The sequence below is a fragment of the Pagrus major genome, chromosome 12 (genome assembly GCF_040436345.1).
Source record: "Pagrus major chromosome 12, Pma_NU_1.0".
Classification (NCBI taxonomy): domain Eukaryota; kingdom Metazoa; phylum Chordata; class Actinopteri; order Spariformes; family Sparidae; genus Pagrus; species Pagrus major.
In genome coordinates this window covers 13,831,415-14,119,615 of record NC_133226.1, presented here as the reverse complement: position 1 = coordinate 14,119,615, position 288,201 = coordinate 13,831,415, and the positions used below count along the sequence as shown (strand labels likewise).

The 288,201-nt window shown below is 40.2% G+C and overlaps 6 protein-coding genes across 10 annotated transcripts; 4 read left to right on the top strand and 2 right to left on the bottom strand.

The window, feature by feature from the left end:
• Positions 1 to 486: 486 nt before the first annotated feature.
• LOC141005839 (tyrosine-protein kinase JAK2-like) lies at positions 487 to 34,164 on the bottom strand. Of its 2 annotated transcripts, XM_073477882.1 has the most exons (25): positions 33,797 to 34,150; positions 32,809 to 32,907; positions 20,669 to 20,954; positions 16,759 to 16,882; positions 16,545 to 16,665; positions 15,653 to 15,798; positions 14,470 to 14,764; positions 14,170 to 14,289; positions 13,447 to 13,604; positions 13,225 to 13,336; positions 12,923 to 13,109; positions 11,040 to 11,164; positions 8,802 to 8,936; positions 8,614 to 8,701; positions 7,411 to 7,538; positions 7,153 to 7,291; positions 6,883 to 7,034; positions 6,463 to 6,613; positions 6,243 to 6,376; positions 5,187 to 5,376; positions 4,615 to 4,739; positions 3,755 to 3,927; positions 3,390 to 3,507; positions 2,984 to 3,097; positions 487 to 2,561 (listed from the first exon to the last, which is right to left on the bottom strand). In XM_073477882.1, exons 2-25 carry the CDS (start codon positions 32,821 to 32,823, stop codon positions 2,454 to 2,456), a joined length of 3,444 nt encoding a protein of 1,147 aa, XP_073333983.1. In that variant the 5' UTR covers positions 32,824 to 32,907; positions 33,797 to 34,150; the 3' UTR covers positions 487 to 2,453. The 2 variants fall into 2 exon arrangements, with proteins under 2 accessions (XP_073333983.1, XP_073333984.1); XM_073477883.1 differs by lacking the exon at positions 32,809 to 32,907 and having other exon boundaries at positions 33,797 to 34,164.
• A 3,737-nt stretch (positions 34,165 to 37,901) lies between these two features.
• Positions 37,902 to 40,925, top strand: LOC141006247 (zinc finger and BTB domain-containing protein 6-like). Its single transcript, XM_073478398.1, has 2 exons — positions 37,902 to 38,210; positions 39,849 to 40,925. Exons 1-2 carry the CDS (start codon positions 37,902 to 37,904, stop codon positions 40,923 to 40,925), a joined length of 1,386 nt encoding a protein of 461 aa, XP_073334499.1.
• A 15,656-nt stretch (positions 40,926 to 56,581) lies between these two features.
• On the top strand, positions 56,582 to 78,203 carry rc3h2 (ring finger and CCCH-type domains 2). The gene is made up of 19 exons (XM_073478654.1): positions 56,582 to 56,885; positions 56,977 to 57,094; positions 57,670 to 57,903; positions 59,154 to 59,329; positions 61,434 to 61,634; positions 61,747 to 61,879; positions 63,467 to 63,585; positions 64,738 to 64,850; positions 65,104 to 65,424; positions 65,785 to 65,987; positions 66,070 to 66,374; positions 66,452 to 66,598; positions 68,505 to 68,642; positions 70,615 to 70,779; positions 70,869 to 71,118; positions 71,926 to 72,010; positions 72,596 to 72,800; positions 72,906 to 73,069; positions 73,196 to 78,203. Exons 1-19 carry the CDS (start codon positions 56,655 to 56,657, stop codon positions 73,338 to 73,340), a joined length of 3,453 nt encoding a protein of 1,150 aa, XP_073334755.1. The 5' UTR covers positions 56,582 to 56,654; the 3' UTR covers positions 73,341 to 78,203.
• Positions 78,204 to 81,039: 2,836 nt separating this feature from the next.
• Positions 81,040 to 155,691, top strand: rabgap1 (RAB GTPase activating protein 1). Of its 3 annotated transcripts, XM_073477642.1 has the most exons (27): positions 81,040 to 81,134; positions 91,079 to 91,314; positions 93,046 to 93,075; positions 94,320 to 94,578; positions 95,019 to 95,232; positions 95,389 to 95,563; positions 101,379 to 101,539; positions 103,168 to 103,278; positions 103,923 to 103,989; positions 104,071 to 104,173; positions 104,973 to 105,142; positions 105,533 to 105,701; positions 106,966 to 107,059; positions 108,639 to 108,789; positions 129,848 to 129,961; positions 132,416 to 132,490; positions 133,086 to 133,211; positions 133,531 to 133,674; positions 134,584 to 134,625; positions 135,019 to 135,147; positions 138,965 to 139,057; positions 140,729 to 140,839; positions 141,098 to 141,202; positions 142,832 to 142,915; positions 147,572 to 147,643; positions 150,945 to 151,145; positions 152,402 to 155,691. In XM_073477642.1, the coding sequence occupies exons 2-27, from the start codon at positions 91,162 to 91,164 to the stop codon at positions 152,522 to 152,524; spliced, it is 3,276 nt and encodes a 1,091-aa protein (XP_073333743.1). In that variant the 5' UTR covers positions 81,040 to 81,134; positions 91,079 to 91,161; the 3' UTR covers positions 152,525 to 155,691. The 3 variants fall into 3 exon arrangements, with proteins under 3 accessions (XP_073333743.1, XP_073333744.1, XP_073333745.1); XM_073477643.1 differs by lacking the exon at positions 93,046 to 93,075 and having other exon boundaries at positions 81,042 to 81,134; XM_073477644.1 differs by lacking the exons at positions 91,079 to 91,314; positions 93,046 to 93,075 and having other exon boundaries at positions 81,057 to 81,134.
• Positions 118,204 to 119,436, top strand: LOC141006417 (probable G-protein coupled receptor 21). Its single transcript, XM_073478616.1, has one exon. It carries the CDS (start codon positions 118,204 to 118,206, stop codon positions 119,434 to 119,436), a length of 1,233 nt encoding a protein of 410 aa, XP_073334717.1.
• A 14,097-nt stretch (positions 155,692 to 169,788) lies between the features above and the next one.
• On the bottom strand, positions 169,789 to 250,494 carry strbp (spermatid perinuclear RNA binding protein). Of its 2 annotated transcripts, none has more exons than XM_073477381.1 (19): positions 250,289 to 250,428; positions 220,526 to 220,631; positions 202,028 to 202,207; positions 192,958 to 193,223; positions 192,003 to 192,171; positions 189,768 to 190,029; positions 186,353 to 186,477; positions 185,387 to 185,482; positions 184,660 to 184,771; positions 183,809 to 183,906; positions 181,634 to 181,739; positions 180,797 to 180,880; positions 179,959 to 180,167; positions 178,558 to 178,710; positions 177,910 to 178,044; positions 177,295 to 177,435; positions 176,681 to 176,810; positions 176,055 to 176,108; positions 169,789 to 169,969 (listed from the first exon to the last, which is right to left on the bottom strand). In XM_073477381.1, exons 3-19 carry the CDS (start codon positions 202,028 to 202,030, stop codon positions 169,875 to 169,877), a joined length of 2,238 nt encoding a protein of 745 aa, XP_073333482.1. In that variant the 5' UTR covers positions 202,031 to 202,207; positions 220,526 to 220,631; positions 250,289 to 250,428; the 3' UTR covers positions 169,789 to 169,874. The 2 variants fall into 2 exon arrangements, with proteins under 2 accessions (XP_073333482.1, XP_073333483.1); XM_073477382.1 differs by lacking the exon at positions 169,789 to 169,969 and adding an exon at positions 172,681 to 173,277 and having other exon boundaries at positions 250,289 to 250,494.
• Positions 250,495 to 288,201: the final 37,707 nt, after the last annotated feature.

The window sequence follows — 288,201 nt, the reverse complement described above, 5'->3', positions numbered from 1 at the left end:
GCACCAAACCAAAAAAATAAAATGAACAGAAAGAAAAACCACCAGTTTAATCTGGTTTAATATCCTCTTTGTTTTTTCTCAAAATCTTTGGATAAGAAGTGATACATATTTTATAAAATAATCATATTTGCTCTCTCACACAAATGCACATAAATCCCAATAATAGTTGCATGAGTAAAAACAACCCATTAGGGGGCAACATTTTCCATCATATGCACGATAGCAACTCTGAAGAAACTGACACTCTGATTCACAGCAGACTTGCCGTTAGATTACAAACAAAATGCTGAGACGGACCAGATCATCAGTATAATTACGGCCCAGGCAATAAGGCGTGGGAGCATACAAACACAGACACACTATGTTTGTAAGTAAGACAACTTTGCTCTGAGAGGACATCACTCCTTTGACATTCGACATTAAATAGTTTGATAAAAAGATGTTGTTCCACATATTTCCCTCTCTTCATGGAGAGCTTTATCTTATCAGTCTCACTTTAATCACAGACAATGACCGACTGTGCTTCCTTCACTCTGAAACATCTGGTACATAAAGTTTGAAACATTCAAATTACAACCCCCGATTCAGCCACTGATATATTTGTGGCTGACAATGCACACAATACACACATACATCTTAAAATGAAGACATTAACGAAGGTCAAATGAGTTTTAAATAAAACCAAGCGTATTTCCCTTTCTTTACTTTTCCTCCAACTTTTCACAATAGCTACAACAGGCAGATAGCTGTATAAAATAAAAAGAACTATATTTACAAAATATATATATAGTTTAGTAATTACAAAGGCAGAATCATAACTTCCAGAGCTAGTTTCCTTCCAAAACAAGAATGAGCCCATGATATGATACAAGTAGATGCCCATTAATGAGTAGTTATTGCTGTCTCTTTAATGTATTTCATTATTTTTTCCACATTCAATTAAATGATGTAAACAGATAAAAGGAGATTTGTGTTCATACTGACCCTGTATTGTGTGGAAAGACTGTGAAGTCACAGCAAACGAACACCGCTCAAAACTGGGTGCTTCCCCTGTTGCTTCGTCAAGTCGACTGTTACTGCAGATATCTGACTCAAAACCACCTGTAGAGGTTTTCAGAGTGGGTCCCTTTGTGACAGAAGCACACCTGCTGCTTTAAGTCTACAGAGTGCCCTTCATCAGTCTTAAGAGTATCAAGCAAATGAAAAAGTTCGGCCACACGTGACCGCTGCATTGAGGTTCACGTGTGCAGTCAGATGGCTAACTCTGTAAGAATCCCATGGCGTCTTTCACAGGCTGCTGCTCATTTTACAACAATAAAAAGTACAAAATCAATTGACTGAGCATTAAAGATCCCCTTCATACATGTATTAAGGCATGAAAAAAATCTCTAATGTGTGTCTGACATTTCAGCAGACAAACAACAATCTTTAAAATGGAACTTAACCCCTGAAAATTCTAAAATACTCATATTCATTTCACAAGTTTAACAGCTGGACACAAGATGTCTCATACTTCACTGTCAAGTCCATTCTCAGTGTTTGTGCACTGGAGGCTTCCAGTTTCCACATCACGCTCACATATCCTGAATATTGGACCAGGATTGACCAAACTATTTGTGTAGTCACAAATCATGCTTGTAAGCCTGCATCTTCAAAATCAGATTTTCAATGAGCACATAGAAAATTGACACTTTCAAAAATGAACGTGAAAACAGTCGTTTGGTGTCGAACAGTGAAGCTCAAACATTCAACTGTAGGCACAAGAAGAAAAACACAGTTCTGACCTTCTGGAGGACTTTAAACACCACATGCTGCATTCCAGTCAGAGTCTCATTTCCTTGTTGAAATCTTCCAGCCTCCAAGCATGATGACAAAAGTTACCAAAATACTTTGCTGACTGAAAAAAAAAGGATGTCTCTTTGGCAAGTGTGCACAGGAAAGAACCAACAGCAGTTCAGCCTCATTGCACATATAAACAAAATAGAGAATGGAAATTTGCAAGTGCAGAGTTGTCTGGAACGCAGCATGATATTGACTTCAAGGCTTAAACATTCAAAACGTTAATTAAAGTAGAGAAAATCTCATCTCTGTCGTCAAATTTCTAATAACACAACATGTCCAAATAACACAAATAATGTATCCCATTATGAAATGATCTTAAAGGCATCAGAAATAATCTTTTTTTTTTTTTGGTGTCTGAGCCACATGTAGTGTGCTAGCTGATTAGATTCTTAGACATTCTTAGACTTCCTGTGGCCATAAAAGAAGGGTCAAACCTTTCTTAATCATCCTGAGCACCAGTAGAGGAAAAAAAGAAAAACAAGCATGCTTCAGACTTGCGTCACTGCAACAAACACAGACGTCACAAAGACATTCACTGTTCTGTTCAGATCTGTGAGGGCTGACTGCCGGGAGTCAACGCCTACAAGTCAAAGGTTCAGGGATCGATGCTCTCATGTGTCCATGCTGCCACGTACAGTCTCCACACTGTGGATTAATGTCTTGAAAGTGGGGCGGAGTCGAGGTTCACTGCTCCAGCACTCTGTCATGATCCTGTGAATCTGAGGGAAGCGGAGGGGACAATTACTGCATCCTACTTAAACAACAAAGCTTTTTTTATTCATTTTTTTTTACATGAGTTCTCTATCCAATCTTATTAGATAAGCCATTCAGTGATACGACATGGTGGCCGTTGTTTGATGTTTAGGGCTAAGAATAATATTTTCTTTATTCCCAGTTTGCTCTTGATAAGTCTTTAACCTCCCTTTCCATTTAAAAACTACAATTGTCCAAATTAAAACACTTTGTTTTAATAAAAGTATATACACACAGAACAGATCACATATCAATCTTTAAATATTTACATATGTAAATATTTATCTCAAAAGTTCACATTCCTGCTACTAAAGCAGGAATGTGAACTTTTGAGATAAAACCTCGGTTTGTCTAACAATGTAGTTGCAGTTTGCGTGGAGTTACTGACCTCCTTTGGACAATTTTCAGGAGCTGGCAGCCTGTATCCCTGTTTCAGCAGGTCTATGAGATGGTAGACAATCATCTGGCCCTGCTTTTCATTTCCCATCTTGTCCATAAACACCTAGAACAGAAAATAAGAAGTTTTTGTTTGGCTCCTGAAACAGCGTGGTGAAACCTTTTAAAACAAATGAGAAGTGTTTCCTGTTTCTGAGTGCTCAATCAACTGATTTCTTTAACAAAACTACAAACTAACAACACATACACTGATCCCTAATTAGGTTAGTCAGGCAGTTGACAATTAGGAGCAATTTTAAAATTAAATTAAAGCAACTAAGGGTTGAATAGGAAAATTGTGAAGTGACAGAAAAGTCAAATTGTCAACAGTAAGTAAGAAGAAAGAAGAAGTGCGTTACCGCTGGTGGGCTGCAGTTCTTGTCGCTGTAAGTGAAGAGTTCATAGAGGACGACACCGAAACTCCAAACATCTGATGCCACAGAGAACTTGCTCTCTGTCAGCGACTCTGGAGCATACCTGAAAAATACCAAAACACATATATAAACACACACACATATATATATGTGTGTTTATATATATATATATATATATATATATATGTATATGTATATGTATGTATGTGTGTGTGTTTATATATATATATATATATATATATATATTATATATATATATACACACACACACAGAAAACATTCAACGGTCAACCTGCAAACATATGAAAATACTAAACTGCTTATAAACACATGCGGTGTGTGTTCCTCACCAAAAGATGGGGCTTTCCCCGGGCTCTCTCACAGTGTAGTACTCTTTGTCCTGCGGCAGCACCTTGGTCAGGCCGAAGTCGCCGATTTTCACCCTAGTATCGCTCTCCACCAGAATGTTTCGAGTAGCCAGGTCTCTGTGGATGTAACGCTTGATTGCAAGGTAGTCCATACCCTAAAATATGAATATAATCACATAGAGAGAGAGAGAGAGAGAGAGAGAAATTGTTTATATACAGGATATATACAATATTATATACACACTCATATACGCAAATAATTTGGAAAAATGTTAGAAGAAAACTAGAGAAAATGTTATATTAATTAATATTAATTATATATTAATTAATAGTTTAATTTGATGGGTAATTATTAACAGAGAAGAAAGAAAACTACACAAATTCATCCGTTTTCCACCACAACTGCTCCTAATCATTAACTTATTTATTCAATACACGAACATGATACCGAACATCAACAACAGCCATCTGTTTTCTCTAACACATGCTTATTTTTACCATTTTAAATATTTTTCCCATTATTTCTCTCATTTAGTGGGACATTTATCCATGTGCATCCACCCTACTAAGCTCTAACAGTCCTGAAATGATGACCCTTTGTGATTTCCGGCATCTCTCCCTCCCTATTGTACCACTAGTATGAGTCAAATCTGACCCAGCTGTCCACTCTAAAAATGATTTCAGTGGTGTTAGGGGAGAATGGGAAAGACAAAGTTCCCAGGCTGGATTTGAACCTTGAACTCCTTTTTTTTTTTTTAAAATGCTAGTTACACTCGACTGCAGCTCCAGGAAGAATTGTCAAGTCTGAATCAAAATCTGCGCCGCCTTCTGCTTTACATTACCTTACAAATCTGTGATGCATAGTGCAGCAGTTTTGTGGAATCAAAGTGGTCCTTGTGTTTGATGAGATAATCTCTCAAGCTGCCGTAGGGGAGGTACTCCATTATCAGCCGTAGGTTCCTTCGTCCTGCAGAAACAAAGAAGTTAAGTGTGATACTTAGGGGAGAAAATATGAGGAGCGGAGGCCTCTCAGAAAATCTAGATTAATTCCTTTCATGGGCATGGTCATTGACGCCCAAGGCAGCAAATGTGGGAACTGTAAAGACGTTATTATGTATAACAAAATCTGCCTGGGTGGCAACATCAAATCAGGGAACAGTTGTAGGCTGAACAAGCTCTGAAGCCCTCCTAGATCTCACTTAAGAATCGAAATTAATCAGGAAAATAATTTCCAATCTAAATTTGCAACAACGGAAACATAAAGGAAAACATCTTTTAATATCTTTTGTACTATACAGTATGTGGTCTACTGTTAGTTTGGAGCCTGAGGTGTTTCATTACTGCTTCACATATTAATAGTAAATGTCAGTAGGTCAGGTATTACACATATAGATATCTAGCTATGCGCTCCTACCTGCACTATAGCACACTCCTTTGTATTTGACGATGTTTTCATGCTGGAGGGATTTCAGGATCTCGATTTCCCGCTCAAAGTCTCTGAGGTGCTCGGCCGTGCTGTGCTGCAGTTTCTTCACAGCCACCACTTCCCCTGTGCTGTCCTGCAGCGGGTCGTACCTGCACATCTCCACGCTGCCAAAGTTTCCCTGCAGTGCGGCATCAGAGGGAGATTTGACCACAGGTTAAAACCGTTTATTTATTTATATTACTGTCACAAAATATCAGTGCGTTCCTGTTAACTAATATAGAGTCAGCTAATAGTCTAAGTACAAAGGAGAACCATTATTCATGGCAGAAAACTACTAACATCAAATACAGAGGAAAATAAGATTTCTTTAGAAACTGTCCTTCTTCATATGAAACAGTGCTTGCCAGGAAAGTATCACAATTAGGGTGAACTAAAGGGGAGTCAGAGAGAGCTTGGCTCCTCTTAATAAGACATGACTTGATACGCATTACGCATACACTAAAATTAGATAATTATTGATGCAAGGTTCATGCATGAGGATTCATCACTAATAAAGACACTGTCATACATGCAATTCTTGCCATCACCATCAAAGCGTGGAAGCGTCATATCATATCCTTTTGTCGATAAAATAAAAAAAAAATTCTGAAGAATACTCATTACAATTTCTCAGAGCGCAATGTTATGTCTTCAAACTGCGGCTTTTATCCAAAAAAAGTCCAACACTCACACTCTTAATTTACTCTTATAAATGACAAAGAAAAGCAGCAAATCCTTACATTTAAGAAGCTGGAAGCAGTAAATGTTTGACATTTTTGCATGAAAAATGACTGACAAGAATCGTCGATTACTAAAATAGTTGGTGATTAACTTTCATTTGATCAACTAATCAATTGATCACCTAATTGTTTCAGCTCTAGTGTTAAATACAGCTGAGAAGAAAGTCATTATAACATGTACACATGAAGACATTATCTAAATACTTCAAAGGAGATAAAAGAGAATTGTAAAATAATGAAAATATAGCGTGTGTGTGTGTCTCACTTTGCCCAGCTGCTTGAGAAAGATGAGGTGTCTCTCCTCAAACTGAGCGGGCTCCTGGCTCTCGGCGGCCCACGGGAAGCCGGTGCCTCTCGTCCTGTTGGGCACCATGTCGCTCTCCACCAGCAGCTCATAGTCTGCAACACGCAACAACATACAAAATCTTGATAAAACACTACATAATGAGCATGTGCACATTTTGTGTTTTCATTTTCCTAACTACCTGGTGTGAAGAGGCTGTTGAGATCTCTGATAATTGCTCTGAAGGAGGGTCGGTGTGACGGTTCGTAGTCCATACAGCTGTTGATCAGGTTGGCCAGCTCTGTCCATTTAGGAGCCGGCAGCTGGTGCCTGTCCTCGTAGAACAAGTTCTTCTGCAGAGGAAAAGAGAACAAGTCAAAAACTGCATGCTTTCAAACTCAAACTCAGGTCTGTACAGTTAATGTGAAGCTACTGCCAGGAGCTGGTTAGCTTAGCTTAGCATAATGATTGGAAACATCTTGCGAGTCTGTGAGGCCAGGCAACCAGTGGTAACTCTGTTTTTAACCTTTCATCAACATTTCCCAATATGTCAAACTATTCCTGTGATACAGATCACTCTCAGTAAGTCAATCCTCCCAATGCATCCATTTGATTTTGTGACCTTGGAGCAGTCCAGGGTGCTGAGCGGTTTGTCTCCACCACTGCAGATCTCCCAAAGAGTGGTCCCAAAGCCCCACTTGTCTGTGGCTAAACTCAGGTTTTGGGGGTTTTCAATGCACTCGGGGGGCACCCATGGGATACGATCCACCAGAACTGGTAAAGCACAGAGAGAGGGAGACAAATGAATGGACTAGACAGCAAGGAGATCACACCAAATCAAAACAATTGCATCACACAGGTGTGAGGCAAGACATGTAGCCATTTATCTCACCTTCTTTGGGCAGCACAGTGATGCTGATACCCGGGTCGCTGAGTTTGATGAAGGGCAAGCTGCCCGTCGTCCGATCCTCTTCTCTGATAAGAAGAACATTCTTGGCACAAACGTTTCCATGAATGAGGTTCTTATCCTCCTGTGTGCAGATATGACAGGTAAATAAATAACCTCTGTGTGAGCAAATCACTCAAATGTGTTCCAGGGAGAAAGTTTTATTAACTTTTTCTCCACGAGGCAGATTGCATCATGTCTTACCAGGTAGTGCATAGCCCAGGATAGCTGCTTAGCCACTTCTAGCTTCCAGGTGATGTTCACACCGCTTTTATTCTTTTTCAGGTAGATGTCAAGTGAGCCGAATTTACCGTATTCCTGCACCATCATGTCTGACAGGGAGATCAATTTATTAGTCACTACTATCTCTTTAAACAAACTTCCATTCAAGCAGTTTGTGTTTTACTGTAGCTGTATGTATGGCTGTTGTAGTAGTAGTTGTTGTTGTTGTTGTTGTTGTGCTATCGTACTAAGTAATAGTTGTATAGGCTGCAGTAGTAATGTGTTGTAAAAAGTACCCAATAGTTCAACTTGAGTATAAGTAGAAATATGTTAAAATTTTACTTTGGCAAAAGTGAAAGTCACCCATATGAATAGTACTTGGGTAGAAGTCTTAGAGTATCTGATATTAAATGTACTCAAGTATCAAAAGTACAAGTAAAAGTAAATGATACATATATTTACCCTATTTCTTTACCCTATTTACATGGGTCTTCTGTTTTCTTCTTTATGCCTTCCATGTAGTTGTTCTGAATAAGTATTGCTCTGAATGACCCTGTGTTACAATGTGCATTTCACAAAATAAAACACTTTGAGTTTGATTTCTATAAAGAATAGAACATCCTGACACGTAATGACAATACTTGCATATTTTTTCCAAGTCTTTCCTTCACTGTAATTTTGCTTTTTCTTTGCTGCTTGCCTTTCTCCTGCACTCAGAAATGTGAATTGCTAAGCTTTCCTGCTCTGAAGTGTGTGGGCAGTTTCAGGTAGAGTGAACCGTTTGTGACATGATGATCCTAAAGGACTTGTCCAGTCAGAGTGAAGGGTCAGGACACAGCACAGAGCAGGTCAGCAGGTCAGAAACCTTATTTCCTCTGTTTGATTGCCTCAGTCAACTGTTGTCAACACAACTGCAGTGCAAAAGCTCAGAACAACAGTCTCCTTGCCTTTCTTTGTATAATATGTAAAACACATTCTGTTTTTCTTTTGATATCAACAAGCCTTTCATCTATAATTTCAACCATCCTCCTTATGTGTCACAGGTGGTGAACATAACCATGATGATTCATTACTTTTTGACCATTTTTTTTACCCGTAGCATGTGTGTGTGTGTGTGTGTGTGTGTGTGTGTGTGTGTGTGTGTCTGTGCGTGTCTGTGTGCGTGTGCATGTGTTGTAGACTTACTCTCATTGCCACAAACACACACACCATAGTTTAGGAGTAGGTGCTTGTGGGAGAGCTGGCTCATCATACTGGCTGCTTCGAAGAATGACTGAGGGAGAAAACGACAGAAGAGATCCTTTTAACTAGTCTCCTGCTGACCGAAACGACAAACCAATGTGTTTTTTTCAACATTCAGTCAACAAGCTGACCTCTGAATAGTTGCGGTGAGCCTTGTCCAGGATCTTAATAACCACATCCATCTGGTGTACCTCTCCGTAGTCTCCCAGCTCTTTCCTCACACCGCAAAAGATCTTGGTGAACGTTCCTTGGCCCAGACTCTCGTTCTAAAACACGAGAGATTTATTGTAACTGTAAAAAGCCTGCTTTGTAAAGGAGTACATTCACTCCACTCCCTTGCATCAACAACAATTCCCTAAGCCTTTTCTGAAAACGTGTTATTCATTATTTAGTGCAGGCTAACATGTTTTTTGTCTAAAATAAAAGCAATGGGACAAATAAAAACCTCACATGGACACAAACAAGGGACTAACACTAGTCTTTAAAGCCCCACTCCAGTGTATTTTTAGTATTTTTATGTCCTTTCCTGACAATGTTGATGAGCCACATTGTTTGCCAAGTACTTTTGTGCTCAAAGTCACAAAATTGAAGCTGTTGCTAATATGGAATAATGACAGCAGGGGTTATAAAAGCAGCGTGGCTCCTTTAAGAAACAGGGCAGTGCGCAGTGTGTGAGTGGTCGAGAAGGAGAGATAGCAATGTTGACTGTGTTCAGAGGAGCGTGGTGTTAGCGACCAGAGCAGACGGGAAAGTTTAGCAGAGAAGTTGTCTAGTGGCAGTAAATGTACAGTACAGGTTACAGTTTGACCATGAATAAACTCTGCAGCTCCTCAAAACACAAGAAGAACTTCTGTTTGAGTGACAGCTATCACTATCCCTGCTAATATTTATGCTATTGCTAATCCATGCTTGGGATGTTGATCTTGCCAGAACAGCAGTGTGGTTGTGATGGTAATAACCACGTATGACTAGTAACCACACCCCCCATTCTCTGTTTGAGAAAGAACGTAAACCAGGAAGGAAGAAAACACTGACTGGAGGGGGGCTTTAAAAGTGGCTGCCAACCAGGCATCAGCTTCTGGTTGAAAATGTGACATAAGGGCACCCCAGTAGCTCAGCTGGTAGAGCGCGTGACCCATGTATAGAGGCTATGTCCTCACTGCAGCGGCCCAGGGTTCAAGTACAACCTGTAGCCCTTTGCTGCATGTCATCCCCCCTCTCTTTCATCCCATTTCCTGTCATCTCTCAAGCTGTCCTGTCAAAAAAGCCATGATAAGGCCAAAAAAATAAGATACATTTCAGACACAGGGGGAATACAGTGCTGCAGCACGACAATAATGTGTTTTTTGAACATTGAAGCATGTAAACCTATTCTAGTAGAAACCCAAAATAAAACTACGAACCTGAAAATGAGCGTCATATGTCTCCTTTAAGTGTTACTAACTAGCTGCTGTAACAGCAGCATTGTCCATAGAGCTATATCGATTAATCGATTATTTGTCAACTATTAAATGAAACGCCAAATATTATGATAATCCATACCGTTTGAATAATTTTCAAGAACAAGTTCCAGCTTCTTAAATGTGATATTTTCTGGTTTCTTGACTCCTCTATGACAGTTAACTTGATATCTTTGTGTTGTGGACAATACAAGGCATTTAAGGAAGTGATTGTTGAGTCTCATTCGCAGGTCGTCAAATGTTTTAGGTTGTTATTGTTGTTATTATCTTTCTTCAGAATCGTTTATCCCACCTTTAAGATCCAACAAAATACATTTAAAGTCAGGATGTCCAAAGCTCTTAAATAAGCTGAACACAAGTTAAAAACAGGAAGATTAAAAAACACTTGTTTAACCTGCTGCACGATTAGTGAGAAGACAATATTGCAATAGAGAAAACCCCCACAGCTCTCTGATTAGAGGAACGGCTTCTGTGGTTTTCCTGTGACAGACCTGCTATGCAAAACTTTTTGTGAGAACGTGGCTCAGTCACACATTGTCCCAGGCAACAACACACATGTCCACAGAGACTACTATTGACAGTCTGTGGATCAATTGAGGAAGTCATTTTGTTAGCTGTGTTGACCTCACTGAACCCCCAGGAGTCATCAGTATAGTGTTGCTTTATGGTTGTTTCACAATTACAAAGACAGTGGTCTCCCATGTAAATACAGTTCAAACCTTTCTCTTCAGGGCAAGAAATCGCATACAAGGACCTTTTTGATAATGTTGTCATTCACAAGAATCAATGCATCTAATCCTAAAGGCTAATTCAACCTACCAAGACTGAAGAAATTGCCTAGTTATGGATGTTTGTATGCCTTTTGTCAGGTGAGATGAGAAGCAGGAAGTCAAAAGAGGGTTATCTTACTATGACGAGGTCCTCTTTTCGGATCTTGTGGAAGACCATTTGGCTGATGTCGTGCTTGTGGAGAGAGGGAGACAGTGAAACTTCTGTCCCTTGATTATTTCTACACACCAGCAGGTTGGATTTATCTGAAAAAGGGGGGAAGGTGGAGAAGGATTAGGACCTATCAAACTAGAGTTTCTTTTTTTCCGATTTGTGACCCTGTTAAAAAGGCAATTGTAAAAAAATTGGTTTGCTTAATCATGAATATCAGCATGAATAAAAACCTTTGTGTTTTTTTGTCTTGCCCTTAAAGACAGGTAACTTTGCTCTGTAACAAGAGCTTTGCCAGTCTGAAACCTGTGGAATTGATTGCTGAATAATTAGTTGCCATTAGCAACTCTATCTAATCCCCACAGAGATATAATTGTCGAGTTGTGCAGTGAAAATTGTACGTTTGCCCATTTAAAGGATAATACTGAGTCCGCTACGGTACATTACACACATAGAATATAGTGAAGTGAAACACTTTTGTTAAAAATCAATACATTTCTATCAGCGACATTACTCACTACCCACTAATCCCACACATCTTTAAACGAAGTGTCTATAGGTCCTTAAAAAGCATCATAATGTTCTATTTTATAAATATTAGGCCTTAAAAGTCCGTCAATAGTCTTAAATTTGAATCTGTGAGGTCTTAATTGCCACATTTTATCTAATTTCACTAATCTTTTCATTTCTTGTTGCCAAAATGAGTCAAGATCTTTTGCCTGAATGTCACATGTCTGACATTCCTTTAAACCTACCACTGAACCATGTACTGTCTTTTTTACTTCTTACTTACAATAATCTGTTGGCAACATGTAGGCTAACCTAACTCTTTCTTATAACCATAATCCTACACAAAACCCTCTTCAAGGGACCAAATATACAAATAACATTTATACTGATCTGCAATGCTTAAATAAGAAAAAGATGATCTGTCCAAAAGTCTTAAATTTGGTTAAAAACAAATCATTTAATCGAAGTGTCTGATAACTGTAGACACCCTGTTAAAGCTGGCTTTACCTCAGCTGACATGGTGCCTCGTTGTTTATGTTTATGGGTGAACATGTGTTATGGAATGGAAAAAGCAGTTTTCCATTAGGCAATGAAAGCAAGATGCAGCTCTACAGCTGTAGTGTGTCAAAGATTAAAAGGTCCCATGTGCTGACCAATAATAACTGGATGGTCTATGCTGTGACTAAAACCAGCCTGTCAGTAAATATTCAGACGGTCAATGGCCACTTGACCCAAGGGTCTGTACTGTAGTTTTTGGCTTTAATACAACAGGAGTTTTAAAAAAATAGGCATCTGCTATAAATATTGGGGAAAGAAGATGAATTCATGAAAACAAAATAACAAGATAAGATAAGTTTCAAAGACCCTTGTGAGGGGCTCTAAACCAGGGGTAATTGGTTGCCTTGATATGGGATGTTGGGAGCATTCATTCACCTTTAAACTTTCTTATATTGCTTATTAATTGCTTTCAAAAGGCCAGCGTCATTCATATTTTGTGGTCAACAAATGATTTCTGAGCAACCAAAAAATGAATCTGCAGCTTGCATAATCTCTGCATTTTTTATAATTTGCACAGGGTATTGTTTCAAATGAACTTCAATAATCAATTCTGTTATTCTTTCATTGGTGCGTTTACAATTTGCCTATATATGCAGCCTTATGGAAAACTGCTCTATTTTTTCATTATGAAAGGAGTAACAATTAACAAAAGTTTACATCCAAAATAGGTCCAACAAGGTGAGTGCAATGTCTGCATTTTACTGTACATGTGTTATTTTACCTGTCTTAATATGCATGTGGCTGTACATATTCTTCTTGGTCCACGTTTGAATGTGATCGCTTACCTTTCAGTGTGGGTGGGCAGCACCTAGTCAGCTGGAATGTGTATCCATCAGTGCGGAGCGCCTCCTTCTGGTAGCAGTGCAGAAGTTCCCTGAGTGAGCCAAAGCTCCTCTTAGCACCACTCAGAATGTATTGTCCTGCCTCTGTCTTCACAATCTGACAGTGTTTATAGTCCACCATAGTTTCATACTGAAAACCAAAATACAAAAGATTAAAGTTAAGTTGTGCTGAATATGCTTATATTATGGTAAGACTACAAAGTAATAAAATGTGTGTGAGAGTTCTTCACATTGATGATGCTTACCCCCACAACAAAGGACATGAAGTATTTGTCGTAGTCCCTGGGGCTACAGCGCAGAATGTACAGGCCTTGGTGGTTACCATAGCGACGCAGTTTACCAATCGTAAACTCCATCCTGTGATCAAAGAGACAGAATGCATCTGTGTGTGTGTGTTTGTGAATGGTTCTGTGGTTGTGGGAGTACACATGTCACGTGTTATATCTGTGCACATGTGTGATACTCACGATACAGGGCCGTGGCAGTAGCTCTGAAGGCACTCCAGAAGTCTTGGTGGAGCCACCTCTTTACACAGGTAATGATGGGCGTCTGCAACCAGTCTGTAATAGCCATCAACTAACGAGACGAATGACAGAGCCTCTGAAAGCAAATGAAACTCCAGCTCCTTTGTGGCCAGACAGAAAGAAACAGAGTATGGAGAATTAGCAGCAAAGTAAGCAATGTATAGTATAAATAAGAGTAATATGATACCGTCAGCTACATTGTACACCAGAATATGGATAGACAGAGTATCTATTAGTCTTTGTGGGAAAATTTGTATTACAGCAGCTTAGAGCAAAAAAAGACAAAGATAAAAGAGGAGATGTAGACATTCAGAGCCTAAAATCAATTTATAAGCCATATTTAAGCCATATATTTAAGCATTGTTGATGTATCAATTGATTACACTTCAGAAAATAATAGGAAATATATAATATTGTTTATTTATTGTAACTAAGTTGATGATCAAAGCTGTCTTTCAAACACATGAAGAACAGATGTTTCCATTTTTTTAAATCCAGCTGCTGTAAAAAGCTATTTGAGCACTTACAAAAGAGATGCAGTCATTTAAGCACATTCCTGACACCAGCCAAGCTGATTAGAGCTGCAGTTGTGTATCAGCAATTTGGTGTACAGACAGTAGTGGATTAGATTAGATTAATGTAAAGTAAATAAAGTGTTTACTATACCAGGATCTGGTTGTCCTGTCTTGTGAGTGTAACTATGCGACTCTCCATAGAGCCTTCCTTATTGGCCTGTTTGATGCTGATGTCAATCACCTCTGGGAAGTCACAGTATGTCTGGAGCTCCTGGAGACAAAAAAAGAGGACAAAACAGTCTTTTACATTTGTATTAGATGAAGAAGCATGCACACACATGCATTTCTGTCGTTACTGGCAATTTTAACCAACTCCTGCAGCGCCATCTATTGGTAAACTGGTGTACAAATGCATTACCGCAGCAGCATGAACCCATCTCCCGCTCCTCACCTCCTCTGCTCCATCCTCCTCTTTCCCTTTTGACCACTGGATGCCCTTGTTGCCCATGACAACGATGGTATGCTCTCGTGCAGAGAGGTCGGTGACTTGGAAGCGCTCAGAGTAGAGGGAGGGAAGCAGCGTTTCCAGGCTCATCAGGTATTTGAGCTTGAGGTTACACACAGTGGCCTTGCACTCACTGAACTGCTGGATGAATTTCTTGAAGCGATAGCGGATCCTCTTCCGAGTCAAGACATTATATTCCTGGATGCGGCTTCGCACACACCTTGGCAGGAAGGCCTTGTAGCTGAAAGCGGGGAAAGTTTGGTTAGATTAAGATGGAGTTGACAATAACAAAAAGAAGAGGAAATGAATGATAATTAACAGGAAGGACAGAGCTGTGCATGATGTGTCCACCCCAGGAGAATCAGTCAACAATCATCACAAAATGCGATGTAAATGTAAAACAAAACCTTTCATTAACATTAACACTGTAAGTGTGGACACAGTGCATGATTATTTTAAAGATCACACAGAGATAATTAATTCAGCTGCATGAACACACATAATGAAACTATCTTGATGCTCACTGTGTCCTGAGGAGCCCGTCGCACTGCTCTGATTATTCATGAGCTGTAGTGCATGCACTGCCACACAACAACGAGCTATTTCACACTATTCAAATGAGTGTGCAGCATATGTACGAGACTAAAATCATATAGAATTTTGTTTATAAGAACATTGTTTTATGAGATACAGATGCCTTGTGGAGGCAACAAACTAAACAAAAAATTCATTGTCTGTGTCCGCAAGGTCTAATAAACTGAGAACTCTGCAAGCTTTAACATGTGTTAAGCTGATTTTGAAACATGCATTGTCTACGTCAACTTGCAGGACTCTTCACCCACATAGATAAACAAAATGGAGGCCGACTCATAAACAAGCAGAGTTTCAGTAGAGTTACTTGAGATAAAAAAAAACCTCATGGTACAGGTCTCCGGGGTGCTCTCAGCAGATCAGATTTAAAAGTAATGTGTTATTGGGTGCACCTAAATTAAGTGAGGGTGCACCAAATTGAAAAGTTAGGCGCACCAGTGCAACCACTGTAAAAAATTAGTCTGGAGTCCTGTGGTACCTTTAAATGTATTTTTTTAAAATCTTGTCTTGTCACCTTGTGTGAGCGAGTGCATTCTACCTGTTATCGTTGCAGATGCTCACAGGTGACTGACCGCTCTCTTTGGCGAGCCTCATCATGTCAAGCACCGCCATGCCCAGGCACTCCTCTTGGGCCTCGTGGTTCACTGGAATTTGAACCCAACCGTTCAGAAAGTCACTACGCCACTGAAGGAGGAGAAAAAACACAAGAAAAAAAAAGTCAAATTGAAGAGGTAGAAAGACTTAGAGAAAGGTCTGGAAGGGGGAGGAGGAGGGTAAACACATGCCAAAAGCAGAAGTAGTTTGATTCACAGGTCTGAACGTGGCTCTAAATGCACAGTATGCGAATAAATACTTGTTGTCAACCAACAGAAACAAGTCTGGATGAGTTTTTGGGATTTAGTTGCTACCGTTTTTGGCTGTCAGACTGAGGTGATCCAAGCCTTCAAATTTAGTAACACCTCTGATTTTAGATCTATCAACCAGATTTACACTAATCAGACTATTGTAGTTTATGTGTATTTAAAGCAGAAACTCGTTTTATTCAACATTACTTCAACAAACTCATCACTGGTTAAGTTGTTGGGATGAAGTCTCCACAACACAGGCATCTGTATGTAATAAACATTCTGACGATGTGATGTTGGAGATAACAACAAAGCTGAACAAAGCTGCATGTATCAGATTAACATAAACTTGTGGGAAAGCAAAGACAAAGCAGAGACTATTTACTGCACATGTACACGTGTACAGACACACACAAAGACACAGTGAAAAGAACCCAGTTCCCCTTGTTCCCCATTTTTCACACTTTTTGAAGACTCATACTACCCCACATCCTGGTTTCTCAACTTACACAAAGGGACAGCTGACAAGTCAGACAGACTGGCAGGGAGAACAAGCATATCTTCACACACCAAAAAAATACTAACCTGAAAAAACTGGTACGCCATGACACAATCATCCATCACTGGGCTTTCCATCCCCTTGGACGTACCATAGCGATGGGCATACAATGAACTGCCGCTGTTATGCCAGCCAGGAAAATAGTATCTGGACAGAAAAGGAGACCAGAGACAATCCAATAAGAGAAGGAATTCAAGCGTTTAACAACAGATTAAGGAAAAGAATATATATAATATCTACCTGATTCTGAACTGCAGGCTCTCACTGGCTGGCTGGTGCAGTTTAAAGATGTGATTAGGAGGGAACCATATCCGGTCACTTTCCCTCATCAAGCCAAACAAGCTGCAGTACACTGGAGCGATCCCTGAAGAGAAAGAAAACATGTCATCTTCACTATAGGTGGCTAAAACCAGCTGTGTGTTATGAATGAATGGAGCCAACTGGCATATTTTTGAGACAACTTATTAGAGCTTTAACAGCACACATCCTAACCCAAAAGAAAAACAACTGGACAATATTAAGACATACACAAAGTCATGCATGTACTGTATGTTTATGCACACAGAACTTATGTTGTGGCAGCATTATACACTGCAAGCTACTGTGCTGTGAAAATAACACATACTGTAGCAACCAACTAACTTCTCTCAGTAGTGTGTTTCAGTGGAGTCAGTTGTATTGGCACAATGAAAATAATGAGCAAGTCCCGGCTGCTTACAGTCGTAAGACAACATGAAAACTGAAATTCCCATTAAGGGAGAGGTTCACCCAAAAATGAAGATTCAGTCATTATCTACTCACCTCAATGCCGACAGGTGAAGTTTTGTAGTCCACAAAACATTTCTGGAGCTTCGCAGCAAAACAGAGTTGCAGAATTCTCTTAAACAACTGAAGTAGATGGGGACTTGTTTTAAAACAAACTGAAAAAATAAAATAAAATGGCTCCTTACAGCTCATCCGGTGTAACTGAAGTCTCCGGAAGCCCAAATTGATTTGAAAACTTGTTATTTAAACCCTTTTGAGGCTGAACTTTTCACTGTAGCAGCTAAGCTAAGCTAAAAGCATTAGCACATACCCCATCTGAAGTGGGTGCAGAGTTCGATCACGCATCGAGGGTGTAAATATTGTCCTTTAAAATCACTTTGGAATCTTGAGCTTCCAGAGACTTGGATTAAGCCAGATGAGATGCATGGAACTGTTTGTTTGTTGTTGTTGTTTTACATTTTAAAAACAAGTCCCCATATACTTCAATTGTTTAGGAGAATGCTGCAATGCTGTTTTGCTCTGAAGCTCCACAAATGTTTTGTGGACTACGAAAGGGTGCGTAGACATTTCCATTAATGGGTGAACCTATCCGTTAACGGCTTTTATGAGTTTGCCTGTTTGCCAGGAGTTTTGTTGAAAATGTCCAAGACAGATGATAATGAAAGAATGAGGATGCACAGAGGCTAACAATCTGTTACTACTTCTCCTGAGAAGTATATCCTACTCTGTGAACATTTAATTCAGGATTGCTTGAGGTCAGCACCAACAATAGTGAGTTGTTTTATAAACTGTGCCAAGTGGGTCACTAGCAGATAGAAATGTCACTATACAACAGGAAGCACTCACAAGCGTGAAGCAATTGTATGAGGATGCTTAAGAGGAAGTACGCTCAACCACAACAGGGGAAGTGAAGTCAGTGTACTAAGCAGGTTGATCTTTAATCATGTCCTACCTTGTATATTACTATTATTACTATATCAAATAATTCAATAAGCAATGCACTGCAGAGTAAATTAGTATACTTGTACACCTTAGCAGCTATGATCAATTGCACTACACTATTTTATTCAGGTTGGATGACAATGTCTGCCATGTGTGCTTTCTGAATAGTTGAATTTTTCCTCATTGTGCTGAAAACCTACAGTGTGAGAGCAGGAAACTAACTGCTGGAAAGGTGAACATGTTTGACTTCATCCTGGTGGCGATGTCACATCGCAACATATCCCCTTGCATGAGATATTCTCGTGTTGATGGTTCTTCTGCCCTTGCACTGCTTACTAATGCAGTATCCTAATATGAGTAAATACAGAGTAAAAATGACTATCACTAGATGGATAGAGCACATAAAAGTCCCTCACATTAATGTTTTTTACCGTAAGTACCATTAAACCATGAAAGGTAGACACGTAGTCTGAAAAAAAGACAAACAGGCGAACAAAGGAGCAAGGGGATATACAAAAAGTAGAAGATAAAAAGGAGAGAGAGAGTTTGTCTCTTATCAACCCAAGAGGGGATGGAGCAAGAGAGTGTGGTGGAGACAGATAGAGCTGACGTGGAGAGGAAAACAGCCACAACAGTCCACAACTTCCTGATTTTAGTTTGCTAGAAAGAGAAGGCAAACATTGTGCTCGTTTCCACAAAATAAACAATGGATCAGCTGCATTTGTTGAAACACCTCCAGGAAATTCTTGTAAGGAAATAAAATTAGATGAATCTTTCTCTTAGAAAAAACAATAACATGAAGAATAGAGAATCTGCACACACAACTATACAACTGTGTATGACTGCTGAAGGCACAAGCAGGATTTTTTTGTGCATGACACGTGCAAAAAAAAAACACCTGATACAGTATGATTAATTTCTTCAAACATATTTACATAATATCAGAATGGAACAGTGGCACTTCACTTCCAGTTTGTGGACTTGGAGTATATTTCAGATAATTTGGCAGCAATTGTGTTTTGCATTCATCTACTGTAGATGTGTATTTATGTTGCAAAGCAAAATACAGTTATTCGTTTTAAAGGAAAGCTAGTTTTTTTCATATTGCATTGCAATAGCCTGTTTAAAGTGATCATAAACCAAACAACTAATCAGTGCTGAAAATACTCTTTGCTAATAGATAAATGAGTGATGATAATACAGTACATGCTTTGAATTCCTTAGATATAACTATGCAGTGTTCTAAGCGGACCGGATGGCATGCAGAAGATGAAAAAAAAAAAGTTAAAAAAATGAATTCATCAACGGTGTCAATGCTCGCTGGCATACATTTTTCAAGTTTCTTCCAACATTTTTCTTCAACATTCTTCCAAAAGATATTCCCTCATTTGGTGTGGGTGAGGGATTTACATAGTCAAGCTATTCCCATGTGTGCTTTGGGATGGGAAGAGCACTTTTGGTATGTCTGTGTTTGTTTGACTGATATTTCAGCATAACAGTTGGTGACCGGCCAACTGCTGCTGCTCATCAAGTTTTTTGGCTAAAGATTCGGTCATGTTACACGTATGTCCTGGGAGTATTTGCTGTTTCCTATTGATTTCTGTTGAAGCCTGTATGAAGGACAAATTGAAGCATGCATTTCCTGTTTTGGAATCTCCATCCAGTTCTGGCAGACCTGCAGGAGTTTATGTCTTTTTTAAGCCCCTCCACCAGACAACAATGTGTTTTTCTTTTTGTTCCCACAATTAAATGATTGAGTTGCACTGTGCAGAATAATGTATGTGCAGAGTTTAAAAAAATGAAAAGCTGTTTTCATATTTATTGCTGAACATGTAATTTTTCTCTGTGGTCACTGAGAATCTGATTCTAAGAGGCAAAACTAGTTTGGAAGCCAGTCCTGGACCAGTATTCAGCATAGACAAGTGTGATGTGAAAACATGAAACTTCCAGTGCACATACACTGAGAATGGACTTAAAGTGAAGTAGGAGACATCTTGTGTCCCGCAGTTCAACTTGTGAAATTAAAAATATTTGCATTTTCATATATTTTGTAATATATAATCGACCGATGTACCTGGTTGACCAATAGAGACACTGCTACACTGTGTTTGGAAATGAGGAAGTTTTTGTTCGACCTTTTCATGCATTCTCAAACTAACAGACTACAAACTACAGTATATTACAGTCTCTGATGTGATTGCTCTGATAATGTTTACCCACATCAGAAGTGGTGCAAGTAGCAACATTTCTATTGTAAGCAGTTACATGTATAAGACTTAATGCTTTTCTGTCATTTCTTAGGCATATATTGATGTTTCAACTAGAAATTTTCGGCATTTACAGCACAAACAAAAGCAGAACTTCACAATGTTGCAGAATCAACCAGAAATGTAATGAAATGTGTGTGGGCAGACAATAGAACTGAAATCCTCCTGTGACTCACCACACGCTTTCGCTGCACTGATGCACAGTTCCTCTGCCACGTACTCCCCAGGTGGAAATGTGAGCATACTTTCTGGACCGTTGGGCCCATCCCCTCCTCCATCCTTCCCCTGGTAGTAAAGGTGGACAGTGAGGCAGGTGGCTTTTACGTCCTGCTTTGGGTCGAGTTCGGTGGGTGGGTCGGGGGCGGGTAGGAGGCCATTGTGATGGGCTGTCGGACTGGAGGTGGGTGGCTCCATGTCTGTCAGCAGAATACAGGCCATGTGCTGTTTGAAACAAACATCCACCTGTCAGGAGACAAGGAATAAGAAACTGTGTACCATTTTTTGGGCTTCAGTAGTAATCAACAGCAAATATTCAAAGCTTCGGTAGGGGGAAGAGGAGGTGCTGACTGAGCGCGTCTCGTGACGGACTTAGCCAGACATGTCTCTGTTCTCAGTTTCTTTTAATTAGTTTAATTGAAGCCATTAATCTTCAAGGATTCTGCTATCCAACAGTATTGTTGTTTCTTATGTCATTTGTTATTGAATAAAAAGACATTTTCCAAAAGGTTTGATGTGTTTTATGCATGTTTGTACTCCTGTGCGGTTTGGTAAAACAAGGTATAATAACAGTACAAGTGTGGGAATTTCTGAGATTTAAATGTGTTTACACATTAACAAGACAGTTATGTTCACACTACAAGCACTACAAATGCTAACATCAGCACGCTAAAAATGCAAAAGCTAACATGCTGATGTTGCGTACATATAATTTAATGTTCAACATCCTAGTTGATTGTGTTAGCATTCTAACATTCGCTAATTAGCACTAAATACAAAGTGCGACTGAAGATGTTGGGAATGATGGTCCAAGGGCAGCATGGAGGTGCAGTGGTTAGCACTGTCGCCTAACAGCAAAAAGGTTCTGGGTCTGAACCTGCCAGCCAGCTGCAGCCTTTCTGAGGTTAGCATGTTCTCCCTGTGTCCTTTGTGGTACCATGGCTGTAAACTCAACATTTTTTCAGAAAGGTGCTGGTAGCATCGCTGCCACTTTTTTTTCGGCAATCAATCATGTATTCGGTCGGTCAGGACTAGTCACCCGTTGCACTGGTAATCCAGAAAAATGGAGGAGAAGCTTGTTCTGGCTGTGTCGGCCTTTCCTGAATTTTATCTGAAGGAAACTCTCATAAAAGACAGAAAAGTCCATTTGTGGGAGCAGATTGTCCATTGATTGAATGTTGCTAGTGAGTGTTGACCCTATGCGTTGTAAGCTTGTTTAGTCATCCCTCTGTTACCATAGTGTTGCTATAGCAGCTACCAATCTCAGCGCACAAACACTCTAGCATGGGCCCGTATAGAGCAAAAGATTCCTCTACCCCCTTTTTAATCACACTAATCTATTTTGGCTTTTTCTCTTTTTTCTACTACTTGATCTTTTTTTCTGCAGCAACAGTCCATTTTCCAAAAAAGGAACCAAATGTCATTGATTATCCAAATAGGGTAATGCCATTATTGTTTACAATCTTGAAGATCTAATTTTGTCGTGATGCACTGCATAGTGAAGAAGTATACTGAAACAGACATTCTTCTGGTTTGTGGTACTGCACTGTTTTTGATTTTTGGTTCTCTTAAGAGGCATTACCGTGGTAAAAGCAGTAAGACATGTCACTTTCCCACCTTCAAACAAGCTCTGAGTGTAATGACTGAAATGGTTAGATACTGAAAAAGTTTTTAATTCATTATGTCTATTATTTTTTAGGTGGATATTGACTGATCCTAAATAATCAATAAAGTCCTAACTTCCTTGCATTCTTTCCTTTACATCATTGTCCTGTACAGTGGTGACAGTTCATAAAGTATATGGTAAAGCTACACCAATGACCTAAAGTATCAGGCCCAAACAGTGTAAAGCTCAAAGCATCTCACACTTGAGCTCTCTTCTGGTTAAGCACAACCAAACAAGGGTGGTATTGTCAACTGATAAGAGCCAAAAACCATATAGAGGAAGTGATACAGTGCAAAACAAACATGACGTAAACAAACTGCACAATCACTGGAAGATAAAGAACATGAAGCAAACAACAGTATACTGTACACAATACTAAACCAAATAACTAAAATCATTGCAGTACATGTTTAAGTCCTTTAGGCTTATATACATGTAGTTAAAGGGATATGCCGTGTAATGTAACCGGGGTGAAGGATCATTCCAACTGTCCCATAAGAGGCTCAGGAATAAACAGATAATCACAATAGGGAATCATATTGTAAGTGCAATTTGTTTGAGTATGTATTTCAACTACTGACCTCCAGTACATTAAGTATCCAAAGTTATTTTCTTTCCACAGTTAAAGAAGTCCAATGTTTAGAGCCAGTGTCGATTAGCATCATGTAGCGCAATAGTGTAACAAAAGCCAGGACAAACAAAACAAGCACTAGATCAACAGGGTTTCAACATTGGGCTTGTGTTAGTGTTGGTATATATCAGAGAAGATCAAAGTTGACAGTATTTATACGTTTTTCAAACAGAGGAGAGACTGCCAATTTTCATGGCTTTTTAGCAAATCGGATGATGTCATTAATTTATAGCCATTACATTGTGCAATCAGTATTCACTTCATATGAAACCTGAGGGGAAAAAACTCATCTATTCCCAGTTTCAGCTGCAGTGGGGCTGACGGACACCTGATGGTATCTTCAGCATAGTGCTGAGTTGGAAAAGAAATTTCATATCTACAGAGTAAATAGCACTGGGCCGATTATCGATCATTGAGGGATACCATTTTCCACTCCTCTCCTCCACTGGTTGGTATCTTTTTTTCAAATCATTTTTTTGGCCTTTCTATGGCTTTATTGATAGGACAGCTTCAGACATGACAGGAAACGGGATGGGGGGGTGGGGGGTGGGGGGTGGGGGTGCAAAGCGCCCCAGGCCAGACTCGAACAAAGCCTCTGTACATGGGACGCCCGCTCTACCAACTGAGCTAATGGGCACCCCAACTGGTTGGTATCTTTATCTGAAAATAAGACTGGAATACTTTGGTTACAACCCCGATTCCCAAAAGAAAGCTAAAACACAAAACAGAATGGAATGTGATCATTTGCTAATCCTTCTTAAAATATAAAGTGGGATCCAAAAGTCTGAGCCCACAATGAAAATCTTTCATATTGTCACATAAACCTGGAAAAAATCGTAAAGTTTGAGGATTCAGAAAGTAAATGAAAAAGTCAGAAGTCAAGTTGTTATTCTCGGTAAAGTGGGGCTTACTCTGTGTCAAATCATGGCTAGACTCTGAGGGGGCAGTACATGTTAAATCTAAAAAGCTTTTCAGAAACTCGATCACTTGCATGCAAAGACCTACCATCAGAAGATCAATACATCAACATTAGTTCGCTGAGAGACAGAAAAAGTACTTCATCAAGTCAGAAGAAGACTGTCTTGCATGGGTCTTAGAGAATACATTCTCAGGAGGGGAAACAAGGCCAAACACTTGAGGTGGGCTAAGGAATACCAGAATTTTACAGTGGATGACTGGAAAAAAAAGTCCTATTTATTGAAGAAAACATACGCTTAGTCAGAATTTGATGTCAGCAACACATGGGAAAGTTGTGAAATGCTCCAAAAACACCTGTTTCGAACTTTTTATAGGTAAAAAGGTTAATCGGTAAGAAGTGATAGTATCATGACTGAGTATGAAAGAAGCATCCTCGAAAGGCTCAGTTGTTCATAAGCAGGGATGGGGCAAGGTTCACCACTTTGTGAAACATGATTGTGTAAGAGACATTATTACATGTGCTTGGGAACAGTTCGTAAAACCTTTGTCGGCTAATACAGATGGTTAACAAATGACTGCACTCTGTTTTTATGTATAACTTATGTTACACAGTGTCCCAAATTTTTGTTATACATCGCCAGTTGTCGCCATGTTCTCATAGTTTGCTGCTGACAGCAGTTGTACACTGACTGACCCTGAGCAAGTCAAACAAAAGTAGAACAAGGGCTTTGCATCAAATAGGATTGTCTGTCTGTAGTCACCCACCTCCACTACATACAGTACTGCTCTAACGTTATGATGGCTAGCCAACTTAATTTTACTTGAGGATAAATATAAATTCATAAAATATTCTAGCTTGAAAAATGTGCATTTGTGTGTTGCAATGAAATGTCTGCTGCATTTCATGATGAATTACAAATATTTACTGCAATACCAACTTTGGCTTGCAAATTGTATGCAAATTTTAACTGTTGCAGCTCAGTTTGCCAGGGTGCCTTACTATATGTAGAACGCAGCACAGAAGCTGGTGCAAAGTAAAAGTAGCCTACCTGGTGCCCTCAGTTGTACAAGTTGTTAACAGAAGCACTTAGGCTTACCTCGGGCACACTTGCACCGAGCCAAGGGTGTAGTTAAAACTTAAATAGTTAGGGCATATCAGAGTAAAAATCACAAACAGGTAAACAGTGTTTTTTTTTAACAAAAGTTTCTTGTAGCTGCTTTAAAACACAAAAAAGTGTCAGTTTAAATTAATACAAATCAAAAGAAAAAAAGCAATAAAACAGATAACATCACCTGTAAGCAAATCTACCCTAAGTGGGTTTTAAGAAGTGATAAATATAGAGGTAAGAGAAAGGTGGAAGAGGAACTACAGCTTTAGGAATTCAGGAGGAGATGTGACAACCAAATATTTGTCTAACTAAAGTTCATATCCACAGTTGAATTGCAAGCTTTAAACCCGGAGGACTGGCTTCCAGTAACATTTTAGACTACTAAAAACTTTTAAGTTAAAAGTTAGAAATGCTTGTTCCTACGTTCGACATTTAAGGACTAATTGCCGATACATTACATAGTCTATGTATATTATTTATTGTGTAAGTGACTTCAGTGAGACTTGCTGAATAATTAAACTCTTTATATAGCACTTTACACACAACAGAGTTCATTTTAAGTGCTTTACAGCAGACAAAGGAAAACGAAAACAAAAGAAGAAAACAAATGCAAGAGGAGAGGAATCTGAGTTTATGGACAAATAAAGCTTAAACACGAGGATGACTCAGGCTGGTACCTGTGTGGAGCTGTGATTTGTGATTTGGGCTATAGAAATAGATCAAAAATAACTTGACTTAAAGCTCTTTCAATATTGAAGACAGGAATGTTGAAGGGAAAAGATGACTCAAGTAAGGAAGCAATGATGACTCAAACACATCCTCATTATTTATTAACAAAGTCAAACCTGTATATTGTTGTTCCCCAACATGTGTTTCCTCATCACATCATATATATATATTTTGTGGACTACAGTCTTCCCCCGACTTTCCATCTACATGGGGGTGAGTAGATAATGACTGAATTTTAACTTTTTGTTGAACTGATCCTGTAAAATCCTTGAATACATCCTGTACTGAGGTGATTATATTTCTGTTTTGACCATAAAAGGTTAAAGCTAATATTTTTATTTAATCATATCGGGTAGCTACAAAATAAGCAAATAATAATGCAAAGTAGTGTGGTTTACAAGCCCTCGGCAGGTGAGGCAGAACACAATAAATTCTACACAGTTGCAAACCTTTGATATACTGTTTTTGATTTACTGTTTAAGCACACAGGAAAACACTCCCCTCAAACTTTTTTGTAAGTGTGTTTACACACCCAAAACGTTTATCAAGTAGCAGACAGGCAAAGAGTAAGAGCAGTTCCTCGCTGTGTCTTATCTGGGCCTTGGTGCTAGTTGAGGTCAGAGCTATCAGCTAGGACACATTTTGCCCTTAATGGGTGTTCTGCTCCAATGCTGGCTCCTGACATCATCTCTTTATTCTGGCTCTTGACATTTTGCACTTAACCACCGATAATGTTAACGGCAGCCCCTAAACCGACTTAGAAAAACAGGAATCTGAAATTATTGGCTGTATTGTTGGCCTACGAAAGCAGCTTGGGACTACATTATCTTATTTAAGGATCTACCAGCTGATCGAAGCCAAGGCAACAACTTTCCCAACCAGAAATCAGAGCTCATCAACAGACTATACCTTGCAGATGGGTCTTTCATTCAACAGTGACATATTCTTCATATGCATTTTCCACAGGAGAAATTTGGGCATTTCACATTATGAGAAGAAATTAAATGAATTATGGCTTTATAGAACAGGAATTTAGGAACATACATGCTTTTTATAGTATGAGTATGAGTATAAGTACAAATATCTGCTGTGATAAAGGCCTGTCAAAACCAGAATTTTGGCAAAATAATATCATATATGAGCATTCTACTAAAAAGCTTGTAGTTCAGGCTAAATGGCTGTAACTCACAGACTCCACACTGTACTCATTGTCTACTGAGTTTTCCTGAGTACCAGCTGCTGAAAGTCTTGGGATTTATGACAACAGACAGAGCACTATCTATCACTTTTAAGATTTGGCTTTAGATTACTTGAGACGCTAAGTATCAAAATACCAATGGAGGCACTTCAAACTAGGAAAAAAAATGTTTCTTTGCCAATTTCCACTGAAACCTCAGGAAAGAACTTGAGATATTGCAGCTGCGCTCCCCTAAAAAAAACCTGAGAATCATGGACAAACTATATCCTAATTACAACAACATACCCACTAAAACTTAATCTAATACCTGAATACCTGTAGACTGAGCCTGACCAATACTGAATTTCTGGGGCCAATGCCGATACCGATATTAGGGAGTAAATATATTCTGATAAGAATATATTGGCCCATATTCTTAGTATTTAGATTAACACACGTTTTTCAATGATCCCTCAAATGTGTTCATCAAATACTTGTGACAAAGATACATACGTGATTGAAGCAGGACATTTCACGGTTAAACAATAAACATTATTGTGCACTGAAACAATAACAACAACGAAACAAGTTTGTTTGCCATGGAAAGCATCACTTTTCTATGAGGCTTCAGAAAACTAAATTTGAGAGAAGTGGATAAAGTATAATTCCCCGAAAATGCCCCTCATTTGTTTACATTTTCTTTCAACTTATCTATTATTATTAGTCATTATTTTTACTAACCCTTTCTTATATCTAAAATGTAAAAACACCCCATGTTATGTGTTTGTATTACAAACAATTACAATTACAATGTGACAAGCGGTAAAAAGGGATCCCTCTGTAGTGGTATGTACTGTATGTACGTAAAGATGGCTGTCTATGCTGTTGCTACAGAGTGCCGCAGGAAAAAGTCCTAAAACTCGGAAATCAGCTGTCATTTTTGCAATTCCAGTTCCCTCGTCTCAAAGTCAATGGGTTTTTGAATGGGGATTTGGTCTGGGGTTAACACAAGTTTAAGAAATGTTCACGTTTTGTTCTTTGACGTAAAATAACTCAGTAAATACCTGGCGTTTTAATTAAAAAGCATTTATGAGACTAGAGAGGGTGTCTGGGACATTAAACGTCATTAAACACCAGACTCATCTACTCACTAGTCCATCTTTGCAGGCGGACATTAGTTACAAACCGTTCAAAACCTTAACTTTACATCTTGTAGAATGATCAGTTTATAGTGAAGTGTGTATAGTATAGTGTTGGAAGCTTAGTGGTAGTGACAATTAAGTCATGTGACCGCGATGTAGGTCGCTAGTAGTTGTGCCAAAACTTTCTCCCCTGGAGGGCCAAAACTGGAACTTAACAGCAGGGTCCGAGCCAAACGCAAACACCTGTAGCATTTTTAACATGAAAAATGAATTAGGGCTCCTACATATTTAAAGAGCATTTGTTCTTACAAAAATAAAACAGAGTTAACAGACATTTATATCATAATTATTTTGGTCCATATGTAAGAATTTGCCACCTGTCGAATTTATAATTGGAACAAATAAGGAGCAGCATTTCACCAGATTTTGCGCTAAATGCTGCTTACAGTAGCTACCATTAGCCAGTTCACTCAGGTAGCACTGGAGTTAGTGGTCCGTACTATGAGCTTGGAGCACCAGGTAACTGTAGGTGCTTACACCACTCGTACTTCAGTAGATACCTCTTCAACATGGTACTTCACATTTGGTTGATAAAATTTCCAACGCAAATTCTTACATATTACACCTTTAAATATATACATTTTTCTCTAGAAATATCTGGTGTGCCGATTTGAACCATATGGCGGACCAACTTTGGCCCACGGTCCCACTTTGGACAAAAATATGTCATCCCTATAGCACTCCATTGAGTGATTCTAAATGAAGAAATGATTGGGTGTTTTTGTGTTGTATGTGTTTGCTAATTAAAGAACAATAAAGTACCTTGAAAATCTTTGAAAAAAAAGGTTTCATATCAGCAAAAATTGGACAATATACTGTACAAGCTCTAGTTTGCACTGTATAACACCACCAGTCATAGTCTAAAGAGGTTTTCCTGTTACTAATCTTGCTCATCTAATACTAGAAACTCAACAATAATTTCATACCTGCCATTGTATTCATATTCTGACTAGTGACCACGCCCCCAGCTATAAATGTAAACTGTACCGCCTGTTGTGAATCTCTCAGAGGGTTAGGCAGGAAAAACCCCTTTTATCTTTTGAAAACATATCTCTGCCTCTCTTAATATTATTTCTCATATGCCAAAGAAGGAAACAATGACAAAAGGCCGGAAGGCTAGAAAAGTTTGCCAAAACAGTTGGTTTAACTGTGGGATGTAATCTTTAGTCACTGAGCAAACAGTACAATAACAGAGACTTGTGTCTAAAGTTCATATTTTCCTTGGCATTACTGCTCACCCACCTCCCATACACTGACACAGCACTGAAGTTGTCTCAGTGGGTTCACACTTCCCCAAAACTGACTACAAAAAGTAGCCGGGCAGTGAAAACAACAAAATACTATCGTAATAGCACTTTTTTGGGGTGTTACTTCCTATTGCAGAAGTGTGGCCAGTAGCCACCTATTAGTTACAACTGTGTAAAAGGAATTACAGGCAGCTTTATCAACACTTAACATGTGTATCCTGATAGCCAAGCTTATATCCTGAGGGCTCACTACTGGAGGACTGAAAAAAAAAGCATTGTAGGTAGGGACCTCTGTCACTCCTCTGCCATCCCTTAACATTCAGAAAAAGAAAGTCCTTTTTCACATTATGTCATCAACAAAATGTACTGAACAGACTCATGTAATGAAAGTGAAATGGGGAACACACAGGTGTTTCCCTTCCCTGCTGCATGGGTGAATGTATTGTCTGGCTCTTTTTTGTGTTTAAAAACTATTAAAAAGACAGCGTTATGGAAAAGGTTGTTTTAAAAGGGATCCTTAACTAATATATATTGATCTCTTTGAAATTAAAATCTCTTCTTCAAGAGTGGCTTTGCAATAGGCATCATAAACATTGTCACAACACAAACATACATGCATCTGTCACTCACTACGAATGACTGAACACAAATATCCAGCTGAAGTGCAATACAAGACCAGGGGGGAAAAAACTACTTTTATGATGCATAAAAATAAAAAAATAAAAAAATGTGTCTTTCAGTGGAGATGTTAAAGTAATTATATTGACAAAGAGTACTATTTTTGTGATACCTCCAATTGGTTCAACAACCACAAATGACAGTGAAAGTAATGCAGATCATCAACAGTGTAAAAGCTTAAATTAGAGCTGCAACGATTAGTTAAATCATCAATTAGTCAATCAATTGAAAAGTTGCCAACCATTTGGCTAATTATTTCAGTCATTTTTCAAGCAGAAATGTAGAACATTTGCTGGTTTTAGCCTCTTAAATGCATCTTATGAAAGTATATAAAGAGTCTTATCGATGACGAGCATTCATCACATTTTTGACATTTTATAGACTACATGATTGATTGATAAATCATGAAAATAATAGTCTCAAGTAAGCGACTAAATGAGAATGTGTGTGAATTAAGACTTGGGTAAACACAGGGCAATTTCACATTTCTTTTTACCCTAAACCACACCACAGTGGGGGATGCAAGTCTCTCTGTGATCGATTAATCTTAATATTGTGCTGAACATTATTTTGACAAAAAAGTGACATAGAAAAACAAGTAACTGCTGCTTTGATGTTGCTGATTGTTCCATTCTGAACTAGCAAACTCTTTTTTCTCCATTACAGCTGCTGACAGTGCTGTTCTTTGCATGTGACCTGGATAAAACCTGCAGAATGTTACACATGATCCCTGATGCAAAAATAATGTACTTTCCCCATACATGTCACCGATTATGTTCTTCCAGTAAAGACCTTTAACAAAATATGCTAAATAGGCTGCAAGTGCTTTGACGAGTAGCCTAATGAATCAACACTGCCTACATACTATTAAAACTATTATGTAAAAAAAAAATCTGGGTCATATGTACTTTCTTTTTCAAACATTAAAACAACATTTACACAACTCTATACCATTTACAGCATGTCTTACCCTAAAAAGATATCATGCTAAGTATTGTCTTGTTGTGACAAAAGTTGAGTTAATACTGTATCTACTTCCTCAGTGCAGTCATCCCCTTCACAAAGTGTACACTCACTTCAAGAATCCATATTAGTATTGTTGGTTGGGGCTGACTAAAACATGGCAAACAGCCCTTCTTCCCTTCTCAAAACCAGATAACCGAGCCAACATTATGAAGCCTGAACAGAAAAATAACTTGACGGCTTTGAAGAGACTTGACTTGAGTGGCTTGTGAATAATAAGCCTGTTTATACCTGGCATTAACCTGTGACTTGGGTGATCTGAGCACAAGTGGACATCTCGAAATACCAGTGTAAACGATCACCAACACGTATTGTGATCCAGTCACAGGTCATAATGGCTGTTACAATAACAGGACGCCAACATGAGTCCGGTGCCAATTTTTTACACGTACGCAACTGACCTCCTCAGTATAATAGCCACTACCACATGCAAAGTGGATTTTACACCGTCTGGTTTACATTTGGCAATATTTTGCAAGTTATGTGTTTTGGCTTTCTTACCTGCATTGCAGCAGATGTTTGTGAACCCACGGTCTGTTTCAACTCAATGCACCATTTAACTAATAACTTCAGTATCCCCCATTTCCTTGGTAGTTGAGTGACAGGAAATTAAAAAGAAATACCAGCAAATTCTAAATCATTCAAGCCTTATTTTAAATTCAGCATTAAATGCAAAACATTAAGTGGTTTCTTTCCTTACCACGGCATCGCTGTACCAGTCTGTCTGTATTATTTGGTGCTTCCTTGTCAACATTTCAAAGCTGTTTGAACACACTGTTTCAACTGATTTCACCATTTACACTAGATTTACATAAGAAGCCAACATTTTATTATATATACAGTGAACAGTAATAGGCTACTTATTTGTCACTGGCAGAGAAAATCCCCAGACTCCCTTAAAACAGACTCTTCTCTTACTCGAAATTTTATCAACTTTGTGACACCGTCTATGACAAATTCTTTCTTTGTGTAAAAAACATTGTCAGCCAGTGATGTAGCTATGTATATATTTATATGCATAGAGCAGAGAAGTGAGATTCTAATGTAAATGTCCACTTGTGTTTGGATCACCCAAGATGCATGTTAATGCCAGGTATAAACAGGCTCAACCATACCTACACATGAAGGCTGTATAATGTTCAGTTTTTGTTTAAACTGCTTTAGAAAAATGTTGATAATGGACAAGGAAATCACCTTGTCTGCACCTTTTTAACAAGCTCTAACAACAGCAATATAATTCAACAGCACCATCCAAAATCCCCACAAAGAATCAACACATCTACAAAACTGATTTAAGACTAAATGAAGTTGATATATAGTATTGGCCACCATCGGCTTATCACAGAAATATCTGTATCACCATACATGTAACAAGAAATTGCAGTACACACATGCTATAGATATGTTTGAGGTATGTTTGAGGTAGAAACAGCGTCTCTGTGAGGTTTGTCCTGCAGAAAGACCTGTCAAATTCATCCTGCTAGTCACTTTTCTTTAATTACCAAATTCGAAACATCCTTATCAAAAATGATTGTTTAAAGTGACTACGAGGAAAGTGTTTATGAAACAGTCTTGTGATCCCCCTGATGATTATAAATAACCTGTAACAGTAAACGAGACCATCAGCGAAAAGACTGTTATATTTATATAGTTATTCTTAATGCCCGTGCTCAGATCCGATCACATATATCACATATAAAATCACATATTAATACACTACCTCATCGCGATCCATCCTGCAGTCTCTCTGTCACTCGCTTCCAAAACAACTGCACGCCCAGAAAATTCCAATATCAATATGGCTCCCCATAAAGGTGCACTGTGTAGTTTTGATCAGAAGAGAAAGATCTTCATTGACTAAAAGAAACTTAATAAACAAACTCTCTTCTTTGTTATGACTGAATAAACTGAATATACAAACTGACTGTAAAGGATGACAACATGTCATACTGCTTTACTTTGTTTATGGTGGCGGACCCTGCCACCTTTCTAGCGCCAAACAGTGTTCTGGGGACCTTATTTTCCTCTGAGAACAGCTTGTTTATTTAGTCATGGAAAAAATAAATATTTCTGAGTTGGTATTATTACCTCATTAATATTGTAAATATTGAAGTTCTGAGTTTGAATTCTGAGTTTAAGCTTGGTCACTTTTCGTTATACCAAATTCAAGGGATCCTTATCAAAAAAGGAGTGTTGAATAAATATTGGCTGACACACTGGTTTTAAACTATCAAATATAAATTTAGGTATCAGCCTCAAAGATCCAGCTCTTGTCATAACCCCTTAAACAAAAACTAATCATTACAACCCTTATTAAGGTAGGATTTACTGCATGGCTGTTTTATTACAATAACATTAGCTTCAGATAGCTGTACCTCTACTGATAATGAACTAAAAACAGAGTATAAATAAACCTGTAGTGAAACATCACACCTGTCGATGGAGCAGATGAATATTTCACATCTGTCAGGATCAATTCCAACTTATTAAATCTCTGGTTTGTGACTTTTGTTCAAAACATTTATTGAAGTGATAATCATAAAAACACAAGCTCCCTTCCTTTGACTTCTGATGCGAAATCTATCACAGATCACTTAGCAGCAGATGAATAGTTGTGCTTGCTAAGCTAACTGGAACTGGTGTTGTGAGTTAGTGTACATGAACGCGTCCACACACACTCTCACACACACGCTCTTAGTCACACTTACTGGCTGTGGCTGGTGTTTTCTGTTGCCCTCTGTCTGCTTGGCCTCTCCTGAATCAACACAGGTCTGTCTGTAGTCCACACAGTTAACTTGAACGGGCTCACGATGTTAGCTAGCTGACCTGACGGCTGGCGTTAGCTGTTAAACTAAAGTACCTCTGCGTCGTTATTTTCCCCGCCAGCTGCCATTCCGTCGTCCTCACATCATTTCCTCAACTGTTTTCATCTCTCCACTCGGTAACTCTCACCGAACTCACCATTCTTTGCCTGACATGACGCTTGTGTTTTATTAGAGAGCGCAAACTATCAGCCTGTCTCCCCCTTCTCGACTGTCTCCTCCTAAAAGCAGATGACAGTGCGCTGAGCGATGATGATGAAGGTGGTGGTGGTGGTGGTGGTGAGGGCGGAGCAGGATGCCTCCGTCTGTTTCTGACCCACTGACTCACTGACTGAGGGCTGCCTTCTTCTTCCGTGTTTCTCAAGAAACACTGCCTTTGTACTGACTCCGTTTTAGTTCCCAGGGCTAATGAAGAAAGGCAAGACCCGGAATACTGGTACTTAGTTACATTATAGTATGAGCCAGAAATGGAATGTAACTAAGTACATTTATTTACTCAAGTACTGTGCTTGAGTACAATTTTTAAGTAACTTTTTGCTACTCCTTACATGTCAAAGAGAAATACTGTACCTTTTACTTCATTACATTTAGTTGATAGTTATTGCCAGTGATGGAATGTAACTAAATACATTTACTCAAGTACTGTGCTTGAGGAATTGGTGCTACTTTATAGATCTACCCCACTCATAGGGAAATACTGTAGCCTACTGTTTACTCCACCACATTTATTTGATAATTACAGCCACTGATGGAATGTAACTAAGTACATTTACTCAAGTACTGTTCTTGACTACAATTTTAAGTTACTTTTTGTTACTTTATCATTCTATTCCACTGATAGGAAAACAGTGTACCTTTTACTCCACTACATTTAATTAATAGTTAAATCCAGTGATGGAATGTAAGTACATTTACTCAAGTACTTTACTTTAGGACTTGGTGCTACTTTATTGTACTACTCCATTCATAGGTAAATATTGTACCTTTTACTCCACTACATTTAAAAGGAATGTAACTCAGTATATTTATTCAACTACTATACTTGAGCACAATGTTAAGTTACTTGGTACTACTTTATAATTATACTCCACTCACAGGTGAATACTGTACCTTTGCCACTTTGACGCTCTACTCCACTACACATCAAAGGGAACTACTGTACCTTTTACTCCACTACCTTTAATTGATAGTCACTGATGGAATGTAACTAAGTTATTTTATTCAAGTACTGTACTTGAGTACAATTTTAAGTTACTTGGTACTAGTTCCTCTCCACTATACAGCATATCATAGGGAAATATCATACTATTTAGTCAACTACATTTAATTGATAGTTATAGCCACTGATGGAATATAACTAAGTACATTTTCAATGTACTGTACTTAAGTACATTTTTTAGGTACGTGTACTTTATTTTTTTGTGTTTTTATTTACTGCTACTAAATACTTAAACTCCACTACATTTTTTATCCAAATACTGTAGTTTTTAGTCCAGTACATGTATTTGATAACTTTAGTTACTAGTTACTTTGCAGTTTGCTCCATCAATACCAAAGTATCACATATTTAGATTAATTTATTTTATTGGAAATTGGATTTAAAAAAAACATTCCAATAATCACAAAAATGTTGAATATCAGGTCTGATTATTTCGTACGATAGTATACAGTATAAGTAAATATATGTGTAATTTACTTTTACTTGTACTTTACAGCTTTTGCTCAAGCACTACTGGTAAGGGTGACTTTCATCTTCCATAGTTATATTTGAACACAAAATCTTTACTTTTACTCAAATACTGTGGGGTACGTTTAACAACACTGGTTATAGCTACTTTCAGGGTATGTTTTTTACTTGTGCTGGAGATATACTTAAGCTGTTCTAACTTCTTTATTCTTCTTCCATCCTCCTCAAAAATGTCAGTGCAGTAAATTTCTACTGCAAAAGTAAAGCAATTTATTTTCACTAAAGTCAGAATAAATGACACATAGTTTTATGACCAAACTGTTTCTTGTAAAACCTCTTAATGTCTAAATTGTGTATGCTAACCATGAATTTGTCTAATCATCATCTGTGGACACAGGACCACTTCCAACAATACTTGGAACTATTATTCACTGTATCTATGAATCATTTCTTTCTGTGTAAGTTTGGTTGGACAAGACCTGGGGAAAAAAGGTGTGTTTGATAACAGTAAACTGTTCCTCTTGTTTCAGTTGTAAACACTTCTGCTCCAACTCATTTCATCCATTGCGTCATATTTTAAAAGTGATAAGAGATTTTGTAATCTGATGGAGAGCTCAAAACAGATTATCTTGCTCATAGGTGATAAGGCTAACAGTAATCATTTCCATTTCCAGATGGATGTCTTGCTAACATGATCCCTTTGCTCTTCACCTGTGAAAACATTCCAGATAAACAATTTCAAAATCCTGTTAATCCTGACATAATGTTATTTATTCATCTTGGAATGCAGAATTTACTGTGCATAGATATGAAGGCAGTGTAGTACATTTCACAATCTACCACAGACTGTGCATACTTTCAAGACATATAGATGTAAATTTATCACATTAGTTATCACATAAAATACGATGAGTAAGCAGTGTTGTAAAAAGTAGCCAAAAGTCATCTGAGTTCAGATCTGATGTTCAGAATTATTCTGATCATCAGAATCAGTGTTTGTTTTTTTATCCAATGGCGGATAAAATGAATACATTTCAAAAGGTGCTGCTTTGGCTCTGATGCAGCATGCAGTCTGCAAAGTAACTAGCAACTGAAGTTTTCAAATAAATGTGGGAGAGGAAAAAATGCAACATTTGAAATACTCAAGTAAAGTACAAGTTACTCAAAATTGTACTTGAGTAAATGTATCTAGTTACATATCATTGTCGTTGGTGGGGAAACCCAAAACAGGCCAACAGAGAAACAATATCCGTTTACAGGAAGTTAACTGAACAAAGCCAGATCAACAGCAGGAAGTTATTTATTTATTTATTTATTTATTTATTTATTGTTGATTTGTTTTAAAAAGAACAGAATTACAACCCGCTTTTTCTCTTGTACACCAGCAGCTTAAATATAAGTAGTATTTTTTATTTTTTTGTAAGTGAGGTTCCTCTGGTTGTCTTCATGTTCAAACTGTTCCGCTGTCAGCTCCGTGGATGTCAGTTATTTTTTGTTTTAAAATCCGTCCCGGTGTTTCCAAGCCTATAGTTTGATTGTCTCTTACACAATTAAAATGCCTCCTGTTGGTTTAGAACATGCTTATAACACTCTAATAAAGAAGGTATTGTAGATAGTCTTGCCAATATCACTTGCACATTTTGGCTTCTGAATTGCATTATATCAGTATATTGCACACTCTCTCGAAACTTGTCCATACAATATTACGCCAGGACCCCTCTGTGCCTTTGAAAAAACCAGGGTGAAATTAAGGTGCTGAAGGGGTTAATTAGTGCGTGAGCTCCTGCGCAACACAACACACACACACACACACACACACACACTGCTGTCTAAATTCAAGATCCTCAGCAGAAAAGACAGGGAGAGTCGAGATGACCGCTGCTTTACACTGTGGGAAAATACATCTCATCCTTCTACATGTGTTTTCTTTTTTCTGTCAGTAATTGTGGTTAAACTCTTAGGCATCAGACAAACAGAGACATACTGTTCTCACCAAGTTAATTGTGGTTTTCAACCAAGAGAAGCAGCTTTTTTCACCCACCGGATCCATCACCTCGGGATGAGCCTGCAGGAAAAGGTGGGGCTGGGTCATCACTTCCATGTGCACTCTCTCTGTCTCTGCTATTTAACTGATTATAGTGCTTTAGGTTTTGGTTAAATGCATGCCAAAAATACCTCATTAAAATGATGAAAGGTTGTGGGAATTGTGATTTGGCTGTGAATCAGTAGATACAGGCCACATGCATGTATCATAAGTGGCAGAAAAATTAAACCAAATATTCTGTTAAATCCACGCAGACCATCATGTCGAGCTCCTCCGACACTCTACACTTTCATTTCCCGACCCATGGTGACTCCATTCTCAGCAAAATGGATGCTCTGAGAGAGGAGCACCGCTTCTGTGATATCACACTCCTTCTTGGTGGTCCGCAAGGCGCCACCACCCAGCCTCTCCATTTCCACGGTCACAGAGTGGTGCTTGCAGCGTCCTCAGACTTCCTACGGGACCAATTCCTGCTCCACGAAGGCCTGGCTGAGTTGAATGTGGGGGTTGTTTCCAGTGTGGAGGTTGGGAAGAGACTTCTCCTGTCCTGCTACACCGGGCTCTTGGAGGTACAAAATAATCGACAGCTTCTCTGAACTTTTTTAAGTAAAACATGGCAGATTATTCAGAATGTTATCATATCCCTAAATCTATCCCAGTTCTAAACTATTTTACAGCTCCTATATTGTACTATTAAGATGAAATAATGGCAAAACAGTGTCAGAATGCCACGTTACAAGAATTCCCACATTGCAAAATTGGTTTGGCCCAGTGACAGGCCACACACCCTGCTTACTCTCGTCCTGAATACAGCAATGAGTTACAGTCCACAGATCTGTTAGCCAGAACACAGCCCTATTGTAGATAAAGCACGATAAAGTGCCCACTAGGGTGCCCTTCCAGTGGACAAAACATGATGTAGTGCCCTATAGGGTGCCCTTCCGGTGGGCAAAATGTGATATACTGCCAATAATAAAATATTTTTATCTTAACCAGGGTTTGTAACTATTTCAGTATAAATGTATCACGACTTTCAGCATGCTGGCGCCTCACCGCATATACTGTAGCTGATGCCCTTTTGAGTTTTTTCACCCCTGCCCCTCAAACATCAGAATCAGATTTATTGGCCAAGTATGTGTACACAAACAAGGAATTTGACTCCATTTAAGTTTGCTCTCAATGTACAGGGAATAGTTTTTTAAACATTAAATCTAATTTCCAATAATATGTATGTAAAAAAACAGTCTGCAAAGATGCATGGAGGTCAGGGGTTATTGCACAGTGGTTTTTCTGACACTCTGACTGTTAAGTGTTCATCAGAGTGACAGCCTGGGGGAAGAAACTGTCTCTGTGTCTGGTCAATTTGGCGTACAGTGCTCTTTAATGGCAACCAGAAGGGGAGAGGCTTAAACAGTTTGTGTCTGGGGTGTGAGGGGTCTGCAGAGATGTTGCCTGCCCGTTTCCTGACCCTGGACCAGTACAAGTCCCGTATGGAGGGCATGTCGACTTATTTTTCTTGCAGACCTGATTGTTCTTTGCAGTCCGTTCCTGTCCTGTTTGGTTGCAGATCCGAACCAGACGGCAATGGAAGTGCAGAAAAGCGACTGTATGATCCTGGTGAAGAACTGGATCAGCAGCTCCTGAGGCAAGTTGAACTGCAGGACGTACAACCTCTGCTGGGTCTTTTTCCTGGTTCTGGTTCCCAGAAACCTGAAGGTGTCCACAGTAGACACTGTGCTGTTGAGGATTGTGAGGGGTGGGGGAGTGTAGGGCAGTTTCTCCTGAAGTCCACTGTCATCTCCAGGATCTTGAGCGGGTTCAGCTCCAGATTGTTCTGACCACACCAGAAAGCCAGCTGTTCCACATACCGTCTGTATGCCGACTCAGCCCCCTTCCCGGACACCACAGTCATCGGGACTGTGGTGTCATCTGCAAAGTTCAGAAGTTTCACAGATGGGTCCCCCTTCACGCAAACATCCTGCGTCTGCCACAGGTCTGCTGTGCAGCCCTTCACTGAGCCAGACCAATTTTTATATGTGGAACAACATCAATAGTTCTGGTACCCAATTAGAAATAAGAAACAGACCTAATGTTACAACAACAAAAGAGTGTGTGTTACATGATATGAAAGGTAAAGATGCATCGTGTACTCTTGGTTGTTTTAATTTGTTATCAATGCACTTTTTTCCTTGGTTTCCATTATATAGGTCCCTCTGAGAGAGCTGGTGAACTACCTGACTGCAGCCAGTGCGCTCCAGATGAGTCACGTGGTGGAGAAGTGTGTCCAGGCTGTCTCCCAGTATCTCAGTCCCACTCTTGCTTTCTTGAAACTGGAGAGACACTCAGAGGAGAAGACAGTCCAGCAGCTATATAGCCTCAACAATCAGGAGCAAAGGGATGCAGCCCAGCCCAGTTTCAGCATCCAGGAAGCAAGTACAGAGGAAGGTGGGGCAGTTGAGATAAATTTGAGGGTCAGCCATGACAAGGTGGATAGTCATGGACTAAAGGAGGTTAGAGATGATAAGAGGGTTTTTAGAGCTAAAACAGAGCCATCTGCAGATGCAGCATGTTGTCTCAAGTCAGAGGAGGGTGAAGTTATCCCACCTGTTCACACAAACAAGCCATCAGTTAAAGATAACCGTATTAGCCCTAGCCCTCCCAAAGCTGTCCAAGATCATATGTCCTCCCCAACTAGAGGAAATTCAAGTAAAAATGAAGAATTGGTGGACATTTCCTCAAACAAAGGTGAAGAAGCATGGGAAGGTCAAAGAGAAGAGGAGGAAATGTTTTTACTGGCAGCTCAACTGCAAGACTGCCGAGAGCTGATGAACTCCCAGCTGTTTTGTCTCTCTGGAGCTCCCAAGAGTAACTGTTCCGGAGATGAGCTGACTGAAGATTCAGACGGCATAATTGTCCATAGGCCATACCTGTGCAGGAGGTGTGACAGAGTCTTCCAACACCTGGAGAGCTATCTGGGCCATCTGAAGGAGCACAGACAGTACTTGTGTTTGGTCTGTGGGAAAGGCTTTTCCCAGAGGAGTAACCTCATACACCACATACACGTCCACACTGGTGTCAAGCCTTTTCGATGCCCGCTGTGCCACAAGACATTTTCCCAGAGGGCCACGCTGCAAGACCACCTCAACTTGCACACAGGGGACAAGCCTCATAAGTGCAACTACTGTGCTGTGCACTTTGCACAGAAACCAGGTCTCAGGCGCCACCTGAAGGACATTCATGGTAAGAGCAGCCTGCAAAACGTGCTTGAGGAGGCTGTGGACTGATGATAAAGAAGCAGTTTTAGAATAATGCTGGTGGTTGCTAAACTATTTTGTGAGCATGTCAAATTAGGTGTCAGACAGCACAGTATATGAGACATATGACCCTGGCATGGAGGGTAATAAAGTTAAGGTATTAAATTAAAAAAAATATTATTTTGTGTTCGATTTCTTTTTTTAACGTTTGAGCAAAAGTCTCAAAGTACAGAAGACGACACTTTCACTGATTTACCGTCATGCATTTGCACTGTACATCTAGCTAATGAAAAGTAGTAAGGGTCCCTCTGTGCTTTCTGCAGCATTTCCTCCATCTCTGTTAGTACAATACCCTGAATTAAGAATGCAATGTACAAATTACATTATGGTATATCATCTGTCATGTATAATTGTTAATGCAATTTCATGTAGGGTTGATTTGGGCATAGCTTCCAACACCTTTGAGAGTGCTCCTGCATTTTATAGTGTTTACAGCCAACTAGATTTGTGCCCCTGTTGCCTCTCCAACCACAGTTTATTCTGCTTTATTAAGAAGATAAGCTTTATGTAACCGTGTAAACTATAGGAGACAAAATGTTGTCATGTAAGACTGACAATTTATAAAAGAGTTAATATGTGAACATTGCTGTAATTACTGCAACTAATCGTGGAGGAAAATGTGTTTAAATTATAAAATAGAGCAAGTGCATCACAGTTTTAAAAGATTACCTCTTGGCTTGGCTGAATACTGTAAGACAGACACTGTCTACATTATACTTAGTCTGGGGTTCACAGACAACCGTTGCTTCTCTATTTGACCCGACTGAATTGTGTGCAGCTCGCTGAGCATTACGTTATAAGTGAGTGGGTTCTCCCGCATGGCTGAGAGGGTTTCCATGCTCTCGCACTCCATTCTTTCCCCTCACATCTCTCCCTCTAACCCTTTTCTCCTTTCAGTCCAGAAATGTAATCATCACTCATCTCAGTGTATGGAACAGTAGCTGTTGCCCTCCTCGGGGCATTTGAGGCGCCACTGATTTGAAATCTCTGAGCCTGTGTGGAAATAATGAACGCATGATAGGGTGTGTAGAAAAGAGACACGTAAACACACACATCTTTATTCTCATCACATGTGGGGACTATACATAGACCCACATTTTTTTCCTGGAGCCTTACCCTTACTGTAACACGAACCACTACTTGCCTAACCCTTCCCCTTACCTTAACCTTCCCCTAACTTTCACCCTAAAATGTCATGATTACACTATGAGGTCCAGTATTTTGGTCCCCACAATGCTGTCGGACCCCACAATGTGAGCAGGCTACCCTAGAAATATAGAAAAACAAGGGCACACACACACACACACACATGCATACATACAGTTGATGTAGCATTTGGGGCACCTCCATTATGAATGAGAGGTAAAACATATCAGGAGGATAAAGGCAATGGGGAAGATGAAGGAGAAGTGGTAGATACAGAGATGAAAGTACGTGATATGAGTGATATGGATATGGAGAAAAAACATTTTGGGGTATTTTTATGATTAATTAAAACATTCACGAATATGCATTCATGACCATCATTGAATACCAAGTCCATTTAGTCTGATGTTGGTGGGAGAGATGTTTTTCAAACACCTATGATCCCAAGATGAGCTGCATGGAGGGAGCATGAAGATGAAAGAGCAGCACCTGCCCCGCCTTCATAACCACCGCTGAAATGCCCTTGAGCAAGCAGAGCCCTCAATCCCAAACGCCTCCAGTAGAGCTGAGGCGAGCTGCTCAGTGGCCAACAGATCAGACTGTGCTTGTACAGGTATGAATGTGTGCAACTGTGCAAGCTAATGCAACCCTGTAAAGATAACATTGCTCTCAGCAGAACTACCCTTAATAAATAAAGCTAAAAACAATACAGTACTTGTGTTTGATATTTTTCTGAAGCTATAAAGCACAAATATTCATATTTCACCAGTTATGATATACGATCTACTGCAAGAAATGTGAAAATCTTCTATTCAGCTCAAACAAAGATGCAAACAAGACTAAGAGCTAGCTACTAACTTACTTAGGCACAGGTTCATTGATCTAAATTCTAACATTAGCATGCTAACGTGCTCACAGTGACAATGTTAATCCTGATGTTCAGCTGGTTTAATGTTAACTTAATGTTGAGTTCACCATCTTTGCTCAGCTTGTTAGAATGCTCACAATTTGCAAGCCTACAAAGAACACAAAGCAAATGAGACTAATGGAATGTCATGAGTTTTAAAAGTATTTTGTCCTAAACCCAAAATTTTGACCTGATGATTTCTAACTAGTTTACAATTCATCCTCTGTGCACCTTGGATTGTAAATGTTATGGCAGTTGTCAAGACAATTCACAAAGAAACACCAATTTCAACCTGCTGGTGGCAGTAAAGCACAGGTTGGGGATTACAAAAGTTGGAGGGGGATTCATCCTTTAGAGACCATGAATATCTGTTGACTAGTTAATTGCATTATATCCAATAGCTATTAAGATAATTCAGTCGGGACCAAAGAGGTTGGCCAACTGACAGACATCCCTAGAGCCATGCTGCCAACATGTGCTGTTAGCATGGCTAAGTAGCCCACAAGCAAAGAAAATAAAAGCTCTATTTGTTGTATTTGAATGTAACATCCAAAGTAGTGTTTATATTAAACACATAAAGTGTGCAGACTGTATGCCGGATTGCAATGATTGACATCGGCATTGCAATGTTTGGTGTACTTCGCTGTACAAACTCAAATACATTGTTCACTCAAGTTATGTGGTTTAAGGATGCAATTCAGAAAACACTATTTTTCAAAGCTTCACATGAGTTTGTACACACACTTTGGAGATACAGCTTTACAGCAACATCAAGTTGCTCTGATGATTATTTCCACATCATGTTGATGCAGCATAACCTGCAGCCACAATCACACACAGAGAGGGGGGATGTATCTTACAGCAATGCATCCCTATATAGCATAATAGCCTTACTATAAGGGCCAAATTTTCTTGAGCAGTGTGGCACTATTGTACAGAGTTGGCGAGGTGTTAAACATTAATTTGCTCTTGCTGCAGGACAATAGAAGAGTGTGCTAATCTCCTGATCCCATGTTTGCAACACTGACTGGCAGCTTTATCAGGGTAATCTATTTGATAATGCAAACAGCCTCAGACAGTAAGTCACATTTAAATGAAACACCCAAGTAAAACATTCAGATAGGAAAGTTTCAATTCCTGTTTAACTTAGTTATTATCAAGACTCATTACGTAACTGAGCGTGAGTTTCGTACAAAGGCAGCACTTGTTACCACAGAGACAGGTCCCTGTGTCTAACTAAAGTAACTTTATCAAACCAAGAGCGTACTGCATGTACGGATGGCTCACTTCAACAATGATGTGCAGAGGATGTCAGATCTTGTGTGTCACTGACCAGTAAAATGATTCTATGGCCTAAGTCTCCCTTTGTTTTGCTGAATAAGTCATAATTCTGCATATAGGAAGTATATGACAGGCCTACAGCTCAAAAATGTCATTGGGCAGAGAATACAGCAAATTGGAACCACATTATGTCCTCGTAAGTGGTGAACAGCAGGTCAATGAGGAGAGAGTCTGAGTTTACTAGTGTGACGCAATTATAAACACCCGAGGTAAAGCCCACATGGATGATGCGCCTGTTAATGCCAGACTAAGTCTATTATAATGTGCAGGATGAAGCTGTCTAATAGGATTAATCTCAGTCGGTTACACTCATCAACAGCATTTTATTGATATGTTATTTTACCTTGAAATAGGGCCTGATTTCCCTCCAGATTTTCTCTAGCCATTGTCTTTTTGGGTGGCTGATTGATTGGAAAGTGGTGAAATGATAACAATGTGTCAGATTCCCTGCGCTTACACTACGTGCAACACTATCCCAGCATTCAAGCTTCCCGCCCTGCATGCATGAAGAAAGTGGCTGCCTTGTGAATATGGTCTATAACGGCCCCCCTTCGAGAGATTAGCGTAGCTGCTAAAGCATCAGTTATATCAGAAATGTCGAGCAGGCTTTTCAATGAGGCGAAAAATGTTTTCTCTCCTCTCTTGAGGAGCTTCGATATGCTAATAGTTTGATTCGATGTTAGCAGCTGTTGATCTGACTGATTGAAGTTAGCCCATGTGACAGACGGTGGTTGACTGTTTGACTGACTTTAGTTAAGCTGCTACTAAATGCTGTAAAAGACTAATAATAACTGTTATATAAAGGCGCAATATGTTGGAATAAGGGGTGGCATATCACCAGAGCAACGGCTAACTGCTGCTTGCTGTAGCTGCAGTTAGCTCAGTTAGCTTTGCAGCTAGAATGGGAACTCAGATTTCTGTGGAAGTGTTTATACCGCTAGCACAGGAGCTTTGGGGCATCCATCATGTCAAAACTGTTATTTCTTCGCATTTTGGGGATATTTCTAGTAAACATTTGGTTGTTTTTTGACTCAAATCTTACACCTTTTTACAGAGTTGTGGCCAATCAAGCAGGTGTATATGATTATGTTATGGGGAAAGTAAACACCATACATAATGGGTGAGGTAAAGTGAGTTCAGGCGTGTTTTTCTTCCGCCACTCCACTTCTCTAAACGCTGCAATAATACGAGCGGGAACTGTGCGTGTTTTGTTTGCGTGCGGACTTCCTCCTGACAGACGCACTTGTTAAAGCGCATCCTCTGCTGCTCTGCCTCTCGGTCTGTTCCTTTAAAATCAGGCAGCCCACGCCTCGAAAAGCGGCTTGTTCCGGCTTGCCCCTTTACATCTTTTTATCCTTGCTCACAACATTAAAATAGTGCCCCCCCACCCCACCGCTCCTCCGACAACCAGGCCTTTCCGTCGAACCGTCGGAGGGTGGACAGAACCACCGCGTCTCTGCCGGAGGACGCGTGATGCGGAGTGGTGCAGCAGCTCTGTGCAGCCCGGCCGTGAGTCTGAGGCGCAGTTCAGGTTCAGGCACCATCACCGGCGGAGCGATACCACCATCTCCTCCTCTCAGCTCCGGTTTGTCAAACGGAGAGTGTGTGGCTCGCCGTACCTGAGCGAACGTGTCCGTCATATGCAGTCGGAAAAGGGGGGCAGAGGATCAAAAACTGGACCAGGGGACCTGCCTGTAATGCTCTGAAATGCAGTGCCACATCGCTCTCGCATCGCGGTTGACCTCCCAGGGCTGGCTGCTGCGCATGTTTTGCAACTGATGAAGATTTTTTCCTGATTATTTTGATGTGGATGAATATGTTTATTCTGGTGCTCTGGTGTAGTGCGTGAGGTAAGTGACTTATCCAGAGGTGCGCGCTACTTTCTCCTGCTCCTCAAATGGAGATCTTGTGATATGTGTGCGAAGCCTTTGACATTTTGATCTCAGATCAGGACTGTTTTCTTCTTTTTTTTGTTCCCCTCCCGCTGGAAATGAGGGCTCGTTTAGCAGCCACAGATTTCAGAAATTCATTTTCATTAGACTTGGAACTATTCGGCTACTAGCTCATCATCAATTTCTGCAACTGGTGCTGGTGGGTTATTCTAAGAAGGGTGGTTGTATTGAAAAGATGGGCCCAAAGCTCAGAGGCAGCTACGAATGCAAACCAGGGCTTTCTAGAAAGAGTTGAGGCAGTCACTGCATGCTGTAAAGCAACATGAAACTGTAGATATGCTGCTGAACTGGTGGAGACTGGTTGATGTTACCACCCAAGCATGATGATGAAATTTGCAGTGGAACAACACTTTTGCTCTCAGAGTGACTCCACAGCAGAGCAGTTTCCAACTTAAGGTGTTGCTTATTATTAACTGTGTGAAATGCAGCACCGGCATCATAAAGTTGTTGGAGGTTACTCTATAACCTGCTGATCTGCAACCTGATATTCTGACTATATTATCCAGGCTGCATTAACCAGATGGCTCACGAAGATTGCATAACTCTGATACTGCAGACACATCTCACAGGGGCAATAAAGCAGGCTCATATACTACAGTGTATGTGCTGTATAATACAGCAGCGCGCGAGCTGTATGGTTGCCCAGCCTCCCATCTAGAAACTACCCCCACACACACTGATGACAGGCGTAATGAATAAATAATCACACAGACCCACATACCCCCACTGTACACTCAAAAACAAGTGAGCAGACATGTTGAAACAACTGTAGTAAGCCTGTGATAAATAATGGAATGGAACATCTTCAGATGGCACAGGAAAACTGGACGATCTGACTCAGTTATAGTGTAGTGTTGCCTTACAAAAACAAAATCATTAAACGAAGTGTGTGATAATGGCAGTATACTATGTGCTTTTATACGATCTTTTATTGTAGACTGACTGATAAACTTGAGTTTGTCAGCCTGTTGATTAACAAGCATTTCACACTCTCAGTGTTAAAGTTTAACTTTCTCTTCATCATTTACCTGCAGGCTGCAGTTACAAGCATTGTTTTCATTTTACAGCCAACAGGTGCTGCTTCCTAAACCAGTAAAACAGATAAAGTCTAGTGTTACTGTTCATATAAACACAATCTGATTAGTATTGTGTTCCCCTTGTATGTATTCAAAGGGGCACTATGCAGTTTTGGGAAAGAAATTCAACAACTCAGAAAGGTAATATTTACAACATTAATCTCAGGAATATTATTTCCATAACTGAATGAACAAGTTGTTCTCGGAGGACAATAAGGTCCCCAGAACACTGTTTGAGGCTAGAAAGGTGGCAGGGTCCGCCATGTATAAACAAAGTAAAACAGTATGAAATTGTGTTGTCCTTTAAAGTCAGTTTGTTTATTCAGTTTATTCAGTCATGAAATCCTAAACAATTAAACAGTAGTTTGTTTAAGCATGAAAATAAATCAATGAAAAATGTTCTTCTAAAAAACGACATAGTGCACCTTTAAGGGCAAAGACGTGTTTCACTCAAGCTTGATTTATATTCTTCTTAGCCTGCTTGACTATAAACTGATGATACAGTATCTGTTGTTTCATTTTCAGCAATATGGTGGGTGTGAAGTTTCAGTCTTGTTGTGTTATACCCACCATGTTGTTCACAGGCCCCGCAATTAAGCTTATGTTAAAACTCTGGTTGTACCTGTGGTTCATGTTGTAGAGGGTGACTCTAAGTCATACTTGAGCAGGAATATAAAAGGTCAGTAGCACAAAATTGCGAAAGTGACTCATGATAAATATTTCAAAAATACCAAAGCAGACTCATTGAAACAGCGTATGTGAACACATGTTGCACATGTTTCTCACAATGAGTAAATTGCAGAAGTGCAAACAGTAGCTGTGGCGTAATTACAGAATTAGACTACATAACTCATTTGTTGAGTTTTTGTGAATCATCTTGATTCAAAAAACACTCACATGCTTACTCTCTCTCTCTCTCTCTCTCACTCTCTCTCTCTCTCTCACACACACACAAACACACACATACTATATGGAATGTTCTGGGGTCACAGTGACAGTGAGAAGGAGCTGGGAGGCCTCATATTACTCCAGATTCCTCTGCTTCAGGTTCAACCTAGCTCCATGGAGGTGTCTGTCCATGCATCTATTCCCTGTTTATTTTTCAGTGCACATGTGTAGCATAAAGGTTTTGGGGTGATATGAACATGAGTGCTCAACCACCCTGAATTTCTTTTCTAGATTTTCTTGCCTGTATTTGATAGTTGACGGTCGAGATTGACAGGAAACATGGAGAGAGAGAGAGAGAGAGAGAGAGAGACAGACAGACAGACAGACAGAGAGACAGAGGAAACATGCAACACAGACCATCATGTCAGAGTTGTCTTGGGGTTGTTGCAGGCCTCAAACTTAAATAGAGTAATATAAAAAAAATATAAACAAATATAAACAAAGTAAAACAGTACATCACCTTCTAATGGGTCTGAGGGTCTAAGAAAGTTGGGTTTTGTGCACTATAAAACCCTCTGAAGTATTGTGATTGATGATTTCGGGCTACAGCATATAAATAAAATTGACTTTACTTGACTTCTTTATACACAGATTAATGTGGTACTGCTGTCCCTGAAGTGTCTCTCAACGACACCGAGGTACAATAGAGGTAACTGTGCCAACTCACTCCACTGGGCCTCCAGATATACTCGCCGTGGAGTTGCAAAGCGACAGTCGAATGTCAGCACAACACACAAAATCTAATGCCTGCAAGGATACACAGACAAAGCAACATACACGCATAATAAGTGTGAGAGCCACTTCCATCCATCATTACTGCATGCCAACCATAACCTAATCCAACATGGATAAGCCCTTCCATTGTCTGTCGTCTGTATTCTGCTTCCTTGTAGACTGTGTATAGTAGTCATATGAACGATACTCTACACTATTTTGAGGACGCTCTGGAGATCTTAGCAGAGGTTAAAGGTGCAATATGTAGTTTGGGGGAATACGTTTTAATCAGAAGAGAAAGATCTGCATTGACTGTTTTTTTTTTATGCCTAAACAAACTAAATAAACAAACTCTTTGTTTTCATGACTGAATAAACTGAATAAACAAACTGAGCTTAAAGGACAACTCAATTTCATACTGTTTTACTTTGTTTATATTTGGCGGACCCTGCCACCTTTCTAGCTTCAAACAGTGTTCTGGGGACCTTATTTTCCTCTGAGAACAGCTTGTTTATTCACTTATGGAAATAATAATTATTTCTGAGTTTGTATTATTATATTGTTATTATATAGTTTGAATTTGTTCTCCAAAACTACATAGTGCCCCTTTAAATCCTAAACTTGATGTGGATTTTTTTTCTACCTGACCTTTCACAGCTCAAACATGGTGAGATCTGGCAATATGAGACCATCAGCCTTTACCCTTAAGTTGACCTAACCTAAATGTACTCGTGAATGTGGTGAAAGTGAGCTTAAACCAAAGTTTAAAAAAGATCCTTGAAGAGTGAAGCCAGATATCCTCTTGTAAAATTGTTCTTACCTCAATGTTCTGAAAAACACTCTGAAAACAATCTCTTTCTCTTTCACTCTCTCTCACTCTAAGACATGCCAAAGGAAACTCCAGATGCCCTCCCCCACACCGAGGGGGGGGGGGGGGCAAGTGAGGACTCACTGTCCTGAGCCAGATGATAGCTCGCCAACTGTTGGCTGTAAAGACGCAATGTACTTCTCATCCTCCGCTCAGTAGAGTGGGTGGCTCAACAGGCCACCACAGCAAATCACTGCTTATGGGCCTACAAAGCCTTCTTTCAGCGCAATTTGAAAGATATTTTGCTCTTAAAAGTGGAAACTCAATGTGCTGCATCTTTCTTGGAGCTCGGGTGTGTTTAAAATGGCACGACCTAGGTGAATAGCAGGCACCGACGAGTCTGAAAGGAACATCGCTCATAGGTCGATTTCCTCATTTTACAATAATGAGTGAGGGAGAGGAGCCTGATGAGGAAGTTGAGGTCTCCTGTAATAATAGCACACGCCCACTTCTCCCTGTCACAAGACTACACTTATTCAAGACTGTGGGGGCATTGTGTGTGTGTGTGTGTGTGTGTGTGTGTGTGTATGCATGTGGCATGCCTCTTGAGTAAAAGTATGTAGATACAATCAGGAAAATGTACTTAAAGTATTAAAAATAAGAGCACTTGATGCAGAAAAATGCTGATTATTTTCTGCCTAAATCGATTGATTGTGGCTTGTAAAAATTATAAAAATAGTGAGAAATGTCATCACAAGTTACCACAGCCCTAAGTGATACCTTCACAATGCTGGTTTTGTCTGTTGAAGGGATAACACTTCAATATTATGAAAAATGATAAAGAGAGATAAAAGAAAAGCAGCAAATCGTCACATTTGAGCAGGGACGCGACGTGGGAAGTCAATCACAGTTGGGGGTGCTGAGGAGTCAGTCTATATACTGTAAATAATAGTACATGATGTGTGACATTCATATTTTTTGTATTAATTTGAAATGCTAAGATAACATATCTAATAGATAACAACTTGAACACCAACATAATATAGGTCAAAGCAGACATTAACTACAGTCAACAACAGCAAGGAGATGAAGAAGGTGAGAAAGTCCCCAGACTCCCTTATAAAACCGCTCAATTTTGTGACTTCTTGAGTTAGAAGAAACTTTCTAAACTTTGTGAAACACTGTCGATGACAAATTCTTAATCATTTGGGCCTTCTTTTAAATTCGGCAAATGTTATACAATAAGTTCTTTCTGTCTTCATGTTAAAAACCTTGCGTCTGTCCTAGGGATTTGCATGTTCATGTGCATATAGAGCCCCCAAGTTACATTGCGAACAATGTCAAAATATTTGCCAATTAATTTCTTTCAATCTAATCAACTAATTGATTAAGCTGTATTGATTAAGCCGTTTAAGCTGTACTTCTATAAGCATTTATATTTGTATGCACTTCATATGCTTTGCAAGCAAAAATCTTAAAGGACATGTTCAGCCAAAAATGAAAATTCAGTCATTATATACTCACCCCCAAACCGATGGAAAGTCAGGTGAAGTTACGTAGTCTATGAATCATTTCTGGAGCTTCAGAGCAAAACAGCATTGCAGCATTCTCTTAAACAACTGAAGTAGATGGAAACTTGTTTTAAAAGTCTCAAATTGATTTGAAAAGATGTTATTTACAAGCTCAGTGTGCAGTCGAGCTCCTGCACCAACGTCAGATTCTTTTAGCTGTGACAGAGACTGCATAATGGATCACGATGGGGTAGTGTATTTATACGTGAATTTATATGTGATATATGTGTGAGCAAAAGCATTAATAATAACTATGTAAAAATAGCACTCTTTCGCTGATGGTCTCGTTTGCTGTTACAGGTTATTTATAATCATCAGAGGAATCATGACTGTTTCATAAACACCTAAAAGTTCCTCATAGTCACTTTAAGTTTCAAAACAAGTCCCCATCTACTTCAGTTGTTTAGGAGAATGCTGCATCGCTGTCCAGAAATGTTCTGTGGACTACAGAACTTCACCTGACTTTCCATCAGCATGGGCATGAGTAGATAATGCCTGAATGTTATGTTATTGTTTAACTCGTCCTTTAATTTGCAATATTAGTAACTGAAGTTACTGAATGAATGTATTGAAGTAAAACAAAGCAATATTTCCTTCTTAAATGAGCGAAGTAGAAGTAGAAAGTTGCATGTAAAGATGCGAGTTAAGTACAAAAACCTCAGATTTGTACTTGCACTGCAGTACTTGAGTAAATGTACTTAGTTACATTCCATCACTGCAGGAAAGCAGTCCACTGGAAGTCAAGTGTACATCATGATATTGCCGAGGTACCCCACTTCTGTGCATATTATTAATATAACAGTGCACAGACTTGTATGCAGTGATTGTCTGCACGAATCATTTCTGCACAGAGACACATGCAGGATGGAGCAGAGCTCAGGCCAGGCTTCATGTTTTCTGCCAGGGACTGTCTGTGTAAAAACAGGATGTAGCAGTTGCTCAGAGCAGGAACAGGTGGCTGTCAACGTGACTACAGCCAGTGAATCACTGTTAACAGTTGCCCCACGAGTTTGCAGCGATCCCTAATCCGCAGATACGCAAAGAAAGAGAGTTTGATCCAGGCTCAGGCGCCAAGATACGACTCCAAACTTCCCCCTGAAGCTGCTTATCACATGAGTGCTGCCTCGCTCTTCCCCAGACGGTGCAGCAGCAGCAGCAGCCTGTGGGCTACAGCAGTCCAGTAACGGGTGTTATATTTGGGCTCCTCGCGGAAGGAAATATGACGCGCGAGGACAGTGCGGAGCTGTCCACGCGGCCGAAGAGGCACCGCGCGCTGCGGCCAGTCAGGAAGGTGCGTATTTAACTGGCATTATAACTGGCACGACGCCATTTTGTCTCAACGGCATATAAAATGCATTAAAGTTGATTTTGTGGTGATGCTCCGGGTTTATTTTGACGTTAGTGTGATGTGCAACGCGTGCGTCATGCGCACAGTTCCTCTTTCTCCTCAGTGGACTTTCTCTGCTCGCAGGCTGCAACATGTTTTCTCTGCTAGCATGGTCATTCTGTTAACAAACTTGTTTTATTCTTTCATAAAGCAGGCCTTTCAAGCTCAGAATATTCCTAGAAAAGTTGTGTTTAACTCTTTTGTACAGTAGTTGGGGCTTTTCATGTCAAGAGAGACGTTGTGGTGTCTAGACCAAATTTCATTGTACATTTTGCAGATTTTGTGCACATGCAGCCGACACATAAGCTCTCAGGGTCACAAACACTGGTTGCAGCATATTTTCAAAACCGGTATTGTCAGTTAACAGATTCTTTATCCTCTAATCTTCTTTTGTCTCTATTTTTACATACTGTCTGTGTGCGTGTGTTAATTGCTTCACTGTATCTCTAAACCCATTTGAATAGATTTTTCAGTTTCTCTGGCACCTGTTCTGTGAGGGTGGCAGCTGTTATTTTGGTGAGCAGTTTGAACAGATGCAACAGACTCGGAGAGCAACAGGTGCTGGCTGTCTCTGCATGCCGTGTCCAAAACACTTTGCATAATGGAGTCAGAAGGGGTTTTTTTTTTGAATGTTTGGATGTTTTTTTATGTAAGGTTATGCTTTTGGTTAATGGGATGATGCATCAAACAGCACACAGCAGGTCGTAGAGAGAGTGAAAAATATCCTGTTGCACTGTACTGTTATGTAAGAGGAGAAACATTTCCTGGAATGAAATGTTTGGAATTTTGAGTCAAAGTGACTTTTCAGGTTTCAGAAAGCTCACAATCAGAGTCAGGAACGAATCAACGACAACACAGATAATTATTATTATTATTTTTATCTAGGCTAAAGCTGTCGGTTAAAAAAGGGGAGTTGTTTTAGATCTGAAGTTAAACTTCTCCCACGTACCTGTCAGTCAGTGACTGGCTCCATCTTTATTGTACCCGTTTTTTAAATACTACCTCCTTTCAGTTACTCAACAGCCTCTGTCTACAGTCCGTCAATCATAAGAAATTTGCTGTAGGCGATGATAATTTGAAGTGTATAGCAGTGAATTTCTGAGGCTTTAAGACACAATACTGAAACTGAAATGTCTCCCAAAATATGCAGCATGCAGCTTATGTGCAGTGCTGTGTTTACAGGTTTTAGGGGGTACTCCTGTTTGTGAAAAAGTATTATAAAGCCTTTCGTGGCTCCAGAGGAAGCTTCATGTAATCTGATAAATTGCCTGCAGTAATGTCACTGAGTTTTAAGGTGCATTGTGGGTAATGCAGGTGCCAGGTTTTTAAAAAACATAGACCATATTCACATGATGGCCTTTTCCCTCTGGGTGGGACCACGATTGCTGGGATGTTAAGCTGCTGTGTTCCAGGTTACAAGTTGTATAAGCATAGGGCATGTGCGACTTGTTGAATGCTAACGTTAGCTATTTGATAACCCATTGCCTAACGTTAGCATTTAACCACTTCCTAGCTAACATGACTGATTGATTACATCCACTGCATTTCACTTTCACGCTTAAATAAATGTGTTCAAGATGTGTGTTGATATTTTAGAATTTATTTACACCTCTCCTAGCGTATTGTTTAAAACTCAATGTTAGCTAGGAGATGGATGAATGCTAGCTTTAGCTGTCATCTAACAGAAGCTAACAGGCTATCAACCTTCCCACCCTGAGTGTGATGTCAGAGGAAAATGGCCGCCTTGTGAATATGGTCTCTTGCATTCCTATAATGCTGTCAGACTCATTACGGACAGTTTAAAAACAAATCATGAAAATTAATACAACAGAACCAGAGATATCACCTTTTTTATTCTGAACATGCTTCTTTCTTTCAAAACCTGGCACCTACATTACCCACAATGCACTCTAACTATTGAGTGACATCACTGGAGGCAATTCATCAGATTACATGCAGCTTCCTCTGGAGCCAAAAAAGGCTTTATGCTCCTTTTTTCCCACATATGCAGTAGTACTCCCCAAGACCTGTAAACACACTTTAATATGTAAAATTAGTGGTGTTACCCTTTAAAAAAAGGACTTTAATAAGGATCTCAATATTTTGGGATTAAAACAGCCACGGTTGGGGAAGCTGGTACACCTTTACTCAGAATATAAAGTGTTTTTGAACTTTACTGTCTCATATTGTAGTTGTAAAAGATGTTTGGGAACATATGATATCAGCAAACTCTTTGGCTGACAGACGTTGTCTAGAACAGGACGCTGGTGTTATTCAGCTTTATCTGTCTCAACCCTACGGATATTGTCTGTGTTTATCAGTCGTCTGCGTACAGTTTGGTCTTTCAGTTTTATTATGATTCAGCATGAGCTCAGCCTTCATTAGTCAAGAGAGGATTTGTCTTCAAGAGCAAAGTGGAGGCCAAGATGATTCATGCGTGACTGATCTCACTCTTAAATTAATACTCAATCTTGGACCTTTATTTTTTATTTTTCTCCAAGAGGTAATTGTCTTCACCACTGTTCGTAAACAATCTTTTACCTTTTGTGCTCTTAAGCTATCAGATTTCAGCCTAACGACACTCACTTTACGAGCACGATTCCAAAGTGTATTTTATAAAACATATTTGTGATCTTTATGATGTTGAAATAATTTTCCATCCATGTTTGTAAAGAGATGAGTGAAATATGGGCCTGTATTTATTACTGCAAAAACTGTGTTCACAACAAGGTCTTTACTGGCTGCCTTTTAATGGAATATGTGTTGACGATTTGGCAACTATAGAGCGAGAGAGCACTTTAACTGCTCAAATTAGATTAAATAAATGTATGACTTTATGGCGAGAGAGAAGATAAATACTGCCTGTGTACTCAGCTAAATGCTTATTTCACTCTATAGAGCTCAAAGTAATTTTAATGCAACACCATGTGCAATAAAAAATAGGACATACTGTGTCATCGTCTGTTAACTACGACAAAGTTCTTATACTGTCTGAAAATATTGTTAAAATTATGTAGATTTTCTGATGTACTGTGGGTCACATTGTACTTATCTGTCAAACAGTCAATCAATCAGTCAAACTTTATCCATATAGCACATTTCAAACAAATCAAATACAACTCAAGGTGCTTAACAAGTGATTAAAAAACGTTAATAGAATAAAATACAATAAAATAAATAACAATGATAAACAGTAAAATGTTAAAAGAGACCTATTATGCTTTTTTCCTTTTTTACCTTCCTTCAGTGTTTTATATAGGTTCTGGTCCATGTAAAAGATCTTGACAGTTAGAAGGCAAACGTTTGCACCAGCAGAAGCTCCTCTCTCCCACAGAAGACACTGCTCCTTAAACGCCTCACCAGTAGTCCTGCCTTTAATTCAGTCACTTTGTGACATCCCACTACATCACAGGGACTCTGTGACCTTTGCATGATTTATGTGAGCGGCTAGTTTGGCACGTAAGAATTGATTTAACACAGCTGCTCTGTTGCTGGCTCAGGTGTGTGTGAGCTGACCAATCAGAGGAGACTGGGTATTCAGGAGGGGGGTCCTTAAAGAGACAGCAGCTAAAACAGAATGTTTCAGACAGAGGGGGAATATTCATCTCTTGTCCATAGTTGCAGCTCCAGTGGCAGTAAATTTGTCTACATGTGTCTTTGGCAGTATCTGTAGCCATTACCTCACGAACATAATGTTTCTATGACCTGACCTACAAAACTGCTACATAACTTTACGTTTTGTTCCTCACAGTCATTGTCGGCACTGGCGAGCAGGAGCTGTTGTCGTGCCTCATTGACATGCATTCCCCCTGAGCTCGGCGACGCCTCCCTCAGTGGTGTGGTGGCAGGATGCCGGTGCAGGCGGCCCAGTGGACGGAGTTCCTGTCCTGTCCCATCTGCTACAATGAGTTCGACAGCAGCGGCCACCAGCCCATCAGCCTGGGTTGCTCCCACACGGTGTGTAAGACCTGCCTGCACAAACTGCACCGCAAGGCCTGCCCCTTCGATCAGACGCCCATCAGCACCGATATTGACCTGCTGCCGGTCAACTGTGCCCTGCTGCAGCTGGTGGGAGCTCAGGTGAGTCAGGGGGAAAGAGGCCGTTTGTTTATGTTGCTCCTCTTTCTCCTCTTTTCTTGTTTCATGTGTGCTCATGATGAGTGTCTTTTAGGTCCCAGATGTGCAGCCAGTGAGCCTGAGCAGTGCAGCAGAGGTTGAGAACTACGAGGTCTGCAGGGTGTGTGTGGAAGAGCTGGCTCTCTACCTGAAACCTATCAGTGGAGCAAAAGGTTTGTGTGTGAGTGTGCAAATGAGTTTTAGTAAATCTAGTAAATCATAAATGGTAAAGTAAATGGTAAATCTAAGAGTTTCAGTTTCATCTGTGGACGTTTTTGAACAAAAATGAAGCTCTTCTTAGTAAATGTGCGGGGGTGGAGGTTTGTAACTTGGCATTCATCGCTTCTCACACTTCTAATGACGCCTGAAAGCTGCTGTACTTTTATGGTACTGAAGGAAATTTGAGACAGGAAATATTAATCTTCCTGAACTTGACCATTTGTTTCTGGTTGTTTGTTCAGCCAATTCTGCGTGACGATTTTGTGGTCACATTCGTCATTTTTATACAATTCACTCTGCATCATTTCTGGTTCCTTAAGAAGATTGAAGAATTACTGGGAGATTAGATCCTTAGACCTTTAAATCCACCTACATAGCTGGTTCTAACAAACATAGGCCTGCCATTTCTTAGTTTTTTTGGGTCTGGGGATGAAATTTCTTTCTTCTTTGTTTTTGTATTAAATACAGTTACATTGAGACATAATCAATGACTTATAACTAAAGTAAATGTTCTCATCACCTTCTGCAGGTGTGGCGACTCTGAGTCCAAGTGTGCTCAGTCGGCCAATGCAGAGGAAGCTAGTGACCTTGGTGAACTGCCAGCTGGTGGAGGAGGAGGGCCGCGTGCGGGCGGTGCGGGCAGGCCGGTCGCTGGGGGAAAGGACCGTAACTGAGCTCATCCTGCAGCACCAGAACCCCCAGCAGCTCTCTGCCAACCTCTGGGCAGCGGTGAGGGCACGGGGCTGCCAGTTTCTGGGACCTGGTGGGTGTGCATGCATGACACACAGCTCACACTTTTCAAACATGTAAATCTGAGGAGCAAGGCAGTACAAGTGATTTGTAAGACATCCGGATGTAACAAAGTCAGATTTTAGTCAGATTCCATGTGTCATTGTTGTCTGAATCTAAATGAGACTCGCATTAGCATTTCAAATTTCTTTCCATACCATGGCAAAAACAAAAAGTCCCAGACACACCAAACAAGATCATTTTTTCTACCAACACATTTGTAATGTCTGTGGGTTGAAAATTTGACTGAAGATCTGTTTTTATATGTATATATATATATATATATATATATATATATATATATATATACACATATATATACATATATATATATATTTATATATATATATATCTATATGTATGTATATAAATATATATATATATATAAATATAAATATAAATATATAGTTTTACTAATTGGGACTGATATTCAATTCATACTCAATGTCTCATCTGCAACACTCTGAATGGTTTAACGCCACAAGTAATAGCCCATCACCACTGAATAATCTGAATCTGCAAAGTAACTAGTAACCAAAGTTTTCAAACACATGTGGTGGAGAGAAGTATAAAGCACCAGAAAATAGAAATACTCAATTAAAGTATCTCAAATTTGTGTAAAGCATGCCATGACAGAGGTTTGAGAAAAAAAGTTTCATTCAAATATAAACAATTGAATTGACGCTAGTATTTAACATTGCATATATTGTGTTTGTTTTGCTTCATTTGGATACAGAACCAGCCTTTTCTGAGTTACTGTTCAGTCAATATACTGTACAATGCTATTGCTGTCAACCTTTTGAATTTATGCTCCTGAAATTACTTGACTGTTAGTGTAGCAGTTTGGCATGTGAATTCAAAGGAGTTGGTAGCCTTTCAGCTGACTCATTGTGTCCAGAATTTGCTTGAATCGTCTAAGTTGCCTGTTACGATTGCCTCAATAAAACTGGCTGCTGGTGCTGGTACCCGGTGTCCTGTGATGATTACTCATAGGGCAGATTCTGACTGAGAAACTGTTTCTCATCATGATCACAGAATGAGTTCATTCAAATGTCTGAGGACACCTGGTTGAAGGAACCTCTCGGTATTAGAAATAGATTTGTTTGTTATTTTGCTTTCGTTTGTTCATAATCGAAAATTTAATATGAATTATTTTTTTCTCTCCACACCTCTCGCTGTCCTTCCCTCTATCCCTGAACCCCCCCTCTAACTTTTCCTCACCAGCTATGCAAGAAGATGCCCTAAAACTGGTTTTACTTGCTCTGGAGGACGGCTCGGCCTTGTCCAGGAAGGTGCTGGTTCTGTTTGTTGTCCAAAAGCTCGAGGCTCGGTTCCCCCAGGCCTCCAAAACCAGCATAGGCCATGTGGTGCAGCTTCTCTACAGGGCCTCCTGCTTTAAGGTACGGGCAGCATGGACGATGGATACACATTAAACCCATAAATAATATTAAGTTACCAACAGCTCTCTGAATGTAGCCTACGTGACACTGAACAAAGGAACCTCAGTTTGCTGCTGTCCCAAGAACCCAAGCCATAATAAATGACCTGATTAGATGAAGGGTATTTAAATAGATCCTCATTCACCACCACATATTCCTTTACCACATAGATAGTGCTTCAAATGAATACTTTTTTATGTCATCAGTTATAGAGGTGTTTTCCAAAACTTTAATATTTTCCACTTAATAAACCCTGTCAAGTTAAGATAAACAAAAACAATGATTTTCTGAAAATTACGCAAGGGAGCTTCGGAAAACCCCTTTTCAGCTGTCAATGGTTCTCCAACTTACCATGACCCAGTCTGACATTAAAGTCTTGTCATGCTCTAAATGGGTTCCCCATACTACTAGCATCTTATATTACATATAAGTCATATACGTATTAAGGATATCAGATCCTGTGTGTGTATTTTTGTGCCTGTTATCTGATGACAGACATCGCTGGTAGGGCAGAAATGCCAGCTATCTGCTTGTGATGTAACAGCAGTCTATATTTGCCCTTGTTGCCCCCCCTTCAGGACAGAGGCAGACAGCACAGAGATGCACAGACAGATAGATGAGGGAACAGAGAGAAAACCTGACCAAGGATGGACAGCAGCAGGAGCTCGGCTAATGATGATATCTGATTCCGTTGGGTTGTAATTTTGACCGTTGAGCTTGGCAGATTTGTCAGCGATAGCTGGTGGTTTGTGTTGGTGTCTTGTGATGATTACTCATAGGGCAGATTCTGAGAAGGGGAGAATCCCCTTGTCTGATCTGAATCTGAGTTTATTAGTCTGAAGTCACCACAAACGGACAAACTGGCAGGTCGGTAAATTTTGTTGCGTTTAATCGGAAAATCGCAAGTAAGGCTCCACCAAAATACCAAAATGTGATTTTATTTTGAAGGAATAAGTTATCCCAAAAGGAATATTTAATTATCTCATCAGTTACTTATACAAACAGCATGCAAACAACAGGGCTGGACTGGGACTAAAAAATCAGCTCTGGCATTTTGGCTCTCTACAATCTGTCGAACATCACCTAAACCCTATGGTCCCCTTAAATACTGTACTAATCTCCCAAAGAGTGTTGTAAGTGCTGTGGATCCGTGGACCAGTGTACTCACTTACTCTCAATAGACTCCCTAGTGAGCTGAGGTGGCTGTGGAGCACACAATATCCATCCTCAAGTAGAGGTACACGTTATTATTAAACATTTCAATCATTTCAAATTATTTAATAAATTAAAGTATACCATCTTACATTCATTGTATGATGTTTTTTCAGTAAATGCAGAGTAGAAGTCTTACAAAAAAGGAAATAACATAAGCTCTGCTAAAAAGTACCATCTTAGATTATTTAGTAACATTTTATATTTTACATTTTTATTATTAATAATTAAAGGTGCAGTATGTAAGAATTGGCCACTTGTTGAATTTATACTCCAAACAAAAAAGGAGGCAGTATATCACCAGAGTAACTGCTAACTGCTGCTAACTGTGTTCTATACAAGCCATGCAGCTAGTCAGACTACTGGGGGAGTCTTGGTGTTTACTCTGCTAGCACAGGAGCTTTGGACCGTCTGGGGAAACAGATTTTCAATCAACAATAAACCAACAGTGAATTGCTCCTAACAAGTTATGCAGCATATTGATTTTTAAAATGATGTTATAACTAGACAATTACATTGTGTGTTCAAAATTACAGTCCTTACCCCAATAACTGTCAGACTTTGAGTAAACAAACATAGATACCTAGAGAATAATATTTCTTATTTGAACCTGCATGTTGAATGTAAAATTATCAGCTGTTTACTGCATTTTAAGTGTTATGTACGGGGAGAAGTTAAAGATTGAGTGATTATTCTTCCATTTGTTCTGTATTTTTGTTCAGATATGTCTTAGGAAAGATAACAACCACGCCCTACTCTCCTTCTCTTCCTTGTCTTTCTTCTCCCTCCCAACTCTCTATTCGCCCTCTTTCTTATTCTTTCCATCTCCGTCTGTCGCCTGTACTCCTGTCAGGTGACCAAGCGTGACGAGGACTCCTCCCTGATGCAGCTGAAGGAAGAATTCCGAACTTACGAGGCTCTGAGGAGAGAACATGACGCTCAGATCGTCCACATCGCCATGGAGGCCGGCCTGCGAATTTCACCCGAGCAGTGGTCCTCTCTGCTGTACGGAGACCTGGTCCACAAGTCACATATGCAGTCCATTATTGACAAGGTACCAGCATTATTCGTTTGCTCAGGTTGCAGCGTTCATTATTGATAAACTCACTTTTGAAATTTTTATTTTCTTTGAAAGACTCACTCTCCTCTTCTATCTTCTGCTCCAGTTACAGTCTCCGGAGTCGTTTGCAAAAAGCGTCCAGGAGCTGACAATCGTTCTGCAGAGGACAGGAGACCCTGCCAACCTTACGAGCCTTAGACCACACCTAGAGCTGCTAGCAAACATAGACCACAACCCTGGTACTTCAGCTTCTTGTTCTTTTATTCATATGAGCAACTAATAATGCGTCTGGATGATTAACTCTTAGAATAAAGGGCACTTCCAGTTCCTTAAACACTAATGAGATTGAAAATTGAAGAAAATAGACAAGCTGTGGCACCCACATACAAAAATCCAATTAACCAGAACAAAAGAGAAGATTTAAACTGCTGATTCATCTTGTGTGGGAGACATTTATTAATCAAAACACAGTGACATTCAGGGAGTTTGATGTGTTTGGCACTCAAGATATTTATCCTGTATTGTGCTTCTCTGTTAAACACAGTACACAGTTATTATATTGTCATTAAAACAGCTATTGGATGGATTACAATAAAATTGAGTCCCTTTTCATTTCAATTTTAAGTCCCCCGGTAGGCAAAAATGTGTTTTTTCATCTTGTTCCTACAGTTGAATGTTTGAGCTTCACTGTGTGGAACGGTGTATGTGCAGAGTTCGACACGAGAAGGTTGTTTTCACATTCATTACTGAAATTGTAAATATTCTCTGTGCTCATTGACAATCAGATTTTAAGAGGCGGACCTACAAGCATGATTTGTGACATCACAAATAGTTTGGAAGTCAATCCTGGTCCAGTATTCCAGAATGGACTTTACAGTGAAGTAGGAGACATCTTGTGTCCAGCAGTTAAACTTGTGAACTGAAAAATATTCACATATTCTGGACTTTTTTAGTGAGGAAGAAGGAATAGATGCCATTTTTTAAGAAATATAATGTGATAATTATACGTTTTCTGTGAATTCTTTCCATTCAGCCAATACTTACTAGAAACCTAATATTTCCTTTAATCTCAGCATGTACTTTGTGTTTAGTGCTTATTAGCAAATATTGACATGCTAATACCCTAAACTTCGTAAGATGGTGAACATTATACCTGCTAAACATCAATCAATCGATCGATCAAACTTTATTTGTATAGCACCTTTCAAACAAATCAAAATGCAATTCATGGTGCTTTACAGATGATTGAAAAAACACAGGATACTGAGAAAACAAAAATAGATTTAGAGACTAATGCACACTACTTGCAATAAAATGAGTAGTTAAAATAATGGAAGATGATGAATCAAAGATATATAAAGCAATAATACAATTTTACTCTTAGAAAATGTATCTAAATGTTGATAAATACATTTAAAAAAATGCAATAATAATAATAAACAGTAAAATATAGATAAAGCAGTCATTTTGTGGATGTTAGCATGTTGAGCATTAAGCTAAGAGCATTGCTTTGCCTAGAGCCTCTCAGAGTAGCTAGCAAGTTTTGTTATATTTATCCTTTCAGAGTCGCCACACCTGCAGAATTCAAGTTGTTCTCTTTGTATTGTTAGCGTACTATGTTATTGAGATAATGACTGAAGTGAATGTGTCCTCATCCAAAAAGACAGTGAGAGAGTTTTGCCCTGACTTAATGGCATCAGGATGTCTATCTTAAATCATCTCTGATGCACGTAAAATTCTTTCTAGACTTGCCGCTACCTGCGCATTTTTGAGATCATGCATGGTGATAAGAATCGCTACTAAATAGACTGTTGACCTGTGTACAGATGCCCCGGCGCCGTCATGGGAGGAGCTGGAAAGTGTGATGCTGGCTGTGAAGTTGGTGGTTCACGGACTGGTGGAATTCATACAGAACTTCAGCAAGAAGAGCCACGACACTCCACAGGTACACCAGTGGGATAAGGAGGAGAGTGGAACAGTTATATTGTTAAGAATAGACAACAGAATGATGCAAGAATTAGACGGGCTGCAGGAAATGAGAGAAATCATAGACATAATATTTGCCCAGTGGAAAGTGCAGAAAGGGACTGTCCTGGGGGAGCAGTTTCACTATAATTAAGGGTATTTCCACCAATTGAAATAACAGCATTAAAATAACTGTTAACAATGAGCAAATGATAATGCAGCTGTGAAAACTGTTCTCTAGCCGTGCATACAGTATGGTGGGGTGAATAGAGGCTAAAGCTGTCCTGTGTGTCAGTGTCTGCTCTTGTCGAACAATACACAGGAAGTAAAGTTGAAATGAAACACTCAAAACAAGTTCAAGTTGAGACACAGATTCAGATAGCAATCAATATCTGTCATCTTTCTTGGCAAGAAGGAAAGCCTTCAGTTCATTGAAGGATGAATACAAAACTCTTTTTTTTATGAACCACCTCTTCACCTTTTGGTTTAGACATTTTGCAGGTGAAAGGAATCTTACTTTTCTCCAAGTTAGAAAACAAGACGTAAAAGATGTCTAAGCTCTGTAAACCAGGAAATCATTTTGTGTGTTTGCTTTGGAGGCAAACAGTTTTGACATGGCAAAAAACACTTCAGTGATTTATCCATTGAAAACGTACAACAAAGTAGTTTCTTAGTTGTATGGTGTTTAACAGCTGTTCTCTGTGTTATGTCTACACCAGTTTGACATTTGTTTGACATGCACATGCTCATTCAATTTTGAGACGTTTCCATTTCAACATCTACTGAATGAGTTGTAAGAGTTTGCAAATAAAAAAATGGGATCACCGTTGATATAGTTAATTAGTCACTGTTGGGAGTGAACATTAACTGTCATCTTGGCCTGAACTTTACACTAAGCGTCACCCATGTTTAATGATAGATATCAAAACAAACACTCTCATGTTAATTTATTATAGTGCTTCAACAATAAAACAGTATTAGCAGTGTGATGAAACATCTGGTGTGCTTGATAAAGCAATAAAATGATTATGTGCTCAGGAGAAATAAATGCAGTGAAACATTTATTCTGAAAGATTTACTTCTATCACTTTAATTTTACTGTTAATGCACATTGTATCTGTGCGTTTTGCAGCCTCAAGCCAACAGCAAGTACAAGACCAGCATGTGCCGAGACCTTCGTCAGCAGGGCGGCTGTCCTCGAGGAACCAACTGTACCTTTGCACACACGCAGGATGAGCTAGAGAAGTAAGTGAGCCTGCAGACACACTTATACAGATAGAAAATAATTCTGATCATCCAAGTTTGCATTTATAATTTTGATGTTTGATGAAATGAGACAAATATCAACATTACATTAAGTGTTTGGAAGCCTCAGATGCACTTACTCCCATCTGTGTCTACACTGCCTTACCCAACTCACACTTTTTAATTAGATTTAATTTATTTAAGCATACATTTGTTTACAAGAGGATGTTGATTTTCCCCTTCCACTCTTTAGATTTAGACTGAGGAACAAAAAGAGCAGCAGCGTGGGTCGTGCATTCCCTCTAGCGCCGGGGGTTATGGGTAAAACCTTCACCATGGAGGGCAGCGTCCACACAGATGTGCCTGCAGGAGTGGGGCAGGGGCTCAAAGGCACGGGGGAGAATACAGCCACCCTGACAGAGGGAGTGCCCAGCCTGACTCACCCCCAGCTGATCTCCAGAGGGGCTGACATGATGGAGGAGATGAAGAGAGCGGTGCCAAACGGATCCAATGGGGCTAACGGGTCCAACGGGCTATCTGGCACCAACAGGAACTCGTCAGGGTCAACTGAGCAGTAAGATTATTCATCCACTTATTCACTGATGCGTGCACAGCTCCTATTTCTGTGAACAGTTAACTGAAGTACTGAAGGAATATGAAAATAAACAATATATAGATGCATGCTTGGTTTTCAAATTTTAAGGGTTTTCTTTTGAGTTAGATATAATAAAAGTTACATTTCAAGTGATTGTGTGTCAAAACATTTGGTTTTCATTCATTTACTTTTGAATTCATCTAGTCAAATCCACATTTACATGTCACCTGATGTGTGGATTGGATATTTGCGTATGACATTTATGTGCTGTTGAGAAGGTCTGACTTTAGGTATCTCAAAATCATGTGTTTATTCTTTCTCTCTCACTCTGTCCATCAGAAAGCCCATCTCTCCTCCCAGGACTCCTGTCAGCCACTCCTCAGCATCGTCTCCCTTGACAACAATCGGGCGGGGTGATGGTGGCCCTCTCATGCCCAAACATGGTCCGTTCGTGCTGCGTGCGCCACACCCTTCTCAGGCATCCGAGCTGTACTATCAGGAGCCTCACTCTGCATACGACACAGCCCATTATCAACCAAGCTGTGAGTCCATTTGTAAATAAAATCTTAAATTGAAGAAAACCTTGTCATCTTGGTAAGGTGCAAATCTTCTCTTCCTCTCTAGCAGGTTCCTACTACCCATCTTCTCTCCATCCTCCTCACAAGCCCTGCATGGCTCGTTTCCTTCGATCCTCCAACGTCCCAGAATCCTCCCTGCCACCCTCGATTGGCCCTCCGCCATCTTCCTTCCCCAGTGACCCTCAATCGCCACACCCACCTTCTTCCTCTTCGTCAGCGTACCCACCTAGAGATCGGATGGGACCTCCTGCCTTCCATCCCCACCCGGGGCAGCCTCAGTATGGGCCTCTGGCTCCCGCACATGGTGTTTATGCTCCACTCTATGACAGCAGGAGAGTCTGGAGGCCTCAGGTGAGCCTACTGTTAATTATGATGTCACCATTTTAATTTGGTCAGTCTGTAACTTATCATGATGATTGTCTTCACAGCTGTATCACAGAGAGGATGCCAGGAGTAACTCACTGCCTCCAGAGGTGCTGCATTCCTCCGTCTACCAGCCTCCACTCAGGGAGAGATTCAACTCTCTAGACAGCAACTACTGCTCTGGAGCTGAGCACCGTGCAGGGCTACACAGGGTAGGTGAAACAATGCATGTACTCGCCTCTGATTGGCTGGAGGGATTTATTTTCATACACACACGTACTGTATCTGCTCACTAGCTGTTACTTGGCTACAGCTTCTCCTGTTTGTTTGAGAGATGTTTATTCCAGCGTTGACATTAGCAGTGATAGTATCTATTTAAAAAACTGTATTTTAATAAGAGAGATAATCCACTCTGAGCCATGCAGTAATTAAAGATAATGCTCTCTGCCATCAGTTGTATTAGAATTGTTTGCCTTCTCTTTATCTCATGAAACATCTTTTGAACACACCTGTATTACTTCATGTTAGTCCGTCTAACAGTGAACAGATTTATTGCCGCATTCCTTTCAGCAACATTTCCGTTCCTTCACTTTCTCTTTTTACACCCACATATCATCTCACCTCTACCTTCCCTGCCAGCCACAGAGCTGCAGTATGTAGCTTCAGCCTCCTCTGTAGTCCTCCCACTTCTCACCCAAATATGTCTCTGCCTCCCCCACTCACTTCTCTCTTTCTCGCATCATTATATAGCATTACCGGTGTGACTACTGCAATACTACAGTGTGTTTTACCAGTAATGCTGTGTGTGGCAACTTCATCTGTGACAGAGATTTGTAAATACAAGACACAATCTGTGCATTTTTGATTTGTAATAATTATTATGTAACTCAGGGCTAACAGATAACCAAAAATAATGTATTACCTCAGTGTGCCTTTGTATGTCTTTTAAAACAGTTAAACCAGCAATGATTCAAATCTGACAAATGAGCTCAAGATATTCTTTTTTTAAGGGAATTGAAGGATGTTTAAACACAGAATAATTTTGCAGCAAGAGTTTAAACCTGTCGTGCACTACTGTGAGCCAGACCCAGTAAAATGATGTCTCAATTATACAGGAGAAAACAAACAATTTATAACAGTTACACCCATATATCACACTGTAATACAGTGACAGTGACATTATAAGGCAAGCAAATTACTACAACCTTTTGAATAAACAACTTGAGTCTACATTGGAAGCTTTACCAGTTTTCATTGGAGAGTTGTTGTATTACATTACATCATATTCAAGGCCTCTGATAGTCTTGCTCGTGCCCAGGGCAAGATGATCTCCAAAGGTCCCCTCAGCAGATTATTTTAAGGGTTGGAGGACATTTTTGGGCCCTTCCATGAGCCAGAGCCCGAGAAAACAGACCAGGTGGTCCTCCCCTATCGGAGGCCCTGATGAAATTATACAGCTATTTTTATTTCTTTCCACCCACATGTCTTCATAAAGCTCCTCTGCCTGCCCTGATGTCTACCCTGAGACCAAACATGAAATGCAATCAGAGCACCTAAACCTGGGAAATGTGGAGGAAGACTGATTTCTTATCTGATACAACTCAAAGTACTGTATTAGTCATGTATTTACATGCAGTCTGATTTGCTTCTGAATGGTACTTAATGAGTTGTCTTTTATGGCTTCACTTAGATATGTTGGCTACCTCACGGCATCTTTGCTAACCTGTTAAAGGGGCACTTTGTAGTTTTGGCGAAGAAATTCAGACTCAGAAATGTAATATTTACTATATTAATGAGGTAATGATACAATAATAATACACTGAATAAACCAGCCATTCTCAGAGGAAAATAAGGTCCATAAAACACTGTTTATATTGGGCGGACCCTGCCATCTTTGTAGCTACAGAGTAAAACAGTATGAACTTGTTGTCCTTTAAGGTCAGCATGTTTATTCAGTTTATTCAGTCATCAAAACAAAGACAGTTTATTTAGGTGTGTAAATTAATCAATGAAGATCTTTCTCTTCTGAATAAGATTTCTTCTCCAAAACTACATAGTGCACCTTCAATTAAAAATCGAAATCAGTTAATATAAGTATCCGCTCCGCTCCCTTTTCAGGATTATGGCCGTGTTCCTCTAGGCTACGAGGATCTGTTCAGGAGGAAGCAGGAACAGTGGGCTCATCATCACCACCATCACAACGCCAACAGGCCCTCCCAGTCCTCCCCCATCTTCACCATCGATTTTGGAACTGAGGTAGGAAGCGAATAAGATAAACAACATTTGCGCACACAAACACACAGAGCATCATTACGGGCGTTTAAAGGCATGGCAGTTAAAATTAAACCATCAGCATGACCCGTTTATTAATAGCGTCACTGTAGCCACCTGAAGCTCAGAGTAATAACATGGTTGTGTATTTTGCCATTTAAAAAAAAAATATGTAGGATTTAATTCCTTTCCCAAAAGCTTTGGCTGTGTCCAATGCTATTTAAGTGGGAGATAGTTGCTTAGCAACTGTGGAGGAAGATATCATAGCAATGCACTATTGTGGCGTGTGTGGGTGTGTGTGTGAGAGAGAGAGAGAGAGAGAGAGAGAAAGAGAAAGAGCGAGAGGAGAGACTTTAACAAGCAGTGACTCAGGCTTTCAGCTGAGTAAAGCTTTGTTTAACAGCATGTCAGATGTGTTTTTGCGAAGACGTCCGCTATAAAATTGAGCTCTTATTAAAGAAACCGCGAGGACTTTTCAAGTGTTTATTCACTGACCTCAATTTAGTTTCGATGCCTCTGCGTAACCAGCATGAGCAAACAATAATGATGATGATATCCAGTGCCTGCCACAGTGATGGCTGCATGTCAGCACTGGCAGCGGGAGCATAAATTCAAACTAGGTGTGTGAGCCTCCCTAAAACTTACACCTTTTGTATAACATTCATTTTACATGCGACATTGTCCAACCTTTCATGCATTTTGTACAGTGTAGGGTACACTCTAGACATAATAAAGCACATCGCCTTTTCATTGAAGCACTTTAAAGTGCAAATCTTGACGTGTTCAGTGCTCTTATTTCTATTGATTGCAACAAGTCCACTGGGGCTGATCAGTTAGATCATTAGTAGCTCCATTTTTTAATTGGACTGTGGTAACAATTTAATTTTTAATTTCCAAACCATCATGTCTGGCTAAAGTATTAGAAACTAGTAAATGATCAGGTGACAACATTTTTATCTCAACACTCCATATTGAAATTAGGTTGAAAACTAGGCCATGGTACTGTGACAGCAGCATCGAAAGTCTTGAATTGCGAGTGTATTCGATAAGAAGCAGGATTGTTGTGCCTTCTTTATTGGTTTGTCTAAGGTAGGAATGCCAAAAGTGGGGCCTGAGGGCCAAAGTTGGCTGCCATAAGGTTTGATTTGACCTGCCAGATTTTCCAGTGAAAAAAAAATTAATGAAAGGAATTATCATATGAATATGTTCAGTATATGCTGTGATATTTTTTGTGATAAAAATGCTCTTCAAATATGTAGGATCCCTAATTATTATTAGTTATTTTTCATAATCTGAAATAACACAATGTGTGACACATTGAGCAGGAAGTGAGTCAGTTAAGGGAACAAAAAATGTTAAGGAATTAAGTAAGTCGTAAACACATGAGAGAAAATAATTTAGATCAGACTTCAGACTTCAGATTTTCAGATTTTCTTTTCTTGCATCTCAAATTCTCTTGAAACGCCTGAAAAATCTTGTAAATGGTTTGTTAAACACCTGTTGTGGCTGATGGCTGTCAGTCCAGTTTTATGAGTGTAACAAAGGTGTGCCGCAGGGTTCTAGTCTAGGATCACTTTTATTCACAATTTTTTTGTCCAGGTAGTTCAAAACTTACATTTTCATGTCTTTTATTTTAACTGGTGTTACATTTCTCAGTGACGTTCCTTGTTTAAATTGAGGTAATGGTTACAGGTCTCCAGCCAGTCACAGGACTGACACATGTAAACAGACAACTGAACACTCTCACTTTCACAAGTTTGGGCAATTTAGAGTATCATTTTCAATATTGCCCTATGTATTGTGCAAACAGCTGCTTTCACAAAACACTGCTACTGTACATCCTTATTTCTGTGTCTTTAAAACAAATGCTTGGCAGATCAATCAAGGTTTAGTAACATGTATAACCTAAGGAGTGTGCCTCAACATGATTTTATAAACGTCTCTCTCTCTGCTTCAGCATGTGGAGAGCAGTGGAGGCCAGTGTGTGGGGTGCAGGTTCAGAGGCGAGGAAAGTTTAGCGCACTACTCTCCATGGTCCTGTGGCACCATCGGCCCCTGCCTCAGCCCCTTTGAGCCCGAAACGCTCACACACACCTCGGCTCACTCCTGCTCAGAGCACTCGGTGAGACTCTTCCCACACAGGGGCAGGCACTCAAACACACATCTAAATACAAAGTCAATGTCTCCTTCTAACAGCTTCCTCTCATGCAGGAGTTGGACAGTAATGGAGGTGGAGGTGGTGGTGTTAGTGGTAGTGGTGTCGGGAAGCGATGGCTACATTCGTTGGATCACTACCGGCGCTTGAAAGATGAGGACCCGATCATTCCCTTCAGTGAGGGGCCCATTATCTCCAAGTGGGGTGCCATATCCAGGGCGTCTCGCACAGGCTACCACACCACCGACCCTGTCCAAGCCACGGCCTGCCAGGGCAGCGCCAACACCACACCCATCAACTTTAAAGGTGAGGAGGAATAGAAGAGCGTTACAAGAGGTGTGGAGGAGACTAAAGGAAGTAGACATGAAGTGCATGATTGAACAAGGCTGGCACAGAGAGAAGCAGAACAGGAAGTGATGTAAAATAAGGCTTTTTTTGGTCCTTTGATAAGACTTTGGGTAACCTGTGAGAAGATCAGGTCACAAGAAAACATAGTGTAGCTTTCAGTGTTCAGTCTGTATCACATAGTCCTATATCATTCATATGTCACCATCGTTATGTTCTTAGTATTTCACTTGGATTTATTTATTTTATTTAGTCCTTTTTACTTTTAAGGGTGCAATATGTAAGAACTGACCACCTGTCGTATTCATACTCTAAACAAACAGGGGGCAGCATATCACCAGAGTAACTGCTAATGATAGCTGCTGTTAGCTAGTTAAATCAGTTAGCCATGCAGCTACTGGTCCAGACTCGGAGTTCAGAGAAGGAGTGTTGGTATTTAAACCACTAGCACAGGTGCTTTGGGACGGGGCTAGTTGGTTAGCATGCTAACTTCAGTAAATCTCTGAATATTTTCTCTAAAATGTTTACATATTGCACCTTTAAGTCTTTCAACTAAATATTATATAGCTACTTCAAAATTAATCAGAGTTATTGTGATGCAACTGTTTTACTGTTTACTGTCCATTATCTGTAATGCACCTCGTAAACTATGTGAAATATACAGATGCATACAATTTGATATAAATCTTCTTTGTATTATTATAAGGTAAAAATTGCTTTATTTTTTTTGTCTTCATTGTTTACATTTTTTTGTTTTTTCTCTCAAAGATTACAACCCCCACCTGGATCACAGCGACTACAGGTGGAGCTCCAGAGGATCAGACTCTTCCAGCCACTCCAGTTTCCTAGAGAGGTAAAGCCCATTCACACTCACTTAAGTCTTACATGCTATTGAGTGATGGGGAAAAATACACTGCACATGGAAAGATGTGAGATTTTAAGCATTTAGCCACGTGTTTCTTGCTGTTATAAAAATCTTTAAGTCCACAAACCCAGTATAAAAACAGTATAAGTTACATTTCTCTCTGCTTAAACTCCCCCAAGAGCACGTGGAAGTTAATTCCTGAGTGTTCTTAACGCGTTTGCTCTCACTCTTCCACTCTCATCCCTCGCTCCTATCTCATTGTGCTGCAGTCGTTTCCTCTCTGTGTTCAGACTAAAAATAGAGCTGCTGGCTGGTTCATAAAAACCCAGTGGGCAGTCAAGAAAAGGAGTCAGGAAAGCCCTCTGCACTAATGTCTCCAATGCACAGAACATATTCCAATATACTACCACGCAATATTATTAACCATCACCAGGCCGCTAGATCATAATGTAATGTTTGATCATGTTGTAATTAATTTTATTTTGCTTTATTTTACCTGTGTTATCATCACCAAAGATACTTAAAACAAGAAATGTAAACAGTTGTCTGTATCTGTTTTTTCCATGGTTTTAGTGAGCAGCTTTGTGCATCGGAGCTTCACCGTCGAACTTCAATAAGCAGTGGAGAGAAAATTGTGTCTGATTTGCAAGCCCATCAGACCGCCTACAGCCGGGACCGGAGCCGAACCGAGAGTGAACCGGACCCAGATCGAGACATTGAGCTTGAACTGTGCGCTCTGGACATGGAGGATTCAGACCACCAGGAGATCAAGTCTCAGGTTGGTATGATAATATCAGATATAAATCAGAGTGAAATTCTTCTTTATTACTGCAGTGTAAATGTTTATCATCTTTCTTTTTTTTTTATCATCTTCGCCTCTCAGGAGTCTTTAGACCTGGCCACCCCACAGTCTCAGGATGCCTCCCACCTCCTCCCACCTCCCTGCTCCTCTCCCCTTCTCTCTTCTCCTATGGAGGAGCACCCCCAAACAGAGGGTCCTTCGACAGAAAAGATAGATGCTCACCTGCTTAAAAAGATGGCCTTCAGGTGAATAAAATGGTAACCGGTGTTTCGCAGGATCACCCTCAATCTGAGTCATCTTCGACCTGATGAGCTGGCCGTAGTCACTCTTTCATTCCTTTCTCCCTTCCTTCCAATCTTGCTGTTTCTCAGGAAGTCTCTGTCCCCTGGAGGGTTGGTCTCAGGACTGGGCATGGGCAAGCTGGTGCTGCGGACTGGACCTCCTCGGCTGGGGGACGCCTCCAACCGGGCTGGTCCTGAAACGGCAGTGACAGAGATGCTGCTCAATGGAAGCTAAGGGGACACAAAGTCAAGACACTGAGCTGCACCAAGCTAGAGCTGAGTCGCTTGCCCACAACCAGATCCTGGTTCAAGGGAATACTATTTAATTCCAGCCTTCATATATGTCCGTCATATGCCTAAATAAAACTTGACAGATATGGGTTAATGGTCTGTGCTGTGCCACATCACAAGGGGCAAGAGAAATCACCAATGTACAGCTCCACAGAGAATTTAGTAATATAACTGTTTATGCCTAGTGAGGTTTAGGTATTTATGCTTGAACCACAATTAGGAGATAGGCCACAACTGATCTAATAGCATCTTCACCACATACTTTTACATGACACTGTACTCCTGAGGATTATACATCATCTAGTTTGTTGTCATTTAACATGGCTGACAAAGACACACTTTCCAAAAAATGAAAAAATGAAAGGTTAGGAGCGCTTCCTGGAAGAAAACTCCAAGGCACTATCTTTTAGACAAATAAAATGCCATCGTGAGGACTCCCCGATCAAGGCTTGATGCTGAAAAAGGCACATGTTAATACAAAAGAGAGTCCCTTGGAGTTTTCTTGTGATTTTAAAGACGCACTTATGTTTGACGGCCCTCTGTCAGACAACAATAGCCTATACAGTAGAAAACAACACAGTACATGATACATGATTTTTTTCAATCATGCCACTTTTTCCCTTTTTTTGTGAACGTTTTTACATTAATGTCAATCTTTTCATTTACTTATTCTTGTTTTTTTTATATGTAGCTTGGATTGACAGCTTGAACTGAGATCCCAACATTTCACATCAGATATTGTCATGACTGAGATAGTAAATATGAGTTATTTGCTACAGTAAAACATCTGCTTTTAATAATAATAAGAATCTAAATCACTGTATGTAATTGCTCTCTATTTGTGTGTTTCCTCAAAGGCAGGTGCTCGTTTAAGGCCACGTAGCTATCCAAAAGTTACATTACATTACTAAACAAAACAGTTTAGCACTTTTTGCCACCTTATGAATTTCTGACAATTATTTGTCATGTCTTGCTGTCTCCTTAAATGTTAATGCATTTGTTTCCGTAAAACATCCTTACATGGAAATACCCGCATCCGGCTTGATGCTACTGGTTTAGTTTATAGGTTTATCGTTATATTGCTCAGAATAAAAACGAACAGGCCGCTCCAACCCTCTGAGGAAATAAAACACTGCAGAAAACAGAGGTCCTCTATGCTGATACTCAAACAAGCCTCTGTCTTTTAATAGTCATATGACATTTTAAACATTGACCTCTGAAATCCCTCGACTGTCATGAGATCGCAAAAGACAGTGAGACAGTCATAATCATAAAAACTTGTAAATTATCATGGGTCACTTTAGGTCAGGAGGGATGACAACAAAATAAAGATGTGTGTACTCTTCTTTTTTTTATCCATACTGTGCTAACTTTAGCATCGTATGAAGGTGACTCATACTGCATAACTAAAGAATACAGCAATTCATTTTGAAACAGAAACTTGCAGCTGCAGATTTAGTAGATTTCTACATATGCCACATGAACACACAATCTTAAAGGTCCCATATTATGCTCATTTTCAGGTTCATCCTTTTATTTTGGGATACTACTAGATGATATTGACATGCTTTGATTTTCAAAAATGCATTGTTGTTCTTACAGTGTCCATTGATGCAGCGCCTCTATTCACCTGCTCCGTTTTAGTGCCTATCTCTTTAAGGCCCCCCACCCCAAAAAAGCAAAGTCTGCTCTGATTGGTCAGCTCCCACAGGCCTGAGCATGCACCGCCCATCATGTCTCCGCCCCAGCTCTGCTGGTGTTTTCGCAACCACAGCCATGCTGGGGGCTTGGCTGAGGGTGGTGACTGTATAGTTGTCACTTCACAGCCATACAGAAGTGTCGACGGCTCGTTTAAAGGCACAGTTTCTGAATATGTGTTGTGGAATGAGCGTTTTAATACCTTTACAGTATTTACATAGCACCCAGACCTGGGTTATAATATAAAAATACATGAAAAATCTCACTTTCTACAATATGGGACCTTTAAAAAACTATTTTTTCATCTTTGTGTGCCTGTAGTGGTTCTGGCATTTAATTCTGCTGACTAGTCTCACTGCTCTCTCTCTCTCACTCTCACACACACACACACACACACACACACACACACACACACACACACACACACACACACACACACTCACACACTCACAGTAAAAGTGTGCACAAGCTGTTATTCACACACACACACACAGTAGACACAAACATGCAATACAGTGGCCTTTCTCTCCTTGGTGTTATATAGACTTAAACATTGGGCTCTACAATGACTTATTGTCCATGCCCACTGACAGACTCCCGTTCTGTTTTCGAGGTGTGATCTCTGACATTTTTGTAAGCCCCTGGCATTTTCTGTGCTTTCCAGTCCACTCTCCTTTATGTACAATGTAATCAATATTCAGAGGTCGTGCGCAAAAGCCTACAAAAGTGAGGGACACCATTTCTTGCGTTTCTTCATGCTGTATCTTTGTTTAACTTTTTTAAAAGTTTTGTTTTGTCCTTTTGCATTCGCTAACTTCTGTGAAGTTGTTCGTCGGGGTATTTTGTATCAGGATCCTTGTTACTCTTGTTTCGTTTGCTGTATTTTACATCATAGAGACAAAACTGACAGTCGTGTCTAATGTTCCTCTGTGTTTGCTGGCCATCAGTACGCTGCTGTACGGCCAGCCTCGCCTCACTCATCTTGTAATGTGTGGCCTAGTCGTAATGACTTTAACATGACCCCATTCTAGATATACAGATTTTAAAGTCGTGAGGACTCCGAGTTTGTTTACACCCATTCTAAATCTTATGAGATTTGTGTAGAATGAGAATTCAAGTTTCCTCTTTAATTTGCTCTCAACTTTTTCAGCAGCAATGTCTTTCCTCTCAGATTAAACATTTAATCCAATTTTAGAGGATGGCAGAATGGCTGTACATGTGAGGATTCCTCATTTAGTTTCAAGTTCGAACTTTATAAAACTGAGTGAATGATGAAATCATGGACTGGTAACCCAACTTTGAGAAGCGGGTAGACAAAGTGATGAATTAGACAGTTCAGTGTGACTCGATGTGATAACACTCCTTTGAAAACTCTCCAGTGCTTTGTAGAGTTCATTACTGAGATGAAAAGGCGCAGGGATTTAGCTGCTCCAAGTCATGCAATTAGCTCAGCTGCCTACCGTCGCTCTGCATCTGTTTACAACTTCACCTTTGAAGTCATGTAAGTGCCATGTTGTGTACAGTACAGTACAGTACAATCAATCCCTGCAATTTTCCTATAGCTTTTTTTCATATTCCTCTACTGTAAACTATGTGAAGAGGGAAAAAGCTCAGTCATGTGCGAGGAGGAGTGAGATGCTTCTCTCGCAGTCCCGCTTTGCTCCATTAGAGGAGGCTAGATCCTTGTCTGTCTTGAATCGCTCAGGGAAGACTTAAGTTGCTCAGCTACTTTGGCTTTTTCTAGACTCATCACTTAAATATTCTGTGGAAGTATTTGCCTGATTTTCACTTGGCCCTGCCACCTGAAGCATATATGAGTTCAAGTGTTAGACTGATTATATTGTTTGCCAGTGTTTACTTTGCCAGTGTTTTCTTTTGCCTCTCAGTATCAATATTGGCTTTGCTATTCCTGTTTCCATGGGAAAGGGCTGGGCACTACTGTATGTAAAAACAGTATTGTGAGTATTGAACTAATGTCAAAGTGATACTCCCCTGTTTCCTTTTAAAGTGTCCATAGAGCACTTGCTGTAGTGGCCAATTGCACTGCACTAATTCCCACCCCATCACTGCCAATGGGTGCACTCTGCCCCCCGACTTCCCTCCACCCCACCACCCCCCATGCTCCCTGCATCCTGCGTCATGCATGCGATATAGTCCCTCTTGTGATGGCAGAGGAGTATTGATGATTCTGTAGTTGTGATACAACACACCCAGCGCTGTAAGAGTTCTGCACATGCCCACTGTGTGGCCACGTCAAGTGCTGAAGTTTGCTTGCAGCATTTTACTCGTTTGCTCATGAAAATTGTTTAATAGAGATTATATTATTATTATGACTGATGATTATTGTTATTACCACATTTGGTTGTTGTTGTGGTATTTTTTTCCTTCTTGGTATATTCTCAATCTGCTTCTTTGTTTTAAATTTGACAATTTGCTGAAATTTTTTATTAGACAAGAAAGTGTCTCATTATTCTATATTATCTGGGGAAAAAGCCTGTTTGTTGATTGTGAAACATATGATGAACTGATGTTTTCTGACTATTCATGTCTGTATTAGACATTTTATTTGCAAATCTATTGTTCGATTGAAATGTAAATGAACTATTAAGAGATGGTACACATCCGTCATTGTATACAGTCTGGCACCATCATTAGATGGACTTATAGTATAGACGCTCATTTATACAACCTGTGATAATCAGATATATTTAAATGTTTAAATCATTGGGGCAGTTGTGTAATGTTTCAGAATGAGGACAATAAAAAATCCTTAAGAGACAGCATATCCAAAACGTCCCCGTAATGAATAATACTGTTACGTATTCCATTTATTTCCTTGGAAATATCACATTGTGAAAGGTTTCCCTTTTACTTACTGTAAGGTGATGCAGGACTGGAGTTAAGTCTAACCTTTGATTGATGAAGCTGTTTGAGTATTGTTTGACTGACTGATTCTTCTGTGCATTTTCTGACTTGTTCATCTGTATTACACTGACTTACAGACAGCTTAGCCGAGCAGCGTTTACTGCTTCTGTGTTGCACTGAGAGATGAATTGACGAAAAGGAAGATTTCAGCACATGAAATTGCATGCTACAATAAACAAACAACAAATAATCCTTTGCGATTCTTGTCATCATTTGTGAATGCTGTTTATGGCAAGAGAAGTTGGATAACACAGCCAATTCATGGGCCTTGAGCTGAACCCCAGGGGGGGTCATATTACACAACACACCATAAAAGGGCATGCTAATCATGTAGCAACGTGGTCATGCAGCACTTAACAGGAAGAAGCTCAGCTAAAAGCACATCATAACCATTTTTACCTGAACGATATGTCATAAAAAAAGCTGAGACTCTACATGGAATGAATACCTATAGTGAAATTTAAGAAAAAATATGTTTTACGGGCTCTAACATGAGAAATCTACAATGGCACAAATGTAAATATAACTACTAAAATCTATATAACTTTGCTCTGCTACACTTTATTAGCATCAATCCTGACAGAAGGGAATGTTCAGATGTTGTGTTGTGGTTTTCTGGAGGTTTTGGGCTGCAACTACATCATTCCAAGGAGATTTTCTCTCTAAAAATGCAAAATTTGGAGACAACACCAAGCTGTTTTAGGATAAAAACGTTACATTATGTTGCTTTAAAGGTTCCCTGTGGAGTTTTTGGCCTCTAGTAGCATTATTGAGCAATGCCTCTTTTGTCTGGCCTGAGGATGTACATGCAGGTGCAAGCAGGTGACGCAATTTAGTTCCTGCCACTGTTCCACTGATCTACAGGTGGGGGTAATGCACCAAGAAACACTGCAATGTGCCAGCAACAGCGGAGAAGAAGAATCAAGCTACTGTAGTGCATATGGATGCAACCGATGCAGGATTTAAAATATTTCTTACAAATGTTGTATTATTTATATATTGTATTATAACAATCCATACAATACATCGATCTTTGAAACATAGGCTACTATAAAGATTTGACTCTTGACAGTGATTAACTACATAACTACATGTAGATGCCAACACCATCTTATTAGATATGTTCCAAACATTATTCACATTTGCTCAGAGTTCTTCTTATATTACCTTTCTCGCTGCCTCATGCTGTGGTGTGTGATTTAAATCTGAACAAGTGAGCAAGTTGGCTAACAAAACACAGGGGGGCGCTAAAAGTCTCCTACACTCACTGGAAAACCAAGAGGAAGTAAATTACAGTCAGTATTACAATAAACTGTCCTTCAGAAATCTGTCCAACAAGCTTTGTGAGTTGGTGTCTGAGGAGCCCTTTCTCCTTGGTTTCATTATGTTAAAAAGGAAAAGATTGTTTTGTGTTACCTGGTTCAACTCTGATAAAACAGGCCCTGACAGGCTGGACAGGAAGGGCCAGCATGACCGCAACACAATGAGAGCAGAACAGGGTGTGTGTTTCTCACAACTGATTGCTGTGTGTTTGGAGACAGATCCAAGCAGATTAATCAGCCTGCCGCCTTCAACGCTCCACTCAAGATCTGTTGTAAACAAGTGGTTGGCATCTTGACTTTGAACTGGTAAAGTGATGGCTTTTCTAATGTGTGATAGGTAATAATGAAAAAAGAAAATGGCAGTTGCTGTTGTTATGATGTTAGTTATTAATTCATCATCAAGAAAATGATTAGATGATGCTTTGGTGGGCCTGAGACAAAATACTGCAGCAGGTAGAACACAACCTGTTTCATCTCAGTGAGGAAAAAATAAATAAAACAGTCCGTTCCCAGTTTACAGTTTGACTTTCTGGGGTCAACCTTACCTCTGAGTTAAAATAAGGACTTGAGACCTGGAGACCTGACCTGTCACCTGACTTGACAGTTCAAAGAGATGCATGCCTAGCACAGCCACACACCTTCAAGATTAAATTATTAGGCCTAATTCTTTATTATGGCCTTGGTGAATAAAAAAAGACAATAGTGGAAACTGTACTTGAGTACAATTAAGAGGTATTTCTACTTGGGTATGTTCACTTTATGCTACTTTACTTTCTCCTTCTACTCCAATACATCTCAGAAGGAAATATTGTCCTTTTTATACAACATTTATTTGCCAACTTTACCGATTCTGATTATTAAGCTAAATTTACTCAACTTTTCAGTTATAATACATTATTGTGGATTTCCATGAAGAAATTAACTGAGCTCTGCCTGAACAGCTGCAACACTAAAGTGAACATATTAATGCATCAGTTAGTATAATTAAATGACGGATGATTCTGAAATTGGCCATTTTGCATAATGAGTACTTTATTTTGATGCTATATAACTTTGTACATTTGTTTAAATGTGCACTGTGTAGTTATGGAAAAGAAATTCCAACTCAGAAAGGTAATATTTACAATATGAATAAAGTAATAATACAAATTCAAAAATATTTACTTATATCCATAACTGAATAAAAAAAGCTGTCCTTGGAGAAGAATGAGGTCCCCACAATAATGTTTGAAGCTAGAAGGGTCATGCAAATATAAACAAAGTAAAAACACTATGAAATTGTGTTTATTCAGTTTTTTCAGTCATGAAAAACAATCAGTGACAATTTTTCTCTTCTGATTAAAATTCCTCTCCCAAAACTACATAGTGCACCTTTGAGTAAGATTTAATACTTGACATTTACTTGTAACAGAGGATTTCTAAACTGTGATATTACTACTTTTACTGCAGTAGAATATCTGAGTATTTTACATCTTCCACCTCTGGAAAAAACACTTGCAACTGACCTGCAATTTATATGATAAGAGTGATGACTTGACCTGACTTGTCTCTGACCTGGGACCTGCCTCCAAAAACCCAAACACAGCTCTGTGCGCATCATTATCGTTAGGTAATTTCCCCTCCCTCAGCACAAGCGAGACGGGCACTGACAGGCGCATGCGCGGTGCGGGTGTCAGCGGGTTGGTTGGGCTTGTGTTTACAGCTCGGCTGGATGCTGTTGGCTGCTGATGTTATTGGGAAAGTGCAATGTTGTGCCAACCTCCATTGGATTAAATACAACAGTGGGAATAAAGGTAAGCTGTTTTACACTTGCATGTGCCTTCACCCTTAAAGTTTAACGCGGCTGTCTCTTCAGTTATGAAGAAATGTAGCTACCTTTTTTTTGGTAACTGCTAGGGTAGCATGGCTAGCAGACGATAGCTAGCTAGCTGTACACAGTAATGGCCTGTATGCAAGCTCCCTCCAGCGACGGCCTGTCAGCGGGTTTATTCAGCCGATTATCGCGAATATCTTCACATAGCAGGTTGGCTTTAAAAGCTTCATGGTGACGGGATAGTTTCCCTAATTGGTCACTGTTTAGTTAAACACCCTTGTCGGTCTTTAAATCGATGAGTGCTGAATAGCTATCTTAGCTAACGTTAGGCAGGTTGGTAAGGGCTAACTGGAGCAATAAGTTAACACTGGAGCTAGCTGCTATGGACTGTTCTCGCCCAACGTTATCGAGCAAACATATTATCTATTAAAGTTATCTATTAAAGAGCTGTGGGGTTTGAAATGTATCAAGGCCCTGTGAGGCTTAACAGACTTCAATGACATGTATTAGGGTTGCTTGTGTCCAGATTAAGTGGTGCACCGGTGAGACCAGAAAGCCAATTAATGCATGCTACCAGTAGATCTGTCTGATAAGAGGCGGTTCTGGAGTACTTGTATGAACTGTGAATTGTTAAGCATCACATATTTTCTTCACATTGGTTGCCCTGGTTTGTTTGTCACTTCATATTTCAGCTCAGGGCGTAATGACAGCTGGATGTGCTTTGTTTTTTATATAGTGTGTTTATTGACTGGTAGTATGGTTTATGGTAACTGTACTGTGGTTTTTTTGTTAAGTATATATTTATTCAATGATGCTTCACACATAAATACAAGTTAATTGGGCATCTATAGATAAGACACATATACAATTAGAAATCACATCATAAGAAAACTGATACTTAATGAGTTTTTTATCATTACAACAAGACAAGATGAAAAGATTAATTGCACATATACTGCATGATTGTGAATCTTTCTTTTAAACTGTAGTTTAACAGCCCTACAGATGTTTACAGATGTTTACAGGTGAGGTGAGGTTCTCTTATTGTCACATGATAAGGGAGGCACCAGCAGGGTTTGTTGTGTAAATGTCTCTCTGTGGTGGCGTTGCATGGTGTCAAGATGCATTCAAGATTTGGCACTTGTCTGCTGTGAAGCATTGCCTGACAGAGCTTGATTTTTATCCATCAAATGAACTCCACTGAAACATTTTATCAGTCCTCTTAGTTTGGTTCAGCAGCACTCATTACAATAGAGATATAAATGCTATAATACATTTAAAAACTAGCCGTATAACTGTAAAAATATGTGAATGACTTTATGTTAATGCATTATGCTTCCAGATGACCTTTGTGACCACAATATGGTCTACCCAGTCAAAACTTTAATTATAAAACTATGTAGGTTTTAAATTACCCTCTCTGACCCTGATTTCAAATTCTCAAAATGAGTGCAATACAACATCCTCCCTAAAAAAGCCTTACATTTTCTCTGACTTTATACTGATTTTGAGACACAGTAAGTTACAGCAGCAAACGAGCTGTTGTTAGCTTATTGCCTGCAACTATTGTAATTGGCAAGATTAGGATTGTTCATACCAGGAGCTCTTTATAAGTTTAAATACTTCCCACAAGTGGGTAACAGTAAGCTTTATTTGCCAACTGTCACTGACACCTTTGTTCCTCTTCTATTTCCTGAAACTCAGGTTAGTAAGGCCTAAGGTAATACAGGTCACACATGCACAGTTGGACACATGAACACAGAAAAAAAAGCCACACAGCCCAGATTTGTTTCTATGCAAATATTTGCTTTGTTAAGCAATATCCGTATGTGTGCTAGAGGAGGGAGAAGGTTAGTGCTTAATCAGATATACTTTCTGTTATATTTTTGAAAGCCAATATGGGTATGATATATTTTCATACACATTTGTGCTGATGCCAGTAGTGTACTGATACTTACATATTTGTTTTAGAACTGCCTGTTTGTGAGCAGTTGTTGAGCACCACTATGTAATGATTCTGAGGGTCAACTAGTTATTCAGTCTGAAGAAGTATGGAAACAAGTGCATACATTTTTACTCATTTGATCCAATTTTCACACGCTGTTCTATTAATAAGTAGAAACGACCAAATAATATAGCTTCTCTGATTTGAAAAAAAAAAATCAAAAAATAGCTAAATTACATCATCTGCGTGTCAGCTTTTCCTCTCAATACAGCCGTAATGAACCACAGAACAATAAATGTAATCCCCTCCCTTAGAAGCATGGTGCACTTTCTGTTGAGATGCCACACATTTTTGTGTATCCCCTTTTATCCCTCTTATTATAGCTCTATCTCTGAGTTTGGACTGAGCCCTGAATGCTCTGAAATCCAAACAACGCCCCTCAGATGCACCTGTCATTGGGGAGCTGGTGGAGACTGAATGGCGGGGGGCTGGCAACAACTGTAGTGGATTAGTGTTTCCCTGCAGTTGCTGTGGATGAGATGAAAGGAGTATGTGGGGTTGAAAGTGCGGTAGTATATTTTTTATCGCTAAAAGAAATTTGAAGAAGTTGAACATATTTTTATTGCACTTCGAAACATCTACTGAAAGTTTTGGTGGCATTAAGTGATGTCTGCAGTCGTAGCTGTGGGAATAAAGTATCAGTGATGACAGGTTCATACTTAAAGGCCCCAGTGACTTGCCTGCCTGTTCTCTCAAGAGGTGATCTCCTTATCAGTGTGTAGTAATGTGGATTGTCTTTTAAAAACACACTGCTAATAATTCAGAACATAAAAGTCAATGTTTGCTTTAATGATGTTTAATGATGTTTAATTATTTTGTCTGAGACGCATATTATTCAGACCTTCAGTAATCAGCCGTCCTGTAATCAGTGTTATGAATCACTCACTGCTTATTAATTATTTTACCATTTGAATTTAATGATTTCTACCAAAAAGGTAGATCATCTTCGGGCTGGTTTTTAGATTGTATGATTTTTAAGGACCAGTCCTCAGTTTAGATGCTACCTGACCAGTAGTGGTGAGCAGTTTATATATATGTGTGTACGCAGACTAACTTGTAATGCCCACACATGTATTCTCAGTGTTTTCGGTTCCTTTTACAATAGCATTGCATGCATGCTACTTCTTAAATCCACATCCAGCCCCTTGAATTGTAAAAGCCTTGTAAAATGGAGTACAAACACAAATGAGTTAATGAAAATCATGAGTGAAACTAATGCATTTTTCTCTCGCTTGTATTTTGCATGATGTACATAAATCAACCATATAATAAAACTTCTCCTTCCTTTTAACCTCAAATTAACATAATATAAATGACACGTGCAGCTTTCAGTTGTATTTTCTTAAGGCCTAACACCCCTAACAACCGTGTGTTGCTGGAGCACTTATAAACTTACACACACAGGTGTCAAGTTTCCTTTTTAAGCCATAGTGCTGTTCTTTATAAACCAGCAGAGACACAACACTTCTCAGTAAATGTGTGTGAATAGCCACACATTGCGCTGCTCAGTATCTCACAGTGAAGTGGTTTGTTGAAGCAAGTGCTCCATTTCAGAAGTTAAAAGCAGGCCTGCACTGTGTGATCCAGTTGTTTTTTTTTTTTTCCTCAGTCATGTGAGATTGTTTTGTGTTGGGTGTGAGACATGCAGGTTTCACTGGTGGCCAGCCAACTGGGAGTCTGTGCCGCTTTGCTGTGGATGTGAATTGGGATGACTCTTGGATGCTCATTCAGTACAAATGAGATGCAAATTAGGGACTGTGCTCATTCAGAGCTCCTCTTCTGTTTCTTTCTGTCTCTTTCTTTTTGTACTGTACCATGTCACTCACCTTGTGGGGTTTCAGCCTTTTCTGTCATTCTGTCCCCTTTTCCTCCTTTCCATGCTATCTCTGCCTGGCTGAAATCACTGCTGTGAGGCGAGTTGAAAGGGACTGAGTTGCAAGCCTGAATGCTCTCTGGCTGTGTCTGGCTGTGTCTTCCTCTCCCTTGTGAGGTGCACGCAGGGCCCAGCTGGCAGCCCAGAACAGTCCGTTCAGCTGGAGAGTGGTAGGGAAGACAGGCATCGGTTTCCAGCGTGCGCATTTTTACACATGGATTGGCATAAGATATGCTTTTTACAGTCAGTAACTGTGGCAGACTGCAAAGAAAGGTCACTCTTGTCAGTTATTTGGTCCCAAACTTAAACTGTACTCTCCATGATCTGCTGCAGGACACACCCTGACTACATCAACCTAACTGCTGTAATCGCTTTGTGTGTCAGCTGAGTTGGTAAAACTCAGCCTTGTCACACCATAAGACTTTGCAGTCCTGAAAAATACAGTTTAGCGCCTGATTGCATCTCATCACTAAATATGTGCTTGCTTGAGCAAACTTTGGCGAATGCTGTTCATTTTAGACCTGAGGCCATCTGCAAAAATATGTGCTCAGTATCACATTGTAAAACACAACGGTCACATTGGTACAGTCACTGAACACATCTTTTGGAGAAAACAAGCTTTCGCAGATTTAATGCCATTGCATATGCATATGAACCTATGAAAAAGAGCCATAGTAGTTAGTCACTTGATCCACTATTATCAAGAATTGACAAACTTTCTCTTAGATTTGAAGATGAGGCTGTTTTTTTCAGTATCTGGCTGTTTGTCATACAAAGCAAGCAGTTAGAGTTTGTTAGCGGGAATATGGGATTAGCATTTTTCGCTTTTTTGTAGAGATTTTCTGATACAATTTTTCCACTCGCAATATCAGTTCCGATACCATGTACCAAACTGAAACCAGTGTGTTACAAATACGTTGTATCCAGCATATTAGGCAGTATTGGAGGCATTTCCATTACTGGTATTGGGATTCAGAACAAATCTATTATTTTCTGACATTTTCTACTGAAAATTATATTATACCTCTGTGATTTAGATATTTAATTTCAATATTTTAGTTTTTATTTTCATGTGCTGACTGCTGAATATAGTAACTGAAAGAATAAAAAAATAATATACAAAATGATTATGTGAAAGAAATGCACATATAGATTAATCATTAAAATAATCTTTCACTTGCAGCCATGAAATGAAAATTCAAAATTGACTGAATCCAATGTCTAATTGTCTTCTTCCGACAGTAAAATCCGCTCACTTTCAGGAAAGTGCTTATTGATTTGGAGTGTTGGTGTTTTATCGAGGAAGCAACACACTTAAAATACCTTTCAGAATGCTTTCTCAGAAGTAACAGGACATTTGAGCAGCAAAGTGTTAGCCTTGGTCCAAACTACCTTTGCCAGACCTGGTTTGGCCCATATGAAAATGCTGTATGGAGTCCCTCTTCCTTGAGTAGAGAAAAAGGGAAATGATTCAGAAGATAGTCAAAGAAAAGGTAAAAAGATGAGATTTTCAAAGCATGATTTGAAACACAAGAGGCTTGAAATCAAGACAAAGGGTGTGGCTGGAGAAAAAATTGTGAAAGGAAATGAAGAAACAGATGCTGCTTTTCTCTCTAAAACCAGCATCAAGCCTTGAAATGTCCTCCGGTTTAAGACATTTGGATAGGAAATGCTGTTGCTAATTTTGTAACAATCCGTACCATGATAGGCAGTGAATCGTGTGTCTTGTCGGAAGTGTACCAAGGCGCTGAAAAAGGTTGATAACAAACAGTGTAGCTTGGCAGAAGCAGACAGAAGGCTGTTGCTGAAGCTATAGAGGGTGACAAGGCAACCATTATGAGCCTGTTGAAGCCGCCAGCTAGTGAAAGACAGAGTGTGAGGTGTGTGTGTGTGTGTGTGTGTGTGTGTGTGTGTGTGTGTGTGTGTGTGCATGCACATGTGTGCCTGCGGCTGACTGCTTATTTGTGTTCATAATACAGCTGCTTGTGCATGAGTGTGTGTCTGTGTGTGTGTGATTCAGCATGAAACAGTACTTTCTTCTCTGCTTACGTATGCATGTGTGCGTCTAGGCTCGACTGAAAAGATTGATAGAGTTTTCAGTGTTTGCTACTTGAAACATGAATAAATCAGTGAAGCTAATTGTCATCGTTCTCAGATAGCACCCCAGGTTGTGAAGTCTCATTTACATTGCTCTCTAGGGGTTACAAAGCAGTGATCTACTCTTAAATAAGGTTTATGGTGGATAAAACAAAAGGATTGGCCACTGTCTAATGTATTTCCTCACCAGATTCAGTATTTGACTGACATTTATAAACTGTTTCTTGTAGCTCTTTGGGTTGATTAGTATGACCACTTAGTAGCATCAAATAAGACCATTCAAGCCAGTTATCTAAGCATGTTAAAAGATGCTGTCAGAAGGCTTTATTGGGCCCTATTCAGAGGCTTTAAAGACTGAAAAAGGCAGTGCATTTTTCAATTATATATGGCTGATTAATTTACTTCAATGAAAGTTCTCAGACTCTTTCATTTTTGTACATCTGTCAGGTAAAAACTGTGGTTTTGAAATCAACTACATAAGATTTTGGTAATGCATAATATCAGCAGCAGCCACTGTGGCGGAACTGTCAAACAAAAGACCAGAGCGTGTAGAAACTCAAAGTTCATCAACACAAAAATCTGAGGAACAAGAACTAGACTAATCACTCAGATTGCACATGTGCTAAAAATGGAAAGCAGCTGCCTTTGAGCCAAAAGTGGAGTAAACATCTGCAATGTCTCTCCAAGATTAAAAGCCTGAGAAGATAAGAAGGGACTGAGGAGTGATGCAGATGTCCCTCTTTGATTGGTACGGAATCAAATGCTCTTATTTTGGACTGCTAGTTTTACTATTATTTATCAGCCGTGCCCTACAATTCGTAAATGTACAAAGAATTTTTATGACAATTGTTAGAATAAACATCCAAGCAGATAATTAAAGCTTGGCCCTGTACACCCACACAGGTTTTTCCGATTCCTTTGGGTGAAGCTATGCTGGGAAGCAGGTGGTGTTACTAAACTATTTAAAGCAATCAATATGACAAAGGTGCGGTTGAAAAAAAATTAGCTTCCCATTCATTCTATGTGAATTTACTATCCAGTAATATTTTGCTAAATGACCCAACTCCTTGGCTTTGTGCAAATTTCAATCTGATTGAACTTTCGACACATTAAATCACATGATTCGCCAGTGTCCAACCATTTTTTTGATTTTGACAGCGCCACGTCAGTGTAAGTTGACCCACCCTAGCTTGCAACAGAACTATCAGTACAGTGTGGGAACTGTCAATAAAGCATGGCTGTAGTGTAGAAGCCAACACAGTCATGAAAAGAGGTCTGAGCTAGGTCTATATTAAAAGCCCAACCATGTCCTTTCAGTGATTTAATAAAATGTTCTGTTCTTCAGTATTCTGCAGTAAGACAATGCTCAAAGTTATCATAATTTAGCCTTTGCCAACAATTTGACATTGAATTAAGGCCCTTGCCAGACTCTCCACAGGGAACAGTAAACCTACTGAGCATCTTTTTTAGACAAGCGTATTTTCCTGCCAGTATGTTTGTCTTTTTTATTGTATTGTGACAGTTCTAGTTTGCTTCAAATTTGCTTGACAATCGAGTGAGTGAGCTAGCTACTTTGGCCATTTGTAAGTCAGTGTGAACATTAACGCAGCAAGAATATCTTTTCTTCTAGGTCTTGGCCAAGTGAACCAAACTTCAAGTGTGAAACTGACCTTCAAGTTAAACGACTCATAACTGGTGCAAAGAGCTGAGTTGTGAAGCATTCTCATTGTTAAAAAAAGGTTTCAAAAGTCAAAGTGTGACAATTCTAACGATCTAACTCTACTGTATGTTTCACGTGACACATCATCGTACCCTGTGAACTTGTCTCTCAGTGTCTTCAGATTTGCAATACAAGTGAAAAACAACACCCACGGCTTAAATTGGATGAATACCAGTTACTCATTTCCTGAATTTGCTGTGGAAAGACAAAGCGAACAAGCCTAAGCTGTCAGTTTATGTTACTCAGCAGCCTAATAAAAAAAATTTATATCGGCAGAAGATATTATAACACCATCTAGTCACACAGGGATAGCTACCTTTTATTGAGGTTTATTCTGGGTCAGTATAACAATGTAATCATAAGTAATGCACATGATTAACTGCTTTGACCTTTCCACTGTAGACCTCTTTTCCTATCACTTATCCATTAGTGAACCTGCTTTGAATTGGAAGGTCGAAGTGAAGTGGAAGTGAAGTGGAAGACACAGCAACTGAAACCTTTAGGAAAATGTAGGAGTGTAAGGGCAGCCCCTTTTTGAGTGCAATAACACCAGAGAAAATAGAAGATTGCAAGTGGAGAGATAAGGAGGGCATGTAGAGGAAAAAAGTGGTGAAAGACATAAAGGGAGAGGGACAGGGGAGAATGGAAGGGAGGAGTGTAGGGGGGAAACGGCCAGAAATAGCTTGTTATGGTCTCTTCTTGAACCTCTGCCAGAACCTTCTGTTGCGCCTTTCTTCCTGTGTTACACACAATGGCACCTCCCGTTTTCAGGAGTTACCTCATGCCAGCTTTACCTCTTTGTGCCTGTAAAACTAAATCTTACTTTAAACTGGAGACTACAGAATGGAAATGTTAATGTTAAAGTGATTTTTGACTTGGCCACTAGAGGTAAAAACTGAAAAATATTCTCTCAATTTTTTCTTTTTCTTGCTTTTTTTATACCTGTCTATAAACTAGGGCTGCAACTAAGGATTATTTTCATTATCAATTAATAGATTAATTATTTTCACACGTTTTTAAAATGTAAAAACAATTGTAAAAAATGCTCATCACTATTTCCCAGAGCCCAAAATAACGTCTTTAAATGGATCCTTTTGTCCAATGAACAGTACACATAGCACTGACTCTTCATTCACTATCATAAATAACAAAAAAAAGCAGTAAATCATTATATTTAAGAAGCTGGAACCAGCAAATGTTTGACCTTTAATCAATTAACTGGTTATCAAAATAGCAATTTTCTTTTGACTGACTAATCGATTAATTGACTTAAGGTTGCAGCTCTGCTCAAACCTTCACTCCTCTTTACAGCAATTTTGTCCTTGGTATTTAAAGATGGCGTCAATGTATGTATAACTAACTCTGAAGAAGAGCATTATCTGGAAAAGTCACCTGTAATGATATGATTTTTGAGAATTTGCAAACTTTTCTTGATTAGTTAGACGGTATTGTATTTGATGGCTCATTGTATCCATTTTTCTTGTGGCAAAATATGTTGCGTTGCTACAACAGCATTGATGAGTTGATGAAGGAAGGTGGCGAAGGCAGAGCGAGGGATAAGCAGATCATATGCAGTGTACCCCACAGGATCCCAGCTCAGGTTATTCGTGGTTGTTGCAGCAGGCTGGGAGAGCAGTCATGCACTGTGTAGTGCAAGCAATGCAATTAGCACATTCAGCACATATTTTTTTTTGTGTGTTAATACACTTTCTGGTGTACAGTACGTGTAATGTGTCAGTGGTGGGGGGGGACCACAATTGGATGGTTGAAGCGATCTGGCCTGTTCCTTAATTCCTCACTTTCATATGCACTTTTCTTTTTTCAAAATTGCATCACCATGGCTCTGCATTGCATCAAGATATTTTGCAAATATCTCTCCTTCACTCTGCTGAGATAGACAAAATCGCCCGAATGACCCGCAGATACTTTTTTCCTCTAATCTTTCCTGTGTCTTCTTCATTGTAGACACTTCTCCTGTCACTTTCACTTAAACTAAGTTTTTTGCTCAACCTTTCTTTTGCACTCTTCGTTTTCCTTTTTACTCTCTCTCTCCAGCTTTTGTACGGATTCCTCAGTTTTCTTCAGGTGTTTAAAAGGGTACTTTAAAATTGAACACAAAATGGTCTCAGGGTAAGGTTTCCAGTTGCCTTAAAAGATGCTTTTCATGGATTTCATCACATCATGACTGTTTTCTGCTTCTTTTCTTTATTTATTTTTTTCTTTTTCTAGGTGATTTTGCTCATCATCTCCCACCACTTCCTCCTCCCGTCTTCCATTCATGAGCAGCGTGGCTGAGTTTAACAGCGGCAGCCATGGATGACAAGGGCTCGGTGGGGAAGATTAGCGTGTCTTCGGACTCAGTGTCCACTCTCAACAGTGAGGACTTTGTCCTTGTGTCCCGGCTGGGGGACGAGACACCCTCCTCCACTAATAATGGTAGTGATGACGAAAAGACAGGACTGAAGGTAAGGATGGTTGGGTGTAGGTATGGACGCAAGTACAAGGGAGAGAAGGAAGACTTCAGAGCTGTACTGCTCAAATCAGAGTTTAGAGTATCAACCTCAAATCCTCGCCTAAGATGCTTCTTACTATGAATATCATGAGTATGCTCAATAGTGATAAAAGAAAAACTGTATAACAATTCTCACCCAAAATATTAGCAGGAGAAAAGGCCAGCAGCACTCTTTTTTTTTATTAGTTAACCTGATTTAGGGGTGTATCTCAGGACCCACAGCATGATTTACCAAACATCTAAATGTTCATTTCATTTTTACCTATTTATCCCAAGTGTAACTTGTTAAAATTGCAAGTCAGGGGTCCCAGTCCATACATATCCCATTGTTAACAGGTTATTTTCATCACTCACATGTCGAGAGCTGTTGTCCATCTTTTTAAACATGCAGTTTCACACTCTAACCAAAAGGCTAACCATTTCCTGTTTTGCTTTTTCCACATTCTCACTCTGCCTTCTTCTCATAGTTGGTTTTAGATGTATGTGTTTTTATCTGTGATTGTCCCTTTTCATTTGCTAATTAAATCCCTGTTGACGTGCTCTCATCACCAGGAATGGAGAGCACATTGTCATAGGCTTTGTTTGTAGTGAAGCACTTGTTCTTGTCTCTCAAGCCTGTTATTATTTTTTGAATTCTTCCACTTCCACAAAAGTAGTATGTTGAAGTTCAAAAACAACTTAAGAAAATACTCTTGTAGCTGAACGTGTGGGACAAGTCATCTGATATTTTACCCAGTTCTTCTTATCTGCGGTCAGAATCAGCTGCTTGTTTTAGTGTACATCATGTGCTATCGTACCACATACAGGGTGCCCTCTACCATTCAGTTCAGTGCTTCATTTAGCACTCGTTCAGCAGATATTAGTTTACAAACAGTCTGGCGATGCAGCTTTGAGTGCTTTGAACTCATTGTCAGGGAAAATAATGGTGTTTTGTGACCAGGGTGTGTCTCCACAAAGGCAAACGAAGACTTTTTGAGCTCCCAGCTACTGTCCTGTGTGTGTCCCTAATGGGCTCAGGTTACTCCTCCTCTCCTCTCCTCTCCTCTCCTCTCCTCTCCTCTCCTCTCCTCTCCTCTCCTCTCCTCTCCTCTCCTCTCCTCTCCTCTCCTCTCCTCTCCTCTCCTCTCCTCTCCTCTCCTCTCCTCTGTGTGTCTCACAGTTCACTAGTAATCATATTTCTTTTTATTGAATTCACTTAAGTAGCTGGCTCACGTGTTCATACTGTGTTCATTGGTTTATATCATCACTCTACCTGTGTCTATATGAGAAGGTCGGAATTGTTGACTCGATGTTGCAAAGCTACCAGAAGATGGCGCCAGCAGAGCATAGACGTTGCATTTTCAGTTGATGGGAAGAGATTTTTCCTGTCTTGTGCTGTGCTTTGGAGATGACAGAATACGATTTTGCATATCACATGAGCACAGAGTCTGTTAAACTGTTTGATGTAAAACAGAGTTGAGGTATGAGTTTTGTGTTGTCAGAGGGAAGGAAAGCAGTACCCCACGCACACACCCACTGTTCTCAGTACGTGGCGGTGAAATCACTCCATTCACTGACACTCGGCTCATCCAGATATCATGTATTGGTTTTTCGCCCAACACACTCTTGTGCACATTTTCCCTCCCAGTCAGCCCATCCAGTCAGAGAGGAGTCAGTGTGTCTAAACTTGTTGTTTGTTATGCAGGTGATTTCTGAGGAAGGGGTCAGCTTTAAGGTCAGTCTCTTCTCTCACTATCTTTCCTTACCTCCTCTTCTCTCTCTCTCTCTCTCTCTCTCTCTCTCTCTCTCTCTCTCTCTCTCTCTCTCTCTCTCTCTCTCCTTCTCTCTCTCTCTAGTTTCTATCTGTTTTCTCTCTTTCTGTGATGTGATTCAGTGGTGATTCTGTCTGTGATGATTATTTGTGCTCTGTGTAATTTTGCCGGGTGTTGAGTGATAGGCCCTAGCCAGCCTCTATAATGCTTAAGTTTTGATGATGGTAGTGATAGACGTTCTCACACATAGGACTGTAGCTGTACCCGACAACGGCCCAGGCTTTCAGCACCACCTGTTAATCACCCACCACAGTTGCATAGTGATGCAGATATGCCAGATGTGTGCACCTAAATATAGAATTGATAGCTGCTTTACATCCGTCTTCAAATGTTATTTCTTTTAAATATTATTTTTAGTGGCATAGATGCTGTAGTTGTACTTCGGAAACTTTCCTGCTTTAGATAATTGCTTGAGTTGAAAAGCATTGAACAGATTTCCTTTACCTCTAAGGCATAGATGTTATTTATGGTGACCTGCAACCTTAATATTGAACCATGCAGCAATCACATATACCCATGTTAAGTACAGCAGTGTCCTCTGCAGCTTAAGTCCTCTTTCCTAACATCAGGCTGCTTCCACAGCAGGCAGGGAAAATGGAGGCTTACCTCCTCCTTCTGTGGCACCTCATGGTTTGTGCAGCCTTAAGCTTGCTCTTTGATTTAGCTATTTTTAGCTCACAAAGCTAGTGTTTGCATGGCCCTTCTGATGTCTTGATACAGGTATTTCACAACACAAACTCACACACCTACTAATCACTAATATCAGATGAAATGTACTGACAGCCAACATGCAACAAGGCATCTTTCCCCTTTAAACACGCTGCAATCACTTGAAATGAATCACAAAATCACTGTTAAAGGCAGAGCCACTGCACATTTCTACAAACTGCAATGCAGGCCAAAAGATTAGCTTAAATTTGATTAAATTTGAATTACTACCATGATTTTCTTTTATAATAATATTTGTTCTTATGTTTTCTTAATTGTTTTTTTTTGATACTCAATGTGTCTTTTTGCTTCCTTTTGTCCCTGCTCCTTGATGTCTGTTGATGTGGTCTGTTTCTATGTGTGTGTGTGTGTGTGTGTGTGTGTGTGTGTTCCTGCTCCTCTGTGTGTGTGTGTGTGTGTGTGTGTGTGTGTGTATCAGATTGTGGGGAATGGAAGTGAGCAGCAGCTCCAGAGGGAGTTAGAGGATGTCCTCATGGACCCATCGGTAGCTGACACTGGGCCCGGATCAGAAGCAGCAATGGACAGTCTCAGTGGGGGCGAGCATGGCCTTCTTCCCAGCACGGCGTCACCTGTAGCGCCAGGCTCTGACCCTCTGAGCGCACCACCACCCAAGCTGGAGATGGTGCTTCCTGTTCAGACAGCTCAGGAGAGCGAGCTGAATGAGAGGTCGTACCGAGGTGAGCCATTTCTTATCCTCTTTTTTGTGTCTGTCACAATGGCTCTTATCTTCAGCTTTATGGAAGTGTTTCTAAGACATTCAGGGTAATATCACAGAGACACCCTGGTTTCTAAATCATACAGTATTCTTTTAGTCTTTCCACTTCCCTCATTGCCTGTTTTATCTTGTAGCAGAAGACTCTTGCCATTTTTCTTCTCATTTTCTTGTCTCTATGCATTTATATGTTCTCATGTACCCATATATCCTCCCTCCTACTGTCTGCTTCACTTCATTTCTCCTTTGCAGAAGGCAAGTCAGCTCATCTGTGATCAAGACAGTAATGTTGATTTGCAACTCTAAGATCGTACTGGGAGTTATAAAATAATCCTTTGCCTTTTCTTTCCATCTTTACTTCTGTTCTCCTTTCCACCCTTCATCCAATCCATTGCCACTTTGCAGCAGATGAATCATCATCGGATGGCAGTCCTGTTAGTCCCATCCCAGATGAAGACAGCGTTGTGTTCAGCCAGCTGACATATCTGGGGTGTGCCTCAGTCAACGCCCCTCGTAGTGAGGTGGAGGCTCTCCGTATGATGAGTATCCTCCGAGGGCAGTGCCAAGTCCCCCTGGATGTCACACTGTCTGTGCCAGGCGTTTCAGAAGGCACCGTTAGGTAAGAGGAACATATGGAATATTAGTTCCAGCTCTACAGTGTACTGTAACATACATATATGTGCTGACACTATTCAGACTGGACACTCGATGGTTGCATGTCATACACACATAAAATACTAAATAGCAAAAAAATGTTTTATTTCTATTCTAACAGGTTGCTGGACCCCAACACCAGTACAGAGATTGCCAACTACCCCATCTATAAGATTCTGTTCTGTGTGCGAGGCCATGATGGCACAACAGAGAGCGACTGCTTTGCCTTCACTGAGAGCCACTACAATGCTGAGATCTTCAGGATCCACGTGTTCCGCTGCCAAATCCGAGAAGCGGTGAGGATTCAACCGTTGATTGGTTGATTGTAGTTTAACGTCTCTATAACTGTGTGAGTTTATCTGAAGTTAATACTGTACGAGTCTGAGTTGGACAAATTGAGTGGATATCTTCCAAAGTTGCAGTGTTTTTTAGTACAAAATTCCCTCTTTTTGTTCACTGAAGCTCAACAGAGTAACACAGAGAGGGGATTTAGTTCAGACTGCTGAATTCATTTTAGCTTCAGACAAGCTTTTGAATACATTTTTTCAACAAAACGAGGACTGAATTTAGTCTGCCCTCACTTCCATTTAAGGAACAGTTCACCCAAAAGTGAGTCAGTCAGTCTTTATCTACTTGACCTAAGGTAGCTGGAAAATTAGGTGAAGTTTTGTATTCTAACATTTATAGAGCTTCACAGCAAAACAGCCTTGGCAACATTCTCCTAAAAAAGTAAAACGGCTCTTTACAGCTCCTCTGCTGTAATCCAAGTTACTGGAAGCCCAGAGTTCCCAAGGTGATTTAAAAAAAAGACGTTATTTACACCCTCAACATGTGGATGTGCTTATGCACCCATGCTTATAGCTTAGCAGCTGCAGTGAAGAGTTTGGCTTAAAAAAGGAAGTAAATAGCATCTTTTCAAATCAATATGGAGATCTCACAGCTTTCCACAGACTTGGATTACGCTGGACAAGCTGTATGGAGCCATTGTATTCTCTCAGTTTACTTCAGTTGTTTTGCTGTGAAGCTTCAGAATTGTTTTGTGGACTATGAAACTTCAACCAACTTTCCATTGGCTAGAGGCTGAGTGGATCATGATTGAACTTTTATTTTTGAGCTGTTCCTTTTAAAAGTTCTTCAAGAAGTATGAACAAGAGGAATGATTTGAGCAAGCACATCATGTGTCAAACAAACAACAGTAACAAGCAATGTCGCTGCTATTCACATAGTCAACCAAAGGGGGAGCAAAAGCTCCTCTTCTAAATACACTGCTCTGCATTTGACATGATGTTTCTCTTCTCACTTTTTCACACTTTTTCTGTCTCTTCCACTCACATACATATAGATGTGTAAACACTCATATTGCCAGCAGTATTCTGTTTGACCTTGTCTTAAATTTTCAATCTCCCCGTAGCCTGTCCCTCTGGGTTCAGTCTCAGTGTGGGAGCTTCCTCAGCGAAACCCCAAGGGATCATGTCATGCACCGCAGGCTGCGCTGCAATGCACATGTACACCATACACAAACGCAAAGTACACACAATCCCCTGAGCTAACTTATAGGAGAGAGGAAGTGTCATTGCTTATATACAGCAGGTTTAGCAGAAGCATAAAAGAAGAGAAAAGAGAATCCACTCATGAATCTGGGTTAAAGTGCTGCTTTAGTGTTCAGTGACCTGTTTTCTCCCTCCTGGAAGCACTCTCCTTCAATGTCACTAAGAGCCCCCAGACAGAAGCTACTTTATCAGGCCCACATCGTCCCACTATCCATTTTCCCAGACACCCACCCATAACACACATGGTCATGTTAAAACACTAATGCATATCCATGCACGCAAATCCTCTCACAGATAACCTCCAGTAGTAATAGACTTCTTTAGTGACATCTTCGTCCTCGGCTCTGTCTTCTTTCTCTACATCCTCTTCAACATTTACGATGCCTCCAGCTTTTTGTTTTGGTGTGGGGGAGCTCATTTGCACTATTAGGCTGGAGTAAGTCAGCCCATTGGTTGCCTCCTTCTTCAGAAAAAAGCTGCTCAAGTCATATGCCTCACATTAGGTTCACATCCACTGTAAACAGCTCCTAAGAACCTCTGAAACCACAGTATTAGTTGTTTTACTTTTTTATTTAGCTATTTATTTTTGGACACCTCATACCTAAAAGATGTAAATATATTTGCTAATTTTAATTTTAAAACAAAAAGCTGGTTGGCTGGTTGTCTGTCCGTCCGTCCCGTTTTCATGGAAGGGATAACTCAGGAATGCCTTTCTTGAATTTTGACAAAAATGTCCACTGAAGGAAGGATGAACTGATTTAGATTTTGGTGGTCAAACCTCAAGGTCACTGTGAACTCACAAGAAATGTTTTTGGCCATAACTCAAGAATTCATGTGATAACTGTCTAATTGGATTAAATGATAAAATAATTATATTTTATATCCAAAAGGTCAAAGTCAACTTCACTGTGACATCATGATGTCTTTTTTTTGGGTCATTATTCAATGCCTAAACTCAGGAACAGAACAGGAGATTGTCACCATGTTTTACCGTTGGTTGGATACTGAATAGGTGGCACTAATTTTGTGAGTCCGCCTTGAAACATTGGTGATTGTAGAGATCTTCTGTGCTGCTGGGTCGAAGCTGTTCGAGTTGCTTCTTTGTGCCCTATCAGCATCAGCTTTATTGGCCTGAACATATACAGGGAATTTGAGTCTGTTTTTTGTTTCTCTCAATGAACTTACACATTAATAGACATACAGCAGAACAAGACCAACAAGCTTAACAAAGTCCAGTAAAACCAATTCTGTTTGCGTATCCCTATATCACAAGTCAAACATTTGCCTCAAGGGGCTTCACAATCTGTGCAGCGAACGCAACCTGTCTCCTTGGACCCTCGACTCGAATCAGGAATAACTCCTATTAATCTGCAAAATGGAAGCAACCTCAGGCGAGGAGGGACGTCCCAGGACATGCAACAGATGTCGCATGAGATGCAAAAGACCAACATTACAGTATACAGTAACCTCCCAGACGTGTATTGGTTTTGCTGATATTGAACTCTATAAGTCCTCTGTACTCCTCTGCAAAAATAGTCTCTAACTAAAGACAACATGTTTCTTCCTAGAAAATCTACAACTGTACTAGTTTTAAATACATTTTCTCATTGCATACCCACATAAACTTCCAGATGTGTACTGAGGTAACCTTGTGGCAGACCATCACAAAACTATTTACTGTCTTATTTGCCTCAGCTGTCCCGTTTGCTTTAAGCCAGTGACCCAATTATTTAATCAAATTGTGAAGAGCATCTTAAGCGTACTTTAATCATGATCCCAAAATATGAAAATTGTGTAAGAGGAAAAACTCTCTTATTGAAGTTATCAGTGTAAGTACTTTCAGGTTTTGTAATCATGTGCTTTTTTTTTTTTTGGCAATGATGTGTAATTTCTTTTTCCAAACAGATTTGTGGATTTTGGAGTGAAGCTGTTCATACATAAAACAAACCACCTCCTTAGTGCCAGACCTCCTAGTCAGGTCCCAAGGCTACTTTCAAACAATTCCCAATTTTCTGGTGTTGATGGTGATTCAGAGCCCCACTGAGTCGCATATCCAACACCTCCCCTTGATGCCCATAAACTTGCTGCTCCCATCCAGAGATTTATATCTGGTGCTGTTTGATTCAAATCAGTAGGGCTTCAATAAATCTGTTTCACTCCAGTGATTTAGACTCTAAACAAAAATTAAATTGCATGCTTCGGGAGAAAATCACAAATTGTACACTGACAAATGGATACGGATTGTTACCCTGACTCCAGTGAAAAAAAGTAAATAAGCTCATAAAGATAATGCTGCCAAGTAAGAAAGAATAAGAATATCCTAGACAGGAAGTAAAAAACAATGTAACAGGATACTTAAGGTTCCAGATCATTAAAGGCTACAGATTTTAGATAAAGGCTTATTCCAAATCCAAAACACCTTACATAATAATAACTCATAAGACATCTGAGGGTAAAACTGTTACACTTTAATATTTCCTCTACAGAGAAAGAATAAAAATGACCAGGCCCAGACCTTTTGAACACCAGTGGTTTAGTGAAAAGGCAAAACTTAGTCCAAGAGTCCTAGTGCATTTGTGAAAAAGTAGTATGAAGCGTTGTGGCTGTAGCAATATCTGTGGTTCTGCAGTATTGATTTTGATAATTTTTTTTAAAACTATCCATAATGAGTCTAACAGTGTGATAGGAATGCAATTTTACCCACAATGCAACTTAGCTGTGTGACATCACTGGAGGCAATTTATCAGATGACATGCAGCTTCCTGTGGAGCCACAAAAGGCTTTATACTATTTTTTTCACATCTGCAGTAGTACTCATCAAGACCTGTAAACACACTTTAATGTGTAAAATTGGTGGCGTTAACGTGAAAACATTTGTGAGAAAGATAAAATAACTGTCCTTGTTTACAAAGAAAATAAATCTGTAACCTTTGTGGACTCAAGTTAAAAAAAAAAAAAGAAGCTGCATTTGAAAATCATGAAGTGTGAATGTTTTCTTTGTTGTAAGAAAAGAACCCAATCTCAGCCTAAATTACTTGTCAGAATTGTTATTTTTGTACATCTGTCCACATCCTGATAGAAGTCTTTCACACTCAAACACAGAATAAAAAGGCCATTTGACTTCCAGCATTGATAGGAACAGTACAGTGTGTTATTTGTCAAAATTTGATCAATACAGGGGGTGACCCCCATCTTCCCCACCTTTTCCATCCAGACCCCCGTTGTTTCTCAATAAATGAACCCCCTGCGATGCCCTAACATCCTTTCACTGTACCGAGAACATAACAAAGGCTTTGTGTAGGAGAGGTTAGAAGCTGCTTTATACTCGGGCGTTGAAAAAAGAAAAGAGCGCTGTAATTTATTGATAACAGCAGTTTCCCCACACCATCCCTCAGTCACCAAACCCCCAAGCTCTGCTGTTTACCAGAATTAGAGATGATCCAAAACCACTGTGCTGTGGGCCTCTAGTAGGGGGAGCACTCTGTTTATTATCACACACACATGTCTGTGTAGTAATAATACAAAAAAATACAATACTTTTTCTTGACTAAATGCAAAGCTCACAAATCTCAAGTCTTGTGAGTGGAAAAGTACATTTAGTGAACATAAATAAATCATTACCACCCGGTTTTCTACACTTGGCAGTCCTCAGCTGCCCCCTCCTTCTAAAATCTGTTCCTCTACGAGGTTGGAGATTTAGCAGGACCCTACATTCTGTGGAAGGACTGAGTTGTCTCTGTTTAATGTTATTAGGAACAATACCTCCACACTCACATTCACAGGCAAATTAGAATCAGTATGTTGATTAAAACTCCAAGTGGCTAATTGGATGGGGGCGCTGCTGTGGGTAGAGTAGTTGGTCATTAGGCAAGATTTTTAGTGTCCCATATCACAAAATGGCAATAACAGATCTGTAGAGGGTTGATTGAGTTTTTAATCAATACTAATGACTTGGTGATTACTTTGCCATGGTGCTGATATTTTTGGCTTTCAACAAATAACAGACATACAACAGAGTTTTGTGATACTATGTAAGTCTTCAGTGGATCTTTTCTGTTGGATTTCTGCTTAAATTAGCTAACTTGACCTGTCAGTATTGTTCCAAGTCAATAAATTAAGGCAACAGAGAGGAAATGACAATTGGTGCAGGATGCAGTATCTGTTTTGGTTGCCGATACTTGACATTGGACTGATCCACGCACAGATCCTGATGCCATTGCCTGACGTTTTTTGAATTATATACAAAAACATGTTATACATGTTACAATGCAATTGTAGGGCCCCTGGCAGAAATGTTATTGCATATATTAATTATTTGAGCGGAAACAGGCAACTTTTCAAATCCCCCCTCCTAGCATTTCCCTGTTGCGTTACTGTTGGTGCTGCTGTCGCAAACACAGAGTAAACAATATGGCTACCGCCTGGCTACTGACCAAGGCAAAAAACAACTGTAAGAATCCCAATTTAACTTGAATATCTGCATAACTAGCACTTCCCATCATAGTGTCTTAATTTGCCTCAATATTAAGTGTTTTTGCTTGTGTGTACCTCTCTCCTGCAGGTGAGTAGGATACTGTACAGCTTTGCCACAGCGTTTCGGCGGTCAGCGAAGAAGGCCGTTCTGTCATCCCAGCAGGCTGCTCCGCTCACCCCTGACAGTGACTTGTTTACCTTCACCGTCAGCCTGGAAATCAAGGAGGATGATGGAAAGGGTACTTTCAGGTGAGACATACAATCACTCATTATATATTTAAATGTTTAGAACCGTCGTTTATGAAGCTAACACAGTTCTGTGAATCATGAGGAATGAATGTGTAACATTTCCTGAAATTCTTTGGATACTTTATCGTTAATTGTGCCAGAGACAAATTCATTTTGTGTTCGTACATGTGAGCATACTGTTCAGTATCTTTCATTAGACCACATACTGTATTGGACACCATCTTTAACAGTCAAATCTAGCCGGTAATGTATGTCTTGAACATTGTATGACACTTGGGAAGAGGGAAGAGTGTGTCAGTCAATGAAACATGAAAATTATAAAAGTAAATGTGAAATGATAAAAATATTACTAAAGAGAAATTAAAGGAAATAAAGGAGACCACATTTGAAAAAAAGGGACTGAGGAGTCCTTCCTGTCTCACAGTAGACTCTAATTAATTGACCGCTTCTAATTAAGATCATACTCCTTTTAACATATTGATAAGAGAACGGCAAGCTCTTATGTTTGCTTCATTCAATCCATCATTCATGACCTTGTAGAATTTCCTGTATTAATGAGTCGCTTCTTTGCCTTAGATACTCATCTTATTTGGAAAAAACAGACAAACAAACAAAAAATGCCTGTGATTATTTTTAGGCAGCACATATTTCCTCCTCATTAGCTCGTAGTTGATTATTTTTAGTGTGCTGACCTCCAAGCAAACAGCTCTCTCATGCAAGCACACACAGACTGTTGTGTGTGAGAATTTTATAAGATAGGGAAAGAATGCTCTGTAGAAATAGTTTATATCTGTAAAATAAAATAAAAGTAGAAGTTGGATAATTTTTCCTTTTAATAGGGTGTAAACAAACCTGTTTATCTGCAGTCACAGGACCTAGTTACAATATAAAACCATGACTGAGTCGAAAAGTCTAGTTATTTAAGTGGCATCTGCTATATTAAGTCTCTACTCACAGAGGAAGTTTTTGTGATGACTGAATGGCAAGTTCCAAATGTTTGCAATAGATTTCAAGTTGATTAATCAATTTTTTTTGTTTTTACTCAAGAATCTCTGCACTCAAGGGTTTCCTCAGTGTTTCCTCAGGAATTTGTGTCAGCACAGTTTTGGAGAATGTTGATTACTGTTCCTGTCTCAAACGTCTGCTTTCAGAGCAGGAAAGAGAACCAGGACCAGAGAATGTTTGAAAATAGCTTTTAAGCATGCTTTTATTATGATTAATGGGTCCACTCTTTTTTTGTAAGAAAATTCCACTGTTTCGAGTTGTCCAGCAGAAGCGACTCTAGTTGCTTTAACTGTATGTTATATGTTTGTATCAAGAATAGAGATTGCAGAATTATTGTTTTACTCCCAGTCTAGACGTAATCAAACAACCTGTGTTGTCAACCTGTGGTCAAATATTACCTTAAATGTCCCTAATGCCATTGGTTTGGGTTTTTTTTCAAAGGAGACATATAATGCTTATTTTCAGGTTCAAAATGTTGTTTTGTGTTAATACTAAAATAGGTTTACACGCTTTAATGTGAAAACAACGCATCAGTTTTCTCATACTGTCCAGTGCAGCAACTCTGTATTCTGTATTCCCTGTCTGTATTAAACACTGTGTTTATTTGTTTTTCACACATTCAGTGCTGTAGCAAAAGACAAGGACAAGCAGAGCTTCAAACTGCGTGCAGGAATGGACAAGAAAATTGTCATTTATGTCCAGCAGACTTCCAACAAGGAACTGGCCATTGAGAGGTAAAATAAAACACAAAAAATGAGCATACACTCACACAGAAGTCATTTGCAACAACTAAGGCAGCACATGTTTCTCGAAGCATGATGAAAGCTAGAACTAGACATTTATATGAACGGAATCATTCAGCTAAAATTGAGTGAACATCTTTACATCCGTGTGTCGGCCCGCGTCAGGTTTTAAGTGTTCAGGCACAGTTGTAAGACGGTGATTGATGTGAGTCTGTCTCCGACACTCCTCATTTTCCATGGTTTGATAAATCTGTAGAAACGTAAACATTCCATCACCCTCTTGCAGACTTCCACTTTCACAGTGGTTTGTTATTGTTTGATGAACCCGAAGAAGGTAAGGATTAAAGTGCTGTGTTTAATATTCTCCATGTTCTGGTCTGTGTTAGAGGATCAGTCCAGGAAGCTATTTGCGGTAACATGTGATGGTTAACAACTGGTTTTACTCTATAGGGAGATTTATTGTTCCGTGTCTGGTTCCCGCTCTTGCTCTGTTCTTTTTTCCCCTCCCCCTCTTCTTTTTTCCTTTATGTAATCCTATTCATTTAACTTTTCTCTATCTTTGTGTATGCGCACTTGTCTGTATGTGCATGTTTGTTTGTTTGAATGCATCTCTTTCATGCGTGTCTCCTCTCCAGGTGTTTCGGTCTCCTGCTTAGCCCAGGGAAAAATGTGAAGAACAGCGACATGCACCTGCTGGACCTGGTAGGTGACTGTTTTTGTGTTTGTTTGTCGTTGTGTGTTTGTGTGCGGTGGCTAATTTCTTCCAACATTGTGCCCCTTCAGGAGTCAATGGGAAAGAGCTCAGACGGGAAGTCTTACATCATCACAGGAAGTTGGAACCCCAACACGCCTCAGTTTCAGGCTGTGAATGAGGAAACGCCCAAAGGTAGCAGCCAAAAATCTGTCAAAAACTCTAATAAAACAGAAGTATCTTCAACAGTTACTCTTTCCTTGGTTCATGTTTCATTTTCCACTTGGTTATTTAATCACTCATATCTTCACACCAATACTTGGCACATTTCCAGCATAAAAATAACTTTCTCCACTGGTTGCTTAAATCCATTAAATCAAGCTGTGGAGGAGCAATTTTATGGTGAAATTATAGCTAGACTGAATAAGCATGGAAAATGTGTTGTGCTGTTAAAAGTAATGTCCATACAAGGCAGAAGCTATAATATTTGAACAGACCAATATCAAGACCAATGGTCCTCACGCCCTGACTTCCTCCACATGCTGTATATACTCTGGTGTTCATATCAGTCACACGCTATATATCGTTTTAGATTTAGGATATCGTTATATTGAGATAAAGTGTCGTCTTTTCCTGGTTTTAAAGGCTGCATTACAGTAAAGTGATGTATTTTTCTGAACTTATCAGTCTGATCTACTTCTTCTAATACTAATATTTAGTAATTATATCCACATTACTGATTATTACTCATCAACAATCTTACTGTGTTAATATTTTGTGAATAATTTGAGGTATTTGGTAAAAAATATCATAATATTTGATTTTGTTGCCAAGCCCTAGCTTTTATAATGCCTTCAAGAAATATATTGTGTATCACGTTTTGGGACATATTTCCCAGCCCTAACACATGTTCACAGTTTTCGGTTAAAATCAATTTGTAATAAGGAATCACTCATCTGGGATTACTTTAAGGCTGTTGTCTTTGTTTTTCTAGATAAATTCATGTACATGACGACAGCAGTGGACCTGGTGATTACAGAGGTGGAGGAGCCAGTCCGTTTTCTGCTGGAGACGAGGGTGAGAGTGTGCTCCCCAAATGACCGGCTGTTCTGGCCCTTCAGCAAGCGAAACTACACTGAGACATTCTACCTTAAACTACGACAGGTATGTCAAGTCATGGCACAGTTTTCCACGAGTGGTTAGATCAATTGTAGTGATAGTCTCTGTGAATTACACCAGATATCAGCTGTGATGTAATACGTATTAATACACTTTCAAACTTAATTGAGCTGACTAAATGCTCAATGTGCATCATAGCATATGGCCCGAAAACGGTGGATATTAGAAATTGATTAGAAAAATTAGTATGTCCACCCTGGTATCATGTTTCCTTCACTTCCAGTCGGAGCTGTGAATATTCAACCCGGGAATGAATGCAGATTGTATCCTTTCATTATGAAGACAAAAGTGAGATGTCAATGGGTTTTTCTCCAGCGTGAAAGGGGTTAAGTAATATGTGACAAAGAAATTAAAATGTGTTTCCTGTTTCATCAGATGGAGCGTAAAGAGCGCAAGAGTCCTGCCTCGGACACACTTTATGAGGTGGTAAGTTTGGAAAGTGAGACTGAGAGAGAGAAACGGAAGACCACAGCCAGTCCCGGCATCCTGCCCACCGGGCCTGGTAGCATGGTTCCCTCACCACCCGAGGATGACGAGGAGGAAGGTGATTGGATGCTGTCGATTATCACTTAATCATATTTTATTTTATGAAAGGCACATATTAAATTCCTGATACAGCAAAGGGTATCATTTCTTTTATAGAAGCTATATGAAAATGGTCTTTAAAAACTATATAGAACCACAAAAAGTAGCCTAACTAGCATAACCATATGAAAATCATTTTAACTTTTAGAAACCGCTTGTTGGACTTGATCATGTAAAACACCTAAACAGCCTCAAAGCAGATGCACAGCTAGCAAGATAATATAAATTATAGCTCGTTTTAACTCTGGAACACTGAACCATTGTGGTGTCCTTGGTCAGGACTGACCTCATTCATAAACATACACCTCCAGAGCACAAAAAATAAAAGTATTACTGCCCAGCAGCATGAAATTAAACACAGTTAAACAGCATATAACCCAGCTGAATTATGCTGCTGACTTTCATATATTCAAAGTTGCAGCCCTAAAATTCTACCCTGTGGGGCTGTACCAGATTTAGACTTGTGGTCCACAGGAGACATCCCGTGGGAGATCAGACACTGTGTTACAGAACTGTTTGTACTTTATTCCCACAAAATACTTAGCTAGCAGTGCTGTTTGTGTGTTTTTGTATCTTAGTGTGAATGTGAGGGATAGCAATGTGAATGAAATGCAGGGCCTAGAATTGAGTTACTTTTTGTATCTGCCTGTGTGTTAATCTTTGATCCACAGGGTACAGATTGGTCTCCCTGTTTGGACTACATGTCCAATGATATCTACTCGCCTGCTGTTGTGCATATTGAGATACCACAGTACATATACAGTAGGATTCAAAACTCTGAATCTAGCCATGATTTGACACTGAGAAAGCCCCTCTTTGCTTAGAATAAGAATTTGACTTCTGATATGTTCAGATACTTTGAACGTATCATTTAAATAATTTATTTAGAGAGCTGTAGTTCAAGTTTTCAGATGCACCTCAGAATATCCAGATAAATAAACCACACAACTTACAATAAACATTTCATTAAACACCTTTAATTGAAATGTCTTGTCCTGTGAAGTAGGCACCATCTTGATAACACCAATTAGCAGAAAGTTTGTGAGTGACTTTATAAAAAAATATTTTTCTGAATGAGGAAGTATCTCAATGTGTCACATTTATGTAACAATTTTTTCTTTTACATACATGAGCTCTGATGAATTGCATATAATTTGGAGTGTTTAATGAGCTTATCAAAAAAAAAAAGGAAAAGGACACTGATGTAGATCACTCCTGTCCAGATAACGACGAGCCATTGCTCAGCGGGTCAGGTGACGTTTCCAAGGAGTGTGCAGAGAAGATCCTGGAGACCTGGGGAGACTTGTTATCCAAGTGGTAAGGCTTTGTTCCCTTGTTAACTTTGTCCTTCCACTTTATTGCTGTAGCAATGAGTGCACAGTCACAAACACACTCAAATAAATCATTTTTGTGTGTGTGTGTGTGTGTGGGGGGGGGGGGGTGTTAACGGATGTACTATAAGAGCAGCAGCATGAGTTCTTGATAAGCAGCTTATTAAGATGGCTTCCCTCTTCCATTACTGCATTTGTTTTTAATCAAAAGCTTGTGATGAACTGAATAGAAATTGCCCGGACTTTAATTAGCTGTAAGTTAAGCTCCACACACATGCAAAAACATACACACACATACACTTTGTTTGTAATGCACTCTGACGATTCCAAATTTTTTGAAGAACATAAAAAGAATGGCCAAGTAAAGTAAGGAATCATAAGACTAGCTTGTCATAATAATAATAATACTAGTCTTTGTGCGTGTGATTGATGATTTTGTGTGTGTGTCTTAACGAGAGAGTGTGTGCTTTGGCGTTGTGGGATGCAGCGCTCGGGGAGCACAGAGAGGCCAGTCACAGAAAGCCCTTTACAATCTCATGCCCCGAAGGACCAGGCCTGGCATTACTTATGTCACATGCACACACACACATGCATGGACATGCACATACACACAGTACACTTTTTGTTTCCCTGCTTAGTCTCAAAAGTAAATGCCACATATTGCATAACCTGGTACTTGGAACAAATAAACCAGCAAGCTAACAAGCTAAAAAAAAATAGAGAAGGATGAATTAAGAAAGGAGGGTGGGTGAGAGAACCATCAGGGGTTTTGTGTCAGCTCCAGTCAGGCGATAGTTGGTAGGTAGGTACTGCTGTGCCTCCGAGTTAACCTTCTCTCTCTACCTCTAATTCTCTCTCTGTCACTTACCAATGGGCAGATGAATTCATTTTACCCTGCACACGGTTTAAATTACTCTCTGAGATGGAGTGTTTCTCCCAACAGCTTTTACATTTAAATGTGAGGATGAGCAAGGAAGGAAAGCATTCAAGTTCGCTTTTGTTTATTTTTGCTGTAATATTCTATTGGCTTATTGTCTTCTATTGTCTATTGTTTTCCCATCCTGCTAAAAATAGTGCAAAACTGATTTCCAAATATCAACGGAAAAAAGTCCAGTAATAAAACTGAAAAAGAACTTCTTGGATAGATTCTGGGATTTTCTCTACAAAAATACCACATATTTTACATCCTGAATCACTAACATATGAGTCATTGATCCACTGAATCACATTTGGGAGGTACGTCTTGAACTTTAAAAAAGACTGCTGTGCATGTAAATCCTTACACTTGTGGTATTAGGTGATATAACTCCTCAGCAGTCACAATCTTGGCTGTCTGTAGAGATGATGATGGTCCTTTTTAGACGCAATATAGAGCCAGTAAAAATATTGTTTTGGGTAGATATGGTAGGCAGGTGTGCACGGAAAGACTGCAGAAGCACAACCTGTGTTATCAGTGTGCCATACTTTAAAGATTGACTGAATAAGTAACAATAAATAATGTTAAAAATAGGCTAATATGTCTTTGATAAACTGCAACGCTCGACTCCTCTCTTCTCTCCTCTCAGGCATATGAACTTATCAGTGCGTCCCAGGCAGCTGCCAGCTCTGGTGCGCAGCGGCATCCCCGAGGCTCTCCGTGGGGAGGTGTGGCAGCTCCTGGCAGGCTGTCATAACAATGACCACCAGGTAGAAGAGTACAGGACTCTTATTACGAAGGTAAGATTACACAAAAGTACTGTCTTTGTCAAGATTGTCAGGGCACACTAAATCCCCATGATCCGCTAATGTTGGTGGTGTCCTCCAACAAGGTGACTCATACAAAAGCTCCCCTTATTTTAGGATGCATCAGAAAGCAAATAAAATCACCACTGATGATTTCCAAATCTTTGTCTGCAATGGTTTTGTCCTGTCTGTTTTTATACTTGGTTGTACTTTGAACTCTTTAACCATAGCACATTTAGTTCAAACAGATATAATTTCTGTTTTGTTTATGGTTTGTTCCGGCCAAAGTGTTACTGTTATTGTTATTGTCCTTGGCAACAGTTCTTTGGAAGTACAGCTCCGAGGCTACCGATGGCCCTGTCTCATAAGTTTATCATGCGCTTCAAACTTGTGATGGTAACCACTGCTGCCTTGTTGATCATGCCAGCTGATAACTTTTTGCATTATGCTTTGTTCCTCAAGAAGAGATATGCTGTATGTTAATTGTTCTGTTAAAATGAACATCCTCTAATAACTCAGTCGTGTTTTAACCTATATTTAGTAAATAAACAAAGAAAGAAAATGTCTGTGTAACCACCTAAAACTTACGTGAGGTTAGCGATTATTTTTTAGATGCAACAGTTCACAAAAAGGACAAGTGAGGCATTAACTGAGATCAAGTTTTGTATTTTAATTGGTTTTGTGACCTTGGACCTCGGCCAGAAGTTGCCTGCATTTAGCTACTTACAATGGTTGGTCTGTGATCTGAAATGACAGTAATTAAATCATTCAATTATGATAATTTTAAAAGTCCATGGTGTAGGATTTTGTGGCATCGAGCAGTGTTGTTGCAGATTGCAAACAACTGAACACCCCTGGCCTCACCCTCATATTAAAATAGTTATGTTTTAAATATTATTAATTATTATTAATATATTATATCAAATTTCTGCCAATAGACTCCACTGAATCCTCCCAAATCCTACACACAGCACCTTTATTTTTTGACATAAGGTTTGTCATAGCCGCTTCGCCTTATCATTGCCTCCTCCTGTGTGCCTCCTTGCTGCAGACGTTCAGAGATGACAGCTCACTATTAAGTTTCACATGTAACAGAATCACAGTGTGCATGTGTAGGTCCGTCTGTGTGGCCATGTGTGTAAGCATCAGAGGTGGCTTAGCCCTGCTGTAGATGGTTAGCCCCCCTCTGTGCACTGAGAACAGTGTGTTAGTTTGTCATTTTTTTTCTCAGCCGCAGCTCTGTCCACTCCTCTTACGTAAAGGCAACATCCCCGGGCAGCAAACTGAGTCCCAGGTGGTGACAAGATGTTGGTCTTGCCCTTTCCTCCCCTCTGCTCTCCTCTCCCACTCTCGTTTTCTTCACCCTCCCTTTCTCGTTTGCTCTTTTCCTATCTCTGCCTTTGCACTTTTCCTTTATTTCGCCTTACATCCCTGGCATGTCATGATACAGGTCTTACACCAAAATATCGTAGGAACCACACTGTTATTCTGTTGAAATGAATGGTATGAATGGAATCTCAACTTTCACTCAGAGAACAATAACAGCAGATCACAATGCCACTGCATCGATAGCTTTTGGACAAAAAGTTGGATTGGAATTTATTGCAGAAGCAGTAAAGCATTCCAGGTTTCTGCGTCAGCCAAGAAACACAGAGAAAAGTGTGGAGAACACGTGCGGCTATATCTGACTCTGACAGACCATTTTACGTTTTTTATTTTGTCTCCTAAGAACAAGACTGGAGAAAGTGGCCAAGAACAGTTTAAGGAAAGAAAAACAGTAAATAGCTATTTAACACAAAGAGCTGTGCATACACCAAGTAGATTTTTTTAATTAAGCTAGTTAGACACAAAAGATCTTGTTAATGAAATGGCTCTAAAATGTTGACAAAAGTATTGAAATATATTGCGTAATGTTTTTTTTGGTATATAATATGTATTAATTATGACAGTTTTCATTCACATCAGATGTTGGCGTTGTAACTGGAACTAATTAAAGCTTATTGTCTCATTTACCAATTCTTTCTTTATCTTTTCAGCCCCTGCTTTAAAATTTTGTACATACCATACCAGATACAGCTCCTAATTAGTTTTGTGTGCTTTCTGTTTTCAGCCTGTGTGTGTTTATGTTTCTCTTTGTGCTGTATTGCACTGTATGCACATCGTGTCCTAGCTGGTGCCCTCTTCTGTACCCTAACCCTGTGAACTTGGTGTTCAATCATGTATGTGAATGCAGTGCAGTGATGGAAGTGGAAACAAGGTTTTAGGTCTGAGCCCATTCACCTTTTCTCTCCCAATGGTGCCCTAATGAATCCCCCAATACGAGGGTCCCTTCTGCCAAGTACTGGAAGTACCAGTCTAACATTGAGTGCTGACTAATTAACACTCCATCAGTAACCAAAAAATTCATCAGGCTGTTGTAGCCATGGCCCACATTTTGCATGAGCTCCATACATTGTAGTGAGTAGAAGCTAGTCATGGACAGAGTTACTAAATCTGGCAAACAAATAATCCTTTCGGCAGCGCACTGATCCAGTGCCAGCTGATTTTAATCAGGAGATTGTTACCAAAGTGGTGTGATATATTGGCAGGCAAGACAGGGACAGTAACACTGTGACCAAATCACAGCAAAACAGCCAACACTTGTTCCAGTAAAGGGTTGCTTAACCTTTTGAAAAATAGACACAGTATGTGAATATAATTTTTCTTTCAGGTTATAAGTGGTACTCTCAAAGTTAGAAATAAAATTATATTGAGATTTGGATATTTTAGTGTTTTTAAAATGGAGTTTCAAAATTTTTTTGCATCGCAGACTGTTTTTATATTGACACTGTTTTCGTTGTAGATAGTTCTGAGGTGATGAATAATAATTAATAAAAGTAAAATGTTTGTATTTGAACACCTGTGTCAATATTGAGTTTGAGAGAGTATGAGGCTTAGATAGTTGCAACAAAGAAAGGTGCACAGCCCAAGAAGATGAAGTAGACAAGTGGGCATTGATTGGATGATTGCCTTGTGTACCCATAACCAGGGTTGGTAGGGTTACTTAAAAATGTATTCTGATACAGTCACCAATTACCTGTTAAAAAATGTAGTCAGTAATGTAATCCAAGTATAACAATATGAAAGTAATGTAACATGATCACTTCTGTTACTTGTGGATTACCTCACCACCAAACATATGCAAATAAAAACTAGAGAAAAGAAATATCAATAGGATGATTTATGTTTAATTCTGTACGAATACACACTTGTGTATTTGGTTTCACTTGAGACCAGAATGATGTGTGATACGCTTAAAGTTGTCTGTCAAGCGGCTAACCAGGTTAGCACAAAGCACACAGCCATAGCAAAGAGCAGTTACTGCTGGGCTGGATAGCCTTTTTGGACTGAGGTACATTGATGACAACTTTTATGCTTGTGTTTATATGATTATGGTATTAAACAGAGTTGTTTATTTAGACTTATAAAGCTAAGAGCGCTTGTTGAACGAAGCACATTAGCCACTCACACACACCTTTCAGCTGGCCAGTGAGAGCCTCGGGGCAATAGGTGTGATCATACAGTGTGTCTTGGTTGTAAATCTTTAATATTTAGCTTGCTCTTGTCGGTTTCCACAATCTTACCAACCCCAGCTTTAACAGGCCTGGTGGTTAGCCCCACTCATGCTCAAATATGTGGTTATGCACAGCTTGGGAACATTTACTATTACCCTCAATATGCTGAGTAAATTGTTGAGAGTATTAACCATAGCATACTGGTAAACCTGTGTTAACCAGAACTAAGTGTGGTTGATGTGGGGTTGTATGATATCGTGTTAGTCCGTGACGTTCAAAGATGTTTCAGCCTACATTTACCTACATGAGGGGGACAGAAGGTTAGTGTATATGAGCATACATACACACACATGGATGTGTACCCAGAACTGCTGCGGCAGCCTCCCGTGGAGAGAAAAAACAAGCGCTCGTAACTGTCTGTCTCTGTGTGACCCACTTAATGACCTGTCTGCCTGCCTCTCTGTCTACCTGTCTGTCTTTATAATCATTTGTATTTGTGTCTGCCTGACTAACTTCTACCTCGACCTGTTTGTGCTCCTGTCACCTTGAGTGTCTTCCTGCCTTTCTCTGTCTTGCCTGCTCATTTGTGTTTTGTCACACTGTCTGCTCGCCTCTTTCTCACTCCTCTGCCGCTGTCGCGTCGGCCTAACGTTTCTGCTTCTTTCTTTTTCTGTGCAACTGTATGTCTTCCTGTCTCTCTGTCCCATAGGTCAATGTGTGCATTGCTGTTCTGACTTCTGCTGGGCAGAATTGGAATTACTTTACTTTGAAGCCAGTTTCTCTCTTAAAAATATACACAATGAATGCCAGAAGGTTCAGACAGTCATATGAAAGAATTTTTGAGTCATTTTTCCAGTTGAATGTGAACAGGCTTATTTTTTTCTGTAGAGTCTTGTGTTATCTTTCTACAGTAAAGCATTTGTGTCTGTCTGTGACTAATGTAACAACTCACCACCCTTGCCGGATAATGTACTGCTAATGTAAGCTCTAGGCTCACTGTCAAGAGATAAGATAAATTCCCTGACATAGATGATATTGTCTCAGCTATCCAGTTCTTGGATTTTTTTTATTTCTTTTCCATTCCTACCAGGCATTTGTCTGATTAATAAAAACTTCAGATAGGACATCAGCTGATGAGTTCTGTTAATGTTTTTGTTATATCACACTGCGAAAATAAGTTAATAAGCAGGCACAGTGTGACTGCTTCGTTTTATATTTATGTAAGAACAGTAGAGAATTATCAGGATTATGAGCCACCAGCTGGGTGATGATGGGTGGTGGGTATTAATAGTAATCAGATGGAGTCGGCCAGGATGGTGGTTGCAATTAGCAGTCTAATTCTTTTAATAGTCATGAGCTGAGTTTATCAACAGAATATCTGTTCTAGTTTTGGTGATGTAATAATTTGTTGTCATTTTAAGTGGAAGTAGTCAGCCCCAGAATTCCCTTCCCTGTTTTCGATGCACAGTGGCAGACACACTTTCTTTGTGACGTAATCCGTCCTTAATTTCTCTGGGGTAAACAAAAAAAATAGCACCGTGAAAGTGAGGTTTATAGGGAACCAATCTATACATGGGTGGTGTCATTTTTGTATAGCCACTACACTGTGCAATTATATTTAATACAGAATGAGTCAAAGCAAAAAAAGTTGTCTATTGCCAGTTTAAGTAAAAAAAAATAAAAAAAATATTGCTGGTGTCTTAAAGATGAAGCACCTGTGATATTAAGCATTATTTTATTCCACCCATTGGCCAATTATTTCAGTCGGAGTTCTCCTCTCCTTTCGCAATCAAAATCCCTGTTTCTGCGGGAAACACCAACCTCTGACCTAGCAACCTACGTGCTGACAATAGCAGTTACCCGAACCTGTTCACTAGCAGTAAGAATGTACCTGTCCTTGTGCAGTGATTTAGCCATTTTAATGCAGGACTTGCCTCCCCACAAGCAAATATTCCAACAAAACATGTTCCTCCCGACACTCTTTTGTAGGGACACCGTTGCTGCATCCTGGGCTTTGAGCAGTCCAGGACGATTGTCACTGGTTTAAAGAAATGTAAGCAAACCCAAGGGTTTTTTTCCTTCTAAGGCAGAATGATAGTGGCTGCAGCAAGTCTCTGGCTATGCAAGACTGATTCCACCCTAACAATAACAACATTGTTAGTAAAGAGCTATCATAATGTCAACCAGTTATTCATTAGTATGAATTTGATGTGATAATAACTATAATCATTAGCTTTACAGACAATGTTTTCAGGCATTAAGGCCCGTTGTGTTGTTTCCCGGTGAGTGTCACTTCAGAGGTTGACGGGCTGTGACAAAGCACAAGTTAAAGATCTAACCGGACTAAGTTGTGCTCAGCTTGGCAACCAGGTGACAGGACATCACGCTCTTGCTTCTCCATCTTTCTCCCAGCTCCATTTTTTTGTTGTTGTTTGCCATATCACATTTCTTTCTCTCCTCCACCTCTTCCTCCTCTCCTCTTTGATGAGCTCTGTCCCTCCTTTGAATCCCTTCCTCCTCCTTTTCTCCTATTCCTCTCCTTCTTCCAACCTCTTTCGTCGTACTGTCATCTATTTTTAGCTCCTCGTGTGGTGGGCAGAGGAGGTGCGTGAAAGCATGGGAGTGTGTCTGGATTGCGGGGGAGAAAGGTGCAGGCTGGTGTGTGTGTGTGGCTGTGTGGGTATGTTTGGGTCTCCATCACGCTACACCAAATTTCCCTGCACGAGACAAACTCTGCAGTCTTCAGAAAGTCATTAGGAAGAAGATGTAGACCATGCAGCACTAAACCTGACAGCGATTACATCCCACTGATGTTTCTAATATTAGCACAGCCTTCTGGGTAATTAAATGCAATCATCACATCATATGATCTAAAAATAACTCGGTTGGTAATTATTCTAGCACAGGCTGTTTGCAGGAGGGCTGAAGGGGGATTTGCTAGAGCTAACCTGTTAAAGAAAATGAAATAAAAAGTGTTAAACTGAGCCTTAACCAGTCCATTTAGAGTGTTGCAATAAAAAGCTGGCTGTTAATGCTTGCCCCGAGGGATTTAAAAAATGTCTGGTGAGGTCATGCTACATGGGTATAGCTGACTGTGTCAAAGCAACTCTCATGCTAAGTAGAGGCATAGCATCTGCTGATACATGCAAAATCAGGGGCAGGTGCATATCTGTTTAGGGCTTTCAGGCCAGATAGACAGAAGGACACACACATGGAATAAGTTACTGTTCAAAAGCAATCAAGCTGAAAGTTGTGAAAATGCATCTCTTTTGTACTGTGCTTACAGATAGCAGTGGTACAAACATAAGAATTATGATAAATTAATTCTCTCTCTTGGTCTTTCAGTGATTCATGCACACATAAAGTTTTAAAGTTCAGCAGAAACCAAAAAAACAACACGTTTAAATCTGAAAAGTCCCGAGAGGAAGCCCATTTGTGTAATTATACATTACATAAGTACCATTGTTATGCAAGGTTTACATTGTAAAACCGACAAGTACTGTGTTTGTGTGTGAGCATGTGTGCAGTATGCATGTTGTAAAAATAGTATTATTGTTTACGTTGTCCTGCTATAATTAGAAGACTCAGGAAAAGGTTTCTTGTAATGTTTTCGATCATGACACATCCACAAGACACAGCCTTTATCCACAAGTTAAGTAACAAATGCCTCAAGTGTCCAGTTATTTATTGAAAGAAAATAGCAGTTGGACCTTGCCATTTCCTACGGCATCTATTAAATGTATGGGCCACATGTGATTCTTCCAATGATTGTTGTGAGGTTGTGAGTTCATAAAACTTGAACTAGATTATTTCCCCTCTTCCTTTTTCTTAAAGTTCTCTGTGCTACGTTAGCTTTACAGACATTTCTAATTTCTATTAAAAAATAAATAATTTCTGAGTTAAAGTGGCCTCAGAAAATGTTACTTTGAGCATCAATACATATTTCTTTCTTATCTGAACTTGCTGAACTTCCACCGTTGAATTGCACCTTTCAAGCTCTCCTTCACTTGCACTTTGTAACCTAGAAGGCAGACCCAGTTACTAATTGTGTAATTACTTGCTGTCTCAGTGAATCAGCTGCTAATTACACACAGCTGTGAACGCAAATTAAATTATTTGCGCTTTGCTTTCATGTATTTAATTCTGTCTCTCAGTCTGGTAAGCTTTTATGTTGCTGTAGTTTGTTATTAGGAGATTGCAAGTATAAAAAATTGACTAAAAATTGATTTATCGAATCAGGTTATATTCAGTGCACAGTAGAGTACCTGCTGAAGGAATCAGCCAGTGAGAATGCAGTTAAGGCTTCCTGAAGACAAAATGTAACACGTCCAAAAAGACTGTTAATAACCTTTAACCCAGTCTATCATTATTCGGCCCTGTCTCTGTGCTTTTGATGTATAGCACCAGAACATTGAGTGCATACTGTGTGCACAGTAGTTTCAACATGCTAGGATGCACAGAGCAATAGGGGGACCCGTCGTCCTGTACTGCTCAGATTAATAATAGGAAACAATGACTGCACCCAGGCATGCAGTCATTGTTTCACTACGAACAATAACTTCCCTGCACTGTAGAATGACAACATTCAGATTCTCACAGCTTCAAGTGAGAGGTTGCAGAGATTTTAACAGTCAGAAGTCAAATCTTACAAGAGCTGGGTTAACGCTGAATGTTACTAATTTTAACAGTGTGAAACAGTATTTTTGAATCTCTGGGTGATTATGAGAAAACTGGGGAGGGGTGAGAGGGTGGGGGAAGGAGGCAGCCTCGTGCCCTTGCAGTTGATCATTGGTTGGAGCCACAGGGAAGGGGGAGGGGCCTCAGTGCCACTGTTTCTGTAGAGAGAGAGGCAGAGTGAGAGAGAGAGAGAGAGAGAGAGAGAGAGAGAGAGAGAGAGAGCAAAGAAGAATAAATGAACGTGGGGGGGGGGGGGTTCTCCCAGCATCGGTATGCCTGCCTACCTCATTTCCAGTCCAGACATCGTTGCTACTACCTCTGGGTAGAAATTACAGCTGAGGTGTGTTTTGTATGTGTGTGTGTGTGTTTTAAGTATCAGTCACCCTGCGCACTGCCTTCATCCTCTCAGCTCACGGCAGTCTGCTGTGATCTTACCGCGAAGGACCAGACAGGAGCTGAGACAAGAGCGAGCGGACTTGGAAGAGTGCTGAAGGAGAGGCAAGAACCAAGAGGCAAAAAGAAGAAGAAAGAGGAGCAGGAGGACGGAATAAAAAGGAAAAACAATAAACAAGAAATTGAAGGTCTCCTTCCCTCAATTTCTCTACGCAGCACATTACACAATAATTTGTGTAATGTAATGACTTTGGACTAGAGACAGATCAGAGAGAAAGCTTCAATCTGTGCTTTCTGCAGCTGCAGCAGATGTTGAAGACATCTCTGACTTTATAGGGAGCGGAGGCATTTCAAGCAAAGATTGGACTGGAATTCCTTTAAACAAAGTCACATTTCTTTCCATTGTTTCCTTTTTTGTGCCTTCAGCTGGGAAGTTTGCTTTACTGGAACAAAAAGAAGAAGAAAAGGAATACACACATTTCTTTCTTGCGTGTTAATCTGTTTTTACCCTGGTGGTTTTTATATCTTTCTGTAAAACCACAGCTGCCTGCACTGAGGACGAACCAGGGGGGCTTCCTCACAGTTCGCTGTCCTTTCTATCCCTCCTGTGTTTTGAAATGACAGATGGTGGCAGTCTCATCACAGAACCGCAGCATGGAGCTTTTTTGTTTGGACTGAAACCATCCAGCTACTTTCACAACCAGCCAGCTACCTGTCAAAATAGTGGGTTCTTTGGTTCATTGTACCCTTGAAGGGCCCCTCAGACACAGTCTTCCTGCCCGAGATGATGAATTCCTCTCTGGATCCACTGAACCAGAGCTCTGCTGACCTGTCAAACTTATCCGCTCCCTTCTGCCTGCTTGAGATAGGCTATTCCCAAATTTTCACCACCTGCCTCCTTGAAGTCTCTATCATACTTCTGCTCACTATTCTCATTATTTCTGGCAACCTGGTGGTAATTTTTGTGTTTCACTGTGCCCCCTTGCTTAGCCAGCACTCCACCAGTGCTTTCATCCAGACTATGGCGTATGCTGATCTGCTGGTGGGGGTCAGCTGCCTGTTCCCCTCCCTGTCCCTCCTCCATCACCTACAGGGCCTCGATCCCAAACTCACCTGCCAGGTGTTCGGGTACATGGTGTCTGTTTTGAAATCAGTTTCAATGGTGTCGTTGGCGTGTGTGAGCGTTGACCGCTACATTGCCATCACACAACCTCTGACTTATGCATCCCTGGTGACACCCTGTCGAGTGCGCTGCTGCATCGTTCTAATATGGTTGTACTCTGCTCTGATATTCTTGCCATCTTTTCTCGGGTGGGGGAAACCCGGTTACCACGGCGATGTGGTGGAGTGGTGCGCAGTCGAGTGGAGGACTCGTCCGGCTTTCACAACCTTTATTGTTGCGCTGCTATACGCCCCGGCTGCTCTCACTGTCTGTTTCACCTATGCTAACATCTTCAAGATCTGCCGGCAGCATACCCGAGAGATCAGCGAGCGCCACGCGCGTTACAGACCCCAACAGCTGCAGGGCCCGGGGTCGACTGTGGGATCTGTGGTCAAGGACAGCAGTGCAGTAGAGCAAGGGCAGTTCCCCCACTTGTCCCAACCAGAAAAATCCCAACCCCAGTATCAGCAGCCATCATCAACATACCCAGACAGGCGATACGCTATGGTACTGTTCCGCATCACAAGCGTGTTTTATATCCTCTGGTTGCCCTACATTCTCTACTTTCTGTTGGAGAGCGGTGGGATCTACCACCACCCTGCAGCCTCATTCCTAACCACATGGCTGGCCATCAGCAACAGCTTCTGTAACTGTCTCATCTATAGCCTCTCCAACTCTGCCTTCAGGAAGGGCCTCAAACGCCTCTGCTCCTTCTGTTTACAGCGCAGTGGCAGTGGCTTTGGGGTTAGGAACACCAAAAAGGCTTTCGTTGGGTCTGTTGAAAAAGGATGCGCAGGGCCGGGGTATGGATATGGTCACAGGGACATAGGAATTGGCACAACATGTCATGTGTAAGGCACACGCAGAGGAAACAGTTGTGCAAAATTGGCATTTGAACTTTTTAAAAGATGCCTGATGTGATTGCTGTAAAATGTCTCCTCCTTTTAAGCTGAAATGTTCTGGAAAGAGACAGAAGGAGGCGTTAATTTGCCACTGCTGTTTCTGTCGCATTTGGAGGTTACACAGGCGTCCTCTCTGCACACACCACAGCTGGCAAAGACAGAGAAAGGGAGTCAAGAGCAAAGCGCTGAAGGAGAAAAAGGCCTAAATAGCCCTGCGAGGTGTTTTTAAAATGGCCGAGGGAACCCAGCATACTGTTATGTGTATGGACAGGGGTTCAGGGGCCTAAAAACCTCTGGAGTGAAGTGACATTTTTGGAGGCTGAAAAACATTTTATCTATTCATGGGAAGTGAATCCTTAACTTATTTTGCCAAAATAACAAAATGTTCCAACAAACGTGTTCTGTATGTGAAATAATGTGACCTTTGTCGTCAGATTATCAGCACAGTGTGAGTTTAATGCAAAAAAGAAGAAATTAATGCAAACTGAACAACAGCTGAATGCTGAGGTGAACCATCAATACTGAGCTCTTTAAATATGTTATTACGTGCTCTTACCCCTTCAGTATTTGAATACTACAAGTGATGCAACAGTGTGTTTGTGTATTTGTTGTGTCTCTTGTTGTTGATTGCTTTAGCTTAGTCAGTCATAAAGAAATGGAAAGAACTGTTGTAGGTCTGGACCCACTACACACTGTCATCTTATAGATGTTTGCATTGACTGAACTGATTATGGTTTGTCAGCATCAAGACATCAATTCAGAAAATTTGAAAAGATTATTTATTGTTGTTGTACAAGACAAAACATAATGTCTTTAACTAGATCGTGGGTTCACACATCAAGCCTGCTGTTTGTGTATTATATAAGATGCTACCCAGCTTTGGTGTACGACTGTTAACCTGAAGAAGAGCGAAAGTAATTTTCAGTGAATTTGTCCTTCATGAGTTTTTAAAATCTTTGTCTAATTGCACCTTTTGTTGTTTTGATGATGTAACTAAAATTGTTTCATAAATGTGTCCAAGGCAAAGCGAGACCAAGAAAGGATGTATATTTACACTGATTGTTGGTACATTATTGGGCTGATTTTTATAAAAGGCTTATTTAATCTAAGGTAATAACATTAAGCATTTAGATGGCTGACCCTTGAACTGTGATCCTTTCCTCTTGTCTTTAATTGGCTGAGATGGATAGTCTAATGAGAGGTTGTAAGTGCGTGATCGAGAAAATTTCAACTTTACATATTTTTGCAAATAATTTACCTTCATTCAAACCTTGGGGTATGCTGAACTGTGACTGCATAATTAACTGCATTTGGGGACTAGTGCATGCACACACAGACACATAAACACACACCAACATAAGAGATTCACATATAAACAGAACAGACAAATAGCCCATTCACTCTGCCAGCAGGCTAACCTCTGCGTGGCACCATGGAGGGAATGACCCCTTGGATCCCATGCAGTTGCACGTGTGTGTGTGTGTGTGTGTGTGTGTGTGTGTGTGTGTGTGTGTGTGTGTCTTTTTCATCTTGTCCCCATGTGTAGTTTTGTGGCTTCTTTTCAGTCTAAACTCGATATTTAATTCAAACTAATCAAGACCATCAATAAGCCGTAAATAATCCAATTGTACATGCCTTGTCATAAACTCAATAGTTGTAAAAGATCTTTTGAACCATGAAAACTCACAGATAATCTAGCTTTATAAACTTTAATCTAATCTACCAAAGAAAGTTCAACAGATATTCTTAGATTCTATTTTTTTCTAAATATCTAATATATAAAGATTGAGTAAAATGCGAGTGGATGCGAGTCCACTGCACTGTGTTGGCTCAGTGATGCCTTATGTGCATGAATATGACTGTTTCTCAGTATATAGTGATATATTGTTGCCTTGATAAACAAATGAAAATGAACTGCTGGAGATGTATTATCCTCTTACGTTTAGGGAGGGCTCAATTCATAGACACACGACTGTTTTCAGTGGGAACGACACAGACTGGAAATTGTGTGCATGTGAAGAGATGAAAATGCACATTAGCCAGCCTCGATTTAGTACAGAATAACCTGAACCCCATTTGTTATGTAAAGTAATTAAAAAATGTGACTGTTAATTCAGTTTTCTCCTCAAAAAGTTAAAGCGATCTTTGTTCCTCTCTTCTGTAAAACTGAAAATAACCAGGAGCAAACTCATGACTCAAAACTGTATTTTATTTTTTTGCGTGTATTTCACATGTGTGTGTGTGTGTTCAAGTGTGTATGAACGTGAGTGCAGGTATGTTGGGATGCGACCATCGGCTGAATTGGACTGTTTACAGTGTTTTAGCAAGGGTGCTAACAGAGTTAACACCTATCATTGCTTTATTAGCTGCACATCACTTCCCTCGAGTATACTGTATTTTGTGAGTGTATGTGAGTATGATGTACAATGGTGGTAGATAGAGTCACATGTTGTCTTTAAATATTTTGGCTGTTATCTGTGAAACATTGCCAAATATTGTGATCTTTCCTATTTGTAACTTCATTTGTTCAGAAATGGCGTGTACAGAAATGGCGTGTACAGAAATGGTGTGTACAGAAATGGCGTATTGAATGTCTTATTGTCAAACTACAGAAATTTATTTTTGTAATATTTTCAAGTTTCTTGTCACATGTGAAGTGATAAATGATGCAGACTGCATGGTTACTTACTGAAATGATTTAAGCTGTGTCTTAATGATGATGCAGTTTGTTTTACTTGGAAGACTTACCACTAAAAAGACGTCATTCCCACAGCAGTTAATGGTACAATTATTGAGAAATTGGTAAGATGTAGGGCAAAGTTTCTTGGGAAGTTTTTATGCCAAAACATGCTCACATTGACGTTCACACACACACATTCCCCTTTTCCTGTGGGAAAACAATCGTTTCCCATGCTCTCAAGGGAACGAATGGCTGTGGCTGTGTGGACGTACACGGCCATGTTGGGTCAGATTAGAGAGAACGAGAAAGAGTATGGGCACTAGGGCTAGTTCAGGAGGCCATTTGTAGGTAAAATGCAGTCCTCTGCTGTGTAAGAGGAAATTAATTGTTGATGGGGTGCACTAATAAGCAAGTACATACTACAAAAAACATTTATCTGTAATCAGTAAAAAAGGAAACTGGATGGCCATGTGCAGATAAAGTGATTTTCAGAAAAGAAAGTGAAAATATATGCAAAATATATTTGCAGGTGCAAAAAAGGAAGATTAAAATAATTCCCATCTTCTATATTTCATCTTTACATCTTTACAAGTTATCCAGAAACATTAGAGGATGTCTGCTGCTGCTTTTTCTTCCAATTGGCATCTCATACAAACAGCTTTAAACGCATCTCCCCTTTTTTTGTCTTATGAACAGGTGGTGTCCTAATGAGTAGCTTATTAAGTTACATGTTATGTCACAGTATGTCGCTCATTGTAAATAAAACTGTAAAAATGATATCTGGATTTACAAAGGCAAAAAAATCTAATGAAATTGTGTAATTAATTGGGGCCTTTATATAAAATAATCTAGAAAAACAACTGGCACAAGTAGTTATCTTGAACACATTGTTCTCTCACTTCAGAAAACAAAAACACTTTTACAACTACTGAACACTGGTTGAATATTGTATCTGTACAAGTTAAGACTGTACAATACCTAAACAGGCAGTGCAGCCTCACTGTTAAAGTGCACTTTAACACACAAACACACACACACACATGCCCACGTAATGGTATTTTCTTATCTGTCTTTTAATCTGTACTGGATTTTCTTCTTTGTGTTTTTGTAAGGCTCTAAATAGGCCACACCAGACCTCTTCTAATGGCTGACTTATGAACCAGCTGTTCTGAGTAACAGATTATTATCACATTAAGACGAGACTGACCTGACCACTGTAACAACTTGGTCTGGAACATGGACATATGCGCACAATTGCTCACAGTAAACCATGATGCATTTTTACATGTCAGATTGAGAAAATGAAGCCCTTACTGTCTTTACCCTTACCGTTTATGACAAACCATGTCATATTTCACATGTCAGGGGTGTTGAGTTTGTGATGAGGATTTTTTTTTTATGCTGTACAGATTGCTTTTATAGATGGAGAATGTTTGGATGATGCAAATGGTCAAACATGTTTAATTTTGTTGTCTTCGTGACAAATAAGATATTTTTCATTACATGATGCTTTGTAGGTGACAAGCCTATATGGTATTGTATGATGTACATGTTGTATCTGTGCCGAGCAAATAAATGTAATGTTATCTCAGTGTATTCAAACTTCCTTGTACTAATTACTTTACAGGGACATATTTTAAGTGCGTGTGTGCACTGTATGCTGTGTTATATTTAGTGAGGCAGAAGACTTGGCTAAATACTGCTGGCTGAATGTCAAGTATTGTAGTTGATAAGTAAAGTATAATAGCTTTACCTTTACACAGCATTTTCCATAATTTGACCAAATTGCAAATGCGTCAGTGTAGATGGTTAACAGATAAAAATAATTTGTTGCCATGTTACCATGCTGTAAATCGACTGTACTACAGCAGCACCATATTTGTGCAAGCATTTGGTCTACTGAATTTGCAATGCTGCCAAAGCAGCAGTGAGAAATGTCAGTGAACTAAATTGAAGAATAATACCACAACAAAATGCAGGCCATTGTAGTTTTAGCAGTGCATGAAGTATGTGGTATTGTCATTATGATTTACATTGAGTCTTTTTGTCTATCTTCTCTGTTCTGATCAGACATGTTTTTCTTGCTCCCCTCGTCCTGAAGCTGAGTACCAGTGCACAAATGGCACAAAAAGTAGGGCATGAGACAGACGATTAAGATTTAATGATAGTTGACGCTAAGGTGAGGACTGCGGGTAGCTTGAGCATTTGCTCTCTGAAATACAGATTGTTAAGGAAAGACTGAAGGACTGAATTTAACTATTATTTACTCTCTTAAAAAAAGGAATTAAAATTACTGCTGTGTACGTCTGTTTTTGTAATGAAAGCATCTGTCAAGGCTCTACTAATTATTAACAAAGCAATAAAGTTACTGTCACATTCACGGTTTCCTCTGGTGGAATAATTAAAGTGTAGCTCAGCGGTTTGTTTAGGTTGGGGAGGTTTTGTATCAAGCTTGATAAATATCACCTCATGTTCTCTTGGCATCTCAGCAGGGTCCTTTAGGAGCAGAGAAAGAATAACAGAATGACATGTCAGCTATTGTGTTGAGTCAGAGAAAATCAGGGACATAAACAATAGCGGGCTAGCTACTCAGCCTTCCCACGGAAGCCCTACTCCGGTACTTTATTCCTAGCTTTAGACACACAAATGCTTACACGCACACACATTGTAGCTCTGCCATTTTTGGCTTACCCCCATTGAAGAGTTTTTGTTGTATGTTGGTAAGAAGAAAATGCTTTGTCCCTCGACTTCCGTTCAGCTTATAGATGTTATTTGATTTCCCCGCAGTACTACTCTGGCAGTTACTTGTCATTAGCAGTACTTTGTGTGCTTTGACACACCCATAATATTTGGTAGGGAACCTTAAACAGAAACTGATCACTCATACCATACTTGTACCAGTTACCTTATTTTTTGTTGATTGTAATTAGAACTAATGGTGGGAATCACAGAGTCACTCACAATACGATACTATTACAATACATTACTGTACATACATACAATCATTTACAATACATCACAATCCATCATTCTATGGAACATAAACAGTCTAAACAGTTCTTGAGATAAAAAGTTTAAAGGAAGGATACAACTATACCTCATTAAAATCATTTCAGCGTGCACAAACGACCCCTGCCTGACGTGAGTCCTCTGTCTATCTATCTATCTATCTATCTTACATTTCCATCGGCCTCTGTCAAGCAGCACTTTGTTCCGTCGGCCCTGAGTTTGAAAGAGACTGAAGTTAAAGATATTTAAAAAGTAACCGTGTATGTGGCTTCCATGTTGTCTGTGCCTAGTCAGCTGCGTGATCGCTACTGTGCATGTGCATCTCATCAGAGATCAGAAAGAAGCGAGATGTCTCGCTCCTCAGCAACTTCCATTATCAGCTCAGAAAAAACAATTTGTCTTATTCAGAATATTATTGATTAAGACTTAAGACAAGTTTAATGTCCTCTGGATGTAATCTGATGAGGTGTATGATCGGCTGCTTTCTACCTGTTTTTCCAGCTCGTCTGTGATGACGAACAGGACACACAATATGACACTGGCAATCTGAGTTTATTGAGAGTTAGTTTGTCAACCTGTGTATAAAAATACTTGTGTAAATGCTAATTTTGGTGTAAAGATGATATAAGTGAGCTTTAGAGGGTATTTTTGACCTTTTGGGCAGAGCAAGGCTGTTTACCCTGCTTTTAGTCTTTATGCTAAGCTAGCTCATTACTTATCATACAGACATGAGGGTAGTATTGATCTCCTCTAACTCATGGCAAGAAAGCAATTAAGAGTAATTTTCCAAAATGCCTATTTCAGTGTTAAAGTATCACTTAAAGTAATACAATAATCTAGAGATGCAGCATCATGAGCATTCATTTCCTCTTCTGTCTCTTTCTGTATGGCTTGAACCCGCTCTCACACATTTCCGTCCAACGGCACGAGACACTGGATATGTTTTCTCTCCCCTCTCACGCTAGCCTCATTCCAAACTTCACTTAAACTGAATAGACAGACAGACAGAAAGGAAGCTAATTGGCCATTATGTCAGAGGTCTTTGTACATGCTCTCAACACTTCAGATAAGTATGGCTAAGTGGTGCTTGTATAAACATGGATCCTTATCATTCACTGAGAGACTGTAGCCCAGTGTAATGGGCCCTTCACGCTGGATGCAGCAGCTCCACCCCTGCGCTCTAAAACTCATCAATACCAATGGCTTTTGCTGAGAATGAACTGATTTTTCTGCCTGTGTGGACCTTGTTAGCGTCCTTCTGGGTCAAGTTCAGTCCGGTTGAACTTAACAGGTGTGCTTTATGGTGAAACCCTTTCATGTATCTTTAAAAGGTAAGCCGGTCAGGAGGAACAGAATATTAAAGGGGCTCTGTGTGAAAATTTGAAGTAATTAACATGCATTAATCATTTCTTTGTTAGCCATATGTGAGCGACTTCCCAAACCATCTGCTGCGTCACGTTAATTAAATGTAAAAAAATAGTCAGAAAATGCAAATCTCAAATTTCCCAAGCCCAATGTGACATCTTAAACTGTATTGTTTCATCTGACCAAAAGCTCAAAAACCAATGGTACTTAGTTTACGATTTTATATGACATAGAGAAGCAGCAGATTCTCCAATTTGAGGAGTTGAACGTTTCAGCTCCAGTGAATAAGAAGTGTACCTAGTCTGTGTGAGAAGGACTCAAAGTGGACAGATTTGGGGACAGGTCCTACTCTGACCAAAATTACTTAAACAATCAACATTACTCAAACTTCCCTAAGCATCTAGACAAGTTGGCTACACACACACACACACACATACACACACACACACACACACACACACACACACACACACACACACACACACACAGTCATACAGTAACTATGTTTTACAGGGTGTGGTGGAAGTTTTGGAATGGACTAAAAAAAAGCCCTCTGCTGTGGGTCTCTGATCACCATTAGCTCACTTTGTTTTAGTATCCCTTTCTTCCTGCATTTCTTCTCATACTTGCATTATTTTTGTTTCACTCTCTTCCTCTGTGGGAGCTGGAACAGAAACCTTGGTAAAGGGAGAGGGAGGGACTTGGTGGGCACAGTAACAGAGAGACCTAGAAGGTATAATTAGCTACAAAGAGAACAAGAGAGGTTTAAAAAAGAACTGGTGATTAAAATTAAGGGATTTCTGAGGTACAGTATATGGCTTTCATTTACATCATCTGTGACCATGGGGTTGCAGGGTGTTTTTCTGGTAAGGATGTTAAGCCTCTGCAGGGAATTATTGTAAGTTTCAGTCCTGCAAAAGTGCCTTTGAGCAATGAATGCTTTCTGACATCTCAATGTGTAGTGAAAACATTTTCCTACATGGATCAATGATGCAATTTGATCATTTAACATACATTTGTTAAGGCGTTATTGTTACCTACTTCTGAATAAATGGAAACCCTTTTTGCTCTTCCTGACTCTCTCATTATCCACTGACTGTTTGAAGGCAGCATCCCAACACCAGGCTACAAGGAATGGCATAACGAATTTCTGACTACTAAATTATATGAATGCCCCCGTTTTTTGTATCACGTCACCCAACAAACAGTCCAAAACTCAGAGCCACTTCACATCCAAATACTCTATGAAGATATCTTTAAATGTGTATTTGATTTGTCATGTAATGGCCAGGGTGTCTGAGAGTCACATTATTTATTCAGAGGCTGTTTGTTCCAAATACACTGATCATTAATAATGAAATGAAGGACGATTAATCTTGGCTAGTTTACACTCTAGATTGGAGTAGCTACTGATCTGTGTGTGTTTGTGTGTGGTGCTCTGTCCTCACAGTCGAGGGATATCCCAGAGAAGTATATTGCTTGTGCAACATACATGCTTGTGCATGTACTGCATGCAGTTGGAGTTGTGGTCATGCCTCCGTACTTGTGTCAGTGTATCCTGACCTTGAACAATCTTTTCTGACCTTGTTTCTTTATTTAGACTTTGTGTCTGCCATGCTAGCAGCTTAGCACAATGGAAAGCAATGTTAGTTTTTCTGTATTATCCCATATCCAACAAATTAGCTCTGGTTCTTGGACCGGGTCTGTTCAAGAGTCTTGGAGCGTTGGTGCAATCTAGTGAACAATTGTATATTTCCATCTGTTTTTAAGGATGTGTCATCATCATTTAGTGCTAATAAGCTAACTAGACAAAACTAAAATAAAATGGCGAACATAATAGACATTATACCTGCTTAGCACCAGCATGTTAGCATTGTCATTGTGAGCATGAGGGATGCACGATTTATTGGCCTGGTAATGGGAAATTTATATTATTGGCTATTTGCTGGTAATGAAAATATAGCCAGATTACTTTCATTGACTCAACATGCCAATCGTCTGCACACTCCAATGCAGTAGGTGGGGGTATATACCATTAAAGACGGATTACGATCCACCAAAAACTGCAAAAAGAATAAAGAAAAGGGAGAAGATGGAGAAAGAGAAGTAGAACAAGTGCAGCTGTTGTGCTGATGACTTCAAACTGCTGCGCCGGGGTAGAGCCACACAGTGTTGATTTGAGAACCAAACATGCCGTGTGTGGCGATGGTTACAGTTTCAGAGGAAGACGACATGATTGCAATTTGCAATAAATGTTGCGCAAGGATTCTGAGAGAAAGGAAAACATCCTTGAATGTTATCATAACGAATCAAGCTGTGGAGTATGAATTCATCTGTCTTTGTTCACTTTATTTTAGCCTTTCTTACCCTCATGTGTGCATAAACTACAGATTATGAACTTTTTTATAAAATCCAAATATGTGAAATTATCAGTTATTGTTTTGCTATCAGAGAAGTAGGCAATTCTGCTTTCGGTAATTGGTTTTGGCTGATAAAAATCATATTATGCATCCTTATAGAAGATGTTACAGTAGCATGCCGATGTTAGCATTTAGCTTAAATCACTACTGTGTCTAAGTACAGTCTAACAAAGCTGCTAGCCTGGCTGTAGACTCTTTTTCATCTTGCCTGTGGCACCGTTAAGTGTCAGTTTTTACTGGGGAAAAAAAGTGTACACATGCACAGCAAAACAACACCCTCAAGATATTATGCTGATCGCTCTGTTCCTCTTTAGAAACACATTTTTTTTCCAGTGCATACATTTTTATTCACACCTCCACACTTCTCCTGCTCTCTGTCCTACTCATCCATCTATCCCGCTTTCCAGATAAAAAGTCCTTAGAGTTGATTTACTCTGTTACAGCTCAGATTGTTGATGGCAAAATGTGTGATGATGAAAGATAAACACCCTCTTATCAGCCTGCTGTCATAGATTACAAGTAAAGTCTCTGTGCTACATGATATATGTGGTCGGTTTTTCAATGTTATTATTTACAGATTATCAGAGTTGTGTAGTTCTTGTTAGTCGATCTATCTAAGCTTTGGCAACATAGGAATAGCTTGTCATGTAGAAAAGAACACTCTGTGCCACCAGTAACTCGTCCTGCCCCATACTGTAAATCACAGCTGTGTGTGGTGCAGATACAGACTGATAAACACTGACCACTACTGGGCCTCTGTGGAATTTGTTCCTAGTAGTTGTGTAATAAAACTTCTCGTGGATTCTTAAGTGACTCAGCCTTCCGCTCTGTGACAAACAATCATCTCTGCTTTTCACCTACCCTGAAATGTTTGTCTGTCTCATTGGCAGGAGTCCCCTCAGGACAGTGCCATCACCAGGGACATCAACAGGACATTCCCAGCTCATGACTACTTCAAAGACACTGGAGGAGATGGACAAGACTCCCTCTACAAGATCTGCAAGGTGGGACACGCACACATGCAAGAGGATGTTTGAAATACATGTTTAAAGTCAACACAGGGCATTTTAGGGCCAGTCAGAGAAAAAAAAAATCGGCTACAGAAACAAATCTGCAGTATGAATTCCCTTCTTCTGATCTCCACTGTGTTCCACATTGTCTGCATTAATAATTAATTTCAGAGGAGACACTACAGGTGAAAGCACAATCTTTTCATGCACTGGTCAGTTTTTAAATTTTGGTGTATTTTGCTTCCATCACATGTTGTCTCCCAGACTAGTTGAAAGAAAATGTCCAAAACACATTCGGGTGTTCAAATCAGCACATAGTTAGATGGCCTCATTTCCAGATTTAAACATAAAATATAAGAAAACTTGTATTTAGAGTGCGACCGATACTGGATTTTGGGGGCTGATGCCAATACTGATATTAGGGAGTAAAAAACTTCTGATATCTACATATTGGCGGATATAAACACATTTTTTGCAGTGATCCCTCAAATGTTGTTATCAAACACTTTAATAAAGATATGTAATGATGGCAGGATATTTTGCACTTTAACAATAACCCCTATTGTCTAAACAGTATCTACTAATTTTTTTTTTTTTTTTTTTTTTACCCTATTCACCTGTAGTGTTTTCTCTTACATGTAAATCACTTATCTTTATATCCATCTTTACTGAAACGTGTTACAGTGAATGATGTGCGTCATTAACATGCAGCCTTTTGAAAGGGAATTCTTGAGTGGAACTGGCATTAAATTCAAGACAATCCAACCAAATGCAACTCAAGATACATCTGTAAAATATTTGAAAAAATAGATTTTGATGGAATTTCTACAACCCAACCACCACATTTTTTTGGGGTAGATTTATTGTAAACATTGTGGCCCTGATGTACATTTATAACCTCATGATTACTGAGGATAATACTGTGATTGGAAAACTGTAATTGGAGATGTGTTCTCCTCCTTCTGTTATGCTGGTGAGACGTAAACATTTTGTCTTTTTGTTCATCGCCGGCACCATTCGAAAATAATAGAAATCTGCATGTGAAGCGAAGTCACGTTTCCCTATAATACAGTGTAATTACTGTGTAAATGACTTGCTTTACAGTAGGTCTGATGACAAAGTTTGTAGAGCAGTAGTGGGAGTTGTCAGAGCTGATCATTAATTAACAGAGCAGCCACTCTGTTTCTGGGTGGTTCGGCGAGTTCACTGCCTGTCTAGCAAAGCAACATAAGTTATTTAATCGAACACAGGCAAACACACAAACCTGGCAACTCGTCACAAAATACTTATTGATCGCGAACTGCCAGTGCTTTCTTTCTCATGAGAAAGAACACGTGCGCATACAGCTGAGACATGCACACATCTCAACCTATAGCTCCACAATCCCACATGAATAGCCTGGCTGCAGTTTGTACACACATTGTTTTTAAAAATTCCATTCATTATGTATAACTCAGGTGAGGGCATCCATCTCTTCTCAGACAAGCACCTCCTCAGGTGCGTTTGAATAATTCAGTGGGCGCTCCCTTTGCCTCTGTGTGTGGATTGATCCACACTTTGTCCGTTTGACTTGGACTCATTATTTGTGTTTGTAGCTCAGTAGGCCACATTTCCAAACTCTCTCCCTCGCTCCCTCTCCTCACATTTACTCCATTTTTCTCGATATCAACATCTCTCTCCATCCCTTCCTTCCTTTTTTCTCCGTTCTTGACTCCAGATCCTTCTCTTATCAATGTCCTTCTGGGCACTTCACAATACAAGTGTGTTTGAAATAACAGCATACAGTGCAAAAGATTCAACAACTTTATACTTCTAAAAAAGGAATAAAAATGACTAGATATTACTTTCAACAGCTCAAGTTCTCTGTAGTCAGTCTGCTGTGGGCTCAAAATCTAAATATTTATACACATTTTATTTGACCAATATGATGGTGGATAGATAATATTAGGTTTTTATTTTGTGTGTGGGTAAATTTCCAACGTCTCCGTCTTTGAATTCTCTTGAATTTAAATCTGTTTTGAGCTTCCAGTGTAGTTTAATGTATATGGACCTCTCTCACGCTATCTGTCAAATATAATTTCAGTATTCACTGACACTTGTCTGGGGCTGGTTTGCCAACACCTTAGGCAAAAAAATATTTTGGGTCTTTTTGTTCAAATTGCCCACAACTTTTATTTACGTCAGCCCCCTGTCGTTCTTCTCTTCTTCTCCTCTCTCTTCTCTTTCACGTTACATAATTTGTTTCTGTGTTGAAACTATAAATACTGTTTAATGTAGCCTCAAATATCTTGGTGTGAATCAGTTGCGGGCTTCATCTGCAAGGTGACAGCAACATCTACTATACAATAAATAATTTTATCATCATTTCTTTCCCCTCATTAATTTTTGAATTCACTGTGAAACTCATTTACTAACTGCGTGCCCGTTTGCCTTTGTCCTCTCCTTCAGGCTTACTCTGTTTACGACGAGGAGATTGGTTACTGCCAGGGACAATCCTTCTTGGCTGCTGTGCTGCTGCTGCACGTGAGTATCACATATCAGCAGGGTCCAGCAAAAAATCCTTTGCTTTTCAAACAAATTCGAGAGCCGAGAGGGGCTGTTTTGTTTTCATTTGACATTGGTATCTTTTTGACATTCTGCAATGTCGGAGGATTGGCCCGGGCTTACCTCGAATGTCATGGAGCTTTGTCTGTAGTATACCCAGTGTAGGATCTGATGTGCATGGTGCACTGTTACTGCCCTTAACAGATTGAGAAATATTTCATGATACTGACATTTTAGTTTTATAAATAATGTATGATATGTTCGTGTTCATCTGACACCCCTAGAGTAGAGTGCTTTTCAGCATCCCTGCAGTTCAGGGACATAACGACAGTGACACCTAGTGGACAAACAGTGTCATCGTCATCTTAGAAGTAGTTGGATCAGGGGAGATGTGTGCAAAAGTATAACGACATTTTAGAGACATATTTAACAAGTTCAGGTAGTTTATTAATCAACAGACATTTATATTGGAACATTGTGAAGTAAATTATTAGTTATATTAGTCTCATATGAAACCTGTATCATTAAAATATGAATTGGCACAATTGTTACACTTCTTTTTCTTTTTTGTCAGATGCCAGAGGAGCAAGCTTTCAGTGTTCTGGTCAAGATCATGTTTGATTATGGGCTCAGGGACCTTTTCAAGCAGAACTTTGAAGATCTGCACTGCAAGTTCTTCCAGCTTGAGAGACTCATGCAGGTATGTGCACTGCATTTGCAGAACTAAAGGGCTTTTTCTAAAGCTGGGGATCTCTCTGCACCTCACGATTCGATTTGATTCTGATTCAGAATGCTACGATGTGATTATAAACATTAAACACAGCGCATTCGTAATAATCCATAACTAAAATAAACAGATGAGTTTACTAGCATGTTATCCCCCTACCCGTACTTTTTTCTAAATATACACCATAGCAGTGGTCGTCTGTTGGCATACGTTTGTTGTATTTACTGACTATTAAATCTTGTTGTTCTCACTGTAAACGTTCTACCGTATTTTCCTTCCGTGTCTGGAACAGGAGTATATACCAGACCTGTATAACCACTTCCTGAATGTGGGTCTGGAGGCTCATATGTACGCTTCTCAGTGGTTCCTCACCCTCTTCACAGCCAAGTTCCCTCTTTACATGGTCTTCCATATCATCGACCTGCTGCTGTGTGAGGTTGGTAATAAAAGACACACACTGAGTGAAACATCATTTTTAAGACAGGTTTTATTTTTGTTATTTATCTACACACAGTATCTCACACTGACAAAGATATTTTTAGACATGCAAACATTGACAAGTAATTAAACACAGAAGATCTCTAAGGAACCATTTGCTTTGACACTCCAAACTGAGCTCACACATGTCCTGTTTATTTTAATAATTTACGTGATGTCTCTTGGTTGGCTGACTGATTTTTCTGACTGTGCCAAATTCAAGCCCCCCAGGAGTCTCAATAAAAATAAAGTTTGAAGTGAAAAGCATGAAGTATGAAGTACAGTATGCTTGTTGGACAATGAACATTCCTCCATGAGCTGCCTCCACTTGATGGACTCGGGGAGCAATGGGAAAAGAATTTCTTGTCTGTGATAAAAATAGTTTTTTTGGCCTGAATGTCGAGCTCTAGTGAAAACCATGTCCCGTACATCACCTGAGTAATATCATTGCTATGGTGATGCATGGCAGCATGATGCTGTAATGATGCATTACAGCTGCACGAACTGGGATACTGTTCCAAAACTTAGGAAATGATGGACAGACGCAAATACAGAGAGGAAAACATGCTTTTTATCACACTCGGCCTCAGACTATGTATTTCTGTGGAGACATTTTAAGTCTGTAGTTTTTCAACAACTCCTCCATGAAGTTTGACAAATAATCTGCAGAGAATAGTCAGAGACACTGTGGAAATTCAGGGAGAAGAAGGGGTGTTCAGTTGTTTACACTCTGCAACCTCACCGCTATCACTAAATCCTACACACTGGACCTTTAAACCCAAAGTTTATGTTCACTTCTTACAGTAACTCGGTTCCTCCATACACCGTGAATCTGAAAATGTGTCCTTTTTTCCCTTTTGTTTTTTAGGGCATCAGTGTGATCTTCAATGTAGCCTTGGCACTTTTGAAGGTAAGGTAGCCCACACAAATATGAATACACACACACACACAAATGCTCACACATGCATACACACTGACAATCATTGCTCTGAGAAGAAACAGAAGCGCACAGCAACCGCCAAAAGAAAATTGAACCATGGAAAGATTCAACACGTCTGCACATGGTGCAGACACATGCTTAGAATCACCTCCACTGTTGCTGTGCTGAAAATGGTGCACATGCTCCTTTGTTGAAGATGGACTGGGTTTCTTACTTATCACATCCAGTTTGTTTTAACAATTCAGAAAATTGTTGCAATCGGTGAGGATTATGCTTCAAAAAATTAAGTAAACATCTGCCAACCTGACTATTTTAGCTTGTGTAAATGTGGGGCGTCTGTGTTCCCATCCTTCTTTTCCCCAGACATCAAAAGACGATCTGATCCAAACAGACTTCGAGGGTGCACTCAAATTCTTCCGTGTTCCAGTTCCGAAGAGGTACCGTTCTGAGGAAAACGCAAAGAAACTGATGGAGCTGGCCTGTAGCATGAAGGTGAGTGTTGAGTGAAAAAAAGAATAGAAAAGAGTCTGTGTTCACTAGGGCTGCACAAATCATTAAAATATTAACGCAATATGGCCGAGAGCAAAATCCAAATCGCAGAAGTTGCAATTTTTTTGATTAAGGTCAAATGCGTGACAAATCAGCATTCTAATGAAGTGCTGTAGGGCTGCAGAGCCCTGGCCTACAAATCTGTTCTCCAGATGTATGAAAAAATGTTTGTTGGTACAGATCCCAACTAATGTCACATCATCATGATTAGTCCTTTTAGTGAAAATGGAAATTTTGACGCAAAAATAGTCATTTCCACTAATCGTGAAACATTTTGTCTGCTGATGAGTTAAAGTTAAAATGTAATGAATTGATTGAATGGATCAAACCTGCACTACTACTTAAACACCACTAGGGGCCACTTTTGAACCTTAAATCGAGCTCATCAGAGGCAGTGAACACACACGCCTCTCTCTCCCCTTCCATCTCTGTCTCTTTAACACACATACACACACACTTACACCTGTGTCCTGACCTGTTTTGAACAGCATGGCCTAGTTTAGTTTAGAGGGCCAGACTTTGAAGGTAACTTTGGGCAGATATATTTATTAGCACAAACTGTAAAGGTGTCAGCATGGAGGGAGATAAGAGCTTTTTGGTTCTTAGTTAGATAGGTGGGCAGCAGAGAGACACACAAAGAGCAGAGCATTGCCAGCAGAGGAAAATCTAGGCAACTGGACTGCTCATCTTTAAGGCATCAGTTCTGAATATAAATCAGGAGTTTCAAGGAGATTCAAATCCAATATAAAGGCAATTTTTTTGTGCGTTATTAAACTCAGCCAAGGAATTCTTTTTACCTGTTTGAATAAAATACCTTCATGTAGTAACTAAGGAGTATTATTGATCCACTGTTTACTGCGTTTAAGAAGTTCATCCAGCACATTATTTGGACAGAGAAAATATTTCCAAGAAGCCATTTGGCCTCAGTGTACCTGCAGCGTTGGAGCTGGAAATTAAATCTGACTCCAGGTAGGCTAATCTGAAGCTTGGATGTCTCTGTAGGAGGATTAACTGACCAGATTACTGGTGCCCTCATTGACTGATGATACTGCCCTGTGATTGGAGCATAAATCTGTCTGGGCTGCCAGGTGCTCTAACTGTATTGCACGTTTTAGCTCAGATTTGCCAGGTACAGTACCTCATAAATCTCACAGTGCTGTATCAAAGCATGATTAAACATTTTGATTACTACATTTGAATTACCTACCAGGGGAGGTATCCATGATTGATACCTTGCATTCTTGTATTGAAAAAATTGTGCTATGCAAAATATTGCTTTACTATGCTGGATCATTTCCCTCCACCCCTATTACAAAAGAAGCACAAAATGACGCAGAGCTTTATTTATTTTATTTATACAGCAGAGGTTAAGGTCAGATATCGTGGTGTTTGACCTTTTGAACTGTTCACTCAGTCCTCCCGTGCTTCATCACCTCCATGATGGAATTAGCACAAAACCTTAAAAGCAGACTCAGGATTACAGTGATCCTATCTTAAGAAGAGGGAAGGGGAAGGTTGTTCTTGGTCAGTCTACCATCTAGTAGATGGTATTCAGAGAAAAACTCATTTAACTGCTTTACTTCGTAATTGTGGTCAAAGGTCATTTTCATTTGAGAATATGTGACAAAGACTGTCAAAAATGACAGTTCGCTCGCAAAATGTATTCAGGAGACAGTCTCAGGGTCAAACCTGGGGTCATTTATTTTGTCCCGGTGTGTAGTTGTTACACCTACTTTCTCTCATCTGCCAACCTTTTGACTTCTAAAGCTAATATATGCAAATTGCCCAGGGGATTTCATTGAAAATGATGAATGCATGCAGTTCTGTTTGTTTACCTGCGTGCTTTAGTTTACATCTCTGCATACTTTCTATCTAGTACATGTGAGCATGTATGTGTAGGTATGTTTGTACAGTTACAACTTTCCTGCAGCTGCTGTTATGCTGAACTTATGTAAGACTTTCTTGTGTTTCAGACACAGAGCAGCAGCAATAGAGAAAGCTTGTAACAGATTTTGTGGTTTAAAAGAGCAGAGAATGATCAGAAAATCACCTGAGAGCAGGCGGTCTTACAACAAACCTCTTTTAACTTCTAGTGTACTACTGATGGTACTGCACAGGTAATTTGCTAATTTATAATTGATCCAGGACTTGTAAGATGAGAAATATTTCATGTAGCTGTACTTGAGAGAGCCGTGGTTGCTCTGTGTTCCTAATTGCTTTGCTAAGTAGTAGCTTCTGGAGACCCAGCTGTCGGTCGAGGTTGTGAGAAAAAGCAGGAAAGACAAAGAATGAGAAAAGGTGATCGATGAGGAGACTCCTGCTCTGAATCACCTCTTGTACTTTTTCTTTTTGTTGTCTGTCCTCCATTCACAGAGCAGAATGTGCGATCAAATACACCCATACACCCATACACACCGAGAGCATGCACACACTCACACACACACCCAGACAACATATGGGCCAAGCTGTCCCAGTTCTGCCATCATCATTAGGTGATGAGTGCTGGGAGAATTTGGATCATCTCATATACTGTCGTACAACACTAAAGCTGCGACTGCAACACCTGAAGGCATACAAGCAAAGACAACGCTGCATTGAGGCTGCAGCCATCCGCATAATGGACAAGCAAGTCTTGTACACAGTGTTGGCTCTCCTTTTTTAATGCTGAAAATCAGGCACATAGTGTTCATTGTATGGTAGCTTTCTCTTTTAAAAAGCCCAATGTAAGGCAGCAGCAGGGCAGTGAAAGGCCTGTTGATGAGATTGCCTAAATGCAGTGTGTGTGCAAACTGCAACTGTTGGCATCAATGTGACTGCAAGTGTGTGTGTGTGTGTGTGTGTGTGTGTGTGTGTGTGTTTAAATGGGGCAGTGTTTAGGGCGATCAGAGGTGTACCAACGAGCCTGAACTCTGTGTACTGACCTTCAAGAACAAGAAGATTAATAGTGTGAACTGCCAAAATTTAGACTTCAGGTTCAGACGTTAAGGTTCCTTCAGAGTGACAGAAACATGACACAACATCTACAAAAGTCTGGAACTGATTATAGAACATTATGTGCATCAGCCATTAATAGAGCTGCAACAATTAATCTATTAACTTTTAATTGATTAACAATTAAATTAATTGGCAACTATTTGATAATCGATTATTTGATTTAAGTTATTTTTTAAATTCTCTGATTCCAGCTTCTTAAATTTAAATATTTTCTGTTTTCCTTTTCTATTTTTCTTTTTTTTGCTCCAATAACTACAGAAAATTACTGACATATTAATCAACAATAAAACTAATCGTTAGTTGCACCTACCAGTAAAGTACATATCAAATTGCTGTAATCTTTGCTTTCTGTGTATTGTAGTAGTTTAACATTTTTGATTATTGCATAAATCTAAGAACTTTTTAAAAGTCAACAAACAGCGGGACAACACAAGTTGCTTTGTACTGTGTGGACAAGGATATCCTGGCAAACCAGCTTGTCAGACAGTAGCAAACCAGGCCTGTAATCTCTGCGTATGTTCCATTACATATTAACCAAGTACTGGACTGGACTAAAGAACGCCACCACTCCAGCAAAGATTATAAAACTTGTGTCCTTGTTTACAAAAGATTAGAAAGACTCTTCTCTGGCAGCCACCTTTAGCGCACGAGCCAAAGACTAATGTGCTGAATTATATTTATATCTTTCATCATGTGTATAGCCGCAATTATTCATATGTGTGTTACAGTGGAAGAGTAATAAACGTTCGTTTTTTCTGCTCAACAGATCAGCCAGAAAAAGCTGAAGAAATTTGAGAAGGAGTACCACACCATAAGGGAGCAGCAGGAGCAGCAGGAGGCCCCCATCGAGAGATATGAGGTAGACATGAGCACACAATATTCAATAACAAAAATTAAATTTTTTATTGATATTAAGTAATATTTTCTGTACTTGGTTCTTCTGACAAGAGCAGGAACCCCGGTTCTTGTCGCAGTATGACATCTTTAAAATGCTGCACTAATGAAGCATGTTGAAAGAGAGATAAAGGCGACAACTATTTGGCGTCTTTACATCTATATTTTAGTATCCCAAGTATTACATTTGATCTCATTACTCTTCAGCTGTTTGATGTAGATAATAGATCGTGTTACCGCTACATTACTTCTACATGGTGTTAAAACCGACACCAGATTCTGACAAATTTTCCACTGAAGAGAATAAATCTTCTTTTTTTTTTTTACTGTGTAGACCTTGACAGTCCTTGTTCGAGAAAGAAAAACTACATGGCAGCAAAAAAGCCATTAATTGTACACGCCATAAGTCATCTCAAGGGTAACGGGTCGGTTGGATGCAGTACAAGATCATCAATTACAGTGACTGAACTTCTGCATTGTTTGCTCTTAAAAACCGCTCCTAAAAAGCCAATACCATTTTTTATATGTCAGAAGAGGTATCTTGTGATAGTTGTATTATCATTAAAGGTGCACTATGTAGTTTTGGAGAGGAAATTCTAATCAGAAGAGGAAGATCTTCATTGATTTTCATGCCTAAACAAAAAAATAAACACACTCTATGTTTTCATGACCGAATAAACTGAATAAACAAATGGACCTTAAGGGACAACACAAGTTCATACTGTTTTACTGAGTAGCTAGAAAGGTGTCAGGGTTTGACAACTATTAACAAACTGTGTGTTGTGGACCACATTTTCCTCTGAGAATGGCTTGTTTATTCGCTTATGGAAAAAAAATATATTTCTGAGCTTGTATTAAACTACAACTTGATAAAATTGACGGCAGTTAAATGTTGTTTCAGTCAAGTTATCATAGTTTAATCGTTTTAAGATTTGAAAGCATTTGTCAGATTATCCACCATTGCAGTTCTCTATCAAGGTATTAAAATCCTTTTCAACAATTCTGCTTTTTAACATAATCCTATTTTAGAAAGCAGATTTGTTTTGATATGAAAAGCTTTAAGATTTATTTTCCCAGAGAAAGGATGAGAAGGGATATTTCAACAAAAAGCAACTACTTGGAACTGAGAATGTGTGTTAGTAAGAAAAAGTAAGAAAAAACTTCAAAACTTTTCTTAGAAGACATGCTTAAGATTCTGTATCTCTCTGTAAACATTACATTAAAGCCCCCTCAACTCTTCTGCTTATCAAGTCTGGCATAACATGACATGTATATCAGTTTTAAATACAGCTGTCTGTTGCTGTCAATGATGAACAAACAGGTTATGCCCTGTTAAACATTAAGTTCTCACCTGACTGAACTTGTACACAGTCTCCTTCTGTATATTGCTGTTTTACTTTCGAAACTACCAGCCAGGAAAAGATTCTTACACATTCACTCACAACTCTTCCTGATCAACCCCTTCTCCCTGCCCTCTTCATTTTCCTTCCTCTTTTATGTTCCCACATTTCTCTCTGCTCATATGCTCTTCTCTTTTTCTTTGTCTCTAATCTATCTCCCTATGTTTTTATTTTTTGTCTCTGCTGCTCTCTTCCTCCTTTTCTCCCTCTCTCTCTGAATCACTCCCTCTGTCCAGCGGGAGAATCGTCGTCTGCAAGAGGCTAACATGCGCTTGGAGCAGGAGAATGACGACCTGGCACATGAACTAGTCAGCAGCAAGATAGCCCTGCGCAAAGACCTCGACAACGTGAGCCAAACAGAGATTGTACTGTTTATTGTATATATGTGTGTAAAGATCTTCTGTTTTCTAAGGACACTTGCAAATGTGTTAAAGTACGTGTTATATGTGGCAACAGTTGTGCAAGAATTGAAACACCATGTGAGAGAGTGGGAATGTAAGTGTGTTTGTGCGACTTACCTTGAAAAGAGAGACGGTAGAGAGAAAACTAAGTAGGGCAAGTCTAACTTTCAATGACCTTCATATGCGTGTTTATGTGTGTGTCAGGCTGAGGAGAAGGCAGACGCCCTGAATAAAGAGCTGCTGCTGACCAAACAGAAACTGGTGGACTCCGAGGACGAGAAGAGACGACTGGAGGAAGAGTCGGCACAGGTTAGAGCCAATGAAGGGACACTTTTCAGCCTGATGTCTATAGTTAAGACATCAGTCCAGCTTTTCTTTAAATCTCTTCTGCCACACTGGGTTACAGATAGTGGAAAAAGGTCAGCACTACTGCAACACAAATCCTCAGGTGAAGGTATTATCAGAATTATTTTGAAAAGAGGCTGCTTAAATCTCCTGTGTGGGGGGTCAAGGAGGAGAGGAGCCGTCAGTATTCAATATTAATGTGACAGACTGTGACTGAGCAGTTTCTTATCGACTGAGCCAAGAGTCTGCAGGATTTTATTCAAGCCAAACAGCAGTCGATCTTACTGATAAGGTCTCTTTCTGTGGATGGTGTGTTAATTTTATCCACCTGTTGTTGTTTTTCTAAAAACAACAGGTGGAATAAACCCTGTGGACTGGCGGCATGTTGGTTTATCTTTGTTTATCGAACTGTTTTTTAAAAACAAAGCCTGTAATTTATGTTTTTCTGAGGTAGCAGTATTGGTCATACAATAACTGCACCCAGAGGTAGAGAAGCTGGATTTATACTAATATACTACTATACTAAACATTTTGTGTGTAGGATTTAGTGGCATCTAGCCACGATGCCCACTACAAAATGCAAAACATGATTATGAATATTATATTCAATTACTTCCAATAGATCCTCCGTGCCGTACCTACGCCTCAATAATGTAACGTGTCAGGGCTTCAGTTGAGACAGAGATATGAAGTCAGCAAAAAAAGAACTGTGATTGATCGCCGTGGATTGCTTGCTTTTTCATCAACAAGTTTCTGATGCTGGTGGAGATTGTTGCTAGTGGAGAGAAGTTGAAGGAAGACTGTCCATAGTCTTCCTTTTCCATAACAAACATCTAGCAAAGCCCCGGTTTTACAAAACCCTCTCTTCTCTTACCCCTCTTCTTAACATACACACAACAATTGGATGGTCATAATCTCCTATTCCTACTCCTATCCGTTATGGGATTAATTTAGACCAGTGAAGCTTAAAGCCATTTGCCTTTGGACATACAGCAAATGTCAAGCTGAAGCATTTATTTGTCTCTCTGCCCATTTTTCTGTATATTCAAACTCCTACACAACTTTATCTTTTTACCTGTCCATGCCATTGTCTCCCTTTCTGTTTGGTTAAAAAAAGCCAGTTTAATACAGTTGTCTCCATTCATGCAATACAAAAAAATATATTCCAAACATTTTCAGGGCTTCCTCCATCATCTGCGTCATTCCTATTAAGACACATACCCCCCCAGTCAGAGGACAGATGATTTGATCTTTGATGTTGATTTTCTTGAGCTCAGTGAAGAATCCTTCTGACGTGGAGGACAGACCTGCTTGTCCTCTGTTCCCATGTGTGTTCAGTGCTGTCCTCCAAATGTCTCCTGTCGTCTTGAATGTGTAGGTGTACCTGTGAGTGATTTATGTGCTTGTGTAGAGGTGGTGTGCCGGGTTGTGTGAGACTTTGCCCTGAGCTTCGAGCCTGCCAATACTTACTCTGTCTTCTTTATATGTCATGGCATTCACACGGTCTCAGGGGCCTCTGACTCTGCTTCTGTCCTTGGTCTTTGCCCTGTAACAGCTCTAACAGTATCTGTGCATGTGTGTGTATTTCCACAGCTGAAGGAGATGTGCAGACGAGAGCTTGATAAGTCTGAATCAGAGATCAAGAAGAACGGCTCCATTATTGGAGAATATAAGCAGGTATGTAATAATACCTCGTATCTAATAACATGTTGATTCCCTCCAGTTTGCTTGTGCAGCACTATTGGTTTAAATCATTTTACTGTAAGTATGCCTCTTTCCTCACAACATTTTTAGGGAAGTGAAACTGTAAACTGTGGCGGATCCACCCCAGTTTACTCAAAACTTTTTTCAACACGTTTTATTGTAGACCACACATTATCACCCCTTATACAATCTGCTTAACCTCCTCCTCCCACTGGCACGTGACTCTTTAAAATCTAAGAAAAACAGATAAAATAAAAATAAATAAAACTACATATGACAGTGACCAAGCCAGCCTCATGTCCTTTCAAAGGACATTGCACAGCCATGTAACAAGCTGTCTCTTTTAGTTTTACTTTCTGAATGTCTCAAGCTACACAGGTCTGTAATAGAGCTAAAAGGTCTGAAATATAGCAAGGAGCCAGGCCATTAAGAGCCTTAAAGGTAATAAAGGTCAATAAAATCTTTAAATCAATCTTAAAACCTACTGGGAGCCAGTGTAAGGAGACAAAAATAGGTGTTGACCAGTAGAGCAGTTCTGTACAGTTGCTGTTGTTTTCTAGCAGCAGGAACTTGAGTGGGCACTAATTGTTTCAAGATTGTTAAGAGTTTATTCTAATCTGTGGCTAAGATGTAATTTTATGAGGTGCTTTAAAATGTAAAGTACTTGAACAGAAAGCAGCTCATTGATCTGGAAGGAGCACAGAAGAAGAAGGCATCTTTAATTGGCAAAGCTGCTCTTTGGTAATTACAGATGCAAATGCACACAGAAGAAGAACAGAATAGTACTAGTAGCTTGTAATTAACGATCAGACACAAACTTTCATGTTCGGCTGTGGCCGGATACATGGTAAAAATATGAAGATTCAGTGCTGGGAAATCTATCAATATGTTATCATTGTCAGGATATAGACTATATATTATCTTATTTTGGATATCGTCATATCAAGATACGGCAAGATATGGAGTGTTATAGCTTATACATTTCATATTGCCCAGCCCTAAATTATTGACATTTTATGGGTTGCTTGAAAGGAACAACTCCATAATAATCCCCATCCAAAGCTGCCAGCAGTTGGCGATCTCTGCACAGCAGCGAGTCTTGGCCTGCAGGTTTGTTACTTCATTAGTCCGTAGTGTGATAAAGCACAAAATAAATGAAGAAGAGAACATTTTTTGACAAATCCGCAATTTTAATCTCTTGTTCTGATCCTTTCATATGTTAAGTAGGCCAAGTAGTCATTATCAGTAAACCTCTCCCTCATACTCAACTGTCTGCTCAAGACTTGTTGTGAATTTCATCAAGTTACTGTTTTTTTGTAGTTTCATTTTGTGTCCTGTTACTTCTGAGATAGTTTTGTCTGTTTTGGTTCATTTCATGCATCTCATCCTGAACTGATCCTGAGTCTTCAAGGACTTCTTCTCCAATTATCTCTCCTTATTTGGCTTGTCTTTTCAGATCTGAGCTTTGATCAAGCCATTACCGTGGCAAGAGTATCCATAAATATTTTAAAATAATATAAGAGCAATCTGTTTTTATTCACTCATCTACTTCATGAAGCAGAAACGTCTAATTTTACGAACTGTCCCTAAGCTGAACCCACAGCCTTTGATGGCTGAGTCTGTGAGCATATTTTGAGTTCCTGCCTCTCTGAATTCCTCTTACAGTGATTTTCATCCCTTCAGATCTCATCCTGTCACTTAATGCTTAAATATAAACCTACCCCAGATCAAGTACTGTTATCATCAGCACAGAGACATTATGCAACAATCCTGTCGCTCCCTGTGAGGGCAGACAGAAATAGCAGGATGACTAATTTAGAAACAGACCTTAACTTCACCTGAGTCTAAAAATATCTGCAGCAGATTAGAATTGACAGCAGATCTGAAAACAGATGACAAGAGCTGTCAAAGAGGAGAGGGGATATGATGGTGGCGCGTATGTATTGTGGGTAAAAAGCAGCCTACAGATTTCCAGCATGCAGCAGAGCTAAGTGTGAAAATGGGGCTTTGACAAAAATAGTTCTTTTTGTGACAGCAAGGAAGGGGGTGATGGATGGAGAGAGGAAGAAAATGAACACAAGTCTGTGGAGGAGAGAGGGAGGACAGCAGCATTCAATCCATTTGGGATTGACAAGTTGAGGAATGCCCCAAAATAGCCGTTGTTGTTTTCCAACCCAGATAACTCAAATTATTCTTCAAATTGCATTTTTCTATTTCAGAGGCGACAAATGCCAAATCTCTTTTTGTGGGATTAGAGCCAAAAGAGCTTTGTGTGCTAATTGCCCCTCCAGCCCATGAGGACAGAGAAGTGCCTGTTAATGGTGAAGCTAAAAGCAGCGTCGAGTGGCGTATTGTAATCCCTGTTGTAGGAGCCGAGCCAGTGGAGATGCACTCAAGGCTAGCCGTGTACTTGCCAGGTACAGCGACATGTGCCAGTGCTCGTGTCTCTGATGTCCTGTTAGCATCATATTTATTTTATTTCAAACATTTTCCCACCGGACATCAACATATTCTGAACATTTCATGATTGAGCTTCGTATCCAAATTATCTACTTCTAAGCTTTATGCAAAAAGTTCTAAGCGTGATAAAGCAATTAAAATTGCATGCGCTTGCAGTATGCTGATTATAAGCATACTGTATACATGCATTATTGACGATGAAAACAAAAATTGCCCCTTGCAGTGAAGTTACAGTGGGACAAGATGAATTATTGAATGAAAACATTTTAAATAGATAAGACTGAGATTGTTTGTGGCAAAAAATAGAATATGAAACAGTACAACAAAAAATGGGAAAGAAGGGAGCACAAAAGCGTTAAAAAACAAAAACAAGAATGAAGAACTTCTCTGTTCATCCTGAATTTAAATAAGCTAAAACAATCCTTGACAGAGCCTGAAATCCCAGCAGGTCACACCGTCCTCTTCACCATGTCCCTCTCAGTCCTTCTACTAATGATAGAAATAATAAAAATGCCTACATTCCATGTGGGCGACAGAACTGACTGAAGACAGTGTGGTCTCCACAGCTCAAGTTAAAGATGTAGATCATACCATTGAGTAGCACTACTTGGGAAAAAAGGAAGCAGGGGGAGTAAAAGAGCAAATAGGGCAGCTGCAAGATCAAGAGGGATAAGTGATCAGTAGTGATGAAGGCAAGGCAGAGAGATGGGTACAGTAATGGCAGCCGAGAGCAAATGAAGGAGAGGATGACAGGAGAAAAAGATTAAAGATATGTAGGAGGAGGAAGATGGATTTCTGCTCGGCTAAAGATACACAGATAGATGTATAGATTGATCTCTAAGAGGAGGAGGAGGAGATATACAGTATATGCCACGGGGAATCGGTGAGATATGCAGAGAGCAGATAGAGAGAGATGGATAGTCTGTCTACAGAGACGTGGTTAGGATGACTCATGTCACATCGATCTCTCTGTTCGACGGCAAGCTAGAGCACAAGTGTGTGGGAGTGTGTGTGTGTGTGTGTGTGTGTGTGTGTTTGTATGCCTCAGCTTGTTTGTAGCTGAGGGTTATATGTACAGAAGGAGGGAAAAAAAGAGATCCGGCATGCACATGCATTTTTCGTGTGTGTACATCCGGTGAGCCCTGATGGAAAAACGTGACCTTTTGACACCACTAATGGACTTACAGTAAGTAAGAGGATGTAGTCTTGGCCACAAAGACTGATAAACCAAGAGCTACGAAAAGAGCGAAACAAGGTTGTGTACAGTGGAGAGGAGAGGAGAGTTGAAAATAGAAATTATCAATACACTTTGGTATTTGTCTCTGATTGCATTGATAGGAATTTGGTTTAAATGTCTTACTTCGTAACACATTTGTGTTCACTTGTCCATTATATCTTCCTGGTTTTACTGTAACAAAGAAACACAAGAAGCTTTTGGGGTGGAAGGAAGTGAAAGGTGACTGAGTTTTTCATTCCCTAAAGCATTAAGCTGTTTATTACAGTAGTTAGGTTTTTATCCAAATGTATTGCAAATCTCTAACCGAATTTCAAGACAATCTGCAAAGGATTATTAGTAGTTGATTTATACATGATGCTAATTCTCCAGTCTGATGCAATTACTCCTTTGCAGAAGAAGAACAAGTGCAACATCATGACAGTTAATAAAAGAGTGCCAGTCAAACCTCAAACAGTAGAAAACATGATGGAAATATGGCTTTTCTGTTTGTTTGGTGTATTAACTTGATGAATGTTACAGTGACGGTGTCCTCATCACTCCACACAGATCGGATATTTTACACTTAGTCCACATGTACATGTGTATTTTTGGCCAAAGGATTTAAAAAGACAAGCGTTTTGGCACTATTTTAGAAATAATCTCATTTATTGATGTTATTTATGTGAAGTGTTATTATTATTCATATTCATGTGATACTACAAGTTCATTTACACTATCTTAAAATATATAAACAAGCTACTTCATCTGTATCATCCTGTTTTAACTAACACTGTGCAGCTTTCTAGATTAAATATCTGCACAGCGCTGTCTACTGAGTGTCCAGCTGAATGGCTCAGTAGAGAGTCAGTGGACTTGGGGTGAATTGTTCAGTCTGAAAGCACCGTAACAGAATAGCCTTTATGAACGACTGTCTCGGTCTCTGGTTCTTATAGATCTGCTCCCAGCTGAGTGAACGACTGGAGAAACAACAGACAGCCAACCGAGGAGAACTGGAGAAAATCCGGGTGAGCACGCACGCACTCACACACACACACACACACACACACACACACACACACACACACACACACACACACACACACACACACACACACACACACACACACACACACACACACACACACACACCTCTGAAAACTATCGGGTGCATTCAAACACCTTCTGTAGATTAACAGCCAGGACTATAAGTGGAGTGTCATCGCAGAGGTGTTAGAGACAAGTGTATGAATGTACCGTATTGACCCGAATATAAGACGACCCTGAATATAAGACGACCCCTCTTTTTCAAGACCAATATTTGGAAAAATACTTTTTATTTGGACAAAATTTCATTTGCATAACAAAAAAATTCATTTTTTGCCCTGTACATTTCAACATCGTTGGTGTTCATGCGGGGGGGGGGGGGGGGGGGGGGGGGGGGGAATCATAAAATCTTCTATAACTCCGCAAATAGGCAAAGCGAACGCACTTCACGGTTCTCTATGTCATAGGTTATAACAGTGCAATTAAACGAGCATAAGCCTACTGGCTTAACCTGTGCAATAAACGGCGCACATTTTCTTGACAAACAGTGTCAGAACAGTCTGCAAAATGTGAGAACAATAACATCTAAAAACACCACGAACAGTTTTTTGTTTTTTTTCATTCATTCAGCTGCATCCTCCGCATCACTGGGTTCCTCCTCCTCACTCGCACTTTCGTTGTCGCTCGCTGCCGCTGCCGCCGGCTCCTCCCACATCAAATCATATTCACACACCCTTCTGTCAACTTCTGTGAAGCGACCAGTTTGTGGACCACGATAGCTCCTTCTCTGGCTGTGAGCGTTTTTTAGCTCATCTTTCTGGGACCGCCAGCGTCGCACGTTGCACTCAGTCACATCATATTTTTTTCCTGCCCTCACGTTATTCGTTCTCTCAGCTTCATTTACAACCATAAGTTTAAAATTCGCATCATAACTTCTCCTCTGATTTTTATTCACCTGACCGACTTTGGAAGCACTTTTTTCAAGTGGATCTCTGTGTCCGGGCTGCATCTTTCTGTCATTCAGTACAGTAGCTTATGCAAATGAAGGCTAACACACCCACCATGCTTGTTTATGTTTACAGGATCACGTTAGGGTCACACTGCACTAAACGCTGACGGAGACAAAAGCGCTCATATGGCGCTACCTATTGTTTTACATGAGTTATTCCTTAGACCCCGAATATAAGACGAGGCGTAATTTTCAGGCATTTTTCAAGGGAAAAAATATCGTCTTATATTCGGATCAATACGGTATATATGTGTGTGACTGTTAATGCCCGGATGATTGTTAGGAGGCATGGTCTGTACACTGTAACAATATTAGATCGGTAAATCCAGTTCTCCAAACAGTTTTGCTCTCTCGCCCTTGTCTGAATTACGTTGCCATCTTATTGTCATGGATGGCAGTGAAATCAAAGCTTTTTGGGGAAGAATGAGGAGTACGGCCAAGGAGACAGGGCCAAGAATCTCACTTCCAGCACTTGCACACTTGGCTCGTGAACTGTTTGTTCAGACTGTAGCTGGGAGAAAGGCCATGTTGGCAGTGAGCTCCGTTAGGACTGCCCAAGGACTCACAACAGGACAGACTAAAGGTTTATTGCACCAAGTCCTGTAAAGGATGCTGCCGAGTGTGTGTGTGTGCTCTTTTTTTGTATCTTATTACTAATAACGGAGCAGCAAATGCAATACGACTGTCAGCAATCACAATTATAACTGATGAAGGAGAACAATGATGTGCAGTGAATAATATATAACTGTAAGTTACAACACTGTTAATTAGAAATGTTTAAATAATATACTGACATAGTTATTCACTGAAACTCTATTTAAAGTGACGACGGAAACAATTTCAGCTCGGGCTCACTGCCGCTTCATTATTGCTCTCAGCCACTTCTTCAGTGATGAGCCTGGAAACGTTGCATTTAATTACTATTCAGCTTTAAACCCAGTCGACAGTTTAATCCAAAGGAAATGTACTATTGTAATGAAATATTAATTTTGTGGGAATATCTTGACCAAAGCACAACACCTTGACTATGAAACTGAGGTGCTGTGGTCAACGCTGCTCGTTACCGCACAAATCTATCTACAGTGGGCGCACTGTGCCCAAACGGCACTGCCATTAAAGAAGTTTGGTAGCCATGAGGCATCTTAGGGAGAGAGTTAAGCGGGAACTATCATTTCTGTATCTGTGCTGCATTATCTTGTCCAGTATAACATCCTACTCCCTCAAAAGACACTAAAAGAGGAGCTTAAATCAATTAGCACTGAAAAACAATGAAGGAGTTAAAGTACCTGAATGTGGTTGTGGTTGTTGAGCAGCACAGTCACTATGAGCTCTGTTTGCAGTGAATTTCTGTTGCCGCTCACACAAATGCTTTGTGCCCATAATAGCTCATCACACACAAGGGCACCCAAAAAGAGCTCTTTGAATAAAGGGTTGGGTAGAGTTCAGCCCTGACTGAAGAGGGGAGGCAGAGTTGGCTTGAATGGCTGCTACACTAATGAGCTGCCATGCTTCAGTAACCACACAGAACACACTGTCTCTTCTCAAACTGTAAGAATATCTCTGCTGCAAAAAGACAGACAGGGCTCATCACAGCATGACAACGCTGTATTTACATTTGGTTAGATATTGTGTCTGCGCACCAACAGCGAAATCTTCGATCGGTCCATTTTATTTTTAGACTTTCTTTGTTAGATTGTCAAAAGGTTTTTCCACAATGACAGTAGTCTTTACAAAGGCGCCAAAACAGCATCAACCAAAGGAAATCGAGGTGTTTGCACATCTACTGTAACGCATCACAGACACATATTTTGTAGAGCAAAGTCGGAGAGGCTAAAGTCAACGTACGTGAGAGGTATAGTGATTTAGGAGCGGTCTGTTTGTGCACCTCCTCTGAATAAAACCCCAGAATCTGTGGCGCTTGTCTCGAAGTTGGAATTTGGAAAAAAATCTGGACATTCAGACGTTGTCGTGTGCTGAGGCAGCAGTTAACCTACACAGCTACTGTACACTTTTCATTAAGGAGTGGCTTTGCAAGAGACAGAGCGTGAAAGCAGTTGTCTCCCGCCAAAAACACAAATAAAGTTATTCAAGTTTGGGTTCTCAGTGACGCCTCCCAGACTCTGTACAATTCTTTCTCACTGAACTCAATATTTCCTCCTGAACAAGACTTTGTTACTCAAGCTTAAAATTAAACTACACATACAAGTGACTGGTATAAAGATATTACCTTGTTTTTCTCTCTGACATTTCCTCCTTTTTCTCTCCTTCATTAGTCCAAGGTGGAAGGCTGTGAGAAGTGCAGTAGTCTTTTCAACAAAGAGGGTCGTGTGCGGGCCGCTGTGACCTCGACTCCTGCTGGGGGCGCTGAGGAGACGGACGAGGAGAAGGAGAGTTTGAAGAACCAGCTGAGAGAGATGGAGCTGGAACTAGCCCAGACCAAACTGCAGCTGGTGGAGGCTGAGTGCAAAATCCAGGTACACTAACACACAGTTTGAACCCACACCAAACCACAAAATGGGAGAGTTTAAGAATCACATACACGATTGTGGCAGTGAGTCTGCCTCGCTTTCTTTTGCGTGCTGACACATTCAACACTATTTTGACAGCCTTGAAGAACTAACAGAGACAGATTCAGTGGGAGGATACTGCGGCCTTTATAAGGGGTCAGAAAGTCTGCGATGTGAATTGAGGCTCAATAATTTCTAGCCAGTACAGTCATTTAGGTGGGGGATGTTTTGTCTGCCTGGTTTGTTATAGACTGTTTAACTGAGGTCATATTTTTACACTCAAGATTTTATCAACCTTTGAGCACCACAAGAAAGAAGTGCCAGGACAGCAGAGGCTCCACAAATCACAGCAGAGAGTTTGCGAATAAAAAGATGTGGTTAGAGAAATTGGAAGCATTATTGGTGACATCGAATTCACTAAATGATTGATGACGTTGCTGTGATCAAAGGATCTGAAGCAGCATTAAAGTCACATATAATTACGACCCCTATTCCTAAAAACGTTCAAACGCTGTGAAAACAGCGCAAAGACAATAAACACTTGGAACAATCAACAGGTAAACAGATTAATTAGTAACAGATAATGATTGGGTATGAAACACATGGTTGTATATTGTATGAGGATATGACTATATGGACTGAGGAACACTTTGTAAACAGTTTGAGGGCAAATGATTGTATTCTGTTTGTTATTTTATGTTTTACAGTCTTTTGGAATTGGGGTTGTGAAAAAACAGCAGTCTTAAGTTTTGCAAAAATGTGAGCACAGTTACTGTTATTCAGTGTTTTCTTTTTTAATTTGAAATTATGGGTGAGATTAAGAAATAAAATTGAGTTTTGGTTTCCTAGGAAGAGGCTAAAGTATGGTGAGTTTGAAGAAAAATAGGGCCAGACCAGAAGACAGTGAACTATTTGTTTTTATCTACTATACAATTGTTCACTGACGGCGACAAGGAGCTCTGTGAAGAGTTTATTGGAATGATGTCCAAAAAAAGAGAAGGACTTCATGTGATTTATATTGTTTCTAAGAGTGGGAAGAGAATTGGGTTCAAAGCTGTTGATATAGGAAAGACAAATTGGCAAAAATAGACACTAGAAATTCTAAAAAAGTACACAGTGGACTGTACTCTTCAAAAAGAAAACCTGTTCTTTTTGTTATTTATTGTCAGACTTGTTTTGGTCTGTGTGATGGCTATAATAACAGTTCTTTCCTCTTCAATCAGGACCTGGAGCACCACCTGGGTCTGGCCCTCAACGAGGTGCAGGCCGCCAAGAAGACCTGGTTCAACCGAACGCTCAGCTCCATCAAGACCGCCACTGGGACCCAGGGGAAGGAGACCACCTAACCTGATAACCCCATCATCCAGTTTTACCCAGACCACGTGTGGCGCGCACGCTGAAACCTCTGGACGCCTAACTTTAACCCACTGGGCCATAACTTGAACACTGACCGTTCAATCCCAGGATGACCATTACTAAAGACTGTGTTTCTTGTTCCTCTTATCAAAAATGTCCTTGTGTTTCCCTCCTGATCTAATCATCACCCCCATCCGTTTCTTCCCCGCTCCGACCCAAATGACTACAGCCAACTGTGCTGATGAGAAGGGGTTGAAAAACACAAGATGAAGTACAACGGTACCACTTTCCCCAGAGAAACAATGTGCTTCCACCGGCCACAGAAAGAAAAGCGTAAAAAAGAAAAAAAGCTTCATTTATTTCTGTCTTTGTACTGCTGATATTAAAGACCCGCAGAAGGAAGGTAGGACACCTGAACTATAACTGTCCTGACGGGATAGAGAAGAAAACACTCCGTCCTTCCTTACTGTTCTGCGTGCTCCCCTCTAAACTACTGGCACAAACCAACCAGTCCCTGTAAAATGTTTGTTTTAGGTACGAGAGCTAATAGACGCCTTTTCAAAACTGAGCTTTTTCTAATTTACGTTGAACAATACCTTTCTTTTTCTATGTATGTACATGAATGTGCTTATGTAAAGAGGATGTACGTGTGTGTGAGTGTGCATGTTTTTTGTTTTGTGCCGACTGTGAGGTGTACGTGTTCATGTGTGTGTGTGAGTGACTGAAAAATGTTTTTGAATGCATAAATAATGACTGAAATAACGTTAAAATGTGTGTATAAAGAAGGAAAGACAGGAGAGAGCGTGTGGGAGTCCAAGGGAAAGAAAAAGCACTAAGGTTATGAGTGTGCATGCATGTAAGGGAAGTTTTTTCCTGTTTGTCTCGTTCCTTTAATGTTCAAATGTGTATATGAATGATGCTAAAGAAAAGTTTGCTGACAAAGCCTTGATCTGAAGGTCGATAAAGATGAAACTAGTGGATATGAATATAAAATTTACAGTCAGAACAGAAGCATTAAAAGCTGTGGTGATAACAAGCCGCAGCTGTACTTTCCTCACATCAACTTTCAGACATAAAACATGCTCGAGGTTTGTTTGGTTTGGATGTCCCTGCACAAAGAAAATTAAAAAAAGCTCCAAACCACGCAGACATCCGCATGTAATACACAGTGTCTGTATGAATGTTAGAACACTGTTTAGCCCAGGAGTGGTGCGATGCTTGTTACCAACAAAAACATCACTTAGTGGACGTCAAAATGGAAAACACGCACACAAACAGAATGTTGTAATTCCTGCTGCACCTGAACGCACCTTTAAAATCTGCCTCCATCCTCTCTGTGATCTTTGACTTTGACTGGCAGGGTCATGTTTACAGGCCGTGTTGTGTTAACTCTTCACAGTAAGTCCTTTGCCTGATGTTTTTACCACTATACACACAAACACTGAATCACAGAATCACACTGTTAATTTTATACGGAGGCGGGTACAGAACAAACACTCAGTGGCCACTTTATTAGGAACACCTGCTCGTTGAAGCATCTATGGTCTCCAAATATACAGACAAGGTCAAGAGGTTTGGTTTCTTTCTGGCTAGCAGTGCGCCATATCGTATTGTTCTCTATTTAATATGATTTAAAAATACATATCCTGTCCGTGACGCACAGCAACAACAAGCACGGCCGTAAGCTAAAGTAACATTGCCACTGGCGCCAAAGTCGAGGAGTTAGTTCCTAAAAGGGGAGCGAGTGGAAGTGGTTTGGTTACCAAAAAACAATGACGTCAAAAAGAAGGCAAGACGATAAATTTAACTTGCCTCAAGCAGTAGCCGCCGATCGAGTCAAAAAAGATGTTTAAAACCAATAAGGAAGACCACAAAGACGGATCCGTTAAGCACAGAGTAACAGTGTGTGCATACATACAACAGCAGGAAGTTGATTGATGATTGGAAAAGGCTTCATGATGCAACACATGAAAGTTACCGCTTTCACGCGCGGTCAGAACTGGCATAACAAACATGTTGAATCAAAGGTAGAATCTGGTGTTGTAATGGCGTTTTCTTAGCCACGATGTTAGAAGCATTGTTACTGTCCGGGTGCATCTCTTCATGGCCGTGTGACAAAGCACTCATCATCCAAAGATGGATCCAGTAACATGACAGAAACACGTGTTTATTCCAGCTGCCTGCACTCGGCTCAGTGGAGCGCATTTGGGATGAGATGGAACGAGATAACCACAGCACCAGCATCTCGCAGCATCCAAAAAATCTCCAGGAATTGATCGACTTTATCGAACTGGCAAGGAGCAAAATCCCTGAGAAACATTTTTACGTTCATGCTTCGAAGAATTGAATGTGTTCAGGAGGAAAAAGCAGATGTTAAATACCGGTGGCCACTGAGTGTATATACACATGCACACTGTTTTGAATGTAGGAGCAGAAAAGTCACACACATCGACTGTAACTCTGCACCTTAAGTGTGGATCAGTATCACAGGACTTCAGAGTGATGTCATCAGAGGTCAAAGCAGGGGTCAAACCAAGCGCTCTAAATAAGTCCAGAGGGGACGGAGGGGGTTAAAAAGTGCTGCCGTGTGTGTGTGTTTTCATATTTCGCTGACTAGAAAGGTCAAAATAATCAAATTTCTGTTTGTGCTTTACTAATCATATTAGACTGAAGCAAAAGTGATTTTTCTTTTGCCAGCCTAAAATGAACATTTACTGTAAATTGCATCTAACTTGAAGGTTGAATCTGATTGGCTGGAGTCCACTTGTGATGTCAGAGGAAAAGTCCAGAAGAGGTTGAAAGAAAGGTCGAAAAAGGCCATTCCTCTAAAGGCACTGGGTTGTATATAACAAACATTAAAAAATGAATATTGAGTTTTTGTTTATGATTTTCTACTCTGTAACTATAACTAATGTTGCCTACTTGTACCTACCTACCTGCTGCCGTGCTACAGTTTAATCCACAACAATGTTTTATGTTTTTAATGTTTATTTTGCTCCAAGCTTCTCAGTCAGACTGCTGTTTGGTTCATTAAATGCCAAAACGTAGCTTTATCATCCAACAAGAGAAACATTATCAACGTGTGGAAATTGTAATAGTGTAGGATGCATTGTGTATACTTCATGAATTTCAATATAAAGATATCGACACAAAAACACGTCGGCCTCGTTCTTTTTATGTGTCTTCAATAAAGGAAAAGGCTTGGTTAGTACGTTTTTGGGGAGATGAAAGCACATCACAACATTAAAGGTGTAAAAAAAAAAAAAAAAGGGGGTGCACAATCATTTTGTGCACAAAAAACTGATAAAACTAACGCACCATATTCTCACACGCCTGACTACAACAAAGCAGGACTGTTAAACCTTCAAAACTACTGGTAGTAGTGCTGTTGATGATGAAATGAACATGAAACTGAGATGAAACAGTTAAAGTATCAAGTGCACATAGTGTGCACACAGTAAGAGCGATCAACCACTGATCACAGACTAATGATGTCTGCAGCAGGTGAAACAGTCAGTTGATCAACAGAGAATTAATTAGAGACTAATTTGATAATCCTTTCCTGAGAAATTAGTTTTAAATATCGTCTAATATGAGGATTTGCTGTTCTTTTCTGTTTAATATCATCGTAAACTGAACGTTTGGGTGGTAAGTCGTTAAAGACGTCACCATGTTGAGCTGATATTGGCATTTTTCCCAGTTTGTGAACATGGCATGGAAAAGAGATGAAACTATTCACTGATTAAAATGTTTTAATTAATGATGAAAGTGATGGTAGTAGCAGCCCTACCTGTATTGTTTCCCATTTTTCCCATATGAGTCAATACTTATAGGGCTGTCCCAAATACTGTTTTTGAGGCTTTGGAGCTTCAGTGAGAATTTCCCAAGAATATTTAAAGCTTCGACGTGCACACTATACTCTCCTCAAGATTGCAGTCATTATTTACCTATATACTTTGCTTGTAAGTGTAATTACGATTCTGAAAGGCAAGGACAGGAGAGGAGACACCAGCCTCTGTCTACTCCATCCCCGCCTCCAAAGTCTCTAAAGTGAACTTGACAGGGATGTGAGGGTCGAACTCAGTCCTGTGATAGCCTCAAGTTGGCAGGTAAGCATTTGGATGGTTTTCTGCTCATTCTGTGTGCACGTATAATGTACACGTTTTTTATGTACGCCGGCTTTGACATTGCCTCTTTTTCGGTGCAGCCGGCGCAACATCTCCTTCCTCTTTCAAAAGAAAATAAAATGATTTAAGCTTCAAGCATTCGGGTCAGCCCTATATGAAAACAATACATTCCCAAAAAAATACATTTCTTTTCGTTTGACGAATGAGATTTGGCAGAATAAGCCGAAGTTACATATTACATCTTGTGTACACACGAGCAACCACAAGAACCTGAATCCAAAATGATTATGATCTTAGATAAGAATAATTTGACCGACACTCAGTGCAAGTTTTCCAAACAGCTTTAATACTCTGTGCTGTGGACATATTGCGGTTGACAGAATCTAAATATTTCATTTTAAAGTGAGCATTTATATTATCTTCTTCATTCTACTTGACAATTACGTAAACACATTTTCAATGAGGTCTCAGACTTTTGGACCCAGCTGTTTTTATTTAGTCAATTTTCTATCTGTTTTTGCTGTTACAATGTCTCCTGAATTAACATATTACGATGCCTCGTTGTCAAAAATAGGACAATTTTAACCTCAAGTAGCTGCTAGAAATCAAAACCACCATCTGAAGCACTTTGACCCTGCTTTCCCACATCAACACCTTCCCGCGATCATTTCAACAAGAATGGAAGCACTTTTGAGGCTCTTCTGCACCCATCTCAAGATGTCACCTGACACCTGAGTTATTTATTGGTGTTTTCAAAGCTAGCTTTCTATAAAAATCTATAAAGCCAAATGTGTTGTTTCCTCTCCGTTTCCTCGCTAACATTTCATATTGCAGCCGAAAAGGAGGAAGAGATAAAAGAGACCCACGCTGTTACTATAATGAGACTTCTCTAACTCACCTCTTGGGAACACTTCTCTGGACATCTGAGAGAGTTTTTGAAAATGGATATAAACCTGTTTTCTTTCTAGCTAATTACGTCTTGTTAAAACGGTCTCTATCTGTCAGCCACTTGAACGAGTCATTTCCCTCGAGCTGGATGGAAATCTCTCCGTGGCTTTCACTCACAGTGCTTTGGCTCCAGTTCTACCTCTCTTCTCCCTCCTCGGAGAACATCCGTCATAACATATGGCTGCATTGTTATCGGTGTCAGGGATGAGCTATTTTCTGCCGTGGCCTCAGCGTATGAAATGTACAGTGTGCACTGATTGTGCTGGAGGTCTCACATTTATCATCTGGAGTGTTTATAACTTAGTGCGGGCCAATAAAATTATCACCTTTAGTGATGAAGGCCGTAGAGATCTTGGCTCTGCGTCTGCAGATTGCGAAGCAGCAGGCGTGATGAGGTGGAAACCCGCTACCTGCAGCGGCTGGCGGTAACAAGCGTCAGCATTATGCAATCAGCCTGACACCTTCCCCTCCCTCCCATTTCTGTCCTACGTTACAGAGCTATAAATACTACCAGCAAGGCAGCAACAGAGTAAAACGCAAAGGTGGAATGTGGATGGGACGGGCGTCTTCGGTTGCTGCTCGGCTCAGTCGATAGTGATTTGTGGGACCGGGATGATACTCTGTGAACGTATGTGATGAGTGTTCAAGTGGCAGTGTGGAGCTATTTGGACCTCAGACACTCCCAATAACCTCCTGAACTCCCCGTCACCTGATCTCCTGACTGCACACGCACACTAAACTCAATCTAGTTTGGCCACAAGCAACTTTGACAGGTTTAACATCAGACGTGTCTTTTAAGTCTAAAAGCAATACACATGCCCTTATGTACATTGAAACAGAGATGGAGGGACAACATCTAAAGCGCTTACCTCTGACCTCTGAAGCCAAATTAAAGGGTACAACAGTCTGAGTATTGCTTTAAATAATAGACTTCTGCATTCAAATGTCTAAAAACAACCTGACCTTTGTTGTATATTTAGTTCAGTTGTGTCCCAAATGTTTTTTTTTATTTTTAACCTGCTGAGAAATCTGTATTTTAACTCAAGGTGATGTTGCCTTTCCTTTTTGTCGCCTGTCTCTAAAACTTCCAGCAGAGAGTCAGAGAGTGAGGAAGGAAGTCGGTGAATGAGCCTAAATGTAATGTGAATAAAATTTAAAACAACTCACTGTCTGTGAACGATTCTGCATGAGTCACGTAGGCTGAGTTTCATTAGCAATGCTGGCTGCTTAACAATAAAGACAACAACTCTCATGATCCCACGTTACTCATGTCTTTTGTTTTGATTTAGATTAAGGCCCTGCAGCTGAAATGACATACTGTGCTGTACAGACTGTCAGCAGATTCACATTTTACCCTGAACATGAGATAAGCCAAAATTGCTCAAGCTGTTGTTGCCGTTTTAGTGTCACAGTGTGTGGCACAAAGCAATTTAGAGACTCTTTTTTAACTTGTAAAAGAGCATGTTATCTCTTTCAACCACATCTTCAAGCTTGAAAATGTTCAAAATTGGAGATTTGAGGCTTTTCTTATGACAGGGAACGCATCAATGGTCCCATTGATGGCAACATTTATCTTTAAAAAATAATTTTTGGGGGCACTTTTGCCTTCACGGCACAGAGGCAGACAGAAAACATGACAAGAGAGGGGTATGACACACAACAAAGGTCCCTGGCTTGAATTATGTGGGTTATGTGCAGTTATGTGCGATGTGCTGCACCAATCTGGGACTATTATTCCCTATCGCTATTTTTACTTTTAATAATAGCAGGGCTACAAGTAACACTTTTCATTATTGATTACTTTCCTAATTAATCATTAATCTGTCTGTATTTTCAGATTTTTGTCTGATCAACAGCCCAAAAGCATGATTGAGTTTACTATCACAGAATCATATCTATAATTGTTCCATTATTATCCTAATTATTCACATTTAAAGAGCTGGAACCAGACACCGTTTGCCATTTATACTGTTTATACAAATATTAGTAATATAATTATTAATAACACATTTATGATTATTTTATATAAAAACTAATCAACTAACCCTTTTAGCTTTATTCAACAGGAACCATCATTATATGTCTGTGTGATCCGACTATTATGTGTAACACTGAAAACATTAAATCAAGCCAAGTTTCTACCTGCAACTCACCAAATCAATGCTAAGTGGGTGTTAATTGTGTCTTTTACTTGTTTACACTGCGGCAGTGACACTTGACACAGAAAAGGATGTACATGTTTGTTTCGTGTACATACACAGACTACAGTGTATTTCGCTTTTACATCTGCGAATGGGCAAATCTTCGGATGCTTGAAGCGGCTCTTTAAAGGTGAAATCCCGAGTACTGTATCTCGTTAGTCTCGTCAGCGTTATCTCATTTGTTCAGGGGAGGAGTGTGAACAAAGTCGAGCCGCCACCTGTTCAGAAAAGATACTCGTCTGAGTGAAAGATTTCACACCTCTCTGCCGTGTCCAATTACTCTGATATAATTTCCCTCGTAAGGGAGAATTAAGCCCGGAGGTATTCTCAGGGAGAGAAACAGATCATTTTCTTAATCCATGACATCTGATAAGGGTCTTCAACGTGCTGAGAAAAATAACAAGAACTTCCTCTATGAAGGTCTTGAGTTTTGATCACAGTTGGCAGGTAACTCCACCAACTTTTTAACATTAGATTGTCTAATAAATGTGCTTACAGTGTATATTAGAATAAGAATATTGAAAGTGGTCATAGTTAGATTAATTTGCAGATAGCAAAACTGTGAATAACCCAGAAATACCTTATAATATTTGTTGTTTTCCCCCCATTTTTTAATAATGGACCACTTATTCTAGCACTCATAATAAACTCCATATTTTCATGCACACATCAGTTCCCTGTACCAATTATTCCACCTCACTGCCTCGGTTTAATATCAGTTTACTTGCACTGAACTTAATTTAAATCAGTGCTGTTGTTCTCCATCTAACTGTTTAAGGTCACGAGCGTGTCAGAAGCAGAGTGCAAAGAAGTGTTACAGCAGTCAGAGTTTGTACTGATAAAAATCAATTACCCAGACTTCAAACAGTGCAGCTCGCCTGGAAAAGAAAATAATTAGCGTGGGTTTAAATTTGTTGTGAAGAAGATAGGGTTTTTGGCAACTATGTCAAACTGAGTGAGAGGGAGCAAAGCAAGGTCTTCTCTGACTTAAGAATAAAATCTCCCCGAAGCTGAAACTCTTGATTAATTAGAACCAAATAAATTAGTTCTTCGAGTCTGTTGAGTCTTCTTGTAAATAAACCAAAAATATATTTACACTCGGTTTATTATTTAAAATAAGATAAAATATAAAAAATCGGGGGCCCAACCATAAAAACATTTCTCTACAGCGCTACCAGTGGTAAAAAAAAAATCATCCACCATGTGTCTTTAATGAACTATTCTGCTATCAAAGCAAACTGCTATTTTCAAAATGTCTGTGGTGGAGCAGTAAGTTTAAAGGTCTTTAGTTCTGTTAATCTTGAAGTCCCACTGCAGGTTTTCCACCTTAAATGTCTCAGATCAAGCAGTTTGTAGTGTGAAATGTTATTTGAGTGAATGAAAAGGGTGGACTTCCTCTTCCGACTCCCTCTGGGGTCCCCCAGGGATCCATATTAGGTCCTCTCTTGTGTCTGTATAGAGACTTTGGCTCTCTATGACTTACATATGCCTTTACCCTGTCCTGCTGTTGATACACAAAGACATGCAGATGATGCAGTTCTGGATGAATTTAGACTTATTTTACTTTCATGAAAAAGTTTGACTATTTGGCATGGATTGGTTTTGTTTGATTCATGACAGTGTAATGGCATGTTGACTTGTTGTGGGGGTTACAGTGACAGCGTGGCAGTGAGTCAGCGTACACGATACCAGGACCCTGAGGCCCGCTAAATGAATTCAGCCATCATTCATTTTATGATTTATACCTGTGCTTCTCCTACTGTGACATGTCAAAATGTTTTCAGTGGGAAAAGGACTATTGTTCGACTCGACTCAAGATATTATAGGTATAAATGTTTTGCAGAGCTTACAACAGGTTTAAAATCTGTTCAAAGTCTTGAATGTTTTGATGGATTTGCAAATTTCTTGAGCATATTTTTCAACAGTCTGATTTTTTATTTGTTACGTTTCATTGTTTATTAATTTTATATGCACACTAAAGTCTCTAGCTCAGGTTTCTATCTGCTGTCTGTTACATGGGACTAACAGGTGCACATTAGCTAACCCTTACAGGAGGACTGTTTAGCTTACTTTTAGAGCATAAATAAAGAAATTAATAAACCATACTTACCTCGAAAAAAGCTGATTCTCACCACGACTTTTACAAGACAAAGAAGTATAAGTAAAACCTGTTTTTGAACATCAGACACTCACCTCCTCTGGGCACCTGAGAGACATGTAGCTTAGCATGCTCCTTCGGCGGTTGTAGCACACATGTTGTTAGCTTGATCCGCAGCAGCTAGCGACATCGCAGTTTCACGTCGAAAAAAGTACCAAAGTCTCGACATAAATTACCAGAATCACTTTGTGTGCATAATTCACTTCTCTGCTGCCTGTTCTCACATTTAGTTTAACTCCAAACAGTCACATTCGCTGAAATTTGTTTAAGCATCACAGCTTTTGCTCATCACTAGAGCAGTTAGCTAGCTAGCTAGCTAAGATAACCTAGCGACCTTATCTGTTTTTGCACGCGTTTCTCGGCCTATTAATAGTTACAGTGTGATAGAGATTAAGCTACTGTAGAGGTATGTGTGCTCAAACAGTAGACTTGTATTGCCACTGGTATAGTTTGTTAATAGGTCTTGTTAAATCTTCACCAGCATGTTGTTTCCTATAAACAGACACTGAGGTCCTGTGTCAGGAGGGAAGGATTAGGTCTTGTCAAATTATTCTGATTTGTGAGCAGCACATCACACCATCTGAAATACAACACTGGTCATCCTGAGGAGTTGTAAGCAGTCCAAGGTCATTAATTGTCCTACAGTGTCTGAATCTGGGCGGTGCACGCAGATGCCTCTGGTATACTGTGTCTTATTGGTTTTCCAGATTAGTGTGTACATAACTGTGAGATCAGGGAATGTGATGTGACAGCGAGAAGAAGTTTTATCATCAGACTGTGATCTGATATCCCTGCTCCTGTTAAACAGCCTCCGTTTGTTTGTCATCGTGGGCAAATTTCTAGACAGAATGAGCAACTACTACCCTCCCTGAGCTCTTCACTGGAGAAGTATTTTACTCCAGACGGTTGTTTTATTGTTCAGGATTTATCACGTTGATGCGAGTCGGCATGTAAACAGCTTTGCATTCAGATTTTTTTGACACTTCTATCTTCGTTGCCCCCATTTTTGTCACAGTTTTTTGTGAAAAATTCTAGTGTAAAAATAAGAATAAATGGATGTGTGAACAAAAAGTGAACTGTACTCCCACATTTGACACAATCCACTGATATCTGTTAAGCAGGGTTTAATTTGTCAGGATAACTGTCTGGCTGGAGAGTTTAATCCTCATCCTCTCCGTCTCATTTGCTGTCTCTCGCACAAAAGCACATATTTTTTTTTGCCAGTTGTTCTTTTTCCACACTCGCTTGCTCTGCGGGATGATTGGCAGCTGTGGCTGTGTGCTGATGATGGTGTTGACTGCCGGAGATGTCACCGGATACTCGGACTCGGCCATCAGCAGTGCTGCTCTAAATATGATTGACAGCTTGTGTTTGCTGAGCCGCCATGTGCTGAAAACTGGTCTTAGACAAACTTGCCAATTATCGGCCATAAACTTGACTGCGTGATTATAGTATGACATGATGACACCAGTGTTACTGTAGGTGCCAGAATGTGGCCTTAATGATGTGAATTAAAGGTGGAACTGCAACAACAACAATGGAAAATGGATAAATAATCACAGAAGGCGTTTGGGCATTGGATTTATCACAACTGATTTATTTGACAAGGTCTTCAAGAAGACAACGCAGTTCAAGGCTGAATTATAAAGCTGCTGAAAGTTGTACGATCGCACCAGAGGCCTCACTAGCACAAAGATATGGGCAACAATTTCACTGAAATCCCTTTAATACTGCTGAATATGACTTTTTTACTGCTTAAAGTGATACATCTCTGAAATGTGTCACTATTTTGTGCCGGGGATGGATGAGTAAGAGGCTTGGAGCAGCTCATAGATACACAAGCCTACTAAAATGTCGTACTTTTCATCATCAGTTTCCATTTTTCTCAGACACCATTAAAAAAAGAAGATACTCACATATAGAGATTCAGCACTTTCTCCAATTTATTTTCAGTTCGTCAAGCATAGATTATGTCAAAAACAGTGACAACCACAGATCATCACCGCCGTGAATGTTGCTACTTATCAAAACAATCAATACAGCGAGTTCAGATGACCCCCCCCCGTTCATCGCCATCGGCCTCCGCTCACCTGCGAGACTCGCACCCTGACACCCGTCGTTACACTTCACACAATGTCACTTTGATAATTTTCAAGGATCAAACAGAGGCTGTGGACAGATATCGCTTCATAGTTTCATAGGCAGCATCTTAAAACAGTTTCTTTTAATCCCCTTTATGTCAAAAATAAAATTAAAAAAAAATCATATTTACAGGAAAAAGTAAACACTCAGCACTCAGAAGACGCTACCTTTGTCAAAACATTGTAAAAAAAAAAAAAAAAACTGAAGGGGAAAGAAATATGAATCCTAACAGGGTGGATGCGCCCGAAGCAACGCTCACACACAAGTAGCTCAAAAGATATATAGATGTGTATATATATGTATGTATCCATATATATTCTGTATATATGCTTCTCTACAAAAAAGCAAGTTTACTCTCTCTACGAGTAAATACATTCTACTCTACAATCACTATAACAACAGTGTACATTCCCAACCAAAATGCTTTGATCATTTATCAGGAGGATATTGGACTTAAACAATCAGTGGACCGTGATCAGGGAGTATGCGACGACATGCTCAATGTGACTGCAATATTGTGTGTATGTGTGTGAAATAGCTTCCAATCCCCCTCCGGGTTTATGTGCTTGCCAGACAAACACACAAACACACACATTTTCCCCCGCGACACACATGCGCACACACCCAGAGAAGATGATCCGTTCAGCAGTTAGTCTGGTTAACTTTGCTTCGCCAGTCGAAACGCGACCCCGGATCTATTTCTGCCGCTCTGCAGACTTCACTCATGGACTCGTCTTCTCTCTCCGCACCTCTCCTCCCTCTGCTTCCCAGACAAATTTAGCACTACTCCCAGACTTAAACCCAAACTTTCAGCGCTAATGCAACAACGAGCAAGACAGTTTCCCTCCAGAGGGTGTCTAAACACGCAGGAGAGCTCTTTTTCTTTTTACCTGACATTTCATAACTGTCTAGACGGCGAATATCAGATCACACCCCGAATGCTTTCTCACTTCTGAGACTGCCGGGATGATCAGATTTTTGCTCAACAAAGGCTTCAAAGTCTTTGGTGTCTGGATAAATCCCATCTCACGGAACAAACCGGAACCCGTGTCTGAAAAGCATCTCTGCATCATTCGTTTTTTTTACTTTTTGACCTTTGACCTGGCAGGAGGATGAAGAGGTGCCTTTGGGAAACCAGGCTCAAAAAACCTGACGTTACCTGGCAACGAAAGCACCCCGAACCCTTTAACTACTGAACATATTGCAGCATCTAAAACAGACGAAGCTCCCGCTTTTGGTGCCAAAAACTTTTTTCGATGACAGCACCCCTCCCTCTTCTCCCCTGACAGCGAAGCTCGAGTCGTTCGCAGATAGCTGCTGCTCCTCCGAACAGGAAACTTAAAAGTAAAATCCGTTATGTACAGTGCTACAGACAGCCCGTTATAAAGCACCAAGATAACAGACGTGGGAGGCGGGGGGGTGTGTTTTCTCAGCTATAAATGGCTCAAATCCTAAAGTACAAACAAGGCCTATAACTCTCACTACATACAGTACAATCTTATGTGTAATATACAAACCACGGAGCAAAGGATGTCATGCTGTCTCAATGTGCTCGACTGTGAACGCTGAAATATTTACATCTTATGATTACATGTGCGCTTGTGTGTGTTTGTGATCTATTTGCATATGTGTGTGTGTCAGGTGGCCCTGAGAACGATGTGTGGGTGTATTGCTCGTGTGTGTTTTGTGCTTCTTTAGATTTACAGGTGTAGTTGCCCACTGAGAGGCAGTGTTCGGGGAGAGGTGTGTGTTTTCCCCTTGGAGACGTTTCTGGGGAACACCAGAGCAGGAAGAACATCCATCAGAAAACTCAGCGGGGCGACAAGTCCGGCACAAACAAACGTTACTCTCTAGAAAAGTCATCCGCGTGGATGTCGCCTGTCCAAGCCTTCAAACTGGGCTGCAATGAATGTGTTTCTTTAGGAAAAAACTTGTCACGGTTATGTGTTTCTATAACGGAGACATTCTTAGTGGAGTATGGCTGGTATTGTCATCTTCCTGGTCGTGTCTCCCCCTCTATTTCCACATATACTAAATAAAGCTTCTTTATATGGTGCAGCATTAGTTTAATTTTCCTCTTTGATTCTCATTCATCATCATGAAATATATACTTTTAAAGAACAAGAATATGGGATCATTTTTTCCTTTTCCTGTGATAATCCCTTTTAGACAAACAGTTTAGATAATTAGAGTATATGTTTTTCATCTAATCTTATTGATACATTTACAAATAAATGATTAAAAAGCTCTAAAATGGTATATTTTCTCAGAATTCATTGTAAACACTCACAAGAAACACACACGTGGAACCTCTGCCTACCCAGGAGACTGCACAGCTTTGGACTGCCACCCTGCCTCTGACCACCTTCATCCAGCCAACGGACCGAGAGGACGGGGCCAGCAGTCAGGGTGACTCCTCCTGCGTGTCTGTTCAGTCTGAGGGGAAATGAAAAGGTTGCTCACTGAGGTATGACTGTCTGCCTTATTAATGTGGGCCATCTGGACAGAGAGGACGGGGGCAGCGAGAGAGAGGGCAGAGGGGAAATTAGGAGAAATTCTTAGCTGATAGAGGAGGTCTGTTTCCACACAGTCAAGCTCCAAGTTATTCACCTCCCTGTGAATTCCACATGAGGATGAAAAGTCAGAGCAAAGCAAGGAAAACTTTTAGAGATGAGACGAAATCCACCACCAGAAATGGACACGTACTGTAGAGATCTATGGTTAATAAACATGGATGGATCTAGTTTCTACAGGACACATTAGCGTGTTAACGCTGCTGCATGTTGAAGTAAGATGATCCGGGCGCTAATTTGTTCTGTAAATTCCAGTCGGATATGGTTCTCATATGTAAACAAAGATTAGCAGATGAAATATGTGTAGAGTGGCATGCTTCAGGTTCTGAAAAAAACAGTAAAACCTCTAATTTATGAAGGTTTTATGACTGTTTAACACAAACGTTATAGACGTTTCCCTTGGGCAGTGTGGAGGATACCATATGGCTGGGCTGTTCAATTCAACGGGGCCAGATTTTAAAGGAGACATATTATGCTCATTTTCAGGTTCATAAATGTATCTTGGGTTACTACTTCAACAGGTTTACAGCTTTAGTGCATCAGATTTCTTAAACCGTCCAGTGCTGCAGCTCTGTATTCCCCCTCTGTCTGAGACGCAGCTCCTGTCTCTTTAAGGCCCCACCGCCCCTCCTGTGACCGCTGATTGAATAGACCCGCCATATGGGCATATAGGTGAACTATGACCAGTCGTTGAACTTTAGGAACCAACTGTTTAAACTTTACTATGAGTGTGTGTTGGCTTCACAGCATCAAGCTTCAAGCTTCAAGCTTCAAGCTTCAAGATGTAAAGCACAACTAGATTATAACCCCAAAACATCCTTCAGTTTACCTCCGATCTCACAATCGCAGCTTGGTGGCATAAATTTACTTAATCGCCACCGTCGGCTCGGTGGTGTCACAAAATCTCACTCTAATTTGACTTATTGTCTTGAAAAACGGGCTCTGGGGCCTCGGTCTGTTGTCTCTTTGTCAGACGTCGCTTTTGTCAAATCAAAGCCGGCGCAAACACACGACATCAAACTGCACGGATGAAGGCGAGCGTGAGGAGAATCAAAGCCTTTTGATGCACATTCTGTTTGATTCGGCCCCGCTGACTGACATCTGGTATCTATTAAAGGATGAAGATACAAAATAAAAAACTGATCAAGAGCTTTCGAGTGCATGTAACAGAGACAATGTGTGTGCTGTGACAGCTATCTCAGTGTGCACATTGCCGTCACGTGTGTTTGGCTCCAACAAGAGTTTAATGGAATATCTCTGCTCTCAGTCTGCTAACTACCTACAGTACCACTACACAGACAACTACTACGAAGAAATATACAAGTATTTGCAGGGTACTAATGATGACTAACAATACAAAATTCCCTCTTCTAATCTCTCCTGGGCAGTTCAACTACCTGTCCTGTGACTTCTGGCTTTAAATCGTTCAAAAAGACCCGACCACGTGTTCTCCAAACACAAAGTCAACATAAGATGTTTTGATCCCAAAAGCTAATCTGGCCTCCTGAAATGTGCGTCTCTGCTCAATTAAAAGCACATCAAGTCTTACGAAGAAGTTTTGCAGTGGCTTTGCTTGACTGACAGGTGTCTCCGTGGCTGAAGCTAAGGGTAAACCTATCCATCTTTTTCTCTCCCAACACCGACTTAGTTCATCCGCCGATACAGAATGCCGATCTGATTCCCGCGCTGTCCTTTTTCTAAATTTTAAACACGTAAACCCAGCTGTGTGGAACTCATTGTAGTCGTTTTAATGTACTGTAACGTGACGCCAGAGATTGCTGTGGTTGATAATGAGGCAATCTTCCTCAATCCACCTCAACTCCACCCATGTTTTCTCTCCTCCTCTCGCAAAGGTGGCCAATGGCACAACCCCGATCCATGCCATTGCCTGTTCCTAAAACCCTGCTGTATACACACAGTAAATGATGATGGAACATATAAATCCAATTCAAGCTCCCACTTCTGAAGACTTTTGCGGGGTCATAACTGTAATTAGTTAGCCAGTAGTTTGTGCTCCGTCTTTCCCGTTGTGTAACAAAGCCACCAGCAGCATCACGTCCATACAGCGGAGAGTCACAGCAGGAGCGTAGAGGGAGGGGAGGGTGTGTGTGAATGCGTGTTTTAGTAATGGGTGTGAAAAAAAGCTGTGCTTTTGATCCCGAAGGAGCGGGACAGAGCTGACGATTGTTCAGTGTTGATGGTGGAGGGAGGAGAGTATACACATACTACACACATACAGTACTGTATTTGTAACAACAGTATTCCCTGCCAGCAGTGAGACTATAGAAAATGTGCTTTCTGACAGGAAAAGAGTGTGATTAGGTGATGAGTGTGTTCAGTAGAGAGCACCTCTGGTCCGGGGCCACGTAAACAAACCTCGGGCAGCAGAGAGCGTGCTCAGAAAGGCTCAGAGAGACATCAAAGATAGAAGGAAAAGTTTGAAGGAAAGGAAGGAAGGAAGCATTGTTATTCTAACAGCACAGGTTAATAGGAATACCAAAGATAATATTGCATCTCCTAGAACTAGCTTCAATTGCTCAGTGTATATAAAATTGGAAGAAAGCTATACTGTGATATTACAGTTACATTTCACTTTATAATTCTAAAATAATTTATACCAACAATAGTTATATTTTATAGAATATTTACATAAATACATCATCATATAGTAATATTATTGTCAACACGTCGTTATAGAAACATACACCATACATATATGTGTATATAGTCATGTTATAGCCACATGTACGCACACATACAATGAATATACAATCAGAATGAGCTATTGCAATGCTGTGTCGGGCCAAACTCCAATCGGACATTCACATCTTCTCAAGTAAGTAAGCTTGAAGAGAGGAGTTCAGGTGTATTGCTATAAGAAAGACCAAACGTTCAGGCCATACTCGCGCAGTCGCAGCCGAACGTTTCTCGTAAAATCCGAGTATTGCTTTGTGTAAAGTTACTCTCCTCTGAAGTGATAAATCCGGGCCGAGAGAGGAGGGAACAGAGAGAGGAGCGTTGAGCCTCTTGGTCAGTAGGCGAGACGACGTCTTCCAAACCGAAATAGTTTTGGATCTGTGAGTCCGTCACCTGTGTAGAAAGGTGGCCCGCTCAGACGGACAGAAAAAAACAGGTGTCCTTATGCTTATGCAAGACAGGTAAGAGTGATGATCCAAAACAACCTGCTGCCTCTAGAAGTCAGAGAAGAGATCCTGGGGACCCAGGTGAATGATAAAAGGAGCGATGGTCCGTGGCTGGTAGAAGGGATTGTCAATGAAAAGACCACCTGCAGCGAGACGGAGAGACAAAGAGAGCAGCAGTGATTACTACAAACACAATGTGAGGCTTCAATACAGTCTTTACTTTTTTGACAACAACATGACAGAGATTTAATGCCTGTGAAGGACACAAAGGCACATCTGTAGCACAAAGAAATCCAATAATGTTTTTTTTTTTTTATGACAAGGTGACTTCAAGTCGACTTGAAGGATGTTAACATCCTCTCGAGCAGTACTTGGAAACATTCCAGTAAAAAGATTATCGCAGGGTGGCATTAACATGTACATTACATAAACTTGCCTGTGTAGGAGTGGCCAGAGGAGTGAATTAATGGAGTAACATTATGGGAAATACACTTCGTTGGTTTCTTATCAAGATGTAAATGAGAAGAATGTAGTTTTTGCCGTATTTCAGACACAAATAGACAAATACTGCAAGTTTTTTCCATCCTGGAAAGGGATCTCTTATCTGATGCTCTTCCTGATATTTCTAGCATTTTTTTTCAAGGATTGAAGGGGGTCTAAGGATTTAAGGTGTCGGGATACAAGAATAAAATACTCCTTTACTTGGGGCAGCATCTCACTCCAAACTCCAAGGGAACAATCAACCAGGGTCTTGTTCAGTGAGTGTAATATAGAGCGTGAGATCAGCAGGAGGACTGATGCGTCCTACGCTGCATTGTTGGCAGTATTACGAGCATCGTACCGGATTGTTGTGGTGAAGATGGAGCTGATCCAGAAGGCAAATATTTTGTTATACCAGTCCATCTACGTTCCAACCCACAATTTGGCTCATGAGCTGCAGCTAATGACCAAAAGAATGAGATTGCAGCTTTAGCAACAGAGAAAAAGAAGCTCAGCATCGGTGTTCTCACGAGTAAACTGAGCATATTGTGTACATGACTCTCCCTGTCGAGTAACACTTCAGGATCTCCCAGGAGAGGAGGACATTTTGGACTACCTCGTTTGGCCCCAACCCGACCCCAGGGCAGAAGATGGATGAATAAATAAAATGTGACAAGATTGTTACCAGCCTCATATCTTCAATTAAATATGAAGTTGGAACCATGAGACGGGTAGCTTAGTCGGACATAAAGACCAAAAGTAGGGGGAAACAGCCTGGCTCTGTCCAAAGGTAAGAAAATCAGCGTATCAGCAAGTCGTTGCTCTGCAAGGTGTTCCCCATGTTCCAGTCTTTATGCTAAGCTACGCTAACCGGCTGCTGTCTGTAACTTAGTGTTTAGTGTACAGACATGTGAGTGGTATCAATCTTTGCCTCTAACTCTTGGCAAGAAAGCCAAGAAGTGTATTTCCCAAAATGTTGAACCAAACCTTCAATACTTTACAGCTATTCTAGCCATGAAGATTCAGTGGGATCTGAACGAAAATCCTGATAACAAATAATAAATCAAAGATTGTTGCTGTGCAATAAATAATGAGAATGAGATCAGTTGACAGTATACACTTTCTGCAGCTCTGAACAACGAATTCAACCTTGAACAGAAGTGAAATAACAGAAAATAGACACAGAATGAAACATTTGAAAATGAATCTTCAACCATGTGAGGCTGAAGTAGAGCTTTGGTGATGTCAGACAAATATCATTTGAAAGGTTTTACAAAAACTCAATGGAGCTCAACCAACCATTGGACAAGATATTGGGTCCTCTCATGCAATGGCTGCGCCTCACAGCTGTAACCATGGAGACGTCATCGAGGGGGTTATCTCTCGCTGGTTAGATGACCAAGATGTGTTGAAGGGACCGCATAACTGGCCAGCATGTTGATGAAAACTATAGTATTTTTTTCTTTTCTATACCTTTTTATATCCAAGATCCCCTTAGTCTTTTATCTATTTATGTATTTGTACCTGTGATCCTTACAGCAAATCTTTAAATCTAGCTGGAAGGATAGTTTTGAGCCCAAGGTTTAGCGGCTCTGTTGGTGATCCTTGCTTGAAAGCCGTGCAAAGATGTGAAAAAAAACAAAAAACACAAATACAGCACATGTATGTACTAAAATAATGGAACAATAACAACATTAAACAAATTGACAGTGAGGTTTTAATTCAGTCCTTATTGTTTTGACTGCTGTGCACCACAGGATCTGTTTGCCTTTGACATGTTAACCAATGACACTAACCTCTGTCAAGGCAAGAAAATACAGGGATTTAGTTGAAGTCTATGTAGAAGCAATTTTTTTTGTCTTTTGGGCCTTTTAATGCCATTTGAATTCACCTCCAACAATGTACTGAGCTCTGGAAGTGCTGCTGCAGAGAGGCTGCACTCGGCCTGTGTTCATCTTCATATATACTTTAGGCGATACCTCTGATAGCTTTGGGAAACCTGCCAAATATTAATCCACGTCAGGTAATGAGATCGTGCAGCTGAATGCAAGATGCAGGATCTGAAAAGAGCTTTCTAAATTCATCCTTTGTCTCCTCGCCTTTCTCTCTGAATATCTATAAGCCGAGGGTCAAAAGGATGTAACGAGACGCACAGAGGTACAAGGAGAGATTGAAATTCAACCTGTGTGCATGCATGAGGGTGGAATATTAAAGGTAAATGTACGTTTAGGGCACAGTATCATATGCAGGTTGAATGCTGAATGAGCGGGCAGATCTTTCCACATGTTAAGTGACATAACTGCTATAAAAAACAAAACAAACCAAACTGGGAACTACCTCATCAGCTGATATACCAGATAAACACCAGGCAGTGTTCAGCTTTCATATGAGATAAACTTTATTCATTTTGCCAACATTATTATTTATTTATTCCTATACATCCTTCACACAGCTCACATTATTATTTTCTTTTTTTTTATACAGAGAATGTGTGTGTTGTGTGTGTCATGTTGCAAAGGCTATCGTCTTCCTACAAAGAATAAACACAATAAAAACAAAAGGCAGATATAGACTCAGAGAATGAGGTCACAATTCACAGTACAAATCCTTCAAGTTTTTGTTAATCTCTTAAGAACTTAAACCTGCAGTATTTTTTTTCATATTCATAAAAGTTTCTGAAACAGTAATAAAACAAAACAAAAAGCAAAAAAGCGCTTTAATAAATCTTCAGCTCGAGTCCTTAATCCTTTCCCCGTCACTGATATCGTAGAAAAAAACCGACTGAGTTTCCCTTCTAGAAAAAAGCGAATTGTATGGTTTGGAAAAATCATTTGGTACGTATGAAAAGGTGTTTGGTATGTATGAAAAAGCGTCTGGTATGTGTGTCTCCTGTGCTAAAAGAAGTGGTAGTGGGGGACGGGGTAGGTGGGCACTTTCATGACAGGCAACAGAAGCATTCTCTTGGGCAAACCTAGAGGGGAGACATGAGAAGAGCACAGCTCTGCATGAGTCCAGGGCAACAAAAAACCATGTTGTTCTCTGCTCACTACACTGCACACTACGCTACATCTACGACCAAACACCCCTCGCACTGCACAAACAAGGCTCCCAAAGGGGGGAGCGTAAGTGTGTGAGAACAAGCAGGAATGTGACACTCTTCATCGGTGGTTAGAGGAACCGAGAAGGAGAGAGATTCAGAGTTAAAAAGAAGAAAACAAATGATCAGAGATAATGATTCATTTCGGTTTATCATAACTCGGGTCTTACGTCTCAATCTTTCCTTATACAAACATTGTACTTGTCAAGTTTATTGCTGACATGTGGGAAAATGGTGACTTTGCTACGGCAACGACTGAAGCATGAGCTGTCAGACGATCAGACACATAGAACTCAAGCCAACACTTTAGCCAGATAATGTGCCACGTTGTCGGAGGTACGACTGATAATAATCCTACACTGCACAGGAAAGCTGTGAGCAAGCACAGCAGCACAGCTTAAAATTTAAGCATGTGCCTGAGCTTTTTCTTTCAAATGAGCTGGCTAATCTTTTGTTTTTGATGTCACCACATTAGCAGATCTCAGCAGATAACCTGAGTACAATGTTATTATTACGGATATGAACAGCAAAAAATACATATTTAGGACCCAAGTTGTAATGAACTGGAATAATCCTTTAAAAGGAGACGGTTGAGCAGGAGAAGTAGTTGTTTTTATTGTCCTGTGATGCGAAAGGAATGGGTCTCAAAGGGCTTTGTGCTCCCTGTTCTATGATATAATCTTCTGTGTTATATGATCAAATGTTGTGTTTTACAAGATGTTATAATGTTCTATAATATACAGTGCCTATAAAAAAGTATTCACCCCCTTAATTGTTTTCCCATTTTATTGCTTTTATAAATGGCATCATGATATATTGTGTTGTGTTCTTTGATACAATGTTCAATAATATATATATTATATAATGTCCTACGATAAAATGACACGTGTGCTATGATAAAAGGTTCTATGTTATCCTGATATCCTGATGTAATGTTTAGTGTTTTACAGTATGATATGCTTTATAATGTTCTGTGTCCTATGATGTTATATTCTGTTTTCCACAGAATGTTCTAGTGATCCCAGCAGCACTCTTGAAAGTGTTTGCCAACAAAGAAAGCCCAAAGCAGCGTTGACTGCCAGAGCACAGTGAAAAAGCAGGAAACAGGATGAAAGCTTTGCATCCCAAAGATAAAGGAGTCATTCCCAATGTTTTCATGTGCCTTTTTTCTCCCTTCTGATTGAAATGTAAGCCACAATGGGGTCTAAAAAAGACTTTTCTCCCCCTCATTCTGGCAATAAACGCCAGTAAAAGTGTATTTAATATTTTACAGTGTAAAAAAAGTTCTCCTTCCTGACTTGCAGCCTAGAATCTATATCTCATTGTTATTCTTCTCTTCATCTGCAGATCAACTGGACGATGAGATTTCCACCTTGACTCACCTTAACACCTGGTGTATCTAATATTCTGTAGAGATTCTAGTTTTAATTTCTAACTTTACTTTTTCAAATAACCTGATCTGAACCTGACTTCCTACCTACTTGTGGGAGGTTACAGCTTAGGGTCAGCTGACCTCACCAAGATCGCCCACCAGGATACGTGACATGTACTGATGACTAACGAGGCAGAGATGAACACTCTCTCAAATATTCTGAATGTTATGGCCACTGACAAACCTTAAAAATAACAAGTATAAAATAATAAAAAGTAAGTGAGTATTTCAGTTAGCGCCATGGTCGCAATCACATGTGAACACGTGTGGATGCCAGGGACTGAAACTAAAGACCTCAAATAAACGCAGCGTTTCCTGCTCCACCGTAACCAGAAAAACTAAGGCTCACTTCATATTCAGGGCTGTTGGGGTCTCAGGGGGGTACTGAACGTCTGCCTGGGGCCCCGGACCAGTTTCTCCTCTCACATAAGACCCATTCAAGCCCCGAGCTGTATGATGAACAGAGAGGCCTCCCAATGCTACATGCGTGCACACACTACACAAGGCTGAGTCTGTTGAGATAAATATGACTGTGTGTGACACAGGGACATATAGCTACCCATGTTTTTTAAGGTCAGGGGCTAGTATAGATTACTATAATTCCTGAGAGAGCCCAGTGAGGACAGCAGCGGTAACATGACAGGAGCAGCGCTGCAGTGGCAAAGCCTCCCTGCCACCCTGTCTTAAATAACGGAGGGTAAAGTGAGGAGCTCACACTATGAGTCCTGCTAATCTAACTAAACATATATGAAGATGAAGACAGCAGAGGCAGTGTGTGCGGGTTAATATAAATCCAGGAGAGCTTGTGTAGTTAGATAGACAGCTGTTCTAGGAATGGAAGTGCAGGTGTGTATATCATCATGATTATGAGACTGAAATCAGCTCTTTAGCGACAGAGTGGTGAGCCAACCATACAAGACGAGGGAGTGACAACAAGCAGATTAACAAACAAGTGTCGAGCGGACAATTAGCCAAAGTACAGACAGATTTGCTTGGAGCACGCCACAAAGAGGTTTAAGCTTATTTAATTATGACTGAAACTCAGTGCCAAACCCTAAAAATGGGATTAGAAAAGGATCAAGTTTTAAATAGCTTTCAGAAAACTGAAGCAAAAAGAAGTGGAGAAGAAGAGCTGGAGGTTAACAGTTATAGCATGTTCAGTTAGGGAGCAGAGAAGGTGGAGGAAGGTTATAGGCAGGGAAAAGAGAGGAGCACGTACCGTATGCAGGAGCAGCTGCTGCAGCTGGGCTGTAGCCATACGGTGTCCCGAAGCCTGTTGGGGAAGAGGTTTCAGGGTCAAAATCAATTGCAGGCTTGTTTAATTCCCGGCTGCATTTTCAACATCTTTAGTAAACTTTTTTTTTTTTAAGTGTTTTTGGCCGTGCTGCACTTTAACAGACAGCTGTGCGTTCAGGGAAAGAGATCTGAGAGGAAGCTACACTTACTTACAAGATCAACCTGAACCTGAATGCGCAAAAATAAAAGTACATTCACAAAATTTAGATTTTCTGCATGATTCTCTGTAAAGGCTGTCCATTATTGAACACTCAGACTGCCGTACATCAATGTTACTACTGTCCCCTGTACAGTTTGCTGCTTTAGGGTATTTCTGAATATTTCCAATACAGTTGCAGGGTGGAAATGGAAGCTTATTTTTGCTTTAAAGCAGAAGAAAATGTCAGCGCTATGAAGCCAGCAGTAAAATAAAATGCTAGTCCTGCAAGAAGCAACCAGATCAGATACAAAAATAAACCAAATACTGTAAAGAACACAAATTCTAAAAGACTAAATCGACCCACACCCGCCCAAATAAAATAAAAAAAAGGGGGAAAATTAAAAATTTACCTGGTGTGACGTATCCAGGTGCAGCTGCACTGACGAAGGCTCCTCTCGCGAGTGCTGCTCTTCCTCTTCCTCTGGCTACCTGAGCTGCTACTGCTGAGGCTGCTGCTGCCGCGGCCAGGGCTCCTTTAGTCTGAACACAGCACATATTACATGATTAGTGTGTCTCAAACATTCAGGATGCAGAGGTACACACAGTATTCCAGTGTCTGCATAAACATGGTGCGCATAAATGAGGCATTAAAGCACACACACAGTCCAAGACAAAACCTTAATGCATAATGATCCACATTGTTCACAAATCTGTTCGCACAGGCTCATTGACAGCATAAGTAGAAGAGGGATGATCTGACAGGTGTGACATATTGATCTGATTAGACACTTGTTAAACGCGGTGTCATTGATTACTGACGCGTGAACAAAGTGGACAAATTGCTACATGGCTATACAGAGCTGATACTGATCAGAAGAGATGCTTAAGTCTGCACTGACAGTTTGGCTGTCAAGGAAAACAGATTACTACTGTATGATGTATATGGTTTCATTATGTGTGTGTGCACGCATGCTCCCCAGACTGCACTCTGTGTCTGGTATGTGCTGTATGCGTGTCTCCGTACCTGAGGCAATATTTTCTTCTTCTTGTTTGCAGCTGCATTGGGACCAGAGAAGAGTTTTTCCAGAGCTGCCAGAGCAGCGCTGGCCTTTGCTACTTTTTTGTTGGGGCCTGCCCCACGAAACTTCTGCCCATCGACCTCCACCTGATGGGCACACACACACACACAAATACACTTATCAGTCATCAGTAACTCAGCCAGCGAGTCTGGCTGAACAGGACAGCTTGTTTAGCGATGCCCTGCTGTCAAGCAGGCCTGCTAATCAATCAGCAGAGCGATGGAGCAGCCAGGCATGTCGGAAAACAACACATCCCACAGAGAACAGGCCTGCTGCAGGAACCAGGTTGAGTGATTGACTTTACCGGTGATCAGCCAGTTTCTGTGTGTGTGTGTGTGTGTGTGTGGCTTAGTCTCTGTTTTCTATATTTTTATTTATTTTATTATAGAGATTTTTATTATATGTCACAGTTCCTCACTTTCTTACATGTATAAATGTTTTTTTGGTTGTTTTTGGCCTTTTCATGGCTTTATTGATAGGACAGCTTGAGAGATGGCAGGAAGTGGGACGCGAGAGAGGGGGGATGACTTGCAGCAAAGTGCCGCAGGTCGGACTCTCACCTCCATAACAAAGCGTTTGTCATGGCTGCCTCCACTTTCAGAGATGAGTTCGTATTTGAGGCCTCGTCTCTTTTCGTTTAGCTCCATGACGGGGTTCTTCCCACTCGCCGTCAGTATGGGACCCTGAGTTCGCACCTGGGGAGTGAAAAGATTATTAGAGTAATTTATTTGAAAACATCTTCATAGCTTTCTTTGTAAGTGCACAGTGGACAGTTTGGATACACGTTATGTCCTTAAACCACAGTAAATGCAGGCATTTTGTGTGCGATATGGCGCCACCCACAGTTTCTGCATGTAACACGGCTGTCGTAAATACAAATCCTAGGCTTGTAACAATTTGTCAGATGTAATGTAGGTGCTAACTACAAACAAAACTCATTCCTTCACAACAATGTTAAGTCTTGAAAACTTGTATCTTGAAGTAAACATGTATGTAACGCTGTGATCCTACCCTCTCACTGAAGTTACATAGTGCAGAAACAAGTGATGGGGGGCGGAGTGGCTGAGACAGAGACACCAGTTACAAGACACTGTAGCATCAACATGATTTTGAAGCTGTTATTTTAAGGTCAAAAAGTGACATAACGTTGCTTTAATAAAAGCATTTGAACTGAGTGTACGCATTTCTGTATCAGCACGTTTCCCCACCTCCAGTGTGTTGGAACTGTCCGAGGAGTGTGTTGGGTTATTGCTAGTGTGTGATGACGTCTCGCTCTTCCCCTCGCCGTCCGACTTCTCGTCTGAACTCATGGGGTCCAGGTCTGAATCGAAACCTGTTGGGTAGCCCATCGCCTGGAGAACCTAGAGAGGGAAGATGATGATACAGTTAGGAGAACACAACGCAGGAGCAGACAAACGGCAAACAAAAGACACTAAAGATAAAATGATGAGACCAAAAGTAGGGTTACACTCAAGAGCAAGTTATAATAAATCTGAAATTCTGAACTCTCCGCATGATTGTGAGTTGCAGACTACAACGAGGACAGTAGAGGATCCAGAAGTGGCCTTGTAAAATCCAGATTTGAAATGAAAAATGTTCTCAGTCAACCAGGTAACATCTTACATCATTTATTTTCTATTTATTTTCCATTTTCTTTTCAACAAGCTCACTAAATCTGATGGGATAGATTTTGCAATATGAAAACAGTTTCACACTGATACATTAATGATCCTTTGTGTGTGTTTCGAACAGACTTTATCAGCATCATCAGCCACAAAGGTAGAGATCTGCTACCCAGGGAATTATGAATAAAAAACAACCAAAAACAGCTATTGTGCCAGTCTAAATGACTATAGTTTAACAAAATATACGCCCAGAAGCAGCAATACTGCAGCCTGCTGCAAGTACTAACATGATAGAGTTGAGCCAAACTCACACAATGGTTACAATAAAACCATTAGCATACATAATGAGCCACATGAGCCTACTGTATGTCTTCGACAGGGCAGAGAGCAGCAAAGTGATTCATTCATTCATTCATAAATAATGTAGGCAGAAGAGAAAAAGAGAATGACAATTTTTTGACCCAAATGGATGATTGTGTTACATTGAGAGAAACTGAGGGGGAGAAACACAGGGCGAGAAGGGGAGATCAGAAGGTGAGTACAGGAGAGAGAGAAAGAAAGTGAGTGAGGAGGAGAATGCAAAAGGGGGAGCGAGATGGGCAGAAAGAGCCTTTTATGGGAATGGAGCGGATAGCGGATTATCCCGGCTCTGTGCTCTGGAGAGCCTCTTTGTTCACAACCACTTTGGGATTACATGGATTTGCCCACCTCCATCCCTCCTAACACACAAACACACGCACGCACACACACACACACACACACACACACACACACGCACTAATAGACAAAAACATTTTTATAGATACACACAGGTTTGGCTGCGGCTAGAGCTTCGAAAGTTCTTCAGGTAGCCAAAAAAGAAAAAAAAACATGTCTCTTCTATATAATTGTGTGTCTTTTATCATTTTGCTGTCCTGTATACATCCTAATAATGGAAACAACCTAATAAGCACACACCTGCTAAACTTCATTTTCTTTTCTTACCTTGACGGCGACGTGGAGCTTGGCGGTCTTCTTGGAGGATCCCGATGCTTCGTAAACGGTTCCGTCCAGATCCACAGACATGGTGAAGACCGGAGCGTGAACCGGGCCCGACTGGGACAGCAGGCGATACTGCAGCCCCGGCCGGATCTGGTTCAACCGCATCAGGGCATTCATTGGCTGGTTGGAGTCTATGGCTTTACTGTCTAGGACTATTGCAGAAAAATGGGGAGAGGTATGGTTAAAGTAGAAATATAGCAGATTAGGATATATTTAATAAATGTTGGTAGGGGGTGTAGCAATTATCCAGTAGGAATAGGACAGACTGGGCCATTTTGGAGAAACTGTATTTAATAAATCATGTTTTCTTAAGGTTCTCTGCTCCCTTGCTGGTTGTTTTCATGATGAATAAAGGTGCTTCTCTATTTTCTCTCTCTTTCAATCACTTTGCTCCAGTTTGCCAATATCTAAAAATGCCTCTCTGTCTCCATCAGTGGTGGTTTATCTTCTACTTGTATGAAGAAAGAGATGGGGATGGTTGGGTGGCCTACTAAAACGTGAACAATCAATACTATTGATTTGCCTCCACAGGATGGAAGAAAGATGGAAGGGAGAAAAGCAGACGGGGAAGAAAGCAAACAAAATAGAGACAAGGGAGAAGCTTGGCTGAGGCATCTCAAAGCATTGTGCAGCTTCATTTTCAGTGCTTTGGAGATGAAACTAAAAAGATATTTATTCTCATCCTTGCATTTCCTTTCTTTCTGTTTTTAAAATAGATTGGGGTGAATGAGCAGTGAATATCGTGATGCCATCGCCTTTCTTTCCTCCTTTCTTCTTGTACCTTTCCTCAGATTCCTCTTCATCTTCTTGATGAGGTCCTTGTCATCCATCGCTCCATCCTCGTACGGCCTCTTCAGACCTAATCCTGGGAAAAAGTAAGAGGGGGAGACGCAGAAAGATGAGAAGGGATGCTAATCAATCACCGACTACAAGAGATGTTTATGTGAACACGCACCAAAACCACTTGTGTGGGACAGAGAGAAAGGGGAGGCAGAGTCGCAGAAAACAAGCAATATATGAGGACAAGCATAAAGATGGATAAACTGGCAGACAAGATAAACAGGGCAGACAGGCGGAGCAGCAAACAGTCAAACAACGAGGAAGACATATAAGCTCCTTTCCTACATGCACCTTAATCTGTAAATGCTCTGGCAATTATCCATGTCAGTCATGAGGGACCGTAAAGGCTCGAGTCGGTTTTCCATGAAAGTCGCTTTGAAAATTTGCCAACTTTTTTCTCTTGTGTGAACAAAAGCAGAAACATCTCCGTATAAAGCATTCGCAAGTTAACAAGATTGAACTGAAACTGACACTGACAAAAAATTACAACATAAAAGGGAGGCAAAATATCAAAAAACATCATATCTCATCGTTTTGTGATGTTTAACAAGTCAGCAGTATTGACGGTGCTGTCAGCGCTGGTGTGTAGAAAAACCAAAGGTCACGTCATGTATGACCCTGATAACTGGAGTCAGTAACGCTGACAGACCGAAAAGACAAGCCTTCACACAGTGTGTAAAATAGATACATACAGACTGAGAGACTAAACAGACTGCCAAAGACAGAAAGACATGTGGAGGTAGACAGCGCATACAGGCAGTTAGACAGGTACACACACCTTCTTTATCAGACCAGGGGTATTTCTGTGATGGTTTATTTGAGGGAAGAGGCTCCATCTCCAACACCTTGTAGATCTGTCCGAATGCCATGAGTCTGAGAGCGTGCTGTTGAATGCAAAACACACACACACACACACACACACACAAAGGAAAAGAAAGAAGCTAAGAAGATATATTCAAACTGTACTGAGTATGAACATTAACAGAGTAGAGCTGAGACATTAAAGGCTCTTTTGCAGTTTTGTACATCCAAGTTCCCGTAATGCAACTTGATAGCATTTGTCTGAGACCTTCCCTGCCTCCTAAATACCCACTTCTCTCAAACTCAAGCAAATCCAACTGCAGCTGCGACATGAACATACATGAAGTTGATCTTCCAAATATGGTGAGTGTGGGGTTTATAGGCTGATTAGGTCACAGAAGAGGCCAAAAAACGATTTTTTTATTGTCAGAAATATTGTAGCTGGGGGTTAGAAGTTGTGGCTGTTAACAAAAGCCCTAGACATGCTGGTATCCACTGTGTAACTGCTTAACTGGGGGAAACTTATATTCACTCTGACCAGTTTATGAAATGGCCAATCACTAAAATAGCTTGCAAAATAAACATTTATGTATAAAAATATATTTAGCAGCAAACAATTCCTTCACTCGTTTGGCATAATAGCTATAATCATTTTATCAAATCATGTTGTTTTCAAAAACCATTTAATTTGTATTAATTCATCAATTATGCAGAAGATGAAGAAGAAGAGGAAGAAGAAACAGAAGAAGATAACTTTATCAATACCCTTTGAGAAATTATTTTTTTCTTCTTCTTTGATTCAACCACATTACTTGTGGTCAAAGTCAGATTGTTGTGCTTTAAACGCATTGAGTAGGTTATTTTTTATTTCTTTGTCACATAGTTGTTAAAATTGCAACCTTTGATAACATTTTGTACAGTTTGTGTAGTTTGGACTCTGTAGCTTATTTACTTCTTCAGCTGCTAAGAGATGGCCGTGGAGTATGCAAGACAGCAGTTGAAACTTTCTCTTTAAACCCCACACTCTCAGTTCGCAACACAGACTTTCTGTTCTCGAGCTCAAGCCAAGAAACTTTGAAAGTTTAAATTAAATTGTAAATGTTATCCTGAAGCATTTTATTCTCTAGCTGACTCACTTGAGTTTGAATCAATTAAAGTTATAATACAGACCAATTCAAAGAAAGCAATGCACTTTGATTAGTTAAGTGAATGCCCAACAGTTTTCTACTTATATCAAAGATAGATTTCTGCAGACATGCAGTCTCATATTCTGTTTTTACTAATGCAGCTCGTTAAGTCTGGTTGAAGAACTGAGACAGACAAGATGTTAAACTAGAATATTCAGGCTTATGTTGAGATATTCATCTTCAAAAATATTAGGTCAGACTATCTACAAACATAGAAGCGCATTGGCAACTTCTATACCTATCTATTATCTATCTATTACGCATATCCATACAAACTTGAGTTATCTTGCAACAGACAGCATCAACTTTGCACATACTACACTGACCAGTGTGTCTGTGTGTTCATTTATCACTCTTGACTTACTGTACACATGCTCAACCTACACAAACAATCAGAAAGGTAACCAGAATGGCACGCAATGGCTCTGCTAATACAAATCCATTAGGGAGGTAGAGTGTCTCAGATATTCATGAGGCTCGGCGTAGCTCATTGACAGAACAGCTCCCTCTCTCCTATCTGCTCTTGTATCTGCTCCAATACAATTATCCCCATTGACATTCCAGCCTCGTTCAGGCTGCCTTCAAAGGAAATGGACGGCAGGATTCACTAAGCCATGCGGCTCAGAGGCTGCCCTGCTCATTCGAGTGTGTGTGTGAAGAAGGACAAGGCGCACACACGCACACAAAAACTGTCCTCAGGGTGTCAGAGATGGATTTATGGCCTTCAATGGCAATAGTTTCCCACACCAATCATTAAAATTCAGCGCCATGCAGCTCCTCCTGCATGTGCACGCTCACACAAGTGTGTGTGAATGCAGATTGTGTGCCGGTTGGGGCGGTGATGGGGGCTTTCTGTCTGGTAATAGGCGTGTTGCTTACTGATCCCCACACACTGACAGCTCAGGGCGAGTACAGCTGGGTGATAACAACAGTGTCTTTAGGCTGACGTGTGTGTGTGTGTGTACCTGTGCGCTGTAGGTAATGGCCTCAGCCTGCTGGTCGGTCATGTTGGCTAGTGTGTTTGTTGGCTCTTTCTCACATGGGTCGTGTAAACCTGGACCACCTGGGGGAAGTGACAAAGGATGACACACACACACACACACACACACACACACACACACACACACACACACACACACACACACACACACACACACACACACACACACACACACACACACACACACACACACACACACACACAGTTATTGTCACTTTATGTACTGACACTGCAGCTCAGCAACATTTAATTAGGCCTCACTGTCAGAAAATAAGCGACAATGGAAATACTGACTATTAAGATGGACGACAGCAGCACTAGGAAGATTGAACTGGTCAAAGTCATTGTGAGTTCTTCAAACCAGTTAATTCATGTAAAAGCCTCAAACTCTGATTGTGTCACATTTTTCTTAAATTTCAATACTGTGGATGAGTCATACATTTTTTCCTGAAATTAAAGTTTGCTATTAATCATTCATCAGTCTGGGTTCTTAAACTATTTCACTATTCTACTTAAACTGAACTTTCACTTTTGAATAACTGAATTTTCTCCAAGGATGCACAACATTTTCTAAAGAAACCCTTTAGCTGCTCCTAATTAAGATGCTTTCGTAATAATGGCTTGCTTCAGACAGCTGTGCTGTGCTGGGTCATTGATAATGTCTCGTAGAGGAATGGCTCCAAAATGTGCCTCGCTGTATCTGCTCATCTACCAAAATTTAGCATGTTTCTTAGCTACGCTCACCAGCAACGGCAAGAATTTGAATGTTAAAATCTTCCCACTATGTTTATTTATGCATGCACCATGGCTCCGTACCTGGTAGCAGAATGCCTGAGGCCAGACACTCCATGACTCGACGCAGCGCTTCTCCAGCCCCAAGAGGTCTGTTGCAGGTGGCAATTGCCTTCTCGCAGATAAGCTCTAAGGGCTGCAAGAAGACACGCACATCACAGATATGAACACAGCCGAACATGCAATTGTATAACAGGGCTGCACGAAATGGTAAAAAAAAATCATATTGACGTTATTTTTCTAAGATACTACGATTGTGATAAGATTCATGACAAGCAAGAATTATGATTTTTGCAGCATAATTTTCATTTTTACTGAAAAGAAATATCAAACTCATGATGATGTAACACCTGTTGGGGTCTGTAACAACAAATAAACATGTTATGTTACATCTGAATAGTACTTGGCCATATTGCTATTCCGATAATATTTCAGTTAACTGTTCAGCCCTACTGTAAAGACAATATGATTAACTCCATCAACACATATGGTATAGGAGGTATGTAGGTATCATTCTCACTAAACATAATGAATGTAAAAAGTATAACAGCACAGAGACTTTATTTTATAATGTAAACCATCATAGAAATATGAATATTCCATTACAGCATGGAGATGGAGGGCATTTTGTAATAATGCACAATTGCACATAACATCATTAACATCTATACATATTCAAGGTGGTTGAACACCTTTCTTTTTATTTCTTGCATTCGCTCTCAAACACAAGTAATTACAGCCAAAGACTCACCCATCCCTTGAGAGGTTCCCAGACAGGGTGTCTATTGCACATGTCTCTAAGTATCCTGAGAACGATAACGCAGGACTTGAGCCCGTTCACTCGAGCCTGGGAGAGACAGACAGATGGATAGAATGGAGAGAAGAGGGAAAGACGGAGGGGGTTGCGAGATTAAAACAGAAAGAGGGTGGGAAGGGAACAAATTGAGCACAGGAGGAGTGATATTTGTGCAAACACATACAGATAACAGCCTGCTTTACACCACAAAGCCACATAATGAAGTGATTGTATCTGTCTTAAACTCCCCATGAGCTCCCCATTTAGTTTACTGAACATGTTTTACTAAAAATGTTGTCTGTCTTCACAAAAATAGCTACATTCTGAACTTGTACAATTTGTTTTTTTTTGTCAGTAAGGTAAGTGAGTTGGGAGATAGATGGGGAAGGGTATGGGGGGGGGAATCAAAAGGGAAGCATTGACATACTGTACAGAGCAGGCAGGTTCACATAATAGCCAAAAAGAAAAACAAGTATCAACCATTGCTTTTGTAGCCTTACGATACTTCTTATATTTATCTTTTTTCCAGTTCATATATAAGTGTGTGGAGTGCACCATCGTACAGTATCTAGCATAAAAATACACTTTCTTTTGAAAATCTGATTTGTAATATTTAGCATTTTTTGTTCATGATGTTGTAAAGCAACATCCTGCAAACTGAACTGGAGATGAGAAAGAATAAAAACATATGTTGATCAGCCGCATTGCCATGAATTATAGGATCAGTTGTAATAATTCTAACAAAAAGTCATGTCAGTAAAAATGCTAATTTGTCCGCACTTGTATCTGGTCTTGATTAGTCTAAACTGTGGGCATAATAAGCACCACAGCGTCATCTGACAGTGAGTGATTTCCCTCTGGATGAATCGTCAGGCTACAATAAGCATCGGGCAGGAAGACAGGAAGTGAGTGGGTGCCGACCTGGAACCACTTGGCGTGTCGTAGCGCTGCCAGGGCCAACAGACATCTGTGTCTATCCAGCACCTCCCCCTCCTCCTCCTCCTCCTCCTCCTCAGTCTCCACTCTGTGCGCAGCAGCACCCAACACTGCCACAAAACAATAACAACCCAATATAGAGAACGTAAAACACACACACATCATGGTCTGAGTGTGTGTGTTTGATTTTTTTTTGCGCGTGTGAATGTATGCAGTCACACGTGAAAATTTGCGTGTGAATGCAGACATTCACACACACATGCATGGATACTTTGGTACATACAAGGTGCTTTTCATGCCATAAAGTTGTTTCTCTCCTTGTAGAAACTCTCTACACGTCACAGAACTGCGATGAATGCTTGTAAAAACGTCCTCACTCTTTAAACGGTGTGTCATTTTCAACACTGTGATCAGTCTAACATGTGTTAACTGCATCACATGTTGACATCCTTATCACGTGGTAACACAGGATGAACTGTCCCTCGTATCGTTGAAAATTACACACACTATTCAGCAGTGATTTAGTAGTTCACATCCATCCAGTCACTGTTAAAAAAAACAGTGAAAGGGAGAGCAACCGGGGCGACAAGGGAAGATACAACTTTGCGGAATGGAGAGCCCCCCACAGACATACACCAAACAAATACCGAAGGAGTGTTTGATTTAATGTGTGGGCATTGTTGGGACACATTTCACTGTGCCCAGCAAGGTAAATCAATCTCTCCTTCATGTATTTGAAAAGGATTTCATTTATTTTGATCCAGTCTGCGCCAGGCAGGAGTCAAAATAGGTGTTTATTTTTCATCTGGATTACTTAAGGTGCACTTGATTGCACAGAGTTGTGGAGAAATGGTGCAGAGAAAAGCAATTCAACACCCTGTCTGGGCAAACATAGAATCAAGCGCTCCTAAAGTAGAACTGAAAAGAAAAAAAAAGAAAAAATTCTAAGATAGTTTGACCCAGTCTCAGACAAACACAACACAGGAGGGATCAAGGCAGGGTTTAGTCAGAGCATCGTGGTTGGTAAAAGAGGAGCATTCTTACGCTTTTATATGTGAGCGTTTGATTCATGCCGCCCGACACACCAGACTGGTTGAGTTACTACACTCTCACCCATTCTGCTACTTAAGAATCAGCACGAGGCCAATGATATGCAAGGCGAGCTGAATCAAACGCAGCTGTGTATGAATGAGTGCAGTTACGTGGGGTTTCCAAAGAGGGTTTATTGTGTGCGGGACCCACTGGAAGTGATATGAGACACACCTAAGAGTCCTTTGGGTGTCTATGAAACACAACTAGGTAAATATTTTCCTCATCACTCTCCCGTGAAAAGAAAAGCCTTCCCGCAAGAGGTATTTTGCTGAAATGTCAGATGTGTCTAATGTGTGGTAGCACCACGAGGAGCATCTATCTCTCATTATCCCTGAACTCATCTGGCTGTTATCCTGATGCATGCAGTGATGTGTGTTTGTGTTTCCATGTGATGTATAATGGTGTATTTCAAGGTCTGTCAGAGTGATCCCAGCTGCATGTGGGACCGCTCTGCGGCTGGTGGATCATTATAGTCTTTCTTCCTCCCACCATTCTCTCAAACGCTCCGCTGGCCTCTCCCTCACTTCGCGCTGTTCTTTTATCATTATCGCCGTCTGTGTTGTCTGATTTAAAAAATTCCCTTTGCTATACTGTCTCCTCTAATTTACTGTCACAGCACCCGTCCTCCCTTTGTTACCACACAGAGCAGCGAGCTGTATCTGAGCTTAAAGGACCATAACATGCAATATGTATGCATACATATAACTCATATTTAATAAAGTAGCCATTGAAACATTCTGCACACATGGGAATTGTAAAGCAGAAGTGGATGCATTTACACTTATTAAATGTTTGTGTCTCTCTGAGATTTTGGAGATCTAATAAATTGCTAATAAAGTCCTGACCAGGCAGGAGTAGCTATAAAGATGTATCTGCATATCTGTAAAAGACTCTCATTTCGCAGCAGTGGATATGAGCTTCTATGCCCCGCTCTAGAGCCTACAACAGCCAATGAGCTATTGTGTAGACAAGTTACCCACTCTCTCTTCTTTCTCCTCTCTCCTGAGCCACTTACACGCCTGTAGACAATGAGATTTCAAATTCTTATTGAATAGGCTGTTATTCCACCTAAGTACTTGTTTTTGAGATCACAAAATTGCATTTTTTTGCCAGCTGCGTGAATATTTCCTTAGAAAAAGTTGTGTTAGGTGTTCAATTTCAGTGAATTTGATATTAACTTTGAACTTTGACGAAGTAAGACTATATGATATGGACCCATTGTATTTTCCAGCTAATAGGGGCAGTTACAGGTCATCTGCAGGCGTATTTTTGCGTAAAAGAAAAAAAAAAATCAGGTGAGGAAAATAAATAAATGATTTATAAATAATTCAGTGTGTTCAAAGTCCTATAGATTAATGCCAGAAGCACTTACAGTAAAACAAAAAAAACAGCTTATAAACTTTTAAAAAGAGTCCAAAACCATGGTGGTACTCCAAATGTTTATAGTTTTAAATTTACTTTGGGTGAAACTGGGATAGACATTTTAGGATAATTGTACATACATTTCCAGGGATAAGAACAGGTTAATTTATCAAACATCATATATATTATTCATTGCATGATTGAAACCAAATCAGAAAATAATTTGTCTCTCACCATTAAATAGTTACATATTTTTTTCCAAAATAAGGTCCCATGGTGGTCCAGGACTTTGCGAGAGCTAGAGGAGGGGCTGACTTTGGACAACACCATAGGTATCTATTCCTGTTGATGCATGTGTTATTGTGTAACAGCATTAGACCCTGCCTTTTAATATGCAACCCTACAGACAGCCTTACATCCCTCAACCCCCACCGGCGCCTGATAAAATCTGAGCAATTAGACATCCAATGTGACAAGTATCCCTATCCGCGTTTGTGTGCATGGCTTTTCCTCCGTGTGGTCGCATGCCTGTGTGCTCTTCTTGGAAAATACTAGCGGTCTTCTCCGTCTTGCCGTGGCATGAGGCGTGATGTACGGCTAACCTTCGTGCTATCTCTCATTTCTCTCCGAGGCCTGAGTGCCTAGTTGGACGGGAGCCACAGGATGGATGGGCAGCTCCCTACAGCTCGGTTATTGATTTCGCTGGCCTGCTGGCCTTGCTCTCCCGTTCCCACCTCCCACAACCAATTATGACCAGTTTCTGCTACCCATGAAAATGGGGGGATGGGGGAGGAAGATGCTATTAGACTGAACCAGTTTAGTTCAATGACTCATTCTGTGTGTTTCAACTTATATGTGTCCTGTGCCTGTCGTGTCTTGTGTCAGCATCAGTTAATGAGTTAAAAGGGAAAAAGAGAAAAACTACAACTTATCGCTGTGTTCCTACCTTGCCCATTCTTCATCTCCTGCTCCTGCTCCTCCTCTTCCTCTTCCTCCTCTGCCTCCTCCTTCTCCTCCCTCTCCTCCTCTCCTTCCTCCCCATTCTCCAACTCCTCTTCTTCTTCCTCCTCCTCTTCATCCTCGTCTTCCCTCATGGCCGGCGAGGTGAGGGTAATCTTGAGAGTGAGTTTGGGCTCTGTTGTAGTTTGTACCAAGATGGCCACCTCGGGCAAGGAGCTTGTGACCTCATATTTCTCTTCTGTCAGCTTCTGTCATGTGTCAAACAGACATAACTGGGTGGTCAGAGGCCAAGGTCACAACACGACTCAGTACGGATGAAAAAGAAGCAAAATATATTTGCAACAACATCATCAGTTAAGACAGGAAAAACAATGTTTAAAATCATGTTGAATGCTTTTTAAGACCCTAATAAGACCTCAAGAAATGACATTTACCAACACCATAACATCCATATATTGATCACACGCATGAAAAAAAGACAAATACAAAATACAAAATAAAGAAAAGTGACTGAGAATTATGCCTCATCTCTCATTAGACAGAGATTATCTAATGACCTTAATATTCTAATACAAGTTAATTACAGTAGGCCTAATCAGCACAGATTAATTTATTTTATTTTATTTTATTATAAATAATATAAAACTGTGACATAATGTGATACAGTACATGAACAGGGTGCTGTGACATGATTGTGAAAGAAAATCATGAAACATAATGTTAGGATGTGAATTGTTTCTCAGCAGCACGTTTGTGGAATTGTCTTTCTGTATGTACACTGTGATTCTTCATTCTGGAGGAATCAATTACCGCTGAGCTCTGTGGTCAGGACTACGAGGGACTGATGATAATGAATTCATGTCAGTACACACAGCGGCAACATTACTCACTCGACACACACATTTATTTAATACACACCTACACGTACGAACAACCTACAGACACTTCAACAAATGACAATTTACCCCCACAGGCAGAAGTAGAAACAGGTACACACGGACTCATGAAAACATTTAAAGTCATGACAGACTATAAATATTGAATCAACAGAAGATGTGTACTAAAACACAACATATACAGTGTGTAACTGTTACTGTTGTACATGCTCTTGCTCTATTTTCTAGTGGACTATCTTTTTGTGTATTTACGTTGCTGGGCATTATTACATTAAATGAAGAGTAGAGCAAGGGTTGGGGTTAGGTACAATATCTGGCAGTTACAGTTAGGGTTATAAGTTTCCAGAAAATTAATGCAATGTCCTCCTAAGTGACATAAACAAGTGTGTGTTTGCGTGTGAGTTTCCAATTCTGCCTATGTGAACAGTGAGACGCAGAGGGCCTATCTACATCCCATTTGGCTCTGATGAGAAAATCAGAATATCTGGTCACTGGGCCGAGACACGAGATTACTTCCCTGCCCACACACACACGTTCCTGTCGTTCTCTCTCTCACACCACTTAACTGCTAAAGAGAACAAGCAGAGAGGAGGCACAGGGGCAGATTTATTCATTGAGTAATCTCTGCACTAGCCGGACAGGTTGGCAGGGTTTTACCATGTTTATAGTTAAAGCTAAATACTTTAAACAGATCTTTAGTGAATGCAAAAACGTACCTGACTGCTGCAATATATATCGAACAAATTATTTAAGGCTTTTACAAGGAGGGCTGAAAAGGTAGATTGTTTTCCCTAGATCAAATATTCCTCAGTTATACAAGCAAACAAGCCCAAGAGCTGAAGTCACAGCATTTTGTGTGCACTGTTCTGTTCTGTTTTGTTTCCTGTGTGTATGAACATCAGGAGCTTAATTTCTGCCACCATGACTTGTTAATGAGGAAACATGACACAGAGGTAGTGACGAGAGCATTAATCACACGTCTCATACATACTAAAACACCTCTCGACTTCTCACTTGACATTCGCATCGCTGTCTATGCCAACACTCGCGGCGCTTCTCCCTACACTTACACATCAACTTATACACACGCACGTAGCAGTGAGAGCTGGCAAATTTAGGCAGGAACACTCATAAAATGTGGAAGCTTATCCAAATAGCTTGATTTCTGACAACGGAGAGGACTGTGCAATAAAAATAGAACCTTTTGAATTGAATTTGGCAGACTATGAAGGTTTGATCTCAGTCTAGAGTGTAAATGTGTGTGTATGTGTGAGACAAAACCAAAGAAAGAGACCAAGAAGCAGTGTTATGTGTGTGTCTCTTACCTCAATCTGTGTGGGTAAATTGTGACAGACAGTGTCCAGCAGTGTCTGTGTGGGTTTGTCTCTACACATCAGCACGAGCTCCAGGTCCATGTCGCCTTTGATCAGGAGGCCTTTAGCCACCAGGCCGATCCTCATCACTCCACACAGCACGCCGCCACTGCTGGACTCTCTGTTTAAGAGGAAAAAGAAAACGTTTGGTAACGTTCACATCTTATGTGGTCTTGAACTATGAGGGGAAAACTCACTTCAATGTACAGCTGAAAAATTAAAATGGTACAACATCTCTTTTATTATTAAAAATCAATGTTTGGCTCTCAGAGACTTCTTGATGCATAGATATTGATCATTCTGTGCCCAGTCTCGTGTCTAATAAATCACTCTTGACCCAAAAGGTCCAGTTCAATTTTGTCAGTGTCATACCATTTTTTAATACGTATCAGTATTTTATGTATTCTGCATCAGATTAACAGAGTAAGTTACAAGGTGCCAGTTAGGATTGCAAAATAAGATCAGACAAGGCAATTCAAGACCTTAATGAGAAGTAGTGAACCCTTAATAAAAAGATTCATGGAGATAGCCGAGCGTGGAGACCGTGCTCTGAGATTGTCAAGTGGTTTTAAGTCAATTTCCTCTGAATCTAATTCTCTGCAAGAAAGCGAGTAAGCGTATTTCCCCAAAACGTTGATCTATTCCCAGTGGTGGAATGTAACTAAGTACATTCAGCAGAGCACTTTGCTTGAGTACAAAATTGAGATATTTGTACTTTACTTGAGTCTTTTCTTTTCATGCTACTTTCGACTTCTACTCAACTACATCTCAGAGGGAAAGATTGTACCTTTCATTCACTACATTTATCTGACAGCTTTAGTTACTCGTTACTTTGCAAATTAAGATTTCTGCACAAAAACAACAAAATCATTTGTTGCAGCTCTACAATACCTCACTCCAACCCTACCTGTAGCCGTCACTTGAATCCTCAGTTTCATCGCTGGGCTCTTCACCAGGATCGTCCTCCTCTGTGCTGTCTGCTGGTTGGCTGTCAGCGGCCTGGCTGTGGGCGTCGCTGCTGCTCTTATCCAGCCAGTCAGAGACATGTTTGAGGGCGCACTCGACGGTGGACACCAGTGTCTGAACGGCTTCCAGCTCCTGAGAGGAGGGGTAGATTGTGGAGTGTTTCGCCATGACATGGCGGTCATCGTTACTGAAGGAACGGAAGGACCTCTGGAAGAGAAAGAAGGGCAAGAAATAACCGAGTTAAAAAACACAATACAATCTTTGTGTACAGATAGGGAACAACTGGAGAGAGGTTTTCAACAACAGATTGAGCTTTAATCCATCAAATCGGTCTTTTCACACACCCAAAATAAAATAAAAATGGCACACACACACACACACGTTTGCACAAACTGGACATTTGTCTTTTTTATGGGAAAGAAACCAATTCTTAACTCAATGACAGCTCCCATTTAATGGCACCGACCCTGACACACATGCACATACAGTACATACACACACAGCGATCATCCTCGCCACCTGTCCTAATTCAATCAGATACTCCAGCCTTGGAAATTTATGTCAGCTCTTGTGTCCTTCTTACTCTCTGGGACATATGAGGAGGAAAACCATGGAAGAAGGAGATCAGACAGGAGACATCAGACAGGGGCAGCGCAGAGGAGAGTAAAGGACAGATAATAGAAGGGGCATGCTAGAGAAGCCAAGAAAGAAGAGAATAGAGGACAGCAGAGGAGGGCTACGGGAACAATACAGAACCTTTAAAAGGAGACAGGACAATAAATGGTTGTAGGAGCGGAGGCTGAACTAAAAGATAAATGGAAAAGTAGAGGGATGAAGGAGAGGAGCAGGTGTAACGGAGCCTTTTGTGATCCGTGCTCTTACATTAATACCACCCAGATGTGTCCCTGAGCTTGTGAGCACATATGAAAAGACCTTATACATTGCATGTCAGCTGTTTACATCTATTTAGGTGCCACAGCATTTCAGTGGGTGGTTGTGAAATGGAAAACATTGACGATTAGGTTTAAGTAATATAATTTAAATGTAAAACTGACACGTCGGGTAACTTACGTGGCAATGCATGGAACAGATGATGGGATAACCCTCAGCATAATGATACTAAAAGTGCATTATAATCTATTATCAAAGCAGCAACACTCATAATGTAAACACTCTGGGGCAACTGTATAATGAACAACAGACATACCCTTACAACAGCCTAATTAATATTCTATAATGCTTGTCGTAGCACATTATTTCATAATACTTCCTCAGTGTTTATCTGGCTAGCAGCAACACCACTTCTGCTGCACTTCTAATTTGAAGTCTCTTTTCTATCTGGCATTACTTTTGTGTTATAATGCAGCTTTGATGTCTTTAGTTTTCTTTTTAGCAGGCTCTAAACTGTAGTTCAGCTTTGCTTTGTCTGGCCTTTTATCTCTTTCTTCACTTTCTCACTTTGTCTCTCTCGTTCTCTTTCCACTCCAGTTTTATTTTTTTCAGAAATATAAAGATATAATATCTGTCAAAACAATAAGGTATTGTTTACAGCATCACTTGGTAGCCTGACTCTGAAGATGGGGTTCACTTTTAATCATTAGAGGTTATCACAGCCTCCTGAGCCTGAGGTTCAACACGAGGAGGCTGCTCTCAACAAGCTGCTTATCTCCAAGACCCACATTTCCCTTTATTCACTACACACAACTACTCAAAGAGAACCACACACCGGGCATGCTAACTGCCACACACACACACACACTCAGAGGAGAGATGACCTTTTCTGAGTAGTATGGATAGCGTAGCTTGGGTGCTACTCCCAACCTACTTGAAATCCAAGGACCAACAGCACATTTGCACACACACACACACACACACACACACACACACACACACACACACACACACACACACACACACACACACACACACACACACACACACACACACACACACACACACACACACACACACACACACACACACACACACACACACACAATTCATCCCATTCCTAATTGAACTGGTGACATTCTCTTTCACCAGTGAGTGAGATAAAGCCATTAACAGAATGGAGGACAAGCACTACACAATAACTGCAGCCTTGCAGCCTGTGTAGCTCACAGTGTGGCATGAACATTTGGCAGGGTTACACACTCTGTTCCCACCGGGGCTGCGATCCTGCAACACGTTGGCAAGACAGACCGGAGTGACATGGAGAGAATTTAGATACCCTGAAAAAATACGTAAGTAAGTGGTAGTAAAATATCCTATTTGATTTCTTAACATCATTATGCCTTATTTTGATCAGCATGACATTCATGGCTTTGTTTGACATTTTCAGGCAATCAATGTTTTTACTTGGACGGTTGGATAAATTAATTTTTCTAAATGAAAAATTAATAGTCAGATTAATAGGTAGTAAAAATCAGTGAAAAATCACAGCACTGTCTCATTATCGAGCTATAATTTATTTTAACTTATGTTTTAAATTTTAAATTCTGGTTTAGGCAAAAAGTACTGCATGAGAAAAGGTGATAACTGGGTGTATCGGTGTGTGTGTTCACCTACGTGCACGTCTACAAAACTGTGCGCATCTTTCTACTTGCGTGCCTTCTCAGAACAGTGTTTAACAGACCAACAGTCGCAGATTTTATGAGCCGTTGCTAATGGGAGCTTCTGCAGCTATAAACCACATTGCGATGAGTGTCTGTGTTTCTGTGTGTGTAGGCGTGTGTGTGTGTCTGGGGGTACCACTCGACCATGTGGGAGTTGTTGCCCAGCCGCTCTGATCACCGTGTAAATCAGGGCAGTTAAGGTGGACTCACTGACAGGAATCGACCTCCCAGGCCAGCGTGTGTCCAGATAATGTTGCAGACATTTAGACAAGATGATCTGATATGTGAGCTACAGTAGCCAAGACAGGAACTGATGCATTTCATGGGTTACACAAAAATCTGAGAGAGAGGGTGAGTGAAAATTTCATGGTAAGTCTAAAAACTAGATGTTCAACCCTGCTTTTGATATCGTTCTCAAGTCTGATGATAAAAAATGCTGCTTTAATGCTGCAAGTGCTCTGTGTTGGAACAGCTCATGTTGCTCCTATGACTTCTTCACAGCATGATTATACACACAATCTGTACAAAGGCCAACACTCAATCTGTTAGGGATAACTCCTTGGTTGTCCTTGAATCCACCCTAACCATCACATAACCTTGAGGTCAATTGCACAATGTGTCCTTCTGTCCAAGTGTGCTTGTGTGAGTGTGTGACTGTATCAGTGAGGGCAAAATAAATCATAAATGATGGTTAAGTCACAAAGGATCCTGATGCCTATGGCAACCCCAGTGTCACTGACACAAAATTACACTGTGTCCAATTTCAGCATATTGACCTTAAGCTGATCCTTGGCACTGAAAATGAAGTTCAGGTGTCTTGTGGGGCCAAAGTAAATGCTGTTATGTCTCCACATTGAATATGTAATGCTCAAATTAATTTTTGATATCATAGACAAAAAGCTGTAGTAAATTAAACATGGCAACAAGTCTACAACAAAGTGTGCCAGGGCGAGAACGCAAGCAGTTAAGACCATCAGATAGGTTGTAAACAAGCCAACAGCATAACATAATATCTGAACCACTTTGTTTGAGGCTAAAATGGAAAGTGATACTCAGTAATCATCACACTGCTCAGGTTCCCAAAATAAAATAACTTGGAGACTGTAATATTGTCATTAAACAATGGCCAAATGTATGAAAACAACACAACACCAGAGTTGTTACCTAAAGCCCCTTTAATGTTATAGCAGGGATGGTCCTCAAGACTCATTTTCCTGAAATTTAAATGGAAGTTTAGGCTCCTCTAAAAGACAAAAACTCTTTTAAAACTTTTCGAAAACAGCCAAAAATATGGCATAATTTAATCTTTACATTCCCTTGAAATTGTGCAGATATTATAGAGACAATTTAAACTGTTAATTATATTTGCTGATAACAAAATTGTAATTTGAATGCCTGTGAAATGTATGACTTTATGCCTTGCATTATGATCAATGCAGACTATACTACAAAACATTAACACTTTCTGAATAATGGAGTTTAAGCATACGTTTACTATTTAGCTCCAAGGAATTATTTCACCACAGCTCAGTCTTCTGTAACTTTGTGAAGAGCTAAATATAAATAATACAGATTTGAAAAAATCTTAAGAAGGAAGCAAAAATCTGTTCCCTGTGATTCTTCTTGCGCTACCAAGGAATCAGAAACACCTCATGCAAATGTGCAACCGTTAAATCCCAGCTGTCTGCAAACCACCAGCCACCACACACCATGCACTGTGTGCCTGTGTGTGCTATACCATCATATGCCTTTGTTGCATAGTGCTTTTAGACCACACACTTACCAATTACACTCCATTTCATGCTCCAGTGAGGCCAACCGGCTGGCAGGCCCATGTTACGTAACCACATTACACAGCATTTACAACTCGGTGTGTACTTGACTAATGTGCACACACACCGACACAAGAAAACCTCATACATAAAAAAAATACAACAACTGTGTTAATACACACACTAAACATGGAAATCATGAGTGACATAAGCACATAAAATCCTTACAATCAATTACACAGCGTCACACACACACATACACAGCCATTACTTCCATCACTTCCATCCATCACCCCCAGTCTGTCCTTAATGCCCTTAAGTCAAACCATTTCAGTTCAAGGTGCTGTGGTTAGACACACACACTTTCAGGAGCGGCTGCTTCACTTTAGAAGCAGAAGCAGAGCCCAATGCCTTTCCTCTCCACCGCTGCCCGTCTCCTCTTGTGTCTCTGTGGCCATCTACTATAAATTACATGAGCCACTGCCAAGAAGACTCACTGGAACAATATCAGCTGTGATTGGAGAGACACTCTATACCTGGTCTTTGTTACAGACGTTCTCCTTTTCTATTGCCCATTATTTTTAGAGCACCTTTTAGGAACATTGTTCTGTGTGTGTGGGTGCTGAGGCAGTGGGCCTGAGGAGGTGTTTGTGTGCTCTTATTTTCAATAAGTCAAGCGCCTAAAGTGCCTGCTGAGAGCACACACTACAAGGTGTTGTAAAGAGAGAATAAGGGATGAGGGAGAGAAGAGGAGAGAGTAAACAAACAAGGAGAGATCGACAGAAGGAGGTGCAGGGAGAAAAAGGCAAACTGGATTTTAATATTTTTGAGCCAGAGCAGCAGAAACAAAGGTTTGTTTGTAATAAAGCCGACAGCACAGGCCAAAACACCCTCAAAGTAAAAGGATACCAAAACCCAGAAAAACAAATCACCGCCCATAAATATCAAGCAAAACAGTTTCACAAGTGGTGTCGCACCTCTTTAGTCCGACACGAAACCGAGAGGAGAAGGAGAAAAGAAAATTCTAAAACTTCAAAAACCCGTCACAAAATAGGCTTAGAGTGATGGGACAAGCAACACACACACACACACCCGCGCACGCACACACACACACACACACACACACACACACACACACACACACACACACACACACACACACACACAAATAAAAAATAAAAAAACTCAGTGCTGTCTCTGTAACATCCAGCAGCCTCAGGGAGATTGCATTAAAAATTCATTCTGTGATTTATCTGCACTCTGTTTGGCAGGCCGGCCCACCACACTATCCTCTTTTATTGTGAGCTCTCTCTCTCTCTCCCTCTCTCTCTCTCTCTCGCTGTCTTTCAAATTACCAAATACGCGCAGGCAAACACACATACACAAAGACACACGCTCATGCAAACGATAGCAGGGTACACATACATCAAGGCAAAAAAAACATTCATGGCAGCACTGTTTAGCAGCTCAACAATAGTGCTGTGTCAGACCTCTAAATTGTCCCAATAAATGTAAGATGAAATAAGTAAAAAAATATCAGGACATGTCATCACTGTCTGCTAAGGTCTAGCGATGCACTGATTGCAATATTCTTGTTTTGTTATGATTTTTTTAAAAGTCTGACCTGCCCATTCTGATTTTCTTTCTAATTATGATAAACAACATTTTGTTACCTTTTTTAATGGAAAATTTAACTGTATTTTCATAATAAAACAATGACTATTTAATAACAAAAAAAAGCAATTTTAATGACCCTTTTACTGAAATATGCATAAGAATAAGCATTTAAGCATCGTATACTCGTATATTCTGGGCTCTTCTCGTGAAAGGTAAAAGGAAAGGGGAAGGCGTCTGTCTGACATGTGAGCCGAATAAAAAGTTTGCTGCTCTGGCTCAAACAACGGATCCTTATCCTCAAAGTAAATGATGCAAGTAAAATCCAAGTAAATGCGTAATTCATAACCTTCAGTGACAATGTTTTACTTTCTTAAATGAAAACAGGCACAAGAGATCACAACACATCCTGTCTTCACCTTGAGTAACGTCCCTGTCTCTGACTCCACTCCTGCAGTGAAACACACAGGCAGCAGAAAGGAGAGGAAACGAGTGCGCATGTTTTGTGTAAATAACATGAAACATTTAGTGCCTTTCTTTCAGTTCGGGCTGACGGTCCCATCGAGGGAGCGGGTGGCATATCAGATATATCTTATTCTGGTCCCTGGCCAGTCGATCGGTGAATTTATACTAGTCTTGCATAGCCAGACCTATCACCACAGCCATGTGTCAGCGCTGGATAAGATGGACCTGGAGAGGTCTGGCTGCACCAGTCCTCATTGGTATAGGAGGATAAAATGCTTCGGCTTGTTTGCATGTCTTTAAACCAATAACAATTGTCTTGGGCGGTGTTTAGGTCTAGTGGACAGTACCTCTGCATAATAGTGTTGGGGAAACTTGGTTTATAAGTGGGGAGGTGAGCCTGGCATGAAAATGGCTACATCCTCACAAAAGAAAAGGTAACAGCGGTTAGCTTGTTTTACGATCGCGTTGTTAGCGTTAATCTAATTGGCGTTGGAATAAGTTGCCAATTTTAGCGTGTTGGATGCTAGCTTGGAGGCTGTTGTTGTTTCACGCAGCGATAAGGATTTGTAAAAAGTACACACAGATAGCGGAAGGAAGGAGGGAATGGGCGTCCAGTGACAGGCTTTATACCAACTGTCTACATCGGGTAAGTTGGACGAAATTGCTACTAAACTCCCAGCCTGACTTGTTCCAGCAGGGCGTCACCAAACAAGCCTCCTCAAACTACACTACCCTTTGCACTAAAGAAAGAGATTTTTTGTCTGTGCCCTTTGCTCCCTTTAATGTGTCTGCATTGTTTAAAAGGTTTCTGGCCTGCCTATAAAATATTATGACCGGGCCTGCTAAAAGCAGATGAGCTGACATTATGCTGTTTCTGGGCATACCATTATGATATTGAGTATGAACATGTCAATATGATTGAAATACCAGAACACATTAAAATAAACATAAAATGATGTCATATGGAAGAGCAGGAAAATGTTCTATTAAAATCTGCTTTCCTGTTTCCACCAAAGCTTTTAAAACCGTACTGATTTTATTTTGTTTTTAAGCAATTTCGTCATGTCTTCTCCTAATTGTACGTCAAAAATGCTGTAAAAGATGGGAGCTTTTCACAGAAGTTGTTAAAACTTTCCGCTTGGCAACTTCTGCAGCGTCTCCCCCGGAAATCGAGCAGTGAACTAATGATGACACTTACAAGGAACGAGCTATAATACATGCTGGACAGCTACAAAATCATCAACCAGAAATGTGTGTGTGTGTGTGTGTAGTAGGCGCAAAAATGGGGGATTGACGAGGTAAACAAACACAGTGGGCATGTGTATTCATTAAAAGCAGAGAGCTCTAAGGAAAGTCGATAAAGAAGCTGTTTGGTGTATTGTGCGGTTTACGCGGTGGTACCCTCGCCAAGGTCACCCGCAGTATTTGCTGCATCATCATAACTCAAGACTAATCACAATCACACACATACACACACACACTAGTCTCATTACCCTTGGTTATTTATGAGCTCAACCATGTGCCCTCTTCTGCAGAGTCCAACCTCAGCACCTTCAGCACCATCTTGTTTTCTCTCAATCATTCATCTTCCTCCTCCCTGCCCCCTTCCCTATCCTCTTTCCTCCTCCTTTCTCGACTCTCTTCATTTTTGCACCCATTTTTCCTCCTTCCTCCTCTTGTGCTGCTTTTTAAATAATTCATCTTCTTCTCTGCTCCCCCCCCTCGAGGGAAAAGCTCCCACTGTCACAGGCCAAGACCATTAATCAATCCCTCGTCTCTCTCGCTCTCCACCTCTACCTCTCTCAGCTCTTAACCTCCCTCCTTTTCCCCGTTACCCCGCTCTACACTTCTCTTTTTGCTTTCCACAGGCTTTGCGCTTTTCATCCCTCGTGTTTCTGTCCATCATTTATGTTTTTTACAGTCTTATCTGCCCCCACTTGTCATTCTCTCCCTCCGCTGCTCGCTTTGATCTCTCGAGCCGCCCTCTCCTCCTCCTGAACAGCGCAGTAGTTCGTTTTTCTGCGTCTTCTTCCTCTCGTGACACACCTCTTCCACATAAACACAGGAAGGATGTATCACATTAATGCCATATATAATTACTAGTTCAAACTATAGGAATGTAAGCATATGGCAGGGATGCTTTTCACAAGAAATGAACCAAATGTACGGTGAATATTAATTAAATGACTGTTCTTTTTTCTCTCTCTTTCTCTTAATCACCACTCTCCTTCTTTTCACAACCTCCTCCGATGTCCGTCTTCTTCCTTTCTTTTCTTTATCTTCTTAACCTCCTCTGCCTCTTTCATTCTCCTGTCTTCTCCTCTTTCTCCAATGTATAGTTCCCCCCTTTCCTCTCTAAAAAACACAAAGCTACAGACTCCTGTCCACACTAGCTCTTATCGGGTATCTCTCTTTGAAACACACACTCTGTTGTCATGTCTAGAACCAGTTATCAGATTGAACTCTTACACCCTCCAGTCTGGAGAGTATAATCCTTACTCCCGCACAAACACACAGCTCCTACAAACAGAAAGTGCTGCATTACCATGCCTGCAGGAGGAGTGGTCGCACGTTTCCTTCCTTCTGACGCCCGCTTCTGGAGCTGCTGGGCGGCGTGATGGGGTGCAGAAGCAAGGTTACCGGTCAGGATGTTGCTGTCGTGCCGTTTCCGCTCCTCATGTGCTCCTCTGTCACTCTGGCCACCACTCTATGAGAGGTTGTACTTCTAAGAGATGAAGAGGAGACAGAAAGAGAGAAGAAAAGGTTGATTAACAACAACAGGGGGAAGTGTCAAGGGCAAATCTTTGAGATAAAAAATACAAAAAAAGGAAGGAAAAAAGCCAGCAGCATGATCACCACCTAACAAGCTGCAGTCCATGTCTGACCTTGAGTAATAATCTGACAAAATAGCTGATCAACCCATGTGGACATCGACATGTGAACACACAAGCACACACACAGGCCTTCATTCATTTTTCATGAGCTGGCAGGGGTCTGAGGGAGTGGGATGCAATACAAACTTGTGCTTGTTTTCATACACTGGGTTACACACTTACTGTAAGCTACACTACTCACCCTCCTCCATTCACACACATATAGACACACACACAAACCTTAGCAATCATGGATGCATGGTGACATTTTCAACCACTTTATCGATGAAGCAGTGACGAAAGAAGCAACAAAAATGCCTGAAATAATAAATTCTGCTTTACTCTAAAATACTGTTATTTACCAAAGAGCACTTCCGACTCACCCCATGACGAACAGTAGAGAAAGGGGATTGACAAAACTCATAGCTGGACTTAAAATTACAGTGTTTAGTGCTTGGACCACTGTGTTACAGAGTGCTCCTTTCAATACAATGTGAGACAGTAATGGTTCTAACCTTATCTCTTCCTGGCTTTTATTCCCTCCACTGAACAAAAAACAGACGTGAAATAATACTGGAAAAAAAAAAGATTACACAGTAAAAGAAAATCTATACCAGTAAACCAATTTACTTTTGTGGTTTTCTGTGCATCTTAAAAAAGTCAAATCATTTTAACCGACTTCAGAAAAAGCTCCTTGTACTTCTTCGTTTAGCTCATCTTCAGGCTCCGTAAAGTAAACATGTATACATGTGGTGTTGCAGTAAAAACACAGGCCAGTTTTATCAGTGCGGAGCGAGCCGAGGTGAACAGATACACAACGTTCCTATTCACAACACCAAATGTCAACAGTATCACCACTGACAGTACACAGACGCATCTGGTCACGCTCAAACCAGAGCAATGACATTTATAGAGCTGTGTGTGTCTGTGTGTGTTCACACCAGAGTGTATAAGATGACTTCTCAAAGGTCTTCCACATTCAGGGGTCGGCTGTTCAAGCAGGTGTGGGAGAAAATGCATTCGCAGTGTTGAATTTATTGAATGAGAGGTGACAAAATGTTTGCATTAGAGCCCAACTGATATACTGATTAGCCGATATTACAGGCCGATTTTGGCCTATCCCCATGTGCCAAACACCGGTTAATCTAAACAAAGCAGCAACTAACAAATAATCAGTTTGCATTATTGATAAAATCTGCCAATTATTTTCTCAATTATCTAACTAGTTGTTTTGTCTATAAAATGTCAGAAAATAAGAAAAACTGTCCCATCAGATTTTGCACAGTTCGCTGTGATTTCGTCAAATTTCTTACTTTGCCCACACAACAGTCCAAAACCCCAAAATATTTAGCAAACAATGATACAAAACAAAAAACAAACAGCTAATCCTTACTTACTACTTAGCTTACTACTCCCCTTTTTGCTTGAGAAATTATTAAAACGATTAAACGGTTATCAAATTATAGTAGTAGAAATATAACGATATGGTGCCAGAGCCTCATTACTGCATTGCAAAACCCCCAAAAAACAAAAACATAATCCGACAAATTACACTGAACAGGGTCTACACTGATATAGACATTAGTGTAGTCCACTATAGACACCAGCCTGTATCTTTCTGCTACCTGATAAATAAACAGTGTCTCTAATGTGTAGAGTATCTCATCACCTTGGGACCACATACATCCAGGCTTCTATCTGGATGCTGTCAGTGGGGACAGAAAAGATAAACACAGATGTGATTGTAAGTCTCTACTGGAGTAGACCTGTTGGGGGATTGACTGGTGGTGATCTCAGTGAAAGCTCAAATCAAATCAATGTTATTTATATGGCCCAAAATCACAATCACATTGCCTCAATGGGCTTTACAAACTGTACAGTGAATGACATCCTCTGTCTTTAGAGCCTCGATTCGAGTGAGGAAAAACTTGCCATATTGAGAAAAAAAACCTTTTAACAGGAGGGGGGAAAAAATGAAAAAAAAAAAACTTCAGGAAGAGCCACAGAGTTGAGATCCCTCTCCCAGGACGGACAGACATGCAATAGATGTTGCATGTACAGATCAGAACAACAAAATCACAATTTACAAATTGCATTGACAGAATATCTGGATCAGCTCAGCTGGGATCCGGAGAGAGTTGGACAGATGCACAGTAGAGAGAGAGAAGACAGAAAAAATAGACAGAATGGGAAATGAGGATGAACAGGAGCAGACAGGACAAGGAGAGTGGGCAGAGGAGGCAAAGAGCGAAACTATAGGGAGAATACAAAGTGGTGCAAGGGGACAGAGGGGAGTCGGATGAACAGCAAGCGCAGATATTGAGCTGGACCCTCGGGCAAACAGACTTCACCAGAGGCTGCTCCTCATTTTCTCTCCAGCTCTCCTGCTCTAAGCCTCTGGCAGCTGGCCTGCCACACTGACGATTACCTCTTCAACACACCTGGCAGCGACAGCGTCTGTGCCTATGCTCTCGTGTTTTGCCAGTTACCTTACAGCCAACACTCCTTGCCTGGTGGGGGTGGGGGTGGGGGGGCTCTCCTCCAACATGGCTTGGCCACTTAGGATCGTATGCACATGATTATAGTGCATGCACACAAACACAGACAGAGTCACCAACACCCTGCCAAGAAGCATAATAACAACGTGCCAGCCCCTATTCCATTCTCATTACCGGAGCAATTCAGTGATAAACAACAACACCAATTCCCTGCCTTTGTTTCCCTCTCATGGCACTTTCCTTCTCATTTTTCTTTAATTAGAATCAAGTGTACACGAATGAAACACACCCTACATTATGGCTTAAAAATATAATAAAAATCGAAGCTTAGATATAGCCCTGGATATACACAACAGTATGTGTGGCCCGCAGTGTGCCCACCCTCCTCTGTCCCCCACTGAGCCAGAGGGCGGCTAAGGGGAACATGTTTTCACACACGGCTGCGTGTTGCCTGTACACACTGCATCTGCCTGTTTGTTCATAAATCCTCCTGTGGCTTTCTCTTCCTTAGGCTCACACTGACCAATTATTACATTTCTCCCTGCATCCGCCCTCTATCTCTTTTTGTCCATTCTCTATTTTTCTTCTTCTCTCTTATTAACACCATCCTGCTGGGTCATTAACGTGTGATTGTGTATGTTCCTCAGGACAAAAACAGGAAGAAGAAACCCTACCTCATTAACACTGGCGGTGGCTCATGGCTTTAGCATGTGCACACATGCATGCACAGATTTGCTCATGGGAGACACAATCACCTCAATTTAGTTATTGAATATTTTTCTCCTAGAAGTTTATGCATAAGGGAAACACACACACACACACACACACACACATACGCACACACACGCACACACACCTGTGCTGTGTCCATACTGCGCCAAGAGTTGGTGATTACATCCCATTTCCCCTACAGAGATGAAAAGAATCAGGCAGAGGATAAGAAACGAGGGATGGGAGCTGATTGAAAGATGAAGGAGAGATAGCAGTGCTGGGGAATTTGCTGAGATGGCTCTGAGCAGCAATTTACACCTTTCCCGTCTGATAACCATCAAATAAGATGAGCAGTGCAAGAAACGGAGTGAAGGGAGACAGAGGATTGACAAAAGCCAGAGAGAGTGTGCTAATTAGTGTTGGAGGAGCTTATTTTCTCCGCATATTCCCTTTTAGGGTTTTGATTATCTGTTTAATGTTGTTATCAGATTATCAGCCTTTTGAATCATTCTGCTTTCCAACTCCGTACAATGTTTTGGGCTCATGTCACAGCGCCAGCAGGATACCAAAAATTCAAGACACACTTCTTTGAATTTATTATTTCAACAGTGAAAGAGACCTCCGATTGATGGCTGGTTACATGCCAGAATAGCTGGAAGAGAAATCTAACACAACAGCCACAACAAAAATGAGCTGGCATTTTATACAATTCTGAATGCTAAAAGACTAACATTTTACTGTCAAAAAATTAAAATCTGTTTTAAAGTTAGGGAGTTTTAGATAACCCCGAAACGAGGGATCTGATATAAAATCCATCTGTAGTGTGATTATGACAGAAAGCCTTGGGTCCTGTCCCAGGAAAAAGCTTCCTGCCACAGTTTCAGGAACAAGATATCATCTCATACACAAAGTCCAGACATAACATTGATTTACTTTATACAAACTTGCAGTCTGTTATACTTCACTTTTTTTGTTGCTATCTACTCAAACATGTGCATGCATGTCCAATCGAAAATTGAAAAATTCAACAGCGATGATTCCAGAAATCATGACCTGGTTACTAAAGATAATCCACAGATTCTGCACAGTTTCATGGAGGAACTACTGTATTTCAACCAAAATACACCCACCAACTGTATCACTGTGCAGGAGGTATAGTGCATCAGTACTGATGGATGAAAGCGTGGGATCTAAACATTAATGGCGCCCTCCTCTGCTGAGCATTATTGTTAGCTCTCTTTGTCAGCTTAGTTAGCTTGCCTCTCGTCCATGAGTAGATGCATGCTTCCTTCTGCGCGGTGCGGATACAGAAAGAAAATAATCCAAAACAATCTAGATGAACAAATAGCACAACAGGTAAGAAGTAATATATGTATTTTTGATTCTGGGGTGAACTTTCTCACGCTGGCGATGAATTTTATCCCAATCATTAAATCGGTTAATCAACTAATTGTTTCAGCCTCAAATGCACTTAATATGTGTTATTTGACACTTAAAGGTGCAATATGTAACAACTGACCACCTGGCAAATCCACACTTACATACAAATAGAGAGCAGCATATCGCTAGAGTAACTGCTAACTGCTGCTAAATGTAGCTTCCCTTAGCTAGTTAGTTCAATTAGCCGTGCAGCTAGCAGTCCAAACCCGGATTTCAGCCTACTGATGTTTACACTACTAGCACAAGCACTAGCTTTAGACCAAAATTTTTGGGAGCTAGCTGGTTAGCTTGCTAACTTCAGTATAAATCTATGCAGCACAATACACATGTAGATGTCAGAGCTGTTATTCTGTTTATAATTTTAGCTAATTTTTAAATGTTTAATTGTATAAAAGTCTTACATATTGCACCTTTAAATACTGAAATGTAAAACTCCGGCTTCTAATAATGAACAATTCGTAGATGATCATAAAGTGCTGTTCGATGAAGAGATGAAAGATCTCATGTAGTGTAAAAATAAAAAAAATAAAAAAGCAGGTGCTGAGGGACCCTTCATGAGATAATGGGTATAAGTAGGTATCATGTACGTGCAGCTCCGCACGTTAGTTCTAGCTCTTGCTCTGCTGTCACATGTCATATTCTTCTTTTTATGAACCAACGACTGTACAGACGTCTCTTTACACTCCGGTGAAGCAGAGCCAATATGAAGCTCATCTTTGCACAGGAATGAGCAGGTGTAAATGTAGGTGATGTCTGTGTGTTATTTTAGCACATGGATTGTTGATTTTTCTCTCTCATAACTATTCCTGGGTATGGTATTTTCAGTCTCATGAATGCTTTGCCCACTAAATATGCTATTTCTGACCAATGATGTTTAAACATTCATTACACACCTGAAAGGCTGTTTGAGAGTGTGAGTAGCCTCTGTGTTACATTACTGCTGACTCGCATGCGGCTGGCTTCAGGGTTATTGGTGCCATAATGTTTGCATCTGGGAAAACATCTGCAAAAGTGTGTGGTAATGAGCTGGACAAACACACGTGCGCACGCACTCGCATATGCACGCACACACACACACACACACACACACACACACACACACACACACACACACACACACACACACACACACACACACACACACAACAGCACACTCAAATAATGGAGGTCTTAAGACCAGGTGGCGCACAACAAACAGAATGGATGCAGAATCACGCTCCCGTACATCTTCCTCTAACCACCTCTGTTGTGAGGAAGCATGTATTGTGTAAACAGGTGCTAGCTGACTGAGATGTCTATTTGCTATGTCTCTACGAGAGTAAGACAGCAGGACAGAAAGAGACAGAGAAAAGCTGTCAGAAATATAGGCAGAGTTAGAGGAAGAAAGAGAGAGTAGGGACAGTCAGAAATAGAGGTGGGAAGACAGAAGTATATTTTTCATTGCAGAGCAGATAACAGAGAGAAGCTCCCACATGTTCAAAGGAGACAGTGGAGAAGAGTGAAGTCTGTTCTTCTTGAAAGTTCAAAATTTGGAAGAAAATTATGATTCTCCACAAACTCATGAATATTCTTTCCATGTCTGTTTCCCACATAAACTTTGAAATTCATGTCCCATCTCTACATTTCCACTCCAACCTCACAACATCTAATTCCCTCATCTGTCTATTTCCAAATTTCCACTTCTTCTTTTGATTTGTTTTTGTGCTGCCAACAGTGCAGTTTCAATGCTTGTACATCCAGAATAGCAGACTTTAATGGACTTGACTGCAAAGAGGCTGTCCAAAATAGAAGTAGCAATAATTTGAGTGTAACTTGGACTGGATAAAGCAGGTTTTTCTGGTATTCTTTTATTGCCAAAAGAGTAATTGTGGGCAAGAAAATGGCTCACAGCATTGCTGATAGACTTTTAAAACTCTTAAAAGTTGCTACCATTTGCATATGGAGAGCAGCAAGACTACCTGTTGGGTTTTTGTGATAATATAGCTCAAAAGTTTCTAAAAAAAAATAAGGGCTGGCAGATCATCAGATCTGATATTCAGCATTCAGTGTTTTTTGTAAATTAACTTAAAAATGTGCTATTTTGGCTCTGATGCAGCAGTATTCTGCAAAGTAACTGGTAACTAAAGTTATCAAATAAGTGTAGTGGAGTAAGAAGTACAATATTTGCCTACAAAATGTGGTGAGGTGGAAGTACCTCAAAATTGTAATGAAATACACTACTTAAGTAAATGTATTTAGTTAGCTCCAGCACTGAAAGTAACTCATTGACAATGTGACAACAAACAGTGCAGTGATACAAGCTTAGCTTGTTTGGGCATTTCCATCTTATAGTACACTTTCGTTTCCTTTCTAGAAATAAACATTGATTTCTTTCTCAGATAAGACAGTCATCAGTTTTACATTTAAATGCCTTTCTAGAATTAAGGAAGTATTTCCTTTGCAGATAAGAAGACATGAGAAGAAGAAGGAGAACAGAGAGTAATAGTAACCAGGGTGTAATGATGAGCAGAATTTGAGGAGCTGGACTGGTTGTGGAGTTTAACAAAATAGGAAGAGAGAAACTTCAAAGGGGAACTCCTTCCTTATGGCTTAAACGCCAGAGGCAAAGATTGGACACTCTGATCCTCCTGTTCTTGTGCCATTTGGTGTCGATGTGGAGACCATTTATCTACATCTGAAGTAGATGTTGAAGGTTGTTCTGATGGTACTACAGCAGAGGCTGCATGCCCTGCAGCTGAAGGAAGAGCCTATATTTCACCAAGAGTTGAGAGACATGCCCAGATAAGCCGCTTGTTGCCTGGGTGTAAGGTTGCCTTTGCTATAGTTCACTGGGCAGCTTTACTGGCTCACGTAGCAGAAGAGACTGTGGCTGCTCTCGACCGGCAGAAATAATCAGCCAGTCATTAAAATATGGGGAGGACCGCCTGGCCAGCAGCGGTGACAGGGCCACTACCAAACACCTCATAAATATTAGAGGGGCTTGATAGATCTTGAGATCTTACACTGATGCCACTAGCCACAAATTCAAAGTGTGTGTATTCATGTACGCACAGTTGAAACTAACCAGTCACTGTTGGCAAAGATGTAAAAAATATCTTAAGTAGCATCAGGAAGTCCAAAACTGGTTTAGCCCTGTCAAGTCGAGCATGCAGTTAGCTGGTCTATCCTTTTTGGAAGTACACATTTCTTAGAAGATAGGCTGGAAAAAAAGGTCTTTTGCAAACTCTGATTAATGAGATCTGTGGATCCAATGCTTGGGTTATGAATCTTTCAAAAAAAGGGGTATAAGGGTTATGACTCTATCAGTAAGAGCAATCAACAAACAAGCAATGCAAACTTATCAGTAGACTGGAAGACAAATTCTTAAGTTTACATCTGCACAAACACACAGCACACAAAAAAGCTGCAAGAAAATAATAAAGAGAATACTGAAAAGGTATCAGCATCATCCACTTACACCCAATATAGTAGAGACAGGAGGAAGTGACATGCTGGCGATATTTTCTGCATTATGTCTCATTAATGCAGGACTATGCAGCAGGCTCAACACATGCTGAAAGGATATTAGAACAAAGGACACCAGGGAAATGGTGTTAGCTATGTACCACATGTGTTTAATGGGGAGAAGGTGTGTTGCTGCTTTCCTAATATCCTGTTATTTCTTAGTTGTTTCTCTCTCAAACTGGTAAAGAGGTATATGTATGCACTGTATGGAATTTATGTAGCTAATTTTGCTCTCTTTCTCCAGGTATCTGCCCCCCGTTTCTCCAATTTATTTTCAGGAGTAATGGGGATCAATCCAAATTTAAAAGACTGCATATTCTGAAGAAAAACTTATAATAGAGATGAATAGATATGTTTCACGAATGAGTGAAGATGATTCTCCAGTGTCAAAGTGGATGCACACACATGCACAAAACACATACACATACTTCTGCTGATTACCACACTGATTTCCCCACAGATCTCAACTTATGCACCTGGCGTGTTCCAGTTTATCTCAGCTCGCTTACTTTTATTAACTCCTTTTTCAGTCTGAGTCTTTCTGGTTTTACATTTGATTTAGTTTAACATTTTATAATTTTTTGAGTCTGCTGTATAATAAATATCACTTTGGTGATCCCACTGACCTTTTCTTGGAGAAGAGACATGCTTCAAGGTGAAAGAACTCATTTCATTTTAAGGACCATTTTTAATCTACTGTACCACTAACATTAAAATCAGCTATGAAAGTATTTCTACGTCAATCTTTTCTTCATAAACGACCTTCATTTACCACTAACATTAAAATCAGCTATGAAAGTATTTCTACGTGAATCTTTTCTTTGTAAACGACCTTCATTTAAAAATAAAAGCGGTGATGACTAAACACTGCCGGTCCGCTTCAACTCACTGCCACAATAACAGGGTTCAACAATTCAAAGTCTATTACAGTTAATTACGTCTTTGCAGCTTTTGAGAGCCTGCAATCAAGAAGTGCGTCAGCAATGCCCTGAATAAGTACAACAACCAAACACACCATATATACCCTGTAGTACGCAGCCTGATGCAGCTGACAAATACAAGTACCTTGGAAACAAGCTAGGAAAAATGAGGATATGTTACCATGCTCTGGTTTATTGATTGATATTGGTATTTGAATCCATATTATAAGCAGGACGAGGTTAGGTCAATTTTTCCTGAACCCATCATTGATTTCTGTGACGACTGAAAAGCGTTTTCAAGTCTGTCTCCTCCATATGTGCAACCCAATCGCCAGACTAAATGTTGGCAATGATGTTCTGCCAACAATAGATGTGTTGAGACTCTACATTTCTTTAGGTTGCAGCTTTCAGTTTCTATTGGTTCAGTTTAAGATTTATGTTGTGACAAGTTTAGGTACAAAAATCACTTGGTTAAGTTTAAGAAAAGATCATGTTTTGGCTCCAGTGGTTTCAGGCTTACAAATGTTGAAATGCAATCTTGAACAGTGATCTATGGCTTGGCAGCTATTTCGCCTAGTTGTAACGCCACTGCCGTCCCCTCCACCTCTTGATATGAAAATCAGCTCAACATAATGTGAAAGTGATACGACACGTATTGTAGAAAAAATGGTACATATAAAACACAGAAATTTGAAAGTATCCGTGGTTGGCAGAAATGTTAAACTGCCAACATTTGATTCTGTGAAGCTGCCATTAAATATAACTCCGAACTGTAGGTTACAAAAGACAGGCACTCTGTTACCCTGCATATGTTTTTAACAGCTACACTGTAGTTCTGTCTTGACTGGGCCCAGGTGCAGGCCAGGGGAGGTCAGAGCACTGAGTATTGATGAGATGGCAGAAAGCAGAGAAAACGCTGATGTTGCTTCTGCGAGGGAAATAGATAACATTGACAGGGGACTGGTAACTCCCATCGGTCGATTATTAAAATGGAGAAAAGCTGTGTGTGTACGCAGTTCCTGCTGACGATGGGTCAGGAAGGAGAGACGTGGGGTCACAGACTAACAAGGATAGATGCACGTGCATGTCTATCTATCCATCTATCTGTGCATATCCTCTTTATATAAGCTTAGCATTATTCACCTCAGGTACACCTGTCATCTCCATGGGTTACCTTACCCTTAACTGAAAACTTCACTCTAATACACACACATACACACACACACACAATTGAGCACTGTCCTGCGTCAGTGTGGGGAATAAATAGACTATCACTATGCCAGAACTGAAGCATGCTGCAACTGTGTGTGTTTGTGTGTGTGTGTGTGTGCACTAGTAGGCCCCTGCCGTGCTGATTTCAGCGGAAACAGATGGTCCTGCCAGGGCTCTGCCGCGGCTCCACAGTCCGTAGTCTGTGAGAAGACTTGTGAATGTGCGTGCGGCGTGTGTGTGTGTGTGTGTCATGCTGACTTCCTCCCTTGTTTTTCCTCCATTTATCTACCGCACACACTTCCTGCTACCTATTTTACATACGACCGTACGTACACACAGTCACACTGACACCGATTGTTGCAGTGTAAGTGATATCCTAGTGGTCTTTGGCCTACTTGTCTGCTCCATTGACACTTTGCAGCTTAATCCTGCTTGAAAGGCTCTTCACTGCTAAGCTCATGTTTGCACACACACAAAGCTGTCACATCCCCACCCTTTTGTGTGTGTTTGTCCGAAGCAGGTTTGTGCATATGCAACTGGTTATAAACACACATTCGCTTAAACACCAGATGTTACATTAAAGTTAAAAAGGAACAGTCCAGCAGATCAGTGTTTGACTAAAACGCTACCAATTCTGACATGTATACTGTATGTTGAACTGTGAGTGCATGAGGACAGCATGAGAACAGCTAGGGTTGTCCAGATGTGGACTAATTCCCTAATGGGCTTCTACTCCACAAAACACACTGGCAGGCAAGCTGGCAAACAAACACACACGCACATACTGTAGTCCTACTTGGTATCATGGTGGTGTGTCCATTCTCTATTTATCTCTCTCTCTGTCCATTTTCATTAATAAAAGCAGTGGTTTGATGGGTGGTGGCAGATGAGCAGATTAGAGAGATGTATAAGCCAAATCACACTGAAGGATCAGGTATTTTTAAAAGAAATTAATAACACAGGACTTACATTTTTGGGCATTAATAACATAGAACAACTTCAGTGACTTGAGAGAGTGTGTCCTGTCAGTCTGTCTCTTCCTGTTTTTTTAGTTTTTTTTTAAATTTTCGCTCTCTTTAGCTGTTGCCTTGCCTGTCTGCTCTCTCTATAAACAGCAGGAAAATCTCTTGAATGCAGATTTCTCTCTCCTTCAGATGAAATGACTGACTTTCAAACTATCAATTTCAGGTTTCAAGTTTTTTTCTGTACTAACAGCAATAGAATAAAAACACATACAGAGCTGTTGATGGTGCCATTTAAATGACACATAAACAAAGTAAACATGTTTGTGTACTCATTCTGTCTGATAGCAGTATTCATAAAATCTGTGCTACATTAGGCAGCTTCAGTTTCTCTCCAAACTCCCTTAGTTCTTCATCGGCACTGCTTTAGCAGGAGCTGATCAGTGACTCCATTCATTCCAGGTCAATTTGGGCAGTGTGCTCGATATGGCCGTTTCATTACACACTTCCTTCCTGTCTGTCTGTCCGACTCAGGGGAGAGGACGGAGGAGGGACAGAGAGGGAGAAAGGAAGGAACAGGAGGAGAGAGGGGGGAGAGGAAGGGGTGGGACTGATGAGGCAGAAAAAGTGTAAGGGAGGTTAGAAACATGGGAGTTAGAGAGGGAGAGGGTAGGAATGAACAGATTGAGGGAGGTAGAAAATGTTTACAGTGTGTGGTGAATATGTGTTTGTGTGAGGGGGTGAAGGATGTGTGATCAGGAAGAAAGACATCAGGATGACAAAAAGGATCCAGAGATGGTGAAAAGGGTAGAATGACAGGATGTGAATGATGAAGAGAAGAATAATGGAGCCATAAGGTAGGACGTGCAAGGTCAAAGAGAAGAATTAGGGAGAAAAAAACACTGGAATAGTGAAGAATGAAACCTGCAAGGGAAGAATAGCACAAGAAAGTGGGACAAAGGTGGATGAATGGAGAAAGGTGGAGACAGGAAGGAAGGAAGGAAGGAAGGAGGGGGAGGCAGGGGATGAAAGAACATGGGTGTGAAGGGAAAAACGGGGTAAAAATAGAAAGAAGGGATGATGAGAAGTGAAGAAAGACAAGAAGAGCTTGAGAAGCCATGGCTGAAATGATTCATTTCTACTGTCTTTTTCAAAGCAAACTGTTTTATATCAATGCTAATATAAACTTTACCTAGCCACAGGAACATGACCTTTCATACATAATTAACATATAATGAACATGAACTCACAAATTAGAATTTCCTGCACATTTAGATTCACTCCACGGATTAAGATTTACAAATTAAGGTCTGATTCCAATTATTTCAAACCTTAAAGGTCCCGTATTATGCTGATTTTCAGATTTATTTATTTAGGGTACAAATAACTCATACTGTCCATCCTGTATCACCTCTATTCACCCTGTTGTAGTGCCTGTCTCTTTAAGGCTCCCTCCAGAAAAGCCCAGTCTGATCTGATTGGACAGCTCTCACAGGCCTGAGCAGGCATCGCCCACCATGTTTTTGAATCAGCTCTGCTGGTTTTTTGCAACCACGGACGTTCTGGGGGTGTGGCTGAGGTCGGTGACTGTATAGTTGTGACATCACAACCTTATGGACGTCCTGAAGGCTTGTTTGAAGGCACCGTTTCTGTGTGCAATTCTCTGTATATTGCACATTTTGATTTGGAAACCTCACTTCCTATTAAATGGGACATTTGAAAACTGATTTTGCCGTCAAACCAATCACTTCTTTTTCTGATCAAAAAGCACATGATGATAATGATTGCAAGCTGCAAGCCAATGAGAACCAGGTTAAAAAAAATGGAAGCAGAACATGGCAAGAAACACAAACACCTCATGGTAACCCACATGACCACATACAGTACATATATGTGTGATGACATCCATCTGTAGCTGACGTCTGACAGCTCACTTTGCTCATCAGTACAACACTCTCCGTTCAAAGCTCCTACTTCTTATTAAATTATTCTGCCTCTCTTCATCTTCCTCCTTTTTCGGTAGTCTTTTCTACATCAGCCTCTTTTACGTGAGTGGTCGCTAACAAGCAAGAAAGCAAGGGAAAAGAAGGCAGAGAAGAAGAAAGATCCTCAACTCTGTCCTCAGGTTTAGTGTTAATCAGCTTAATTAGGACACATATTTCACATCAGTGCTTGATTGAAGTCAAACCAAAACAACATGGTGACTCGCTAGAGTGTGGCAACCTAGCCTGTGTGTGTGTGTGTGTGTGTGTGTGTGTGTGTGTGTGTGCGTGCGTGTTTGTATGTGAGGCACTAGATTGCAACAAGATGGGAGACAAAGGAGGGAAAAGAGAGCGAGAAAGGGATTCAGCCACAACTTTTCCCCTTGGGATTGGTCTCCATGGCTACGGGAGCATTTTCAGCTGAACGTGGGACAACATAAGGAAGAGTGAGAGAGACACACATAGAGGAAGAGAGAGAGAGATAACACGGCGGCACTTGGATACTGTCATGAAGTGTGCTGATGTAGATATATAGATGTTGATAGCATTCAATTGTACTAAAAGTAAAACAAAAAAAGGAAAACTATTGCAGATTCATTGCATTATGATTTCAACCTGACTTATCTATGCTAAACCATCAAGATACATTAATAAAAGCACATCTACCATATATAGCACAGCAGCTAAGTAACCACAAGATACTTGATCTCCAACAGAAAGCACGTAAGGCGGCAGGAAAAAGGAGCTACCCAATAGACACTCTATGAAGTCTAATGGAAAACAGAGACCAACGAGAACAAACGGCATCGAGAGACTATAACATCTCATCTTACAATCAGACAATCAGACCCTATCTATATTTCAAAAGCTACGGAAAACTGCGACAATGGGCTGTCATGATCCAAGATTAGTGGAGGGCATCTTTAATGAGGAGGAGGGCACAGGTTGATCGTGTTTCCATGCTGGCAGGCTAGCTACGGTATCACCTGAAAGCAATTTGTCAGAATTCGGTAATAAACCTTGAGGAAGAGTAATTGAAAGCGTGCACTTTAATCCAGTTCACATGGTTGTCTCAGGATGGAAGTGAATATAACTGAAACTGAAAATTATTGTTTGTCTTTTAAAGGGACACTGTGCCTGACTGACAAGCAGCCAAAAGCCTTATTAAAGAAAAATGATCTATCAACTAATAACTATGTTAATCCCTTTTACGTCCTTCCGAACAAGTGATCTTAGGGATGTTCTTGTGCTGTGACTTTGAGACACTTTTGCTTGTATCAGCAGTTTGTTGATGATTTACCATGTGTTTCTGGAAACAGTAAGCGAGCAGAAATTGGGCTCAACACAGGATACGACTGTCTCAATTTTTCTCCGCAATAGGTTTGTCAATATTTGCATAAAGTACAGCCAATGTTACTTCTGATGAATTATTTATGGACACCCAAGGAAAAAGACTTGTAAGGGCTGGTTCTGCTTAACAGTGTTGCCATGGACCTATCAAATGTGTGTGTGTGTGTGTGTGTGTGTGTGTGTGTGTGTGTGTGTGTGTGTGTGTGTTCGGGGGGTTGAGTGAGTGTCAGTGAGACAGCGTGTGAGCTAAAGAGAGCAACAGAGAGAGAGAGAGAGAGAGAGAGAAAGAGAGTGATGCGCTCTGCTGCGCTCACCGGCAAAGTCACTGCTTTCTCAAGGACACTGCGGCGGCTAAGGGGCAAGAAAGAGAGAAGGCATGACATGAGGGAAGAAGAAGAAGAAGAAGAAGCCACAGCGAGGCAGAAGGAAATAAAGATGTTAAGTGATGGAAGGCAGAGTGCGATAAAGACATAAACAGAGAGAAAAGTAGAGTGGAGGAGGGGAGATGGAGAAATATTTCTTGTTGGAAAAACACAACAAGGTATGCAGTATGTGAAGTAGCCTAGCCATGAATGTGTTATAAAGCTGGATGTGGCGGTGCAACTCAGTCTTGCTTACAATTTGCCCAGTGGCCAGTTGCGGTATTGAAACAAAAAACTTCTCATCAGCCCAAAATGTATTTTCCCCATAGACCACCATCATTAATGAGATGTCTGTACAACTGTTGACAGGACATCTAGAACTACAAGCTCAATTATGACTTTTTATTATGTTTCTTTATTCATGGAGGTTTTATATATGTAAAACATTCCTCAAGCCCAGAAAAGTGATTAAAAAAAACCTCATCACACAAAACCATTGGGAGAAGCACAACTGCACTTATTCAGTTAGCTGCATATTAAGGAAGTAAACTCAGAAGCTAGAAAATTTTTCTGCACCAGGTGAGCAATTCATATTGGACTGAATATTAGCCATGTTTGCAATCTTTATCTAGTTCTTAGTGTTAGTGGTTATGATTGCAGGAAAAATGGACACAAATGACATCAGGCAGGCAAATGGTGGAACAAAAAGCAAGCTTTAAAAGAAAAGCTGATATCAAAGAACAGGCAGGCGGCAAAAATTAAGAAAACAGGCAGAAGAAAAAACCAAGAGCCAAGGAAATACAAAACATTCAAAAGCTAAACCAAGTACAAACTGAATAAAGCGCAGGGAACACAGGCAATAATGCAGATGAAACAATCACAGAGCAAACACAGACGAACTGACAACATAAAGAGGGAAATAACAGGAGGCTAATCAGGGGCAGGTGAAACTAATCAGAACAATCATAAGGGACGGAAACAGACAAAGACAGGAAATTACACAACAAGACACACTGGAGGATGAACCTTACAAAATAAAAGGAAAAATTCAATTTAAATCCCAACATCATGACAGAAGTAATCAGAAAACATTGTTAAGCTTAGCTTGTTTAGCCCTGAAAACACAATACAAACTAGAGGTACCATCCCAGTGACTATCATGATCATTAATGTACATATTCTTAGTTTAATCCATTAATTGTTTGAGCGTTGCAACTAACAATTATTTTTATAATCAATTAATGTGTCGACCATTTTCTCTATTAGTCTATTACTTGTTTGTCCTTAAATTGTCAGAAAGTGGTAAAAAAAGGAAGGAAGGAAAAAAGGAGTGTTTCCAAAAACCCCACTTGTCTTCCTTAAATGTTAAAGACATTCAGTCTAAGAAACAAAAAATCACATTTGAGAAGATGAAATGAGAGAAGTTGGACTTTAAAAAAGGACTCAAAACAAATGTTTTATTTTTTTTTTATTTAAAAATTGATAACTACTCGGTTAATTGTTTCAGCTCTAATTAATTAGTCTAAAGCATGTTTAAAAATGTGAAATGTGCCCATCATAGTTTAAAGCGACATCTTTAAAAAGGAGACATATACAACATAGAAAGTCAGTAAATCCTGCTACTGTGTAGTATTTTAGCTTGAAAAATGATTTTAATGATTAATATCTTAATGAAGTTGTTGTCAATTCATCTTTGCATTTTCTGTGATTCATCAACCAATTATTTCAGCAGCACTAACACTAACAAAATTACCTTTCCACTAATAGGTCATCCTTAGACAGCACAGAGAACCCCCTGCGTAGCAGCGGACATGGTATAGTTAAGTGATGCACACTGTGCAGCAGAGCAGTGGAGCGTTTTTCTGCTTGGTTCAGTCTCACCAGTGATCCACTAAAACCCTCTACAGCAATCAATTATTTACGCATAAACACACACACGCAGACCCCAACACTCCCACTGAGATGATAGTGGGGAAGGCCGCTGGCTGAATTGCATAAAAGCTACTTTACATATATAAGTAGGCAGTTTACCAAAGCAGTAAGTGAACTCTGCAACCGCTTGGACCACAGCCCCTGACCAACGGTGATCAAAAAACATGTCTCAAAACCTCAAAGGATCTTCAATGAATATTAATACTGAAGATGAGACCGCAAAATTACTGTGGGGCTTTTGTTTATTCAGATACACAGATGGGTAGAGAATACAGGTGAGCAGGTACACATCAATGAGCCACAACTTTAAAACCACTGACAGGTGAAGTAAATAACACTGATTACTGGAAGTTCAGTGTTTTGCTGGGAAACCACAGGGATGCCACTTGACAAAAATCAACCACCCAAACACCATTGCAGGCCAACTGCACTCCCCCAATGGCAGTGGCCCCTCCAGCAGGACAATGTTCTCTGCCACACTGCAAGAACTGTTTGGGACTGGGATGAGGAACATGACAAACAGCTCAAGACTTCAACATGGTCTCAAAATCCCCAAGATCCCACGGATGTGTCACAACATGTCCGAGGCCTGTCCTCAAAAACCACAGGACTCACAATATATGTCGCCAATGCCCTGGTGCCAGACACCACAAGACACCCCCAGAGGGGCAGGTCATAGCCAAGTCTGACCCACAGTGAGACCTCCATGGATTAGAAATGTTCAGATTATTTTTACAATTAGCCAAGGAATCGCTTAGTCTATAAAATCAACAGTCCAAAACCAAAAGGCTGTTCATTTACTTATCATATCAAATCCTTACATTTAAGAAGCTGGAACCAGCAAATGTTTGACATTTGAAAATGACTAATGATTAATGATTGGTGATGATTTTTCGACTATAAATGCCGCTCTCATAGACATGTACTCGCAACACACATGTCTGAAAATAGATCTAAACATTTGTCTCCTCTCCAAGTTGTTGGACAAAAGGAGTGTAATGTTTTTCTTGGGAAAATTGTGCACAAAGTAGCGAAGAATTCCCAACAGTTTGAAGTGAAAACCATTGGCCTCTAACTCTAATGGAAAATACATAACAAACACACTGCGCTCATGCAGACAAATACACACAGTCTTGGGCTCAGCAGGGGTGTGAGCCAACCTCTTCTGGATGATAGGGACACTCTGCACACAATAAGCCACGGATCCTGCAACAGCCCTCCACGCACTGAGCGCAGACAGAGTTTAAGATACTACAGACAGATATTCAGACAGAGAGATAAGAATGGATTCACTCACCTCCCTCTGTCCTCCCTATCTTTTTATCTGCCCTCTTCTTTTTCAGCGTCGGTCAGCCACTGTGTCTGTCTGGAGTCACGGCGTCAGGGCTGGCAGGGTTCACCACCTGAGAGGACAAAGGTTCAAAGGTCAGCTAACATCGGCACAAAAGCACTTAAAGGATCATGTTCAGCTTGACTGAAGTCACACACTTTCCAGCTGACATCAAAGGGAGGAGTGAAAACTTATGTGCAAATAAAGACATGTGGTCACATAAACACAGTGTATGCATGCACACACAGACACACACCCCTGCTATCTATAAGAAGGCAAGAGAGAGAAAGAGGGAAAGAGACAGTGGTTGAAAGGCATTAGGCAAGTGCATCTTTAATCTCTGAGCGATAAGAGTAATTATTTGGCATTGAAGTATGACTGATTTACTTATGCGCACAGCAGATCCTCATTGTCGTATTACTTTCTCCTCCCCTTCCTCATCATCCCCAGAAAAAGCAGTGGGGAGCTGCTGCGGGCAAAGGGGACGTGGCCTGGGGAACTACGACTCCGAAAAGGATGAAAATGTGTTGGAAAGGAAGCAAGGATAAAGGAGAAGAGTAAAAGTAGAAATAGTAAGAAGGGAGAGACGCTGAAGTGAACTGAAGACTGTTTGTGGAAGCGTACCAACACTTACTGACCAGAAGAATTGAGAGGAAATGAGTCCTTCCTTCCCATTTGCACGTGTCACTCCATAATCAGTGCACGCAATGTCAATTCCATTTCCACATTTACTTTCCATGCCAGCAGATTACAGAGACTGAAACATATAACTTTGTGTCTGTAAGATTTTCAGAGAATGTTGTAGTTTATCCCTCGAAGACATGCTTGACTTTGATGAAAACTGCCTATTAGCTGGTCTGCTGAACCCTTCCAACATTAGGGACGTCTCAAAGCTTAAATCCAAACCAAACCACACAATAATAAGCACCCAACTACCTTGTATAAACTGATTTTTCAACAAAAAAGTTGATATTCAAACGTAGCTTTCAACTTTTTTGTTGGTCCTCAATTAAAACCTCCTTTTCCTGACACTGTCATAATCATTGGAGACTTTACTGTGAAACAAAGCTACAATAAGAGTTGGGTTTGTGAATCTACTGCAAAATTAGTATATGAGTCCGCACACTAGATAGAATAGTCAGCAGTAATAATAGAAGCAACAGACATCCAAAGCACGCTCTCACTTCTCCCCATAGACATGCAATGGAAGATACGGATATGGAAAGTAAATTTTACTGATAGGGAACTAAGAAAACTTATCGAGCTCCACATAGAGCATAGAGATGTGCTTACAGCTAAATTAACCAACACCCACACAAACAAACAAAAACTATGAAAAACGATCACCACCAATCAATAATGAATGCGATGGTAGACCGCGGACAGTTGAAGACGTCATAAAGAAATGGAAAGATCTTTTATCAAGAGTGAAAAAAGATCATTCCCCCAATTTTTACAGGATTGGACAGCATCGATAGTTCAGAGCTGTCAGTGCCTCGGACAACTTTTCTGAACTTGTGTGCTTCCATAAACTTCTTGAATACAACATCATTACAAGATTGCTCTCATGGCTTGAAAACATAGGTTGGGACAAGCTGGAGCAGCATCACAATTAAAAAATATATGAAACTTAAAGCACAGTTTTGTCATTTCTCTCATTTTACTTTCTTAACATTAGTATGCTTAGGTTGTGGTTTTCAGGTAGACCACTGTGTCCTCTTTCTTTTATTTGCTGAACCATCCTCTTGCACATCTTACTGATGAACCAGATGAATCTTGTTGGGTTTAATTTTTTGTAAATCAATAAGAACAACCCTGCTGGACTACCAGGAAGTATAAATTTGCTTTGCTTTTGTAAAACAGCAATAATCCAAACAGACCATTTAAAATACAGTGTATCACAGTGCATAAAATACTACCCTCTGAGACACTAGGTGATATTCACGTCCCTCCCTATGTAGGAAAGTCTGACAGTGTTGATCCTGACAAACTGGATGAGACACAGTCACAGAAAATCAAAGTAAAACAAATGTACAGTATTTGCTTTGTGTGGTTTGAGGCGTTCACACCTTGGATAATAGAGCATAACTGACAAGGGTGTTGGTTAGTGTAATGAATGTAATGTTGTAGTGCTGCAAGCCAAACTGGTTTCCAGCTGCATTGTGATTGCAGGTCTATTCACAACTCTGACATGTGCACGTGCATGTGCGCACACACACACACACACACACACACACACACACACACACACACACACATACACACATCAGACTTACAAGTACACTGGTACAGGCACAAACACACACATGATCTTCCAGTAAAACTTGAAAATGCATTTTTAACAAAACCTTTACAACCTCAAGAAAAAATAAATCTAATTACTTAAAATACTTGGGCTACACTCGTTAACTTTATATTTATTTTCATGTATTTGAGTAATATCTCGACTGTCACCAATACTCTAAACTTCGTTGCACCATTTTTTTTGTTTAGAAAACACTGGACAGCTGGCAGGCAAAATGTGACAGGAGGGGTTGAGCATAAAAAATTGAGGTTGGTGAGAGTTGTAAAAGTTGTTGACGTTTGTCTTATTTTTGTTGAAAGCAAATGTGTTGCACAAGAAACAAGAATACACGATTCAGCATATTGTGTCTTGAACAGTGACTCAAAGCTATGACTGGTGCAGGATACAAATCTGAGTCCTTGAAAAGCTGAGCAAGAAGTTAAGCAGGACGTACAGCCTGTGTTTTCCTTGAGTGCAGACCAAAAAAACCATACACAGCAAAAAGTGCAAAATACAAGCGCATTAAAAAGAGCAGACGGACAGTCGGTGCAAAATCAATTGCTCAGGCAGAAGATAGATCATCATTTAAAGATGTTAGTCGGAATCTGTTCTAGTATTTATAGTTTAATACCAACAAATATTACAAAATGTGCACCAAAATCAATACACATGAATCAGAAACAAACTATCAAACCACATTAAACTGCAAGATGTTATTATTATATCTATAGGTACACTGTAGTCTCTATGTGGCCATTTTTTAAAAGAAAATCAGGCAGATGTTAGACAGAGGTAAAGATTAGGCTTGTAAATCATTTTTACACCTCTAACTGGTGTGGTGAGTCAGTTTAAAGATGGAAAATATGAAAACATCATATCACACATAATCACATAACTATATTTCTTCCCTCTATGGCTGAGTACTTCTACAGGGGTTAATGGAGATGTACTGTCAGATAATGGTCTCCAGTGACTGACACGTGTTCTCAGTGGAGTGCTCATGAGAGAGAAAAATAAACCTTTAGTCGACAGCATTATTTAATTTGCCAATCCTTCACATCTCATTTGTAAACCATTACTGATAGTGAGAAATAAGAAGCTAGGTGTCAAACGATGGTGCAGCGAAGCATAAACAAAGACATCATTTTATGCTACAGTAGATGGTAGGAGAACCTGACTCAGTGCAGAAAACACAACCTGCGAGACATTCTGCTTGTAAGTGACAGATTGCCAGTGTCACTGATTGTCATTTTTAAATCAGACAAGAAATCTAATTAAAAACACACAAAAAATAAACAAAATCTACAAGAACACAACAAAATGCTGTTTGCTTATCTTGTCTCTGCATCTGTGCATCTACCAAGGTCAAGGTTGTGCTTTCTAGTCCGCACGCTGCATGAGATCCCGATGCTTGATGACAAAGGGCAGAGCGCTCTCCATCTATCTCCTTGACTAAAGCTGTATGAGTCAATCTCAACAGGAAGCTTTTCATTTCCACTTAATTAAGTGCAAACACAAAACAGAGTTTGGTGTTTAAAGCAAATAGGAACTTTTAAATGATTTTCAAATCTTCTAAAGAAAGAATATGTCAGGTTGTAACTTATGTTAATTTGGTCAGGAGAAAGAAAAAAACAGATAGTCCTGTTCCTGTTCACACTGGCATTTTACAAAATGAAACAAGGAGTAAACATGACGTCACACAGACTGAAAGGTAACTTCTGATTGGGCAGGTTTGGCGATTCTCATCCTGCATCATCAGGACCCACTTTGGGAAATCATTCTCTGCCAACTGACAGAAGTTTATGCAGCCGTGATGTGTAGATTTATGTTCTTTTGTGTCACAAAGAGCTCACAAAGAAATAACCGATTATTAGCATTATTGGTATTAATAGACTGCAAATCGGCCTTGTGTTGTGCATAATGACTAACAGGGAGAGACAGGACAAAAAGGAGGCGTCTTGTAGCCTAATGATTCAGGGCTGTCGCACACTTCTTAATGGACTAAATGAGCTGACAATGTAGTAGGTAGTTGGATACAAGGATGCAGGTTTAATATCTTTTGACCTATTAATCAGGAAATATACCCGCACTGACATGCATATTATGTATATTACAATTACAAGATTGCTTCCCGAACAGATTTCACAAATAGCAGATGAGCTTTTGAAATCATGCTAAAATCACATATGCATCAAAACAAGATCCTGTGGTTGGTCCGCTTGCTTTCACACCACAAATAAACTGCACCTGAGTAAGCTTAGAAGCAGACCACCCTTTCTCAGCCTGTTTGTTTTATCACGATTGTGATTGCGATTGCCGTGTTCACATTAGGTTGACATTAAGGTTAGACCAAATATCGGCCTGGTGTTTATCTTGGCTGATAATCAACATTTTCAGAAGATCAATATCGATGTTTTTTGCATCCAACTGCAGATAAACTAAATCAATTTAAAATTTTGATGCAGCATCCTGTTTCTTTCTCTTGGTCTCACTCTCAATCCGACTGCTTACATATCAGAAGTAATACCCTATCAATGCTGAATAATCTGAATCTATGAAGTAATTAGTAAAAAATGTTTTCAAATAAATGCAGTGGAGCGAAAGTAGCAAAGAATGGAAACCAAGATTTTCATTTTCGATGTATGTATATTGGTTGCAAACACTTCTTGTTTCCCTTAGTTCTTACTCCTGCCCCAAAAGTTATGGCTCATAATGTGATAATGTAATATCATCACCACTATCAGCTCTAAAGATAAACATTTAAGATATGCATTTTCATAATACATAACAAAACAGAAGTTATTAGCTTTGAACTGTGATCCAGGCTTTAGTATCACGGTATCAGGAAATGCTGCTTATTTAGACTTTTTATGACTCATTTTATTAATACTGCAGTCAGAGAAAGTGTGGGCACTGAGATTTCTTTATCTTTTTGAGCCTAAGTGAGATTGACATGTCATGGGAAGCACATTTAGCTGATCCCCCTGTGAAACACTTTCATAAAAATATAATAGACCATTCCATTTATTTCTAAATTTGTTTCGCTATTCGATTTGTGAAATAAAATTAAAATGACAATCCCTTTTTAATATTCATACACTCTTATAGTAATTATGATGTGAGAGAGTATCCCTAAACTCATTCTCAATTTAAAAATATGACATGTAATCCTAATCCAGATAATCTCCATTGTGAATCGTTTTCATTACGGTGATGCTTTTGCGTACACGCTTCTTGATTTGTATGCGTTTAAAAAAAACATAAAGAACAATTTTCTGAATTAATTCAGAGACCAGTGGGCGTATGTACAGTATGTGTGTGTCTGTGTGTATGTGTGTGTGTGTGTGTTTGTGTGTGTAAGTTAAGAGTGCATCTTCTAGCCTGAGGTGCAGGTTACCAGACAATTCAAAAAACATACACAGGAGCACAACCACAAAGATTGCAGCACATAGAGAACTGCTAACCTAAGAGGAACAAATCCCTCTCTTAACCCACAAAGCACACCTGTGTACATGCACATGCATTGCACACACAATAAGACACACACAATAAGACAGACAGACACACACACACACACACACACACACACACTCACGGTCCTGGAATTGGTTCTGTTTCTATATTTCCTCTCTATATAAGGCAGGCTGGCCTATAGATCTCCACTGACTTAGCCTTGGCCTTGGGAATTTCAATCAGGAAACAACTAGAGGGTGAGGGGTGAGATGGGTTGTGGCTGCGGTGTGGATGGCGGTTGTCAGGTGAAGACAATATGAACATGTGGATGAGTGAAACAGCTGGAAATACCAGTCAAACAAGAGATGCAGATACAAGCCTAATGCACAGTGACAGAACATGAGGTTAGGAGAAGCAACATGGGAGGGAAGTTTCACACAAGTGAAGAGAGAGTGAGAGGTGCCAGGGAGTTTCCAGGTCCAGCCTGTTGTTCCCAATTCTTGTGGGTCAGAGAGGATTGCTCTGTCTCCTTCCACTTAACAATAAAAGCAATTTAAGCTCATAGAGATGCAGCCATTGCAGAGCAATTTACTGCTGACTGCTTGTCTCTATTCCCAGGAGCAAGTGTTCAGTGAAATCAAATAGTGCTCTCTTGTAAGAGAAATGATCTAGTGACCAGATGAATCACAACTTTTCAGTTTGAGAATAAACCACTTATCTATTCTAGGCTTAAAATGATTCGGCTATACTGCAGGTTTGATGCAAGAAACATTTCAGAGTATTTCTATGAAAACTGAAAGGACACACTTAGCTTTTATGTTGAGGTTTGAAACAGAAACTCAAAATTCTCTGAAGGCACAAAGCCCAATTAGAAAAAGAACGATTTTAATTTTGAGAGGAAGGCGGTGTAATGCTTCTTCAGCATTGTATCTTTACAGTATTGATCAAAGGGTTCCTCCCCACTTTGTTCTGTGAAAAAGAAATAATAAAAAAAAAAAAACGATAAAGGCAACTATACTAAGCAAAACTGCAAAATTTGCTTTGCTAACATTTTCCTTAAGGTACATAGACATCCATCTAAATTATTTTAGAGTTTAGTTTATATGTAAGCAAAGCTGCGGGCTTTAATAACAGCTGAACGCAAACACTGTTCTGAACCACACACTCATTCACACATAGATTTATGCACAAAGTCTGCACACACACACACACACACACACACACACACACACACACACACACACACACACACACTCACTCACTCACTCACTCACTCACTCACACTCGTTGGTTGTGATCTGACATCTACAAAGAAAGCTCTGTTTCAAACATGACCAAAGAGCCCCTCTATGTTATCCATACAGCTGCAGCAATTGGTGCTGGTTTGTGGGGCACACTTGTGTATTGAAGCGTGGATCCCTAAAATCACACTACTCACAAATTACTCGACATCCACCACTGAACAGGGGCTGAAATGTTTAACACTAACCCATTCTGCAGCAGAACACACATACACACACGCACGCACACACACGCACACACACGCACACACACACACACAGGACCCTAAAGACAGTGCAAAGTGCCTTTGACACTAACACAGCGTAGGAGGTTTAACTTCCAGTAGGGAACCGCCAATAAGAGGCGACACACCAAGGGAAGAACATGGAAAACAGCTCCAAAGACATTCTGATGTGTTCGGTTTTGACAATAGGCATTTCACGTCATGATGTTACCTGAATAACTAAGTTGTGGCTGACAGAAGCATATTGTAAAGCAGGGCTGTGCGATGCAGAACAATACTGTATCATTATTTTTCCAAGCTGTAATTATATCAGACAGGTTGTTTTGTATCTGTCAAAATTAAAATAATGAGAAGAGTTTAATGTGCTAAAGAAGACGTGGAATCCTCTATTCAAGTATAGTGTTAATCTCGAACTGAAACAGTTGATCGATTACTGGATTGATTGAAAATTACCTCAGCCAAGGAGGTTATGTTTTCACCTGTGTGACTGACAACAGGATTACACAAAAACTACTGAATGTATTTCCACGAAACTTGGATGGAGGATGGGTCTCAACCCAGAATAGACCACATTCACTTTTGGATCTGCATAAAGGGATGGATCCTGTATCTTTTTCTGTCTTTAACATTGTGAAATACAACATTTTCGACAGTTTCTCAGGGAATAATACATGGATCTTGATGAAAAAAATCAGCCGCATTTAGGTAGCTGGTATCTATGAGTATACAATCTGATGTGGATGAAGAGGACTGTTGGGCCTTAGTGGAGGTATTCACCTTACAGAGTTCTATTCTAGTTTGATAATCAATGAACTGTTTCAGCCATTTAAGCATAAATCTATGTGATTGATAAATAATAAGACAGGACAGAGTGTAATAAAACTCCTCTAAAGGCAAAATACGAACATATGCCTCTCATTCAGTGAACCATTGGACTTATATGGCCTATTTTATGCTACAGTTACCCTGCGGCCACTTTTTGTATCTCCCCTGTGAAGAGTTTCATTTCATTCAATTAGGCATGCAACCAATGGATGCAATTCACAGTCTTTTTTCCAGGTTTATAGACCATGGCGCAGTAAGTAGATGCTGTGCTCAGCCCAGATCTATCACATCAGCCTGACAACTGACAGGGCGCTCAAACAGAACATGAAAAAGGCAGACAGTCAGACAGGAAGGGGAATAAGCAAAGGATGTCTTGACTCCTTGTGCTCCTCTCACCCACTCTTGTATCAACACACACATGAGCACACATGCACCAAATGAGAAAGAGTGACTAAGTCTCGCCCTAGGCTTCATACAGTAGCTCTTAACAAATCCAATCCTTGCCCAATCACTTCCCTTCTCTCTAGGTTGCCATAGCTACAGCCTGCCTCCTTGTCAGTACTTTGGGAAGGGTGAGACTTTACCACTGTGTCTGTGTGTGCATGTGTGTGCAGTGTTATAACCCCACCAGATGGGGTCTTAACACTTCCTATCTGTCAACCTTACATTCACACTCCTATCGGACTTCTGAGACAGGAAGGTGTGAGATAGCGGAGAGGTGAGATGGCTGAGAGAAGGGAGTTCTGGCAGAAAATAACTGTAGTGTGGTGGATGTGATTGCTTGCGACCCCACATGTGTCTTCCCATTCAGCACTGACATTATGTCTAAAGAGCCAGAGCTTGGCTTCTATTGTGGGGGCAGACTATGGGCTGTGCTCCCTTTTTGTCCACATATCAAAAAAGCATTCTTCAGTATCAGCTACGATAGAATTGTTTGATGAGAAATGGATACATTAGGATACTCCTTAATAAGTGTCGAGACAAAGAGTCGATTGATCAATTAGATAAACTGAAAACAATGGATGAAAAAGGATTTTTTGATACCTTACTACAAGAAATATAAACTTTGCGAATGTGCAGCATCTAAACACAGTGGCTTTACTCAATATTTTGATTGAAATCAGGCATTATCTGATCAAAGTATAAGTGAAGAAGACTACTAATTTGAAGAGAAATTTGACACCAGCTTTCAGCACTTGACCATTTTTGAGGCTGGCTGGTACAAACACATTTCTATTAAAAAAAAGTATTGAGGATTAAAACCTAGACTTCGAGGTACTAGCTTCTGAAGGTAACAATCTCAAAAATCTCTGTTTTGTTCTCTCTGGTGGCACCTACGGCGATTAAATGTAATCGCAGGTGTGTGTTTGGACCACGAATCCTAGAGATCCAAACAGTGCTGCCTGTGTGAGGTCTTTGGACTTTTTAACTTTATAGTCTTCAGTCATCAATCTTTTCTGTCTTTGTTCATTCATATTAACCGTTTGCTTGTGATGCTAGCAAAGACAGGAAAAAACACAATGCCACTTTTGCCATTTTAACAGAAACAAGACTTTTGCATTAGCTCCGCCTACCATCTCTGGCTTACCAACCAGTGCTAGGTGATGGAGACTACCTGTGACTACCTGTGCGCTGCAATTTTAAATCCTCACATTGGGCTCTGGGAGACTGTGGTGGCCGACAGAGCAAAGCCCTGTTTGTGAAGCTATCACTAGTGATGGGCAGAAAATGTGTGCGTGTGTGTGTGTGTGTGTGTGTGTATTTGCGTTAGTGAGTGAGTGAGTGAGTGAGAGAGTGAGAGAGTGAGAGAGTGAGAGGAAAAGTCAAGACTGACAGAGATGGAACTGCATGTGTGCATGCATGTTTAAGATGCATGTGTCTCTTCAGAAGTGTGTTTCTCAATGCACTACACCAGATGTCACCTTGCATGCACACCACACAGGTGTATACATGTGTATGTGTTTGTTTGCTATCAGGTAGATGACAAGAATGATACAAACACTTGAGGATCAACATATCACTAAAACTCCAACCATCTGCCCGCCAGCAGACAAATATAAACACAGTCTTCTCTTACTCTGCTATTTCTTTATCCCCCCGCATCGCTCCACTTTTCTCTCTGTTCTCGCTCTCTGCAGTCCTGCCATCCATCATCATTAGGAGGCGAATAGATGACCTGTCTACACCTGCAACCACTCTCTGGAGAGGAGAGGAGAGGAGAGGAGAGGAGAGGAGAGGAGAGGAGAGGAGAGGAGAGGAGAGGAGAGGAGAGGAGAGGAGAGGACTCAGAATGTATATATGTGAAAACTATACCAACTCGCCTCTCTGAATTAAAAGAAGTGATAATCAATTCAGCAGCATAAAGCATTATACTGTGATCTCTTGTGATACATCAGAGGCCTAGAGAACTACAGATGGGCTCTGTTTTTCTTACTTTTTACATTTTGCACCAATCTGACAGTTTTCATCACCTTCTCTATTGCTGTGTTTATATTATCTGCATAACGTATGGATGGGACTGACACTTTGGCTGTGTCTGAAATCACTCCTTATTCACTATACGTATAGTGCTTTACATTTACTCATGTGTAAAGTGTGAACTTTATGCAGTAGTACCATGAAAAATTCCCACAACGGACTGAAAAAAGTAGCGTTCTTTCAGCTAACAATCCCACAATGCAATGCATCACAGAATTTTTAAATTATAGAACTATAAAGCTAGTGAACTGTTAAGTGTTTAATACAAAGGAAAAGGTCAGTGAGTGAACAAGTGATGTAAGATGAAAACTTCAGGTTCAGTGGAGTAGCTGAAGGACTACGAAATAAAATAAAAATAACTGTAAAATAAATTAAATTAAATCTAGTTTTTTAGGCGGAGTGCTGAGGATGACTTGAGGAGTCTCACGGCCTGAGGAAAAAAGCTGCTCTGTAGTCTGGTGGGATGGCAGCAGGACCACTGACATATATAATGAACACTTTGTGCTGGCCTTGCAACTGAGCTATATCTTGCTGTTGGCTTATTGTAATGAAGACATAACATTAGTAGAAACTGACTATTACCAAGCCACCAAATCTGTTAGCTGTAAGTGTAAGAATGGTAAGGTGTAGTTTCGCAATCGTCATCGTAGTTATTAATCTTTCATACCCACAAATAGATGCATTACCTCATCAACAGCTGTTTAAAAAATTAATATTGTAATAAACACACATTGTCTCTTTCTTACAAATCACTTCCAAAACAAATGCATGTGCTAGCCAGATCTTTGTGACAGGCGGCATTGGTGCTCATTCTGCTTTTGTCCACAGGGGTCGCCAGAATCAGGTGTAGAGATCTTGAAATAACAGTTTAAAACAATTATTTAGGTTTTGCTTTAGTTTACATGCATAATAGCTCAACATATTATAATAATATCAAACCATCAAGCCAGCCATCTTGTACCAAACAAATCAGGGAGTTGATGAACATTTACATCCCAAAAGGAAGACAGAGGATCAAAGCCAGTGGAGACAAATATAGAAAAGGGACCCCCCCTTTTCTATAGAAGCATGGGATGGTACAAGAGGAAAGGATGGAAACAGCTAAGATGGGGGAGGAGAAGAGCAGAAGGAAGCATACAGATGAGGGGAGGACGAGCAGAGGACAAAGTATTGTCTCCTGTTAATATGTAAAAATAACTCTGCTGCTGCCTGGTGGAGGAGCAAACTGGGTCAGAGAATTCCCACAGTGAGAGAGAAGGGGAGAGGAGAGAGAGAGGGAGAGGTATCGCATCATTTCAGTCTGTGGTATCAGTGCGAAGCAGAAGTCAGCCTCTTGCTTCACCTTAGGCTGTTAAGGCTCTCTGTGCACGTCCATTTCATGTATTTGCGCATCCATCTATCCATCCAACCATCCCTCTAATAGTTTGTCCCACCCTCCCACATCTTTTCATCCCCCCCGTCCTCCGTCTGTAGCTCCTTTGTTTGCACTCTCATCCTCTCCTTCCTCTGCTAATAAACACAGCCTCGACCTCATCACATACTCTTGCAAGCATCTCTCACATTCTGCTCCCGAGTTCCTCTCTTGCAATTAACCCTGATCTCTCAGTCGCTTTCGTTGTCTCTCTTTTCTCTCACTGTAAATACACATTTCTAGCACATCCCACTAAACGGATGGAAGGGAATTGGTGTGTAATGCAATACCAGTTAATATATTAATAATGCAGCATTTAATTACCCATCAGTTAAGCAATGTGACACATCTTGAACCAAGGATAATAATGGTGGAGCTGACTGATAACCTTATAAAAATAAGAAGAGTGTATTAACTCAAGTTATTATATTGCAGTCTGTATTATCAGTGGCACAAAATCAGCCCTAAATTGCTTACCATTTAATAATTACTAGTTAATGTGATATTGCACCCCTTAAAACATTATCTAGCAATATAATGGGGCTATAAAATCATGGTTTAATTTGATTTTAATTTGGTTAATTTACAAATTAAATTACAGCTATATTGTTGTCAAGTTACTCATTATTTTGATCATGGTCTTTGGTCACACACTGCTGTTCACGTTTCATGTCAGCCATTTTTTTTCTCGGTCTCTGCTCTTCCTTTTTGGATATTTTGTTAATTCTCATTATTTATGCACTATCTCCATTCACATTTTCTTTAGTTTTTCAGCACCTTGTCTATTTTTGGTCTAGACTTTATCCCATTCCATCCATAAAATCTATGCTACTTATATCTCAGCAGCCGCGACGCAGTAATGGCAGTAAACGTTTCTGAAAATGACGGATATTTCCTGCTGTGAATGTGGCGACTAGAACCATTTATTTTTTTATGGGAAGTTGGGCCATCTCCAGCCATGTTTGTGGCAACAAAACCAGGTGTTTTTAGGGCGACCGTGGGACATTTCCAGCTGTGTTTGTGGCGACCAAAACCAGATATTGTTCATGGGAACTTGGGTCATCTCTTACCATTACTAAGTGTTTTTTGTGCCTAAACCTAACCAGAGCATTAGCTCAGTGTTGTGACGAGAAAAAGTTTAAACTGAAAAGTTGCAACATAAAGAAATGTAAAGCTTTAACTTATCTGTGGTTTTACAGAAACAAACATTTACTCGATTTTACTCGACTAAGTTGATCTCAGGCCATGCACCTGTCTATCATAGTATATTACATCTATGTGGATCACCAGTTCATGTATATGTGGGCATCTTTACACTTTTCCTAAGACTTTTCTTCTTTGCTCGATTCTACCTACTCAGCTGCTGCTTCTCTCCAATGCCTATGCATCTACCGTGGGTTAAAGATCTGAGGATCAAGGATTATTTGTTTACATAACTGGAAAAAAACAACCATTTTAAATGCTATTAGATATTCCAGCTATTTTCAGATGGACTCTAAATTACAAAGACACCGTGAAGCCTTCCCTCTCACAGTTTTTAATCTATGAAATGTAATCCCATGCACCAAATAACTCTGCTATGTTTCTGGGTTTTTACTGTTGCCTCAGTCAACACCACAGCTATAAGGGTAGCCCATAAACCATGCAATGTGCGCTGGTCAGCAATTCTGAGCAGTAATTAAAATCTTTATTGATGAAGAATGCCGTAAGCATACTAACTATTTTGCACACTATTTATCAGGCTACTGTACATATTGCGCTAGGTGTGTGTGTGTTATCAAGAGCAATACATCTAGAAGACAAATTAATACAGGAGCGCTTCCACTGGGGGATTTCCAACCTGTGTATTTGCTCTTTAACTCAAATAGTCAGAACATGTCAATTCCCTTGGTAAAGGTTAGTATGAGTATGCAAATAATTTCTCAGTGAAGGTTTACTCCAGAATAATTGAGCTAACCTTCACCTCTTCGTTCCTTTTACTTCTGTTAATTCATAATCTTTCTTGTTAACTATATGTAGATTAACCGATCTCCACTATGAATCCAGACATGCAGGGGTCCAGATAAAGCTAAATTTACCTAAAATTAGTCCAGAGCTTATAATGATTAAGGACTCAAGGCCTCAATGGATTAACCTGCAGGGCTGGTCCGAAATGGGCAGGGCTGCTTCTTGGCTGGCTGACTACAAGTAACAGAAATAGCCTGAGCTGACTACAGCATATGTAATGCACTGCAGCAGTCCTCCAGGCTTCCAAGTTTTTGCATTTAAACCCCCTACTGTATTGGTGTTTACACATAAGAACAGCTTTAAGGTTAAATACCTCCCATATATCTTAAAGGTGCAGTGGCACACTGCAGTCTTTTAAAGCCAGGGCCCAAAGAGTAACTTGAGTTGAGCCTTATAAATATAAAACATAATATTATCCTTGTCATGTGGGGGCCTTGAGTTGAAGAAACACTGCACTACTGTGTTGCTACAGTAGATCTTTGACAGCAAAAACTGCTTAGGGTCACTGAGAGAAAGCACTATGAGGCCTGTTTTGTGCATGAGTAGAGAAGTGTCTGAAAATAAGTCATTTATTTTGATTCATACACTTATTTGGAAAGCACTTCATAGATCTTAAAATCTTGATGGATAGTGGCACTGAGGCCTCCAAACTAATGATAGTGAAAGTGTTGTTATAAATAAAATATGAAAGCATCAAACCTGCATTTGTGATGAATGAGATGCGTTCACATTGAAACAACATCATGAAAAAAGACTAAATTGTGTGTGAGCTAGTGCAAGATGCTGTTTTCTACCTGGAAGTTACTGTAAACAAACAATGTGATTCATCCTCTGAACATTTCTATCTTGCAATTAAACATATTACTATGAGAGCGTGTCCATGACAATTCTGTGTAACTCTACTGCAACCACAGCTCCATAACACAAGCTTCATCCCGCAAGTACAGAACGTAGGGTTTTATGCGTATCTATTACCTTTCATTTCAACAAATACTAGTTGATTAAACCAACAATAATTTAGCAAACTTCCTCTGCCTGTTTCTGACAAAAACATTCCTGTGTATTGTTTACAATCCACTAACTCAGAAGCTTAAAGTCCATAAGCATTAAAACAATAAAGCCATTTAATGACTGACCAAGAAGCCAGCAAACCTTAAGTCTTCCCGCTTTACTGAGACTTTGCTCTTAAAGAATCATCACGCTTACATAATTAAACACACCTTCCTGAAACCACCAACTCTGACATACATTGCACCTACAGACCTGTGTTTGTGCGTGTTTGCAGAACCTGAAACGACTTACCAAATAGACACAGATTAGAGTACAGCCGACACATAATCGACAGATAAAGTCTGAAGTCTGACTAGAACTACGCACAGCGAGGAAATGCAATTCTGTCCACCGTGATAACAGCTCTATTCAGCACTGCTGAAGTGACCGCATGTTTTGAAATGAGGTGTACATTGCACAGGAGGCAATATTGTTACCCTTCCAAGAAACGGAAACAGGAACTTCCATGCATTTATGGTAACTGTGACACTTATATATGTTGCAGAGAACATAACACAGGTATAGAAATACAAACATTGGCTGCATCTATGTGTGTTGTTGTGCATGGCTAAATTTAACAAATTAACTATAATAAGTTATTAACCTGCTGGCTGCTGTGTAACTGCAACCTTCAGAACAAAACAAGTTCCTTCCCCAGAGTCCTCTGACCAGCTGTAGTTAATTTGTGTAAGTGTGCGAATCAAATTCAGTCTTCACGGCTGCAATAATTATGTTCAACAATTTAATTGACTGTTGCATGGCTATAAAGGTAAATAAAAATAACCAAACTATAACATGAGACTAACATGGCCATCTGGACATACAAAAGCTAGTGCAGCAGCAAGCACACAGGCACAAAATCATCTGGTAGACCTGGCAAGGTACCACTTATATGATGCCAACACAGACTTTTGAACTGCCAATATCACCAAAAAACACACAGCACAGCTGGCAAAAGGTAGTGGCACTCATTAAATGGAGAACAAGCAAAAGGTCACTAATCAGTGTTGTCGACATCAAATATCCATGAATAATGCAGAGGGATGTGAATAATTGATATAACTATGTAATATCTCCAACATCAATTAACATTCTAAAACAAAATTATAAAGAAAAAACACATCTCACAACATCATCATCGGGCCCTCTCCTCTTTGACCATCTGCCAAAGATAAGGGCTGAAAGCAGGATGTATATGAATAATACACTAGAGTGATGCCACATACAAAAAATCCACATCAGAATGCAGCAGTCTGTCCCAAAATGAGTTTCATCATTTCTGACTCCCATCAATACTGAACCACACAAGTGAGATCTGTTGCAAAAAGAGGCAGACCCTGTGCTCTGTACCCCTGTGCCAATACAGGGGACTGCTTTCCCTTTACCTCCCTCTCTTATTACTGCAAATTTTTCCAGATTTCTTAACCTAACGTCGATTAAGATTCGATCAAGATCCTGGTCCAGGAAAAGAGGTGTAGGAAAAATATTGACTATCCTCGCTAAGGCAGGATAAAGACAGCATGCACCTGCTAAGTCAATGTGCCCGGGCTGATCTCTTTTTCATGCACCTTTAATTTCATTTAGGAAAACAACTCGCCTCTGGAGTATGCTGGTTGTTTGGGTCGGTCCGTTGCAGTCAGCGGTAACAGCATCCCGAAACGGGTCTCAAAGGAGATGTTTCCCTCAGTCTGAGGGGCACACAGCTCTGCCAGTGAAGGGAAGATGCTCAGACAATCCATTTCCACACAGTGTGATATTTTGCTTTTTCCCCTGACGTGGCCTGAAAGTTGTTTTCTGCATCTCTCTTTGCGGTCTGCATCTTCTCGTCATCATTAAGTGACATTAAGTATTGCAGATAGCGGTGCATATCAGCAGAAATAAAACCAGGAATGGATTCCCAATTAACTACAGCCTCCATCTGCATCGCTCAATATTTTGCATATTTATGCAAACCAACTCTGAGTTTGAGTCTGAGTTTGTGGCACTTCAGTAAATGCAGTTAAAGGTGTGCTATGTAGTTTTGGAAAGAAATTCAAACTCAATAATATTTATCAGGTAATAATAAAAACTGTAATATTTGAAACTGAATAAACAAGTTGTCCTCAGAGGGAAATAAGAATGCTGTATGAAGTGAGAAAGGTGGCTCCTTAGAAAGGTCCTTCAAATATAAACAAAGTAAAACAGTATGAAATTGTGTTGTCCTTTGATGTCACTTTGTTTATTCAGTCGTGAAAAAAATCAATGAAGAGATGAGATTTTTCTCTTCTGATTAAAATTAGAAATCCTTTACTCAGACTGGAAGCAAATTAGAATGAAATGCCCATCTTTCATTTATACAGCCCAAAAATACATCATCCCAAATATAAATAGGCTAATAAACAAACAAAAAAATAATAATTCCCAGCTCATCTGTACCGTTACTTGCATTGCCTCCAAATTTTTAAAAAGAAACTAAAAAATTGAATCTGAAACAGCATATTTTTTTTTTCTTTAAGTCAATTGTCAATTGAGAAATCAACAAAGTGGTCCAATAAATTATCACTAATGCTGTTAATTATTCAAACTTCCAGGAGACTTGTAAATAAGTCATGGTTTAAGACATGAAATTAACATGCATTCAAAAGTAGTCCTAAGCAGTATGAAAAAAATGCCCCAATTAAAGTTCTGAGCCATATGGAAAAAAAGCCTGATGCTACAGAAGTGGATCAAGGACTACACACTACAAAAAAAACAAAACAAAACAAAAAAACATTCCCACAAATTGAACATGTGGATCAATACGACAGGACAGCAAACCAGTCCATGAAACAGCACCGGTTATAATACCTAAATAATAAAAGATTTGACAAGCACAAAAGCAGTTCAATCAAACACAATCATTACTAACTTCTGAATAAATCTGAAAATTTCAGCACCATGGAGAGCAAACATCCCTAACTAAATCCAATATTCAGCATAGTTCTCTGGAGTATGGCAGATCAAATCAAAGTTACACAACACACATCATCCTCAGCAACAAGAACAGTTGCAGACAAGTCTCAGCACCCATTAAATACATGTTTTGATCAAATAGTCCATGTTATGAGTTAGAAAACATATTACAACTCACAGTATATCATTACATCACTCTTGATAAAAAAAAAGCCGCTCCTCTCACAGGATACAAATACTCAGAGGATCATTTTCTCTGCTTTGAAACGTCTTTTTGTAAACTCAACACAGTATGTTATCTGACTTTAGGGAGTGAACAGCTCCTTTTCCACAAGCAGCGTCAATAGATTATAAAGGAGTACAAGACATACTACTCTTTGATTAAAGGGTATGAGTCACTATCATGGTCTTTGTATTGTTATCTTTCCCACTTGCTGCTCATTGAAACTGCACCACCAAATCATATTACCCCTCCTCTACCGGCTGCTGTTTAAGATTTCATTTTAAATTTACTGAATAAAGGCCCCCAGCGACATATCAGACCTCTCTTTATCACTAATGAGCTGAGGCACAGCTTGGTCCTCTCAGCAGAGCCCGACTGCTTGTTCCACACACTGAGCTGCTGCTCTAACAGAGGTGACTGAGCCTTTACTATCAGAGCTCTCAGGCTTTTGCAACTTCCTGCAAGAGGAGTTCCTGCTATACCGAGATCATGACATGATTTCAGTGTGATGTGACTGGGTCTGCTGCGATTGGGAACAGAAGGGGGTGTTACAGGGATGCTGGCAGACACTGTTCAGCCTCCTTGAGGTGTCGTCGTGTCTCTAACTCAGTGAGTCATTTGTGAAGGAAGGTGCCCACTTGATAAACACAATGTCATGCCCACACTCACTCAGCCTGGAAGCTATACTGCAAGTAGATAGTGTCACTGCCAAGCTGATGGCACCATAGAGCCTAATGTCGTTTGCTATATCATAACTTTGGTGACACATCTATGTCAGTTTAACTCTCCAAATTGAACTCTTGATGAGTTACATCTGTCGGTCAAGTCAGTGTCCAATCACAGGTGCACCCTGCCTGCCTGGTTTCAACTGTTTTTCTGTGTTTTGGGCTGGCAAGAGAGGCTGTTTGGAGAGAGCTGTGTGGGAGCTGTCGGACTATAGCTCTAACGAGCTGACGATGAGAAGCTAGTGAGTTGGACCAGATAACATTTCCAATATAAAAAGGTGCATCCCACAGCGGCCTGGGTAAGGTTCACAGAACAAAGTTGGTGTGGAGTGTAGTAAATGCTTTACAGCGTTCTAAAAACACTATACAAAGCTCTTTTTACCTCAATACTATCTTTATTATATATTTTGTTTTCATCCGGCTCTCTCTCTCCCCACCTACACATAAAACCCACAGCGGAGTGCAAAATATTTGAGAAACATCCACTGGTGCATTGTTGCTACATGGAAATGTGGCAAGCCACTAACTTACATTAGGTTTAAATGAGTGGGCTAAATGCATAAATGACAGCATGTCATGACTGAACAACGATCTGAAATACATTGAAAGATATATTATGTAACATTTATGCTTTTAGATATCTAAAATTGACTAAACCTTTACTATACATTTTGTTGAGCTGTATACTAAGATTATCCCAAATGTTTCCAACAATGTTTAAACCCAGAGAAAGTCACTTTTCGTCTGGTAGCCTGTTGCTATACAGTAATTTCCGGGAGAGAGTCGGAGAGTGAGGAAGATCACAAGAAAGTCATGTGAATAAAACTTTCAAAATGATTCAACATGTAAGAATTGGCCACCTGTTGAATTCATACTGAAAACAAATAGGGGGCAGCATATCACCACAGTAACTGCTTACTGTTACCAATTGTCGTTGCCGTTGCCTCAGCTCAGTTAGCCGTGCAGCTAGCAGTCAGGACAGGGAGCTCGGAGGATTGGGTCGTGTTGGCCTTTCGCCACTAGCACAGGAGCTGTGGACCGGCACAGGCCGGGGCTAGCTGGTTAGCATGCTAAACATGCTTTGCAACACAACATAGATGTCACAACGTCAAAATTATTATTCCTTTGCATTCTAAGGATAATTTTAGTCAACTTTTGAATGTTTTAACCAAAATTCTTAACATATTGCACCTTTCAGCCTGAATCACGTCAGATTTTCATACAAAATGGTGGTTGTTCTTTTCTTTTCAACATTGCACTGTTCCATATTACACTTGCAGTAGTACTGTCACAAATGTAGCAAATGCCATATGTATACTCACAAACACATTGTGTATATGATACAGTCCATGTCATATATTGAAAATTACATGATAGATGAACTGAAGACAGATACATGATTTTAATTAACATGAAACAGAGGACATTCCCTCTTTGAATCTGTTTTGTGTCGCACAACACATAGCTGAATGCAATAAACCAGCAACGATGAAAAACATCTGATAGAGATGGAACCAACAGGAAGTGAGGCAGCTTATTAATTCAAGCAAAACCATATAGATGCACACAAGCAAAGACACAAACATTTTTGCACACATCTCTCGCTCTCATGCCCTCGGTTTTCCTTTCAAAGAAACACACACACACACACACACACACACACACACACACACACACACACACACACACACACACACACACACACACACACACACACACACACACACACACACACACACACGCACACGCACACACAAAGGCAGCTGGCTGAGTGGTGGCTACGCAAGTCAGCCAGACTCTGATGTGTGTGCTGAAGTGAGACGATGATGTGCCTCCAAAAGATCTCAGGAGAAATATGATGAAGCTTCTCTGCAAGCGCTGTGTCTGCTCACAGGCATGTACGTATGTGTGAGTGTGTGCTGCTCTGTTGCATCCACTGCTTTTTATCCCAGTCCTCTTAGCAAGCACAACAAACGCGGGTGGATACACCTCAGTAGCATTGAGGCGTAGGACACAAGTTTGTCCACCTACTGTACATTAATATCTTTGATTCTACATTCTGCGTGTTATGAAGTTATATATATACACATTCCAGTCTTGCTAGCACAACATTTTATCAGTTAACTGTCAGTGATACTGTATACGCTGTACGATACTGTTTTTTACCCCATTAAAGGATGCAATCTGTCACAATTCGTAGTTTATCTCAGCAGTCAAAGACAAAGGCAAAGACATTGAAATACTTCCAATATGATTTTGTCAATAGCACGCATACTGTTTGCGATCCTCTTTGACTAATGGCCGTTAGTGTGTGTGTGCAGGGGAGAGACACTAGAATCCCATAAACCCTACTTTATTAGATAAACTTCCTAATCAGATAAAGAAATCTCACATGCCCCACGCACACACACATATACAGGGACCCAGCATCACACTGATAATCTCCATTACCAATTACGGGTGATACGCCACAGCTTAACATGAAAGCAGCAATTAATCTGCTAACACCGGTCAGTGGGTCATCATAGTAGAGAGAAAATATGGCTCACAGGCACACATACTGTATGCACACACACAAAGCAAAAGTATCATTGAGGTAATTGCTGTCATTGCTGAAGTGAAGTGTATTTTTTCCTCATTTCTTCAGAGATGCAATTAAGGTGTAGTGAATTCTTTTCATGCAAAAAACTGTGAAGGACTCAAAATTGGTCTTTTTCTCACAGTTTCCTGTCGAAGCGGCACAGATACAGGCTTTCAATCAGTCTAATGGAGACACACTCGCAGTCATTTCTTTAGAGTGTAACCCTGAAAGATCTGACTGCAGGTTTTACTCAGGTAAGGGTCAGTGAGTGACCAGGCCTGCTGTATTTCAGCACTTCTCTACTGCACACTCGCACACAAAATGTATGATTTGGTTGTTAGTCAGAAGAAATTCTGACTCTAGTTATTTTTATGCTACCTTTTGATAATCCTCAACTCTGCCTCTATCCCCTTACCATGATGACATACAGTCATATTTGATTGGCTTTTTTAAACATGTGGATTATAATTTCTACATCGTAAAAGAAAATGTCACATGTGAAGTGGACATTTTCACAAGTGATTGGCCATTGTCACATATGAATGCCAACTGCTTCAACATTCATATGTGATGGGCCTTTTTACAGTTGAATTTCACCATGTGGAACCTTGTCACTGGCTTGTCATACTTCTCTCTGTTATTTTATTGTGATATGAATGGATATGCAGTGCTATGGTGGCTTCCACATATCCACATTGTGGAAACAAGTGCTTTTTTGGATTGAAAATAAATTAATCCATGCAGTGTTTAGCGCAGATTAAGGCAGATTGAGCTGGATCATGTTTCTCAAGGCACTAACAAATACCACAAACAGACATTAAAAAAAGGAAAAACAAGAGTTGGCAGTAATTTTCATGTTTGTTAACAAAGAGGGTAGCCATCAACCCTTCATCTGCTCTGTCTTATGTATTAATATGAAAGATGGAGGTGACAGATGAAGCTCATAAACACGGCATATCACACTGTCATGAACAAACAGCCTTTTGCTTTATACAAACTGTTGCAAATGTAATTTGCTATGACTAAGTTAAAACATGCTGATGGGTTTTCTAACTCTTTAAAGATAAATCAAGTATTAAATCAAGAGCATACACAAGTGATCATAAAATAATACAATATACTATTAAAGCAAATGGATGGAAATGCCTGCTCTATGGTACCTTGTCAATGTCTTGGTTCAATCAAATTTGTCAAACCATCCCGGGGTTCAAACTGGCAACCTGTTTAAAACACTTTAAACATGGTCTGCTTGGTTTGAATAAATAGCCCGATCTTCCAGGAAGTCTGAATGAGGGCAAGCTATGGTTTCCCTGATCTAAGCTCTTTTGGACACAGTAAGCAGAGCTGGGACATTAGAAGACACAGATAGGGGAGGGTTGTGTGTGTGTGTGTGTGTGTGTGTGTGTGTGTGTGTGTGTGTGTGTGTGTGTGTGTGTGTGTGTGTGTGTGTGTGTGTGGGAGGGAGGGAGAGAGAGAGAGAGAGAGAAAGTTCGGTCGGGGTCGGTGTAAATGGGTTATCAACATGTGTATGCTGTATGTTATGTGTGGCTGTCAGAGTGTGTGTGTGTGTGTGTGTGTGTGTGTGTACGAGTCAGAGCAGAGAGGTGACACTCAGTGAGCCACAGTAGTTGAGTGAAAGAGCAGATGGGCCTCCCATATAACTGTCAAACTGTCAGAGAAGACACTCTCTTCACCCAATCCATTACTCCTCCAGTAGTTGCTTAAGCCAGAGAATGCAGTAATCTGATTACTGTTATAATGATCTAAAAATGATCTCAACCAGGTTATCGCACCGACATTGAGAATGTAGTAACACTCTTGACATGTATTCAGATTAGTCTATTTTTTTTTCGAATTGTGCACACCACAACAAAAAAGAGCCTCAGAGAGAGAGAGAGGACGCAAAGTTTCACTTTTAAAAACAGAACAAGCTTGTAGTAGTAAAAAAACAAAAACATTCTGTGCAATAGAGGAAGTGGCACACCATACGAAACAGAGATTGTTTTGAAGCCTTAATCCATAATCAGCTACTGCGCCTTTCCACACTCATTCATTCCCACTCTGTGCCCCGAACACCTATTCCTCGACTATGTAACTTGGGTTGTTTGGTATAATCTCTCTAGCTATAAGAAGGAGCTAGCTCTGTATTCTCAGTGCGCAGAGGTAAAGAGACCGAAGAAGACGTTTAACGGAGGAAGCTAAGAAAGAAAAAAGGGAGAGTGACTAAGCAAGAGACAAGAGTGAATCTCAAACTTGCTTTGGATGTCGTCTTTGCTGGTTCTGCATCCTTCACCTTGTCAATAAATGCGTGTGTACAGCTGTCCATGATCGGGGACTGAAGGTGCCATTTGTACAGTGGTGTAAAAGTAAATTGCACTCGAAAGCTGTAGGGGCGACCAAGTCACAGAAAATACCAATTCTTGCATAATGATGCTTTAATCCAGCTGTTTACATCATCTCGGTATTCTCAGCAATCAGGTTATGGGTGAGCATGTAACTAAGTTTCTTCTGTATAAGCTGGTGCTGTGTGAAGCTGAGATTTACCGCAAAAAATAAGAGATGGGGTAAAATCACAAACTGAATTGGAACCAAGAGGCGTGCTGTAAATTTTAAGGTTGCCTCTGAGAAGAGGAGCTGTCAGAATAACCTCTTATGTGCCACTTCTTAATCCCATCTACACCTTATCCTCTTTCCCTCTGTGTATCAACACCCACTCCATCCACACTCTCCTGTCTTGTTCCATATTCACAGCCTGGCCTTACCGTATCAATAATGTTAAACATGCAGTGTTAACATGTTAAAATGACTCAGATTAGTGTAACTGCACACTAACAAGCCTACCAATACAATATAAAAGGCACATTCTTCACTCTGCTCGCCCACATCCATCACAACAACCTCTTTCCTGGTAAATCCATCATCACATCAGCAAGTGAAATTGAATAGACAGAGTCGACTTCTGCAAGCTTCCCTCAAAAAGATATGGCCATCATCCTATGTTACTAAATCAGTGATACTCATATAGTTGTGCAACATGTGGTTAAGTATGTTGGTCATACACACCAGTAGGTTTTTTTCATGTGTATATGATCAGGAGGGACTTTGTGTGACAGTCATTAGATTATTTACAGTTTTTTAATTTGCTTGATCAGCTAAAAATAAGAAAATTAATTTTCTTTGTTGATATATTTTCAAAATATTATTTAATAAAATGTTATTTTATTCTATGCGCATGTACATTTACTGAGAAAGTGAGTAAATGTACTATATTCTACTATATATGGGAGTATTCTTTGAGCTTCATCTGTGTGAACCCACATCAAGTGGTTTACAATGCCATCTGGAGCATTTTCCCTGGTAATAAAAATGTCAATATTTGATTTACAATCCTTTACACAAAGCAAAGATGACAAACACACTCTTCCGCATGTCATTTGTTCCTCACTGGTCTCACCAATTAAAGGAAACGATTAACTCAATCCCTGAGAAAACAATAAGATATAGATTGAACAACTTTGTATTAACTCTGCTTCTACATTAATTTCGCAATTGACCTTTTACATTTAGCTCAATGACTGTTGAAGTTTTTATGTGTGAGAGTGTGCGCAACAACTGCAATAATTCAGGTTCAAATCAATCAATCAAATTTCAGTGAGGCGCTTCCAAGACACTGGTTACTAAATCGAGAATCCAAATAACAGATTTCATTACTAGTAATTTCTCCATAGGCATGCATAATAGCACTCTTGTCAAGCATAAAAAGGAAATTAAACTATTGTACAGGCAATTTATGAGTACTGTAAGGTAGTAAGAGTATCAAAGACATATAACAAATGGCCAAAAAAGAATAAATCAGAAGGATACCTGTATAACAAGCTACAGTGACTGGTACATATATTACTACTTGTTTTCAAAGGGTTTTCACACATGCACATATAATTTAATAAATGCATAAAATGAGAATGAAAACAATACATGCCATTCCACAGGAGGAACTCTATTATTTCTGTCAGTTCCCTAATGTATCTTGTGGAGAACGTGGCCTTTGTTTCATTGTCAAGCAGCCGCACAAGGCCAAAGGTCAAGTTAACAGTGACTTGAGAACCCAAACCATCAACAGTTCATTTCAGGTTCACCGTTTGTGTGGAGTGGTGCAAACTGTGGTGCAGGAAACCTTACATGGCCATCTCTCACACTCTGTGCCTCAGTCTGTCTCACTGTCTCTCTTTGTTTCTCCCTCTCTCTCTCACACACACACACCGTCTCTCTCTCTCTCTCTCATCTCTTGTCTCTGTCACTCTGAGCTATTCCTGGATTCCACACTGAGGTGAAAGGAAACAGGAACGGCTGCACTGGCTGTTGGAAGCAGCGTTTTGTTTCTCCACTCTTCCTCTTGTAACACAGACGCTGTCAGTATTCCTGTTTGTGGTTTTGTTCCTTAACAGGTCAGGAGGATGTTTCCTCAAACATGTTTGTGTGTGACAAAAGCCATTCCTGTTCCTGCAGATGGAATGTGGGGGGAGTGTGTGTTTGCATGCGTGTGTGTGTATTTGCATGTGTGCTTGGCAAACAGCACAGCTGAAAATGAGATATGGTCATCTGGATGGATCTGAGTCAGCAGGGTGCAGATGGGTCCTTTATTATAGCCATGTGGAGGAATATTCAAAACAGTAGCATGCTCCCTGCTATCTGCCCTTTGTTCAGCCTCTTCTGCACCACAGCACCACTGGGACTCTCCCCAACTCCCTGTTGTGCTTACTGGAACCTTGGCAGCCAGATGTCCATATCGTCCAATTAGAAAAGCTTTTACTAAAGCTACAGCCAATTGGATTAGTGCTACATTTCCTTGCCAGACGAGACTCTAAATGTGCTGCTGTATGCTAGAATCTGAGAACTGGTGGGCAGACTCCTGTTTCGCTGACAGGCACCGGGCACCAGAATACACACACACGCTGCAGAGCGAGACCGGAGAAAGACACATCCCATGCAAGTGCGTGTCCTCTGCGTTACTGAGTGTGTGTGACTGAGATTCTAAACTGTTTAAACCAAGAACACAACATAAAACAAACCAGAACCTGTGCAGCCAAGGCATCGTGATGCTGTTCCCAGGCGTACATAAAACAGACACTTACACATGGATGAGCTTGCTGAAAAACTAGCTGAAGACAGAGAGAGATGACAGCAGACGCACAACTGGGAAGAGGACAAACTTGAGACTGAAAAAGGACAGAAAGATCAGGCAGTCTAATTTTTTTTAAATAGAACTGCTACTCTTCCTGAGGCCTCTTCCCTTTTAAACATTTTTGGAGGATGATTTTCTTTTTCACAATTGAGGAACTAAGGATGGAGAGAGTGTAAAGCCCTCTGAGGCGATTTTTTGATTTAAGACTATGTAAATAAAACTGACTGGACTTGACTTGAAAACAAACTACATGCTATTTGTTTAAAATCACTGTGCGTGTTTGTCTTTGCCGTACATGCTCAGTGTCATGTATGTGTACATATGTGTTGTCAGTTCTCTATGTGGTCCTTAATCTGGGCCATAGTAAGTGCCATTAGTGGAAATTAAATCCATTAAAGCTATCCAAATCCATTGGTATTGCTTCAATCAGCTGTTTGATAGAGGGAAAAATCAAACACCATAAGCAAAACATAGAAAGGTAAAATGTAAGATTAGATACCGATATATTAAATACAGGGCTCCAGACTAACTTTTCATACTGGTTGCACTGGTGCGCCTAACCTTTTTATTTAGGTGCACTCACTCTTAACACAATATGTAAACTGCAACTGTCAATCAACCCTGTAGGTGTTTTTTAATCCGACTTGGTAAATATCAGGCTCTTCGGTGCAATTAATGAAAATGTTTAGTCACACTTGACAGATTTTTGGGCGCATGTGCAACCAAAATAGTCGCACCTTGGAGCACTGATATTGGTTGGCCGTTATCAGCGTTAGATAATCACAATTGAGTGATCTTTGCAAAAAAAATTTTTGTTCAAAGGCTGATTTATCGATATCGAATATTGAATGTCTTCCTCCCAACTATTGGCCCCAAAAATCTAGTATCGGTCGGGCTCAGTTTCATATAAAATTTAAAATAATCCTATTTTTCTATTCTGATCTATATCTATTTAACAAGGTCAATGGATTTAAGCACTGAATTTATGGTCAGGCCAATGTCTACTCTCTCAAATTGTCAACTCAACTAAACCTAACTAAATAATCCACATAGTCAAAAAATTATATCTATGTCTGTCTTAATGAAGACAAAGAAATCCATGTAAAATGATGAACAAAATAGGAAAAACAAAGAAATGAAGAAAAATGAAGTAAAAACCGTATGAGAAAAATAGTGCACCAGAAGAAATCACAAAACAAAGACAATGAACAGGTCCGCTGTGTCAACAGAAAAAGATTTTCCAGAAGAAATGAGAAAAATAGAAACACCAAGGGAAAACTCGAAGAAATACAGAAAGAGACAAAGACAGATTGTGTGTCGTGATCGTATAATACCAGCTCCCTCTCCCTCCTTCTCATCCTCTTATCTGGTCGATTCTGATAGAGAGTTCACTGCCAAGTCGATGCTTACGAGAAAGAGTCTGTGAAAGTGCTCATGGGGGCCTGGAGCATACACTCAACCACACAGGTACACACACATACTTTCTCAACCTTGGTTGAAAGGCTGATGCTGCTGGATATTTGTCCATTACAGTCCACCGGAGAAAAGAGACATAAAGACAGGCACAAGTAAAGAAGCATGAATGAAAAATCACTGATAATCTACCAAAAGCAAGGATGTTATAACTCCATCTCTTCCTCTCACAAAGTCCACTTAAGTAGCACAAGAGGAGCATTAGACAGGCGTAACAAGCAACAACTAAAGAAGCATGTTTCCACTCAATAAATCAACTCTATCTAGGCCAGTGAAGCAAGGGCAGGGCATTAAAACAAAGACACCCCACATTTCTATCTAAGCAGGCCAGGTGTGGCATTTGAGTGTGTTAGCAGGGACACCTCCTGCGTATGAAACTGGGTGGAGCAGGGTGGAGCAAACAAAAATAACCCAAAGGCAACAGGCCATTAGTCAAGCCGAGAGACCACCGGGCACAAAGAACTGATAATGAACTAGTGAAACCAGCACAGACCACATATCTCACAATGAGCAGACAGCAGCAGGGAGCAAATGCAGCTCTATTAGTCAGTCAGTACAGAAATACAAATGAGAAAGAGAAATGCTGCCAACACTGCTGTTTCAGCACTGTTTGGAAAGTTTTGCATTGTACTGTACAGACAGGTGTGAAGACCTTTGCACACTGACAAGCTGATACGCCCGTTGTGGTCTCTCTAGTTGTTCTCAGGCAGAGAAATAAGGTGTAGGTTTACCAGCACTTCAGCGGGACTAGGTATGCCAACGAGCTGGTTCAGCAGGAAGAGAGAGCAGCTCAGCATTTCTCCCTTTCGCTGTTATTCACTTGATCACACGCAGAGAAACAAACAGTCCCACACCAAACAAAGAAAGGCAGGCTACCGTGTGAGGAAGTCACCTCTGTGATGCAACACTACGCTTCAATTACTTCGGCTGCTTTTGGTTCCCTAAAACAGTGCCTCGTGAAGGTTGAAATAAGGGGAAGAGAAAGAAATACCAAAACCACAATAATAGTTACTTAATATTAAATAAACGATTGTCACAGCTCAACTTGCAGGACCTCTAGTAACCGAACAACAGCTGGAGACAACATTTAAGCTAAAAAAGACTTGAATGGGTTCACATGCGATCCATATCCCGCAGCACAGTGCGGAAGTAGGCTATCAGACACCTGCTGTAAAAGATGAGCGACAGACAAACCGCCACCTCCGGGCTCCTTATCTGAGTCTATTGTTCACAGGATAATTCAGGACAACACGGAAACATCTTCAAAACATGATGAAAGTTATATCCATTACGTGTAAAGTTCCTCTTTTTTGTCCTTGGGAAAAAAAAGGCAATAAGGCGATAACAAGACAATAAAAAGAAAGAGAGGAGACAAAGTAGTTGAAACTCCGACTCTATCGAGCAAAGAGCTAGCAAGAGATTCAAAAAACAAACAAACACACAAATTAGCCACAACTCCTGCTGCTTGCTCAGTTCCCTCTCTCGGGATGACAGCGCTGAGCGTTGTTAAAAGCCCTCGCAAAATACACGAGAAAAAAAAACAAAACCACACAGCTAGACAGGAAAATATCAACCGACTTACGGTGCTCGCAAGAAGCTGTTGAGAGTCCGCCACCGCCACCAAAACATAGAAATCCAAAAGGGGCGAAAATCCGAGCTACAAATGAGAAAGCAGAGCGGAGCTGTCACCGTCCTGCCGCAACGAGGAGAAGTCACAGACTGACAGTGCCTTGACAACCGGGCAGCGAGGGAGAGAGAGCGCGAGCCCGGAGCCGCCTGCTGGTTTCTCTTCTCTCGCACGAGACGAGAGGAACAGGAGGGAGAGGGAGCAGCTACAGATGAATGGTGGAGGGAGTGCGCATGCGCGGCCCGGCTCGATTCATTCCGGTGGAGTAGGGCTGTAAAAAGGCAGAAACGTAGCAGTGTGCCGCATTTATTTCTCTTTCCTCATTTCTTAAGCTTATTATTTATTTATTTATTTATTTATTTATTTATTTATTTATTTATTTAAATTATCTTTTAGTATCTATCTATCTCTCATTTATTTATTCATTAAGAGGTTGGAGTAAAACGGGAAATTGTCAACAGTCAACTTAATATCACGCTATAGACTAAAAGCCAGTAGCATTTAATTTAGGACGACAACTATTGATTATTTTTTCATCATTCAAAAACCTGTAAGTATTTTTGATCGATTAAATAGATCGAATCGATCTGTAATATGTCAGAAACATGTCCACAAGTTCCCAGAATCCATCGCAATGCCTTTTAAATAGCTTATTTTGTCCGATTAAAAGTCCAAAGCTAAAAGATATCCGATTTGCAGTGATTACTAATAGAATTGCTGGAAAATCAGCAAATTCTCCCGTCCTTTTTTACTTGATAGGCTACATCAATGACAGTGATGACTTAAAGGCTTGATGAATGAAAATCAACTTGGTTGGTCAACTCATTGATATTTCTGTCAGCTCTTAATTTGTCTTCTTTAAAGAAACATGATAATATTTTTTTTTTAAATGAAAAAAGATACAGAACGCCTTATTTCTGTAGCTTGGACCGGTCCAAAACGTGAAGTGGGTTTGATTTGAGTAAGAAATGGCGAGAAACCACGATTAGAAATAGCCTCGGAGTGTATCTTGACTGTGACTCCCTCTACATCCAAGAGAAGCATTACTCTCCCCCAGACAGTCTTATAAATAATTCAGCAATAAAAGCTCGCGTCTGCTTGCTTCCCTGCTCGCATGCAGCACCAAAGGACGCCTCTCACGCTCCCCCCTCTGCACGGCGTCAATGTATGCGGGCGATACCAATTAAAACAAATCTCCGAGCAAAATAAAGTTCAATCAACATTCTTGTTTCGCAAAACGGCTGTGGCCGGTCGGCCAGATCAGCCAGGGATTACAAGGCTTCTGTCAACTATCAATAGCCTCATGTGCCCGCGAGAGAGAAGGGGGAGAGAAAGCGAGAGAGGGAAGGTGGGATGGATGGATGGAGGGAGGGAGGGAGGGAGGCGCGGGGCGGCGGAGTTTCAATGCGCAGACGGTGCAGAGCAACCAGCCGAGCCGATGATGCTGTTTGTCCTGTCCGCGGATCGGAGGGGAGCAGACAATCAGCCGCAAGCGACGGCAAATTGAATCCAAAACATCCTGTCCCGGAGCCCCGCATCTGCACCGCACACCATCCCGACAGAGCCGGTGAGAGGGGACGAAGGCAGAAAAAGTCTAGAGCCAGGAAGGGAAAAAAAAAAAAAGCAATTTACCTGCACAGCGCTCCCGTTCAGCCCGCCGTTATTACTTCCCACTCAGTGTGGCTTTCAGCTCACTCCGAGCTGCTCGCTGCCGCTGAACGGGAATTTAGACAACGGGATTTGTTCACGTGGTCACGCTCGCTGCTCCTAATTGGCGAAACGCCTCGAGCCGCTGCTCGCTCGCACCTGTACGGTGAACGGTCCGACGGTGCAGGCAGGGAAGAGGAGAGGAGAGGAGAGGAGGAGGGACAGGACGGCAGGAGAAGACGGAGTGGTGCAGCAGGGTATATTCATGCATGATATGCACCGCTCCCACTTTTGTGTGTGTGAATGTGACTTCCACCAGTAATACAAGTCATCTACATCTACATCTACAACAGCCAATCTACATAATAATTATGAGAATTATATCCTGTAGCCTACATGATTGTTAGACAGTTGTTGGACTGAAGGACAGCTGTCAGATGAGTGATTGCTTTATATGTGCAAGAATATTATCAGCATATCTATGATAACACTAAGATAATAGGCAATAACTCACAGTGTAGCCTACTTACAGTCAGTGAAATGAGACTGTCCTGTACTTGAAGGTGAGAAAACTGAGGGTTCTTCTGTCACACCACTACTTATGCGTGGTATATGATTGTTGACAGTATGTATGAAAGTAAAATTGAGATGTTTTGAGTATTGGTAACATGTATAAGGGAATTTTCAAAATAAAAGACACGTTACATCTAATTGTTAAATCTTATAAAAAGCAATTCAATGAATAGATTTCTCTTACAGTTTTGTATAGTGTACCTTTGTGCAGGTCTCAGATGAACAAAAATGACATACCGCAAATGCATTTTTAGAAATATTGCGCATGCATAAGCTGTATTTTAATCATAGTTAAATGCCTGAGTAACACGCCATTCGTCTCTTGTCAGAGATCTTAATCTCAATGAGATTTTCTGAAAATTAAAGCTCAACAAGCAAACTAACAGTTGTAGCAAATTAGAGACAACAATAGTACGTTTCTGCAAAACAACCGGTAAGTTGAAACTTTATGTTTCTTTAGGTTCAATTTTCGACCTTTCTCCTGTCACAATGCTGGGCTTATGCTCTAGTTAGGTTAAGGCACAAAAACCACTTGGTTAGGGTTAGGAAAACATCATGCTTTGGCTAAAAAAACTTGTTTTGGTTGCAACCAACAAGGCTGGAAATTCCTGAGGTCTCATTAAAAACAACCAGTCTTGTCAGCAGAAACACCTCCCCAACTTCCCATCAAAAATATGTGGTTTTGGTCGGTACAAACGGAAATTGTCCCGATGTCTCCTTAATAATATCCTGTCATGTCACGCTTACAAATGTTAAAACACCACAGCCACTTGTCAAAACTATTCAGTCGTTTCACACTTGCAGATGTTGAAACGCAGAAGCAAACTTTGGTCACTGGCCTGGCAGCCTTTTTGCATGTAACTCCACCGCCATCACTTCCACCTCATGATAAAAATCAGGTAATAAACATGTGTAATGTGAACGTGATATGATATGACACATTTTGCACAAATATGCAAACATACTGTATCTGTGGTTTGCAGAAACATTAACTGCGAACATTTCAGACAGTCACAACCTTTATATTTTCTTCTCCTTATGTCAAAATTGCATCACTTTCTGTAACTCTTAATGGAAAACTTCAGCTCTCCCATATGAAGGCTGTGTACTGAGTTCACCACCTGCTCTGATACAGTGCTGAGGATGAGTTCAGGAGTCTTACAGCCTGAAGGAAGAAGCTGCTCTGTTGTCTGGTGGTACGGCAATGGATTCTTCTGTATCTCTTGCCAGAGGGCAGCAGGGTGCACAGACTGTGGCTGGGTGGGGGTAGGGGTGGGGTATTACAATAACAAAAACAGCAGTCATATACCTATATAGACTGGATTTACGGTAATCTGTGCCTCTGTACACAAACACACACACTTTGCAACATATTTGGGAAGAGGTTTTAACAGCATATCTGTGGTGGAGGTTTGTAAATGAGGCAGCGGCAGACCTCAGAATCCATCCCATATACCTCGTTCCCACTTTAACACATGCCCACAAGCATACCATACACATGCAGTTATTCATCTACCTACCGAGGCCACGGCATAGTAGCAGTCAATGGTGCAGGAGTATTTTTAGATTTCATGTGGGTTGCAGATGCTGCTCTACTGAACCAGGCCACAGCAAATAGAACAGTGTTTTCACTGAAACATTCAATGCCAACGACTTTCTCCCAGTTTCCCCAGTAAACGCTTATGTTTGTTGCTAAAAATGAGAGCAGAGATTGTGACGGTCACGTCGCCACCTGCATTGCCGCTCACCTATCTGAATCTCTTCTCTTCTCTTCTCTTCTCTTCTCTTCTCTTCTCTTCTCTTCTCTTCTCTTCTCTCAGATTTCAGTTTTCTTCATTGGTCCTGGCAGATAAGGCCGAGACACTCAACTGGCCTGCAGGCTGTTGGCAGTGATATGGCTCTATGTTTTCCCCCTTCTCAGTTTTTGGCCCAAATTAAAAGCATGTTGGGTTTTTTAGGGCAACGTAGGGCATTTATAATTGAGTATGAGGAATCTGACACAGTTGCAGCACCAACTGTCCAAAATGTACAGTGAATCATCTATCTATCTATCTATCTATCTATCTATCTATCTATCTATCTATCTATCTATCTATCTATCTATCTATCTATCTATCTATCTATCTATCTGTCTGTCTGTCTTGATGTTGGTTGGTATCAATAGTCGCCATAACCACTGAATGAAGTGACTTGTCTTTCCAGTCTGGAGGGGATCCCTTGTTTTTTGGAGTCAGGGGGTGGAGAGTTATTATCTAGGAGAACAAAAGCTGAGGAGCAGAGAACAGAGCAGTCTCCCCCTCCTCCTGTTTCCTCCTATCCCTTCCTTCATCCGCCCCCATCGTCTCTCCTTCCCCAATCCGCACACCAACACAAACGCCTGCCATCTGACACCCCTCTAAGGAGTTCCTTTTTAGAGTTGTCTTCTAAAACACACAGCACACAAACACACACACACATAAACATTGTAGGGTTGGTTCGCGAGGAAGAGCTCCTATGTTCTCAATCCAAGGCGGATAAGCAGGCCAAATGGCATGGAGAGAAACAGAAGGGGAGGACAGACAGATGGACGGACAGGCAGACACCCTTTCGGCGTGTTAATCAGGCCTACGTGCACATCAAGAAAGAAAGAGAAGCAGGAGGACTATGAGGGACTTTCTGTTGGTGGACCACGGTGTACTGTAGGGTCGCAGCGTGTGTGTACCAACCGTTGGTCATTTGGTGTGATGCCACCTGGCTGTCTGACCACAAGCAGTACATAGGGAATTGTGTGTGGGTGTGTGTGTGTGTGCGAGGAGCCTTGCTGGGCCGGACAGAACTTCGACGGGCAGCAGATGGTGGTGTCAGCGTGGCACGAGCAGAAGAGTTAGGTGGACTCACACACATGGATGCACACCGGCTGCCCTGCCTGTGGTCAGACAGTATCAACCGAGTAAAGATTTCTCCTTCTGGTTTTGTGTCATTAATTCTTTCTCCTCGCTTATTGGCACTCATAACCATGCAGACCATGATTTTAATTTCGTGTCTAATTAAAAAAGATTCCCTGATGTATTCCGAGGAGAGAACATGCCACTGTCAACAAAGGAATAATCAATCTGTTTAAGTATCTAAAAAATCGTGGCGTTCATTCAAGCACAATACTGGTGTCAAGCAGGTGTTTTTGTTTAACACTTTTTAAGTAAGGTCTTATTGTAATGATAGAGGTCTATTATACACACAAACACACTCACTGGTGTTTGCACATACAGATGCACACACACACATTTTCAGAGGACTGTGGCTGAGCAGCTGTCTAGGGAGTGGACGACATCTCTATTGTTGGAGCGTGATGGATGAGATGGCAGCTTGCGCTATGGACTCATGGGAAAAATGTCCTCTGGCCCACACTGGGTACCTTCTACTGCAGTTTGATGGAAAAAGATGTTTCTCAGTGTCTTTCTGAACGAGGACATCCCTCCTGAAAGGCCACAACAAGAGCCGTCAAATTGGGATCAAATCCCGAGGTGACGCCTCCACAATGCCGGTGTTGTACATAGGAGATGGATTTGCTTTGAGAGCATGTATCTATGTGCTCTGGAAGAGTTGCTTCATATCTGGGCTTTAGATCAGTAACTAATTTTCTCACACACACACACAAACACACACACAGACCGGTTGTTGAGTAAATAATCCCATTGGGTGAACATCTGTTGTCAGTGACAGGTGATGGTAAGGTGAGACCACATTGTTGCCCCCACCCAAAACCTCACACAAATAACCAACACACCCACCCACACCCACCCCCACACACACACACACACACACACACACACACACACACACACACACACACACACACACACACACACACACACACACACACACACAGTAATGTTGGGTGCAGCACAAGCCTCTGGCTGTCAGACTTGATCTCAGTCTCTCTGCACTGGTGGTGACAGCATGACATACACACTCATCTAAAGAGTTGACACTCTCTTTTGTGAGCTGTAATACTCCAGGATCTTCAGTCCCGTCCACCAAAACAACACATTGTGGAAAACTAGCCAGCCACCCACATGGAAAAAGGCTCTTTTTATAGACTGAAACTCATCGAAGATATAAAACACATTTGTAGTATTTGAAGTCAAAATCATGACATGCTTGATGGCTTGCATCTTGAACAACATTTCAACTGCCGTCCAGCTTCAACATGGTTCCATAGCTGACCCTGACCTCTGAACTCCCTACGTAGGGGGGCAATTGAAAAACAGATCAATCCTTTGGGGACCATTAAAATATCATATATCATCTTGGCATCTAGCAAGGGTAGCCATTTCATTTCAGAATTAGAACTGATGAAAAAGTCAGAGGCCACATGAGTAAACTCATATTATTTTCACTGATCACCTCCAGGGCTCACTCTGGACACCTTTGTAGTCAGGTTACACCCAGATGCTTCTGGAGATGATGCTAGTTAAAATATGGACAAAAATATGGTCCTCAGTAAGAAGGTTGGTTGAAGTTGAGGAACAAGCTGCTTTAGGAAATCAGGCTCACCTCTTCAGTCTTGTCTTTTCCAGTCATTCTTCAGAACCTTAATGAAGCAGCTTTCACTTTGGATCTATGTTGACAGCTGGAGGTTATGTTTCCACCAGTGTCCATTTTTTTGGTTGGTTGGTTTGTTAGCAGGATTACACAAAAACTATTGAATGTGGGTGAAGGATGTGTCACAGCCCTTGATAGGTTTTTTTTTTCCTGACACTTAAATGCATTTCTCAGGTAATAATGCATGGATACTATACAGTATATGTACCATGCATACTCATATTAATATTTATATACCCAAACACAGGTGTACATGCATAGCTACTCATGTACTCAGTACTCATCTTAAAGGCAAAAGGCAAAGTAAGAGTACGAAAAAGTGAAAGTCAAAACTCCATATTGAAAGAGTGTTGACATTTTTGTTGTAAAAGGATATGTCATCAGTTAGTAAAAGAAGCGCAAATTGAGACCTGACATTTGCCTGCAGTCTTGTACCTGCCTTTTAATCTTTAGAGTGCACAAGTGCAACTCTTCAATAGGCTGCAAAGAGCTGAAAATATGCTTTTACATTATTATCTAACCATTGGTATATTGTAAGGGGCTTCAAAGTTGGAAAGGACACACACACACACACACACACACACTCACAGTTGCATTAATACACACCTGCACAATACAGAGGCTGGGCAGGCTTCAGCGGTGTGAACACACAGAAGATGATTGAACAGACTTTGACTAAAACAGACAGTTGGCTGGATGATGCAAAGCGGTGAAATCAGCAACTCGTGCTTTAGTCACTGTTGTATCAGTTGAGCTAGTGTTAGCTACCCTGAAGGTGTCTTAGTTTGGCTCTGCAAACTGCCACTCACACGGCATCCCATCAAATGTAGACTGACTTCACACTTCGACACCAGCGAGAGAAAACTCCACCAATACAGGGTAGCACCGATTGCAGCATTGATCTCGACCTTGACGAATATCGGTTACTTCGCATCGACGAGGGACATCAATCCAGCCTGTTCAGCCTCTGCTCCACCTGCTCAATCACGTCTTGTCAACCACCTGCCCGTCCCCGCCTTCCCCATCCTACACAATATACAAGTCCTTTCATCTTCCCCCATCTTTACATTCGTCCATTTAAATCTCTCCTCTTCATCTCTTGAGATTCCCTCCAAATCCCTGCATGCTGTGTTCTTGCTGTAGCACTTCAAAAGCTGAAGAAATGAGAGGAGAGCCACCAGGGAAGAGAGAGACATACAGAGAGAGGCTCCCGTATCTAAAGCTGCCATTTTCTACACTCACTTCATTTTTGAAATAATGAATAATTATAGTCTAAAGCTATTCATACTGACATTGGTAATGCTTGAATAATTATAATAGGGACAAGGTGAAGGAAATGGACTATCACCTGATACATATCATATGTAGAACTGTATGGATATACTATATTAATCATGGCAGAAGATGTGACAAAGAAAAAAATCTTGCGCCTGTGCTTGGAGGCAGACAGCGAGCCTTAATCCTTCCATCTGTTGAGCAATAACAGTCCTCCCATTAGATCAGGCAGAATGGAGAAAATAACAAAACAATATTCCACATCACTGAGTTCCTAACTGGAGAGACAAAGTTGGTGCATCGGTTAAATATTTTGTTTGGTGCTTCTGTCGCTCACACTGAACTGGTTCATTTTTAAAAGTTATTATAGTTTCACTCGCTACAAATAAGCGCCAACCTACTCCACCTCCACACTTGGACAGGCTCATAGAAGTTATGTTCAGTATTAGATATGATTTTTGTAGAAGAGAGAACTTCTCCTGCACATACGGACAGTCTATCTGTGAGGCTATTAACACAACCTGCTCATATGTTTCAGTCAACCTGCACATGAATATCACGAGGTTTAAGGTGATTGATGATTTCATTCTGAAAAATACATTTCTCTGAACAAGAGTGACGGATTGACTAATCAAGTCTAACAGTGCGACTTTTAACAGATAATGTGATTATGTTTTATGATAAGTACAATAAGTCTTAGTCTTCATATGCAAACAGTCACATACATCTACAAATAAAGCCTAATGAAAAATTCAATTTACATCATCAAAATATGGAGATATAAAACACTGCATCTCAAAATAGGATGTGTTGTATATGTGATGTTTTGCTGCATAATGTCCTGCCTGATTTAACCACCTTAAAATGTCTTTGGTGTATCCACTTCTTTCCTCATGGGGAAACAATGTTTGAGTTTTTTATGAAATGCACCTACAACTGATTGTGCAAGAGGCCCAGCTCTGTGCTAAAATTGTTACAGCTCAGCTGTACAAGGTTGATTTGAGAGAATGTTTTTCACAGAGGCTGTCAAGATTCATTCCACAAATACTGGTAAATAATCCTTCACGCTGATCCTCAAAAACATATGTGCATCAGTTGTAGCAGCATCAATTATAATATGTGGTATGTATGCTTCTGCAACCCACGGATATGATAAGCCTTTTCCATCTTTATGTTGCAACTACATGTTTCTTTAGGTTCAATTTTCAATTTTATCTTGTGACAATGCTGTGTGTGTGTTTGATTAGGTTTAGGCTCAAAAACCACTTGGTTACAGTTGGGAGAAGATGATGTTTTTGCTTAAAATACCAGTTTTGCTTGCTACAAACACAGCTGGAGATGTCCAGAGGACTCGCTAAAAACACCTGGTGTTTGATGTCTCCAATATTACTAGAGATGTCCCAGTCAAAAATATCCAGTTTTTGTTGTCACAAAGATGACTGGAAATTGTCCCTGTTCTCCCTAAAAATATCCAGTGGTTTCACTCTTACAAATGTTGAAACACAGGTGTGAACGAGGGTCACTGGCTTGGCATCCTTCTCGCCTGTAACTCCACCACCATCCCCTCTGCCTCCCAATATGAAAGTCAGGTCTTTAACATGTAACGTCAATATGGTGCGTAGCCTATGAGTCATACAAATGTGAACATCAATGGTGCTTCTATTTATACAACATATGTCTATTACTCACTGTCCATCATTATGTAAGATATTTAGTCAACAAATGATGTCCAGTCACACCATGACATGTTGGTTCTATACATTAAGCATGGTACTGATAATATGTGTAACATGTGTTTATTTTATTTAGTAGTGCACTGCTTCCAAATTAAAATATTTCAAGGTTTTCTTCCAATCCAGGCTCTGGAACACATTGAAATCAATTAAATATCAATGGTAAGCCATCTGGTGAGGCCACTGTACGCTAAGAATTCAAAGCTTATGTCATAAAATATGTTAATTTGGTCACAATTATAATGGCACTTTTGTCACCACCATGTCTACCATCATGGTAGTAACCCCATGCTACTGTATAATTTACCCCATGATATTGCCCCATTATGTAAAAAACTAGCTCTTTACCTCCACACAATACCATGTGTGGACTCATTTGCACAGCTACCCAATGCAAGTGCAAAAATAATACATTACCGCCATTATTATTCCTAATCGAGAGCGTGTTGATTCCAGCTAAGTACTATGCTAATTGTGTGCGTGCACGTTTCTGCAGCCTGATAACTGGTCTGGAATGGCTGTGTATTTTAGAGAAGAGTATTAAGAGCAATGTAAATCCCCCGGACTTAGATCCAGAGGAGTTATGTGTGACTGACACGTCTCTTTTTATAATGCCCTCGCTTACTCTCCCCCTTTCTATATTCTTCTCAGTCATTTTCTCTCTCTGCCTGCCCCCCACCACTATCACTCAAAAAACATTTGCATAGATTTCTGCCCTCCTGGTTCCCTAATGATGGTCCAGGCTCTGGATTCTGGGCACTATGATGAAAATGAGCGCAGGATATTTACATCTTTGAGGCTAATCCACTTTTAATGTGTCCCAGGCCCTTAATCGGCTTCTTTTATTTATGAGTCTGGCATGTTGGGTTTAAAGGTGTTAATTACAGTTCAGTTTTAGAGAGGCAGCTGTCTGCTCCTCCTTAGAGAACGTGCAGCACGGGGAGATGCGTGTGTCTGTTTGTGTGTGTGTGTTCCTCTCTGTGTGTGTGTGTGTGTATGTGTGTGTGTGTGTGTGTGTGTGTGTGTGTGTGTGTGCATTTCTGTATACCCAATGAAAGTTTTTTTAAAGTACACACATGCGAATGTTGAACTGAAAATCATGAACCAAAATACATATTTACTTTGCACAGACTTGCCTCTTCGATATATTTTATTCATGCAGGAGTGTGTGACCACAAACACATGCACACACCACCAACAATTTCTTAATGCTTTTCATTATTCAGTCACAGATAAAAGTAAACTTTTTTACACTAACCAAATGCTTAATAAATGGTTTATAAAGCATCTCATTGTCTGTGAACAGTAATTTAACTATATAAGTAACTTTTATTAACTTTAAATTAACCGTTTATTAATGATAATTACTATAAAGTGTTACTGCTGAGTCTTATTCAACTGTATATGTATCCAGTCATTCCCTTGATTATCAGCACTTGACAAAAGAGGCTGACTTAGTGAATAAACTGATCGGTAGTAAAGGGGCACTATGCAAAACGTTAAGTTGGAAATGTGAGAAAATGTACTACATTATCAACACAATGTCAATGAATAACTAACCAACTGGCTAACCAACCAACCAACCAACCAACCCAGCCCATCCCAGTCCAAAGCCCCTGTGCTAGCTGTATGAACGCTAACACTTCCCTGGTCCCCGACCTCCCAGTCTGAATCGCTAGCTTAATGGCTAAGTAGATAGATAATCGACGTGTGAATTAGAATTAGAATTAGATTTTCATACTTTGCAGAAAATATCAACTGAACATTTGCCAGTTTGTTTGTTGCCATTCATTCTTCACAAATCACTGAAAATCCACACTCTCTCCATCACTCCAGTTTCGTCTTACCTTTGATTACAAAGAAACACTGCAGGCAGGTTTCAGATAAATTACATTTTGGTCTTGGCCTCGACAGTGTTTCAATGGTTTTGGCATCTCAAATCACTTGAAAGTCCACTGAAGACTCACAAACACTCAGACACCCCAACTGTCTGTATCACAGGAAGGAACAAATCTTTAGAAAAAAAATAACTCCACTGAAACACATTGTTTACCTACCAGTATAAATAGTATTGTATTACTTTAATGGGAATGCATGTTCAAAAAGATTAAAATCAAGACTTATTGTCTTCAGTTTAAAAAGAGAGAGCGTCAATCTAGCCTTGGTAACAATGAAAATGGGCAAAATGTTGATTTCCCTCATCTTTCCTGCGTTGTTAAGACAAAATAGGTCTAAATTTAGTCCTTTTTTGAGCTGTGTGTGTGTGTGTGTCTGTATGTTTTGTGTTACTGCTGTTGTAAGGCAGGGACATTTCCAAATCATTTGTCATTTTGTTTTTTAATTTGCGATAATCAGAAAAGAAGATAAAATGCTGAAAATGAAAGTAGCCAAGTTCGAAAAATCCTTTTCAGAATGTTGAATGCAAAAAATATGACTTTCTTTGCCTGAGAGACGGAGAGATGGGGAGTTAGAAGAACGAGGAAGGGAAAATAAGGACAGCTTGCCAGAAACAAATTCTCAGTCTCAGTTGTGTGTATTATTTGCAAGTATGTGTGTGTGAGTGTGTGTGTGTGTGTGTGTGTGGGTTTAGAGTCGACGTCTGCCTCTGATCTGTCTCTGAGACTGGATTCACACCTGCTGAAGAGTTTTTCCCAGACACTCAGAAATCTGTCACCTCCACAGTTCTGCCTCTCCCTGTCTCTCTCTGGGTGTCAAGTTTCCAATGATCTTTTTCTTCCGCCCTTCCACTCGTCTGCTTTCTTTCTTCAACTTTCACATTAATTTATTTCTCACTTCTGCATTGGATTTTAGGGCACATATTCCTTCCCCGCAGAGATGTGCTCCTTTTCTTTTTATAACCCCTCACTTTTTTTTTCATCTCTGTCTCTTCTCATGCAGCACTCCTCCTATTACTCCTTCCTTTCTCAGTCTCACTCTCACCTCATCTGACTCCATCACCTCTCCTTCTTTTCTTTTATTCCTCCAAGTGCAATTTGAGAATAATAGGGGCTGCTAGGTCGTGAAATCCTGTATGCAACAGAATGTGAATCATTTTAAATATGCGCCTTTATTTTTCTTCCTCTCAGTCCCATATAAAGATATGAAATACAAGTTAGTGATCAAATAACAGAACCAACAGCCCATGCCAGTGGCTCTGTGGGGCTGCACGGTGATGCTTTGAGCTAAATGCTAACACCAGCATGCTAAGATGTTCACAATGAGCATGCTGATGTTTAGCAGGTATACTGTTTACCATGATCACCATCTTAGTTTAGCATGCAACGTCTGCTATTGGACTGAACTCAGAGTAAAGGTGAGATGAGGATGATCATTAGTTGATCACTAACTTGTATTTCATATCTTTATATGGGACTGAGAGGAAGAATAACTAGTGGTGTCACGCTTTCAAATGTTGAAACACTTGGAAGCCTTGTTGCCTGTAGCTCCACCACTGTCCCCTCCACCTCCCAATGAAAAGTCACTACAGTTACATGAGGGGAATACAAATATCTGAATCAAATTTAAAGGCAATCCAGCCAATAGTTGCTGACATATTTTGGGACCAAAGTGGCGGACCAACTGACAGGCTGACATCACTATCCCTGGTGCTGGCGTGTGACTGAAACATTTGGTCCAAACATGAATCTACATCTAGTACAGTACGCTTAACAGACAGAATAAAATAAAAGACAAAAAACAATCAAAACAGCAAACTTTACAGGATAGTGCTTCTGTGTATTTATAGCTACACAGCTGTTGTGTTGCTTATTTCTTATGTCTTCTATAATTGAGCATTTTACGTTTGTACATAAAAATACATCGAGCGCGACGGAGAAGGTCTCATTCTTCACATCACGTTATAATCCGCTCACATATGGACAATAAAACAGTGATTAACACATGTAAATTGCTGCAAATTGTTACCAAGAGCCCGTTTATGAAAAAAAAATCACATCATAGATATAATTACATGTTGCTTTCTTCATCCAGAGTGTGTTGTCATCAGGGCAATTCAATGCTTCAAACATCAGCACCTGGCTTCACAACCACAGTCTGCAACTATTTGCCACCGAGCCTCTCAGCAAAAGGAAGTGGAAGTTAATTACCACACTCAGGACCTAAGAGAGTGTTATTCACTTTCCCCAGCTTCAATTAGAAGCCAATGTAGTGAGAGGACTGGAGACGGCACTTTACAATGTTTTCTTCAAGCAAGCAAGAACAAGTGAGCTGTAGAGGCAATATCCAATTATGTTCAACACCAGACCGATGACCTGGCATGGAGGTAACCCATCCTTAAAGCAGTCAGTGAGTCTCATCCAAACAAAACATGGTAAAATGCTTTGAATTTAATATTCAGTAAGTGGAAGAATTATCTGAAGTCAAGTTTTTTTCTGAGCTTTTTGCACATTTCACTGCCTCCATCAGTGGATGGAAACAGCTCAGGTGTCATCCTGTGACCTCAAGGTCGAATGTCGGCCGTGTTAAGGGGCGAGATAGTAACTCCTGTCTCCGGCTTCAGATGAGAGCAGTCTCTTTGATCTTTCTCCTGCCTCCTTGTTGATGACTTTGACCCCTTCGCGGTCGATGCTGTGACCAGTTTTGGTCTGATGCTCCCAGACAGCTGATGTCCTGTGTTTTGGGTGTAGCAGTAGATCTTAAATGAATGCTTTAAATCTGCCTTTAGTCTCCTGGCTGTACAATAAATATGAAGCTAGAGCTGGCAGATGGTTACCTTAGCTTAGCATAAAGGAACATGAGGAAATTGAAACACTAACACATGATATCTTGTTTCATCTTAGAGACACCTTAAGATTATTCATGTCAAACATCTGTCCCTCGAGATGCAGATCAGATCAAGGCGGATGCCGCACTTTGCATGACCACATCCTCCAACAGCCACTGTAAGCTCGCCTGTAAGCAGGGTTGCCAAAAGGAAGAGCCTTCTGGTCTTTGGGTTGCTCACCAAAGGCATTTTTTTTTAACTTCCTGTGACTGAAAACCTCCAGAATTACTTCAAGGCAAGGACCATCCTGGAGATCTGATGAATAATAAAGCACCTGAAGTCAAAAATCACTGTTGTGTAGGTTATAGTGGAAACATGAAGTAATACCACTGCTGACTGTAGTGCTTAGATTGTCTACAGTGCATTGTACTTAAATTCCAGCAAACATTATAGATATGCAACATTTCGGCTCTAAAATCTATAAAAACAACTAGACATCATCAGAGTGGCAGAATTAACATTAATGTTGGTGATGAAACTACATGTCTTTATTTTGCAATTTTTTATTTTTGTTTGGGTTCAATTTTCTGTTTTATTTTGAAACAAACCTGTCATCACCACAAACACGCCTGGAAATTGGGCCTCCTTAAAAATTATCCAGTGGTGTCAAGCTTACACATTTTAAAACACAGTCTCAGGCTACAGTCACTGCATGACAGCCTTCTCGCCCGGACGTAACTCTGCCATCAGCCCCTCCACCTTCCGTTGTGTTTTATTTTAGTGATTGAGGAATAAGAAGTGAAAGATGGAGCCCAAGAATGCCCCAGATACACAGCTGTGAACGTCTTCCTGTGTGGTCTTCAGGGCTTTTTCTCCTGGTGCAGCAGAATTACGCCTTTCATTAACACCCAGCACCGATGTAAATTTAGACAATGAGATCTTATTTCTTAGCTGTCTGTTATCCCCACACATACAGGCACTCACACACACACACACACACACACACACACACATAACCGAGGATGAGCGGTTATTTGTCAACAATGCCGTGGTACTGCGGGGCTGACAGTTGTCGCTCAGCTGAAGAAAAGAACATCTGAGCAATGAGGCCGAAGATGTTTTGGAATCTCTGTCATGCTAACCGGCCTTGTTTGTGGAGTACATGTGTCAGTGCTCACATATTTGCAGGGGGACAAGTGCTCAAGTGAAACAAAAGAGCGTCCAGAAATAGTTCAGGAGGGTGGGAGCTTTGTACTGTAATAGGTATTGTTTATCAGACATAATTATTATCAAGAAAAGCACACAGGAGCTTGAGTTGTCCTACTTTTTAAAAGATAGGATGCATAAAGTAGGTCTTGGTATTTCCCTTTGTTGAGTAAAATCATGCTGATAATAATTTGATGGGTTGATTTATGAGAAAGGGACACACATTACGGTAACAATGCAGTGAAAGTATTTATAGTTTCCGGTCAAGCAAAGAGAACCCGACCACCTGTTCCTCTAAGTATTTACTGAGATAGACCACCATGTATGTGTGTGTGTGTTTGTGTGTGTGTGTGTGTGTGTGTGTGTATGCTTGTCTGTTTGGTAGCTGAGTGGAATATTTTATATATCACTGCCCAATCATTAGGGCAAGAGTAGATCTGACTATAATTACATCTATGTATTCCATTAAACTAAAATGTTGCTTGGATATATTCTTATGGTGTGTGTATGACTTATTCCTTCAGTTGCACCTCCTGTGGTGTCAAACGGACTTGTAAGCAACTAAAAGATAAATATAATTCAAACATAATTCAAAGTGGTGACAACAACATTGATAATAGCTGTGTTAGGTCCCCGTAAAGCCAGGGAATGAGGGGAGTAACATAGTCCATTGAAAACTGGGAGGAAAAGAGGAAGGAAAAGGGGATAGTATAGTAAGAATGAACATCATCAGTCAAGACTGCCGTGTGCGCACTCATAGACACATGTCTTCAAATGAAAATGCATGAAACACAAAGATAGACAGAAATACAAAGAGGAAAGTGTGTACAATACCTCCTCAACGAGAATAAGTCACACTTCGTGCAGTTTGGTCCTCAGAGTCTCAGGGTGGTGCAGTGCGAGGCGTTGAATGGTCGTCAAGCCTTCTATTTTCTTCATCCTGTATGTTTAGGTGACAGTAATTCATTGATCACACTGTTCATCACTTCAGGAACAACACAAACACCTCTGTAATTTAAACTACTACTGTGAAAATTGCCCACTTCAGATGTAAAGTATAATTAACTGCAATTTCACACTAAGATGTAGCACCAACTCATGTTTGATGTAGTTTACAATATTTCCTGGTTCCTCGCTAGAGTCTGTAAAATAGCTCTTGGCAGAGTGTATTGATGTCAAACTGACAGGTTTAATGTCAAGTAAACTAACTAGTTGGAGGACAAGCCTAGCTTCAGATCAAGTAGTCGCTGAGCTGGTGCAACAGACTGCTCTCTGGTGTCAGTGTCTTACCAGTCGTCCGTGGAGAGCCCCTCGAAGCTGAGGGACAGGCTCATCACAGGTTTGTTACATGGATGCAGCTCCACCTCGTTATCTTTTTGACTCTGGACACTGCAGTCAGTGGACTTTCTGCTTTGATTTGTGTTCTGTGTGGGCGGCTGTGGCTCAGGGGTAGAGCCAGTGTCTTGTTATTGGAAGGTAGCTGGTTTGATTCCCCTGGTCTGCATGTCGAAGTGTCCTTGGGCATGATACTGAACCCCAAACTTCTCCTGATGTGCTGGTCGGCACCTTGCATGGCAGCTACTGCCATCAGTGTATGTATGTATGAATTATTGTAAGTCGCTTTGGACAAAAAGCTTCTGCCAAATACCGTAAAATGTTTGTTTTTTTTGTAATTTTAAATATCAGCTGATTTTGTGTTGAATTTGTTTTGCATTCTCACCATGAGACAAACTTTTTTTATCACAGCAAAAACTATTATCTTTACTTGATGTAAACTTACTTTTGACAGCCTTTGTTTATTTTCCCTTCCAGAGCGGATCAATGGCAAAATTGCCCAACCATCATTACAAGTGAAATTGCTCCTGCAGCAGGGTTATAAAGTAGCCCTTCTTGCGATGTGTGTGTATGTGTCATTTGAAGACAAAGTTTCATGTGAAGAAGACGTAACATTGTTTTTAATGCAGTATTTGCATATGCAAGAGATTTGTGGAGTATGTGGTCTTTTGTGAGTTGTATATTCCTTTTTTCGTCCCATAAACACTTTTTTTATTTGCAACTGCAAATACCAATGAAATCCCATTCTCTGATAAAGTGGGTTTCAACCTCACAAAAAGGTGGCAATAGGGACAGAACATCATCAACCAACATGCCACTGTCTATGTTCCTGACTGGCAATGGAGGAATATCACCATGTGTGCAGCTATAACTCCTTAAGATAACCTACATCACCATTCAACCCAACTTGTCTCCAGCCGAGCAGATGAATGGCTCGGAGCAGCCCAGGTGCGTTGACATCTGGGACACACAAGTTTCCACTGGGCTGCTCTTGTCCACAGCTGGTTCAGTGAACCTACTGATTATTTATGTTTGTCATCACCCTGTATTATATGACACAAAATTATAAAGACAATATGACAAAGGTGACTTGGGAGGAGTGACCTCGATTGCTTCCTGCACAGACAGACTGCTGTAAATATAGGATTTACACGACGGGGAACTGAAGCTGTTTTCTCCATCTAAGATGTCTTTAAATCACCAGACTACTTTGATAAAAAAACAATTTTACCTGGCAGAACATGGGAGCTGAGCTATTGCTGCCTTGATCGTTTACTCTGTTTGTAACTTTGAGGTTTTAATGTATTAATACATCATCAAGAACTGGACTGGAGCCCCGGGACAATCAGCTGAGATGACCTGGCTGATGCTACCTCTCTACCTGTCAGTGCTACAGTGTGACCCCAACATATACATTTAAAGGAATGGAAAGGAAAACCTGGAATGAAAATAAAATGGGTTAAAAATGGAGGGAGTGTAACAGTGCTGTAATTGTTTTTCATATCTCCTGCTGAACGCCGCAACTAAATCCATGCTCATTATACGTAAGTAATCAATGATCATGTTTATTGATCTTCAGCCCCAAGGAATGAGGGGTCACTTGGGACAGGCCACATAATTGACTGAAATCAATGCACTCAAACTAATTGGGTTTGAGGGCCGATGGAAGGGTGAGCTTTTCCTCAGGGGTGAGGTCACCCATCTGTAGGGTAATTAAAAAAAGCGATGAGCCATTTACCTGTGACCTTCACCTGAACCTCTCCTGACCCCCGAGGAAATGAGGCTGATTCAACAGATCTGAACACTGAGATATGCATTATATAAAGCAGAACACAGTAAAGTGAATCCATCAGATACGGTATGTAATGTTGGTATGGAGTCATCTGCTCAATACTGAGCGCTGGGCAAAAGCCTGAGGCACATAATGTGGGCTATTTCCATTGTCAAGTTAGGGCATGTTGAGATCGATCAATCTATCAATTGGTTCAAGTCTGAGAGCATTGCAGTGCACAGTGATGCACAAAGAACCTAACCTTGTCAACATTATTATTTCTTATAGGCAGTGTAACAAACAGTCAGCCTCCAAATAAGGCATGCCAGTTGTATGGGAGTGTATCTTAAGTTAATGGTTTCTGTACGTCTGAGGATCATATTAAATGCAGCTATTGCAAAAAAGACAGGTGGCACCATCACTAAATCTAGAAGGCAGGAATATGTCCCATAAGGCTACAATTTTTCATCTAGAAGTGACACATTTAAAAGGATATATTCTCTACGGGATCCACTTAATTTTAACAGTGCCACTTTCAATCATACATTCAATAGGTCTTTTTCATTTTGGGCTGTCATGGTAGGAAAAGCACAGGTGTAATCGAGAACATTAAACTCAGTGGAACACTAAATGGAACTTAACTGAATTTGTTTCACCTGTGATGTGAGTTTGGATTTTATGATTCATTACTTTCACCCCAAACCCCTAATGGAATTTCAGAGTTAGCGTCTTACAATCGATCCCATACAGCTCCTGCCATTTGCCACTGAAGCAAACTGAGCTTTTGTTGTGAAGCCCGCCTCGGTACAAGAATAACCTGCCTAGACTAATCGCTCCTGAAAGGCACTTTTATTGAAAGGTGTTTCCTGGTACTTACTTAGTTTTTATTATTGTTATTCCATTTTGAATTCTTTTTCTTTTTATTACTGTATTCTTCACAGAAAAAAATCACAGTATATTTACGTATTGTATGAATGTGTTATGTGATTAAAATACAGATAGTCTCTTATATGAACCAGGAGCCATAGAGAAAATTTTAAGTTTAGAAAAATACATACAACAACTCCAAAACAAAAAGGTTGAGCAGCTGTCCATGGGCTTAGCTAAGGAGTTATTTTAAAGAATGGTCCCAATAAAAATGTCAAGTCATGGCACGCATGCATGCACACACATGCACACCAGTCAGCCAATCCCAGCGCGGATCCTCAGAATGCAATAATCCAGGTAACACATGCCACTGGGCTGCTCACACTGGCGCAAACAAGAGAAACATACAACAGCACAAATAACAAAAAGGCAAACAACAACAAAACCCAACAACAACAAAGGATAACACTAAGTTATAAGTAGTTACTAAGGAATGAGTAAGGAATTAATCAGGAACGACTTGATAGTTAATGAATCGTTAATTAGTAATTCCTGAATAGCTGCGATTCAAGAACTATATCATAGATAATCATGAGTTACTGGAGAACAGGGCCCTCCCTGTTAGATACCACATTAATACATCATTAGTCAATAAATATCTGTGAATCAACATACAGACCACTTTCTTCATGAGTTGTTCCTGATTAACTATCAACCACCTGCTGATTGGCACAAACTAATGATGACTCATTAAATACTAATTACTCAATCATTAGACACTCTTTTGGTGTACATGGTGAGACAAGTGAGACATCATACTGAGTACTTACCAAGTAAACTCATTAAATACTAATTACTTAATCATTAGTTACTCATTACTTACTGTGAAGTGTTACTAAACGAAGGATGAAAAAAATAATTGTATTGTAACATTTTAAATTTTGCATTTGTTGAACTTATTTAATTAGAGATAAGTTTATTTCCCAGCGAAATGTTCCTGTATGGACTGGAACAAAGACCTCACATTTGATGTATGGTGGTTTGCAATCCAAACAATACTTCAAAAGTATCATCAACAATCAATGTGAGAATTACCACCCTAATTCTCCCTGACCTAGTTTTTCTCCCTTTTGGGAACCACCGCTCCATCAGAAAACAAAGAAAACAAAAAGTATTTTTCTGATAGGCCTCAGCAGTAACGTGAATATGATTTGTCACTCAGCTTATAGCCTCAGATTATGTTTGGTTATTTTTGGCATCGTGAAGTGGAGCACTGACGGAGTGTAAAGCAAGAGACTAACAGACTAACAAGACAGCCGACAACTTATGTGTGTCTGCTCATTATGCCACACATCGTTTGTTTGTGTGTGTGTGTGTGTGTGTGTGTGTGTGTGTGTGTGTGTGTGTGTGTGTGTGTGTGTGATGAAACTGCAAACAGGCTTTTGTTTTAAAAGGTTTACACTTTACACTATCATACATTATACAAATATTACTGTAATTGCACAGTAATTATTATATTAAATTAATTATTAGAAAATCTAAGTAATTTATTGTGTTTCTACAGTGGCCCAGACACAATTTGTAGCACAGGAACCACTGAATGCTGCTGTAGCTGTTATGTCCATGTCCAACCTTTCCAGTTAAAGGCCATCATTTTGACCTGACTCCGCTTCAGTTGACTTTGTAAACCATTTTAAACCACAAACTTTGAATCTTGAATTGTAAAAAAATAAAAGGCAAAAAAAGAGTAATTGATCAGAACTGTTTTGTTTTGTATCCCTCATAACAAACAATATTCATTGCCAGGTCTCGAGCACAATTTCAAAGTCATGAACATGACTCAGTATTTTCCCTATTCACTGTACTGTGTGAAGCCGTTCAATCATCGAGTACTCGCTGGAATTTGTCCCGTACGACTGTTGTGTCGCAGTGCAATAAACAGTAATTGATACAAAGGGGCAGGTTAGGAGGAGGAGGGAGCTGAATTGCTCAGTATTAGAGACTGCAGGCTGTTTTGTTTGTTAGATAACATATGCTAATATCCCTCAAGAGAGTGAGAATGAGTTCAGAAGATTGCAAAAATGTGAGAGAAACAAGATACATAGCGACAAAAGTGTGAGTTAGAAGAATAATGATATAGAATAACTCCCTCCTTTCTTTACACTGTGGCAAAACTGAGGAAAACGATCATGTTGACGTACAGACAAAATATAGACTTTTCCATTAGACGACACAAGGCAGTAATTGGCACAATGCTCGAATCTACTTTGGAGAATTAAACAACCAATTTTGATTTTATTCACATTGTAATTGGTTGTGAAAACAGAGCCCATTCCCATTGAGTGTGCTTTTAATTCTAGTATCAGCAGCAGCTAAAATGTATAAAGATAAACTCAGCTGTATGTGTGAATCAATTTGTTCAACATTGTGTGTTTTCCAGCCTGGTTCCAGACCTCTGAATCTCTGCCCACATCTCTAGCCATTCACAAACATTTACATATGTTGCATCAGACCTAGATTTGCCTGAAGGAACATACAGTCATCCAACACGCAATCCACTCATCTTTGGATTTGCTATTGGTATATTTGATCAATGTATTCTTATTAGTGTGTCGTGCATGAAAAGTCTTGTAAAACCACTTAAGGATAGATATGAAATGACTGCAGTCATTGTGTTTCTTATAGTGAAGTAAGAGCTTGAAGTGTAACTGAATTTGAAGAGAAAAAATTACAACTAGGAAAGAAAAACGCAGAGAAAGAAGCCGGTAGGGGAAATAAGAAAAGAATAGCAGGCATGTGGAAATGAGATTGCGTGTTGTGGGAGCAACATGGCCTCCGGTTAACAAAGGGAGCAGTGGAGGGAAGAGAAGATGGTGGGGGAGGTGGGGTTGGGGGGGACAAGGAGAAGTGAAGGATCAACAGATTCTTCAATGAAACCAAACACCTGAGACCCCCGCTGCATCTGCCTCTACCCTGTGAGCTGGTAGCACAGTGGCAGGATGATGGCAGGATTCATCTTATTGGACTTCAGATGTATCAGTGATGAAGGTGTGTTTTAGTTGTGAGTGAGTGAGTGTGTGTGTGAGATAATTAAACAAGAAGCAAACATTTTTCCACACAGACAGAATCGATAGAAAATACTCCATTGCACATTATTGAGGCCGTTCATATTTGGTATTACCATCCGTCCTGAGTGATCAGATATCACTTCCCTGCTCTAATTGCAAATTTACACCTACATCACTGGTACAAATGGATACAATGGAACGTTTTTTAACACAATTAAAGAAAAATCTAAATGTATGTATCTACACTTTTGCCAAATGAAAAAGCAGGCCAAAATAGTTGAATGTGTTGCAGACAGCGTTTCACAAAGTTCATAAAGTTTCTCCTCATGCAGCAAGTCTCAAAATTGAACGTCTTTTTAGAGAGTCTGGGGACATTTTCCACAGATGAGAAAGAAGTAGCCTTTATCAGTTATTGTTTACTGTGTTCTGTGTCCTCTCTTGAATTTAGTGTAAATAGTGATATCAGTTGAAACTGTGTTCAAACAGCTGTTTGTAGGTAAGACGCCACTAGACACAGAAACAGACAGGCTGGTACGGCAATGCATTGACATATTGACATTTTCTACAAGGAGAGAAGCAACTTAATGTATTGCATTTAATGCTGAATTTACGAAAAGGCTCGGCTGATTTCACAAAGTTTGTTAAGTTCTCCCCACGCAACAACTATTAAAATCAGCGATTTGTTAAGGGAGTCTGGGGATATTACGATCCATATTCACATTTGTTGTTAGGTAGCGACCTCTAGTGGCCCAAGAAAGTATAACGGCAGCAAAGGAGGAAGTCAGATGAAGTAGTATAAAGAGCGACAAAGTCTGAATAGGGAGGAGGTGAGTGTGAATGGTTGGGTAAAGCAAGTAACTTAATTAACGCAGATAACTTAGATATAAATGTGGCTTCATTTACATCAGTAGCATACTTATGTTAACCCAAACCACAATGTTTTCCTGAACCTAACCAAGTAGTTTTAGTGCCTGAAGCACTAGTAGTAAAGGAGTTTTCTTGCATAAACCAAGCCAACCAGCAACAGTATGACAAAAGTCTGGTACGCCACACTGCAATAGTCGTGTTGTTTTGGGAATGTTGACATATGTCGTTTTGAGATTCACTGGCAATCGGCCTATTCAGTCGTTTAGGTTTGTGGATGTGTTGTGGATATAGAAACAAAAAAAACATCATTTCAGTAAAGATTGTATCAATTCATGCTACAGTGCCTTTGCAAATGAACACACTTTTTAGACAGATATAACAGGAACAGTGAGATCCAGTCATGCATCAAGTCACTTGTCAAGGGTGCACACACAGTTAAGCAAGCAGGCAGCTGGGGCATCATTAGAGCAAGCAGGAAGCAGCTCGCAACGCGTGCTACAGATGCTTTCTGATCTCGCCAGCGTGGATCTGGCAGGAGAGCTGAAGTGGGGAAATGCTTGAGAAAAGACTTTTGTCTAGCAAATCAGGAGGAGAGGTCAGGACAAGGGCAGCACCATGGTCAGAGGTTATATATTAATAAATCTCACTTTTTCTCCCCCTGTCTGTTTCTATTTTTGACCCCTGCTTCTTACTGTTAGCACTGCAGAGCCTTTTTCTTTTTTAAAAATCTTCCTTTTATAAGAATATGTCTGTGCCCTAGGACACTAAAGTTGCGTTAGAGAAGCACTTAAGAGACTCTAGTCAGCCCAAGTGCCCCCCTGTTAGCTCTGTTATAACCTTATGAATGAAGATATTATAAATTAGTGGAAATTATACCATGGTCTGGTTGAACTTTTAAATTCTGATTAGCTGGAGAGTGTCTGTTAATTCCTAATAAACCAGTGAAACTCTCTGTTAACATTCTTAATTAAAGCGCTGGCTACATACAAAAGAAAAATCTGATAGGATAGCCAGCTAGTCTTGTTGTTAAACATACTGTCAGATTATATTTACACAATGTTATTCACTTTGGATCTTTATAGCATAACATTAGCTTTCTGGCTAATAGCTGAGACAAAGGGTTTTATGAGCTGAGCGTAGGGGAGAACAGGGTAAGTCGGGCCAGTGGGTAAAATGAAACTACTGTTTTTTGATTGGTCATTCTTCTGAAACCATCATAATTTGATAACTTGTTTTAATTTCCATGGGTACACAGCAACCAGAGGTATATACAGTAACTATTATTTTCAACAAATACGCTTTTATATTGCAGGAAAATACCAAATTTACCAAATGTAAAAAGTCCCCCCCCCCCCCCCCCCCCCCGACTAGAGATATTGCCTATTGAAAAGTCGTATCTGAGGTTCATCCCATTTACTGGAGTAGTGAACAATTTTTTCTTAGCATAATGACCTTATATGATGGTAATTATGGTTCCAGGTATTAGTCAGACCCTCAGGTGTTACCAGGAAAGCTGAGTTTGGCTTGGCTTGTGAAAAACATTATATAACATTATATATATTGAATATATAAATGAAAATGAAACAATAGTCTTAATTTTTTTCTTTGGCAAGTGATCATGATATAAGTAGGATAATGACCTTCCAGGTGTCCATGATCAGGAATTAATGGTCCTCGCTCCCCGTCACCCATTATTTCCTGATCATGGACTCCTCATGGGGCATTATCCCCTACTTATATTCATGATTCGTATTCCTGTGTTGGCTTTTCATTCGACTCACCACTCAACATATTTAAGCCTAATTTTGTTAAAGTAAAGATAGGTGTTTAATTGTGTCTTGTGCCCATGTTTGTGCTCTTTTTAACACTGACCACTAAAGGCCAACGCAACACATCTGTGCTCTGTGATGTGAGTGTGTGAACGTGTGACTCCACATAATCGAAACGTGCCTTATATGTATTCCGCTGATCCCAGGTATTACAGGGGAATCAGACACTGTCACGTATAGCCAACATCAGCAAATCCTGTTCACTGACGCACACACAGGTCAGGGGATAACCCCCCTCCTCCTTTTCTCGCTCTCATAAATCAGATTCAATGTCAACGGTTTTACTACAGTGGAAAAGAATACGGCTGATGACTTCAGATGATTATTCACAGGAGAATATTCAGTCCACCTATTATATCAGTTGACCTTTGAGCTTGTGTCTAATCATACAACTTGTATGGTGTGCATTTATAAAGATTGACTTTCAAAAGAACTGATTCTGATGTTGGCTCATGGTCAGGTGCTTACTTTATTCATTCACCCCCGTTACACTATCGTTCTTTTAAACATTTGTTGGAGCATTACAGTATTAAGTGATAAGGAGAAAGGGCATGCCAATTAGAAGAGGTCGATGTTGTTGTTGTTGGTGCTGGCTGTACTTTCACGACAGGGTTGCGCTTCAGTGGAGAGATTCATCGGCTTGAGCGAGCGATCCCTGAAGGCCTTAAACTGGAGGACTTAAACTTGACTCCACTCATACGGAAGAAACCTCCTGAAATTATGTTGAAAAATAGTCAGGTAATACAGAAATCTTAGTAACAATTTAGATTTCAGCCCACAAATCACAGTCTAACTATCAAGGACATAAGGGGTAACAATAACATATTTCTATACGTGTGGGAAGAAGGTTGTACCTTTATGGCTACAGCTAAAACAGTTACATGAATGTTTTTAAGGTGATGATCAAATGTTACAATACTGTAGTTTTGGGGTCCAATTTTCATGATCCAGTTAATAATGAAAATTGATGTTAAAGAAGAACCAACACCAGGTTTTATAACGTGAGGCGGGCAGGTTCAACAACAAAAAGGAAGCTTTAATTAAAGCTGATGGCCAAAGTCCAATAATCCAAAATCCAAAATGTGATTAACAAAAAGGCAGGCAACAAAAAAGCGTGGCAACAAAGAGAATCCAAAAAACTAAACAGAAAAACAAAAAAACGGATGACAAATCATAAAGCCAATGGGAACAAATCTAGAACACAAGGAGCACACAGGGACAGGGGGAAACATGCAGGAGACGTAGGATGAAAACAAGATGACAACAGCCGAACCAACAAAGAGATAGTGAATGACACAGACTTCAGTGCAAACTAAACTAACAAGGCTGATGTGAGACAGGTGTGTGTATGTGTGTGTGTGGAGGGAATTAGGCTGGGGAGGAACACAGGAACACAGGAGGGAAACAGAACACTGGGAACAAAGGCGAGCAGGACGTAAAAAGTGACAGCACACAAAAAGATATAACTACAAAATAAAACAGGAAATCAACAAACCAAAAACCAAAAACCAAGTCAGTCATATCTTCATATCATAAACAATTAAGGAGCCAAATATATACCTCTATTCAGTAACTTTATTGTGGTTTAACATACAGTAAAAGGACAATCAGTTCAATGAAGGACATGTCACTCTCCTCTAAGTTTGAAAAACATTCATGAGTAAGAGGGACAGTGACACATATAGGTTAAGACTGTAGGTCTCATAAAATTTTTTTTATCTGTACTGAGTAATTTCCCTCCAAAATGCAAATGTGTTACCACCTTATACCCAATAGGTATGCTTTGTGTAACATATTTCTACTGTGATTTGCATGCTGTCATCCAAAAAAATTCTGAGACTCAGCTAGCTAGCTAAAAAGCAGACAGAAGGAATGATGAGAGGGCCTCTATCAGAAGTGCTAGATAATGACGCAGGACCTCCGACTTCACTGTGATCTGAGTGCATCCGTGTTCACTAAAGCAGCCGTCAATTCCCAAACTCTCTCAGTTGATATTGTCTGACTCAGACACTGCCCAGGCATTGTGCCTCTGAGCCTCTGTGAGGTCCAGAGTAGCCGAACAGCCTCGTCAGCTTCTTTCTCTCACGTGTCATGCTGTGATTTCCATAACACTGAAGGTCACTGAAGACATCCGAACAGCTGCAATACTTCTGCCCTTTTAAAGTGCTTTACACTGAACTTATAAGTCACCAGTATTTCATTGATGGCAGAAGAATAAATCATTCTCATCGCTGGAGCCAAAAGACTTTTTCACCTTGTCGTTGGCAAAGACTGACTGACAGAGCCAGGATCTGAGGGGTAGAGCCAGAGCCCAAGATGTATGGTTGAAAAACTCCTTCAACTTTGAGCAAACCATCATTAGTATCATTAGTTGTCCTTTTCTCTCTCTTTTTGTGCACCTTTTCACTTCCCTCTGCTTTTTAACTAATAAAGAAGTTGTTTTAACCAGAACTCTTTATTTACAGAGTCTCTACCCACTGCTGAGACCTCTGTTGCCAGGCCAAGGAGAATGAAACCGTGGTGCACAAAGCATCCAAAGAATACATTTGAAAAACTTAACAGCAACATGTTTTTGCAGGATCAAGGTCCTGATGATTCAGGATAACCCAAAGACCCAAAGCCTGTGGAATCCCATAAATACACACAAGATTGCATTCGGCTCTGTTGTATCTGGGTAGAGGCAGATGTCTCAGCAGCTGATATCTCAAAACCCCAGCAAATAAAATCGAAGCTATCTGCAGTTCCTGTATACACTGTGGATGAGTGAGAGGAGTTTTCTTGTAATTTGGGTGAATACCCCCTGTATAGAATAACACATAATTTAATGGAGACATGTTATGCTCTTTTTCAGGCTCATAATTTGATTTTTGGTTACTACTATAGGTTACTATAGGTTTGCATGCTTTAATACTCAATACTCATACTGTCCAGTGCTGTAGCACTGGACTCCCCCTCTGTTTTACCTCCTGTCTCTTTAAGGCCTCCCTCCTGAATACCCCGTCTACTCTGATTGGTCAGCTTGCACACGTCTGACCCAGCACTGCTAAATCAATTTTTACATGCCAAACTAGCCGCTAGACATAATAATGGAAATCTGTGATGTAGTGTGATGTCAAGAAGACACGGAATTAAAGGCGGGACTACTGATGAGGCGTTTCAGGAGCAGTGTTTTCTGTGGGAGAGAGGAGCTTCTGTTCGAGACCTTTTACATACACAAAAACGTCTATAAAACACAAGGAAAGGAATGAAACAAACAAACAAAAAAAGCTGAATATGTCTTAAATAACATGTAAAATGTTGCTTAAGGACATTGCTGATTACATTTCTTTCGTTTCTTCAAACCTGCATTGGCCACTTGATCAAAGCAGGAACAAGCTCGAACCTCAACAGTGATATATTATCACCTCATAACATCATTGTTTATTCAATATGTCTGTTTTTAGCAGCCTGTAGTGTACACCAAATTCCCATGAGCCCTGTCACTACCCTGTCACATGCCCTACTCAGATCGGGTGGTGACTCAATTATGCAAATATGGACAGTAGAATACATAACAAAAAAACTAACAACCAGAAGGATTTCTGTGAGTCTCACAGACAGTTATTTTCCCACAAGTTTGTGTGCTTAAGTGCACAAGTGTGTGTTTGTCAATTTGCGCGCACAGCTTCCAGATCTTACGACCGCTTATGACTAAAATACTTCAAAGAGGAAAACATCAACCAGCCGTACTTGCAAATATGAGCTTAATAAGGAGGAGAGAGTGATTTAAGGTCTAGATCTATCCTTTTTTTGAACATTACTTCAGTGCAAATACTGCTTCATATTCATGCAACTCCCACAACCAGACGCTCTCACAGACACACAAGCAACTGCATGTCCAAATAGAGAGATGCATCGTCTAATGTGATTAGAGCAATCTTATTAAAAATCCAGCTGAGAAAAAGATAATTGAAAGCTCCACACAGTTGTTTGAAATGTATTTGAATATCAAGGAACACAAAGACAGAAAATCATATTCAGATATTCATATTTCAGGTTTGTATTTCATAGGATAATGATGATGTGGCGCTGCAACAAATAGGGACTCCGTCTGTCAGTCTGTCTGTCAAGTCTGTCTGTCAGCTCGCCCGCTGCCCATCTAAACTCCTGCCTCTTATTAGATTTCACCCATAAATAATTGATGACTTTGCACCTCCCCCATCTCTCTCAATCTCTTTCTTTTTGTCTCACCCTCTCAGTCAGCTTGGGAGAAGGACGCTCAAGGTTGAATGATGTGATTTCGTATGGGCATGTTTGTGTGCGTGTGTGCGGGAGGTGTGTGTAAACGGTGAAACAGAGAGCAGAGATCAAAGGGCAGTGATAGTCTTGGTTTGATTGCAGGAGGAAGAATGGAAATAGAGAGCCGTGCAGTTTCATAGCAAATAAAATACAATCAAGTGAAGTGCATTTACAAAATAACAATACGAGGGCTTGCAGAAATTTTGTCACAGTGAAGGATGCAAGATAGACGGACATTGTTAGACAAATGGTGCATTTTAGAAACCAAATCAAAAATAATTTTGAAATTGGAGGAAAAAATGGCTCAAAAGCGGCAGCTATATGTTGGTTAGCACACGAGTCTTCACGTGGACCAGATATATGCAAGTGTGACGGTTATCTGCTTGCATCATGCAATATGCAGATAGAGGAGCATTAATACAGAATTATGCAAATGCACGTTGTTAGCTTCTGATATGGCTCATGAATTTCAAAACAGAGCGAGTACTTAATTTCCTTCCAGTGATCCCTCTGACAAGTTGAACTGTCAGCGTGATTACAGTGTTTGTGACAGAATGATTTCATTCAATCAAAAATGCACAAGGAAAAAAATACAGGACTACATTGTAATGGTTTAAGTAAGCTATCTAAGTGCTGCTTATTACTTTAAAGCTCCGGTATGTAGGATTTAGTGGCATCTAGTGGTGACATTGCAGATTGCAACCAACTAAATACCCCTTGTCTAACTCTCCCCTCAGGTGGTCATGAAAGTCCCTCTCTAGAGCTAGTTTGTCTGGCCTGTGCTACTGTAGAAACATGGTGGTGTAACATGGCGTTGTCAGTTTCAGGTGTTTATACACTAATGAATACAGAAATATGGATATTATATTACATTTCTGCCAATAGATCACCATGAATTGTCATTGTTTGGGATTTAGGTTTCGTAATTTCCTGTTTTAATTTGTAGATCATATCCTCATGTGTCATGATTTACTTTCCACTTCCTGTCATTGTCTTTTTTTCCCATGTCTTTTATGTTGTATTAGTTAATCAGCTGCTGTGTATTTCAGCCTGTGTTTTTCTCTCACTCTTCGTTGGTTCATCTGCCTTTCCTCTTATGTTCCCCAGTCCTGCGTTGCTCCTCGTGTGTTCTCTGCATTCCTGCTTTTGTTCCCTTTCTGGTTTGTCCTAGTTTTTGTAGTTCTCTTTAGTTTTTCTTGGATTGTCTCCAGCCTTTTGTCGCCTGCCTTTTTATTACCTGCTTTGTTAATAAAGTTCACCTTTTGTCTTGTTTGGGTCCTTCTTTTGATGAACGTTATCATAGATCCAACACACTGGACCTTTGAAGAGGGAGCGCTTTAAGATAACACTCAGAGCTGGGTGTTTCCCCAAACCCAAACAACCACCACCACTCTGGCTACGGCCTAGGGGCCCCAGTCATTAAGAAAATGAGTGACTAGTCATACTTTATGAACAATAAAGCCTTTAATTGAGAAACAATTTTAAATCAAAACAATTTACAGTGTAAATGGACTTTATAGTATTTGTCACATTCACCCATTGACACAAATTCTGGCTGCCATGCAAGATAATCAGGAGCAATTTGCTCAAGGTTACTTCGAGGGAGCTGTGGAATCGAACCAGCAACCTTGAGATTGCTGGACAAGCTGCTCTACCTCCTAAGCTGCAGCCGAAAATTGTGAGAAAAAGAAATATTAGAATAAGAGAATAACACATATCCTAAGCTTATTCTAATGTAAAAACAATACAAAACTTGAACATGTTCAAGAATATTAACAAAACAAATAATGTATATCAAAGCAGCGACAAAGGGACTTTAATTTTTTGTTGATTCTGGCACCCCCCGTGGACAAAAGAGGCAAGAGCGCCACCACCTCATGTATTAAATATCTTAAAATGGCTAGTGTGTGCATTGTGTTTGATTACTATTTCTCTTTTTTAAACACGGCTGTTTGCAGAACGCATAGAGATGTCGAAATGTATCTTTTTATAGCTATTAAGTTATAAAGCTATCAACATTCCTTCGTAATGTCTTTATAATAACAAATCAACAGCAAGATATAGCTCAGTAGAAAGGCCATCATAAAATATTACATTATAGAAGTATCTGTTGACTCAGACAGTCAGAATTTATCAATATATCCTCAGCACTGCACCACAAAAATAGGTTTAATTCTGGGAGTCTAACCCGGAGACAGGCATTAAGATTAACTATATGGAAATAATTACGCTGTACGTGCTGTTCTTAAAGAAAACAGTTTGAGACTAAACTTTCTATTCCTGTCCTTAGAAATGGCAGTTGGCAAAACAGTCTCACCAGAGCTTTCAATTATATTGCAGTGTGTTCCTTGGTAGACGTTTGAGACCATATTATTCAACGCGGCTTTTACATTTCTGCACGTTCCCATCGGGGATCTGCTCAAAAATAGAGATGTAGCTGAGTCAAATTGGGACAGATAGAAATTAGAAAAAAAAAATTTCCTCTGAATAGTGATGTGTGCAGACAATAAACCCTCTGGAGTGAGATAAATTAGGGAATATCATCAAGCTGTTTCTTCAATTTGGCAGGCAATACACTAACAATGATCCCTGACACCATCTGCTGTCTTCCTCTCTTTGTTTTTATGCTCTCCCGCTCTTCCTCTCTGTTTTCACCCTCGGCACATCACCTCTTTCTTCTTTCATTACATCCATTCTCCTTTTCACAGTTCAGTATGACAGTCACATGTTGACTGGGTCAAGGTCTTTGCCTGCTGAGTGAATGCTGGAAGAATAAAGACGACTAGGATTCAGCTGACACAGTTTGTTCCTGAGAGAGGAAGAGGAAGAAAGGAAAATGTTTTTATTTTTTCATACCCACATGGAGCTTTCTCATGCATATCGCTAAACATTTCATATCCAAAGTAATTTGATTTGTACTTAATTATGTCTGTTTGGGACCTGTGGGGTTCCTTAGTGCAAAATGTTATAAATATTTCCGTGTAGAGTGGAAAGTGAGCTATCAGAAGTAGTGGATAAGAATTAATGAAATATTTAAGGGATTATTCCCCTGGAATGATTTAAAAATATATATATCTATCTGCTTCTTTTGGCCATACCAAGTTATCTTCCTCACAGCTGAGGCTGAAGTATCATGTCCATGAGGTCGACTTGATAGTACCTGCATGGTGTTTTGGTCTCATGGTCTCTCTAAGTCCCTTTGATTTTAACTTCCCCTTCGCCCTCTCTTATGGCCATACAACTGGAATTCATTCAATCGCGGTGATAAATATGAGTCAAAGTATGTCATCTTGTGTCTTTGAAGCTGATTTGTTTCCTGCATTAAAACCAGCTGTGACAGGATTAGAAGTAAAGAGTGCTCTGACGGTGAAGCACTGCACTCCAGTCATAAAGGTAGCTGTAGATCTAAAGACAAGTTGTCATGTCTCTCTCAGGACAAGAATTGTCACTCTCCTTATTAACCCTGCCCCAGTTTCTAGAAGTATTAATTAGCTCGACTGACACTATGGTATGACATTATGGTTTTATGGTAAAAGGTAGAATCCATAATAATTGCTACACTTCAAGACACAGAATTGGCAACATTTAAGTCCTTCAAATCTCATTAAATTTCTGATTTAATCAGTCATGTCTGGAGTGAATATTTAAAAGGAAATGGGATATTTTCAGGCGTGATTCAATGAATCAGGTATGCTGCTTTCTCTGTCATTTGTGAAAGTAAATGAAGAGTCTTTGTGTTTTTGACTATTGGTTGGACAAAAGAAGCAATTTGAAGACATCACTGGGCTCAGGGAAATTGTGATGAGCATTTGTCACAATTGACTGATCAAGAAAAATATCGGCAGATTAATTGATAATGAATCTTAAATTGCAGCCCTATTTGCAGTCAGACGATTAAAGTCATTGCAATCTCGAACCTGCCTTTCTGCCCTTTCTCGCCATTCTTACAGGACGTACCTCACCTTAGATAAGTAATAACACCATTTAATGGGACCTGTGAGTCCCATTTGTTTCACTTGATTTTCAGTGTTTCCTGCATACCTTTCCCTCTGGATCGCTGTCCATGGTGCTGATCACCCCTGTCTCTGAGTTAGAATACACTACATGTCAGAATTCAGGGTAAAAAAATTATCTTTCTAGCCTCAGATGATCAAGTGAGGGATTTAAGCCACAGTGAATTAGATGCAACATGTTATTGTGAATTTGATCCAGATTATTCTTTTCATCCTTAAATGTTTTGACTGATTCGATAATCTTCCCTCACTCAAATCATGAGAGCGTCATCAGACGAGGACAGGGACGGGGCCTCTGGGTCTATTCAGACAGACAGATAAACCATCTGTTTTATATTTTTTTCCTCTCACTGATCATCACGATCAATTCGAAGCTCAGTAGTGTCTGTCTGAGAATTATCATCTTACTCAAACAGCCCTTACTTTGAGCCATACCACCATTGCTGCATGTGACCACACAATAATTTACAACAAAGTACTACTATGGCAGGAGAAATGCTGATATTATGAATGCTCTGCAGTGCTTACAATTTATCTCACAAGTCTCATTCTATTCAGTATAACTTCTGTATGCCATACATGCTACCAAAACACTGCTGCAATAAATGTAGCTCCTTCTGCAGCTACTGCTTGAAGTGCCCACAGTTCTAATGTGATTTAACTGTAAGTGGCTTACATTCAAATCAAGCACACAAATTTGCATTGTATTGTCATCACAGTTATCTGCAGTCCTCTAGTGGTTGGAAACTGGCAGCACATGATGAATGTGGAATGCAACAAAGCATTTATTATATATTAAAATACAAATTTGAAGGGAAACGGTTGCGGCATAATAATTCTATTAAAATATATTATGATAACTATATGATAAGAGGTGAGTATATGAGTTGAATGCCAGCAGATTGAATCCCTGCAACGCCATGAAGCTCAGACAGGGGAGTGAAATACAAGAACTCTCCCATCCTTCAACAACTCCCCCTGAACATAATCCCCAACTGCTCCAGTGAACTGATACAGCGGGCAAAAGTAGCAGCGAAACAAGCCCGGGCAGCGTTGGTGCATGTATGTAACCCTGTGTGACCTGTAGCTACCTCCACTCACAGTAAATACAACAACATCATTCTTATTGAATTTGCATTAATAATAAAGCACAGACGCTGGTGATTGGATGAAGATGATGGCCAAAGATCTGGATGTGACGAGGTAGACTCTGGGCACTTGATATGATGAACTGGAGGTGAATGAAGTGGAGGAGGGCTGCAACGATTTTGCACTGAAATGACAGCTGACAACAGCAGAGAGGAAAGTTTGCCAGCGACGACATGATTGGTTGGTTGTATATCTGTTTGGTTTAACTCAACGAGTTAACAACAATAGTTAGCTGCATAATAAGTGGGAGAGAGAGTAAGATAGAGAGGACTGTGAATGAATGAACTTCTGGACAATGCACTAGAATGCAGCAGAAAATAGTAATATAACACATGGACATACAGTGAAGATCAAAGCCGCACAGCGTCCAATAAATATCAGTTTTCATTGAGGAGTCACTGTTTACTCCTCATGATTCAACACCTTACAGACAAAGAAGAGTGTTGCTCTGAGAGCTGTACCTGGTGCAGATGAGTCACCTTCAGCTGGCTCGACTGACAGACTCATTAAAGAATTGGACGCACTCACACACACACACACACACACACACACACACACACACACACACACACACACACACACACACACACACCTGTAGTCCTTATTACTAAGCTGGCCTCTTGACTTTCCTGCCAAAGCACAAAGGAGATGACACAGTAATGGATAGCAGCCAACCAGCAGCAGATTGTTGGGTTATTAAATGTTTTCGTTTGCAGTTGTGCTTTTTATTGACTCTTATCATTCAGTGATAATGGACGTAAGAAGACACTGGTTATATTTTACTTCAAACAATTTCATTTACTCTCAGTTAATCTTATTTTGTGGCAAAGAAATACAACAAGGATGATAAGACAACGTATATTTATGAATGACAAGACATTCCATGATATAATACCTCATTAATTTTGTTATGGGAACAAAAGTTTTGAGACCTTCATACTTCTTTTTCATCATGTTTGCTAGTAGTTTTGCTCTCCTCTCCTTTAGTCTTCTGTCATTTCTTCGCTACTCTCCTCCTCCCTTTGGTCTCGCTAGTAATATAGACAACGTGGTGGCCACCCACAACCTTCAACAGTCTGGGCCATCTGCATTCTTGGGAAGCTGTCATTCCTGGAGTCAAGCTAGATGCAGAGACTGGCAGGTTCATGCCACAATGAACAACAAGCCACACAAAAGATAAAATGATGAGAATATGTGGATATTTCTAAGTGCTGTATCGTAGGCAACTGGACGTGTTTCAGTTTCTTGAAGACGTTTCACCTCTCATCCAAGAGGCTTCTTCAGCTCTAACTAACTAGCGGGGAGTTGCAGGCTCTTAAACTCTGTGTGGGAGTGTCCTTACAGAGTCATTAAGGACGAGGAAGGAGAGGTGAAACGTCTTCAAGAAACTGAAATACGTCCAGTTGCCTACGATACAACACTTAGAATTACCATGACTTGGATGACTGAGAACCTTCATCAACAATATATGGATATACGTATATGGAATCACACCCAGTTAGGTAAATCAGAAAGCATCAGCGATCGATAAGTTGTTTATAATATGATTATTGCCCTCGTAAAGGCCACACCGGTCAGCAAATGCCAATTAAAAAACTTGTGTCTTCATCATGTGCTGTCCAAATGTGTTTTTATAGATGGTTCTGAAGTAAAAACTTCCCCACTCCAGTGTCCACGGTATGAAGAACACTAATTGAGAGTCCTGGCTCTCCTCCTCCTGGTCCACAGGGAGACACGAGCTGCCAGAAATCAAAGCTGGCACAGCTCCTGCAAGCTGGAGTGTTCTCAGGTCTTCTTGTATTTTTCCAAAATAACTCACTCAGCGAACATCTGAGCTCCTGTGTCCCTGTCTGTACAGAAACACTGTGCTCACACAATGATCCTCACTCACCGTCTGTTAATGTTATTCTGAGATGACACCAAACCACAAACCCACAGCTACACTTAGTTATTTTTACCCCCTGTGTACTTTTTTTAAGTACTTGTTTGTCTGACTAATAATACTGCTGATTAACAGACTTTTAATTTATAAAGGAGTCATTGCAACCACTGACAGATTCAATTTACTCATACACAGCTTTAATTGACCTAATTAATGGATTAATGACATGTTCAATCCCAGAATCCATGAGGTGGATTAGTTTTATTAGATTTATTTATTGATTTTTTTGAGAACAATGTCATTAGTTATACAGTTATACATTTATTTAAAATATGTGGCTGTTATGCATTACAGGTTTTTGCTGTGATTGGTCTCTGTTGGGCCCAATAGAGGCAGGGGACTGCTCTTTAATCTGAAATTCAATTGTCTTTGGCGCCCCCAACAGTCTGAAATGTGTGATGTCACATTTTAAGTCCACTATCTAGTATATTGCATATTTTATTGAGTTTATATACTCTCTTTAACACTTGTTAGCTGTAAGTTGTGCCCTCAATTTGGCAAGGTTGTACAAGAAAGTCTAAATGTTGAGTGGCACTTTCAAATTAAGACTAATTAATGCCTCCAAGGTTAGAGATGATGTCACTGCTTTGCTTCATCGACAAGGGATTTTGAACATGTGGGCCTTTTTAACAAGAATAAAATAAAAACATTATATCAAATATGGTTGAGTCCACTTTTATCAGGTCTATAATGTAATATAACTTTTTTGTTGGCATTGTCATCCTTGGGATTGCACAGAAAATTTGATCGTGTCCTGATTATACCATTTTTTCGGTTATTGCATTACTGCAGACGATGGGTGGAATCCCTGATAACATTTTAAAATGATTTTAGAATTTCTCTCTTTATATGCTCCAAGCAGCTAATCAATCACTGTCAGGCTGGAAGTATTTCAAAACTCTTGTTGAAGAATAGATAATAAATGTCACTTGTAAATCAACCAAACCTCAAACATTTCATACCAAACTTAATGTAATTTTTTTCTAATTTTGGATACAGGATAGCAAGGGG

What these genes read in the sequence shown, in the direction of transcription:
- LOC141006247 (XM_073478398.1), top strand. Translation starts at nt 37,902, where the DNA reads ATGTCGAGCTCCTCCGACACTCTACACTTTCATTTCCCGACCCATGGT. An exon ending in GCTACACCGGGCTCTTGGAG is followed by an intron (nt 38,211 to 39,848) that starts GTACAAAATAAT and finishes TCCATTATATAG; the next exon opens with GTCCCTCTGAGAGAGCTGGT.
- rabgap1 (XM_073477642.1), top strand. Translation starts at nt 91,162, where the DNA reads ATGGATGACAAGGGCTCGGTGGGGAAGATTAGCGTGTCTTCGGACTCA. An exon ending in GAATGAGGAAACGCCCAAAG is followed by an intron (nt 104,174 to 104,972) that starts GTAGCAGCCAAA and finishes TTGTTTTTCTAG; the next exon opens with ATAAATTCATGTACATGACG. An exon ending in TAGCCTTGGCACTTTTGAAG is followed by an intron (nt 134,626 to 135,018) that starts GTAAGGTAGCCC and finishes TCTTTTCCCCAG; the next exon opens with ACATCAAAAGACGATCTGAT.
- LOC141005839 (XM_073477882.1), bottom strand. An exon ending in CTCACCGCAACTATTCAGAG is followed by an intron (nt 8,702 to 8,801) that starts GTCAGCTTGTTG and finishes TTTCTCCCTCAG; the next exon opens with TCATTCTTCGAAGCAGCCAG. An exon ending in GGGGAAAGCCCCATCTTTTG is followed by an intron (nt 3,508 to 3,754) that starts GTGAGGAACACA and finishes GGTATTTTTCAG; the next exon opens with GTATGCTCCAGAGTCGCTGA.
- rc3h2 (XM_073478654.1), top strand. Translation starts at nt 56,655, where the DNA reads ATGCCGGTGCAGGCGGCCCAGTGGACGGAGTTCCTGTCCTGTCCCATC. An exon ending in ACCTATCAGTGGAGCAAAAG is followed by an intron (nt 57,095 to 57,669) that starts GTTTGTGTGTGA and finishes CACCTTCTGCAG; the next exon opens with GTGTGGCGACTCTGAGTCCA. An exon ending in CTTAAAAAGATGGCCTTCAG is followed by an intron (nt 73,070 to 73,195) that starts GTGAATAAAATG and finishes GCTGTTTCTCAG; the next exon opens with GAAGTCTCTGTCCCCTGGAG.
- LOC141006417 (XM_073478616.1), top strand. Translation starts at nt 118,204, where the DNA reads ATGATGAATTCCTCTCTGGATCCACTGAACCAGAGCTCTGCTGACCTG.
- strbp (XM_073477381.1), bottom strand. An exon ending in GATTCAAGTGACGGCTACAG is followed by an intron (nt 192,172 to 192,957) that starts GTAGGGTTGGAG and finishes CCTCTTAAACAG; the next exon opens with AGAGTCCAGCAGTGGCGGCG. An exon ending in ACAAACGCTTTGTTATGGAG is followed by an intron (nt 177,436 to 177,909) that starts GTGAGAGTCCGA and finishes TGTGCCCATCAG; the next exon opens with GTGGAGGTCGATGGGCAGAA.